Source organism: Clytia hemisphaerica, unplaced genomic scaffold (assembly GCF_902728285.1).
Source record: "Clytia hemisphaerica strain Z4C2 unplaced genomic scaffold, Clytia hemisphaerica genome assembly, whole genome shotgun sequence".
Lineage (NCBI taxonomy): Eukaryota > Metazoa > Cnidaria > Hydrozoa > Leptothecata > Clytiidae > Clytia > Clytia hemisphaerica.
The window spans coordinates 299629-574835 of NW_027104274.1; the positions used below are offsets into that span (position 1 = coordinate 299629).

Here is a 275207-nt window from a genome sequence, read left to right on the forward strand (position 1 = left end):
TTGATAATCCGGTGTGATAATTCTTTAAAAAAACTCTTAAATGAAGATGAAAATGAAGATTTTATAGAAAAGTGCTATAACTATCATTTTCACTGAGGTGAATCCTTGATCATCCAACGTCCTCACTGTGAAAAAATTTCTCAAAAATAATCATTCAGTCAAAAGATATTAAACAAAGTTATAAGCTGATTGATACCTAAAAATGCTGTTCTCTGCTCTTTTTTGGGGTCAATCACTTATTTAAACTTTGTGTCATAACTTGATATTGAATAAATATTTCAGTAAAATTTCTTCACAATGATGACCTCCTAAGATCAAAGAATCTCACCAGTGAAAATGAAAGTTATAGCACTTTTCTACAAGATCTTCATTTTTTTCTTCTTTATTTTCATATTCGTTTTTGGAATTTTTTTAAAGACTTTTATTTCAAATTGTTCCACTCACAAATATCTCTCCAACGATACCAAATTTATAAAGATTGAAGAATTCCTTCAAATGTTATAGGTAAAAGAAAAAAGAGTGCACACTTATATCCTGAACAGACTTTACTTACATTATACAACATTTTAAGTCAGATACCAATTTCAAATTCAGCAAAAATTAAAAAAAAGAGGACCCACCCCCTCATTTTGGTATCGATACCAAACTTAAAGATTTCCTTATTTTCAAAAAAAGGGGGACCCACCCCCTCATTTTGGTATCAATACCAACTTGACTTTTTGAAATTAAAAAAAAAAATTGACATCACCCCCCAGCCCTGGGTTTGGTATCTGGATCCTGACCCCCCCTGATAGTCCCGCTGCTGAGATCGAAAAAAGTGGCTAGAAAACAATTTTCGTGACACACATCTTTTAGAACTAACTTTTTTTGGTGGAAACTCACGAATTAGTATATGTAGATTCCAAAATCAAAAAGTTTCCACGATATTTTTGTGCAAGTAACGAGTAATTGGCGATTTTTTGCGTTTCCAGGCAAAATTGAAAGGCCTGGAAATTCATGATTTTCGGGGGGTCTTCAAATAAATAAAAAAAACTATATCACATGATAGAGCTCCTCAAACTGAGAAAAAAAGTGTATTACACCAAAGTCCCAACTTCTCTAGGACAAGTTATGGGCCTATTTGTGGCGAAAAAGGTGTTTAATTTTGCATAAATTAATGCAGATTGTGGGGAAATTCCCTATTTTCCATCAGTTTTTGACCACAAATAGGCCCATAACTTTTGATCTAGAGAAGTTGGGACTTTGGTGTAATACATTTTTTCATGGTTAATAATATGTTATAAATTGTTCATGTTGTTAAAACTTTTCTAGGAATTCATTCCGAAAAATAATAACTTTCATTGCAATTGATAATACGCCTTTTCTGGTACACCCTTAAAGTATCAATCGTACATCCGACAAAAAAGTTAATTAAAAAACGGGCCCTATGCACGTATTGAAGCTAAATATAATAGGCCCCAGGGGGGGGGGTCATGCAGTTATTATATAAACACTATGACAATTACTACCATGGTGGTATATAAACCAAAATTTGGGAAAACAGTTACTCCACCAGTGGACTAACTGCAACATGGGTGGTGCCTAAGCCCAAAATCCGATTTTGGTAGGATATGGTGTACTAAGTGAGCACATTTTTCAATTTTTCACTTAAAATTTTAGGTTTTTAAATTTTAAAATTCCGGAAGTAAAAAAATTCAAAACATTTTTTTCAAAAGTCAAAAAAAAATCTCAAATTTTTTTCTTCAATCAAGGCATGAAAGATATTTTAACCAACTTGGAAAATAATTGAGATATTTAACTCTTGAACGGTCGTTAATAAGACGAACCCAGTAAAATGGTATCAAAAATGAGGAATTCAGTGAAAAAATTGCCAACTTTGGCATTTTTAGGGGTGGTATACACCAATTTTGAGGGTAAAATCAGTTAGTACACTATGGAATAACTGCAAGGGTGGTGGTGTCTGTAGAAAATGTCCAAAATTGCAGTTACTCCACGTAGTGTCAAGGAGTAACTGCAAGACCCCCCCCCTGTAGGCCCTTTAAACCTCAAATTGTACTGATTTTGTGACAATCGACAATATTTTGTCATAATTCATGGTGATGTCATGAGATGGTGATATTTTAAAAGGACATAACATGTCTTGGAACATTGAACAAGAACATTGTATTCATTAAAATTTAAGATCAAAATTTATTCATACCAGGCTTGTTTTTAAAGAGTCACCATTAATCATCAATGCACTGCATGCCAGTTTGTGGTAATGGTTATTTAAATATCTTTACAAAAAACTATGGTAATATCCGATTAACAATAATAGGTATTGGTTCTATTCAGGATCAGTTTCAGTCATGTTTCTCCAAGTAAATTCATTATTCTATCTGCAATAAATCGAAATCTTCAATTGAATTAGTTGGGTTGAATCTAATGTCTTCAAATCGTTCATTGTAAATAAATGTCGTAAAAAGTCAACAAAATATTGATGCACACCAGCCACAATTCTAAAATCACCAAATGCATTGGTATTATTGTATGGAGTGACTATAACCAGTGAATGGGTTAGATTCAGTATCGTCAAATCATCAATAACTTCGTCAAATACGCATTCAATACATGGTTATATGCCATCTTTGAATTCCTTGGACCCAAAACAATGAAAATTTTGGTGAACATAGTTGTACCATTTTATCTTGTCTAATATTTTATTTTAAAGCTGGAATAGAATCAGTGAGAGGTCATTATAAACATTTGTTTACCTAAGTAAAGGGAATGAATTTCGATCAACCTGTAGGTTTTAAAAGTATACCTTAGATAGCATTATCTGCAATTCATTGAAGCTACTTTTGTTTTGTATTTTCAATAGAAACAAGCAACATGCTGAATGGACCTACCTGATGATGAAGGTTAGATAGCAATGCGAAAAGAAAAATTAAAAAATCAGTCAAAAAATATTATAGCGTTTAGCGAAAATGCATAACGCAATAAATTCATCATTGATTGTTGATGGGGGGAGAGGGAAGGGTTGTAGGGGAAAAATAAATAGAAAGTTCTGGTCGCAAAAATCAGTTTTATTGACAATTGAATCATGCTTATTGATGGTGAGCATTGTTATCAATAATGTTTTTGTGTGAAAAACATAGAAATACAAGGAAAAAATCTAATGAAAATCTTCAAAAACGGAGATTTCCGGCATTTTCAACCGAAAAAAAATTTCTAAAAAAACGAACTCAGCCATGTTTTGCGCATTGCATTTTCTGCAAAAAATCAGAAAAAACTTTTGATGAAAATTCGAGAAAATGTAAAAAAGCCGGTTTTTCCGGCATATTTCCGGCATTTTTCGGCCGGAAAAAGGTTTTCCTAAAATCGGGCTCCGTCACATTTTAGGTATTGTCATATTGCATCAGTGTGCAAAATTTCATAAAAAAATATAAAGTACAGCTCGAGAAATACAAGAAATACTGTCTTTCCGGCAAAAAGAGGTTGTTCCGGCGATTTTTAAATAGCTCCGGCTTCAATAATCAATTTTATTGAAAATTGAAACATGTTTGATGGTGGGCATTGCTATTAATAATGTTTTTGAATGAAAAAACAACCAATTGTAAGGAAAAAGTCCAATGAAAATCCAGAAAAACGGCGATTTACGGCATATTTACGGCATTTTCGGCCGGAAAAAAAATTTCCTCAAAAATCAAACTCGACCATGTTTTGAACAATATTAATACGCATCTTTGAGCAAAAAATCAGAAAAAACTAATGATAAAATCTCGAGAAAATGCCAAAAAACAGTTTTTCCGGCATATTTCCGGCATTTTCGGCCGGAAAAAAATGTTTTTCGAAAATCGGGCTCCGTCACATTTTAGGTATTGTCATTTTACATCAGTGTGCAAAATTTCATAAAAAAATATAAAGTACAGCTCAAGAAGTTCAAGAAATACTGTTTTTCCGGCGAAAATCGGCTGTTCCGGCGATTTTTAGAAAGTTCCGGCTTCAAAAATCATTTTTATTGACAATTGAACCATGCTTGATCGTGGACATTGCTATTAACAATGTTTTTGTGTGAAAAAACAACCAATTATAAGGAAAAAGTCCGATGAAAATCTGCAAAAACGGCGATTTCCGGCATATTTCCGGCATTTTCGGCCGGAAAAGAATTTTTCTCAAAAATTGGACTCTGCCATGTTTTGAGCATTGCTAATACGCATCTTTGTGCAAAAAATCTGAAAAAACTAATGATAAAATCTCGAGAAAATGCCAAAAAACCGGTTTTTCCGGCATACTTCCGGCATTTTCGGCCGGAAATGATTTTTTTTCGAAAATCGGGCTCCGTCACATTTTGGGCATTATCATTTTGCATCATTGTGCCAAAAATCAGAAAAAACTAATGAGCCAATCTCGAGAAAAGCTGGTAACAGACGGACAGACGAACGGACGAACGGACAGACGAACGAACGGACATCGGTTAATTTATAGGACCTCCAAGGTAGGTCCAAAAACTAATAATTGTTAAACATAACATAAAATCTCTTTTTCCTTTATTTACATAATAATAAAAACCGTTAAAACGTTCAATGTAATTTGTATTGTTTACATACATAAAGTTTTTGCAAACAATATTTTAAAGAAATATCAACAAAATCAAATGATTTATAATATAAATAAAACTTTTCTATGTACATTGATGCTTTTCAAAAGAAATGTTGACGTTCGTGAATAACAAATCAAAACAAAAGATATGTTGTCATAAAGGAAGTGAAAAATTATCAACAACGAAAACAAGAAACTATTTCTGAAATATAGTCTGAAATAATTTCTTACTGCTATTTTCCAAAATAGTAAAGTTGAAAATAAATAGAAACAGTTTTTACAGGGCTTTTTTCACTTATTATATTTGATATGCTTTTTTAACACAGCTATTTTAGGACCAATGTGCAACTAAGGATAACTAAAATTAAAGCCATTGTATGGCCCTGATTGTCTAACTTTTTTGTTTGACAATGGATATAAGGCGTTTTTATTTTACATTATTTGCTAAAAAGTGGACAAAAGGCTTTTATAGAACAAGTAGAACAAAAAAAAGGACATAAGTCACTACACAGAAAAAAACACAACTAACCAGGAACAATCATTACTATGCCATTAACAGTTGACTACGGTCTCAAAAACCTAATCTGGCAAGTCCTTACATCTTACATTTTGTTACATCTTATGTTCATATTTTATCACGATTGGACGTAGCATCTTTCATTACATAAACCACTTAAAACTGAACATAAGCCAAATTTTTCTTTCAAATGAAACATAATTTAAAAGGCATGTCCTTCAGAGTCTAAAAGTGGGGAAAAAACATCAAATTTGAAAAATTTGACATGAGGCACTCTTATTTTACAGCGACGTATGGTCTTTAAAACATAAAACTATAAAAGATAGCTTTAAAAAGTCAAAAGAGTCTGTTTAAAAATGATAAAATAGTCAAGAATTAAGCTGTATTGAAGCTTTGGTGTCCTGGGACAATGACTGCTTTGAGTGCATTCAATAACATATCCTCATCTTCAAATAGTGATTCAGCAACAGTCAATTCAAGTAAGCAAGTTGACGAAAATACTCCAGTATATTCTGCTTTGACATTGACAAAGAGATTCTGATCCTTTAATACATTCAGATTATCTGACCCAGTTGAGTACTTTAGCAATCCTTTCAATTCATTATTGTTCATTCGATGTATGACGTTTGATAATATTGGTCCGTGTGCTAGGTTAACACTGGAACAAGATATGTTTCGTAACATATTTTCAGGACTCTATGAAAATTTCTGAAAGGGCGGTTCTTGAGGAACAAATAGGGAGTAGAGAAAATCTCTCTCCTTCAAAATATCTGTTCTCTCCATCGGATTTACGTAACATTTGAAATACAACGTCGAACATATGTCTTGTTAAACCTCCAGCGTCGATGCCAGGCCCGTTTTCTATAATGACACGAAGTTTCTTTGTTGGATCAAAATCTCTACCTTTATAGAATGCCAAAACATCTGAGAAAATATGTTTTTCTTCAACTCTAAGTGTTTGCCTCGATGGATGCAATTTCTTTTCAAAATACGAAAAAACGTCTTCTAAAGATTCCATTGTTGCTCCTTTCTCGTTTTTTTCCGAAATCTCTGCAGCAAAACTTGCTGCTTCTTCCATATCTGAATAAGATTCAAGTATTTCACAAATTTGCCAGTCAGTTAAGTTCGGGAATAAGTCCCTTAGATTTTGCCGATTATCAGCTGTAGCACCTGTAGTTGTAGAAGAATTGATTTCCTGTGAAGGCTGTTGTGGATGGGAGGAGGACTGTGGCTGTTCTGGCAGTGGTCTTGTAGAGGAACCTGGCTGTTCTGGCAGTGGTCTTGTGGAGGAACCTGGCTGTTCTGGTAGTGGTCTTGTGGAGGAACCTGGCTGTTCTGGTAGTGGTCTTGTAGAGGAACCTGGCTGTTCTGGCAGTGGTCTTGTAGAGGAACCTGGCTGTTCTGGCAGTGGTCTTGTGGAGGAACCTGGCTGTTCTGGCAGTGGTCTTGTGGAGGAACCTGGCTGTTCTGGCAGTGGTCTTGTGGAGGAACCTGGCTGTTCTGGTAGTGGTCTTGTGGAGGAACCTGGCTGTTCTGGTAGTGGTCTTGTGGAGGAACCTGGCTGTTCTGGTAGTGGTCTTGTGGAGGAACCTAGCTGTTCTGGTAGTGGTCTTGTGGAGGAACCTGGCTGTTCTGGTAGTGGTCTTGTGGGGGAACCTGAATGTTCTGGCAGTGTTCTTGTAGAAGAACCTGGCTGTCGTATTTGGCTGCCATTCCGAAATATTCTTGATTGTTGATTGTTGATTGGCGTGTTTTGTTCAGCATTCTGCATAAAACAAATATTTTTCATTTTTTATATGTCACATTGTTAGGAGTTAAGGGAACTAATTTTTGTGTGAACTAATTTTCACGCTTAGAGGGTTGGTCTGAAATATTTGTATTTCTTGGAACTAATATTTGTGCTTGACACCCACTTTTTGCTCAAATTCTTTCATTTTCCTAGAGAGATATTTGAAATTTTTAGACAAAATTAGTTCCCGCGAAAATTAGTTCCCTAAAGGTACAAGTGTATTGCGAGCGATAGATAAATTTCAAAAAGTAGTTAATAGTTAAAGGAATTTCACTTCAGCTAACTAAAAAAAACAGTGAACAAAATTTTCTTTTTTCTGTGTTTTACTCTTTTTTTTAAAAAGACGACCGAGATTCATTAAAAGTTAAAAAAACAAGGCAAAATTTACTTCCAAATTATCATCACTATCATCACCCATCACTTCGATGTTTTTCTAAAAAAAAAAAGAAATGTCAGTCATGGTCTGACTTAAAATGTGAATCAGTTTTTATAAGCAACCAAGTTGCTAAAGGGTTCAGCCCTGAAAATTGCCAAAAAAATACATAACACTACTTAATCAACCTGATGGATGGATGCATAAAAAGCCTGAAGTTGGCATTTACTGTACAAGCTAAATTTAGGTATCTTTGGCATAATTTTTGGTAACTTAGTATAAAAACCATGTGTTATTTTCCTTGAAAATACAAAACTTGTAGGCTAGAATCTTAAAAATCTTTAACAGCCGTAGCCCGTAGTCTGAAAATTGAATTGAATCTTTCTCAGAAATCATACATATCATGTTTTCCTATGTCATTCCAATTGGAATGTTAAAATGTTAGGGTTTACAACCACTTTCGTTATACTATTAAAAAAAACTTACAAGATTATGTGTTGCTCGGAGATAAATGTCACCCTGACGGCTAATTGAAAGAACTGTTGTGCTATCGAAAGACACATTTTGCCCCAATGTTGGTGATACAAGCTGGCCACTGATGTACTTGACATACTCGAACCTAAATTGTGGATTTCACAAGAAATGTATGAAATTGAATGCAAAAACAACAACAAAGTTTATTTAAGCAAGCAACAGAGTTATATTATTATTCTATAATTCATTATATTGCTTTTGTGTACAAATTCCACTGAAATAAAGAAGTGCACTAAATTGAAATATCAAATTCGATTTTAAACAACTATTAGACCAGCGTCTGAAATTCGAAAAAGCCTTAAAATAGGTTTTTGTAGGGCACCCCTTATTTTGCTCCTAATAGTATGTAGAATTGAAAATAAAAATTTACCTTACAAATTTCCGGCAGTTTTCGAGTAAATCGATTTTTATTATATATAACAATAATAAAAAATTTTTTTCGTTATTCATTTGTTAGGTTTCATGGTGCCGACAAATAGCCAAAAATTGACGATTTTTGCTTTTTCCCATGATGTCAGAAACTTTCTGAGATCATTTTCCAGAAAATTCATTCTCACAGTTGAATAGCTCTCACTTAGTAGTATCCAAAAACGGTATGGTTTGCTGGGTTTCGATGTCTAGATTTAGAGATGTTCCACTTTTAACGTACATCAAAACTGCTATAAACTCCGCAAAAAAAACTCGATTCGATGATATTTAAATTCAAATATCTCAAGTAAATAAAAACCGATTTACTCGAAAACTGCGAGTTTAAAAGTTTGCGAGGCAAATTTTTATTTTCCAATTTTACATACTAGGGCCTATTTGTTTCATCACTATTTTTGCTATATTTACTACAAGTGCACTCAAATAATTGTTTTCTGTCCAAAACTTTAGCATTTTTTGTAAATAAACTTGCAAACTCCCCATCAGCAAAAATAGTAAAAACATCAACCTTCTGCAAGCAAAGCAAAGTTTGCAATTTCTTCACAGTAAAAATTGCATCTAAAATCATTTGCTATCATTTTCAAAGTTTTCATGGGATTTCATAGCACTTTTAGCAGCTATCATCTACAGCATTTATAGCAAGGGAAACAAATAGGCCCCTATTAGGAGCAAATGGTCAAAAATTTGCCCTGATAGGGGGGTGCCCTACGAAACAACACATTTCACTACCTTGGCTGCAGGCCTATATTATGTGGTAGACAGGTGCTAAAAATCAAAATTCGATTGTTTACATTTTGTTGAAATATATAATAAAATGATGTATGGATGAAGATAATACCTGGGAACCGGATGTGAGAAATCTAAAACTGAGGAAAAACACTCTTCCAGCCTTTCATATAGTTGTTCCTCTGAGAGATAACCTTCTATTTAAAAGGCTGTGATAACTTGGCCGTTTTCATGGAGTTTGCATTTTTCTGTTCCTCGAGCCATAGTTGTGGTGTCCTTTTTTAGCAATGAGCTTTATTTTCTTTGATTTTGGAGTGTCATTATTGTTGTTTCTTCGAAACAGCCGATTTCTTTCAGCAATTATGCCGTTAGCAGAATTGCCTATAATTCTTGAGACAATTCTTCCAGTGCTATTATTTCTATTATTATACATTTTTTCTTCCCTAAAATAAGTATATGACAATATTACTACTACACTGTAGTAGTTACTAAAACATGAGGAGGTAAAAGCGGCAGGGAAACAAAAGCCAAATGATTAGCATAAATTGCATAGCTATACATAAAAATATTGAAAAAAAAAACAGCATATAGACCGGCCTTTTAGCCCAAAGACAAAAAAGAGTTGAAAAAGGAGTAGAAAGTAACCAAATAATCGATAGCCAATTGATACTTATCAATTCTGACCAATATTTATCACTAAAATATTACATCCTTTTTGATTGAAGATCCATTGGTTATTGATAACCGTATTTCCTCCAATAACAGGCTAGTAAGAATTTACCCCTTCCCCCTTCAGTTTTAGCAGCTGAGAGTATACCAACTTGAGTTTTACCGTTCCAATTATAAGTGAAGATATTTTCATAATTGTTAGAGCTTGCCATCAATACCACCAAAACCGAAACAATGATGTTAAATATTGACAGTATTCCTAAGTCTATAGCAAGCCTGAGGGGTACTGATCTAAAGAATGTATCTCTTTTCAGATATCTTGGTTCCTATATCAACTGTCAAGAGCCTAGTACCGGTGACAGTGAAGTTAACCAAATAATTCAACTTGAGTGCTCAAAATTTGCGGAACTATCCAACCTCTTACAAAATTTCCATATCAATCTAGAACTCGTATTTCATTTTTGGATTGCTTTGTGCGCAGCAGACTAACCTACGCTTGTCAAAATTGGTGTCTAAACACAAATCAGATGGAACAAGTTGGACATTACGTATAGAACCTTTTTGAGACGTATGGTCTGTAATGGCTTTAAATAAGTTGATAAAGAAAACAATGACTTTCGATTATCAATCACCAATGAAGACTTGCATACACTATGTGGTACTCGTGATGTTAGTCATTATATTAAACAACAACAGTCCAACTATACATCCCATGTTATCAGAATGTCAAATGAACGATCACTGAAACAACTGATGTTTAACAATGACATATAAAACGGTCGACCAATTTAAATGCTCTTAGAGCAGGTTATTTCTGATAATACTGTCTCAACAGATCAATTTTGTAAAAATTCTTTAAATGAGAGGATGTAAGATCGCCATAGGGTTCCCAACAACACAGACAAATGTCAAGTGTCTTTGGCAGCCCTATGGCTAATCCGTTCCTTTGTAGGGATTAGATTATAAACATTTATTGTTATTATTAGTATTTATTGCATTACTAAATAAACAAGCAATTTTATTAATTTTATTATCTATTTTTACTTCTTTGTTGACACACGCTTTTTTGTTTGACTTATTAAAGACATGCAATATTTTTTGATGAAAATAGAAATCTTCCTTCTAAAATATACAACATCAAGGTTTTATTAATATCTGAATGACAACGAGATTGAATTAACTTTTCCCCTTGAAAATAAGCACACGTATTAAACACATTGTTCTCTAAAAATAGAAATCTTTCTTCAAAAATACGCAATATCAATTAATATTTAGAAGAGAATGAAATTGAATTAACATGAAGTTTCCCATTGATATTGTGTTTTTTTGAAGGAAAAAGAGTTATTAGCAAACAATATATTGTGTATTCTTGAAGGTAAAAATTATGTTTTTGCAAGGGGGAAACTTCATGTGCATTAACCCTATTTGCCTCAGGGGATGTAAACGACCACGCTACTCTTCTCTGCTATATAACTCAGCAAAAGTTTTTTCAAATAATCTGAAACTTTCTGACAATTAATAACATTTCATTAAGAACATGAGTACAAATTTTTTTGCTCATACCTTTACCAGAACAGGTTTTATGACTTTATTGTGAAATCGACATAAAACTCAAGTAAAATCCCTGAAAACTTAATAAATTTTAAATAGTCATATCTCATAACTTCTAAACTAATTATCCAATCTGATTCAAATTTTAACTGGTGAAAGGTATTGGCATAAAAAATCAGAAAAACTTCAAAAAGTTCTCAAAAATGATGAAGTTATCGTCTATGACGTCATAAATTTCTCAAAATCTTACTCAAATTCAGCACAGGTTTTAACTCTAAATCCGTATGTAAAATAAAAACCCAGGAATTATGTTTAAGACTAATCTAATATCTTTCAGAGTCTGAATTCAGAATTGAATTATCTTTATCCGTTTGTCTCTGAGAGCCATTTTTATTAACCATATTATTTTGCTTATTTACCGACAGGTGGAAATTTTGTGATGAGGTCATGTTTTGGTTGACGTCATCAACTTAATTCTTTTACTGGAAGTTGGTTTCATGATAGAGATCATCTGTAACAATTTCCATGATTATAGATAGCACTTATAGACCGGAAGTTATCAAGCGTGATTGCCAAAAAGCTTGGGGCTAATACAGGTAACTCAAACTCATTCTTGTTCAAATATTAACAAAATATTGATATTGCGTATTTTTGAAGGAAAATATTTGTATTTTTAATGTGCAATATGTTGCATATTTTTTAAGGGAAAAAGTTACGTATTTTCAAGGGGAAAGTTCAAAATTCAATCTCATTCTCGTTCAAATAATAATGAAACATTTATATTGCGTATTTTTGAAGGAAAAATACTTCTTGTATTATTTGTGAACATATATATTGTGTATTTTTTAAGCAAAAGTGCGTTAATTCAATCTCATTCTCATTCAAATAATAATGAAACATGATAAATGGATAACTAGCAAAAACTTAAATGTATTTAAATAATGAATGAGATTGAATTTTAATTGACATGAGTTACCCTTTCAAATTACAAAAATTTTCCTTTAAAAATACACAATATATCCATGTTATCATTATGCAACTAGCAAAAGTTCTCCGGCCTGGTGGATTCCACTCCCTGAGATGAAAAGGGTAAGTACATCTAAATTTTCAAGGAATGAGTGAACTTCACGTTTTATACAAGTCCAAAAATTTATGAATAGTAAGATACATGAAGCTAAGTTGTTTTAAGTCTAGGGCTAGTTATTTATAGGCTTTAATGGTTCAGTTGGGTAAAATTTCAAAATTAAATATATTGCTCACTCACTAAAATAAGTCCCTGTTCTTGCCAAAATAAAAAATTCTTAAAATAAGACTGAAAAGAGTCTGAGTTTGCCCATTCATTCGCCAAAATTTAAAACGTATGCCATTCGCCAATGTAGTAAGTAGTAAGTAAGTCTGCGACCGCAGTCGGAGGCGACCCGAAGGCTCCTCTTTCGATAGCTATCTACCCGAAGGTAGAGGAGGGCGCCACTCTTTCTCCCTGGATTTCTCCACTTACCCTTGATCCTTCTTCTTAGTTGCTGAGCATCAAGCAGAGAGGCATCAAGTACCACTTTAGGAATCTTTGGTATGACCCGGCTGGGGGTTGAACCCACAACCTTGCGAACCGTAGCCGGATGCTCTACCACTGTACTACGCCAATGTAAGTTCTCTCCAAAATTAAAACTTTGCCTGGAAAGCTTCAATGAACCTCTTGAAAAGTGAGAGCTCAAAACCCTCTGGGTAAATTCTGTCTATAACACCCCTGTACGCCAGACACTAGCACTCAATAGGATTGATGATCGTATCCAGGCAAGAGAGATAAATTGGGTATCGATTATAATCGACAAATTGCTTATCGATTCTGAATTAATGTAGTCGATGTGTAATAATCGATACTCTGTATCTTTTTAGGATATGAATATCTATCAATACTGGCAATTCTCCTAAAAGTTGAACACAATCCTAAAATCGAGCAAATGTAAAAACTGGTTTCAACAGCTTTCATCCATCCAGTGCTAACAATTTATGGTTGATAATAATTTACTTCACTTTCCTTGGGAAATACAGTGAACATACGTCATTTTCCTTGAGAAATACAGTGAACTACTTCATTTTCCTTGGGAAATACAGCAGGGATCGAATTAGCGTATCGCATTTCGCAATTCGCGATGCGTTTTTGGATTACTTACAAGCTAAAAATTGAAAATTGATCCATTTTAGGATGCAAAATCATGCTTATCAAAAAATTGCGATGCACTTTCTTTCCCTTATTTCGATGCCTGTACAGTGAACCTACGTTGAGAAATACAGTGATCTACTTCATTTTCCTTGAGAAATACAGTGAATATACGTCATTTTCCTTGGGAAATACAGTGAACATACGTCATTTTCCTTGAGAAATACAGTGAACTACTTCATTTTCCTTGGGAAATACAGTGAACATAGGTCATTTTCCTTGAGAAATACAGTGAACATAGTACGTCATTTTCCTTGAGAAATACAGTGAACATACTTTTCAAGTTATTTGGTCTCAATATACGTCGCTTGCTCAAAGAAAAATATATTTTGTCCAATATTTTAATTTTAAAAGTTTGGTCCAAATATCTTTTCAAAAAATGACTTTTGAAAAGAATTCTTTTTTTGATTTTTTTCCACAAACTGCAATAAGTATAAATTGAAATTCAACAGCATTTTACATTAAAAACGAAAGTAAAAATGGAATTGTATATCTAGCAAGTTTTATGCCCCCCTCTTGCGCCCTTAGACTCTCTCTACATCGTGGCGAAAAAAACAATATAAAACCACTCACAAACAATTTTATAATCGAATCCCCACCTCCAGACGATGTCAATCGAACAGAATCGTACGAAAATCACAATTGAACAGCAAAATTCTGGGTAAAATTTGATTGTGTTCAATTATTGTCAAATTGGTTAGATTGCGTTTGATTATCGTTGATACAGAGGAGAATTAAAAATCCCAAAAGTATGAGTCCAATTAACCGAATATAATATAAAAAGTAATCGTCAGCCGTGCAAAATTACTCAAATCTGATTGGTTTAGAGGAGTGCGATTAATCGTTAATTGCACTATTACCACTTTTTGCACCCTTCGGCGGGGGGACACTTTTTTCCCTTATTCTTTTCTCTCCCAAGTCCTGTGTCAGAGACTTTTTTTTACTATATAATAAAAAACAAAGACATTTTTTTTTCTTCAATATAAAAAAGAAGAAAGAAATTTTACGTTACAATAGCTTCTTTTAATTGAAAACAAAGAAAAATTACACTGCAATGTTTTCTTTTTAAACAAAAGAAAAAAAGGAGGTTTTCGAATGTTTACAAAAATATAAAAGTTAGAAAAAGATTCTTTTTCAAAACTATTTACTGACGATTACCTCGGAATCGTATGGTTTGTCGTGCAATTAACGATTAATCACTCGTAACAAAGGAGAAAATACCGTACAAAGGAGAAAATACCGTAATTTGCAAATTACTATTTTCTCCTTTATTACTCGTGATTAATCGTTAATTGCACGACAAACCATACGATTACTAGTACAAATAAAATGATTCTAATGTCTTGCATTTGATGAATATACATTTTGACTTACTTTTTAATCAAGTGTATTCCCAAGGCACGGTTTCAGATTCTTTGTAATTATAACTTTTATGACCATACTATATGTCACAGTTCTCCTTCTTATTGATAATTTTTCGTTCGTGTTGTGCTGTAATTTTCTGTTCTTCATTAAAGAAGAAGGAAAAAAACAACTAACATGTGCAATAAATTTACTAAATATATACCATATAGATAGCTCTTAATCCAACAACCCCTTTCTTTATCCGACAGCTAGAATGGCTGGTCATCAATTAAACAAAACACGTTATTCATCTTTAATATTACTTTGCAGATTTCATTTTTGGGGTGTCAGATAAAGAAAGGGGTGTCAGATTGAGACCAGACGGTACGCTAAATTTGATTATCGAAGTAATCGATAATGATCGAAGTAATCGATAATGATCGAAGTAATCGATAATGATCGAAGTAATCGATAATGATCGAAGTAATCGATAATGATCGAAGTAATCGATAATGATCGAAGTAATCGATAATGATCAAAGTAATCGATAATGATATAATGATCGAAGTAATCGATAATGATCGAAGTAATCGATAATGATCGAAGTAATCGATAATGATCGAAGTAATTGATAATGATCGAAGTAATTGATAATGATCGAAGTAATCGATAATGATCGAAGTAATCGAACGACCATTTATCGATTAACAATCGAATTTCAAGTACCATTCGATTGACCTCCTTATTTCCCACCCATTTCGTCTGCCATTTTGTGTGCCTTTGCCCTGGATTTCCTCAAGTAACTCATATAGCGCGTTCTGATTGGTCGGAGAAAACAAAAGTGGTTTTCGTGCGTTCTGATTGGTTGGAGAAAACGAAAGTGGTTTTTGCGCGTGGATGGCGTGTTCTAATTGGCCGAAATAAACTTGGTTTCAGATTATTTTGACGCGCTGCTACTGGAAACATTTTTGATAAAATTGAAGGTATTTAATATCAAAAGTGATTGAAAGTAATCGGACAGTAATCGAAACGATCAAACAAATCGAAAATGGTCGTTAAAAATGCCATAATTTGGAGTTGAGTGAGTATTCGATCACCGATAGAATCGATAAGTGGTCACTAATCACCTTCAATTGTTATCGATCATTATTGATTACTTGGATCACAATCGAACGTTCGATTGGGCTATTCCAAAAAAAAATTGTACAGGGATTGACGAACTTTTTTCACTAACCCCCCTGGAAATTTTGGATAACAAACTATATATTCCCTGGAAATTAGGAGTCGACACCCCTGGAAAGTGACTATTGATGCCAGTTCAGGAGGAGAGAAACCCCTGGAAACCTTTAATAACCCCCTTGGAAAATCTGAAAATAACCAAAAACCCCTTGGAAAATCAAGGTTCAGACCCCCCTGGAAAAGTTTGTCAATACCCCTGTGTGGTTTAAAAATGGAATAGCCCATTAGCACCATCTGGTTAAGAGCCATCTACTGTATTATTCTATCAACTCCTGAAAGTTTTGTAAAATTTTTACTGATGCAAAATTTTTTTAGAGCCTCATGTCCAGACGATCTCAATCGAACGCTGATCGAACGGAATCGATGATCGAACCAGTCGAACCAAATCGAACGCAATCGACTGATTGAAATTCGATTGTCGAACGCAATTGAATCTCAATTGAATATTAACTACCGCAATTTTCAGATTCGATTGATATTCGATTGCGTTTGATTGATATTCGTTTGCGTTCGATTGATATTCGATTGCGTTCGATCGTCGATTCATTGACCCCTGGATTGTTCATCGCATAATTTCTACAGGAATTCGAAAGTAATTTCATTTGGCTTGTGATATAGACCTTTTCGCCTTTCCATCCGCCATATTGAATTGTATGCAAAAATTATGGTGGCCGAATTGCCGTGGTGAAATTCCCTTAGAAAGTATGCAAAACATATGCAAAAAGAAAGTATTAATTAAAAACTTACATGCATAATTGGCATTATTTTAAAGTGTAATCTTGTAGAAGAAAGATTAAATTTGCTTCTCTTGAAAACTAAAAACAATTATATTCACTCATCTCTTAGAACAGGCACTTCAAAGACCATAACATTAGACAGAAGGGAGACAGAAACTCAAACTGAAAAATCACCCGCGAAGGTAAAAAACAATCCTTATTCGGCTGACGGCAAATTATTCTCCTGGGAATAAAACCGCCAAATGATCAAATCAAAACATTGATAAAGTGTGACGTCATAATTACTGCTTTCAGTTTGCGTGTTTTGAAAGTTTGATGTGTGTACTCCGTCTTCGTGGAATTTCTTAATGGCATGAAAACAGAATATGCAATGTCTTTAAGAACAAATTCCTAAAAGGCTTTTGTTGTTCTGTAAATATTTCCTTTTGGATTAAGAAATTCCATCTTTTATTGTTCTAATGATCATAATATTTATTTATAAGATGCTTTGTTGTCTTTTTAATCTTTGTGTAAACTTGCATATGTTTTGCATACTTTCCAACTAAATCCAACCACGGCATTTTCGTTCCTGTATTTTTGCATACAATTCAAGATGGCGGACGGAAAGGCGAAAAGGTCTATTTGAGAGCTTGGACTGTTGGATCTTGGGAAGCTGCAAGAATAAAGCCAAACGATCTCAATCGAACAGAATCGACGATCGAACCAGTCGTACAACAATTGAACCAATCACGAATATTACCCAGAATTGACGTTCGATTGAGATTCGATTGCGTTCGACAATCAAATTTCAATCGGTCGATTGCGTTCGATTTGGTTCGACTGGTTGGATCGCCGATTCCATTCGCTTGAGATCGTTTGGTTATATAGCTAAAATCTGAATTATTTGCTAAATTTTTCAGCTTGTGATGGAGAATAGAGACAAAAACACCAGCTTTTTACGGTTGTATAATTAGCAAGTGAGAACAGAAACTTGCCAGATTTCCTTGACTGGCAATCAACTAGAAAAACACAATTCGACTGCGTTCAATCGATTCAACCTTCAATTTGTTCAATTGAAATCACCTGGGAATCTATAGCTAATGGAACAGTTTTCTTAATCAAGCTAATCGTACATAATTAAGAATTTGCAGTAAAATTCGATGAATGTTCGATTATGGTTCAGTAATCGATCGAACATTAATCGTTCACAATTTGGTTCTATCAAATTTGATAGTTCGATTTAAAAAAAAAGTTCCATCAGGTTCGAGTCGATAAGTAATTAATACTCTGAATTTCACCTACCTTACCTAGATTTATGCTTTCCTGATTAGAATTCATCTACCATTTGGTTTATAAATTTGCCTTGTGTATGATTGGGGCCTTCTTCAGAATCATCATTCATTCATTCTGAGCTTTGTTGGATTTACCAAAGTCAGAAGAATTCGAGAATTATTGCACGTGCGACTGCTGGTAGCGCCATGACTTCGTGTTGGATACGCACGAATCAGACGGATAAAAATGTCGTTCTTTCTCCAAAAAGGAGATGGCTATGACGTATGCGACGGCGAGACACGCTCCGCACCGAGGATATGATGATCGATGAATCTCCATCAATTGAATTTACAGAATAAGAATAGAATTTATCGAATGAAAATAGATTTTACCGAATAAAAATAGAATTTGATCGATAATAATAATACAGAATTTACCGAATGAAAATAGAATTTATATTGAATGATAATAAAATTTACCAAATGATAATAAAATTTACCGAATGAGAATTGAATTTACCAAATGATAATTGAATTTACCGAATGATAATTGAATTTACCGAATGATAATATTGAATTTACCGAATGCGAATTGAATTTACCGAATGATAATTGAATTTACCGAATGATAATGTTAAATTTTTTCGAAAAAATAATCGAGTGAATATTTCTACAAACGGCTCTCCATAAAGTCAAGTAATCAACTTTCAACACAACTTTCTTGCCACTTTAAAGTTCCCAAATCAAAAATTTTTGAATAAAAATAATTATTTTATGCTCAAGCAGATATTTTGCAGAATGCAATATTATAAATAAAAAGGTGATAGCTTCTTCGGAAAAGCGAAAGACACAAATATATTTTTCGGATTCGGCATGCGGGAATAGCTGTCAGGACCTGTTTGACCTGCAGGAGACCTAGTAGGGTTGAATATATGTGTGGTTTGGGTGTGTTTATGTATCAAATTGGCTAGGGATTGAGTTGTTATGAGTTAGGGTTAGGGTTGGAGCTCGAAAAAAGCAACTTTTTGTGATTTTCTTTTAATATAATATCGTCTGTAGTTTGTCCAGATGTGTCTTTCGCTTCTACGAAGAAGCCGCGACAAAATAAAAATAAAGCAAAACCGGAGAGCAGCAAGAAGAACGAAATCAAGTAGGGAACTGGTATGGTTGTTTATTTGTAGCAAAATTACGATTTTACTATTCAACGAAAATTTTACTATTCAACGAAATATTTCACTATTTAGTGCCAACGAAAATATTATGGTTCAACCAAATTTTTGTATTAAACGAAATATTTTACTATTTAGTGCCAACGAAAATATTATGGTTCAACCAAATTTTTGTATTCAACGAAATATTTTACTATTTAGTGCCAACGAAAATATTATGGTTCAACCAAATTTTTTGTATTCAACGAAATATTTCACTATTTAGTATTATGATTTAACCAAATTTTACTATTCAACGAAATTTTTTACCATTCAACAAAATATGTAAGTGTTCAACAAACATTTTACCATTCAACAAAATATTTTTCTTTCAACGATTATTTACAGTGTTGTTCTAGGCTACGTCATATCTTCCTTCGTTTCGAGCGAAAAACTCCTACTCAAGAGTAAGGCCTAAAAGCCTGGAGCTGTCTATTGTGTAGATTGTGTAGACTATGTTGTTCTTTCTTCCGCGCGACCCAGAGCTTTACACACATACTGATATTAGCCTCCGTCTCGGAAGAGGACTGGGCCCGAATTTGCGGACGTTTTCACAGTTTCACTTTCGTTTTCGGCTATACGACAGCGTTTTCAAGCAGAAAGCAGAGGAAATCTGTGAAATTATGGCAGGGAATGCTAACCTATTTTTCCAGTGTTTCTCGAGATTTGAGCAAGATTATTGTTCTAGAAAGTTCATAAAGGCCTAATAGTTTCAGATTAGTATGATTTCATCAGAAAAAACATTTACACCAAAGCTCCTTATTGATATGTGAAGGCTACCAAAAATAGCAATGTCCTCCATCAGAACAACTTTAACATAAAGGACAAGGACAGTCAAGAAGTCAAGAAGTCTACTTTGTTGAAAATTTGCACAAAATGCTTAGAGAAAATGTTACTATGGAAGCCCATTCTATACTCCTAAATGATAGTTGAAAGATCAGCAGTTGAGAGGGTTGATTAAAATAGAACTCAAAGCACACAATAAAATATACATATATATTTGTCCAGAAAGAACTGGCATGTTGTTTGCTTTGTTTTGGTGTTTAAAAATATGTACTTATCAGTCCTAAAAAAATATAAATTTGAATATAATGAGGGCAATGAGTCTGGTTAAATGTTACTATATTTACAAGAAAGGATTACTGAAAAAATGCTACTGTGTGTACTACTGATGAACTAAACTCAAAAACTAAAACTTTACCATAAATTTACATTACGACAATTTAAAAATCTATCTTTAATAGCAACAAAGAAAAAGACATGGCTCAAAGTTTTAAAAACAGAGCTAGTCAGAGCTTCAATTCAGTAGGTATAGAGCTTTCAAAATTTGAAAACAGACACTGCATTGGTTACTACAAGACATACTATCCACACGGTTTTTTCGATTCATGAAAAAAATAAAGTATTTTATCCAAAAAAGGTTCTCTTTTTTTTTGGTACTGTAATCAATTCCAACAAACAACAATCAATATAACAGTTTTTTGAAAACCATCCCACAGTGTAAACATTATCAACCAACTAAACCCACACCGCCAAAATTGTAAAAATAAGTCAATATGATTTCTATCAACAATTTCTCGTAAAATGTTTTTTTTCCAACATTCTGATACCAATCATGGCTGGAGGCATCATGTGTAGAGTGACTGTGTGGCATTTCATTGCTTTTAATGATCACGATACCAAACATCAACCAAACAAAACTGACGCCAAGCCAAATCTGTCGATTAGGCAAAAATGGATAATGAGTATGTGTGGACTAAGGGTCGGTTTTTTCACCTTTCAAAGTCTCTCTAAGGGTCGGAAAAATCAGAAAGTTTTAATTAGTCTCTCTTAGGGTCGGAAAATTCAGGATTTTTAGGAAATATTTTTGATTTCCAGAGAAAAAATTGTAATAAAGTCTCTTTAAGGGTTACCTTTTCAGCAAAAATCAGTCTCTCTAAGGGTCGGTTTTCGGAGGTCCCGTCCGCACATACCCTTTATTCGCCAACCCTAGTACCCCCCCCTGGGTCCTCAGGTCGGAGTTCTGCTCACGTCTCACATGTGCGGATCATTGCGTGTAATACAAGGACCGAAAAAACAGTGTTCTGCGTTTTATTACTCTTCCATGGAGAAATTTTGGTTGAACGAATATTTTTTCGTTGGCACAAATTTTGACTATAGAAATATTTCGTTGAATAGTAAAATTTGGTTGAACCATAATATTTTGGTTGGCACTAAATAATGAAATATTTCGTTGAACAGTTATATATTTCGTTGAATGCTAAAATATTTCGTTGAATAGTAAAATTTGGTTGAACCATAATATTTTCGTTGGCACTAAAATATTTTCGTTGGCACTAAATAGTGAAATATTTCGTTGAATAGTAAAATTTTGGTTGAATAGTAAAATCACAATTTTGCTACAAATAAACTGCCATAAACTGGAACTCCATTTTTTATTTTTTTATTTTTTTTACTATTTCAGTCTTTCCCAGACGATGTCATTCGAACGAATCGAACGCCGAATCAATTGAACGCAATCGAACGCAATCGAATGATTGAAATTCGATTGCCGAACGCAATCGAATGCCAATCGAATAACGACCCTGCCTATGCCCCGGACAGTCCGGGGCAAATGTCCTGGGGTCTGAAAAAAATGACTTTTTCCCCGGATCTACGTCCGGGGCTCCAATTTTTGCGCCATAAATTTACCCCGGACGTATATCGCCGAGCACACTTTAAACCCCCGGACATTTTATTTACTTACCTTTCTCTGTCTGATCAGGATCCATTTTTCAGCTTTCGGTTAGATTTTAGAATTTGATTGCTGAACAAACCACACTTGAGATTTAAGGTTCAAATAAAGGCCTCACACACGAAACGCCAAAATCAGGACATTACAAGATCTTTTGGAAGACGGCGTTTGTCCACGGAAGAATATTTCAATGAATTAGAAAAAAGCCCGCGCGGTCAGCAATTCTATAAAAAGCGACCGCGCGGGCTGTCTGGGGCGTCCGGGGTAGTCTCTCAAAAACAAATAATACGGACCCCGGGCACGCATCAAAAAAACCCCGGACTGTCCGGGGCATAGGCAAGGTCGTATCGAATATTACCGCGATTTTCTCGATTGATTCAATTGCGTTCGATTAGTGCCTGGATTCGATTGCGTTCGATTAGTGCCTGGATTCGATTGATTCGATTGATTCGATTGCGTTCGATTGACTAATGTATTCGATTGATTCGATTGATTCAACTACGTTCGGTTGGCTTATGCATTCGACTGGTTCGACTAATTGATTCTGTTGATTAACATTGATTCTCGTTCAACATTTGAATAGTTAAACGAGATGATATGAATCATTTTAGCCTGGATTCTAGAAAATGCAGATCATGCAGGCCCACATGTTTACTGCAAGTTGTGTGTCAAAGCCCGTTCGTTGCGTTGATTTATCTATCGTATCGCGATACTTAACCTCCCTAATAAAAGGCGCTCGAAATTGAAAGGAATTGAGGTAAATTGGAATCTAATTTAATCGACCACCCGTCGAATGCAGTCGAACGTAATCGAACATCAATCGAACGTAATCGAATATCAATCGAACGTAATCGAATATCAATCGAATCAATCGAATTTTACCCAGAATTTTACGTTCGATTGATATTCGATTGCGTTCGGCAATCGAATCGCAATCATTCGATTGCGTTCGATTGCGTTCGATTGATTCGATTGGAATTTTCGTTCGATTCCGTTCGATTGACATCGTCTGGTCTTTCACTGGGTATTTGGTGGGTATTAGCTCATTACCAGTTAGTTTCTAATTTACCCATTGACTAAGGTATATTTAGAATGTTATGACTAGTAGATGCGAAATATTTTTCAATCCCTGCGCAGAAACGTTCTGACGTTGGGTTTTGACGATGGTTCCGTTCCAATAGACCTTTTTTCAAAGAGGCCACCCTGTTGAATAATTATGTAGTCCAGCAGAAAAATAATGATAAAACCATGCATACTTATTACAATATGCAATGATACAGTAATTTTATGGCTGGACTACATAATTATTCAACAGGACGTCCTCTTTGAAAAAAGGTCTATTTGCAATTGGACAGGGTTTCTGTTATTACTATTAGGGGCCAGGGGGCCATCAACTTTGGATTTTCGAATTTTTTAGCAACATTTCATGGTCGTTAAGGGGGGAGGGGGTCAAGGCTAATGCCGTTAAGAAAATTCAAAAGTAAATTGCATTTCATAGACCTTTTCGCCTTTCCATCCGCCATATTGAATTGTATGCAAAAATTATGGTGGCCGAATTGCCGTGGTGAAATTCCCTTAGAAAGTATGCAAAACATATGCTAAAAGAAAGTATTAAATAAAAACTTACATGCATAATTGGCATTATATTTAAAGTGTAATCTTGTAGAAGAAAGATAAGATTAAATTTGCTTCTCTTGAAAACTAAAAACAATTATATTCACCCAGTATGGATTCCACGAAATCTCGCGCCGAAGATATTTTTCCGTGCAGCAAGCCTCACGCCAAGCAAAATTTCTTTTGTACCAACATTCAATTTTTCAATAAGGGTGCAAGATGGGAAAAGAGGCGCATGTGCCAACATAATTAATAAATTGACGCGAGCGCAAGCGAGCGAAAGCAAATTTAGCCAAACGGAAGCTAAAAATCGATGGATTATGGAGTCATTCACGCCGAGCTGGAATTATTACTTTACGCCAACTGAAAATCAAACAATCTTTGTAAGTACCCTTACGCCAATGCGCCAAAAACGTTTCAGTTGTACGCCGAAGAACTTCGGCGTTAGTTACACGAAATCCATACTGGATATTCACTCATCTCTTAGAACAAGCACTTCAAAAGACCATAACATTAGACAGAAACTCAAACTGAAAAATCACCCGCGAAGGTAAAAAACAATCCTTATTCGGCTGACGGCAAATTATTCTCCTGGGAATAGATCCGCCAAATGATCAAATCAAAACATTGAAAAAGAGTGACGTCATAATTACTGCTTTCAGTTTGCGTGTTTTGAAAGTTTGATGTGTGTACTCCGTCTTCGTGGAATTTTTTAGTGGCATGAAAACAGAATATGCAATGTCTTTAAGAACAAATTCCTAAAAGGCTTTTGTTGTTCTGTAAATATTTCCTTTTGGATTAAGAAATTCCATCTTTTATTGTTTTAATGATTATAATATTTATTTATAAGATGCTTTGTTGTCTTTTTAATCTTTGTGTAAACTTGCATATGTTTTGCATACGTTCCAACTAAATCCAACCACGGCATTTTCGTTCCTGTATTTTTTGCATACAATTCAAGATGGCGGACGGAAAGGCGAAAAGGTCTATTCGAGGTTGGCAAACGATATCATCCACCAGGATGCATCCTCTCTCTTATTTACCCCTATTTTCTACTTTCCTATCTTCTATCCTGATTTTCTGACTTTCTCTAGTGTTTCTAACTGTTTTCTAAGTATTTTTCTGAAATTTGACCGTACCGGTGAAATTGGTCTCCGACCCCGGCTCGAACCACCAAATGCAAGCAACCTTGGTTTACAAACCCAATGCTTAACCGCTTGCGCCAACGAGACACGGCAGAAAGTTGTCACTCACAAATACTTATAGCGTGTAATTTACAGACCTTTATTAAGAAAGCTCCCAACCCTACCGGTGCCCCTACAAGGATCACTGCGGGATCCTAAGTTAGGTTACAGGGTATGGATGCCCCTAAGAAGGCCTTCGGCCTTATATTGTGACTCTCGAGCTCCAACCCTAACCCTAACTGATAATAACCGAACTCCCGTCTAGGTCCGCAGATTGAAAAATTTCACTTGCATCCTGGTGGATGATATCGTCTGCCAACTTTCATTCGATTCTGCACACAAATTACCAGAACAAGAATCGGCTGTATGACCTTGTCCATCAATGGGAACCACTGCATGTATCGTTTCATCATGGTTTCTTCTGGGTGTCCCTCGTGTGCTATGTCAATGAGATTCAATCGGAGGTTGCATTGTCCTGGTTGCACGGGTGTGTCTGGAACATAGATTTGACCCCCTCTCATGATGTTATTTTCGACCGATAGTTCTTTGTAGATTCTGCTGTTGACTTCTGATCCAGATGGCGGCTCTGGTCTGCCTTTTGAGATGTCTTCCATGAGTTATTGGTAGTGTGGATCACTTTGAGTAGCATGTCTGATGGTGTCGATGTCAATCGCCGGTGTTGTGTTGTTGAGGTTGATTTTCCGTACTAGAATGGTTGTTCCAATATTGAAGCCTAGATCGTCTTGATCGGGTTCGGATGTCTGCTACCATAGTCACATGGCATTTCTTTCCCCTTCAGGTAGCGGAGATTAAATTGGAGATCTTGAACCCGGTCTCTGTGGTTGCTGATTTTGCGGGATGCCAGTTGCTGTCGATTGTTGTAGATTGAAATGAGAGGTTCATGGTCTGTCCATGCTGTGAATTGGCTGCCGACAACGTAGTAGCGAAACTGCTCCATTGTGAAACAGAGACCAAGACTTTCTCTTTCAATTGGACTGTACCGTTGTTCAACATCGGTTAGAGCTCTGTTGTTTTGGTCTATCGGAACCCACATACCTTCTCCCCTCTCCTGGTAGATGCATGCTTGGATTCCTACCTCTGATGAGTCCGACACCATGTGAGTCTTTTCATTGGGATCGTACGCTTGTAGAGTCGCTGGATCGTCCAGGATTTGCATCAGTGTCTGGTATGCAGTTTCCTCTTCTTCCTGCCAGCGGAATTTCTCCCCCTTCTTCAACAATTTGCGAAGCAGTGCGGTAGTGTCTTCATATCTTGTGTGTAGTTTGTTGTTGAATGTGAACTTCGCATTGTACTGGCAAGCCATCAACAAAGAGGGAACATCCTCTGTGTTTTCAGGTCTGCCACCGTCTTTGATGTTTTGAATCTTCTTTGGGTCCGCTGTCACGCCATTGGAATGGAACGTCCGACCAAATCATTTGATTCTTGTCTGTCCCAACGTTGATTTGGACGGTTTGAGGATTGTGCCATTCTCTTTACAACGATCCAGGAATGCTGCAAGGTTTCTGTAATGTTCCTTATAGTCTCTTCCGTAGACTAGGATGTTGTCGTGCAATGTAGTGACGCCTTGGAGGCCAGCAAATGCTTTCCATATCTTGTTGTGGAAGACGCCGCTTGAAGCTGTGGGTCCAAAATACAGCCTCTCCATTCTGTGGAGGCCCTCATGTGTTTGAAAGATGCTCTTGTGTTTGGATTCTTTGTCTAGCTTAAGTTGATGGTAACCCCAGCCCATGTCCATTTCACTGAAAATCTTCGCTTCCTTCAGGTCGTGGCGGATCTCCTGTGATGTTTGGACGTGGAATCGAGTGCGCTTCATTCCAGCATTGTGTGGTGTGTTGTCTATGTTCATCCTGATTTGACCATTGCTTTTATCTGTTATCACCACGTTCATCACGCAGTCATAGCTTTCTCGTGGGTCCACATCCGTTATCACTCCCTGTGTTCTTAGAAATTCAAGGAGTTTGCTGACTTCGCCTTATTAGTGGATTGGAACGTTGCGAAATGGTGGTTGTTTTGGCTCTAATTCTTCTTCATAGTCGAGGTGGATGGGCATGGTTCTGATGCATCCAATTTTGTAAAATCGCTTAGTTTCTGTGCTCATTCCACCGTTGGCAGAAAAAACAAGTGGTGTAAAAGTACCGTCTATCTCCTCAGAGATAACCTCGGTATCCGTCAACGAGTTTCAGTATCTTTTCGATCTCTGTTGGGTCTGCTTCGTTGCTGTCAGGACGTGTTTCGACTTGTATCCCAAGGTTATCTCTGATGAGTTGGGGAATTCTCTTGATTGCACTTGTGTCTTGTGTTCGGGGGCTCTTTCCTTCCTTGTTGAAGGTGATGAATCCCAGGTGTTCTGCGTCGTTGTCTCCGAGTAGCGGTTCTGGTTGAAAACTGTCCACAACGTTTACTTTGCTATTGATCTTGCTTCCTTTGGCGTTCTCGATCACAGTGTGAACCATTCCGGTGATGTTGAGATTGTTTGAAGATCCCCATGCCCTGAGTATGATGTCCGGCTCATCCAGGGGTCCCATGGCGCTGCTGTAGTGTTCAGGTGTGATGATGGTGTGCTGGCTACCTGTGTCTGCGAAGAGGGTGTGTTTTATGCCGCCTATCTTGACGTCGACCCATTTGTCTGCTGGCTTAGTCACCTTCTTTATGGCAGTGAATGCAGTAGGTTCCTGGTTCGAGTCATTTTGCTTCAATGTTGTAAAGTAATCTGTGATGATTCTTTTGACCGTCTACTTTTCAGGACAAATTGGAGTCCTGGCAAAATGGTTCTTCCCACCACATTTGAAGCATTCTTTGCCATTTGCTGGGTATCTCTCTGACTGATGGCTGGAGTTGCGTCGGTTGCAGGATCCTTTGTGTCTGTTGCTATACTTTCCTACCTTTTTGAGCTTCATTACTTTCAGGGTTTCAATCATCTCGTCTATCTCCTCTTGTGTCATATTATCTTGATTCGTTTCTTTCCAACACGTTTGACATGTGTTGTCTTGTCCAGGCTGTGGGCGTCGTCTTGGCCTGCTTCTCGTGCTTGGCCCCATCTGGAAAGTCTCTCTAGGTTTGGATCCTCCGCAAGCGTCTTCCCTCTCAGGCTGACATCATTCATGCCGAATATGGCAGCATCCTTTATAGCTTCCTCTGTGGTGTAAGGTTTCTTGTCAAAGTTCAGGGACTTGGCTTTCTTTTCGAGATCTAGAAGGAAGTCACCCCACGTTCGTATTCCTTGTTTGGTCCCCAGAGGCTGGTGCATGGCCATTGTTTGATTGACCATTCGTCTCAGATAGTAACGTAGCCGTTCAATAGTCCGCATGTAGGTGGGTGCAGCTTCTGCGTTTGCTCCTGCACCTTCCCCATTTGCTTGTGCACCTTCTTCGTTTTCTCGGGCTCCTGTGTTAAGGTGTGATCTCTCTGCACCAATCAACTCAACCATCTCTGGTCCTCCCCAAGTTTTCAGGAGGATGATATTTTCTTTGTCTTCTGTTACACCAATGTAGTCCATCCTGTTTTCTGCATCATCAAGCCATTCGTTAAATAATATGAGCTTTTGCATTTTGTCAGTGCCCATGCTGCATTGTCGTATCGGCCCAAGGGCAGATGGATCATTCTTTGGTGGTGCTGCAGCTGCCGCAGCAGGAGCTGCTTGCTGTAGCTCACCGCCAGTGATAGCTGCCATGAGTGTCTCGAATTGTTCAGGACTGAATTTTATCTTGAACTGCGTTGTTCGTCTCAGACAGGAAAAGGAAAGGTCTTACCTACGACCAGGGCACACCTGTGATGAGAGTTTCAGTAAGACTATGATGTGTCTTTCTTCTTTTCCTTGATCACGTGTCTTGTGAAGTCGTCTCCTGTGCTATGTTGACAGCGTCTTGATTGATCAATCAAATAGAGTACCGGGTGACCCACGAAAAAGTTCAGACGTTTCTCGACGTCTTGAGGCCGAACAAAGTTCCAAAGTGCTTGGAGTTTTGATATTTAGAAAGTAGATATCCTAACTTAAAATTTGAGCTATCACTTTTTAAATTTGACCGACTTGTTCTCTACTTATGAGCGTTTAAAGTCAAAATTCACTTTTCGGAAAGTGTAAAAAACACGTAAAAAAGGGGTATCAAATTTGGTATTTTTAGTCTAAAAATATAGAACAAGATCGTTACAGTAATATGTCTTTTAGTTTTGGCTTTTATTTTGGAAGAGAGTTACTTACAGCCTTAATTTTTCTTCTAAATTTGCTGAAATGAATCATATTTTTATATTATAAACAATCCAGGAAACTCAATTTTAAGAATAAGTTCGCACTTAAGCTAGAACAATGATGGTCAGGGGTCATGTTTGCCAAAATAAGTTGTTTGGAGTTAGTTACCTTACTTTAAAACTCAGAATAAAAATCTAAAATGACCTGAATAAAATAACACATATTATGAGGTATACATAATATATAATAATATATAACACTTTGAGAACAAAGTTTCATTGAACAAACTTTAAAATATAAGCTTTTTTAATGTAAACTCTACTTTAAAAACCTTTTTTCAAACTCTTTATTAAAAATATTTTCTTTAATTTTTTGTTGAAACAGGAAAGATGGATAAATCCATCATTTTGGTCAAAAGATGATTGGTATAATGCATCATTTTTCAGAAAATAGTTCTTTTCTATCAATGTTTTTAATGAGACCAAAAAAGTCAAGTCTATCTGTCCCATGGGGAACAGTCAGAGGCCTTTAGATAATATCCCAAAGATCAAACATATCTTCATCAGGTGGCAAATGTTTGGGGTGTCTTCTAAAAGGGTTCCCTTGGTTTTAAACAGGTTATTAACAAGCTTATCTATGATTCCATTCTTTTCCTCTAAGAATCTTCTTTTGACTTTTGCAATGTAAAGGGTTTTGTTTTTTTTGCCATTGAAAATAACAGCAAACCATTTCCCAACAATTTCATCCTCTTTGACAGGCCAACTGAATGACAACCAGACTCTACTCAGTGTAATTAATTCACTTTCGTCTTCATCAACCTCATCTTCATCTTCATCATCTTCAAGGAAATCATCATCACTTTTACCATCATGAATAGGTTTTCTTTTAGTCCCTTTGTTATTGGCTGAATGATTAGCTGCAGCTCCAAGAATCATCTGTGGACACTTCCCATCAATTCTACAGCCAGCTTTGCTGCATACAGAGGGAAGGATGTTGTGGCAGTTTTGAATTCTTTCAAGCTGGCAGCTTCACACTTTGATTGAATGTACACGCGTATTGTCTTACATTTATAAAAACACTCTCTTTACTGCCTCTTCCTTTCACTATTTGCTTCTTTTGCTTGAGCTTTCTCCTCCTTTTCCTTCTTCAAACTTTCCACAACTTACAATACATCTTTCCCCTCCATTGAACCACAAATTTGTGTCCCTCTCAAGTTCTCAACATTCTTTTACGGCTTCACCTTTGCAATAGGTAAAAGACCAAGAACTTCTTCAAGCTTCAAGGACCTCTTGCTGGCTTCTCGATTGATTTCCTGTGCCATCTCATATTTTTTTGCCAATATTGTGCATACCCCTTTCTTATATCCTTTGGTGAAGCAACAACGTCACGTGCAATCACTCTTGATTGTGACTCTTGGTCATCCACTTCCATTGATAGCTTTAGCTTGCTCAAATTTTTCTTTTTGCATGTAGTGAATACTCAAACCTTCAGTGACTCCTTTGAAATCCACTTGCTCAAAAGGTTGCCCAGTATGATCATAACTCCATCACTGTTGATTGTTTGACATAACTCATCCTTGGAGCCCTGTGCGAAGATTGATTAACTTGATCCAGGAGTTGAATCACCCTTATAATAAAATTATTATGTTAATTTTTTTCATGTTTTAGGGTAGTGCACTGCCGGTACAAGCAAAAAGTGAAAATTGTATTAAATAAAAAATAATACACTATACAATTTCACCTCACCAAAATGTGAGAGAGCTCTTAATTGGAAAAGCTTTTTTGCAACAATTCACTTTTTCAAATTTAGAAAATATGAAAATCAAAAAATTTATTTCTGTTAAATAAAATCTGATTTTTTTTCAGGAATAGTTTTTGGAAAATTGGCAAAATTTCCATTCTGATTTGCCAAAATTGATAAATTTCGCCCATTTTACCCACCAAATACCAAAACTCTGTACTAGGTGCATTCATTCTAATTTACGTCAGCATTCGGCTATTGCCAACACAAACGCTGAGGTAAATTTAGTTTTTGTCGACGTAAATTACTTACTCTACTATAAAACCCATAATTTTTTGCCGTCGCAAGTAAATCTGAATTAGGAAAGCTGAGGTACTAGCTTGAAATGAGTGATATACCCACCCCACCCCAAATGTAGTACCTGGTACTAATTTCTTTGAGATTCAAAATTAGATGCCACCATCCGGGTCAGATGGGTCAGTACCCTGCAGCTTTACCCCCTGAACACACACAATACACAATACAGTACATTTAATTGTTATGATTCGCATGCAAAGAAATTCTGTGCGATTAGGGTTTCTCTGGCTTGCAAACCAATTATAAAGAATTGTTTTGTTTGAGAGAAATCATTAATCAGGTGTTTAAACCATGCTGCTATAGGCTTCAAAGTCTTCCTTTAGTATAAATTGTGAAAATGTATTCTTACATTTCTTAGTGGTTAAACTTTGTGATTATTTTATTATAGTTTAAAGATTTCAATTTAAAATTTAACTTAGAAGAGAAAATGGCTCAAATAAGCACTGACAAAGATAATGGACAATATCTTAATCGAATTGGGAAATTGGTAACAGAAGTAGCTAAAGAGTCTGTTCAAAATCATGGTTATTTTTCTATTGCATTTTCTGGAGGTAGTGCTGCAACTAAGATTTGTGCAGCTTTTCAAAAAGATGAGTATTCTCAAGCAACTGATTTTTCAAAATGGAAAATCTTTTTTTCTGATGAACGCTATGTTGAGCTAGAGCATCCAGATAGCAATTACAAAGCAATCAAGGATGGATTGATTGACAAACAAAGCGCTATCAAAGCTGAGAATGTTTTTACGTTGACCAAAACTGATGATCTAACAAAAGACGCTGCAAATTATGAAACACAAATGAAATCAGTGTTTACCGGTCAAGAATTCCCTAAATTTGATTTGATTGTTTTGGGGATGGGTCCTGATGGTCACATTTGTTCACTTTTTCCCAACCATACACTTCTTGAGGAACAAACAAAATGGATTGGTTATCTCCAAGATTCACCAAAACCACCATCAGAGAGAATCACTTTCACAATGAATGTTGTCAACAATGCTGCAAATGTTGTTTTCATTGCAACTGGTGAAGCAAAAGCTGAAAATGTACGTAGGGCTGTTAAAGAAGAGCCAACTAAAGAGATCCCAGCATCTTTGGTTAAGCCTAAAAAAGGAACTTTATATTGGTTCCTGGATGCAGGTTCTTCCAGTAAATTATAAAAAAGTTGTGAAAGGTAGAAATGCACAAAGGGATGCACATATTTTTGTATTTTTGTAGTATTGACTTTTACAGCATTTTAATATTATTAGGGTATTTTTTAATAACATAATTTGAATAGAAAAATTGATAGCACAAAAATAGATTTCTAAAATGATAAATAATCTTGATACAGTGTATCCGGTCAAATGAATTGCATTAATGACTTTGCTCTGTAATTGTTTTTCTCAGCTAATTAGTTATTACTTAATAGAGTAATTATTTGAAAAGGTTTCATAAAATGTTTTTCATTCAAATGAACTATGTTTAATGATTTTTACATGACTGATTTGTCTAGTTCGGTTCTTTATTAATGCTTCTTGTTTATTTATTTATTGTATTAAAATTGATTCTAGATAGGAGAAAATAAATTTTATAAACTAATAATGAATTGCTATCTACTGTCTATTTTTAGAATATTTATTTAGCGCTAGGATGAATGTCTTCTTTATTTGAAATTTGACTAAAATGAATAAGAATGGTTGATACATTTGACTCATTTTGTCTATTATGTTATTATGTTGAATTTTTCTTTTATTTACAGATATACACAAAAAAAATAAAAAAAACTCAAACCTACTAAAAAACTACACAAAGAATACTAACACATAATACTTTGGAATAATAACCCATTTTAAAATTGCTTGATGACAAATAATGCTCTCTGGTGCTTTTTATGGTTCAGACGCACACTATCGTACAACAAAATTCACAAGCAGTACTATCAATCATGTTGATAAACTAAATAACGTAGAAAATGAAGAGGTTATTTTTTGTTCATTACTTGATACAAATGGAAAAGAAGTGAAAGCATATTTGACTTCCAAACGTTTCATATGGGACGTCACATTTATTCACCCAACGACTAGGAAACCGAGTAAGTGTAATGAATATGGATATTCTTGTCTTTAGGCTCTCAAGACTCTATTATGTCAGGTCTATACTAACATTTGCTACCAGGATTGATCTTTGAGACAAAGTAGTTTTCGAATAAAGTCATTGAAACAAACTAAAATTTGCATTTAATGTGTCTTATTTTAAACGTTAAATGATTATTTGTCTCTTTAACAAATTTTTACAAAATCATTATTATTATTTTATTTCAGAAACGATACATCATGATGTTGAGCTGAATAACATAATTATTGCACAATATGAAAGAGGTTTTCACAAAAAAGCACCACAAAATGAAATCGAACTTTTCCCTACACAATATTTTAGTGTACATTATTGTCGTAAAATCAAAGGAAATAAGTTAAAACATCATCATGTTGTTTTCCAAGCCAAGGAATCAGAAATTTGTAAAAGTTGGGTGGATAGTATCAAATCTACAATAAAAAGTGAGTACAATTCAGGCCTCATAAGGATACATCACAAAAAGGTTTACACTTTCATTTCGATAAAGACTATAGAATAGAATCGTTATCCTTACATTTTTATAGAGGGGAGAGATGACTGAAGTTTATTAAATTTGATAGATCAAAGTTACGATAAATAAATTAAACAAAAGTCTGCAAAGCTTCAAAGGTTGGATTTTGATTAAACGTTTACTCTGAAAGATTGCCAAATAAAATTCCAGCCAAAATGTTCTCTTCCAGAGAAAACCTCAATGTTCATTCTGTTAAATATTTTCGTCACCAGGATATACATCACGTCCAGAGAAGCTACTGGTTTTCATCAATCCTGTTGGTGGAAAGAAAGAAGCAGAAAAAATATTCCAAAGCAAAGTTGAACCGTTGTTCTACTTGGCAAAAGTAAATTACGATATTGTCAGTAAGTTGGACTAAATGTCTTTTATAAATATTTGTTGTTTTTTAATTGTTTTCATCTAAATACAACAGGTGGACATTAAGTAAGACCACTGAGCCCTATATAAACCCTTGAGGCAGTTCTCAAAAAACCCAACCCAGCAAAATCCTTTGGTCAAAATGGTACTCTAATGGTAACACTACTCAATAGTGGCCTCAAAATCTTCAACCTTGTCAGATGCCTTAATATATCTTTTGCTCACAAATTCTTGAACAACAGATTACCTTTCGATCTCCTGCAATTTTTTAACTTCATTCAGCTTGATGCTGATGGTGATGATAATCAAGGTACCAGAGGAGCAAAATTGAAACTTCTTTTTGTTCCTTCCTTTAACACTATAACTTTTGGTAACAAAGACCTGCATAACACAATGGAATTGTTTACAGCGATCATACCCTGATATAACCTTGAGCTCATCTGATTATGATTTCATTAAATCTCTTGCCTTCACTCACTGTATTGGGGAATACTGAGCACACCCCCTCCCCAACCAAGAAAGCAAAAAATAAAATAAAAATTTATTCTATTTTTTATTGCTTCAATTTTTTCGGCACTTAGGTGGCTGCATCTTTTTTTGATTAGCTTAGCTATAAGGCGGTCTCCTTCCTTTTTATTTTGTATATTCCACCTCTTGTATCATTTTCAGATGTGTTAAAAAGGTAAATAAATATTTACTTACTTACTTACTAGTGGTGTAAATGCATCGGTAACCCTATATCTTTTTAAACACAGAGTAAATAACCTCAAAGAAAGCTGCGTTAAAGTTTTACTTTCTGTAACAAATAGGGGGAAAGTTACAAAGAAATGCCTAAGACTTGCCTTAAAAAGAGTGCTCATACGAACCAATTTTAAATTGCACATTTTCATAAATTTCTTAAAAAGTTTATTTCAAGTGTTATTAGAAAATGAAAAATTATTTTAAATAATTTTTTGATAAACTATTTATAGATTTAACATAAATTTCATTTTCACAATTCTTTTTAACAGTTACAGAACGAATGAACCATGCAAAAGATTACCTTTGTGAAGAAGATATATCAAGTTATGATGGGTAAGATTATCCTATGTTGTGATCAATCTCTTTTTTCTTGTCGTATGTTAATGTGAAGCTTCATAATTTATTTCTTATATGATTTAACATTTAGTGAGGCACCCATTGCATATAGCTTTCTACCCGAAGGCAGGGGAGGATTTCCCTGAATTTCTCCACTTACCCTCTCCTTTTTAAATACTGAGCATTAAGCAGAGAGGCATCAAGTACCATTTTGAAAGATTTTGGTAACGGTCGACTGGGGTTTGAACCCAACACTTTGCGCACCGTAGTCAGATGCTTTACCCTTGTGCTATGGTTGACACACAGCTGACACACAACGTTGTTTTAACGTTCATCTAACGTTATATGGACGCTGTGAACGTTACATAAACGTCGAAAGAACGTTGTGGGCCCGTTATATGCAACTGTATCTTTCTTTTCTTGTTTTCAGAGTGATATCAGTTGGTGGTGACGGTATGTTTAGTGAAGTCATGAACGGTGTTTTGAAGTACGAAGAAGAACAACATCAAATCATTACGTCATCAAGAACTAATAAACCAATCATAATGGGCATCATCCCAGCAGGTTTCAAATCTAACATGATATTCGAATGTTTTGAGACTCACGAGTGCCTTCGGTTTCTGAGGATCAGATTTTGCTGAATTGACAGACTTTGTCCTTGTTTTTGATTTTTGTTTAAATTTCTTCTTAGAAAGTGTTTTCACTAGTACCTTTTTGTTCCCTCACTTACTTTACGGAAAGAAATTTCGCAGGTTTGGTGTATTTGACCAAAATCTGCCAAATTAAGCTCACTCCAAATTTAGATTATTGTTTTCGTTCCCCCGAACATGTGCTATTTAAGGCCTTTTGTTACTTAATAGCGTTTTTTTTGGACAAAAATATTCTCCATCCGTCAAATTACATTCCCGCCAAAATTTTTCTTCCCTTAATGTATACAAACATTTCAAACACACATTTCTAAAGATTTGCCAACATTTGTTTTTTCATTTTTAGGATCAACAGATACTGTCATATATTGCACAACTGGCTGTAATGATCCTGTTACTGCAGCACTGCAAATTGTTTTAGGTATTTAGACAGTTATTGAGTGTTGGATTTTCCAATAGAAATATAATCACATATTTTAAGAGTCTGGAGGAAATTCCATTTGCTGACCTACCTAACACTGACTCTAATCCTCTGAAACTTTAGACTGATTGCACATAGCTTATTGAACGGCTTTCTCGTTGAGGAAGTTTTTCCTTGTTGCAAAATTCTAGCAAAATTTTATGATAAAAAAAACTACTTGAAATTTGAAAATTGTAAATAGGAAACCTGAGGAAACAAGATATTTACACTAGGTAGCCTATTTTAAAAGAATTTTGACTTCTAATGTCCTTTTTGGCCGTTTTAGCCATTTTAAACCTAATTTGCACGGCTTAATAATTTTTTATCTAACAAAGATAGGAGAAATCTGAAGACAGATTTATTTGAATCAGTGAGATTCAAATATTTTTAAAAAGTTTCTTGTCGTGATTTTGAACCAGTGGAAAAATTCGGGCTAATGATGTTAAAGTCTGTCTCAAAATAATTTGCAGCTGAGACAATAATGGTCTGTAACTTTTGATAGAATTTGAATCAAGTTGCGATTTTGTGCTCGTTAAAAAGATATTTGTGAGTGGAATATTATCAAGTAAAAAATTTGGGAAAAAAAGACAAATGAAATTGAAAAATAAAGAAGAAAAAAATCAATTTCTTGTAGAAATGTGGTATAATTACCATTTTCACAGGAGTAATTCTTCAATCTTAGACCATGATCACTGAGAAAAAAAAATTCAAAAATATTCATTCAATCAAAAGATATCGACAAAAGGCTGTTTGTTTGTCGTTTTTTACTACTTTATAGAGTCAACCACCAAATACAAACTTTGTTTGATATCTTTTGATTGAATGAATATTTTTGAATTTTTTTTTCACAGTGATCATGGTCTAAGATTGAAGAATTACTCCTGTGAAAATGGTCATTATACCACTTTTCTACAAGAAGTTGATTTTTTTTCTTCTTCATTTTTCATTTTCATTTGTCCTTTTTTTTCCCAAATTTTTTACTTGATGATATTCCACTCACAAATATCTTTTTAACGAGCACAAAATCGCAACTTGATTCGAATTCTATCAAAAGTTACAGACTATTTTTGTCTCAGCTGCAAATTATTTTGAGACAGACTTTAGTAAAGTGTCATCATACTATACTTTTGAGTCCAACTTTAACAGAGAATACAAATTCATTTATAAGGTGATGAACTACCGATGGACGTTTGTTCAGTATGGCATGATGATGACCTTTTTAAATATTCCATTTCACTAATGGCTTATGGGTATTTTGGTGATATTATCAGAGAAAGTGAAAAATTAAGATGGATCGGTCCTAAGAGATATGATTTCGCTGGTTTTAAAAGATTCATGGTGAATAAGTAAGTTATGACTCATTTTTGAATTTACGTTTTGTAATTCTAGTTTTGGTTAATCCTTCAAACCCGGCCGACGTTTGCCAAGACTTAAAGCCATAACCCCCTGACAACTTGATTTAAAAGGAAATAGACCGAATGCTTTAAAAAATAGTATAAAAATAACTTTCTATTGTCTAAATCTCAAGCTGTCAGTTTTTATGCTGGTTTGAAAATTTTGATTTCAGACAAAAAGTTCACACTTTTCGAAAAAATGTTGCTCGCTATTCACCCCGAGATCTTCAGGAGTTCTCCCAAGTCGGATTTTGAAATCTGATTTCATTTCACTTCAATGCAAACTGTTGCTTTGAAATTTTAGCATCCACTTTTGAAAATATAAATTCTCATCAGATGTACTTTTCATTCGGTCGTGTTGTCCTAGATGAATCTTAACTCTTTCTTTAGACTTTTTTCATCCGTTACGTCAATTTCGACCAATGGAATTGCTTTATTTTTCAACCGACCAATGACCTTACAAAAACGTTATAGAGTTTTCACCAATGTCGCGCGAAAGCGGAGACCGGCCTTAACTCGTTCACAAAATAGCAAAAACTTTGCATTCCAGCACTTTTATTTCCCGACTTCGGTGTACCTATGATTCCCAACGACACAAGCTTTTTCCTTTCTTCATTGACAGGTCTTATGAAGGCGAAGTGACATTTCGGAGCGCAAATCCTCCACAAATCATTAGTGCTCAACAAGAACAATGCAAACAAGGGTATGATATAGTAAATGGTTAATTGACCAGCTGACAATTTAGCTTCAATTTTATTGTGATCTAGACGTCCACGAAATAAAGATATTTTTAACATCAAACTTTTCTCGACATTTTTCTGGTAAAGATTATCATGATAAAAGATTTCAAATTTTTCAATTTTTGTTCTTTCGAAAAAGGATGTTCCTTACGAGATTTAATTAGATTCATTCATTCCTAGGCGAAGAGCCTTACTTTTTAATATATGGTAGTCTAATCTACTTACATTCCCGAATTGTAGCCACTTTAAAGTGGCTAACATTGCTTGACGGTATTTTATTGTTTTGTTTACTATAGGTGTAAACGTTGCTCTACTTTCGTTGATGATGAAGATACACAAGGTCAGTCTCCTGATTCTTTCCGCTCTTCTAACAATCCTCTGTCATAAGACTCTTCAATTGAAAAAGTGGCCAAAAAACTATTTCATTTGTTTCATAAGAAACTTCTTTTTCGAGTTACTTTCGAATAATCTTTGAGAGTTTCAAACCCCCAACTATTAAAATGGCGTCTCCTTTTGCACCTAGCATCTTTGTTTTGTTCCTGCTGACTATTAGTTCTCACCGAGTCTACGATACAGAGTTGTTCCCATCAACAAGATTCAAACGAGTCTTCAAAATTTATTGAAACCAGTTGGGTCAAACTGGAGTTTTTTACAAGTTCTTTGATGACTCTGTTGGTCGTTAAATGTTGAGACAAACGATTTTATTACTTTTTCTAAAGAACGCGTCATCCCTATTGTTTAAAAATAACCAATCAGTTAAGCATCTTGTAAAAACTCCAAGGCATCTCAACCAGTTGAAGCGACTGCTGATTGAAAAATTGAAATATTTTAAATCGAATAAAAGATAAAAATTTAAAACTGTGCATTAGTGATTTGGAAAAATAAACACGAATTCTTCAGTCTCGTTTGAGATTTCTTTCACCTAGGGTACCAAGAATTAGTCTCGATTTCCAGACCATTATTCTTATTACGCAAAATAGGGGCAATTTTCCTACAAAGTAAAAAATAGGAAGTATGTCTGCCAAAAAAAAAATTGCGCGAGAGAGTGTTTTGAATAATAATAAAAATAATTTTTTCCTCTTTTGACGAGCGTACTTCTCTTTTGCAGTACTGTTCACCTTTTAGTGTTTGATAATTAGGTGAAGCTGATTATTGACCTGGAATTTTAAATTATTAGTCTAGATCTAGACTAACGAAGAATGTTTTTTTTTCTTATTACAGAAAATCATGTCTATTCCCTTCATTATTTCAAATTATTTACAGGTGAATGGCAAACCATCTCTGGACGTTTCATCAGTGTTCTGGCAGCCAACATTTCATGTCGGTGTGCTAAATCCTCAACAGGGATTTCACCACACGCCCATATTGGTGACGGGGAGATTGACCTCATTCTAGTGCGGAAGACAACACGTGCTAATTATTTACATCATTTGATCAAAATTTCCGAGAAAACCACAGACAATGTAAGATTAATTTCCATGCATTAACATCGTCGTATGAATTTTCATTCGATTTTCATTCAATAGTCAGAACACCAAAATTAATTGAGCCTTTTAAATCTGAATTGCAGACCTCTTCAAAACAGCAAGTACTTCATAACTTTTCAAAAAATTGTTTTCTGAAAATGAAATTTTGAGTGATGTTCAGAGTTATGTAAAAGATTGTCTCTACCAAATTTCAAGTCAATAGGGTCAATAGTCAGAACACCAGAATTAATTGAGCCTTTTAAATCTGAATCGCAGACCTCTTCAAAACTGCAGGTACTTCATAACTTTTCAAAAAATTGTTTTCTGAAAATGAAATTTTGAGTGATGTTCAGAGTTATGTAAAAGATTGTCTCTACCAAATTTCAAGTCAATAGGGCCAATAGAACTGGCTCTGTCAAAATTTGAATTTTATGGACACTTTTTCGGACTTTTCCTATGAGGAGCGTGAATCTGTTAATGGATGTCAGCAGTCTATTTGGTAATTGGATGTTTCCCTTAAGGAAACAGCACCTTGCGGCGTTGATCTGTTCTTCGTGTTAAAAAAGCCCTGTGATCAACGATATGCTGTCACAAAAGTACTAGCCTGCTAGACGAAAACTGAGCTTTTTGATCGCGTTTAATGAAACAAAGAAAAAATTTGGTTTGTCGGAATGTACTGGCTACAGGAGGACTAGGTTCGAGATTCTCGCAGTTTCCCACAATGTCTCGAGGGGTAAATTACCTCAACAAAAAAGCGTACGAAATAATTTTGTTTTTGATATTGTGGTGATATTGTGTTTTTTTGGTTTTAGGTTTTTTGATTTTTTGATTTTGTTGATTTTTTCCTTTTGCACTTTCCTTATGTTGGTTTTACCTAGGGATTTATTTTTCATTCCTTGTAAGTTATTACTGTTCTTTTCACCTTAGTTCGACTTCAGTTTCATTGAAGTTCATCGAGTTAAAGAATTTCGTTTCCGACCATTAAACTCGACTTCAATCACGATGTCAGAGTTGGAAAATCGAGCTGACATTTCACCGATAAATACTCGTAAAAACGGAGAAAAAAGTGACAACGGTACGGAAAACGAGAAAATATTCACGATATTTGACGACCGTAAAACGACTTTAGAAGTTCCGGATCCCGATTATATTCGTCTGAGAACGTTGAATGGTTCGCGTAACAGTTTGAGTAGTAACTCATCAACGTCGTCTGACACAAGTGTTTGGAACGTTGATGGAGAACTGGTCGAATATCCTGAACTTCATTTTAAGTGAGTGTTTTTTGTATGCTAAAAGATTTTTTCCTATATTCTACTTTTTCCATAAAAAATCCTGTATTTTCTATCAAAGTCATAATATGTTCTTTCTTACAATGTTCTTGACTTTTTCCTCGAAGGATTTTCTCCTCATTATTTTTTGTTCTTATGTAAAAAGTGTGTATTGGAGTCATTCGATATAAGAGGGCATATGTTGCTCAAGGGCAAACCATGGCTTTTCTGATGGGAAATTTTGAAATACAATTTACTAGATTGGCTAAAAATGCACTACGAGGTCGAACGAGCTAACAGCAATATTTAAATGCAAGATTTTTCAATTTTATAGAATAATCACTTTTAATATGATCAAAAGGCAAAACTTTAGGGGAAAAAGTCCCTCGTGGGAAAACCAAACCAAAAAATATTTCTAAAGTAGCTCAAATTCAATTTCCATCTCTTTGTCCTTCTCTCTACAGGGTTCACCGACAGCTCATTCGAGTTTACGCAAGAGGGATCGAAGATGACTAGTTTCATGGCTATGTTGGTCGTATCGTTTGCAATATGGACTTGGTGTAATGGGAGAGGTCAGTTTGCATTTTTGTTTTAGCTGGCTCTAGAACGATAATGCTGTGTTTATCGACGTATGGTAATGGTAGTGGTTGGGTATTTGGTATACAATGACTGGATTATAAAAGTAATATTTAAGAAGAACGTAGATTCACTTTTTCTGTCAATTTTTAATTCACAACTTTTATTTTGAATAAATTTAGCCTGGCGACGTGTAAATATGGATTTGTCCATGGGGCTCGTTTCAGAAAGTAGGAGCAGAACTTTTTCTACCATATTACATACGTAGCAACTTCATAACCTTTGATGGGTGTTGAGCTTCGAACGCCAGAATCAAAGTATTTTGGTGGACGTGGAATTCATTTACTTTTTCCACGAAACAAATGTTAATTTAAAAGAGGCTCATTCTGACAGGAGACAAGCTGAATTTGACAATAGTTTCTTTTCTCAATATTATGAAACATGAAGGGCTGTATTAACTTAAGGGCAAATTTTCGCGGGAACAAATTTTTGCGGAATTCAATTTCACGGTTTTTTGACAAATCCGCGAAACTAGATTCCGCGAAACACGAATATTCTCAGGATTTAAAAAATCACCTCTAAAATTGGTCTTTTTAGGGGAAAATAGGTCATTTTGTAAACAAAACATTCTCTCATACCATATGATTCTCTCAACCGCGAAATTGAATTCCACGAAAATTGGTTGTAAAAATGAAAGGTTTTTTAATTCTTCGTATTTCTTTGTTGTTTTTTGTTTATTCTGTATATAGGTTACTTTTGTTATATGTTTTATGTTATTGTTTCTTCGTCATTAGTTTTCGTGTTGTCTCAGTTTTAGAAATGAGGAACTCCATTCTTGAAAGTAATCCCAAAGACATTTAAACAATCTCAATTCATTCATTGATCAGGATTTTGTCAACGACATTGCCCATTTCGGGCATTTCGACCCAAATCTTTTATTTTTGTAGGTTATCTTTGCGTTTTCAAAAAGGCGAGTAGCCTAGTACTCTCGGGTATTTTTTAACGAAATAATTATTCGAGTTTTGTTCAATATTGTAAGGTTGTCTTCTAGATTTTGTTAAATATTTCACATTTTCACAGTTTTTTGTTCAAAGTTTTGTTCATTTTTTTATCGTTAAATTAAATTTTTCACTTTCACAATTTAAAAGATGTAGTAATAATTCTAGTCAAAATTTATTTTTGCTTTTAAATATTAAAACATACTTCAATTTGGCTCTGTAGACGCATCGAGCACTCTCCACGCTTATTTAATTGATTCAGTAATAATTCTAGTCACAGACCTTTAAAGATATACTTACCATGTAAAGTCTTCCTACATCAGAATTTTTTTTGTTCAGAGGATGAGCAGAAGTCTAATGTAATAGACCTTATCGGAGTTTTTGATTTTTCTAAAAAAGCGATGCATTTTGGGATTGTTTCGAGTGTATTACAATAGAAATCTCTTAGGAATTCCTCGAGGGAATTCTATTGTAATACACTCGAAACAATCCCACAATGCATCGCTTTTTTAGAAAAATGAAAAACTCCGATAAGGTCTATTGCAAGCCTTCTCTGTTCCACGTTTATTGTTTTGTAGTACCCTCCATAGCAATGAATTTTAAATAAGCCGTAGATATCCGTACTATTCGTACTATTTTCTGTATTATTCCAAAATTCCAAAATTTGTCCTAAACACCCATTTGCATATATATTTCTAAGTTATTTGTTTTGTAGAAGTAAAATTTCATGCAATTTATTATTGTTTAAAATAAGATTTATATTTTTCGTTTGATTGATTAAAAAAAATTTTTTATTAGAAGATTTACTTTAAATTGTAAAAATTACACTAATTTCAATCTACTTGTGTAATGGTTTGCATAATCCCATAATTTCTTTTTTGAAATTATAAAATTGTCACTGGAGGTCATTTTTTGCATAATAATTTTGGGAAAAGCCTAAAAGGTGGATGATCCCAAAATTGTCGATGTGCAACTAATCTCCGAGCAAAATCTGATTGCTCTGCGCATGAAGGATTTGTTTCGAGATTATTGCCCAACAGAATCCAGGTTAGTCTGAATCGCAGACCTCTACAAAACCCCAGGAGCTATAAGGAGCACGAATCCGTTAGTGGATGCCATCAGCCTAAATCCACATAGTGTCCCCCCCCCTTTATAAAGGGGGGGGAAACCAATTTTCCAATTTTGAATGGGTGAGGGGGGGAATGAAAATTTGAATAGTAAAGGGGGGGGGGAGAGGGAGGAAAACATCGATAGTTGGCAAATTTGGTGGGGGAGTGTGAAATCACTTCAATTTTATCTCAGCAACCAAGGTCAGTCCACATGATATCATGTGATTAGATCATGATTGAAAAGTTAACCAATTTTCGTTCTATTTTGTCTAGTATTCCTTTTGCAGCTAAATTTTACGTTTGCGTCAGGTTGAAATTTGAGAAATTTATACGGGTATATGGGGGGAAAATGATATTTTCAGAATTTTCTGGGGGAAAAACACAAAAGAGGGGGGAAACTAAAAAACTGAAAAGTCATAGGGGGAAAAAAAGAGGGGGGAGATTTAAAAAAATCAAGAATTTGGTGGGGGAACAAACCCTGGAGGACACTATGATCCAGGTATGAACCACTACTGTTAGCGTTGTTGCAGGTCGTCACGGAAGAAGTTTTAGAATAAGACTTTCTAACTAGATTCATTTTTTTGCTGAAATTGTAAATACACGTTTTTTAATAAGAACAAACTACAAGCATAAACCATAAGGCTTCGATTGCCAAAATGTTAAAGCAGCTTTAGAACATTTTAAGGCTTTGCTGACTAAAACACCTAAAAGCAAAAATATTTACAAAATGGTGGAAATAAGAAATTATAAAGAACATTTTTAGGCTTAAAAAAGATTAAAACTCAAAAAAAATATTAACAGACCTCAAAAATTTTGGACGTTCTTATAAAAAAACGTTTATGAGCAGCATGCTGCGGGTCAAACACTAACTGTAGACAAATAAAATCGACTCTCAATAATTAAGCACCCTCATTTTATGACGTCATCAATTGGAAAATTATGACGTCACCAAATTGTAACCTAAATCAGCTTTATAAAATCCGCCATTAGAGTTCGCCCTCCGCCCGCTCTCCTTATGGTATACAGCGGGAAGCTAAGTCATATCCTCTGCCTTATATTTTATGACATTCCTTGTTGTCAATGGCATCCTAATGGCAGTAAGCTTAAGCTTTAGAATAATAAGAGGGTATTTAATTAAAGCTTTTGATCCTTTCTTGAATATAAAAAGGTGATTTATTGACACAAAACAAATTAAAAACAAAGTATCTCCGTTGGAGAGATTCCAATGTTATTATTTCCGCGAGCCGATCCTTTTCCGTGAGTAATTAGGAGACTGGGGCCGAATAGAACATTTTTATCACAGTGGTGGAGTTCTCTTGAAGCCGGCTGAAAGAAAAAAAAAGTTTACTAGAAAACATAAAACACATTTTTTTTGATTTTTTTTTAAGTTATAATGGTGTGTCTAATTTTTATTATTGTCACACGAAGATATTGTACTTAATTTTGTATGTTAGAGTCCTTATCAAGGAATTGCTCAGAGGATTTCGATTATGTTGCTGATTTTATCTGTGTTACTTTTTAAACAAAGTGTGCTATTACATGGGCAGACATCTTGTAATCAGAGAACCTTCTCCAAAAGATGTAGATCAACCATATTGGTTTGATGACTTTGATTGATTATACTAAGTTATGTTTGTGGTTGTTTTATCCTTAATTTGATGTGTTTGGTGTTTATAAGTTTTATAGTTTCTCCTCTAGTCTTGCTTCTTTTTTGCTTTCTATGAGATATTTTGATTGACCAGTATATGTTTTTAGGGAAAATATATTCAGCTACAAATATACATGGTATACTTTCAAACAAACAAAACTTATGAATTACAAAGACAATTACTCTAAGCTCAGTGACAACTACCTAATAACAACCCGTCATATAAATAAAACGGCAAAATATAAACTCTCTGTCAAAATATAATGAAACGTCTTAAGCGAGCTTTATCGTTGACAAAATCGGCACCAAGGATTGAAGAAAGTATTGCAGAAATTGATGAGCATTCCATAAAAGACAGCTTTTTAGACCCTTTAAATGAAAGTCCAAATGGAGGTATACAGTTCAAAACACCAACTTCTTGCAATGGGAACAACAATAAAAGCAACAGCACAAATAATGGTAAGCATTTTGGTCTATCAGATGTGTTTTGAGTCATTTTGAAGAGTGTTTAGGTTAAGAATGCTTTTCAAAGCTAGATTTTACCATAACTTCGAGTGTAATGCCAATATACCTTGATTGTCTGATTCTGTCATAGCGACAGAAAGTCTGGTCTTTTAAATGTTTATTTATAAATAAAATCTTCTGATTTTAGCTGTTTAAGAAATCACTCTAAATTTAAGATCAGAGGAGGGGGCATATGTTCTATGATTCTATAATAAGTCTAACAAACACTGAAGATCTCCTGCAAAGCACTGTAGTATCATTGCTGAACACAGCATTCAAACATTGTAACTTTGCTAAAATTTCAGCTTGATGCAAAGAAATTATTCACACCAATGTCAATAATTCCATATCCAACAACTTGCAGCTTTTTAGTCTTTTAAGAAATCGGACTACAATTTTTGTTTGACGTTATGGCGGCTGGGATTGCAAGGGGTAGGTTGCAAAATGAGGAAGGGTTAGAAAATGAAAGTGACTGGGAAGGTTGGGATCAGGGCTAATTTTAAAACAGTCAGAGAGGAAAAAATATTTTTTTCAATCAGTCATTCCACCCTACTTATTAATCCTATCTATAAGAAGGGTGTCAAAATTAGATGAGGAATGTTGGCGTTAGACCAACTTCAGTATATAATACCCAGTGTATATATAATCACATTTGTTAAATTGATAAAATTATACTTACAGAAAATTGGCTGGAGGACATTTTTTTCTCATTAGTAATTTTTTCTTACATGTGAAGATTATTTTTGCCGTTTCAATTTGTCTTTTGCCATTTTAAATCTCATGGTGACGAAGACATCCTATTTTATGCATTTATGTATGGTAATCCATTGGGAATGCACGCCCCATGGAATTGTAAGGATGAGCCAGACTACCTGGTATTTTAAAGTAAAAAATAGGTCTAATGTCAACCCATGCAACCTATACAAAAAAAGTAGACTACAGTTTGATACAAACAATTTGGTCAATCAATACAAACACACTATAAGGGGGGGGAGCAAGGTGACAAGAAAATGGTTTTGATTTAACAAATTGCTGACTAACTTTTCTATGGTCTACTTTAAAGATAGCATTTTACTTCAGACAGGGACAAGGAAGCTTCATCTAGTGTTTTATATGAGATATATCTGTGGTCACAAAACCCCCCTCTAAAATACACATTGTTCTTAGTAATATAATAAGCTTTGTCGGTTTGGTACATGTCTAAGAAACAACTAATTTCTAAAAAATGAATTTGTTCATCAGTCATTGTGGATTAATTTTTTTCGAATTTTGATCATCTCCATGAAATTAAAATAAGGATTACTGCCAAAACCCCTAGGTAATGTTTTGTCAATACTAACCATTGTGAATGGGAATCAAACCTTGGTGGCTTAGGTTTTGAATTTTTTCATCTATCTTTAAGGTAACATATAAGTATATGCAAAAAATAATTTTGTTCAATTCTCTCTGATTTGTACCTAACAAGAAATTAAATTTGACTGTCCCTTGAGACATTTTTAGATTGGTCTTACAGTAGGGGGCTTGTATTTCTTTTCCCAGATTTCTTTTTTTCAAAAAATCCAAGAGTTATTTCGTGTCAGGTAATATTTTCTGGTGAAAAGGGCTTAGAAATGCTTTACCCTGGAAAATTTGAAGGTATTATCTTAATAACAGGTGCTATTTGATATTGTATTATTTTACTCCGACATCACATCAGGGAAAATGATTTGATACTTATTAGATGCACCTGGGATACAAAGCTCTATATTATGGCCTACACATATTTTCTAAAAATACTTTTCTTGTAGAGTTAAAAAGCCTGATTTTGTCGGAATGGGAAGGATCTTATGACACAATATTTAATTTAACTAAAAGAAAATAGACAAAATGAAAGCACTGTCTTAAAGAAATCTGTCCTCTCAGGACTGAGCATCCATTTTGATAACCATGCTATGAAATTACTATGATCACAGCTAGAATTGATTATTTCATAGAATAGTTTCAATTATTTCTTATTCAGTAGATGCAGCTCCTTTATTTTTCCTTCGCTTTTAAAAGGCTTTATGCTACATTTCTGTTAAGGAATTAAAGAACAGTTTTATTCATTCATTAGGAAGAACATCTATTTAATTGAATGATTTCTATAGGCAATTATTTTGTAGTTATAATGCCTCATTTTTAACCAGTTTTAAAACATAGTAGACGAATGTCCCTATTACTGTAAATATGATAGAATTTTAGTTTTTTTGATGTTTAGATCAAGATATCGGAAAATCATCTTTCTGCTAATAAATGCTTGTCCTTTTTCATCGTTTTGTTAATAACTTGATTTGATCATGACAAAAATTATAAAGTTTACTTTGAAATACAGCTATATATTATTTTCTGAACTATTTAGTAAGATGACATTATGTAGTGTCACATAATTCTCTGATCTTTATGTTTCAAAAAAATGAAAATGAGAGACTTTTTACATTCTATTTGTTTTTATAAACAAAAGCAGTAAAGGAAACAGGAAAGTGCATCAATACATTATACTTTTGACTTTATATAAACAAAACAAAAATATTTGTCTCTGTTCCCATCATTTAAATCATTTTTGAATGCCATCTATATGCATCTATATGTACAACAATAGTCTAAATACGACATTGAATGAACAGCTTTTTATTTGGGTAATTACTACAAAATAGATTAAAGTTAAATGAAAATTGGATTTCTCCTTAACTACTTACTTAATGACATGTACATATAATTATTATCATGATGAAAAACTTTTATTATGCGACAAGCAGGATGATTTAATTCCATATTTTATGAATTAAAAACAATCAATTTGATTTTATCTAAAATATTTCTTCATTTAATTAGTATCGCCCTAATTCTTTCTGTATTAGACTAGTGGAAGTGGAAAAAAATTCTGAAATTTAATGTTAAAAAAAAGTACTTTGACCTTAATAAATTCCTAACTGTAACAGTTTTATGAAAAATTACGAAATTATGGTTTTATATAGAAAGGAATTATCCTGTGAATGAAATTATAATGAGATGAATAGATATTACTCCAAAATCATTGAATATTTTTTACTATATTGCCTAATAATAAAACTTTCTCTCATAAGAACAATTGAGTTTGAATTGAAATCTCTTTTTTCAAAATCAGTAATAAATCTTTCATATTTAACAGTTTCACAATCAAAAGATATCTGTAGGATTAAAGATTTCCTTCAATATATTGTATTTTTATGCACAGTTATCTTATTTTCATAAACTTCATCAATATTTATTAGAAGCAGACTTTTTGTATAAATAAGGATTTAACTCATTTTTTTCTCTGAAAATACTCATTCCTTTAAATTCTAACGAAGTTGCTTAGCAACATTGAAATTATTTTTTTTGAAAGACTAAAAGTGTCCTATTTTCATCATTCTATTTTGTTGTTAATTATTTAAAATTCACTCTGCAGGGAGGGGTCATTGGTTTACTAAATATGTATCTATATTTATTCAGTTTCATATTTTCTGCTCAAATAAAGATGAAGTCTCCCTCTCATTCCCATTACAATGTAAACATGTTTTATACATAAAGAATAAAAAAACTTTTTTTCAAAGTATTACCGAAGAATTTATACTAAAATTTAATCATTTCAGGCCTGTCAAATTGATTACACATTATTTTATAAGCAACCTAGCTGCTAAGGCTCGAGTCCTGAAATTAGCCAACTTTTTTTCACTATCTTCAGGCCATTTCTCATGCCCTTTTAGCGTCCGGTCATCGGACGCTGCCCCTCCTAAAATCTCTAAAATTTTGCTAAAAACAGCCTTTTTAGCAGAAAAACACAAGAAAAAGTGCCCTTTTTGGCCACCAACGGACACTGCCCTGCCTTTCTAAAATATGGCCTGATCTTGTAAAGTAAAAGCTTTTTAGATAATCTAGCCATGGCAAACGATAGCCCTTGACCCAATAAGCATAAAATATGGTATAATATCAGGGATGGTCAAAGTAAATTTTCCAGAAAATGAGCTAGAATGCTAAGCAACCCCAGCCCTGACACAAAAATTGGAGTTGCTTATAACAAAATGTGTAAAACTTAACATCTTTGTATAGAATATCTGTATTTTGAGAATCCTATAAGAACACTTACAGAACTGAGACAAAATGTGGTTAGAATACAAGAAACTCGAGAAGTCAAGTCTTAAACTTTCCAGAAAATGAGCTAGAATGCTAAGCAACCCCAGCCCTGACACAAAAATTGGAGTTGCTTATAACAAAATGTGTAAAACTTAACATCTTTGTATAGAATATCTGTATTTTGAGAATCCTATAAGAACACTTACAGAACTGAGACAAAATGTGGTTAGAATACAAGAAACTCGAGAAGTCAAGTCTTAAACTTGACACTGTAAAGTGAAACATGTATTCTACACTTTAATGTCAAAATGTTGTTGGTTAAAGGATTATATCTTATTGTTTACATTTCCCAATTTATTTTGACTGAGGAAGTTGATATTACGTGATCCCATAAAATCTATCAAAGTTGTAACACAAAATCAAATTCCTGTGTCTTGTTTTTCTTTTTGTTTGTGCCTACACTTTTAGTAAATCCAGTGTTTACTATAAAGGCTTATAAAATTATGTTATGGTGCCTTCATTACACAATTATCTGAACCTTCACTTAGTCCATCCCCCACCCAAACTAAAATATATCTTTATGTCAGCTTGATTTACATTCAATCAATTTTGAGTCTCTGTAAGGGCATCTTCTAAAATATGTAGAAAATGTTTTCAGTGAATTTTTTATTTTTTGTTGTTTGTGCCTCATGAAAAAGTTGAGACTTTCAATATCCCACAAAAACAACTTAATTGTGAAATCATAAAAAATGAGATATCTTATTCTTTTCTTATATTGTTTTAAAAGTACTTTTTATTTTCATTTTGGAATCTTATCTTTCTTACTATTTCATAAGCCCTTAAATAAGATTAATATTTTTCACTTCTCACATTTTCCATAATAAATATTCTTTCTTTTATTTTGATATTTTCCAAATATAAATCATATCTTCATATCATTTCCCTTATTTAGCACTTTCACGAACACCACTTTTTATAAGCAAGGTAAAGGTAAACAAGAGTAGAATATTAAACACCTGTCTGTCATTCAATGAAATGCAAAGAATAAAAACAATTTAGTAACAATGCTGAGCCTGAATTTTAGGCAAATGTGAGGATAAAATGAAAATGCTTGATTTTGCACCCAAATATGAAAACAGAAACAATCTGAGACTCAAAATACCAAAAATAAGAACTAGCAAGCGTCAACAAAGGTTTATCATTAGTATTGCAAATAATGAGTAAAATATTATACTCTAGATTGTCTTTCCAACAAATGATTGATATCATGTCATCCATATACTTATGTGCTCCTTTTAGAATATAGTAGAAGATGTGTTTTGATTGTATATACTGGGAACCTTAGAGATTATGGGGAGATTATGGGACCTGGACTGTTTAAACACCACTTTATGTATCAACAATTTTGATAAATTTGTAAATTAGGAGATTTGAATGACCCAATGAGCATGATGACCCAGTGAATCTTCATATAAATGAAAGAAGACCTGAAGTAACTTGAGAATTATTAATTTTATCTTTTTTGTATGTAGTGTATGGTTGTGAAAATGGCTGAATTACTGGTTTTAGGCTTTTGAGAAGATTTTGTCTGTGTTTCTTGACCCGAAAGACATCTTTCTTATACTTTTTAGATATCATAGAAAGAGGAAGCAAGTTTTGGTCTTTTTTGATTTGGGATTTGGGCCTACTTCTTTTTACACATTTCCTTCTTCTTCCTTCACTTGTTTTATTAAAAAGAACAATTATTATATAATTATTTTTTTACTGTCTTTTTTTCAATTTTTAATAATTTCCACTTTAGGCCTTTTTTTTCTTTCTTTACAAAGAAGGAAGCTTTTGCCCTTCTTGCAAAATGCGAAAGTTTTCTGTTCTTCATTCTAGGAAAAGTATGTTTTTAATATATTCTTATCTAATTTAAGTGTTTAGATCAGTGTTTCATTTTTGCTCTGGCGAAAAGTAGTTGTTTTTGACAGGTTTTGGTCCTCTCTAAATTGATTTTCAAGAGATCATCGAATCAGAGAATATTTTATTAGCTTATCTTAATTCTGAATCATAGGCCGAGTCACAACAAAAAAGATTCGAATTAAAGAGTTGACTGTACGTAGATTATTTTTCCAAGTACGACAAAATGCCATTTTCAATAAGACATTGCTAGCAAACGGTACAGAGACGCTATAAGTTCAACAAAGAATCGAAAATTGGAGAACAAAGCTGAGTCTGTGATTGTTAAATTTCAAGAAAGCTAGTCAAAGTAGTAAAAATTGGCTAAATGGCCCAATATACCACATATTTGTGTATTTTGTTATAATCGTGTAGTTCAATTATACTTCGTTCCCAAAATGTTTATGATCTATGGGCTCTACCTATCTAACTCTTCCTTGTCCCCGTTATTCATTTTTGATATGTTTTATTTGAACTTGCGACAATCGTTTATAAATGATATTACAAGCTTAGCCTGATTACTTATAGTTTTGTTAAGTTTTGACATAGACCCCAGTTTTTTGTAAGCTTGGTGTTAATACTCTTTGTCTGTTTCTTTTTATTTTGATATCTTTTTTTTGGTAACTGACTCATTGCTTCCCTCCCTGTTTCTGTTCAACTGCCCTGCTCCTTGTTAGAGTCGCAAAATTTACATACCTAGCCAAAAAACTAATACGCATTAACATGAGAACATTTTTAATCGGAGGTTATATCTTATATTTCGTCGAAATTAACTTTTTGATAAGAACATAAGGATTCGATGAATAAAATATTAAGAGCAGCTAAGACTTAAGGCTTTATGGCGGACTCTAAAACACCCAATCTTTAAGAAAATTGCACAAAATACTCACAAAATGGTGAAGTTAAGAACATTTTGAGAGTAAACGAAAATAGGATAGCTTACTTTAATTATTATTGCATTGTAACAACCATTTACCATTCTCCTTTTATTTTACATTTCAGTAAATGACAAATCGGCTACTCGGACACACAGCGTCGCGTCCAACGACTCAGGACATGGGTCCGGGAACGAGTTAGATAATCACAAAACGTCACCGGTGAAATATCGGCAACGGAAACCTTTCGACAAACAGACTTTCGTAAGTTTCTTGCTATTTTTTCCTTCTTTTGTTTCAGTTATATAATTTATTAAGGGGGCCGGTCTGCGAATCAGACTAGTCGACTGGTACCGCTCGCCTCCTGAGCGGAAGGTTGTGAATTAGAACTCCATACAAAAATCGGCCGCGTAGCGAGGTCATCTCGTATAGCTTATCTATTCAGGTGACGGTCCAGGTAACGAGTAAACCAACCCTTGAGACTGGTCTCCACTTTCGCGCGACATGAGCGAAAACTTTTAAACGTTTTTGTAAGGTCATTGGTCGGTTGAAAAAAAAGTAATTCCATTGGTCAAAATTGACGTAATGGTTAAAAAAATTGAACTTCCTTCAACTTTTTTTAGTTCGCGCGAAACTTTTTTATGACGTAATCTTTACTTCAGGTAAAAATGGTTGATAAAAAACAGTCGCCTATTTTGCGCGAAAGTGGAGACCGGCCTTTAGGATGGTTGTAAGTTCGAACCCTAAACATAAATCGTTAAATATATAAAAATAGATAAAACAAGTGATACTTTTATGGACCTACCTGGTTATGCATTTAACACATATATACCGTAAATCACCGATTAAGCGCCCGGGCGCTTATTTAATTTTTCAGGCTCTGAGGGGGGCGCTTATTCAAGCGGGGCACTTAATCAAGCGGGGCGCTTATTTTTTTATTTCAGGAATTCATATATCAACAAATTCGGAATCTGCTTAAACTTAACTTCAAAAAAGGATGAATAAAAGAAAAATCTAATAAGAAACAGAAAAAAAGAAAGCTAAAAGACCTTGATTTTTATTTTTGTTCCAATTTTTTTCAACTGTTAATCATCTGAAGAGAAATTCTTATCCCGGAAATTAGCCTAGGCCACCAATTCGAATAAGCGCCCCTCCCTGGAGGGGGCGCTTATTCAAAGGGGGGCGCTTATTCGAACGGGGCGCTTATAAAATTATTTGAACTAAATGGGGGGCGCTTATTCGAGCGGGGCGCTAATTCAAGCGGGGCGCTTAATCGGTGATTTACGGTAATTGATATCTACGTGAGTGTGACCATTAAACCATCATAACACAAATAGTGACGATCTATTAAAATTAGTCGTTTGTTTTTTATAAAAAAACGTTTAGAAACCAAAATTTCATGCTCAAACAAAAATATTATTTCATATTCAAGACTTCGTGAGCAAAAGCAAAAAAAACATCCATCTCCATAAAAAAATTGAGTAATTTGGCTAAGAACATTGATGTATGCTTATTAGTAGTGATTCTTATAGATAAACATGCGTTTTTTGAGCCAACAAAATTTTTTTGAAACTGCTTGAGCCATCTTTTACCTATGATGGTACCCTACTTTCATGCAAAAAATCAGAAAAAGTTAATGATCCAATTTTTCACAAAGTCCAAAAAGCCCGTTTTTTAGCCGTTTTTTGGCCCAAATTTGCCCCAAAATTTTGTTTTCGAAAATCGGGCTCCGTCACATTCGAGGGTTTATAGTTACACATCTTTGTGCAAAAAATCAGAAAAAACTTATGAGCCAATCACGAGGAAAGCTAATAACGAACGAACGAACGAACGGACGAACGAATGGACAAAGGTTTAAGGGCTCTGACCATAGTGAATTTTTCATAATTACCGTGTTTAAAATGTGTTTTCTGACTGATGTAACCAACAAAACTATTGCATGTTATACATTTTCTGTTAGACAAACTATTCCTGAATCTGAAAATTCAAAAATTGCATTGAAAAAATTTGATGAAGAAGAAAATGAAGACTTTTGCGAGGAAGAGTATTTCAACTTTGAAGAGCTTAGTTTCGGCGAAGAAAAAACATTTTGAAAAAATTTTCGCAGTAGATGGTGTATCTTTTACCGAACAATAAAAATTTTGCAGAACATTTTTTGTAAATGCTTCTTTGTCTCGAAATCTTCAAAATAGTGGTTTTTCATCAATTTTTCATCTGGATTTTTCTTTAAAAAACAGTCATAACTTTTGACACATCTTTTTAGAAAAGTTTTCCGCAAAATTTGAAATAGTTCAATTCTTTGCGGACAGTTTGAAAAAAGTTCGAAACAAAGAGGTTAATTACCCATTAAAACTTAGCACTTTTTATAAAAGAAGGTGATGCAACATATCATTAACGTCTTTTTAAAGTTCATAACGTCATTTTTGCAATTAAGTTCTTAATTACTCTTAAGGGGTTTGATTAAAAAGCAATTTATAAAGGCAATTCTTTGTTAAAAGTGCTAAAGAATCTAAAACATAACTTTTATGTTCAGATACTAAAATCAATTTTCTGACTCTGGTCAGAGCCCTTAATTTATAGGACCTCCACCCCACCGGTGTAGGTCCAAAAATCCGTATTAAATCTCGTTTTGCATCTGTATTTCAAAACATAAAAAGTGATTACGATTACCTAATACAATTAAATTCAGTCGAATGACCTGGAAGTGAGGACGGGACTCCCCTTTTCTAATGAGGGTCTCAAGCAGTTACTCTATTGTATAATATTTAGTGAATGCTTTCACCTAGAAGTTTTAGCACTACCTATTTGCTAGTATTTTCTATGAATATTATTATCAATGAATTTTGGGCAAAATTATTTTAAAGGGAACCAAAAAGTGCATCTGGGAGCTGAAAATTTTTTTTCAGTAAACATTTTCAAATTTATATGTATCATTTCTCATAGTATCTTAAACTCATTTGGAGTTGTTTTAGAGCTACAGCACTTCGGAAACTTGATTTTGCCATTTTTCAGGCTAAAAAGCCTTGAAATTAAAGCTTTTTAGCCTAAAAAACAGCCACAGCCATATCAAAAAAAATACAATGAATGCTGCAGTTTTAGTTATTCAAAATCCAACATAGGCCAACAATTGATCAAGAAAACTCATTTACTTACAGCATGTTTGGCCTTCCCTGGCTTGAACGGTTGAGGATTTTATTTTCCAAAAATCTTGGTTACAGCATGACGGAAAAATTAAAAATGCTGTAAGGTTTTAAGGAAACATTTTTAGAGTAAAATATTTGGCAAGTTTCTACCTCTTATTGAGTACTTTCAAACCAGGCATAAATTAATGAGTTTGGAAACTATTCTAGTCGCGAGTTAAGGAGTTGCTAGTTTCGAGTTGGGGAGTTAAAAAATTACCGACTACCGAAAAAGAATAACAAACATCAAAAGTACGATTTTGAAAGTAAATGTAATATGAGAGTAATATATAACACATATAATACGTATAATACATTTACCACCTGTAATATGCTTATTTGCCTTATTAAACACGTGCGCTGAGAGCATGGAAAGCTATTTTCTACTGTCAATTCATATCCATTTATATTTCCTGCATTGAGTATAAATATAATTCTTGATTAAAGTGACTTTAGAACCATTGTATTTTATAATGTTATCAAAATTTTTATTAAAAAGTGTCAATTCCAATGATAAAATGACAAAAGAAAGTGTCATTATTTTTCTAGCTCTATAAGCTTTCTCTACGAATTTTTTGAGGCTAAGATGACTGTCAACTTATATCCTTTTATACAATAAGGGGGGGGGGGTTCATGGTTGGCGGAGGAGCGGAATCGGCCCTTTTTTCGGACGGAGTGGCGGAATTTGGCGAAAATTTAGACGGAATTACGGAAATTGGGTTCTCTGACGGAGACGGAAAAATAGACAATTTTAGTGGGGAAAAACGGAATTTAGCAAAAAAATTTGCGGAATTTCGGAATTGGTAAAAGATTTTCAAAATTTGCGGAATTTTCGACAAAAATATTGAATTTCAAAGGAATTTTCGGTGACGGAATTTTGGTTCAATTTAAGACGGTGTGACGGAAATTGGAGAAAAAATTGGCGGAATTACGGAATCGGGTACCCCCTGAAACCCCCCCCCCCAATAAGCATCACTTGCAGTATGATCAATATTTTTTTGGGAATTTGTTTGACAATCATTGTATTTAAAGATTTTGTCAATATTTTTACAAGAACGTGTCATGTTGTCAGCATTATGACAATGCCATAACAGTACTAAGTATTTTGGCTTTGCTAGCCAGCACCTTACCATTTTCATGATCTTAAAGTCAATAATATGTTTGGTACTGGCTAATTTGAAATTTGTACTTTTGGGCTACATTAGTTTAAATTAGAAAATTTCGGTCGCCGTAAATTTTTACGAACTCCTCAACTCGAAACTAGCAACTCCCCAACTCACCAACTAGAACATTACCTAGACTCTAAATTAATTGCCATTGGGGGAAGACTGGTTTTTAATTGAGAAATCATTTTTGGTTACGGAATGACAGAAAATTATCTTACTTTACTAAAATAAAAATTATGACATTTTCACTTAACCATATCACCTCAAACATTTTTTAAGCTGATGCAGTAACTTTGTATCAAAATCTAAGCATTTGATCCATCTTGAAAACCTTTCAATAAACCCTATATAGGGTTCTAAAGCTGCATAAGATTTTTACAGCCGATTCCGTTTCATATCATGTGTACTGCATTCATGATAAATTTAAAAAGTTGGTTGAGTGTTACCAAAATTATTTTGATTTTCTCAAAGTGTTATCGTTGCTATGGCTAAAAATCATGACTTTGATAGCATAATCATCAGTCAGTGTCAATTTATTAACCACTTTAACAATGCAAATTTTTGGGTGACACTCTGTTTCATGGAAAAAATTGGCAGTTTTTGAGCTTTAAAATGCCATAACATTAGTTTCGCTTGTGCTACAGACTTGTATGAGCTCTCACTTTTCAGTATTTTTTATTGTGCATCCTCTGAAATTAAAATCATTCAATGACAATCTCCACTTTATGCACAATATCCTTTTGAAATCAAGGTGTTCTCTGGTTCCCTTTAAAATAATTTTGCCCTTTTCTATTAACTTCAAAGTTTCCATCAACTATATTCATAATAATCCTTCTTACAGGCTTTTTTTTATAAGAATACACTTTATAAGAATGTCCATGATGAAATTGGCCAAAAATTAAGAATATGCTAAGAATATCACCATCATAGAATTTTGCTACTCAAGCTAAGAATGCCATTTTTAGACCATTTTAAATTATAAATTGTCAATTAGGATCCTAACCTAAGAAAATTCCGAAAGTTCTCTCAAAATTGAAGAAAACGTTACATGAATTCCAGAATAATTTAGAGGAAAATGGATTAGTTATCAAATTTTACTTTAGCAGCTACTTCACAATTTTGATGTCTGTAGGTGTATAATCCTCTATAAATAGGCCTTTATGCAAGTTTTCCAAGCCTTTTTCATAATACATACTGGATTGTTTTGCTTTCGGAGATGAAAGGATTTTGTGAAAATCAACTCCAAACAATCTTTAATAATTCTTATCGCCAGGAGAAAGTTCCCCTTTCTATGGTTATTCAGGGATGTTGAGTTTGAATTTCAACCAAATATGAAATACACCATGCCAAGGAAAGTAATGAGGAGGGTTGGTTTGATTAATGGGAGTTTGGTCCGTCATCTGGATGTTGTCAGCCTTATTGAGTGACGACAGATCTGTGTAATATATAATTTTCTTGACGGAAGCATAGTGAAACTTAAGAATCTAACATTTGTGGCAATTCTTTTTGAGTTTGTAGACTGTCCAAGTCAGGTCTTATATACAATGATTACAAAGCTCGCACTATGTCTAAAAAAACTTTACGAAAAAGAAAATTGAGTCTATTCTATTTCTACCTACAAATACTGATTTAAGGGCAAGTGATCATTTAGGATTAACTGGATACCTTTAAGTGACGATATCTCGTCTTTGAGGGAGGTTTGTTAATTCAGTTAGAGCGCGGGGGAGTTAAAAAGAAGTTTCAGTCATGTTATCGAAGGGATTTTCAAAAGTCTATAATCTTTTTTCGTTTCATCATCTCTTCTTCTTGTGTAAGAACTCACTCGTCCCATGCTGTCAAAAGGAGTTAAACAACCAGATGGCTACCTAACCCTCCCCATCCCTACTTCAACCAAGCTAACAATTTGTAACTTTTTTTCATTCTCTACAGTGTCTAAATAGCAATGTTTTCGTTCCTTATGTTTTTCTTTATTATTTGTAAGAATTCATTAAATTTTCAATGAATGGTGTTTTTCTCTTTGTAATTTTCATAAAAAGTTTGAGGGATTTCCTAATATGGGTGTGGTTGTTGTCATAAAAATTCTTGGTTTTCCAGATTCATAGGGTCATAAAGTGTAAAGATATCATAGTACTGGACCCTTGCTGAGTCAGAATTCTAAGTTTCTTTTATATTGATCTTTAAAGGGGCGAATAACCAAGGAAAGAGAAAGAATATATTTTTCATCACATCTTGAGTTTACAATAAACTTTGACTGGCTTGTAGTTACAAAAATAAGAATAGTTTTTCAGATACTGCTAGAGTGCATTTGCCCTTATTGGAATTCGAATTGTAGCAACAATTTCAGTGTACAGTTTCTTTGATTTTTCAAAGTTTTTTTTTCAATAGTTCTTATAAAGACTTTAAAACATGATTACATTTTCTTCCATCTTATGTCTTTTTAACCTCCTCTACTTTTTTTTGTTCAAGAAATCTTCAAAGGGATTTATGTCATCTTCTCTTTTCAATTTGCCTTCAGAAGATTTCAAATTTTTCTTCTTCTTCTTCTTCAGACCAATATCTTGTCTGCTTTTTCATCAACATCCAAAAAAATTTTTTGACATTTTTTGACATGAGTTCTATGAATATAATATAATATTTCTATTTTTTTTTTGTCACTTGGTCGTTGGTTGACTAATGGAAGTTTAAGAACATTTCTGGAATACGTCTAGTATATAGTATATTATAAAAAAGGGAATAAATGGAAGAAGGAGCTTCTTTCAAGATTCTTCCTTTTAAAAAGCTAAGTGATTATGAATGACCTTTGAATAAAATGGATGAATCTTGATTTTTTGCTGACTTCCCACGCTTTATTTCCTGGTGTAGTCACTTTCATTTTTAATCCAATCCATTTTTTATGGAATGGGTTTTCAAAATATAGTTCTGTACAACTGAGACAAAACTAAAAGTTGTAATCCATTGATATTTTCGATTCCTGAAATAAAATATATTCCGAAAAAATAGATTTCTTGATATTAGATAATAATATTTGGTTTCGATTTGTATATCGCATGTTATAAAATTTTCCTGAATCCAACTAGAGAAAAAAGTGAAAAATTTCGTGATCATTGGTTTTGTTGTGTTAGGCCCTACCTACATTTGAAGCTAATTACTGATTTATTTTGGGAGCCTTGAACGAAATGGTCCGTATTAAACGTAAAGTACAGGTGAGTTTCTAATCTACACCAACTCTCATATTTGACTGACTTCTGGTTGACCAAGCAAGTTATTTGCTTCAAAGCAAGAAAAATAGGCAAACTATGTATTCAAGCAACAATTCAACTCAAGAAAACAATTCTCCTAAAATATAAAAAACTAATAGTTCTACTTTGGAAGCTACGTTAAGCGGTTAAAGTTATTTGTTCTTCAGGCTATGTGAATGCAACGTAAAGTTATTTTGCGATTTTGCGCTAATTTCTTTTACATTCTTTATTCAGGAGATGCGTAAAAAGCGTATGTCATTACCGGCCAATTTGAATTTCATGCCAGAGATGCTGGAACGTCAAGGACAAAATCCGACCTCGCCGTTCGCCGGAATGTCACGTAGAGAACGCCGGGTATCGCTGGTAAGTTTGATTTTTTAAAGTTCGTTATCTCAAGTTATCTTGATAACAATACCGAGTTAATTTTGATTTACAGTCAGGATTGAGAGAAATGAAAAAAAACTACCCGTCTCTTTCGCAGACACAGGAAAAGTGCCATGCATAAACTCGCTATCATCCGTTTGGTGGCGGCCAACATTTGATAGTTTCTCATTAAGAAAATCTTTTCATTTAGTATCACTCAAAGAGAAGAGAAAAAAAAAGATTTTGAATTTCGTTTGTCAGATGCGAATTCCCATATCGCAGTTACCAGAAAGCTGCCTTCTTTAGGCGGTAGAAATGCCTTTACTGTTAAAAATCGATTCAATGCTCAGAACAATTCCCTTGAATCTTCCGAAATATAATCGCCCCAAAGCCAGTCTAACAACAATCGAACCTCCAATTATTTACCTATCTTTTTCTTTTAATTTCTAGTCTGAATTGGGTTATGGAAAGATGAGCTCTTACACTAAGCTTGACAAACTTGGTGAGGTAGGTCTATTTGAATCGAAAGAAATTATAGCACTCTTAGTGCGACTTTGACGCGATAATGGAAACATAAAATTATTCATCACCTCTGTCTCACTGACCCAGTGGGAACTTTTTAGCCGGTGGGGATGAAATTGAAGGAGAATTCTCCAGTGAGGGTAGAAAATCCCTTCTATTTTATGACTGGGGATTTTGATTTCTATTGTTTTCAATACAAAAATTCCAGTGGGGACGGCAAATTTAGATTAAAATTCTACAGTGGGGATATTGATACGAAATTTGAGGGGTTTACCTCCGCCGGGGAGGAATTTTTGAAAAATTTTCCAGTGGGGCGGGGGTCCCACCGGCTCTGTGACACAGGGGTGTTATGTAGCAGTGGCCTAGTGGTATGGTCAAGGCGTCAACGCCTCAAACCAGGGATTCGCGGTTCGAATCCCCGCTCTTTCCAATGAGTCGTTCATTTTATAGATAGCTGAGCTGGCCGTGGATCCCGTGAAAACAATCGTATAATTGTCTAAAAGTCCTATATTATAACTGGGCTATCCGCGTAAAATATCCAAGTCTCCTTATATGTGAAAAAGTGAAAAATAATCTATAAAAAAGGTTTTACTCCATAACTCGATCGCTCACATTATTTGCAAATTTGTTCGTGTATTTATTTGATGAGTTTGATTTATACTGGATCAGATACATATTTTAACATAGGATAGCATTCCTAAAAATTCAATAAAAAAGATTTCATCAATTTGTCTTTTTTTCTTTGTCAGGGTACTTATGCTACAGTCTTCAAAGGAAAAAGTCGATTGACGGACGCCATTGTGGCGTTGAAAGAAATTCGTCTGGAGCACGAGGAAGGAGCCCCGTGCACGGCCATCCGTGAAGTTTCACTGCTCAAAGACTTGAAACACAACAACATCGTAACGCTTCATGATATTATACACACGCCCAAATCACTGACCCTCGTTTTTGAATATTTGGTAAGTGCTCTCTATAATGCCGAAAATAGACAGGTTTCAAATGAGCATTTTGCTTTGATTAAGAAAAGTCTGATTGGTTAAAACAAGGAGAAATTAACATATTATCAAAATCATAGGAATTGTTAACTTGATATTTTTTCGTGGCATTTACACAGAACTAATTCGGAGCCAGTGTGTTTAAAGAGCATTGACAAAGCATACCCTGTTTCGTCTTACCACGATACATATCAATCCATGTTGGGGGAGGGAGAAGATCGGCTTTGTAGCCTTAAATAACCTCCCTTTGTCTTCCCATTAAACATTTTCCCCGAACTTCAAATACATAGTGTGCAAGGGGGTTCCAGGTCCCACCTGAAAATTCAGGTCCCACATTATCCTAAAATTCCCACCTTCAGCCCAGACTCCCAGATCCCAGCTAAAAACAAAAAAAAAAATTCTAATCTGAGGAACAAAACAAAATTTCTTTACCGTAATATGAAGATGCAATATATTACATATGATATATTAATATGTCTATTATATACATTTATGAAATATATAAAAAAATATATCATAAAATCTGAAAATAAGAAATTTTACTTTAACTTTTTCCAAAACACCCAAAGTCCCACCTAAAGAAGTTAACTCCCACCTTAACTTATTTCTCCCACCTAAAACCTGGAAAACCCCAAATCCCACCTGAAAATTTTCGACCCAAATCAGCAACCCCCCCCCCCCCACTATTCTGGGGGGGGGTGCACACTATGAAATAATAGATTGAATTACATTATTGTTTTGTTTTCAGGAAAGAGATTTGAAATCATATATGGACGATTGCGGTGGAATTATAAGTCTCAATAACGTCAAAGTATGAAAACCTTTTTTCGGTAGTTTCGTCCGTCGATGGGTTATCTTATGCGTGACAAAAAAACATGGCCTGGGGTTTCACTTCAAACATTATCTAAGAGTTAAATGATAAAATATTTTGCTCAACCTGAATTCGCAATCAACTATTATTCACTTAGGTTACCTCTATCAGATGGAAAGACTTTTTAAACTTTTTGCTCTAATTTCTACAGGACGGGCTATAGCATAGTAGATTCTCTTTAACTCGAACATCGAATAACTCCGTAACTCGAACAAGTTTTTTGTCTCTTCAGTTAACAATGCCTTTATAAACCTTACTCCTGCTTACTCCATAAATCGAAATTTCCTTAACTTGAACAGATTTGTGTTCCCCATGCAGGTTAGTCTTCACAATAGACAGATCCAGGCTTTTAGGCCTTACTCTTGGTCTATAGGCACTGCTACAGGCGGCCACTAGTGACCCCCACCGGGAATTGCTTATTAATAGGTTTAAACATAATAGACAACATTCACAAAAGATGTTTATCAATAGAGATTTTAAATAAAAGAATGTTTAAAACACAGCTGATTGGCTTAGGTTTCGAAACTCTCTATTGTTTCATTAAAACCTCAGTGCGCATGCGATTTATCTGGAGAATTTCAATATTCAAAACAAGAGCAGTGCTCATAGCCCGAAGAGTAGGAGTTTTACGCTCGAAACGAAGGAAGATATGACGTAGCCTACATGCAGGTTCGAGTTATGGAGACTCCACTGTAAAATAACTTTCTATCTATAATTCATTCTTTTTTAGATATTTCTCTTTCAATTATTACGCGGTTTATCATATTGCCATAAGCGGAAAATCCTACACAGGTACCCAACCCACTGTCTTTTATTGTTTTTCAAATCTCCCATTCTTTATGTATTTACTCGTTTGCTTTTACACTGAGCTCCTGTCATCATAAACTTTGTTTTATTAGAAACATCTACTCCTTCAATTTCGATACAAAAATTCTAACCCTGTTTAACGATGTTGAATTATCTTTGGCATCAAGACTTTGAAAACGAGGCTTGTGATGATTTTATGTACCCCGAGAAGAATTTAATTCAAATATGTGCTTATCAAATATATCATGACCCTCATGTTGATAAGCACTTCGTTCTTTAGCTAGGTCAAGGTGTTATCGCCTGAAACAAGGAGTTTCCTCTCCTTCCAATGTCCCGTTCAGCTCATAGATATTCGAGCCGGCTGACCGTGGACCCCGTAAAAACAATCGAAAACTATCTAAAAGTCCTGAGCTATCCACGTTAAATATCGACTTTTATCTTTTTGTATTTTACAGAGATTTGAAACCACAAAACCTTCTCATCAATGAAAAGGGCGAATTGAAGTTAGCAGATTTCGGACTAGCGCGGGCGAAGAGCGTACCAACAAAAACATACTCCAACGAAGTAGTGACACTGTGGTATCGACCACCTGATGTCTTGTTGGGTTCAACGGAATACAGAGCGTGTATTGATATGTGGTATGTTTTTAAACACATTTAAAGGACTACATACACTACACAATTTATTTACAATATTGATGCGTCTGCAACATATTGCCAGCTCGATTTGCAATATTCCAATAATTTAAAAAACTCCTTTTTATAATAGATTACGTAATGTTTTCTATAGAAAAACCTCGGTTTTAACTAGTAGTGTTGACAAACTTAAGAAATTTTAAAGCTAGTGGAAAAATTCTTTTAATTTCGCCACTACTGACAAAAACCGGGGGTGATTCCGTAGAAAACATTACGCAATGAATATCATTCGAATAAAGGAAAAAGATTGTTTGGCACCAATCAACCTTGAAAAAGGAATTGACCTGAATAGGCTCAAATTTCTGTAGGGCCACTACTTACAAAATTCCAGAATACTGTGGTTTTAAACTTTTCGTTCACTTTACAGGGGTGTAGGTTGTATATTCTTCGAAATGGTATCCGGTCGACCCATGTTCCCGGGTTCCACCGCTGAAAACGAATTGACCCTTATATTCAAAATGCTCGGTACACCCAGCGAACGGAACTGGCCAGGAATCAATCAAAATCAATCATTTATAGAAGGTATGTACTCTTAGGTGCCAAATAAACGCCCCCCCCCCCGCTTGTTAATTTTTCGATTTTTTTCCAACCCCCCCGGACCTTATTAGGACCCCCCCCGTTTATTAATTTTTGAAAAAATTCCCAGCTACAAAAAGGAAAATTCCTTGTTTTACTCTGAAAAGCCTAAATTTAGTCTATTTTGACCCTTTTTAGGGTTTTTAAAGGTCCATTTTCCAACCCCCCCCCCCCGGTAATTAGGTCCCCCCCGTTTATTTAATTTGAAAACTTTTTCCAACCCCCCCCCCCCATTTATTCGAACCCCCCCGTTTATTTGGCACCCAAGAGTATTACGGTGCTATATATAAAAGATCACGTTAGGTGTAACTTTAAGAGTGCTCGATGTGTTAAAGGCTTTATTTTTACATAAGTGTTCCCATTTCATATCAGAACATATTTCATATCAGGACAGTGTCTGCCTATTGTTATATTATGCTGGTATAAACAAAAAAATGTTTTTCTTTCCCTCTTTCTGATTATCTTGCTCCACATCTGTGTCAATCTAATGTGAAAAAGCTTGTGAATTGAAAGTGACGAGTAAGCAAACGATATCACTCTTATTTAAAAACAAAACCTTTAAGGCGTGCTATATACAGTGTTACACAGGTGAGAAAAACAGGGGATACCCTTCCAGAAGACATTCTAAGCATCTTTACAAGAAAACCATTTCTTTTTCTGGTGAATGATGCAATTTTTTTACTTTCTTATTGACCCCTTTTCTTCTTTGTAGAAACCTTAAAGGTTTTGTTTTTAAATGAGAGTGATATCATTTGCTTACTCATCAATTTTAATTCACAAATGGATTGATACGAATGTGGAGCAAGATTGGTCAGAACGAGGAAAAGAATATGACAATTAGCAGACACTGTCCTGGTATGAAATATGTGCCTGATATGAAAAGGAAACACTTATGTAAAAACAAAACCTTTAATCTTTAAAAAAATTCCCGAGGAAAGACAGTGATGCCGTTAAATATTGGAATATTTTACCTGCGACTGTTAGGATCTTTAAGTTTTGTTTGCAAATGGTACTGAACAGGGAAGATATCAGTTCCAGACTCCTTACTTAATTTAATTTTTTCTTTCTTGTTTTCGCTTTAAGGGAATTATCCAAATTATAGACCAGAAAAATTACACAACCACGTACCAAGGATTGAAATTGATGGTTTAGATTTATTAAAGAAATTCGTAGATGTAAGTTTGACTTTACAATTCAATTATTTTATTACTATAGAGATTTAATAGTTAGGCTCCCAGTTGTCCTCTAGCCGATCTTGTTTAAACTCCCTTGGTATCGTATTCCAAGCGATGGGTCCCCCCCCCCCAGCTGGGTCATACCAAACACTCCAAAAATAGTACTTGATGCGTCTCCGCTTCCTGCTCAGCAACTAAAGAGACGGATCAAGTGTAATTGATGAATTCCAGGGGAATGAGTAGTGCCCTTCCTTGCCCTCACGTTCGTTACTTGGTGTAAAATTTGACTTAAGATATTCTAGTAATAAGGAACTTAGACCGGAAAATTAGGAAAATACTTCAAATCTTTCCCTCTTTCTTTCATTTTCAGTATATACCAGATAAGAGGATTACAGCGTCAACGGGCATGAACCACGCGTATTTTCAATCACTAGGACGCACAGTATTTGCTCTTAAAGACAGTAAGTTTTTGGTTATAGAGTATTTCAAGTTTTTCACTGTCCAAGTTTTTTTGAAATAATTGATTTGCGTTGAGAATCTGTCATAAGTTATATTACTATGAATATAACATAAGGCATTTCCAAATAATTCCCAAACATTACTTCATCCTCACATTGTTAAAGTATTTCTTGTCCTAGATGGAAATTATGAAAAAGTCTTTTAACTAGATTATTCACTGCGGTGGCTGAACCAACAAAAAAAAACGTTTTTGAAGCAAATGTTCTCCTGAACAAAACATATTCAAGACTTTTTTCTCTTTCCATTTTTGCAGCTGATTCAATATTTACGGCAACCGAATTACAGCTGAGTAAGGATCCTGGATTCCGTGCTTCAAGACCAGATACTAAAGGTTTGTTTACATTCAGTATTTCTTTAAAATTGTCAAACGAAATATCTTTAGTTCGAGTTAATTCTTGGGGACTCGAGAAGTTTTTTTTGCATTGGTGCGATGCAACATGCTCCATCCAACCAACCTGAAACGCTTTTTCGCGTCTCCACCCCCCATTTTTTTCAAACAATAAAAGTGAAATCTGACTTTTGTCCATGGGACAATGGAGCAAAGTTGTTCGAATCCATTGTCCCAGGGACAAAATCAGCGTGTTTTTTGGGTATTTCCCTCACTTTTTGTCCCATGAAACAAAACAAAAAGAAACCATGGGACACGCATTTTTTTCTTGTGTTGGTGGGATAGAGCATGTTGCATTTCACCAGCACGAAAAAAACTTCTCGTGTCCCCAAGCCTTATAGAAAACGATTTAAGTTAATTTCATACCATCCAGAAATATCTTTGAAATAAAAATGTCACGTTATGATCATTGCATCCAGGTTATATCCACCGTCTGCCTCTTTAAATTGAAATTATGATCATGTATTTATTTTAGTGTCGTGTCTTTTCATAAATTTTCCTTGCATTTTGCGAATCGAGAGAGTCTGGATTCTTACACAAATACACTAATCTGATCTCAAGACATTTTGTTTGTTGTCTTTTTAGGTATGAACAGAAGAAGATTGAGTGTCCTGTTTTAAAGGAGAACTTATTTCTCCCCTTCCTCTGATGGGATCTCAATCTCTCCTATATGCAAAACAATGAATGGAATTGTTTGGTGAAATGCACGGAGGGTTGATGAAGGAATGAAGTCTGGTGATCGATATTCCCAAATGAAATGCAAGATATGATTGGACAAATCAAATACATATCAGTTCAAAAGGGAGGTTATCGCCATGTGAAGACAACAAGTCTTCTCTTGGTCAATGAATTACTAAATGAATGAATGAAACAAGCGTTCCCATCTTCATGTTACATGGATGTTGAGTGGACGTTGTTTGAACGTACTGTGCGTTGGATTTTTTGTTTTGTCTTCCCATTGCTAAGGGAGATTACTGAAAACTGCCAGAGAAAGAAAAGATTAAGGAAAGAACACCACAGAGGAATGAGAAGATTAAATCACTTTTACAAGCAGTGACAATTTCACAATTTTCCTCCTAACTTATGCCTGCTTGTGTGTTATTTTTTTTAAATGAAAGGAATATTTTTCCTGCAGCTATTGATTAGCAATACAATGAACTTAAATCTAACTAAAAGGAAACTGTGCTCTATATTATTAGTATTAGAGTGTTCAAAACCCTTTTTTCCTCATAGGGGATGATAATTTCCCCTCACTACTGTGTTTGTATATAGTAACCCGTATTTTTTTTTTTAAGTTCACCACAATTGCACCATAGATGAACAAGTGTCTTATTTTAAAACCTACCTATCAAATCACAAGACTAATTTTTCTTGAGTTTTTTCAGCGTGTTTTAAGATTAGCTGAATTAGATTTTCGCAATTTTCAGTTAATTCTAAAATTTCAACTTTTTGACTAACAAGCTTTCAAAGTTCAAATATTTAGTAAAACTTTGCAAAGGCTGTAACTAAGAAGGTGCACGACGCTCACTCCCCTTATATAGATTTTTTAAAAGCATCGTTTTTATGTAATATTGTAACTTGCAAAAGCAAAATGCGTGCAATGGTTTGGAAGTTTTCAGGGCTGCGTAAAATATCTGTTGAATCTGTTAATATGCTTTTGAGTTTGGACACGTCCTTTTTTCTTTGGAAATTCGTTAACGACTTTTAAGTGAAAAAATTTTCTTTCCACTATCCATAACAATAAAAATGAAGTGATTGTAAAAAAAACTTCATTCCAGTAAAAGTGGACGAGCTATGGATATTTTGGATTAATTTTCCGAAATAAAACTTTTCAGTTTAACTTTTTTGAGTTTTTAACACAGTGTCCTCGAAGAGAGTTAGGCCAGCTTCCATCTCAGGCATTTTGCGTCGTCACAGCAACGGCATCAACCATTTCTAAAAACTACTCCAATCACAATCTTGTACAAAATTTAAGAAAACCAAATTTTAATTGAGAAATGATATATTTTATTTTTGTATTTATACTATACCAAATTTTTTCGTTTGTCTGTCTGTTTGTTTTTTTAACTGATAAATCTACACTTTATAATCAAAGATTTTAAGTCAATGCTGGCTGTTCAAAGAATATGCGAATCAATCTTTTTCATATCATATAAGCATTCTTAGGCTTAGAATTGGGTCTGAAAGAACAACTTTTGTGCTATGCTAATTGCTACAAAAAATTGTCTAACAAATCAATCATCAATCATGACATTACAGAAAATTGATTTGTTTGAATGTACATTATTCTTTGAACACGCTTTATTTTTCCCAAATTTTTATAGTTTATGTTAGGAAGGATATATATTGATCCGTAAGAGCTTTACCAGGCCCCCCTTCTTGCTTGAGCTGCTTTGACCTACCTTCTTACGGCCATTTTTTGTTGTTGTTTTCCCTCTCTGAACAAGACATCTTCCCCTATATTCCTTTAATCTTTGCTTGTTTTTTTTTCTATATTAGAATTTTTTAGTATTAATAATTTTATTAGCAAGCAGTTGCACACAACTCGCCCTTTAACGATATGAAAATGCCAAGAATTTTTTTATACAAACTTGACATCTGCTTGGTTTAACTGATCAGAACAAGGTGTTGTAAAAAAACTTCATGGTATCTGTCATGCTGAAAATGTCCATTGTTAAATCCTAAAATCATTTGTAATAATAATAATTATGATATTATTTGAGAAAGAGAAAATCTCAATTAAAGTCATGTGACAGGTTCACAATGACGTCATGAAATGTATGGTTTTTTCTAGTCTGAATCACAGACCTCTATAGATACACTTCCTTCCAATAAGAAACTCTTTTCACTTGAGGATGAGCAGAAGCCTAGGTTTTTTCTGCTGTTAAAACAAATACACTTTTTCCTCGATTTTGGACATACCTGTTGGTCCTATTAATCTCGTTTGTTCGTTCGTTCCTGATTGGCTCATTCAAATATTCTAATTCTTCCACAAAGAGGCGTAACAGATAAATTTCAGCTAGAAAACAGGGTTTTGTACTTTTTTGAAAGAGTATCATCAATTTTTTCAGTTTCTTCCATAAAAGTAGGGTGCAATCATGACTGAAACAGATCTTTGCTAAATAATTTAAGACTAATTTCAGCAAAAATCTATTTTGGACTTTTGAAAAACTCATTTTTTGAGGAAAAAAAGAGTACGTCATCTTTTTGGGTGAACAGCTCTGAAGTGCCATTTAAAGGAGGGCGGACGTTGTTTAGACAGTTTCAAATTTTACATAAAAGGGGAGAGGTCCTAAACCAGAGGATAAAAATCTCTTGCACTACTTTTAAATTTTACGTTACCACTATCAGAATCGAGAAAAAGGGAACTAAAGGGCTGGGTACAAGTTTGTAAATACAAACGGGGCTTGCTCGCCACGCATTTGTCTGTAAATATAGACTCGATATAAAAATTCATTGATGGCGTACAACCCTACGTCATACGTGAGATACAGAGTAGTTATACACCAGAGAGCTCTGTGAATTTGATAAAATTGACTGGAATTATAGAATTAATATCAGATTAGTTGGCACCCGTCTACGTATGCGGTACTTGATGGCTATCGAGATACTTTTTAATTCTGAATCTCCAGATACAAACACATAACGAGAGTTGATGGGTAAATGGTTCGATTTTATTCATTCTTTTAAGTTGAGAACGAGGCTGAATGATACGATTTAGCTGATGCAAATTCTATCAAAAGTACTAATAAGTAATTAAAATTTAACTGACCATGGGTAACCACAGTCTATTTTAGAAGGACTTTTAGAATAGCAAAGACGATCGATTTTCATTAAGGATGAGATTTATCTTTATTTACAATCAATTATTATAAAATTTATCAAATGTACGAGTCAATTCTTAGAATTCAGCCTAAACCTAAACAAAATGCTTGAAATGTTGCATATCGTCGCTGTACAATAAAAAAGACTTATGTCCAATTTTTGAATTTTTTGTTTTTATTATTTTCTGGCTCCCCCAGGCAATAAATTTTAAGAAATTTTGTTCATTTTTTTATAATATTTTTTTGCTCTTGAGATAAATTTTCTTTATGTCCATAATTGAATGGACTATGTAATAAAAGAAAGAGTTATGTCCAATCACAATGACAATAATCACAATGAAATTTGGACATAGGTCTTTTTTTGTTCACAATTTTCCTTACTGTGTAGTGAGAAAATTGAATAGTTTGGCTTTTTATTGAGCCTTATGTCCATTTTGGAAAACAAAAAAAAAGTTGGCCCCTGCAAGGGCCAGATAGCAACAATAATCCACTGAAAAAAAATTATTATATTGCCAAGGATAGGCTTAATTTACAGAAAAACCTCTATAGCCTCTTTAAAGGTGCTTCAATCTTCCACTGCAAGTATTGAAATACTTAAAATGCGATTATCTCAAAACAGCAAAAATGGACATAACTCCTTTTTATTCTACAGCGACGATATAATATCTACAGGTGTTTCTGTAATCAAGCTCCACACGCATCTAATTATCTTTATTACTTCATTCTTTGACTATTCATTTTTAAAAACCTAAAAAAATACATTTAAAACAAAATATTTACAATTTCAAAATAAACCATCGAGTTGAGAGGAGACTGGATTCTTATCTAGAGAAGTGTTCAATGAATAGTTTTTATACATTCCACATTGTCCAAGATGCTCGGTGAATTTCTGACTTTTGGCATGAAACGTCTGAGGCATGACGTGGACACTTGGCTCACGATTACTAAAATTGGATTAATAAAGAAATAAACTTACGAGTCAAATGGTACAAATATACTAAAGGCCGGTCTCCCCTTTCGCGCGACATGAGCGAAAACTTTTTGACGTTTTTGTAAGGTCATTGGTCGGTTGAAAAATGAAGCAATTCCATTGGTAGAAATTGACGTAACGGATGAAAAAAGTAGAACTTCCTTCAACTTTTTTTTGTTCGCGCGAAACTTTTTTATGACGTAATTTTTTCTTCAGGTAAAAAAGGTTAAGAAAAAAACTGTCGCCCATTTCGAAAGTGGAGTACGGCCTTAAGGTTTACTTCATTGCAAAAGAGACCACTGGTAAAATTCGTATTCAAATACACACAGTAAAGTTTACTATCAAAACATGCTATAAACGGTGATGTAAACACTTGGGTACGCCAATCTTAAGAAAACTTTACAGGGTTTGAAAAATACAGAGATTTATCTAACTTTGACAATACATTTTAGATATATTGTGATATATAAGTAAAATATCAGATTTAGACAAGAACAAAACCTAAGAATTATAAGCCACATACCCGTATTCCATTGCGCTAGTCATATACATTGGATGTGCTTGCTTTTTGGCATACCCTTTAAACGAATCTGATGAGAAAAAAACATACAAAATTTTCTGTTAAGATTTCGACAGATTTCGAGAGGATTAATGAAAAACCAATATTCCTAGGACAGAGCATCACCATTCTTTTGTACCCGACTGGCATTTATTATAAAGTGAAATGATGTTGAATTCATACTTAGTTTATTTTGAATTGTTCAAAATATTTGAGATCAAAATGAAAAGAATAATGTTATTATTATTATAACAGCTTCAAAATGATACTTTCGGAAAATTAACCACCTTCTTAATAAAAAAATCAATTCATTCTTTGCAGAGCCTATACCCCAGATTACCCAATTAGAGACTTTCAGAAAATGAAAAGGATTTCTTCTATCAAAAAGTATTGAATAATTCACTGACCTTCCTGGTCTGCTTTATTTTCAATACTCTTTTCATTAGTAGCTTGGACAGTTATAGGGCATGTAAAGACAGGATTCCCTATGTTTGGCAGTAACTCTGTAAGAAAAGAGTTTGAAAGTAGTTCACTTATTTCATTTAAAAAAAACCTTGTGACACAAAATATTCCCTACTGTACCTCAAGAAATAATATACCTTCAGTCTAAATCAATGTATTAATGCTCCAATCAGATTAATTTAACAAACTTTTGGGATTTATTTTCTTAGTCAGCGTTTTGAAAAGTTTTGCAGTGAGCCGTGAATTGAAATAAGCTGAAAATAGCCTCGAAGATGCCAAATTTTTGCCAAAAAATAATACACCTGAAAACAGTTTTTACCTGCAATCTCATGAAATATTTCAAGAGTTATTTTAGCAAAAATGTAAAATTCAAACAGAAAATACATTTAACAAAGTTAACAAAAACATTTTTTTAAGGGAAAAAGAATATTTAAGAGAAAAAAAAAGGTTTTCTTAACCCTTTGCGTGCCGTTACCTTGTTTTTGTACCTCAATCCATTTGCCGAGGGGTAATTTTTTTTAGTAACCTGATTTGCCGATGTCGTATATATACGACATGCAAATTTTAACTCCTGTTGCCGCATGTCGTATATATACGACAAGGATATTTTATTCCTATTTGCCAATGTTTGACATTTGTATTTGACATTTGTTTTATATATATTTTATGATAGACTAAAATAAACCTGAAATAAATCTTTTGAGCACTTAATATATACTGTCACTATTACTATTTGGATTTTTTTATGTCGGATATATACGACATTGGCAAATAAGAAAGCCATTTTCCTAAAAGCTGATTTCTCGGCAATAGAGCTCCCTCTTTTTTAAAGGCCTCGGCAATTAGGTAAAAAACTTTGATGTCGGATATATCCGACATTGGCAAGTACAGTGAAAATTTGCATGTCGGATATATACGACATCGGCACGGAAAGGGTTAAGGGAAAAAAAAAGAAAAAAATTGCTATACCTGGTTTGTTGAATCTGTCTGGAATGTTTTTAACTGTATAATAATCAGATGTTTTGGCACTGTTTCCCGGTATGGTTTGATCATAATCTTTATCCTAAAAGTGAAATTATTTAAATCTTACAGAAAAAACTATTAGAGCAATAACTTTACACGGTGTATTCCACCTTCTTTTAAAAAAAATACACACTTTATAAAATTGTCAACTAGACCAGCGGCCGAGGTAGTGAATTGTGTCACTTTGTAGGGCACCCCTTAGATCAGGGCAAATTTTTGATATTATGCTCCTAATAGGGTGCAGAATCGACAAAAAAATTTGCCCTTCGAATCTCCTTAAGTTTTCGAGTGAATCAATTTTTAGTAAATCGATCTAGAACTTATCAAGTTTTTTCGAGGTCTGAAAATCAAATATCTGTTGCTACCAATGGATTCAGTGTGAAAAGTAGATAAAGAAAATGGGGTTATTTGTTAAGTTTCGACCACCTGGTGCAGAGAAATGGCATTTTTAAGGCCAAAATTTGACGTTTTGGACGTTTTTTGATGACGTCAGCATTTTCCTAGGAGCATTTTCAGAAAAATCATTCCCACGGCTGGATAGCCCTGAGTTTGTAGTTTCCAAAAATGGTATGGTTTGTTATGTTTTAGTGTCTAGACCTTGAGATAATTCATTTTAGTAAGGTGGGTAAATATGGTGAAAAACTGCTGACTCAGCAAAAAATATTGATAATTTTCAATATCTAAACCAAAATATCTCGAGATCTAGTCATCATGGGAATGATTTCTTCTGAAAATGCTCCTAGGAAAATGCTGACGTCATCGAAAAACGTCCAAAACGTCGATTTTTGGCCTTAAAAATGCCATTTCTCGGACCAGGTAAAAAGAGAGGTAGCAGACGTTAAAGAAACCTTCATAACTTCTTATAGAGAAACTCTCAGCTATGGTTAATGACCTTTCCTTAATCTATGTTTAAAGACCCTTCATTTGGTATATGATGTGGTCATGTTTTCTCATGAAAATTTTTTAGTTAGCTTGGGCCTGTACGACGTCATCTGGGGATAAAAAATGTACCAGGAACTTCAGGTAAATAATTTGGATAGGTCCTGTCGGTCCTGTTGATGATTTCTAGATGCACTATAGACCAGACAGTGTCAATTTAACAAATCAAACGCCAAATCAATTGAGCACAATCAAACGCAGTTGAACGATTACGATTCGATTGTCAAACACAATCGAATATTACCCAGGATATGCCATTCAAATACATCTTTCCTGTAATTCAAACTTCCCTGAATAAAATTGTTTGGGAGGTAAACGAAAGCGTTTTTGCCTGCAAGAGATTAGGGAAAGGGGGTTTCCAGCTTCTAACTTTTGATAGCAAAAATTGGCAAAAACTTTTCAGGGTGGTATTACAATATCATGTATAGAAAGAACATTATTATTATTATTATTATTATTATTAATTTATTTGGTAAAGCAGGTCAGGTTCTATATACAAAACTATATACAATTATACACAATTCTGTACATATTGGCAGTAAAAAACTGATGTGGACCTACTGGCTAAAAAACGAAAAAGTAAAATCTTGTGAATCAAGCTAAAAGTTGGTTGAATCAAGCTAAAAGTTAGTTGAATCTAGGAGTTTTTGTATAGGAACAAAAAGTTGATTAGGATTAAGACTCAGGAGAATTTAGGAGAAATATACATATATAAAAGTACATAAATAAACTCTAGGTAATAATAAGCTAAAAATTTGCTAAGAAAAAAATATATATTCAGTAAATGTAATTTAGTAATAAACATAATCTTTATATAATAGTGCACGACCCGTCATATTAAAATTAATTTTATCCAAACAATCAGATTTATTCAAGGCTTTTGTAAAAGCTTTGTAAGTTTTTATTTCTCGTATTGAGCTGGGAATGTTATTCCAAACAATAGCTGCTCTGTACATAAATGATCGTTTATAATCAATAAAGGTGAATTTTACCTGGTCAATTTTTGAAGATTTTCTATTTCCACGTGTATTTGATTTGCTGATAAGTTCCGATAAAAGTGGTGAGCTGAGACCGTTGTATATTTTGTACACTTTACACGCAATGCTCTTCTTATAATAATAAATAATTTCCTTCCATTTGGCCTGTGACAGAACATAGATATCTGGGACTGATTTCTTTATCCGCTGAATGAAGCGGGCAGCTCTTATATGAACTTTTTCAATGCTTGATAGTAAAGCATCGGAACAATTTCCCCAAATCAAAATAGCATACAGGACGGATGGTAATATTCCTTGAAAATAGATGGTTGAAAGGGTAGACTTTGGCATCCCTCTCATTTGGTATAGCTTCTTGACTTTAACACCAAACATTTTAGTAATTTTTTGAGCATGAACATCCCATTTCAATTCGTCATCGATTGTAACTCCAAGACATTTTGTTGAGTTTATTATCTCAACATTTTTATGACAAATAGTTATATTTTGAAGAGGACCAACAAAGCGATTTTTAGACATAAGCATAACTTTGCATTTGTCAGGGTGGATGGTTAACGAGTTTTTCTTGGCAAACGATTCAAGTTGATGGGCACTTCTTTGAAGGTTTTTGATGACAATATCGCTATGTGGATCTGATGTGTACGCTGTTGAGTCGTCGGCTAACTGATCTAGATCACAATCAATGCTTTCACTCATGTCGTTAACATTGACTGAAAAGCACGGTGGGCCGATAAGTGACCCTTGCGGTACTCCGAATTCCACATCAGCACAATCTGAGTTGACTCCATTGATAACAGTGAATTGCTTACGATTCGACAAATAACTCTCAAGATAGGTTAAAAAGTCACCTGATACCCCTGAAGCGCTTAGCTTTTTTAGTAGAATTGGGTGGGATACGCTATCAAATGCTTTTCGAAAATCTATGAACAGGGTACCAACTGATTGGCGGGAGTCGATGGCTTTTCTCCACTTCTCGGTCATATAGAGTAGGATGTCATCGGTCGATCGATTTGGTCTAAAGCCCCACTGGTGTTCGGATTCGAGACAATGCTCTCTGAGATGGTCAGTTAATTGTGAGCAGACAAGATGTTCAACAATTTTACTTGGGATTGAGAGTAATGATATCGGCCTGTAATTTGAACAATCCGATTTAGAGCCTTTCTTGAAGACTGCAGATACTTTAGAAGTTTTCCATTGAGTTGGAAAAGTACCAGACGATAAACTACATTTGACAACGTACTGTAGACCCTCAACTGAGGCTTCCGGGTTTAAAGATAGGTCCTTAGCGGTGATGTTATCAGGACCCCCCGCTTTACCAATTTTTACAGCAGCTTTGAACGATTTTTGAAGAAGTTCTTTTGAGAATTGGATTGTAGATATAGTAGGGGTTTATTAAAATTTGAGGGGGTTTTGATTGATAGAACTTAAGAAAAGCTTAAAAAACCAACTTCCCATATGGAATTTCTATTTCTATTCTATTTGGTTGAGTTGCAGGAGGCTTTAGAGGCCTATTCTCGCAACTATAGACGCTTACTACTGAGCGTCCTGTCAGCACCTTGAACTGACTACCCAATTCCCCTCACATGGCATGGGTTGACCCGGGCGAAGGAACGTTCACTTGCCAAGTGAACTGCCGTGAGTGGGAATCGAACCCTGGCCTCCTGCACAGAAGCCAAGGTCGGCACGGGTTTGTTTATCTCCAGAGACCAAATGGTGAGAGATCATCAAAATAATGCGCGCATTTCTGTTTTGCAAATCACGGGATGGAAAGTCTGATTGTATTCTACTATAATGCTTGATTGATTCAATTATATATTCACTCTTGTACGGCACTTTTATGCGCTTGCTCTAATCTTCTTTTCCATGCAGGCATGTACCCTCAGATACCACCCCTGACCAACCAGACCAGTAGTAGTGGGCACCGGTCAGACCCCCCAATATGGCGTATTGGCTGATTGGTGGCTACCCACGCTAAGCTTTAAAAAGGAGCCAATTTACTGTAATAGACCTTTTTTTAAAGAGGCAGCCATGTTGAATATTTATGTACTCCAGCATAAAAACAATGATACAGCCATGCATAATTACTGTATCATGTATATTTTAAAAATTATGCATGGCTGTATCATTGTTTTTATGCTGGAGTACATAATTATAGACCTTTTTTTCAAAGAGGACGTCCTGTTGAATAATCATGTAGTCCAGCCATAAAAACAATGATAGAGCCATGCATAATTACTGTATCATGCATATTATATTAATTATGCATGGTTTTATCATTGTTTTTCTGCTGGACTACATAATTATTCAACAGGGTGGCCTCTTTGAAAAAAGATCTATAGACCTCCTTTTTTTAAAGAGGCAGCCATGTTGAATAGACCTTTTTTCAAAGAGGCCACCCTGTTGAATAATTATGTAGTCCAGCAGAAAAACAATGATAAAACCATGCATAATTAATATAATATGCATGATACAGTAATTATGCATGGCTCTATCATTGTTTTTATAGCTGGACTACATAATTATTCAAACAGGACGTCCTCTTTGAAAAAAGGTCTATTGCAATCAAACTTATCTAACATAATCGTAGATCAATCGAAACGTAATTGACAATCAACTGAACCAAGAAGCTGGCTGGACTATCACTTTTTACTGCTCTTGGTCTTGCCATTTCAAAAAAATGTCAAAATAAACTTTTGGCTATTTTCCCAAATTGCTCTCAAAGTCATAGTTAACAGAAATCTAATATCATAAATACCAACATTCCAACGTTTTGTAATAAGAAATATTGCTCTTACCAGTTTTTCTAAAGCATCTTTTTTCGACTGTGACGATGACATTGTTCTTGGTTTGGTCAAGTTTCAAACAAGTATGTTGTTTTTTCTTTGAAGTGGAAGACCCTCCAGTGCTTGGTTGGTGAAGTAAAAAGTCTGGCGTATGGTTGGGTGTGAGGGCTGCCACTGTCTGCCAACTATTTTGATGATTTTTGATCTTTTTGTGCAGATTTGTTTATCGGCCACCATTAGCAACGCACGACTTCGTGATTATTTAGCATGCAAATTAGTAGTCTCTGCAAAGAAGGGTCAGGGCAGAGGCTATAATAAAAGTTTAAAATCCAGACTTTAACAAGTTTATATTATTAGTATAAAAAAGTTATTATATTTTCTAAGGATAATAGAAATTTCATTTTACTTCAAAATAAGAAAATAAATATTTTTTTTCTCATTTAAACCAACGATTATTAAGTAAACTTATTGAAGTTACTTGAGTTCTCAGTCCTGGTTATTTCTATAAACCCTAATTCAAAATGGTGGCGTAGCAGCGGGTATGAATGATGCAGCCATTTTTTACCATTTTTTCTGAATCGACTCGACTTTTTACCAAATGTTCAAATATTTCTCCAACGGTATAACGGTAAAATGGTGGCCGAATTGCCATTCCATGTTCTTGCATGTTTTTTCAGATAGTCCGAAGTTAGAGTAGTTGTGAGTTGACGGTACAAGAAGAATTGTGGGTGGAGACAAAACGCAGAACGCTGCAGAATGCCGGAACCGGAATAGCTGTTCCGGCCGGAATAGCTATTCCGCGGAATATGATTTTTTTATTTTTTTTTTATTTTTTGTAATAGCTATTCCGCAGAATATGATTTTTTATTATGATAATAATCTTTCTCTTTTATCACCCCTGAGGGTATATCTATGTACATAATCATCCATAATCACCCATTACCACCCATAATCACCTATAATCAGCAATCGGCTACCTCATTGGCTGTTTTTCGTATATAAAGGAATGCACTCGTGCACTCGCTTGTGAAGGCATTCTAATACACCTTTCCCGGGGTGTTGTTTGGGATTTTATGTTTGAGTGGTTTCCCTTAGATATAACTAAGATAGAACTAGATTAATTATACCTCACGGAAAAATTGACCGGCTAAAAACGCCGTACGACCCGGCAATCGTCCGTACGGGGACGTCCTGCAGGGTACCTTGCGCGGCCCGTAGCCCGGCGACCGGTAACAGTGGAGTGATGAAATTTGGCATGCTCCCCCCCCCCTTCGATATGCTTGACGTCTCCAGAAAGTTTCAAGTCGTGAGACCTACCCAGTCCGGCGCTAGGGGAGGGGGTCATTCACGGTCCCGTACGGGTCCTTTACGGTCTCATAGCGCCCTTCCGTCAACTTTTCAGGACTTCAGCAGACCTATTTTTTCGGAATCTACACCCAAAAAAACATGAAACATCAAAACCTGGATAAAAATTTTAAAGGTGACTTTAACCCGCTTCGATCCGGGGATCCCCAGTCAGTGAGGCTGGAACCTCGATTTTTGAGGATTACGATTTTACCAGCTTTTTAGCGATTTTTGCCTTGCTAACCCAAATCTCGCAACCTCCTTACCTTAAAGGAAGATCGAAATTAGAGTTTTTCAGCGTTCCGAAAAAAACGCAAAGCAAAAATTTTTTCATCTTCACAGGATCGATTCTCAACAACAAAATACATCTTTTGGTCTTTGGGTTTGTTTCTGACCTTTTTCCTTCAAAGAATATTGATCACTTTCATTTTCCCCTCGAGCGCGCGAGAAAAAAATGATTAGCTCGCATTCTCGCGCGGGCGAATAAAGATGAGGCGGCAATCTTGCACTGAGGGTGCAACTTAGTTTCCGCCCTATTTTGCGTCCACAATAGAATGGTCCAAATACGGGGGTATTCCAAATGATAAACGATGTCGTTATGTAAGTGTTTATTTTCTAAGAGATACAAATAGTATTATTGAATATTATTAACTTATTTATTTAAGTATTTTTGAGCCCAGATTTAAATAATCTGGTTAAAAAAAACAACAAATGATCAGCAGTTCTGTTTTACCTCAAACCCCCGGGAAAAGTTTTTTTGCCGACTTAGCTATTTTACAAATTTCGGAAAAGAACTCCCATAGGAATTCCGATACATAACCCGATTGGTTCATTTCGGAACGGCTTCAAGAAAGTCATAATGGGTGAAAAGTTTCTGAGGAAATGTGTGGAATTTACTGGAATTTATGGATGTTGATGGCTTGTTGATTCTTTAAAGAAAAAAGATAACAGGTATAGCTTTTTCTAATCCTGGAATATCGAGGTTCCAGCTACACTGCCAGTGCGTGAAACCAACGCTTTAAACCACTGGACCAATTCCTCGCCGTGCTTTACTCAAATTTTTCAGCGATGAAATACCTTCATTAGCTTGACTTGGCCCAGAGCTCAATAGGGACCCCTCAGAATATTTTTTTAGACTTGGCTGAAGGTGTACGTCAGCACCAAGTGGTTCACGAGTTGTATAAACGTCCCACTTGAGGCCTCTACAGCCCTCCATATACAGCCAATTATATCTTAGTTATATCTAAGGGAAACACTCAAACATAAAATCTCAAACAACACCCCGGGAAAGGTGTATTAAAGGTAGCCGATTGCTGATTATAGGTGTTTATGGAAAAAAATATATAATCATATTCCGCGGAATACAAAATATTAAAAAAATCATTATTCCGCGGAATAGCTATTCCGGCCGGAACAGCTATTCCGGTTCCGGCATTCTGTCGTTCCGCCGTTCAGCGTTTTGTCTATACCCAAGAATTGTTGTCGTATTTATATCTATATTTTGGTTTTGTATATAATCTGATGTGTATAAAACTGTCTTTGGGGAGGGTGGTGGTTGAGGTGGTAGAGAGGGTGCAGCAGGTGGTTACAAAGAAAAAGAGTGAGGAGAGGGCAGGGCCAGTTTTCAGACCAGACGTAATTAATCGAACAGTTTCGATTACCGAACTAATCGAACTTTGTCAAACTTAAACGAACGACAAAAGTTCGATTAAATTCTTTAATCGAACTTTTCAAAAGTCGCTAAAATTGTGAGTATTCGATTAAGTTCGACAAAACATATTAAGTTCGACAAAGTTCGACAACGGGAAATGTTCGACAAATTCGACAAAAAACTCCGTTCGATAAAGTTCGACAACAAGAAAGGTTCGACAAATTCGACAAAAAACTCCGTTCAAAAAGTTCAACAACGAAAAACAGAAGCAGCCAACGAGCCCATTTCCCCGAAATATCTATTTCCCTTTTCCAGGAGAGAGCTTTTTTTGAAAAATGGGGTTAAACAGATCCGATTTTCTAGGAAAGACCTTTTCCTTAAAACTATCTGTTTCCCCGCTCCAGCTGATGTCTTCATCAGAGAGAAACAGATCAATATTTCTAGGAGATGACATAATAAATTGGGAAACAGATATCTGTTTCCAAAAAAGATGATATTGCATTGGAAACAGATTGGACTTTATGGGGGGGGAAAAGATATCAATAACAAAAAGAAAGGGAAACAGATGAAAATTTCCAGGAGATTGGAAAAGATATCCTATTTGGGGAAACAGATCAAATTTTCTAGGAAAGATACTTTGAGATTAAAAATTTAGGTTTTGCGGCGAAACAGATCTTCATTTCTAGGAATAAGATTTTTGAAATATTCGGCCAACGGGTCAAATTTTCCAGGAAGGCTCTGTCTGGGAAACAGATATTTAAAAAAAGGTCCTCGTTGGATGCTTTCGAAAAAATGACCTCCTTTGGGTACTACCGTGGACGGCCCCTGGTGGTCCCAGCCGAGGTCCCGGGGTCCGATTGGTGCCCACTGGTCAGGGGCATGTGAGGGTACACGTCTGCACCGTTGGGGGTCCTTCAAAGTCCCTCAAAGTGTTGTCAAAAGTCGCCAAAAATTGCGAAAAATTACCTCCTTTGGGTATCAGCCCCGGTGGGACCAATCAAGGCCTCTACAGCCCCCCACAGCCCTTCGGACCCCTTCGGATACCCTCTGCCTTACTTTCCCTCAAAACCAGCACCCTCCATCAGTCATCCGAAGTCTTTAAAAGGCATGGAAAGGCTTGAAAATTGGTCAAAATTGGAAAAAAAATGACTGCCTTTGGGTACCATTGCGGACGGCTCCTGGGGGTCCCAGCCGGTGGCCGGAAGTTCCGATTGGTGCTCACTGGTCAGGGGGGTGTAAGAGTACACGCCTGCACCGTTGGGGGTCCTTCAAACTTCCTCAAAGTGCCGTCAAAAGCCGGCAAAAATTGCCAAAAATGACCTCCTCAATTGAGGCTGCTACACCCCTTTCTCACCAGGAAAAATCGCCGGTGAGACCAATTGAGGCCGCTACAGCCCTCCACAGCCCCCCATAGCCCTTCGGATACCCTCTGCCTTGCTCTTCCTCAAAGCCAGCTACCTCCATCAGTGCTCCGAAGCTTTTAAAAGGCTTGGAAAGGCTTGAAAATTGGCGAAAATTGGCGAAAATTGGTCAAAATTGGGGAAAAATGACCTCATTTGGGTACCAACGTGGACAGCCACTGGGGGTCCCGGGGAGTTTGATCGGTGCCCACTGGTCAGGAAGGGGATGTGATGGTACACGCCTGCACCAGCGGGGGTGCTTCAAAGTTCCTCAAAGTGTCGTCAAAGGCCGGCAAAAAGTGCGATCGAATTACGCGTAAGTAGTGGAGCGGCCTTCAGTTGCTCGGGTTTTCTCAAATTTTTGTTCGATTGAACTTGAAAAAGTTCGATTAAGTTCGATTAGTTCGATTAAGTTCGATTAAGTTTGATTAATGTAATCAAACTAATCGAACTGTCGAGATCTCTTTAAAAAAAGTTCGATTAAGTTCGATTTCAGTAATCGAACTTAATCGAACTTTGTACTTTGAGAAATTTGTGAGTATTCATTAAAGTTCGACAACCGAACTTAGTCGAACATTAATCGGCCAACAAAGTTCGATTAAGTTCGACTAAGTTCGATTAAAAATACCGTTCGATTGGTTCGATTAATTACGTCTGGTTCAGAAGATGATTTTTGAGTAGTTTTGAAATGCAGCCCCTGAGATAGTGCTGTACGCCGAAGCCGCAAGGGGGCCGCAGGCGCGAAATTTTTTAGGGGTATTTTATGCGAAATTTATTATATCTTTGTTTTGGTACCGCGATTGAGATGTTCAAACGGGTCATTCATTTGAAGGCTATGCATGTTAGCCTCCACTGATGCAAGTTACCCGATCTCAGGGTATTTCTTAGAAATCATGTCAATTGAAATTCAACAATCATTTTTGTATAATCGAAACGACCCTGCCTAGACACTGCCGTACAGTGTCATTGTACGGTGATTTACGGTGGGTAAGGTGGGGTGTACAGTACAGCAGATTTCAAATTAACCTATTTTCACCGCCGTTCAAAGGACATTTAGATCCAGCCCCACCATACACCACCGCACAATGTACAGCGGTCCCTCGTTAATGATGACAGTTTTTTATCCGATGAAGTTTGATTGGTGTTCGATGAGTTTGGTTAGTAAAAGTTCCAGCTTTTCCTTCCCAATGGGATGATAGATATTGGCTCGCTCTTTAAGCTTTAGTGTGGGCATCTGCTAATAAGCTGTCAAAATGTAAAAAGAATGGGCAACAAGGTAATAAATCAAACTAATCAAGCTTCAATCAAACTTTACCGATCTTGATACACCTCTTGCTAATTAGGATTTTCATTTTGAATCATGGTACCGTTGTTTGTATAAGATTCCCATTTCCGCACTAAGATTCTTGTTACTTTTCTGGAATCTTTCCCCTACAGTATATATTTTTCACGGGATGAACAGCAAGAGATTGGGGAGGGTTTGTTTAATGGGATGCAGTTTAAAGCAATTATTTCTTTAAAGCTTAAAGTTGGCTAGTTTTTACCCTGCAATTTTCTAGTCCAGAAGCTGGAGCTCAACCACTCAACTGCTTTTTGCCTTTAATGGGCTCTTTAGTGGGGGGGGGGGGGTTAGACCTGCTGTCCGGGGGATCAAAAGTAACAATGTCCAGGGGGGGGGGATTTCCAAAAAATGTTATATTCTTCACCCCCCCCCATATTAAATTTTTTTCTGGAGTCCAATGATCTTGATGGTGGTGGGCCATCATTCATATCAGATAGCGAAGATAGTATACAACAGATTTTTCTGACTAGCCATTTTTCTCAATTTTAGATAAGATATACTGTTTATAGAAAGAAGTAGATAAAAACTTTGCGCAAGTGAAAGAAGTCTTTATCACAAGTTCCTTCCAAGCACAAAATGAGGGTTCTGGCATCAAAGAATGACAAGTTCTTCATTTTTTCTTCTTCATTTTCAAAAAAATTTAAAATTATTTTTCTCATGTATATTGCAGTTCTCTGAATTATTCTGAATTGAAAGATTTTGTTTACGCTTTATAGAATGGAATTCTTTAGTCACATTTTTTAAGGAATCTTTTTTTTAATGGATTGAGATTTTTCATTAAAAAAACATGGTATCTATGACCTGTATGTACAATACATTGTGTATATTTTGTGTAACGCTTCATTCAAAATGCATAATGCTGCAGGAGTCACGTTTCACGCATCTTCGTCGTTGATGTTCAAGTATTATGCGAAATTTTCGACTTTAAAGTCGTCTTGTTTTATATACTGATGACAAAATAATGGTGATCGGTCAGGGCTGACAATAGACCTTTTTCAAAGAGGCCACCCTGTTGAATAATTATGTAGTCCAGCAGAAAAACAATGATACACGGTACCCATGCATAATTATTAATGCATGAAACAGTAATTATGCATTGCTGTATCATTGTTTGTGTGGCTGGACTACATAATTATTCAACAGGGTTGCCTCTTATGCCTATCACCATTATTTTGAAAGCTCCAAATTTCCCACCAGAAAAAACCGAATCTGCAAATCAAAGCACACTTCTTATTCCAGACGTAATTAATCGAACAGTTCGATTACCGAACTAATCGAACTTTGTCGAACTTAATCGAACGACAAAAGTTCGATTAAATTCTTTAATCGAACTTTTCAAAAGTCGCTAAAATTGTGAGTATTCGATTAAGGGGTCACTCACATATCGATTCTTCCCACGACTAACGTCAAATTGATGCTAATTTGAAAACCCCCACCTCTTAACGTCAAAGTTCAAAAATTATCGAAAATCGATGAAACTCTAAATTTTCTCCTTCACTTTCATCCTTGTTTCGTCAGCCATCTTTAATTCTGTACGGCTTGCTCAGGCAGTTTACATTTTAAAAATAATGGAGATAATTTCTAAACTTTTTTCGGAAAGTTGCCGGAATTAATTATCTCCATAATCATAATCTAACAGAAAAGCCGCATTTGACAAAAAAAGACCGACCGTCGGCAAAATTCAAGGGCCGTGCGGACCGTCTGAACAAAAGGAACTCGAGACATAAACATCGGGCCGTTTGTTTTGGTTAAAATTTCTGCAAAATAGCGAAGCGAACGAATATCTAGGTGTGTAAAAGGAGGAAAAGAAATATGGAAAGTAACATTTGTCACGGAATAAACGTATTAAAAATCGATATTTCTGGTGAAATTAGTCGTGGGAAGAATCGATATGTGAGTGACCCCTAAGTTCGACAAAGGATATTAAGTTCGACAAAGTTCGAAAACGAGAAATGTTCGACAAATTTGACAAAAAACTCCGTTTGATAAAGTTCGACAACAAGAAAGGTTCGACAAATTCAACAAAAAACTCCGTTCGAAAAAGTTCGACAACAAAAAATGACCTCCTTTGGGTACTACCGTGGACGGCCCCTGGGGGTCCCGACCGAGGTCCCGGGGGCCCGATTGGTGCCCACTGGGTGCCCACTGGTCAGGGGGATGTGAGGGTACACGTCTGCACCGTTGGGGGTCCTTCAAAGTTCCTCAAAGTGTTGTCAAAAGCCGGCAAAAATTGCGAAAAATGACCTCCTTTGAGTACCAGCCCCGGTGGGACCAATCGAGGCCTCTACAGCCCCCACAGCCCTTTGGATCCCTTCGGACCGCTTTGGATACCCTCTGCCTTGCTTTCCCTCAAAGCCAGCACCCTCCATCAGTCATCCGAAGCCTTTAAAAGGCGTGGAAAGGCGGAAAGGCTTGAAAATTGGTCAAAATTGTAAAAAAAATGACCTCCTTTGGGTACCACCGCAGACGGGCCCCTGGGGGTCCCGGCCGGTGTGCGGGGGGTCCGATCGGTGCTCACTGGTCAGGGGGGTGTGAGAGTGCACCGTTGGGGTTCCTTCAAAGTTCCTCAAAGTGCCGGCAAAAATTGCCAAAAATGACCTCCTCAATTAATTGAGGCTGCTACACCCCTTTCTCACAGCCCTCCATAGCCCTTCGGATACCCTCTGCCTTGCTCTCCCTCAAAGCCAGCACCCTCCATCAGTGCTCCGAAGCCTTTAAAAGGCTTGGAAAGGCTTGAAAATAGGCGAAAATTGGAAAAAATTGGAAAAAATGACCTCCTTTGGGTACCACCGTGGACAGAGTTTGATCGGTGCCCACTGGTCAGGGGGGGTACACGCCTGCACCGGTGTGGTTCCTTCAAAGTTCCTCAAAGTGTCGTCAAAAGCCAGCAAAAATTAGAAAATTGGGAAAAATTGGGAAAAATGACCTCATTTGGGTACCACCGTGGACGGCCCCTAGAGGTCCCGGCCGGGGTTCCAGGGAGTTTGATCGGTGCCCACTGGTCAGAGGATGTGAGGGTACACGCCTGCACCAGCGGGGGTGCTTCAAAGTTCCTCAAAGTGTTGTCAAAGGGAGCGCAAGTGGAGCGGCCTTCAGTTGCTCGGGTTTTCTGAAATTTTGTTTATTCGATTAAACTTGACAAAGTTCGATTAAGTTCGATTAATGTAATCGAACTAATCGAACTGTCGAGGTCTCTTTAAAAAAAGTTCGATTAAGTTTGATTTCAGAATCAAACTTAATCGAACTTTGTATTTTGGGAAATTTGTGAGTAATTGGCCAACAAAGTTCAATTAAAAATACCGTTCAATTGGTTCGATTAATTACGTCTGGCTTATTACCGTCCAACTGCTCTAACTTAAGGGAAGGTTGGTAGAAACATGGGACTGGTTGATATCTGGCCGGTATTTTCACTTACTGTTAAATCTCTTTGAAAACAAAGTTGTTTTGATAACTCCACCAAGTTTATCAATCATACTTCTTCGTTCCTCTTAGAGTGCACAGACACTCGCGAGTGTTCCATTACAGATTTTTTTCATATTTCGATTTAAAAGCCTAATCGGTGCAAAAGAGAAATTGTGTATTTTTTTTAATACGCCATCAAATTACTTTGGAGGTTCGGTGAAATGGTGGCCGAATTGCCGTCCAATGTTTTGTCAGATAGTCCCAAGTTAGAACAGTTGACGGTAGCTGCTACTGGTGGTCACACTCATTTTACCCAGCCTGGAAATGGTGCAAAGTACGTCAAATATATTCGGCGTGAGATAGTAATTACTTTTGGCGTATCAGCTTAAGGAGCGGATATAAAGTAAGATATTGGCGTAAGTCAAAGCTTCACCCCCTGAACCCCCCACCAGGGCTCAGCCCTGTACCCATTGCTATTGAGGGAGGTTACAGTACCCCCTAAAGCTGACCTTTTTTTGGCGTAACCTCAGTTCAAGCAAATAACAATTCGGCGTAGACTTTGCACGTTTCCACACTGGCCAATTTCAAACTTTTTCCTTGGCAAGTAAATGAGTCCAGCGGCAAAATAAACCATTTTGTTTTTGAGTCTGAAAATGGACTATTACAGCTCTCTATCTGTAACCTGATAACAGCTGTTCGTAATTTTCTTACGCGCACGGTACACCTCTGAAGGTGCTTGAAAATTATACATCTGAGGAAAATAGTCCTCCCGCGGAAAATTCTACAGCAAGAATCTTGTTGTGCTCCGGAAAGTTAAAAACTGATACGGCGCCCTATTCATAAACACAATTTTACGCAACTTTGTTGTTGTTCCTAGTCCTTTTAGACAAACGCGGTCCTTACGACTTCGAGATTGCATATTCGTCAGCTTGTTATGTTTTCACACATCCTTTTATAGCTTCAGCATGGTGTGCAAAAAACATTCACAATCTCAGGTTATCTATCTGCTGACCCCTCAACTCGAGTACTGTAAATTGGTCTAATGTCAACATCCCTCTTCTAATTTCAACATCCTTCGTTAGAGATAGGAATAATAGGAACCTCGGGATCACTGATGGACTCCTCAACTGATTGCTCAGCAAAGAAAATTAGTTTCAATCAGTGATATGATTCCAGCCTTTCTATTATTCCTATCTAAAGAAGGGTGACAAAATTAGAAGAGGGAAGTCAACATTAGACCAACTTACGTTATACATCATATTTAAATACGAAGACAAGCTCTCCTGTCCAGCAGGGGGATTGCCAAAACTTCTGGCTCTGACACCAGAGATATCTATATATTATAAACGCTTAAATTAGAACTCTCTCATTCTTGCATGAAGCTTTTGCGCAAACGTGATTTTCTGTATTGATCTTTCAATTGGTTAATTTTCAGTATTAAAGTGAAAGCCGTGAAAACCAGGGGGGTCAACATCCAGATACCAGACCCATAGCCTGGTGGTGGTGTCTTTTTTTCCTTTAAAAGTCTGAAAAGTCAAGTTGGTATTGATGGGGGTGGGTCCCCCTTTTTTTAGAAAAAAAGAGTTATCCTCGGTTGGTATTGATACCAAAATAGGGGGTGGGTACCCCTTTTTTTAAATAATACGATTCAGAAAGTTGGTATCCATATCAAAATGACAGCAAAACTTTCCTGTATTTCTTTATTATCTTGGTCGTTTTTGTATAAAGGTAAAACTCTAACACCAAAGCAAACTTGATCAAGCAGGATGTAGTATCAGAGACAATAAAATTTTGAAATGATGAACATCAGATGTACTTTTTTCAAAAGACCATAATCCCCTCTTCATATTTCATCTGCTCATCCAGTTCTCTAATGTTATACTCATTTGTTTTGTTCCCATTTCATTTATATTGATATAACTTAATTTCCTTTTAAATAAAGTACATATTAGTCTAAACAGGTTTCAATTGGATTTGTTTTAGCTTTTGAGTATAATGACTGTAAATGAGTAATAAGTATAAATGACTTTGAAGTTTGTTTATTTTGGACTTTTTCAATATTTTCAAGTTTTATTTTTGATCAAGTCTGAAGCAAAAACATTTATTCTGTGATAGCATTTGGTAATGAGGGAATCTATTCTGTTCTAAAATTATGTACTAAAGTCTATCCAGATATAATTGGCAGTGGAAACAAGAATGCCTGTAACTTTTGATAGCCAAATGTAATTGTGAATTTTTTTTTGTTTGTTTTAGAGGATCAAAAGCGCTATATTTGATTTTATTTTTGGTTAAAAAATTCGTAAATTTTAGTGGTTAAATTTGCGATTGACAAAAAATTAACCTTTTTTTCTACTTATGTTACAACCTTCATTTTTACACCAGTGGTAGTTCAACCTTAGGTTAAGAAGGTTGTCAAATTTCAAGGCAAACAAAAAAGTCCTTCAGAAGATATGGGACCCGAAATACCTCTTGGTAGCACTTTTCTGTGAAACACCAAATCTCCAAATTTTGAACAAAAACGGGGGTATGTAGTGATGATAAAACAGTTTTTCAAACATAACACATTTTACGATCCCTTTACGATAGTGACCTCATAGCCAAACTGTGCTTAGTGTTTTGGGAATTAGCAAAGTTATTTAATTAGTTAAAAATAACAAAGGCAATATAAGTTCAATATGTTTATCGTCTCAATAAGAACAATCAAATTGTAATTTCCACTTTGTTTCGAAATGATCAATGATACCAATAATACCAATGCATCAACACTTAACACTTTCTATCTTTTAATTCCACTGTTTAAAAAGATGACATAACCCCCGTTTTTAGTAAAAAGTTGGAGATTTGATATTTCACAGAAAAATGCTACCAAGGGGTATTTCGGATCCCTTATCTTCCGCAGGACTTTTCCGTTTGCCTTGAAATATTACAACTTTCTTAACCTAAGATTAAACTACCACTTGCGTAAAAATGAGCATTATAGCATAAGTAGAAAAAAAGCTCAATTTTTGAAATCGCGAATTTAACCACTAAAAATCGCGAATTTCTCAACCAAAAATACATTCAAATATGGCGCTTTTAATTGTCTAATACAAGCAAAAATAATTTTCCCAATTGTATTTGACTATAAAAAGTTACAGACATTTTTGTTTCCACTGCCAATTATATCTGGATACACTTTAATAATAGCTTCTCCTAGTTTTTGCACATTAATTATATTCAGATAATATTGATTCAGATTGATTTTGCTAGCTTCATTGGGTTTGTTTTTATTATATTGTCAGTTTTCAGTCATTTTCTATTTTAGCATATGACATTTTTTTTGTTGTGTTGAAGAAAGAGTATTTCAAAAATGAGTTTTTTTGAAGTTTCTCTTAGTACCCTGTTTGTGTGGGAGGGGGTGGGTCCCCTTTAAACAGCTTTAAACTCAAATTTGTCAGATTGGTATTGGTACTAAATTAAGGGGTGGGTCCCATGATATTTTGTCAAATTCAAAAAATCATGTTGGTATGGATACCAAATTAAGGGGGTGGGTCCCCCCTTTTTCTGAAAATTATGATTTTCAAGTTGGTATCGATACCAATTTTGGGGTGGTGGTGTTAACTTAGCTCAAAAGGTCAAAAGTCGGGTTTTTGGGCTATGGGTTGGTATTATAAATGTTGACCCCCCCCCTGTGAAAACATGTATCTTTCCTTTTTCTAATCTTCTTTTTTGAACATATTCAAAGCAGTTCAGGATCTTATCACGATTCTTAGATTTACAGATACTGGATGTAGTATAAAAAGGGGGGCAAAGAGTATATTAAACATTTATTTAGGTGTCAACAGGTAAGAATTAGGTGGTGTGGGGTGGTTTTGACAATTTTTCAGGTAGTACCGGGTGTGCCAGAAATAAGTTACCCTCTTTTATGTGAAACTTCTCACGTTACATGACTTCTTTAGGACAGGACTCGAACCTTTTTCAATAGACCTTTTCGCCTGTGATATCATTTATATGCAAGTAGCCATTTTCCATACAAATCATAGATTGAAAAAAGATGAACCATTTCGAAAATAATATCTTTTTTATGCAAGACTATGCAAATCTGATTGGGTGATGAATATATCATTTGTATGAAAATGGCTGCTTGCATATAAAATGACATCAATGGAGAAAAGGTCTATAGAAAGAGATAAACATATAAAATTAGATTTTGATAGGTCATTCATTGAGTTTGGTCCACAATATCAAAAGTTATTATTATTTTCTTTTTGATTTAAGTCTCTTTTACCACCAATCAATCTGGTATAAATAAAACACTATGTTTTCTATATAAAATATACATCTAGCTAAGCTACTCTTTAGTTAAAAAGACGACTCCCAGAGATAAATATGGTCTTTCCTCCAAAGGGCGAACCCCTCACAAGATTGATATGAGTGGTCATCAAAAAGGAAACTCAGACTAAGAAAAAACCTAGAATACCTACACCCATGGAGATGATTATGATGTACAACAACAGGCAAAGAACAAATCTTAAACTAAATATGAAAATTAAAAAGTCTAAAAAAGTGCAATTTAAAATTGTCTTTATTATTTTTTAAATTTGATAAAAAGATTTACACTATTCTATTTTATTCGCATGGTAATGGTATTTGTTGCCATTGCCCTAAGAATCTCATGTTTTTAATTTCGCTCCTTTATCTTGGCACATAAGTTTTTCAAAGTATCCAGAGTTTTAAATGGCAAAATTAAAGCGAGCAAAGCAAGAAAAAAATTGAAGAAGAGTCGTCCCGGACGACGCCAGAGCGGCTAGTTTTAGAATAAAAAAGTAATCAATTTGCAATTGTAAAGAAAGTGTCCTTTAATAACATTGTTTAAAAACAAACTTTCATCTGGTTTCTTCATTTTTATAATTGTGATTAAGGCAAATGTTATGCATTATTCCATTTTTCAAGGAATTCTATTGTTGATTCTTATTTGCCAGCTTACTACAAGACACACCTTTTTTCTATGTTGAAAAAAATAAATTTTAGATTTTTTAAAAAATAAAATGGAATTAGAATTGGATGAACTTGGGAGATGTATACAATGCAAGTCTTTGCAGCACAAAAGAAGTGATTGTCCTGTTTATAAGATTACGTGTAAATTTACTGAAGTAAACAGCACATCTTATGGATACAATTATAAACATTATGATGTCCCAGTTTATGACGCACATTGTCATGTTGACTTTGTCTTTGATAGATTTAACCATGACGGGTACTCATTTCAGAAGTTTCAAGAGGACTTTTCCTTTCCAGCTAATTTTAAAGGGTGTATAGCTTCATTTAGTGATCCAGCCTCTATTTCAAGTTTAGGAATATGGGCTGAATTATTAGAACAAGAGGGCGTTTGGGGAACCTTTGGTATTCATCCTCATCAAGCTAAACATTATAATTCTATGGTTGAACAGAACTTGAGGAGAGCTCTGGTACATAAAAAGGCTGTTGCGGTTGGAGAATGTGGTTTAGATTATTCTTTACGCTCCGCATCACCAGTATCTGTTCAAAAGGAAGTGTTTTTGAAACATATTGAACTAGCAAGAGAATTCCAGAAACCCCTTGTAATCCATTCACGTGAAGCTGAAGATGACCTTTATGAGATTTTAGTTGAGAAAGAGATGCAAGACTGGCCAATACATGTCCACTGTTTCACAGGCAGTCATTCACAGCTACATAGATTTGTCAATGAATTCCCCAATATGTTTTTTGGGTTCACTAACTTAATTACGTACCCAAGTGCTACAGCCACACATGAGGTGGTTAAGAGCATACCACTTGATCGAGTTTTATTAGAAACTGATGCTCCCTACTTTGTTCCAGAAAGTTTGCGTAAATCAGAGCGTTTTAGCCATCCAGGTAATGTAATCTTTGTCGCAGAAGAAATTGCACGGTTGAAAGGCAAAGACACTGATGTTATTTTAGATAATTGTAGAAAGAATGTACGAAAACTTTTTAGTATTTGATTTTAATTGCAAACTGTCTTATCTTATTAACATGGTTTTATGTTTTATAAACTTTTTTTCAGAATTTTACATTACAATTTTTTCCACTTTCCAATTTTCACTTTCAAGTTGAGTTTTCAATGAGATAATTGTACTAGGGTTTGTTTGTTTGTCTTTGTCAAGCTTTGAGTTTGTTACTTTTGACTTTTAGATTAAAATATTGTTCTTCTTTGTGTGCTTTTAAAGTGTAGGCTTATCTCAAATTGATTTTTTTTAGGAATTAGGGAAATTTTTAGTTTTTTTTGTTTACTTTCTTGATTTTATAAATTTTTTAACCATTTAGTTTCGTTTAGGATTTTATGATGGATAATTATGTACATAGCAGTGGACATTTTTTTACGACGTGTAAACTACAAGGATCAAGGATAAGTTATTATCTTTTTTTAGGGATTTTTTTTTTAATTTCAAAGATAATATTAGTTGTAAATTCGTAAATTATGTCTTTTGACTGTTTTAATCAAAATTGGATGCAGAGATATAATAGGCAATGGTAGATGAGAGATTGCTTGTTTCTTAGCTTCAATGGTGAATTTGCCACAAATACCTGATTCCTAATCAATCTTCAAACGAATGTGATTTTTCTTGTAATATGTTCAATCAATTTATCATATATATTTTCAGATTCAAACAAGAAGTAAATAAAAATAATACAACCATAAATAAAATCATATAAAAAATAATACAAGATGCCAATCGAAGATTATGCAGAGGAAGGCCTGAAAAAGATCCCTAACTTAGAATTGGCTCAAGCACTGTTTACACTACAGACCAAACATACTTCAGAAGAAGAAAAAAGTGAGGCTAAAACATTATTGGAAAAAGAAATCACAGATAATAGTAAGTAAATTATTAAATTACCTTTCTAATTGTAATGGAGTGTACAGAATTATCAATCAGATCTCTACTACTGTTTACAACAAAAACAAAACAGTACTGATAACAAGTCTTATTTCATTTGAAATACTCAAAAACATAACCATGATTATAAGTAAGGGATGTAAAATTTAAAGGGTGCAGTATCGGCATTTTTAAGGAGTGTATAAAAATATGAAACAAGAAAGTATAAGGCTTGAAAATTAAATGAGTGCAAAAATGCTAAAACTATTTTACATAGAGTGGCCATTGACTTTAATTGCTGTGAGGGATAGAATCTACCATTATAACTTGATGCCTTTCATTTTTCAGACATGACCTCTTTCTACGAGGAAGTTTGTAAACAATTAAACTGGAAAATTGACCAATCACGTCTCACCACGATGAAAAGTGAAAATGAGAAGAAGTTAAAAGAACTTGAAGACAAGATTAAAGATGCAGAGGAGAATTTAGGGGAAATCGAGATCAGAGATGCACATTTAGATAAAGCTGAATTTTATGTTACTATTGGAGATAAGGTTTGGAACAGTTTGGAAGGGTTAATTTTAAAAAAGATTTTCAGCTGTTGAGTAAATGAATGAGTTCACGTCAAATCTTCCTTCGTTTCGAGTGTAAAAATCCTACCCTTCAAGATAAGCGCACTAATCTAGTTTTGAATATTGAATTTTTGAAACAGTGAAACAATAGAACATATTCAAAGTGGATTTTCTTCAAATTTTCATAGGATAACTCATTGACATCATTACGAAAAGCATACGAAAAGACGACTACACTTGGACACAAATTGGACAACATATTCTTACAGATTCGTGTTGGTTTCTTTTTCCTGGATAATGATCTGATCACTCGAAATATTGAAAAAGCAGCCAGGTATTTTTGTCCCCATGTTCTCCTCCATTTTTCTAGACATTTCATTTATGTGAGTGTTAGGGCTTTTATTTTAAGCCAATTTTAATTCTTGTGATTTTTTCAAATTCTTTATTACTTTAGGCGTTCAAACATTTGCCAGCAGAAACCTTCGTGATTTTCACGAGTTTTGGCCTTTTTTGCGAAAGTTTTAATGTCTTTTTTTTGAAAATTCTTTCTATGGCCATTCCCTAAAGTTTTCACAAAATAGAAAAATCTGTGAAACTGTAAGATGTATGGCACTTTTTAGTTTTAGGCACTTTCACAAGTTAACCGATTCACGAAGAATAAAAGGTCCTTCATAAACCTTAGAGTTAAGTAATTGACTTGTGAGGCTAAAAAGTGCCATAAATCTTTCAGTTTTACAGATTTTTCTATTTTGTCAAGAATTTCTCGCGAAATTAAAAGATTAATCTCATTTTCACTCTTCTTCTCATTTAGCCTTATCGAAGAGGGCGGTGACTGGGACAGACGAAACCGCCTAAAAGTTTACAAAGGATATTACGCCCTCACATCACGTGACTTTAAGGGCGCCGCCACCAACTTCTTAGAGAGTATCTCTACTTTCACGTCATACGAGTTGATGAATTACTCCAAGTTGGTCGAGTACACCATACTGGTGTCTATCATCTCACTAAAACGTGCTGAATTGGGTGAAAAGGTAATAACTTTTCAATTTTGTATTCTGTGTGAGGCTAGTGAAGTTAGAGAGTCTATCACCATATTTCACACCCTGCCTGGAAATGCTTGGGATTCGAACACAGTTCATTGCGGAGCAAGTCTATGATCGAAACCATCACACAACCAATCGGCAGAATGTTAGTTAGACGCTAGCCTATTAGTTTAAGTTTGAAAGGATTTCCAGGCTATTTCCTGACTGTTTTAAGAGGCTTATTGTTGATATTGTTGATTTTCTCTACTAATGTCTTCTGTGTGAGACTGTGTGCGCCACAAAAAAGTTTCTCTATATCAAGTTATTTTCGTAAAGATCTAAGAATTTTAAAAGAAACCTATCAATTTTTGTTTTGATTTTGCAATTGCAATTTTCGGTTCTAGTAGGTTCTACAATCATGGACAAAGATTTGAGACAAAAGGGAGTTCCCGGTGAAATTTTAAACACCACAAATGACTTTTAAGCGCCTTAAACTACAGTTGGAAAGTAGAGTTTTAACTCTGAGTTTTAACATGAGACTTAAGACTTAGGACCTTAGGATCTTAGGATTTAAAAGCTCAAATTTGCTCGAATAAGGCTTGGAATACAGCCTGGAAGCCACCAAACCTCTCTAAAATCGAAATATTCAATGAAAGAAAGTGGAAGTGCTAAAATAGCAATTCTCGCCCGAACTTTAAATTCTGAAAAACGTTAAAATACACTAAAATCTCGATATATTTCGACCACGATTGTATACTGGTTAGTCAATATGTAAAGCTGGATTCATCTCGGAACCCATATTTAATGTATTTTTATGGACTTTTTGGAATTTCTGAATCATTTCTTCTTTCATTGAAATTAAATTTTCCTTCACATAGCGAAAATCACTTAATGGCTGGTTCTCTTTTAATTTGATAGGTCGATTTTTAACGTTTTCGAGCACTTTCTGAAAGTAAGTTTTGATCTAATGAACCAAATTAATAAATTAACCCATCAAAATTAAGTTTATCTTTCTTCTTTCTAATGGATTGGTTGAACTTTTTAAACATTTAGACCTTGAGAAAATTTACTTGAAAAGGAGAAATTTTTTCTGTGGCACTTCCTGGAAAGGGTCAACTTTGTAATAACTGAAAAGATAATTACATATCAACATGAAATTCATAGGTTGTTAAAGGATCAGAAATTTTGGAATGTCTGCACACCTTACCTAAACTTCGACAATACTTGCAATCCTTATACGATTGTCAATACAAAGACTTCTTCCTGGCATTAGGTAAGTTCTTTAGGGAAAAAATAATTAATTCGTGAAGCATTCAGTTTGAAGGAAAATCTTCCATATTAGACCTTTTCATAAATTACGTGACGAACATCACTTGCCTCGTTTTGAAATTATTGCCATGGTGATAAACTCCTAGTGGATTTTATTAAAACTACTTCCTAAATAATCATTCAATGTCTCAAGAGACATAATCACCATGGTAATTGTTTGAATACGAGGCAAGTGATGTTCGTGATGTGATTTATGAAAACCCAATTCAAGGGTTGTGGATGTCAGCTACTTTCAAATTTGCAAGCTCAGCTTTCAAGGTCCTCTGCTCAATCACGTTTCAAAAAATTTAGATATGGTTGTAAATTTTGATATCTTTTTCTCCAGCGGATATCGAACGTTCGTTACACTGCGACCGCCTGTTCGCCCGTCACACCACGTATTACGTACGTGAGATGCGCATCATGGCTTACGCACAACTGTTGGAATCTTATCGTAGTTTGACTTTGGAATATATGGCAAATGCTTTTGGTGTATCCGTTGAATTTATTGATCGGTGAGTGCATTTTCATGAAAAGGTTTTTCGAATTCAATTGTATTGTCACTTCTGTTCCTTGTGGCTCTTCTCATCAAGGAATGGATACGAAAGATACTTCACTGACAAGTCATTTGAAGTAAAGAGATGGCGTGTTCTTGAGAAAAAGTAACAAAACTGTTTTATTACATGTTAACGACTAACCAAATCAAAAAAGAGCTTGCAGGAACTCCAACTTGCCCCAAATAAAAGGCGACAACGCTACTGTAGCCAAAGCTTTTTCCCTTAATATAATAGAGGGACGCCAAAATATTAACTTGGGGAAGTCGCTTACCCATTTAGTTTGCCCAAAATTTGGTCGGCCCGCCACGCTACTGAATGTTGACAGTGTGATGCTGGAGACTCTACTTGGTTTGTTAATTCTTCAATTGAATAATTTATTCCGTAGGGAGCTATCACGTTTCATTGCTGCAGGTCGATTGAATTGTAAGATTGATAAAGTTGGAGGAATTGTTGAAACGAATAGGTAAGAGGATTTTTAAAGTACTAGAGAGGGAAGAGTTGAACATTTTGACATTTTGAGCTTTTGTTTTTAAATAAGAATGATATAACATAATATAACAAAAGGCAGACACTGTCCTGATATGAAATATGTGTTTGATATGAAACGGGAACACTTATGTAAAAATAAAACCTTTAAAGCATTTTTGCAAGAAGAAAAATTTCTTGTTAAAGTAAGTACAGCGCGTACTAAAAAATTTGAATAAACTTTAATTATTTTGCACATTACAGTGTGCATATCCAGGCTTATATCTTAAAAAAAACTTAAGCATTGCATTGGCTAAGCATTTGCCAATTCAGTTTACGAAATCGCAAAGATTAAAGTTACTGTTAAAGCTAAAAAAAAGAATTTTGCTTAGCATAATGAGGTTAACCATAATTTACCCTGTGCTAATAAAAAACGTGTAACCTTTTCCTTTGAATCATGTGTCCATTGAAGAGATTTCACAGGGCGCCAACTCTATAATTTATTTTTTAACTTTCTTTTTAGACCGGATTCCAAGAATTATCAATACCAGGTAAGCTGATTGATTGATTGATTGATTGATTGATTGATTGATTGATTGATTGATTGATTGATTGATTGATTGATTGATTGATTGATTGATTGATTGATTGATTGATTGATTGATTGATTGATTGATTGATTGATTGATTGATTGATTGATTGATTGATTGATTGATTGATTGATAGATTGATTGATTGATTGATTGATTGATTTTTTTATAAGGCTTGAGGTCTCAAATTTGCCAATTTTTTTCGACATCTCGTGAAGTAAAAGCTTTTTAGATAATCTAACCATGGCAGCAATCTTTGACCTAATAAGCATTAATATGGTGTAATATTGAATTTTGCAGAAAATAATCTAGAAATCTGGTCAGACCCAAAAGTTGGAGTCTGCAAAGCCTCGTCCGATATCTTTTTTCGCACGCCCAATTTTTGCATATTGGATTCGACTTTGTCCAATTTATGTTTAATATTCAACTTGTTTTGTGAAAGAGTGTTAGGACCTCACTTTACATGTTCAGATTGATTTTTATTATTTCCTTCTTTACGACAGGCTGTCATCAAACAAGGAGATACTTTGTTGAATCGCATCCAAAAATTGAGTCGAGTTATCAACTTGTAAACACAAAACATTTTGGAATATCTCAACTTACAGACAATTTCTTTAGCATTTAGCATTTAGCATTTAGCTTTATCACTTTAGCTAGTATACTTTTTCTAGAAGCTAATATGGTAATTGAGCGATTTGTATTATTTCTGTTGAGGTCGCGTGGACCATTTGAATATGTTTGTTCATAAATTATTGGTAGCTGTGAATCATCATCGATCCAGTTTTGTCATCAAATTGGATCTGCAGTGATGCAACTATTTCTTTTACTTGAAGTTGAAGATATGTCCTAGCGATATAAATAGTAAATATAAGACCATTTTTCAACAGCTTTGTGTAGTTGAGGAAATGTTGAAATATTTTGACGTTTAGGTTATTTAATTTTTTAAAGAAATATTTCTGAAATATTTGAAAATATTCTTGTACTCACTTGTTGACCTATTTCTCCGTTTAAAATACAGCCTATGCTGCATGCTTCCGCTCTGATATGTTTTGACAAAGGGAATGCGAATCGTGTATAAAATTCTCGTCGCGAGAGTTACCCAAGTCTTTGTATTTTTGAGTTTTAGAAACTTGATTAGTAAGTTTTATATGATGAGAGATCTTAAAACTTCATTGAAGCTAAATTGAAAATTTGAATTGCTAAAGGCTAATACAATAATTGAATTTCCTAACCTTTTTAAGAAAGTTGCAAAAGGTTCAATTCTCGGATGGGAATTTATATACAGTGGAGTAACCATAACTCGAACACGCTTAGTGAATAAAATTTGCTCGAGTTATGGAATAAGGTTTATAAGGCATTGTTAACTGAATGGAAAACGAGAAAGCTTGTTCGAGCTAAGGAGACATTCAAAGAAACTCTACTGTATCAAAATCAATTTTAGGGATGCGCGCAGCCTAAGTGCAGCCTTGATTTTGGAATTAAAATTTGTTTCGTCCGTGCAATTAATTCTTCGGGGCACTCACTTTCTCTGCTGACCTAAACGTTAGTAGGGGGTGTCGCTTAAGTTCAAAGGGGAACTCAACAAATTTTTCATTTTTATTTTTTAAAAATTTAGTCACAAACCCTCTACTGAAGGGCCTGTCTTCACTGATTTTTAGCCTGAGAAGATAAGCATCTTCCTCTTTCTGAATGCAGCTACGTCATAAAACAGCTGAAAGTGCGTCTTTTTTATTTGATAAACAATTTCATTTTAGTAGAGGGGAGCCTCTTTTTAAAAGCTCATTAAACAAATTTTTAGAGTGAAAGGAGAGTTGCAACCTTGAAATTTTGAAATTTATCGTTGAAGCAAACCATTCCAGGATAGAAACAATAAAATCCAAAATTTGTTGAGTTCCCCTTTAACTGGTATGCTTAAGTTCAAAAAAAAAAGAACACGAATTCGTTACGCGAATACAAGTCTGGGCTGGACTAGAAATATTTCTTAAACCAGACAAGATAAATAAATCTTCAGATTAAAAGTTGAAAATTGAAAAATTTTTCGCCGGCGCAAACCTTGCCTTTTTTCGTTCAAAACACCTTAACATTTCAAATTACAAAAATAAAATTCTAAGTTTCTTGACTCAGAGATTCTGGGCGTTACTTTCAATATTTTTTTCACTTAATAATGGAGGGCGCAAATAAGGACAAAAAATACCCGGAGCGCCAATTTCATAGTTTGCACCCCCCAGAAAATCAAGCCAGGTTGCTACTATGGAAAATAAGCCGTAATTTTTTCCAAATCTTAGAGAAACTCAGAGAAAATCACTTGTTGATTCTTGTCTTAACCCTGTTATACTTTAACTTATCAGGGCTAAACTATGTCCCTTATACCTTATTTTTACATAAAAAACTGTCATACAAACAAATAATACTCTTTGTATTGTACCGCAGCATCTGTATGATGAATTCTTTTCCGCGTAAAAATCTTTCTAGTAGGAGGGGGTGCGAAAAAATATTGAGCCTTATGAGGGGCTTCGAAAATTTTTTCCAGGTTAGAGGAGGGGGTGCGAAATCTTTTTTGGATTTTTCAAAATATCCTCCACTCCCCCCTGCCCCCCCCCCTAGTAGATACTTTCTGACCACTCCTTACACCAATTCAATTCGTTCGGTTTTTCCGTAAAAAACGATTACATTACCGGTACTCTACACCAATTACGTCATTTGATTTAACATTTTCAATGTAGATAGAGCTGTAAAAACGTAGATTACAATGTAAATAGGGTCTTACAACTAGATATAGCTTACACTAACTGCCACCTTTGAAACAATATGTTTAAATATTATTACTATTATTTATTTATTTACTTATTTTTATCCTTTTATTTCTAGACGAAGGAACCTTTTATTTTAGGGAAGTCGATTTTATGATGAAAAAAAAGTTCCGTAATGGGAGATTAACTTTCTTTAAAAATGGCAACTACAAGACAATAATTCGGCGTGCATGGGGAATAAATTTAAGCATAAAGTTTGGTTACATGAAGAAATAAATGTGAAGATTTTCTTTTTTTCTAAAAATACCAATGTAAAGAATCTATCTAAATAAATAAAAATCAAAAATGATGGGTTAGTTTTAAAAATGACAATATAAACAATATCCATCCAAATAAAAATGATGGGCTAAGCGGTTTTCTATATGCAATAAATCTAAATAAGTACAAATCACAACAATGAATCTTTTATAACTGCTTTAAACTGCATCCCATTAAACGAACCCTCCCCAATTTCTTGCTGGTTATCTTGTAAAATATATATAGGGATAAGTATCAAGAATCTTAGTGCGGAAATGGGAATCTTATACAAAATAACGGTACCACTGGAGTTTTTAATGATTCAAAATGAAAATCCTGATTAGCAAAAGGTATATCAAGATCGGTGAAGTTCGATATTGAAGATTGATTTATTACCTTGTTGCCCATTTCTGACGGCTTAAGCAGACGCCCACGCTAAAAAGCTTAAGAGCCATTTTTTTTAAATCTTCAGAATAAAGAAAGTGTGATACCTCACCCTCCTAATGATTGTAAGGGATCGTTTAGGCTAGAGCTGTTGTGCTAGCAATTTTAACTGGAACCATTTGAGCTACAAAAACATTGATTGAACTTGATCGAACTACGATATAAGTAATCAAACTTTACAGTAATCAAACTGAAGATTTTCCGGTAAAGTTCGATTACTGTTCGATCAGGTTCAGTAATTAAACACCTAACCGTTCGATTTCGTTCAATGAAACTTGATGGTTCGATAACGAAAATCGGTTTGATAGGGTTCGGTTGACATCGCCTGGGCTGGCATCGGGGAGGAAAAGCTGGAACTTTTTCTCAACCAAACTCATTGAACACGAACACCAATCAAACTTCATCAGATAAAAAACTGACTATTTGTCACAACTGGTTAACATTTTTAACACATAACTATCTGGTGAAAAAAGGAAAAAAAGATCATACCTGTGCTGTTTGTAGTTTTAGTGAAGAAGAGGGCTATGTGTTGATGTTTGCTGTTAGTGTGGTATTGATTGTGGAAAATTAACTCTTTTTGTACTACTTACTGAGCATTATCAATTTATTGGTGCATTCACTAACTACACAAACATAAAATAGTTAGTAGTAAACGAATAATAAACCTCTTTAAATACTCTACAAAAGACCAGAAAACATGATAAAGATTTATACAGCAGCAGCAAGCTTCAAAAGAAAAGCATGTGCAATCAAGCAGCCATTAAAAAGTTCTCACGATGAATGTTTACAAAGGCTTGGTTACACTTCTTACACTAACGTATTTTAATAGGCCATTTCACAGTCGCAAAGCGTAATGGGTAATCAGGACCACTGCGCGCTAATAACGACTTACTATTGGTCCAAAGTTTTGAAAAAAATTGAAGATTTTTGCGTCTAGCCAACGGGAAGCCGTAATGGAGGCGCAATCAGTCCTGATTACCCATGATCCATTTCGACCGTGAAATGGCCTATTATTGAGGAAAGCGCTGTTTCTTATCTTTGTGAGTGAGTCCACCTTTAGAATATTGGCCGTAGTACGCCCGCAGCCAAACACCCACGCCATAATTTGCGCCCCAAAAGTATTGCCCGGATAAACTACGGAATGTAAAACATACGGAAACTGAAAGACGACAAAAACAAAAAAACAGCGAAAAAATTTAACCCGCCTCTCACTCATCGCGAAACTATTAAGCCACCTATGCTCCGCTGCGCTCCGCCCGGTGGCAAAAAATAAACAGATCGGTTGAAAAAGTTATGAAATCTAGCCTGGTAAGATAAAGATATGGCGGCCAGAGCTGCTGCTACTGCAACTGTTAGAGCTGTAAAACCTGGGAAATTCAGAGCAAGACGAGCTGCAATAACACTGGTAAGACTTTCTGCTACTATCTCTTGATATTTGATAGGTTTTGGCGTCCAAAATTTATCATCTCTAGACTTTTCATCTCCAATCGGTGATGACGAAATGGGCCAATATTTCTTATCAAAGTCCAAAGTGGAAAGGCAAGGGATGTTGTTAGCCGGGGTGATAGCTTCTTCTTAAAAGCAAAAGACACAAATATATTTTTTTGGATTTAGCGTACACTTGCCTAATTCCGGACGGTTTTCAACAGTGTAGACCTAAAGCTGTAAACCAGCATCTAATAACATAGGAAAACCAGAATATGATTCTTCGATGGGAATCAAAACTATAAACCAGACGTCCCCGCGCTCGATCGATCATCGGAACGGCTCGATGACGGATCGATGGATTACTTAACAATCCGGATAGAAGATCGATAGAGGATCGATACTCAAGATTCTTTTAAGCTTATGATTAGTTATCGATTATTTATCGATCTTTTATCGATCTTATCGACCCTATCGACTCATACTCGATTTACGATCGATAACAAATCGATTAACGATCAATGACGAATCGATTAACGATCGATGACGAATCGGTATACTCGATTGAAATACTAGCTCAATAATGGATCAACGAAGGATCGATACTCAAGACTTTTTAATGGCTGAATCTTCCATCGATCTCCTATCCGGATCGTTAAGTAATCCATCGATCACATAACCATCCGTCATCGCGCCGTTCCGATGATCGATCCTATCGAGCGCGGACGTCTGGTATAAAGTGCACTTACAAACATCAATTTGTCAGATCTAACAAAATTAATAACCGCACTGTCATCATTGACAATAAAACAAACAATTTTCTGTCAACACAAGTGTTATACGCGTAAGCGAAATCGCGTATTACGAACAACCTCTAAATTACTGAGTACAGGAGAAAAAAATCGAAATTCAAAATGGGGGCCAAGCCCACACTGATAACTATCAAAAATCTTTGTTTTTCAATCAGCTATTGCAGCTCAATAAATCAATGAAATAATTTGAAATAAAAAGTAAACAAACCTTGAACCTTTCATGAATCCAAATAAAAAAAGTATTCATCTAAAGTGAAGATTACATTTCAAAATAAAACAATTTCCAAACCAACCTAAAGTCAGTATCTGCCAACTAAAAATTTCTCTGCGGGGTCACTGGCAAGGAGTTACGACTTCAGACTTTAGATTCCAATTCTTGTATAGGCTGCAACTACACTGCCAAATCAGTGAAGTAAAGTTTGAAAATATTCTTTATTAGAAAAACAGTTAAAAGCAGTCAAAACGCAATTTACCTTCTTACCTCCTGAGTTTGTCTTTGTTATGCTAAAATATAACAAACCTTTGTCATGCTGTCTAATTACAAAAACCTCCAATCACTACTTCTCCGCCATCTTGTTTCACTTTAAATGCCGTGTTTTAAAATTCCTTACAGTAGCTACATTGTACGGAACAGGTTTTCTCCAGGTTTTTCAATCCCGGGATTAAACTACAAGGGCGGTTCCGCCCGCTTATTTTTCTTTCGGCGTTGAGCGCCCCGGGGATACTTAACAATAAAAGAGATTTTAAGATTAATGTTGAAAAAGCATATTTTTACGATAAATTTAGGCGATACTCAACAAAAAATAAGGTGGTTTTAAACAAATCTAAGACAAATTGGCGTTTCTTTCTGTTCTAATATATGCAAATCATGTCGAAAAAAGAATATATTTCCACCTTTTCATAATTCACTTTCGCTTTCGTGTTAGGCGATTCCAATTGGATAAATACCGCTCGCTAACAAATTCTGATTGGCTGTAAGTTTTTAGCTTCGGGATTCTGATTGGATCATTTCCCGCGTCACGGTTGAATTTTGATTGGTTGAAAGTTTCTGAGCGTGAATTCTGATTGGATGAATACCTGAAAAGTAAACAATAGTATGTAAGTCAGGGGGGGTCATGCAGTTAGTACCAGACACGTTGACGGTTAGTACCGTGGTGGGTCATTTTCATTTTAAGGATTTTGCAGTTAGTACCTACTGGGTACTAACTGCTGAAAGGGGGTGGTATCTCAAAATTTTTCAAAAAATCAATTAGTACTTTAGGGTACTAACTGCTGAAAGGGGGCGGTATCTCAGAATTTTTCAAAAAATCAATTAGTACTATAGGATACTAAGTGCTTGAAAATGGGTTGCTGTCTACTGTCTGCCTTTTAAAAAAAGTCTTAGCTGAAATATTTTGACATTACTCACTCAAATGTTTTGACCTTACAATGTCTTCTAATTTTACAATGAACTATATATCAGACACTTTGCAGTGTCTTCTATTCACAGGATGAAAGACACACCCGACACGCCACATTCGATTTCATTTGTTTTGATTCAGTTTGATTTTGTAGTGTCTTCTTTTTTTGATAACAAGAGATTTGACTGGATTTGATGCAAAAGTCAGATGGCTGATTTGAACATATTTGAAGAGGTCTTATAAACTTTTAGTGAAGTTAGAGATGTTTAAAATCACAATGCTTTAAAGCCTTCTGCTTTGACGTGGCGCTTTTTTATAGAAAGTCCTGAAAAGGGTTTGTATAACTTCTACCTTTCTGAAATTTAGGCAATTCTTACAACCATTTTCTAATTAACTTAAATTGTATGTATATCAATGCTAATATAAGCAATTCTTCTTTTCCTCCATTCTTTCTCCTTTTCTTTTCATCAAACACACACAAGAGAATGACGTTCCATTTACGATAATTTCGAATGTTTTATTAAGGAAATCGAATGTTTTGAGCGTTTAATTCGAATGCCTTTTTTTTTTGTTGAGTGAGGAGAGACGAAGCACAAAACAAGAATCTTCTTTTACTTGGAATTATTTTTAAATTTTTAAAGTCCTGTTAGTTTGAGCTTTAAACCATAGTAGTTATTAATTATACCAAAGCACAGAAAAGGTTTTTTTATGACTGTTTATGAGCTTATTCCGGGTCATTTAGAGCCGAAAACAGGGGAATCATTCTTTTCTATGTAAAACAAATAGTATCAGAGGCAGTCAGAGGTGCTTACTGCTTAATTAGGGGTGGTATTCAATTTTGGACCCCAAATGCAGTTAGTACTTTAGGGTACTAACTGCAGAAGGGTGGTGGGTGTATTTCAAAATTTGGATTTTGCAGTTAGTACACATAGTGTCTGGTACTAACTGCATGACCCCCCCCCCCCCTGTGTAAGTATTTTGCTTATCAAAACCTAAAGATTTTCAGGGGGTTTTATTTACTTTGCATGACAATAATTAAGCCTACAAAACACCGAGAAAAAAACCCAACATAGAACAGGTGTATTTTGTAATGTAGAATATGATAGCTTAAATCTTTTTGAAATTCTATGTCAGGATTTTTTCTCAATGCCCCGTAACTATTCCCGGGGTACCCGTTGCTAAGACCTTATGTTAAAAACGAAAGCGATTACGGCAAAAAGTAGCGATTTTCGTAATACCTCAAATATTGATACTTGACTGTACTGCAAATGATCTGTATAACAAAGACTTCCAAATGGGTCCATAAGTTAAGAAAATGAGATTATCATCTAGCACGGGGGTTTTGTTTTTAAAAACAAACTTCAAAATAAAATTGTTAATGAACTTCTTACTTAAAATATCACTTACTTACATAATTTATTTATGATATAACACCCCTTTCTTAAATAAATGGCCTCTTAGAGTCTTTTATGTTTGCCACAAGAAGGGAGAAAAATTTAATTTGACCCCTGGTTTTTTCTCTCTTTTTCTAGCCATTTCCCGCGTGTTAGTGTAGACTCAACTTTAATCCGGGGAAATGAAGCGTTATCATTGGTCAAAAATCACGGATGGTCACGTGACCAGAATTTTTATCCAGAGGAATGCCGTGGCCCCAATGTTTTGCTTTAGTGAGATTGATCATTTTGTTGTTTAGATTTGAGCGGGCGAAATTTCTGTACAAACCAAAATATGGCTTCGTTGGAATACCGGTTGAAACACTTGTGTCAAGAGCCTTGTAAACATTCCAACAACTTCCATCGAAATGATCTATCACAGCTCAGTCTACCATTTTTAGCGCGGTCCGAGGATTGAGCTGAGAACGCTCCGCGAACTCCTGCGCGGGTGAAAAACTTCAATCTGTCAATCATTTTCCCAAGCGAAGAGTTCCTGAAGCGGTTCTAGCTTAACGATAGTGCTGCGGGTCATCAATGGATAATATTCAATTATCATTATCCCTTTATTTTCATTCCTAGAACTTTTGCAAAGCAAAGGAAAAATAGAAAAGTTGTATTTTTTACTGTTCTATTCACATACTGAATTTGAAAGATCCTCTATGCGGCGTTTTTTTGCAAACTTCAAAAAACTGATTTTTGACCTGCCTTTGCGGGACTTTGGCTTAAGTGCTTGAGTGCAGCATAGGGTACAAAGTCCAAACATGCGTTTCTCGTAATTTTTGTATGCAGAGTTAGGTCTACACTGTTCAATGTTTTCAATCAAATCTCAAGCACAAGTTGTCAAATGAAAATGTTTTTGACAGTTTCATCAATATGACCAAAACATTTTGTTCAGCCATCCTCACTCTAAGAGAGGCCATCACAGAATGAACTTCCTTATATAGTATGAACCATATTCATGTGTACACTCCATCACAGAGCCTATTTGAGATATTTTACTAACTAGCCCAGAGAAAAATTTTAAACCTTTTATTATTTGAATGCATGCCTTTTTGATACTCAAATATAAAAAAATTAAAAAATGTTAACTTTGTTATTTGTCAAAAAAGTCATTTAAAATTGATTAGACTCTGCGATGGAGTGCAAGGCTGAAAAGCCACATGAATATGGTTCATCCTATAAAGGGAAGTTCATTCTATGGTGGCCTATCTTGAAGTGAAGATGGTTGAACAAAATGTTTTTGGCATATTGATGGAACTGTTTGATAAGAAGGGGTCACTCATATATCAATTCTTCCCGCAACTAACGTCAAATTGACGCGAAAGGGTGAGGGGTTAGAGTCTGTGACGCCAAGAATTTTTGGTGCATGTCAATAGTCTGACACTTTCTAGTTCGACAGTAAAATAGTCCAAATCTATGAAATAAATTTACAATTTAGAAGTCTTTTTTTCTGATGTCGCTTTTGTCCGAAAACGAAAGATTTAAGCGGAGTGTCGAATGTTGAATAAGGGTTTTTCACTGAGATAATATTATAATAAAAGTTCATTTTGGCGGCATTTTGACATTAGAAATAAAGGACCAATTAAATTTGCGTAAAGATAATTTAAAGCAAAAAGAATGTACCGTCTTTAACGGTCCCTTTTTGCATGTTCAGAATCATGCTATAAGGGTTGTAAATGACAAACTTTAATTCCAGCCCCCCCCCCCAAAAAAAAAAGGAGGGTAGTAAAAATAGCTAAATCCAATTTCTTGACTTTTGAAAGCCTAATCCTAATAAGCTTCCCTAAATTTAAGAAAAGTCGGGTTTAGGGGCCCAACCTCAAAGTCAGAACTTTGGATTTTTATAAGCACGTGGTTGCTTATATTTATAAAAGATGTGCCTCCTCTTCGGCGATTCAAATTTTGTTTTATATGTTTTTTTTGACTCGTTTTCGGTCAAAATTATTGTTGGAATACTGACGCATTTGTCAAATCCAACGTCGGCCATTTTTACTGTCGGACTAGAAAGTGTCGAACTACTGACGACCTCCCAGAGTTTTCACCAGAAATATTGATTTTTGTGCTTAACAAGCGATATTTCAGTGAGGCTGGAACTTCGATTTTTGAGGATTACGATTTTATCAGTTTTTTAGCAATTTTTGCCTCGCTAACCCAAATCTCGCAACCTCTTTACCTTAAGGAAGATCAAAATTAGAGTTTTTCAGTGTTCCAAAAAAAACGCACAGCAGAAATTTGTTCATCTTCACAGGGTCAAGATCGATTCTCAACAACAAAATACATCTTTTGGTCTTTGGGTTTGTTTCTGAAATTTTTCCTTCAGTGAATATTGATCACTTTGCTTTTCCCCTTGAGCGCGCGAGATAAAAATTATTAGCTTGCATTTTTGCGCGGGCGAATAAAGATGAGGCGGCAATCTTGCACTGAGGGTGCTACTTAGTTTCCGCCCTATTTTGCGCGCACGATAGAATGGTCCAAACACGGGGGTATTCCAAATGATAAACTATGAAGAACAAGGGTGCTCACAACCTAGCCATAAACTACCGTCCAGTCAGTTTAACAACTATAGTATGCAAAATGATGGAGTCAGTGCTACGAAAAGCAATTATGGATCATCTTGTGGAAGAAAATCTTTTATCTGAAAAACAGTACGATTTTATTGGTAAGCGATCAACAGTCACTCAACTTCTTTACTACATTGACCAATGTTGTGAAACGATGGCAGAAGGCAAAGTTGTCGATTGCATCTATTTTGATTTTGCAAAAGCGTTTGACACCGTCCCTCACAGGAGGTTAAAGAAAAAACTGGAATGTTACGGGGTAGGTGGAAGTCTACTAAACTGGATAACATCGTTTTTGTCAGATCGCAAGCAGCTGGTCAAAGTCAACTCAGCCAAATCAACAACTAACCCTGTCGTAAGTGGGATTCCTCAAGGAAGTGTACTTGGACCTCTGCTATTTGTCATTTACATCAATGATTTGCCAGACAAAGTAGTTTCGGATGCATTTCTCTTCGCTGATGACACGAAAATAGTGAAGACTTTAGATTCGGTAGAAGACTCTATCGTTGTACAAAGAGATATCGATGAAATGGAAAAGTGGTCTCAGGATTGGTTACTCACGTTCCATCCTGATAAATGTCATGTCTTAACAGAGCCTGAACCTTTCATGTCAAAAAAGTCCCGAAAACACTGAAAACACTTTTACCTGAAACACCTTTTCTGAACCTTTCATGGTTTTCTGGGTGTTTTTGGCAAAAACATTTTACCAGAAACACCTTACCTCTCGAGGTGGTGTGTTTCCAGCATTTCCTGTGTTCCCGGTATTTCCATAAATCAACTCTCAATTTTCTCCACTAAACTCAGGCAAAAATGCCATTTCCCAGAAACACCACCATTTTGTGAACCATTCAGTCTTTTTCCTGGTGTTCCTGGTGCTTTTCAAGACGATTTTGAAGCTCTTGCAGTGTCCTGACTGAACCAATCAGATAAAAATCGGGTTAAAAATCGGGCTAGAAAATCGGAAAAAAACGGGGAAATGGGACTTTTCGATACCGTTTCAGCCAGTCGGGACTTGTTTTATAGCAGTCGCCTTCGACAGGACATTTGGTGTTTATGGTGTTTTTAAAAATTGAACCTTTCATGCTGGAAAGTGTTTTCTGCAAACCAGGTAAGCAAGGTGTTTTTAAAAACATGAATGGTTCAGGCTCACAATAGGTAAATTCGCCAACATCAAGCATGCACACAGATACCAGCTTGGAGGTAATGAACTTGAACATGTTTTTGAAGAAAAAGACCTCGGCATCTTGATCGATTCGGAACTAACTTTCGAGGAGCATATATCCAAACAGGTTAACAAAGCAAATTCAATCCTTGGAGTCATCAAAAGAAGTTTTAACGACTTGAGTCCTTCGGCACTTTGTACTCTGTACACCACCTTTGTCAGACCTCACTTGGAATATGCACAATCAGTATGGCAGCCAAAATTACGTCGTAGTATAAACTTGATTGAAGGTGTTCAAAGACGGGCGACAAGACTGATTCCTCAATATCGTAATCTCCACTACGAAGAACGTTTAAAAAGACTCAAGCTTCCATCTCTTGAGTTCAGAAGGCTTTTCAGTGATATGGTGCAAATATATAAGCATATTCATTTTTACGACCCACAGACAACTCGGAACAAGTTTTTAAAAATCCCGTCCAACCAGATTCCATGATCATGAATTTGTTCCAAACTTTGCTGATGATGGTTTTCGTGGGGCTCAGACGAAATCTTTCTACTATAGATCGATCCCAACATGGAATGCACTACCGCGATTTGTCATCGAGTCGACCTCAATCAAATTGTTTAAAGAAAGCCTAAACAAAGCGTGGGAAAAACACCAACTAAGATACTTGACATATTAATATTGTAATTAGAAATCGGTTCGTAGAGGTCCACCTCGGGCCTGTGAGCTTGTATACATCATAATAATAATAATGTTGTTCTGTAAGTGTTTATTTTCTGAGAGATACAAATAGTATATTGAATATTATTAACTTATTTATTTAAGTATTTTGAGTGCAAATCTTTATGGTTAAATAAAAAATAAATGATAACAGTTCCGTTTTATTCCTCAAACCCCCGGGAAAAGTTTTTTTTGCCAACTTAGCTATTTTACAAATCTTGGAAAAGAACTCCCATAGGAATCCCGATACCTAACCTGATAGGTTAATTTCGGAACAGCTTCAAGAAAGTCATATAATGGCAGATAATTTTAAAGGTTTCTGAGGCAATGTGTGTAATTTATCGATGATGATGGCTTGTTGATTCTTTAAGGAAAAAAGAAAACAGGTATATTCTAGAAATAGAAATCACTGTATTTCATTTGTCCAGAGATTTGCCGCCTTTAGCCAATATACGGCTAAAGTCATTTTTAGCTGGCAAGTGTCTACAAATACTGTCAACTGCTCCAACTTGGGACGAATGGTCGCAACATGGGACTTGTTGATATCTGGCCCGTATTTCACTTAGGTTAAATCTCTTTGACAACAAATTCTTTTTGATTACTCCATCAAGTTTATCAATTGTACTTTCTGTCATAACATGTCACAATAACTTTCGCTGATAGCGCGCCCTTTTTAACTTTTGTTTTCATTCAAAATGACCGGACGCCAAATGGAGAATTAGAGAACGCCCACCGCTTAACCGCCTACCGCCCAATGGGATTAACAAATAACAAGTGTGTAACTTGCCCCGCGAGTGATGTCTGAACGCTCCATCGTTTTGCCACTGATTTGATTTCTTCGTTCCAGACACTTGCGCCTGTTCCACTACGGATTTTTTTCATATTTCGATTTAAAAGCCTATTCAGTGCAAAAGAGGAATCGTGTATTTTTTAATAAGCGGTTCATTAAACTCAAATCAAATGATTTTGGAGGTTTGGTGAAATGGTGGTGGAATGGCCGTCCCATGTTATGATCGTTTTTGCGCCCATATCAATGTCAATCATATTATTAACTCACCAAGATTTTGAAAAATACATTGAATTAACAAAAACCGAACCGAAAAGCGGTTGGTAGATCATTAAGCAGATCTATACTACCTGGGGTTTTGTAGAGGTCTGCGATTCAGACTTTTAACCAAAACAAACGGCTCGATGTTTATGTCTCGTGTTCCTTTTGTTTAGACAATCCGCACGGCCCTTAAATTTTGCAAACAGTTGGTCTTTTTTTGTGAAATGTCGCTCTTCTGTTGATTACAATTACGGAGTAAATTAATTCTGGCAACTTTCCGAAAAAAAGTTTAGAAGTTATCTCCATTACTTTTAAAATGTAAACTGAGCAAGCTGTAGCAAAATTAAAGATGACTAACGAAACAACGATGAAAGTGAAGGAGAGAGTTTCATCAATTTTTGATAATTTTTAAACTTTGACATTAAGAGGTGGGGATGGGGGGTTTTCAAATTAGCGTCAACTTGACATTAGTCGTGGCAAGAATCGATATGTGATTGACCCCTAACTTGCATCAATGGAGGGAAACAGAACAAAATTCAACCTTTCTTTGTCTTTTTACCTTTGTAAACAAAAATTTACCGCTAAATAGATACAAACAATAAACATCAAGCTCCCAATGGGCTCTTCCAGTTAAAGTCTGTTACAAGGGGGCTAGACGGCGGGGGAATTCCGAGGCAAAATTTTTTCTTTTAATTCCTTGATTTCCAATACAAAATCAATTTTTTGGTGGAACAATCTGGAATTTCCGATACTTTTTTCAAAATTTTGACAAATTATGTTGAAATTTCCAAGGGTTTAAATAAAAAATTTAGTTGAATTTCCGAAGCACTTTGAAAAATTGACTGGGTTTCCAAGTGCTTTTATTATCTGAAAATCCTGTCGTCCACCCCCAATATCAAATTTTACCCCATCCCCCCGTGTACGCAAGCGTACGCAAATGGCTATACCCTTGGTCAGGCTCGTGTATGCTTAAGTTCTCAAAGCATCCAGGCATAGGTTTAGCCTAGAAATCTAAGCTAGTTTGATTCAGTCACTTGGATAAATCTGATGGTTAAGTTGTGACTGAATAACTAGCTTAGGGACAGTAAACTCGGTAGCTTATCAACTGACAACAACGACAATTCAAATTTCGCGGCGAGGGATAACGTAAACTCACATAATTTGCATTATTATTCGTCCTTGACTTAATTCGTTTCATATCAAAAATATGAAATCACACCACACACAGAACATAATATCAAAACATTATTTAGAATTTTTTTATTTTGTCTTTTTTTCTATCTTCTGATTGGCTCTTATTGTAAGATTAGATAAACAAACTCTCCGTCTTACAGTTTATGTGCTCCTTTTGTAAAATATAAAATGAAATTCTATTGTAAAGTGTGCCGATGGAGAGTGAAGGAAAAATTTGTTCATTTTTTTCAAAAAGTTATGTTCGTGTTTTATGGAACAGTCAACAAGAGACAAATTCGTTTCTTGAGTGATAATTTTGTGATTTGACATAAAAGTATTTTGTATGATTTTTACAAAGCTCATCTTAAAAATAACCTTCAACAAAATAAATAAAAATTACTTTAGACTAGCAGGCTAAAATACCGTATACAAAACAATGTAATCAATCCCCCCCAAAAAAAACATTTTCTTGAGTCTTGAATTCGTATAGCTGTCACTGAAAATAAGCACCGACAGTTTTATGTTCTTCGAAAACGAAAGATGTCATTGTCTATAAAATAGAGCATAAAGTCTCAAATTCATAAAACAACAAGAAACCACAACCAGTCAAAAACCAAGAACTGTCTATCATCTATCCATTACAGTATAATACAATATCATGTCATGCAAATACAGAACTACAGCATAGGATCTGTACAAGTACTCTCTCTTATATATTGCCACATACGATAGTCAATGTTCAATCACAAATCTTTACTTTATTATTTACCATTCTGGAAACAAGCAACTTTTGCTGTCTTTACGACGAATAGCATTCTTTTTTCTTCATCAGTTCAATTCTTCCCAAAAACAAGAGAAGCACTATCAGGTCGGGATCAGGTCTTGAAAACATTTTCTGATACAGTATTCCAAATATATATCTCTCAGCTCTCTCATGGTAATAGTCTCACATCATAATATAATCGAAGAAAGATCTTGCATTCAATGAGTCCCACCTCTTCTACTCGTTTTCTGATAAAATAATTATAAACTTCTATCGCTCACGAAAATTCCCGATTTTTTACCACGTGACCCACTCTGACCAATCAGAAGCTCACCGAATCCTGCGTTTGTATTATGAACGCGCCCTTCCCTAAGCCAGTATTCCAAGGCAAACTTAAAATCCGTAAATATAAAAAATGTAATAAATATAATAAAAACGCTATATTGCCATAAGCCGTGTGTCCTAGCCTTGTGAATACGGGCTTAGTTAACTAGGCTAGCATAGGTTATGCTTATTATATGCTTATGAATCATGCTTATGATTCACCTCAAGCTAAGTTTTTAGTGAAATTTCAGAAATTTTGTAAAAATTTGTTCAGATTTTGGGAGCAGTGGAATCAGGGAAACCGTGGAAAGTCTTTTTTTTTTACTTGACCTCTACCTTTTAAACAGATAAAAATGACAACTGGAAAAATATTTCATATGCTTATGTTATGTTTAGGAATTCTGCAAATCTGAGCCTTCATATGCTTATAAGTGTTATGCTTATAAAAAAAACATGTATGTGGACAGCCCCCTAGTTAGAGCTGTAGTTAAGGTGTCCGGAGGCAAGTGTACGCTACATAAACACAGCAAAACAGTGGGATGTTAAATTTTCAATATCTGTAAATTCCATTAATTTTTGGGCTCAAAATAGGCCTATTTTCACACATTTGGTTGCGCGAAAATTAAAGGGTGCGTGAATTAGTTATCGTTATGAACGTGTGGAAATCTTATCTTAGGGCTCTTTTAATAAAATGGGACCTCTGTTCATGGTAAATATGCCCCTGGGATGTAAAATCTAGCTTGAATACACACTGAAAGTGAGTAAAACTCACTTTAAATCATCAAAAACACTCATTAAATATCCCAGAAATTGCAAGATGCGCTAAACTTAAAGGATACGCTAAAATTAAAGGATGTGCAAATATTCTATTTTACAAGCTGCATGAAAATTAAAGGTGCAAAAATTTGAGGTGCAAAAATATAAGGCGCACAAAAATTAATGGAATTAAGGTATATATATATAGATTTGATATCTTCCTGACTCATGGCTTGAAAATCCATTATTCAGATTGCTTTTTTGCCGATCAACCAACTGGCTCTCTTTTTTAACTAAAAATGGTGCGACCACAAGTTATTTGTGATCGCGACCTTATGTAAAATAGAGAAATAGCAGTACATAGCCTAACAAGCAGTTCTCAAAGGTAAAAGAAGGTTGTAATCATATATAATTAAGAGCCAGTTTTTGGGCAGTGGATAACGATTAAGAGCCAGTTTTTTTCAGAATGGGGCAGTTTGGGGCAGTTCCAATAGTTTGAAACTTAGATTTTTTTCATTTTTGGATATGTTGTTAAGTACAATGAACTGAGTAAAATCCCAAAATATTTTGGTCTGAAAATCCATGATGGCGGATTTATGCCAATTTGAAGTATTTGACATTTATGGGCATTGCACTTAAAAAGTTTTTTGAAATAGAACCATGCTTTCTCAATCCAAATGAGGAATTGATTTTTGGTGATTCTGAAACTATGGCCAGTAAACTATACAATTTTCCAAAAAAATCTAAATTTTCAAAATGGTAGCTGGAGTTATGACGTCACAAAAGCACTGCAAATTTGATTTTAGGGGTATTTTAGAGCCATCTGACCTGTCCCAGGGGAGTTTGTTACTGCTCAAAACAATAATTTCTGGTAGTTTAGTCCCTGGTCTATTCATTTGAAATGATTGCAATAAAAAATTCCTGCCCTACTGGCCCCTAGAGGCCTGAAAAGCCAATAAGGTCTTAAAAAAAGTACCAACTTTAGCCCAATTTTCCTAGCAATCCCAACATTGTCTGACCTCCAACTCTACTGTTCCTGAAAGACAACCGCCTGGTCTTTTAGGATCAAAAGAGAAACCTATGTGGTCTCCTACCATTAACTTTTTATCTTGATTTAAAAATTTTCTCAACATTGCTCGAACATTGCTACATTTTTAGCTGAAATTTTTGCCCAAAAGGAGTACCCATTGATACTTGATTCTTGATTTTGTGAAAGCATCCTATAGATAGTTCAAGAATTTAACAGAAGTTGGAACCTTTTCCTTTTTTTTAAACATTAGGGCTAGCTCAAAGTCAGTCTTAACTCTAAAATCCTAAAAATATTGACAATGCTGCTCAAAACAACAATATTTGCTCAAGATTGAACAGAAAATGAGCCCACTAAGACAATGAAACCTTTGTTTTTGGAAAGTTTCATGGGGATAATACAAACATTCATCAAGATCTTTACCTCCTGAACTACCATTTAAGGATCAAGTCTGTCAAAATGTGCTTCTAAACTCTCAAATCTTCAAAGGTGAACTTTACCAACCCCATAAAACAATTTAATGGAATATGTGATGAGGAATCATGATTTTCAGATAAAATTTACTTTCTAACTGCCAATTACTGGCTGCAATAGAATGACCTCAGCTCTAGTCAAAAATTAAAAAAAAAAAGCCTTTTTGGCCCAAAAAAGCACATTTGACAACTTTTTTCACTTAGTTTCGTTGTTTTTATATAAAAGATTCATCATATTATTATAGGAGTATATTTCGCAGGTCTATTGACCTCTATGAAACAATCTAATTCAAATTTACAGTTCATCAATAACGGTCTTTTTACATATTTTCTTAAAGTAGAGCTTAGCCCGAGGGCTACCTCTCACTTTCCATACACAGCATTCATCCTTCTCATTTTTCGTTTTCTCTTTAGCTTTTTCATGCCATTCTTTAATGGTTTCACGTTCTTTCTTGGAGAAGTCATCTGTTACACTGAAATTATCTTCGTTTAGTTTATGGACTGAGGCCATAATTCTTTTCTTGTCTTCTTCATTGGCCAACGTTACTTTCAATGGCCGCCATCTTTTCGTCTTGAACATATCATCCTTTCGAGCACCGATTCGTTCTGCAGTGACAACATTTATCTTTAATCCCATACGATTTCCTACAACTTCCTCCACGTAATCTTTGTCACCGGCCCGCTGTTCCTCTTTGTTCTCATCTTTATTTTCACCTAAATGATGGACAATGATGTTACATCTAGTTAAGTTCTTCCAGCGATCTTCTTCTCTTTCTTCTTTTTCATTTTTGATAAATTTCTTGATGATAACCTCCTGTTTCTTCACCTCTTCCTTTGTGATATCTGCATATGTTGCCCGTTTTGGTTCTTTAGCGACGTCTTCTTTGTTCATAGCTATAAGTTCCTCCATTTTCTTCTCTAGATTATGCAATCTAGTGTTAAAAACAGATTCAAATATTTGCTGACCTCCATCTTCACATTCTGCTTCCGTTATTGTTTGCGTTATTTGGTTACTTCTGACTCTTTGCTTACTTGTTTTGATTTTTTCCAAAAGTATTGGCGTGACTGTAACACATTTTTTACATTCGAAGCGTCGACTTTTGTATTGCAGACAAAGCTGAATTTGGTATGCGGGAAGCTCCGAACAAGCATAATGAACGAATCTCTGGCATTTCCTACATTGTAACATGTCATTATCCTTTATTATTTCATTCGTGAAGCATTTATTGGCGGTACAGGATCCATATTTTTCAGCATTTTCAGTGGATTTTTCATCGATTGTTGCCATTCTTTTTCATTCATTCGCAAGAGCGTGGCCGTACATATTGTATTTGACGTAGCCCTTATATCATAACAAATTCAGTGACCTAGACCCCTTTGAAGTTTGCCAATGGGCCAAAATATCCCAAATTTTAGTCATTTTTAAAGCAATGTTAAGAAATTTTTAAATCAAGATAAAAAATCAATGGTTGGAGACCACATAGGTTTCTCTTTTGATCCTAAAAGACCAGGCGGTTTTCTTTCAGGAACAGAAGAGTTGGAGGTCAGACAATGTTGGGATTGCTAGGAAAGTTGGTACTTTTTTGAGACCTTATGGCTTTTCAGGCCTCTAGGGGCCAGTAGGGCCGGATTTTTTTATTGCAATCACTTCAAATGAATAGACCAGGGACTAAACTACCAGAAATTATTGTTTTGAGCAGTAACAAACTCCCCTGGGACAGGTCAGATGGCTCTAAAATACCCCTAAAATCAGATTTGCAGTGCTTTTGTGCTTTTTTTTGCTTTTTGTACCATTTTGAAAATTTAGATTTTTTTTGAAAATTGTATAGTTTACTGGCCATAGTTTCAGAATCACCAAAAATCAATTCCTCATTTGGATTGAGAAAGCATGGTTCTATATCAAAAAACTTTTTAAGTGCAATGCCCAAAAATGTCAATAACTTCAAATTGGCATAAATCCGTCATTATGGATTTTCAGACCAAAATATTTTGGGATTTTACTCAGTTCATTGTACTTAACAGCATATCAAAAAATGAAAAAAATCTAAGTTTCAAACTATTGGACCTGCCCCACTCTTAAAAAAACTGGCTCTTAAGAGCCTTTTTTTTTTAATCTTCAAAATAAATAAAGTGTGCAGTGTGATACCTCATAAAATAAGACCCTGAAAGTTTTACCTTGATATCTCAAGTAGTTTCTCAAGTGTCCTGTCAACACTTTTCACTGACTACCCATATATACTCACATAGCATAGGGGGAAAATCAAAATATAATAGCCGCATTCTTTTTCACCGTCCAACATACTCACATAGCATAGGTTGACCAATTCGAAAGTCCTTTCACTTGCCAAGTGAACTGCTGCATGTGGGGATCATACCTTAGTGGCCTGTGCAGCAACCAAGGTCAATGACAACCCTGTCAACGCACCGGACTTACGATGGCTCTAGATGCGAAATGTCCGGAGATATTTTTGTACATATTCTACACTGTGCTACGTCCTGCAAACTCTCACGCATTGAGCATAATACTCGTGCATTTCCATAATGTCTCACACATTTTTTGAGCAATTCGATTTTTCGTGGTAGTTTTGATTTCAGAAAAAGTTTCCCCAGTTTTCCAATTTTTCGAAAAATATTTCATCGATTTTCCTCCAAAATCCAAATTTATTAGTTTCTGGTAGCATGGTTTAAAATCATTACATTTCAGATTCTCTTTATTTCAACCTCTAAAGTTGATGTTTTCGACTAAATATGCATTATATTTTAATACATTTTGTACCTGTTTTTTTTTCTCCAACCCCTCCCCACTTATTTCAATTATATACATGGTAACTAAGCGAACCAATAAATTCTTATCAATGTTTTTTTTTCTTAATTGCAGACGTCAAGTGCTGTTAACAGAGTCAAAGAATTATTATCTGAAAGTCCTGAATCGGTAAGTAATACAAATCTATTAAAGAGGGTTCCTGGATTGAAGAATAAATTTGGGCGTAGCTGAAAGATAAGTGTTCGTATAATTCAAGGCTAAGTCATAGACAGTGATTTCATCCTTTTGATTTTAAATTCCTGACAGTCACTGTCTTGATTTTGTATCAAACTTTCTTTCCAAAAAGACAATAGTTATTAGGGGGTATGTAAATTTAAAAGAAATGACTTTTTATGATGTAGCAATCATGTGAAAAGGTTAACAAAATGAATAGTTCCGCTACTGAATAGTTTCTAGCTGGCATGAAAATACATTTCGCAAGCCGAAAGAGTTTTTCAAGCTGTCCTTCAAAATGCTTTTTAATATAAACCAAAATTTATGAAAAATTTAATTAATAGGTCCATAGAGCTTGCATTTCATTCCCAAAAATAAATGATGTCAAATGTTTTCCATGAATTTAACTAACATTTCGAGCTTGTTTATCCCAATAATCTGCTAACTTACATTGTAGAAATATTTTGAGCACAAAATTAATTTTTTATAGATTGGTCTACGAATAGGAGTAAAAGAAAGAGGCTGTAATGGACTTTCGTACACACTAGATTATGTGACAGAGAAAAAGAAGTTTGACGAAATCGTCAACCAAGATGGTAAAGTATTTGCTCCTTTTTATGACAAAGCCAACTTTAGTTGATCCTGCCTGGTCAAAATAGAGGGAGGGTCACTTGCCATCACTTTCGTTGAGGTTTACTTTTAGTGCCGCCGAAGAGCAAAGAGCGATAACAACACCCCTCTTAAGAAAGAGTCTAAGATCGGTTGACTTTATAGATAGGATGATAATCAACAGTTGATATTGATTAGTCACGAACTAAGTAAATTTTATATTTCACATTAACTTTAATGAATTAAGAAACATAAACATAGTGCAAACTAGCTGAAATTATCACTGGAATTTTCTGATAAGAACAGGCTAATAAACCATCTGAAGTTTCAAGTTTAAACTTTAACTGATTTGTTTATTTTCATTTATTTATAGGTGTTAAGATTCTGATTGATTCGAAAGCCCAATTATCATTGCTCGGTACAGAAATGGACTTTATAGAAGGACTCATAGCTAGTGAATTTGTTTTTAATAATCCCAACATTAAAGGAACTTGTGGATGTGGTGAAAGCTTTCATTTATGATGTCGTTTACAGCTGATGTTGTTTTTGTTTTTAAAATGAAATTGGCGTTTCTAAAAGGTATACATACATGGTGATATGTACTTCACTGATTGGTAAACTCTTTCACTCGTCTACATCACTTTGCATCATTTGTTTTTGACAATGTTTTTGGATGATAAACATGCTATATTAGTGATTGGAGAATTAGTTCACAATATTGAGAACAATTACTATCTACATGAATATTTCGACCGTATGATTGGATTATGTTGTTTCCTTAAGACTTAACACCAAATGCATCCTAAGGCTTAAACTCATTTAGATGCTTAAAGTATAAGGTTTGTGTTTGGCTTTAAGCTGGAGAAGCTAAATTGATTTTGGATTTTTGACTTTTAATAAACACTTGCCCAATCAATAAACATACGAGCTAAAAACTTCTTTTTTAACCGACCAATAAATTTCGCCTAAGTCTGAATTGTTTAAGATTTGTCTTGAATTTCTATTGTGCTGATGTTATTATTTTGAGGGTTAAAATCTGAGTTCTGTGTTGTTGTTTTTCACGCATTATTTACTTTACGCCGAGTGTATATAATTTTTTTGAATATTGTCCTTTTTTTAAAAAAGATCTATATTTTAATTTGTAACAAATAAGTATTGTTTATTTGAAAAAAAAGCCTGCTAACGCACGTTGTAACAGATTAAACTGTATAATTTACAGCCAACTTCTCCCCCGTGTATCCAGGCTTTATTTACGTTACTGATAGACGCCATTAATATTGTTATTATCTACAATCTCGGTCAAAATATATTGAGAATTTTGGTAAATTCCTCGTTTTTAACAATTTAAAGTTCGGGCGGGAAAGTCGCTTTTGAGCTAATTGATAAATTTATTCAAGTATTTCATTTTTTTTGTCCGAATAAACCTTCCCACAAAAGCGTTAGGTTGATTTTAAAATCGTTCGTGCGAGGCTTTTAGCATAATGTGGTTACCTGAGCAAAAAATTAAATGTTGAATGAAAATCGCGATCCCAAATTGATTGATTTCGAAGCCCTGAAGGTGCTAAAATTGAAACTCTTGGATGGAAAAGGAGATTGAAAGTAGAATCCATCGCCAGATTATGAATGAAAATTTGTCGCGCTAAAACAAAGAAATGACTAAATTCAACCGTCGTCATTCTAAGTCATCACCCCCCAAGCGGCACCCCTAATAACTCACCCCATCACTCAAAAAAAATTTCTCTATCACGAATCACGAAAATCGCTAAAATTTGTCATCACGCAAAAAATAGCGAAAAGTAGCCCAAATCACGCATCATGCCTCAAAATTTTGCCCTATTGCGCATCACGCCAAAACCTTGATCACGCCATCACGCCAAAAAAAAATCTCTAATCACACCATCACGCAAGAAAAAAGTCAGGGTATTATCTGGCGCTATGACGCTATGACCTTATGTTCTTATGTTTTTGGGACCCTTTCAGAAAGCTGGAAGCCAAAAAATGCCCGAAATGATGACCGCCCTTTCTCCGCCCCATAATTAGGTCGGGCGGATTTTTTCGTGTTCATTTTACAAGGAAATTCCTTATGTTGTCATCTTGCATTCGGGTCTATCCATAATAAACTACAATATGAATGTCTTGAGAAGATTGTGTAACATTCAAGAGACATTATACTCCAGTTGAAGCCGGTTCGTCATATTGGGCTGGAAACAAAGATGTCTTCTGTCCAAGAAAAGACCAAGATCAAAGAGATATTCTCAACATTGGCGGAGTCTGATGCTTCAAATAAACAAGAGAAGGAGGAGAAGGATCCTAACATGTGAGTTTTTGATTGTTCATTTCCTTACTGACTTCGCTTTGTTTTACAAGCCATGTATATAAGCCAGACCCGATCAATCGAACTTGTCGAACCAATCGAACAATCGAACTAATCGAACTCCATCGAACGATTAAAGTTCGATTAAATAAATTAATCGAACTCTAAGATTTTTTTAAAGATTGTGAGTGTTCGATTAAGTTCAATCAATGGGTTTCGGTTCGATCAGTTCGATAAACCAATTTTGTTCGACAAGTTTGTGCTGCTCCACCACCGTATATTAGCTTCTTTTCAAAGCCAAAATCGGAATGTAAATCGGGAAATTACTTCCGATAACGGATTACACACTTTTCCTGTATCCTTTTAGCGCCAGAAGAAGCGGTTTGTTGGGGCGGGCGTAGTATTCCGCCACTCGGCCGCGCGCGAAATTGCAACAGAGGGGCTACGGACTTTTTTTCCGGATAAACAAATATCCGCGTACAATAAAAATCAAGCTGTTAAGTCCGGGAACTGTCGAAATGGGCAATCGTGTGCCAGGAGAAAGTTTTTGCAAGCGAGGGAAGATATGAGGATTTTAATATCATCGAACTATTCGAACTTTTTACTGACCGAACTAATCGCACTGCTATTGCTTCAAAAATTGTGAGTGTTCGATTAGGTTCGATTAATTTTTTTAATCGAACTTTAATCGTTCGATGGAGTTCGATTAGTTCGATTGTTCGATTGGTTCGAAAAGTTCGATTGATCGGGTCTGGTATGAGGACCCTGCCGACGCACCGGACTTAACGAACACCGGACACGCGAAAGTCCGGTGTAAATTGAGAATATTTTTTTCCACCGGACAATCTCTACACCGGACTTGACCAGTCCGGTGCGTCCGGTGTTTCTTAATTTTTTGTTTCGTAAATGTCCGGCGTCCAAAATTCCCTGTATGCAACACCGGACTTATTGCGTCCGGTGTAGCGAAAGGATACTTTTTGCCACCGGACAAATACACCGGACAGTCCGGTGCGTCGGCAGGGTCCTTGTATATAGAGTTAAGTCACCAGTGCCACGAACGACCCCAGTGCACGAACAAGCGTCTTTGAACTTGAAAAAAACAACCAAAAACTTTCTATAGAACTTACTTTGTGCCGCAGAATAGACCTTTTCGCCTTTCCGTCCGCCATCTTGAATTGTATGCAAAAATACAGGAACAAAAATGCCGTGGTTGGATTTATTTGGAATGTATGCAAAACATATGCAAGTTTACACAAAGATTAAAAAGACAACAAAGCATCTTATAAATAAATATTATAATCATTAGAACAATAAAAGATGGAATTTCTTAATCCAAAAAGAAATATTTACAGAACAACAAAAGCCTTTTAGGAATTTGTTCTTAAAGACATTGCATATTCTGTTTTCATGCCATAAAAAAATTCCACGAAGACGGAGTACACACTATCAAACTTTCAAAACACGCAAACTGAAAGCAGTAATTATGACGTCACACTTTCTCAATGTTTTGATTTGATCATTTGGTGGCTCTATTCCCAGGAGAATAATTTGCAGTCAGCCGAATAAGGATTGTTTTTTACCTTCGCGGATGATTTTTCAGTTTGAGTTTCTGTCTAATGTTATGGTCTTTTGAAATGCTTGTTCTAAGAGATGAGTGAATATAATTGTTTTTAGTTTTCAAGAGAAGCAAATTTAATCTTTCTTCTACAAGATTACACTTTAATACAATGCCAATTATGCATGTAAGTTTTTAATTCATACTTTCTTTTAGCATATGTTTTGCATACTTTCTAAGGGAATTTCACCACGGCAATTCGGCCACCATAATTTTTGCATACAATTCAATATGGCGGATGGAAAGGCGAAAAGGTCTATCCTCAAACAGTTACATCAATATGCCTTCTTACCTGTCTTTAAAAATATAAATATAAGTAATCACGGAAACAAAGGACGCAAAAAAAAAAGACTTAAGGTGGCAATCAAAAATATGTTCCATTCGGGTCCTAAAACATCTTCAAATCCAGTCAGTAGTATATTTTGTCGGGTTTTTAAGATCTAGTAAATCCCGATGAATCAAGTCGGCATAGTAGAATCAACAGAATCTTATGCCACCATCCTAATTTGCCAAACTAAATGTGCGCGCACATGTGTTAATCATAAAGCGGCCCTTATTTCCGGCCCCCAGGGTAGTGGCCCTACCGTGTTGCTGAACTTTGACATAAAAATTTCAAGGGTACATGAAAAAACTTGAATGGGACTCAATCAATGTGGGTTAAGTAAAAACAAAAAATAATGATTCAAAGACATGCTCCGTTTGCCCGTGACCGCCATTATGGGAAAGATCCGAACCTGTGAACAGCACCCAAAAAAACCCGGCGATTTTACCAAATTTCCGAATTGGGTTTTCTTGTAAATAAACAGTCGGTCGGACGACCCGAATGCAACACATTTTTTATTGCCGCCTAAGTGTGAGAACAGAGTAATCAAACTCGTTAGAAAAAGTACCATTAGAAGTCATAAAAAATCAACCTGAATAAATGCAATCGAAATTCCAGAGAACTTCATAATTCCCCAAACAACATTACATTACAACGAATGTAAATACACAGATAGGGTGGAAAGGCCAAAATTTTCCCCTCAATTTTTAGAAACCAAACTAACTTTATTTGAAAGTCCTTACCTTTGTGAGAAAAATGAGAAGTCATTTATTAGAATTGGTTAAGTATTCCCAAAGTTATTCCATTTTCAAAACACAAAAAAATCACCTTTTCAAAGAATCGCCTCCTTACACCACGCCAGCAAGAAATAATTTTCGGAAGCACCAAAATCGCGCCAAAAATGGCGGATGAAATCTAGTCTTCCGATTGTAGCCTAATCTTACCCTGGGTTTACTAAAAAAACCGCAATTGAAAAGATGAACCAGCTCAATAGCGACAGCTAGCCATTTGTTTCAATGTGGGTCGAGAATTTTCTGGTGCCGTGGTCAGCGCTAAATCATGTTTTCACCTTGACGTAGAAAAACATGAATATCTTTGGAAAGAAAATAGATACCTGAATGCAGTTTTTTTACTTGTTTCTCTGATAATTCCTGATTGATTTAAAAAAAAAGAATGAACAGATTTGGATGATTTATAGGTAAGTACTAGAGTAGAGTAGACTACGCTCGCCACCGAAGAGGTTTATTTGGAAAGGGTAATTATATTTTATTGTTCGCTTCTTTTTTAAAGATTCGCCGGGTTGGAAAAGTTTGAATTTCTTTGTACATATTTTACCTACCCCAAATATTTAGGAGCCTGAGTTTTAAACGAATTGTTAAGTTGAAACAAACGATAAATGTATCAAGGTCTGTTTTATTTACCCCCTGGTGACTTAACAAAAGAGACTTAACTCGATGTTACAATCCAATTATTGAAAGTTTGTCTAGGCCTTTTTATAATGAGCGAGACATACGTTCTCTGATTACGGAATTTTCATATTGACATTTTCGAGGCAATGTAACTGTCAAACTATCCCTTGCAATCTCTCCAAAAATTAAAATAAACGGAGCACTAGAACAACACCAAACCAATTTTGAATGAGCTAAGTAAAAAATCATGAAATTCGGGATTTTTGTAAACATGTGAATAGAGCATTAAAAAATACAACTTTTCTATTTTTCCTTTTTTTTGTGCAAAAGTTCTAGAAATGAAAATAAAAGGATAATGATAATTGAATACTATCATCGTAAAGCTAGAAATCGCTTCGCGACTCTTCGCTTGAGAAATTGAGAAAATGATTGACAGATTAAACTTCATCTGCGCGGCAGCTCGCGGGTGTTCTGCGAGCATTCTTCAAGCGTTTTCTGGCGTTCTTGGCTCAATCCTCGGACCGTGTTAAAAATTGTAGACTCAGCTGTGACAGATCATTTCGATGGAAGTTCTTGGAATGTTTACAAGACTCTTGATAGAAAATCCTTTGTTTTATTATCAATGATGACAGTGCCGTCATTAACTTTATTAGATCTGATATATCGATGGTTGTAAGTGCGCTTTACAGTTTTGATTCCCATCGAAGAATCATGTTCTGGTTTTCATGCTATTAGATGCTGCTGTTTTAGAGCTTTAGAGCTAGCCTGCTGCTCCTAGGCCGAGGTCACAGATAATTTGTGTTCACGTCATTTTTGGCTCTAAAATATGGGTCGTCGGTGGGCAATAAAAATGTCAGAAAAATACACTCTGGCCATGGCTTGTTCAGGCGGCAAGAATCATCTAGCGCACTGTCTGCAGTTTGTTTATTGTTACGTGTGAAGCGGCAAAATCAGTTATGTAGCGCTCGAAAACGCAAAAAAATCTTTGAAAAATTGCAAGTAGAAATTGTTTTAAACGCTTGATGACTAAAAACTAACTAGCGCTAAATCTGCAAATGTTCTTTGGAAAATATCACCTAAAAATTCGATAGATTCCCCGACTTTCTGACTAAAAACAATCAAATTTTTCAGATCAAAAGTGAGTCGGTCGGACAACGCGAACACAAGTTATTTGTGATCTCGGCCTTCCTACTAGCTGGAACTTTGATATTTCTTGGTTTAAAAAGCTATACCAGATGTAGCCTGAGAATCCAAGCATTAAACTTTTTCCACAGTCTAGTTTTTGATATTTTTGCTGCTTGTTTATTAACGCTTGGTGCAGGTAACTCGCCTGCAGGGAGATTTTTCCCTGCAATGCAGGTTCAGCCTGACTGGCCAGCTTTCGGCGCATTACTTAGCAGTACTTTCACGCGCATTTTGAAAAATCGATGCGCGCACATAATTTATGGAAAAAGCTGATTTTGCAGGAAAAAGAAAAACAAATGAAAATGAAAACATAGATTCATTTAGAAACAAAAGGGCTGTTGACTGAAAGTCTAAATACATGTGGCTGATGTTTTGATGTGGTTTTTAGTAGTTTTTAGAGTCTTTAGAGCTTGTGAAAGAGTTTTGGTAAGTTGATTATGTGTGTTTGTCTGGGTTTCCAAAGTTCAGAAAGTCTGTCAACAAGGATTCACACACAGACTGTTTATAACATTCTGTGTCAGACTATCTACCTGCACCAAGCTTTATAATCTTAGAACTTTGTGAGGTGAGGTATTTTTTGTATTTTCTAAGATTATGAGCTTGGATTCCCAGGCTATACCAGACGGTACTAAAAACGAATGTTTGATTGTGATCAAAGTGTTCAATCAGGTAACTTGCATCAGCGGAGGGAAACTTGCATAGCTATCAAATGACTGACCGTCAACTGCTCTAACTTGGGACTATCTGACAAAACATGGGATGGCAATTCTGCCACCATTTCACCGAACCTCCAAAGCCATTTGATTTGAGTCAATGAACGGCGTATTAAAAAATACACAATTTCTCTTTCGCACTGAGTAGGCTTTTAAATCGAAATATGAAAAAATTCATAGTGGAACACACAAAGAAACGTTAATACACCTTTCCCGTAATTTGTAAAACTAGTGCGCACACATTATTTTGATGCTCTCCATCGTTTGGTCTCTGGAGGTAAACAAACCCGTTCTTGTCTGCGTTTCCTTAGGGAAAGTTGGTTTTTTGAGCGTTTCTTAAGTTTTCAGAAGTTCTGTCGAACAAAACCCCCTCAAATTTTAGTATGTTCAATCTATTCATGATATTATACTACCCTGAAAATCTCTTGCCAAAAGAAGATTGTTATCAAAAGCATAGTTCGGAAGGGGGTCACTACCCCCCCTACCCTAGAGCTACCCTCCCTACCCTAGGTTCTTCCCCCTTTTAAAATTTGATGCTACCCCCCTCAAAATTTTAAAATCCTACAAAAGAAAATAGAACACACTGCATTGCGAAAAAAATAGAATCATTTTGAATCGAATGTTTCAAACATACTAAACAATTAATAAAGAAGACGTTGCATTGTAAATTAAAAATAAAACTTCTAATTTGGGAAAATACACAAAAAAACATACCACTGACATCTTACCCCCCCCCCCTTTCTAGATGAACCCCCCCCCCTTTCTAAAAACTTCCCCCTTTCTAGAAAAAATTCTCTTACCCCCCCCCCTTTCTGAGATTTTCTGAACATCGCTACCCCCCCCCCTTTATAAAGGGGGGGGGGTGCGAACTATGAAAAGTCAGAAGCTGAAAACCCACTTTCCACTTTCGTTTCAAGCCTTCACTGCCACAATAATTTATGTAATTACTGTTTTGGTCAGTCAGGTTAAACATATACGTGGTTTTTTGTCACATGACCAAAGTGCCTACTTAAACAATCCGGGGGTAACTGTCAAAGCAACACCTGCTGTGTTATTCTTTAAAAGAAATATCTTTTGCCATTGACAATTAAAATATAATATAATATCACTAAAAAAGCTGGTAGAATCGTAATCCTAAAATATCAAAGTTCCACCTACTGTAGGAACCCATTTCCAAATGCACTAAACCATTAGCTCAGAAGCGCACTACATAAATCTCAGCACAAAAGCTTACTTGTATACTTCAGACATTTCTGTTGTTCCTTTGTAGATTAGATTTCAGTATCATTTATAGAAACCCATTTTACCTTTACATTGCTTTTTTGCTTAATACTTTAATCTTGTTTTGTTTATGTTTTTAGTGAATCAAATGTCAGTTGTAACCCACAGAGTAAAGACTTGTTTCTTGAAAGAGTTAAAACATTCACGGTATGGTAAAATTTTTCATTGTAACCTTTTAAGTCTCTAGTTAAATTATTATTGAAAACAGTTTTGTCTATTTAAATCAGTTTTATATTAAATATTGCTGAATTCCCTAAAACTTATTCACAAGAGCTGAGGTAATCCATTCTAATCCTGGCAGGAATTAAATTTGGGGGGATCAGCAAATAAGGCTAAACTCCCCAAAATTTTAAAATGGTTTTTGTTTTACTAGTAGTAAAAGTATTGGCCAAAATTAAATACCTACCAATAGTAGCCAACCTTTAGCCAACCAAAGAATTAAGTTTCATTATATTTGATTAAAAAAATGATAGTGATTCATAAAAAAAGCTGTAAAATAAAGTATATCATAATCGCTTTTCTCATAGACAACTAACTGGGCAGCAAAACCAAATGAGCTATCACCCTTGAAATGTGCTCAATATGGTTGGTGCAATGAAGAACTTGACCAGTTGAGATGTGTCACATGCAGTGCTACCATATTTGCTGGTATGCCTGATGATTGGGATTCATCAGCTTGTAAGGTTTTACTAAATGTTTTAGATTTTTATAGATTTTTGGTAAAATCAAACCTGAACCGAGACAGAGATCTAGATCCTCCAGTACTATGATTCTAAGACTTGATTTATTATAATGTTAAAAATTCAAAGTTAAACTTCCAATACTTTCAGTGTTCTGTATTTATTGGCTTTTGGGATTGTCAAGGACGCCTTCGGAATACTTTTGGCATGAAAGAGCTGTGCCTTTGAATTATTTATGTATTTGATTATCAAATTTTAATTCATAAGTATTTTCTTTTTTAGATTCTGACATTTGTAATGAGATCAAAGACAAATTGAAAATTGGACATCAAAAGCTTTGTCCTTGGCCACAGAACCCCTGCCCACCATCCTTTTTGAGTTTACCCTCGCGCTCAGCACAACAATGGAAAATGGAGATTCGGTCAGCATTTTGTGGGTTGCTGGAGTTGAAAGGAAATCTACCTGAGTTGAATGAAGATACTGTAGCATCAATGGTAAAATTCTTAAATATTTTAGGTTACACTCTTATTTTATATAAGCATAACGTTTAAATAAGCACTCAAATTCGGTAAAAAATAGGCATAATGCTAAAGCGTACCCTCCAAGCTGAAATGCAAATAGAATTCTTGCTGCTTTTCTAAGACGCTGACTTTTTTAGGGTTACTTTTGAAGCTGTTTGAGCTTTTCAAGACCAAAGATTTTCACCTGCTGCTCCAAATTACAAAGATAACTTTCATTCTTTGAGCTGAATCAATGTGCCGACTTAAAAGTTCAAAATTTTCATGAACCCAAAGAAAATTCACGATTTGAAGTCTAAGCATATAAATAAGCATAAATTCAGGCTGAAAATGAGATTTTGCTATGCATATTGAGCGGTTAGTGTAAAACGCAGGTCACAGGTCACAGGTCGCAGGTCACAGGTCACAGGTCAACAAAGTGCAGACCGGAAAAAAAAAAAAAAGATCATAACATATACATAACATAACATCAATACATATACATAGCGCATTAAATTACAAAAAAGTAATACATGCTATTTAGATATTATAAAATGACAATTGAATAGAATAACAACCTATTTTGACATAGTGACACTGACTTACAAAAATAATGACAAAATCATAAAATATGATGTCTAACAAGACAAAAGCACGAAAAATATTTATTATACAAAATGTGATGTGGATGGTGTGAATGGATATAAAATGGCACCAAACAGAAGCTTGCAAGGACCCTAAGAGAGTGGTTTTAGAAGGATGGAACTAATTAATTATTCAGTTATTATTTTAATGTGTTAATGACAATTTTTGACAAAAATATTGACAGAATTACAAAATATCATGTCTTACAAGAGAAAAACACCAAAAATATTCAGCATGCCGAATGCAATGATAACAATATGGCTGGATATAAAATTACACCAATCAGAAGCTTGTGAGTTCTCTGAGAAGGTAGTTTTAGAGCGATTTGTTTTATTATATGTAACCATCATCTAACATTACAAACATTACGATATGTAATATACCTGTGTATAATATGGTTTCAAATATTTTCTGGTCTGCGTTATACACGGCGCAAACTGCGAAAGATCGATAAAAGCACATGGCTAAATTTTGATGTTTGAAATGGTTCTATATGGATGAAATTGCTTGAGAATTATGTTTTTGACAATTCTTTGTGTTTTCCAAACATTTTCCTCTGCAATGACATTGATTAGAGTTAACCTGTCATCACTGACCTGTGACCTGTGACCTGCGACCTGTGACCTGTGACCTGCGTTTTACACTAACCGCATATTGAGCCTCGACCGAATTTTCCATTATGCTTAAAAAAAAGAGTATTACCATCATAGGTCCAATGGTAAAGTCTTTCACCAGCTTTGCAAAAATTCATGTGTCACCAGGACTCTGTTAGCATTCTAAAAAATAGTTTTGGCTCTAATAATCAACCTCTTCTAAGAAGAGGTTGATTTCATTTTTAAAAAAACACCTGTTTTGCAATGATCCCGCTGTGAGAGATGGAAAGAATCCAATTGGGCAACGATGGGAGAGTATCATAGGGTCGATGAATCCATAGACCTTATCATAAATTACGTCACAAACATCACTTGACTCGTATTCAAACGATTATCATGGGGGTTATGTCTCTTGAGACATTAAATGATTCTTTATGAATAGAAAGTAGTTTTGATAAAATCCGATGAGAGTTGATCACCATGGAAATAATTTCAAAACAAGGCAAGTGTTGTTTGTGTCGTAATTTATGCAAAGGTCTATTGACATTCTAATTTGAGGGGAACTAGCTGTGGTCGGTTGACCTGAAATTGGAATTCAAGCCTGGTCACACTCCATTAATAACAACAATAGAATATGCTGTTGTTACTGGAGCATAATCAGGCTTTAACCCCAATTATTCGTTTATTTGAGAATTTGGTTTGATGTTTAGGAAATATTATATTCCTTTTTTTCTCTTAGAAAAGTCTGGATAACAGTTGCATCGAGAAGCTTTTGACAAACGTTTTTCGCCATTCTTGTGATACAGATGATGAAGTGTTACAGGCTAAAGTTGCATGCATATTGGCTGTCACAGGCTGGAATGCAAGGTGAGAATTTCGAAATCTAATTTTACATCATGGGCTGTTCCATTGAATTTCCATACAGGGAGCTTTTAAAATTCTTTTCATACCTTAAATAAAGTCAGTGTTTTGCTCACTGGAAATATAATAACTTTTTACCCCCTGGAAAATGAAAAAGACTCTTTAGACCCCCTGGAAATTCTTCACGGAAATGTTCGTCCACCCTCTGTATGGATATAAAATGGAATGGTCCATCAGTGAGGTTAAGCATCGATAGACAAATCACAACGACAGATGAATTCGCGCCACGGCACTTTTCTACAGGCTAATCAGAAAGCAAGGTAGACTTACCTGCACAAATATATAAACTTTGCTTCTAAGACGAATTTCTGACTGCTTTTTGGACCTACCGGGAGGTCCTTTAATTTGACCGTTGTTCGTTCGTCTGTTACAAGCTTTTCTCGGGATTGGCTCATTAGTTTTTTTTTATTTTTTGCACAATGATACAAAATAGCAATGCCTGAAAAGTGACGGAGCCCGATTTTTGAAAAAAAATTTTGGGGGGCAAATTTGGGCCAAAAACTACCTAAAAATAAAGTTTTTTGGACTTTGTGCAAAATTGCTTCATTAGTTTTTCCTGATTTTTGGCAGAAAGATAGAGTGCAAGGCACCCTAAAATGTGGCTAAAGTAATTTTTCTCGTCAAAATTTTTTTCGTCGTCAAATACGGATTTTCGCAAAATTTGGGCCAAAAACTACCTAAAAATAAGGTTTTTTGGACTTGGTGCAAAATTGCTTCATTAGTTTTTCCTGATTTTTGGCAGAAAGATAGAGTGTAAGGTACCCTAAAATGTGGCTGAAGTAATTTTTCTCGGAAAATTTTTTTCGTCGTAAAATACGGATTTTCGTTTTTTGGGGAAATTCCCTTTTACCATTTTCCTGTTAGCAGCTTTTCTCGGGATTGGCTCATTATTTTTTTTTAATTTTTTGCACAATGATACAAAATAGCAATGCCTAAAAAGTGACGGGGCCCGATTTTTGAAAAATAATTTTTGGGGGCAAATTTGGACCAAAAACTACCTAAAAATAAGGTTTTTTGGACTTTGTGCAAAATTGCTTCATTAGTTTTTCCTGACTTTTGGCAGAAAGATAGAGTGCAAGGCACCCTAAAATGTGGCTAAAGTAATTTTTCTCGTCAAAATTTTTTTCGTCGTCAAATACGGATTTTCGCAAAATTTGGGCCAAAAACTACCTAAAAATAAGGTTTTTTGGACTTGGTGCAAAATTGCTTCATTAGTTTTTCCTGATTTTTGGCAGAAAGATAGAGTGTAAGGTACCCTAAAATGTGGCTGAAGTAATTTTTCTCGGAAAATTTTTTTCGTCGTAAAATACGGATTTTCGTTTTTTGGGGAAATTCCCTTTTACCATTTTCCTGTTAGCAGCTTTTCTCGGGATTGGCTCATTATTTTTTTTTAATTTTTTGCACAATGATACAAAATAGCAATGCCTAAAAAGTGACGGGGCCCGATTTTTGAAAAATAATTTTTGGGGGCAAATTTGGACCAAAAACTACCTAAAAATAAGGTTTTTTGGACTTTGTGCAAAATTGCTTCATTAGTTTTTCCTGACTTTTGGCAGAAAGATAGAGTGCAAGGCACCCTAAAATGTGGCTGACGTAATTTTTCTCGGAAAATTTTTTTTCGTCGTAAAATACGGATTTTTGCAAGTTTGGGCCAAAAACTACCTAAAAATAAGGTTTTTTGGACTTGGTGCAAAATTGCTTCGTTAGTTTTTCCTGATTTTATGCATAAAGATGGATAAAAAGTGGCTGAAGCAGTTTTTTTCGGAAAATTTTTTTTGGCCGTAAAAATTGCATTTTCTTATTTGGGGAAATTCCCTTATATCATTACGCACGGAGCGAGCGTTAGCGAGCGGAGTGCGACTCTTTTGGCAAACGCATGCGCGTAAGCAAAATTTACAAAATTTCAATGATATGCGGGCACTAAAAATGGAAATTCACCTTTTTTTTCGTCTAGCCGCTATTCCACCTTGTTTAGCCTCTGGAATGTTTCAACTTTGAAAATTTCGAAAATTAGCGTTTTTTAAGAAGAAGTCGTTGCAGTGTCAATCTTTCGCAAATTTAAAAACCCACTTTCCCTTGGAAAAAATTGACGTTTTTTGGTTTTTTGGGACCCTTGGGGCACAAGGTACATGTTGACCGCAAAAATTCCAAAATTCCCGAATTGACCGTTGACAACATTAGGGGTAAAGAGGACCCACTGACGTCACGGGTTTGGGAAAAACTTCAAAATGCGATATCTCGAGTTTGAAGAAGAGTGGAGAGGTCGTTGACCCCTCATTTTATCGGGAATTTTATGGGGAATGATATGGGAGGGTTTATAAGGCTTGAGTAGGACTTTCAAATTTGGCTGCATTTTTAGCCATTTTCAGCTGATGACGTCATCAAAATAGAAAACATGCGATATCTCGAGTTTGAAGAAGGGTTGAGAGGTCGTTGACCCCTCATTAGATCGAGAACTTTATGGGGAATGAGATGGGAAGGTTTATACGGCTTGAGTAGGACTTTAAAATTTGGCTGAATTTTTAGCCATTTTCAGCTGATGACGTCATCAAAACAAAACAAAATGCGATAACTCGAGATTGGAAAGGAATTGAGAGGTCGTTGACCCCTTATTCTATCGGGAATTTTATGGGGAATAAGATGGGAAAGTTTATAAGGCTTGAGTACAATTTTCAAACTTGGCTGAATCTTTAGCCATTTTCAGTTGATGACGTCATCAATACAAAAAATGTGATAACTCAAGATTGGAAAGGAGTTTGGAAATGGCTAACCCCTCTTTGGATCGGGAAATTTATCGAGAATGCAACGAGAGAGGGATGTTATGAGGCCTTAGGACGACTTCAAATAAAAATTAGTTAACCTTTGGGTAAGCAGCGTGAGAAAATCAAAACAAAACAGCCGAAAAGAACTGAACTCTCGGAATAAATAATGGGAAAAACGTAAAAAAAACTATTTTTTGATGAGCCCTTACTCCATTACCATTCTTTCCAAAAAGTCAGTGAAATTAAAACTGATGAAATATATAGAAATTATTACAAAACTACTCGACACACACGTGACACGACCCAAAGCAAATAAATTCAGCTTTCGGCACTTTCGTTCGTTTCATCGTGAAAACCAAACATTTCTTTTCATCGTGTATGCATAAAAACTTGAAATTCTTTAATACTTGTCAAGAATATATTTTCCATAACAAAACCAGGGAAATTCAATGTCTTTGATTAAACCAGGTGTAACGAGGGATTTTTGTAAAAAGTCTCTCGTGTCTCTCCCAATCTTCCACAAAACTGGTCTTTGTTTTGACTTTTCAGCGTCAATTCTTCAACAATCAACATTTCTTACTTCGATAATTCGACACATTTACAGCTTGACGATAATTGAAAGTCGAGTAGTTCGCCCCAATTAGTTTTTGTTGTAAAAATGTTGTTTCAGACCATTCATAGCTTAAACCAGCATGCATTTTCTCATCTATGCATCGAAACAAAAACATCGAAAAGTGTTATCAATCTGATAGAGAAACGCAATAATGAAGAATTTCTTCTCAATCGAAAAAATACAATACATCTTCTTTTTCTGTGTATCAGTAATGTATAACCATTTCACAGAAGAAAAAAAAAGCTGCTGCATTTATTTTGAAGCTTCGGGATCGAAAATTTTTTCTTTATTTTGATGTTTATATATTCGGCGGGAACTTGTCGAATTTTTTTGTTCGAATCTAACAAGATTTTCGAACAAAAACATTCGAAATTATAGAGATCCGGGATTCCTGAGTTATTTTTTTCCGAGTTACGAAAAAACTGAGTTATCCCGAGTGATGACGTCATTTTTGGAATAAGGTGACGTCATTTTACATTTCATAACTCGGTTTATTTTGCTTCCTTTAACTTTCCAAATTATTTTTCATTTTGTAACTCGTGATTTTTGCTTCCTTTAGCTTTCGAGTTAATTTTTATTTTCTAACTCGGGAAATTGTGCTTCCTTTAACTATCCGAGTTATTGTTCCTTTTTTAACTCAGGAATTTTTGCTTCCTTTAACTTTCTGTAAGTAGATTTACGTTACACTGATTGGCCTCATAAAAAGGCTCGCCTCGTAAAATATTTCTCGTATTGCACTCAAAGTTTTAGGGCCAAAGCAAAATGACGTCATCGTCACAAGATTCGCAGTATTTTGAGTTTTGATCCGTTTTAAGTTGTAATTTTTAGATTTATGGAATTTTAGATTTTGATTTGGGATTTTCGGGAAAAAAGTACGATATTCTTTTGAGCAGTGGATTGATAGCCTCCACCTCTTCTTATATAACTAGTGGGCTCTATAGAATCCCTTTCGCTTTGCGAACACGAGACTCGTTCTCCGTGCGTAACCCCTTTTACGATTGATTTTTAGGGAAAAAGAGCATTTCTCGCGATTGGATTGATATTTTTTTCTGAATTTTTGCACTTTGATGTAAAATGGTAATATTTAAACTCTGATGAAGCCTGATTTTCAAAATATAATTTGTGGGCAAATTTGGGCCAAAAAGTGCCTAAAAATGGAATTTTTGGACTTTGTAAAATTGCTTCATTAGTTTTTTCTGATTTTTTGGACAAAGATGAAGGGCAAGGTTCTCTAAAACGTGACTGAAGTAGTTTTTTTCGAAAAATTTATTTTGACCGTAAAAATCGGATTTTCTTATTTGGGGAAATTCCCTTTTGTCATATTTAGGGAAAATGAGCATTTCTCGAGATTGGCTTGGTATTTTTTTCTTATATTTTGTATAGTGATATAAAAATGGTAATATGTAATGGTAATTTGGGTAGAAAAGTGCCTAATGTTTTTTTTTTTTTACTTTTTTGACTATTTTGAGCTCTGATACTCACGGTAATCTATTCAAGCTGCTCACTACACTTTCTTATTCCCTTGCTATTTATCCTATTTTTTTCTGATTTTGATCAACAGTCCATTCAGCATGTTGCTTGTTTTTCTAGAAGCAAAGTTGAAATACTATGCTGATTGACTTTCCGAGATGACGAAAAGTCTTTGTGAATAACTCTCCCTTTAATTTAAGTCAACCCATTGATGACCCTATACGCTTTTGGTTTAATTTGCCAAGAAACCTTCACATGGTTTTTGTATAATTTATTTTTAAATTTAAGTCAACCCATTGTTGAAGACCCATCCATCACGTGTTCATTATGTGGCAAAGAATCAGGTTTATGGCATTACAAGTCGCTCTCCAGTCGCCGGAATGCCAAACAGCAAAAACTACATTTCGAATCCGCGACCTCACAACAATCATTATCTGAAGATTTTATGTCATCAAGAGTATCAGTCAAATCCGAGAACAGTACACATTCGGGAAGTGTCACACACGAGCTCTCAAAACTGGCAACTAGTAGCGACTCTTTAGCCCATTCAGACCTTTTGAAGCCAGCAGGATCTCAAGAATCGTTAGTCAATCTTAGGGTATCGGACAGTAAACACATGAGTATAGATCATGATCATGATGATGCAGACTCGATGGGAGGAGGACACTATCATAGCTCGCACCCTCCACACAGTATCATGAAATCATCCATCTTCAGTGAGCCGGCCCGTATCCCTCTAGCCACCCCTCAAGAGTTGATGAAAGAGTTACTTTTGAGTACGGCGCCAGGAGGCCGGTCTCATTCGATTTACAGCGACTCCATCTTCAGCGAAGTGGGATCCGAATGTTTCGAGAAAAGGCTTGAAGATACGACAGAAAAAGATTTAGGTACGTCTTTAAAACGATTTAAGGGTGAAGGAAGTCTTAATGAAATTACGTTTCTTAAAAAACATTTTATTTTAGTTTTTTCTTGCTTTTGTTTTCTTCTTTCTCTTGTCATTTTAAGTCGATTCCTGAATTAAATTAATACAGACCCAAACGGAAGCACTCCTTCGGGACAAAAAATCATTATTAAATATTGTAGGTGTTTCGGATATATTTATGGTGTACAAAGTAATCTGTATACATAATGTGTAGATAACGAGTCCTCTCATTTACCTACTTACAGAATTAGAGAAAGCGATTACCGAGAACCCACCATCCAGCCACCCAAACCACGTCCAACAACAATGGATGAAAGAACTCTTATTCATGACTGCCGACAACACCAACATTGAAGCTACTGAATCGGTAATGAGTGAAATTGGTTCCATCTCTTTTGACCGGAGATTAGACTCTCATTCCATAGCTCACACGCCGCGCGCCATGACGCCAGTACATCAAACGGAGGACGAAGATGGTGAACCGGTGAGAACGAAACGTATGCGTTTTCAGGTATGAAACGTTTTGGTTTACCTTTATAGCACATTGCTATTTTCGTCTCGGTCGGAAAGTTAAAGATTTTGATATTTTGTTGCAGGGGGGGGGGGCAAGCAGTTAATACATAACACTATGTGTATTAACTGCTTTTTGAAATTTTTCCAAAGGACCACCACCCCTTGACACTTAGTACACTGTGTATTAACTGTTTTTGACCCATTAAATATATACACCAGCCCCAAAGTGCTTCTGCAGCAGCTGACAAAAGGTGTACGAATCCGATTTTTGCCCTGCTTAATGATTGATATATTTTTTTAATTTCAAGGAACCCTTTGAAGAATCCTTCAATATGCTTTCCGAACATCGTCATTGGTGTCCCTGGACCAATATATTATTGGCCTCCCCGACTCATGATGACGTCCACGCGCCAGCTCAATCAGATAACGTTTCTTCAACCACTAGCGGTTTCGAACGTACACCGAGGAATATTTTCGGTTCTCGAACACAGGCGTTACCGGGTTGGAAGATCGTGTTGATGACTATTTTTCCGGCGCTTGGTCGAGATGTGAGCAGTCCAGTGGTAAACTCTTGAAAATTTTGATAAAACATAATCATGTATGAAATTATAGCCTCCGTATGTGGTTATATTTCTATCGAATTGCTTTTTGATTTACCTAATTCTTGTAAGGCGATGCTCGATGGCTAAAAAAGCATGTTCAAATAGTGTAATTATTAAGATAGTCTACATATAAGGGACTTTAATCATATAACTGTACCGTAAGCTTGACAATAGTAGAAATTTGATGATGTATACATCATTATTTCATATTGGTCAAAATGTTTATGTTATACTTCTGTTTAAAAGAATACTCTTAGGTGGCAAATAAACGGGGGGGGGGTTCGATTAAACGGAGGGGGTTTGAAAATTTTCGAAATTTTAATAAACGGGGGGGGGCTAATTGCCGGGGGGCGTTTATTTGGCACCTAAGAGTACGTCATAAGTATAATTTTTAGAAATATTTCAATGTCTACCGATTGTCTCTAAATTGTGTTTGTTTTATACAGTCACCTCCACCACCAAACGAAGCTTGGAAATCAGTTCGTACACTTCTCGGTGATTGTGTATCTCCTTATAAACCAGCTGCTACATCATCTACAACTTCTAGTGCACCATCTTCATTGAACACATAGAAATGCAACAACAACAAAAAATATTCCGTTCAAATTCAATTATCAAGGTCTACACAGTGGCTTTCGTTGAATTTTATAACTATGGAAGCTCAATACGAAATCTCAGAATTTTCATACTCTTCAGTTACTTTTTACAATGTGAAAGAAGGCAACCAATGTCAAAATATGAGGTGGACTGAGGAGTTTTGTTTTAGATTTTCCGTGTACATACCGTCCGTACACACACAAACCGTAGGCGAAGGTGAAAATTAAGCATCGATATATTATCAAAATATCTCGTACGTAAGATGATATCGTATAAATAATATTCCACGGCTGTTGGAAATTAACCAAACCTACGATTCCATACCTAATTGAAGACTCGACAAATTACTTTTGATTCAACACATGCGTGCTTGTGATACCAAAAGAGAAAATCCTTCTACCTCCTAGACTTGTTATCACTCCAACGTATTCGAGATGAATGAGATGGAGCATCTTGATTAAAATTAATTGCTAGTAGTATCCGGATAAAAAGAATCGTGAATTTTTACCGATCTTGTCTGTAGAATGCGGTGTTTTGGTATGTTTTTTTTTTAATAACCATGTATAGCTGTAGGGAAAACGGATTCGAAGACCGAAAGATTGCATCCGTATTCATGATGTTAATGACTTAATTTCTAATACGAAAGCACTCAAAATAGGCCGAGCGTTTGCCACTAGTTTTATTGCTAAATTCAAAATCAATGGCAAACACCCGGTCTATTTTGTGCTTCCGTATAAAACACATGGACATGACGAATCGTTTCGTATTTTTCATACATTGACTAAATACAGCTAGAAGCCGACTCGCGGAAAATGTTTGTATCTACAAGCGTGCCGTAGCAACAACTCTAGTAAAACTCGAACCTCGTTCCATTTGTCTTTAGTGCAACGGATGGTACGTGTTTTGAGAAACCGAAATCATAGTTGGTTTCTTATTTGATTAATATACTCTTGAGTGCCTAATATTTACAGAATTATAACTTCACGACTCCTAATTCTTCTCTACGCCAAAAGTGCTCAATGAAAGCTCAGAGCTCAAGAAAACGTTGAGAAAAAGGCATGTGTGATTTATGGAACTTAAAGTTTTATGCCAACCGTATGAGCGATGATTATCACCCGTATCTGCAACCTTCCAATTGAGAAACCTTTTACCGTCGAAGGTATGGAAGCCAGAAATTAGCATTTTTTGCTCCCCCTTACTAGGGGAAATTTTTTTAGTTTAGAACAAGAACCCGAGGGTAGCCAGCGTGAAGCTTTTTGGAAAAGCGCCCCTATCAATACCATATCACTACTAGTTTAACTGCTTTTTTCATTTTCGTGTAGAGTAGTAGTTTTGCATCCCTTCCTGTTTTCATTTTCTGGACAGTTGGGACAGTTGGGAGGCACTTGAGAGAGTAAATTCAAATTATCTTCAAAATTTAGTGCTCAATATATAATTTAATGTTTTTGATTTAGAAATTATGTTTTAGAAAATGATGATGATATCTTTTAGAAATTATTATAGAAAATTTGATTTTTGATTCGCTCGCTCTCACGATTATAAAAAGTTTAAACTGATTATTTTTTTAACCTCAAGAAAAATAATAGTCAATATTGTAATTTATTTTTAATGACAAAAGAACCATTTCAAACTCCTTGTGTTGTGATTTTTTCCTTGTTTTCTCTTATGATCTTTTAACAACCTATTAAATCCCATTCATTAACGATAGGAATAATATGAAGGTCGGAATCACTGATGGAAATGTTTTTTGCTTATCAAGAAAAAAATAATTGTTTGTCTATCAGTGATTCCGACCTTCCTATTATTCTTATCCTTAAAAAGAGTGTCGAAATTAGAAGGGGGATGTCGACATCAGACAAACTTACGGTAAATGCCGTCACTCTTTAACAAAATTTCGAAAATATTTGTAAGATAGGACCCTTTCCTTTTTTCACATACTTACAAAATTTTCCCTGTTTGTTTTTTTCAGTATGAAAATATATAAGAAATTATAAAACAAAAGAAATACAAAATCAAGATGGCAGCACCAGGTTATGGGTCACGTCAGCAAATGCACGGTAACCGTGGCAACAATTACAATAATGGTAGATATGATGGTAACCAAGGAAACTTTAGAAATCATGGCAACGGCAATGACCATTTTCGAAACGACGGTAACCGAAGGAATTTTACAAACAATGGCGACCCTTTTCGAAACAATAGTGACCCTTATCGAGACAATGAAGGTCGCCAGGGAAACATAAATGACCCATTTCGTGAAGATAATAACAAAGAACATTATAGTAACCATGAAAATTTTATAAACGATAGTGACCCTTATCGTAACGATGGTAACCAAGGAAATTTCCATGGAAACCAAACTGGTAACTATGGGCAAGAACATGACAATAGATTTGTGAACTCCAATGAAGGACACTTCAATGCACAATATGAAAATAATTTCAGAGGAGAAGATGATTTTAGTCACCCGAAGTTGAGAGGAGGTACAATCAACTCTCTCTAATTCGAACCTCTATAATTCGAATCTTTCTGTAATTCGAACTAAACAATATTCTCCTTAGCTGGAAAGAAGTGTAAACCTTCGAATCTTTCTGTAATTCGAATTAAAACAATATTCTCCTTAGCTGGAAAGTAGTGTAAACCTTCGAATCTTTCTTCGAAGAAAAGTCTTACTTCCTTGTAGATCGAATTAGAGGGAGGCAACTGTAAGAGCAATCCTTAGCTAGATTTCTCAAAAAAGTGGCTGAACAACCTGAAATTCTTCTATTGGGATATTTATGTTTTACCATGAAATTCAATAACTTTTAATTTAGATATCTTGAATTGGCTGCATGAGCTAATATAATTTCTTAATCTTCTTAAGGTCGCGTTTCTCCAAGACTTGACAAACCTGAGCACAGATCTTACGACGAGGTCGTGGGACGTGATTACAATTCACGGTCACCCGATCGTCGCCAAGAAAGACGTCGTGGAGACTACGATCGTGACTACAGCTCCCGTCGCCGTCGCTCACGTACTCGTTCCAGATCGCGAGAACGAAATTCATCGCGCTCCTCACGTAATCGTTCGCGTTCTAGAGAGAGAAGACGTGAACGGTCACCAGGCTACAGACACGAACGTGATGATTCGAGGGATCGAAGGGCCAGTCGCTATGAAAGAGAAGTAAGCGATTTTTCTTTTTAATTTCCCTTGTGGATTTCGGTGAAACTACTTAAAAAGTAGATTGTTACTAAAGGTTCAATCAAATCGACTAACTTTATGATTTAATTTGTGAATTTTGGTTAAACTTCTTATAAAGTAGATTATTACTGAAGGTAAATTAAATCAACTGACAACATTTAAATTTCGGGTGGTTTAACCAACAGGGATGAGATGGAGTTTTTACAAGCTCTTATTTGATTTGGTTGGTTGTTAACTAGTAATAAAATAATTTTGTTACTTTTTCTAAAGAACGCGTCATTTTTATTACTTCAAATGACCAATTATTAAAGTATCTTATAAAAACTCCATCTCATCTGAATCAACAGGGAGGCGAGTCGGGAATTTTAGTATTTGGCACTTATTTTTTCAGGTCAGGAATTTATACTTTTATCCGTAATTTCTAAGGAAAGATTTGCCTAATTTGCAATCCTATCCCCATTTTTAAGGTAATTTTAGTAATGGTATACAAGTTTTGATCAGTGGAAAAACTGTGTATAATTACTATATGTACTTAAAAATATGACTCTTTGTTAGCAGTCGAAGAACTGCGTATAACTACTGTTCGTGAGTAAAAATATGATGTTTTTTAAAGGGCCGTGGTGACAACAATCGTGAGAGTGAATATCGACGTTCTCTTGCATCTTCATCCACATCATCATCGCGTGACGATCGACATCATCGTGACGATCACTCACGCTCCGGTAATGTTGCAGGAACGACGTCATCAACATCGAAGTTTGATCTAATACAACCCTCTCCCACAGTTATTATACAAAGTCTTCATTTAGAAGCACAAGAAAAAGATGTGAGTGATTTTATTTTCATTAAACCATATGTTTTTAGCTTTTTGACTAATATAAGTAAGTTTGTGTATCTGTGTTTTTTTTTCTGCACCGGAGACTGTTAGTTTCTGATTTGTCTAGATCCTGATTGACTGAGGACGACGGTAAATTTACACTTTCACCGACCCAAATTTTGCGGGTCAAAACTGTGGTTTTTTTCCAAACTGCTCCTGTAACTCAATCGCTCTCAAATTCACAAATACATAGACTCGCTATAGATTTCTCCTAAAACCTCCGCTAGCCTTGAATATTTGTAACAGTTTCAAATTGCCATTAATAGATGAGGGGATCCCCACGATGTCTTCCTAATTGATATCCTATGGGTATTCTGCCTATACTTAACTAAAGCAACCCACAGTTTTGACTCGCAGCGGTAAAAGTTCTGATTTACCGTCTGAAAACTAACAGTACCGAGTTTATGTATGTGTGTTTTTCAGCGACGGAGACGGTAAGGTTCTAATTTGAGTAGATCCTGACCAACTGAGGACGACGGTAAATCAGCACTTTTACCGTCCTCGATTTTGCGGGGCGGAATTGCGGGTTTTTCCAAATCGCTTCAGTCACTCTACCGTCCTCAAAAGTGCAAATACATAAACTCGGTAGTTTCCATCGGAAACGGAAATAAGGAAAACAGCTGGACAAAATTGAATTAAATTACTTATCATTAAATCCATCTAAAATCTTTTGTAATATGTAACGTGATTCGATTTATTTTGTTAGATCGAAGCTATTTTGAAAGAGGACGGATTTGTAGCAAGGAACGTATCTGTCATCCGTGAACGGAATTCGGAGAGTCGCGGTTTCGCTTTCGTTGATTTTGATAACGAAAATATGGCTAGGGACTGGATCATCAAGCGACAGGTACACACTTTTATATTTGAATAATTTTTTCGACCTAGGGTTATCCTTATAATTAAGAATACTTTAGATTAACGAAAATCAAGCGAAACGATAACGAAAATCAAGCTTAGACTGGTCCCCTAAGCGGGAAATCCGTGTAAAATACTCCATAATTCAAATCGATCTTTATTTTGAAGAAAGTTCTTGAGCCCTTGAAGTTCAATTTAGAGTCGACTCTATTGCGAAACCTTGATTCCTTCAAGATCGAATTAGAGAGAACAAGTTTATTGCAAAACATTGATAACAACTCGTGTTACTTATAAAGACACTAGAAAAGGTAATTATGTACATTTTTATTCTTTCTTCTCATAGCAAAAGCTGGTGATACTTGGTCAGAGATCAGTATTGAATTATAGTCGTAATAAAAAACAACAGCAACCAAATCAACAACAACCGACGCATGTTGCTGACTGGACTTGTAACAAGGTATCATTAACATTGAGAATGTATTCATGACAGTCACTCTTATCTACGGCCGTTTTTTTCGCCTTACAATCCAAGGGTTGTGGGTTCGATCACCGGTTACCGCTAACTCAGCGATTGGGTAGCTTAGATTGGGTAATCTGATCTAGGCGGTAAGTTACTGGGAGCTGAGTAGTAGTAAGTTTGCGACCGCAGTCGAGGGCGACCCGGAAGCTCCCTTTTCGTATAGCTGTCTACCCGAAGGTAGGGGAGGGCGCCACTCCTTTACCTGGATTTCTCCACTTACCCTTGATCCGTCTCTTTAGTTGCTGAGCATCAAGCAGAGAGGAATCAAGTACCATTTTGGGAATCTTTGGTATGACCCGGCTGAGGATCGAACCCACAACCTCGCGCACTTAGCTGGATGCTCTATCACTGCACTACGGTCGCTTAACGGGAGCTGAGAGTAGGTGTGGCGATCTACCTCAGCATTCAACCTCCCAGGTCTACGGCAAATAGAAAAGGGGGATAGACTCCCTCGCTCCCAAATGAATATATGCTCACTTTATCTACTAATGCACATGTTGGGTACTGTCAATAACAAAAGGGACTGCGAAACAACATTAATTTTATTTTTAAAGTCGTTCCATTCGGTCTTACAGAAGGCTAAAATAAACATTTTTGTCTCAAAGTTCAGCAAAATTAAATGAAAATAAAAATCGGGGCTAAGTTACCTGAAATTGCATAATTGTTGTTTTAGACAGCCTTTATAGTGGAAAAACACTAGGATTTTAAGTGCTCGTTTCGGTCACTAACGGACGCTAAACTGCATCATGGCTGGATTTTTCTTTCAGTGTAATGGGTTGAATTTCGGAAGCCGCCACAAATTTGGAGAACCGTTCGTTTGCTTCAAATGTAATACTATTCGTGATGGTAAGTGAGAGTGGCCCTGGGGTGCCAACACTTTTTTTCACCCAAATAACTATCGAGAAAGTCAAAGAAAATTATTCTGGAATTCACTTAATCATTGATTATAGAGTATTTTAGAGATCTTCCAGTCTCATAAAGGTTGATCTCCTATAAGCTTCAACTAAAAGAATTAACAATAAATAACCTCCTTTGAATTAGAATCTTTCCACTCCCCCCCCCCCTTAAAATAAAGTTTTTTACCACTTTGAATTGAATTTAGAATCAGATGTACAAAGACAAGACCAACATCAACAGAATAAAGATTCATCAGTTTGTGCTAACCCTTGTAATGGTAGGTCTTCTATAAATGCAATATCAGGAAATAAAAAATTATCATATTCAAACACCCTGTTATTTTTTAGTGCTTCCGTATTAAACATATATCATGGATATCTTGAATTAACTGGAATTATGAAGAAGTTTTCAAGATCTGAGAGTGTTTTTGTTATATTATGGTAACCCTTTTTTTTCTTCCAGTTTTTCTGATACCATATAATATCACGAATTAACTGGAATCTATCTTTTTTTCTTTCAGTTCTCATGATACGCGGTATGGACTTCTCCACTGAAGAAGAGAAGGTATGCTTGAACGTCATGGAAATTAGACTATATTTGCGAATTACCGTTAATACCCGTTCCGTTTCGCTGCGTAACGAAATGAAGCCATTCTATTGGTTAAAAGTGACTTAAAATTGAATTTAACCGATAGATTGGCTATATTTTTAATCGGAACGAAACGAAACCAAACCGTACGCTAAGGGCTCCCTAGGGGTCAAACATGTTGTAAGGTCCTGTTTTTTTTGTTGCTTATTTTATGAAAAATTCAACTTTCATCATCCTTCTTTATCCTCAGATACGAATGGAGGTTGTGAAACTGACATCAAAAGTGTTATACGACGTTCGATTGATTCGTGATAAGATCACCGACATGTCACGTGGGTTCGCATTCATCGAACTTGGAACGACTGAGGTATTTCTTTTTTATTTCACCTATATTCATTTTCTTTACCTATATTTAACACGAACGGGGCTTTCTACTTTGTTCAAATATATAAAAACTAGAACGTAGATTTCCCAAAGACGAAAACTGAAAAATTGGCCGTTGGCATCAAGGCAGATTTTAGGGTCAGTCGGGTAAAATAGCCAATCAGATTGGTTTTATCCTACATAATAAAGTGATTTAGATAATGTTTTCTGAAAGTTTCATCTTGATAGAGATTCACAGATGTTTTGAGTAAGAAAGACTCGACTAATCGAAATTCGAATCAGCTGTTCCTTTCATTAAGTTTTGTGACGGCAGTGAAGAGGGCGACCAGTTGAGGAGGGTGCCACTCATTTCCTTGGATTTCCACCTTTAAACCGGTCTTGTTAGACGCCCAAAACAAAGCAGATCTAGTCATCAAGTACCGTGCTTAAATTTTTAGTATGATCAGACCTTTGATTGAACCCCATAATTCTATGCACTGTAGCTAAGTAAATTATTTACCTTTGTATCACAGTGCTACGCTTGCTTGACACCCCGAGTCGGAGTCTTTTCCTCTTACCAGTAAATCACCCTTTCCTTTTTCCTCCTTCATAACAGGATGCACAAGAACTTATGGAAGTTATCGAACGTATGGACCCGCCCTTTGAAATTGACGGGCGTCGCATTACAGTGGGTTACGCCCGGAATGGATACAATGCTCCCCTCGGTGGCAAGAAAACGTAAGAGAATGTTTATTACAATAGACAATCTGGGAGAGCTCAGTCTTTCACCTGAAAATAACTGATTTCAGATTCTTTCTCTTCGGGGGAGGGGTTAACTGTCGAGTGGTTAAAAACATCCTAAAATGTGGTATTACCTGCTTGAGTCAGAGGCTTTTTCAACATATCGAGAAAGAATGGGGAAATCCTTCGCGGGTACTTAATTTCGCGATTTTTTAGGCCAAATTTCGCGAAATTTAATACCGTTTAAATTTTTCAAAAATGTAAAATCGCGAAATTAAATACACGCGAAAATTTTTCGAAATAGGTCAAAAATCGAAAATACTTATTTGTTACACTTAGTTACTATTTTTGTCACTAGTTTTGTTACTATTTTTGGTATGTTTACACCCAATACGTTGTGTTTCAAGCGAAATCAGTCATTTTCTTGACTCATTCCCACTTTTTGAAAATGCCCAATTTATTGAATCGCGAAATTTAATACACGCAAAAATTTCCAGAAACTGGCAATCGTGAAATTTATGTAGTACACGCGAAAAATGTTTCCTCGAAAAAATTTCGCGATTCGCGAAATTTAATACACGCGAAATATAATACCAATTAGGTATACGGAAGATTTTGAAAATGAGTATCAACGTTTACGGAACAAATCTATCAACTTGCATTTCTTTCCCTTTTGTTGTAATATCTTGCTGTCTTCCTGTATAGGTCAACTGGCGTAGTATCAAAAGAGACGGCTGCACAAAACGCTCTTGCTCAAGCAACGGCTGCTAATCCCAACAGCACTCCTCTTGAGGTAATTTAGATTCCGCGATAATTGTTCAATTTATCTATCAACTCAATGTCTCTATTCTTTATTGTTGTTGAATAAATATGTCCTTGTTTCTCCTAAATTGCTTGTTCAACTCAAACACCCGTTTTGGTAAAATTGTAACCAATTTCAACCTGGAAAATATTTGGTTTTGAGCCGAAAGCATTGATTGGGAAAATCGATTTCGTCTGCAGACACAGTTGAGAAAGATTAAAGTTTCAGTTAGAGGAATTTAGAACTACAGTTGACGCTCTCTTATTCGACATTCTACTATTCGATAGGCTCCCTTATTCGATGAAATTTAAAGTCCCCGCCAACAAGAAACTCTCAAAAACGACGTTCACTAATTCGGTAAGCTCCCTTATTTGATGAAAATCCAATTCCCCTTGAAGATGGAATTAGACAGCGTCAACTGTATTTTGAAGCTAAACCAGACAAAGTCTAAGTCTATTTCATGGCTAGTTTCACCAAAGCTCAGTTGCAAACGCTTAGAAATGACAAAAAAGACCACGAGCACTATTTTAACCTCCGTTTATGCTGGCTTATCTGTGTCTCTATAAGCTACTACTTAATCTCGATCTCTTTGTTTGTAAGCTCCGATCAGAGTAGAAATTTAGCTCTCAAAAATATTGTTCATACTTAGTGTAAAGGGCTAATTACACTATACAATATATAGTCAGGCAATATTGTGATGATATATTGCTGGAGTGCAGGCAATATATTGAAAAAGTGTCTGCAATTTATTGTCAGCTAGATTTGCAATTTTCCAACAATATAGGGGAATTGTTTACGGAAAGAAAATTCCTTTTTCATAATAGAGCATGTGTTATTTACATCGTACATTACGGTCCGAAAACGATATTGTCAAATATTGTTCGTCAATATATTGTGTAGTCTAAGTAGCCCTTAAAAAATAGTTTTTGGATGAAACGAGAAAAAAGGTATTTGGTATTATGTGTTGAATGTTCGTGCTCAAAGTGGCTTGGTTATTCACAGCAGAAAAAATACTGGCATATTGTTAGAAGGAACTGTCATGTGAGAATCTACTGGTTTCATACGGTAAGACAAAGATAGAACGATACGGCAACGACCAGAACCTCATGTTTCCATTTTCTATGAGTCTCGTTGATTTTTCATTGACAAATTTTCTCGCACTTTTCTTCATACAGTACTCTTCTCACAATGTGACTGGCGCCTTGCAAAATCCGTCATCGACAGGTAGGCTCGTGTAACCTGGGACTTAAATAATACGAAAAAAATGACAGTTCAGGTATAGTATAACGAAAACAAAAGCTCATACATGAGTTTGTTGACTGGGAGACATCAAAACTTGATTGTAGGACTTCTTAAAACGTCTGTTATCACCAAAATTTAATAAAAAATTATGACCTTACGTGTAATAATAGCTTTCCTTAACTAAAATTTTATTGACATTAACGATCCCTAACTCGTTAAACCTGCTGAGCAAAAAAAAAGATGCCAACCGGATCTGATTTTTTGAGGTTAATTCGTATCCCTCATAACACAACAAAGCTGAGGGGGATACTGATATGCATTATATATATGCATCCCATCGCTTCAGAACAAAAAATCTTCTTAAGGGGAAAATTTACGAAGAAATGACAAAGAAGGGGGGGGTCATAGAAACTTTCATTTAAATTCCATACGAGGTAGCAGAGCTACCTTCAACGAAAATGATAGTGTTTTGAGCTACCTTTCCAAAACACCATAGAATTTTCGTTGAAACACGAGTGGTGCTAGTCAAATTTATGCACTAGAAACATTAAAAACAAACCTTTACTCCTTTAAAAAAAAAATAAAAAAAAATTAATAATACGCTGAGAACAATGATATTCATTTCCCGTGACCTTTGACCTTCATTCAACTTCATCGTAATTTGTTCAACATTTCAAAATCGGAAAATAAACCAAAACTCACTTTTTAACATTCTCTTCTTTTATTTATCTCATTATAGGTCCAACGGATGGGTCCTCGGCCTCGACGACGGCGTTGGCGATCCAAGGCTTCACATACGATGCAGCATCTGGTTATTATTATGACTCGAACACTGGTCTATACTATGACTCGTCTACTGGGGTGAGCTACTTAAAAATTTCCGGACGAAAGTTCAATTAAAGAAAACGCCTAAGAATATCTACTTACTCGAGGGTAACTAAAAGACTGGGGTGTGGTTGAAAAAAATTCGAACTTAAAGGTTTTGGTTTTATATAAGAGTGATATTGTTTGCTTACTCATCAATTTTAATTCACAAGCTTTTTAACACTAAATTGACACATATGTGGAGCAAGAGTTGTCCGAATGAGGAAAGGTTTTTTGCTTATATCAGCATAATATAACAGTAGACAGACACTGGTCTTATATAAAATATGTATCTGATATGAAACGGGAACACTTATGTAAAAATAAAACCTTTAAAAATTAGGGATAAAGGAATGAACACATCATTATCAAAATCGGCGGATTTTTTGAAGATTTACAGCAAAAGAAGATTAGGAACTTGAACAAACATTTTCCAAAAGAAATTTTTAGCAGAGTGGTAGGCTTAGGGTTAGACAGGGCGGGATCTTTTTAGTTTGACGGAAGTAAGTTGTTACTGTTCAGTATCCTTTAACTTTTGCATTAGTTCTATACTTGAAAAAAAAAACGGTAATTCAAGGATAAATTATACTCAAAACCATAATTTTAAGAATGTTCTCCGTCGTTCTTTTTCAATTTCTCTTATTCGATGAAAATATTTAGTTCCAGCTAAATCTAGTTTGAATCACAGACCTCTACAAAGCTGGCTGGTATCTATAAAAGAAGCACGATTTCGATCGTATTCTTTAGAGGGTGCAAGCAGTCTAGAGGAAATCAAATCATAGAGAGAGTCTATTTAAAAAAAAAAATTTATTACGTTTTAGTATTACTACAACAGCACTACAGAACAGTGGTTACAATGGGATGGTACTCAATATCACGTGATCAATCAAGACGGGTATACCTACTCTCTTTTCTCTTTCATATTTTCATTACTATTTTGTTGGCTGGAAAGTATTGTTTTGACTGTTCGGGGCACAAATTCCTGTTAATTTAGGAGGAATTGGTATTTTTTTCCCATATCTAAAGTAAGAATTTATAGTTATAAATTCTTACTTTAGATATGGGAAAAAAATACCGATTCCAGATATTTCTCGAAAATAACATATCCAATTGAGAATATACACCCCTGCAGTGTCTTCTTTCTATTTTTATAGCAGTTGTTTGGTTGCAAGTATCATATTGTGTCGACAAAAACAACAACTGAAAAGCACATTGCAGTGCCGCATATTATAAATTAACGGGTCCATTTTCAACTATCGTCTTAGTCCTATCTTTTCGCCTTTTTATAGATCTCTGGCTGGTCAACCTTCACAACAGAAACAACAACAACAGCACGCGATAAAACAACCTCCACCGCCCTCCACGCCTAACCCTGCTGCTGCTCATCAAACACAGGTACTCATACTATTTACTCTCATAACAAACCAAGATATTAGACTGCAGTCGTTTATAATACATGTTATACAGTAATATGAGTGTTATATGACAATACGGTGATTGTTACGGGATAATATCAGACTACTGTTATTCAGATTCGGGATTTTTTGGGTATCTTATGTATTTCAAGATCGAAATTAAATTAGTCACTTTCATATCTTAAAACACATTAGATGTAAAAATAAAATAACCTAATTGTTATTCGCTGTTCGCTGTAAAAAGTGTGACTTTGAAAATAATTTATCACGTGAATGGCCAGAACATGGAAGAATCTTCCGAGGTTGTTTTATTTAGCGTGGATATTGACAGGTTTAAGGTGGAATTAATGCCTTTATGTCCGAATACTAGACACTATAGTAGAACTTTGAGAAAATCATTACTTCCACACTCAAAAAATCTCTTTCCCCTTTAAAAAAAAACCTTCTTTAAAAAGTTCGAAAGTTCAAATTTACATATCGATATGTTTTGGAAGAGACAAAATTAAAAGCAGATTTTCAGGTATTTTTTTTTAAATTTCATTATATAGTTACTTGAACCGTACGACTAGAACATAATCTACTTATTTTGTCTACCTTCAGCAACAACAACAGCAGCATTATACACAACAAAACCAATATTCACAACAACTCCAACCACAACAGCTATCAAAGAGTATCAGCACACCCGCTCAAAATGCATTAATGATAGCCTCTGATCAACACCAAAAGAACCAACTGCAGGCTGGTACACCCGGTCAACAGGCTAGTGGAGAATCAGGTAACCTTGGTGACCAAATCTAGTTCTCTGACTAGCTCTAATCTCTAGTGTGCGTCGCAAACATCTAAAGATTTACTTCCTATATAGGCATTTTTGGGAGAGAGGATAATATATCGAGTATTACGTAGTCTTTATAAGAAACTCTTTTCGCTTAGATGCTGAGTAGTAGCCTACCTAATCTCCGACTAGATTTTGATTACTTAACGCGGGCGCGTATGCACTCTAAGAGCAATGTCCAGGTTGATCTTTTTCATCCAAATTTGGGATGAATATTAGATCAAACGAGCTGTTGAGCGCGGTGCTTGGCTAAGGCAAAACAATCACACCAAAATAAACTACGAATCATAAGCATAGAACATTTAAAACATTATTTATTTTGGCTGAATAACCATTTCAGATCATTATACTCGCCATATCCCTTTAGAGCATAGCGTGGTAAGCGTTGGATGATCTGTTATGAGATTAAAATTGCCCTGTTTCAGCTACTTGGTTGATTTAGGATGGATAGAGGGTCTGTGAAACGTGGACGAAGAATAACTATTGTTGATGCTGCTAACCTTATTTCAACTCAAATTTCATAATGTCGAGTTAAATTGCAAGCGATTTATATTACTCTTGTTTAATACTTTTCTCTCTTTTAGTTCAATTGGGATTTCAAAAACCAAAGAGTGCAAGAAAGGTACTTTTTGTCAATATCCTTTTATTTCCGAATCGCAAAGACCAGTAATTTTTTTCCATCTATCAATCTACTGCCAAAACTTGATTGTAAGTCTAAAGATTTTTGAGGATCTTTAGGAATTTTTTGAAATTTAAGGGGAGGTAAAAAGGAAACTCTACCGTTCAAGCTCGAAAAATTTAGAATTATAGTCCTTAAATCCTCCTTAAATATCAAAATTTGAAATAAATTTTACTAATCGTAACGTTTGCTTTCATAATGGCGAAAAAAATTTCTTTATGAAAAATAAAAGTCGAAACAGAAGCAAATTTACTGGCTCTTACTGAGAAAAAAACTTATACGACATTTTTTCTGAAAGGAAGTTGGTTTTTTAATAAAGAGGTTTTCCATGTTTTGACAAGTTACGTAATTTCCACCATTATGAAAGTGAACGTTCGATTTGGGGACAAGCTGGAGTTTTTACAAGCTCTTATTTGATTTGGTTGGTCGTTAAGATGTAATAAAAGAATCTTATTACTTTTTCTAAAGAACGCGTCATCTTTATCACTTTAAATGACCAATTAGTGAAGTATCTTGTAAAAACTCCAAGGCATCTCTCGATTCGCGTTAGGGATTACCTCTACAGATTCGATCCGTTAATCTTCTTTACCTTATACAGATTGCAAAAGACATGGAACGTTGGGCGAAGAAACTAAACACACAGACAGAAACAAAGAAGGCGGCCGTCAAACAAGCACAACAAGAATTACGCATGCTCGAACAGAAAGAAGAAGAGTTAAGAAAGAAAATTCAAATTGGAAGCTCGCTCACTGAAAGTCTGGCTACTGTTGCTAAAGCAAAGGTACATAAGTTTTAAAAAATGTCTCGAAACTCGTTCTCATCAATATTAAACCAGCAGACTTTGTTGGCCGTTCGCTGGATATGAATTTCATGGAAGCTTAGTTTATAAATATTTTGAAACTGTCATGACGGGTAGAAAACGACAGAAAATATGAACTTTTGGTTTGATCAATTTTGAGGAATAGTCCGGGAGCCAAATCCTATATCTCCTTAAATAAGCACTTTTGCTTAACCCAAGATTCTACAGGATAAACTATACATTTTTGGAATCCTAACTATCCTAGTTTAAGAAATGGTCGGTCGCCAACCCTAATTACTGGTCAATTTTTGGACCTACCTTAAGGTAGTGTCCTATAAATTAACCCGTGTTCGTTAGTTAGTTCGTTAGTACGTTAGTTACCAACTTTTCTCGAGATTGGCTCATTCAATTTTTCTGATTTTTTGCACAAAGGTGCATTACTATAAACCCTCGAATGTGACGGAGCCCGATTTTCGAAAAAAAATTTTTTCCGGCCGGTAGAACCGGAAATGTCCCGAAAAAAGCGGTTTTTTGAGATTTTCTCGAGATTTTATCATTAGTTTTTTGCGATTTTTTGCACATAGATGCACATTAGTACTGCCGAAAAGGTGTCGAAAACCGTTTGCCGAAAAAAAAAATTTTCCGGTCTGTAGAACCGGAAATGTGCCGAAAATCGTCGTTTTTTCACATTTCCGTCACATTTTTTCAACTTATTTAATTGTTTCTTTACAGAAAAATGTTCTTTATGATGATGCCCAAAACTTAGCATCGTTTGATTTCCAAAAAAATCATCCTTTGAATCCGGAACTCCTTAAAAATCGCCGGAACAGCCGAAAACCGGCGTAAAACGGTTTTCCTTCATTTTTTCAACTTATACTCGACAGTTTGTTTTTGACTACCCCCTCCCCCATTCTCCACCCCGACACTCCTCAATCTGTGATGAAATAATGAAAACTGAAAATTAAATGTTTTTTTTACTTCAGTTTTAATTTTCTCTGAATGATTGATTAAAGTGTCGATATTATTTTTCTTTCACCATTAAACATCGATGCGTTTCTTAATTGCTTTCTCCGTTCCAATAGATATATAAATCGAAATTTAAAATTATACATTACTTCCATTAAATTCTAATTATTCGTTTTATAAATAGGTAGGTCCATTAAAGTATTACTTGTTCATACTGGGCCCGAGTTTAGGGGGGTACTTTTAACCCTTCGTAAGGATTTGTTAAGGAAAATATCTTTCCATGTATGATATAATGTGCTATATCTCATGAATGAATTGACCAATTGCTTTGAAACTTTGCCAAAAGCTTCAAGATAGATTGGTGATCATCATTTGCAAAAAGCTTTGTGAAAAATTATTTTTGGAGGTTTCCCTGGGGGAAAAATAGGGAAAATTTGGGTATTTTCGCTGAATTTTGACACTTTATAAGACTGGGACCTACCAAAACAACTTTTAATGAGGCACAAACTTTGTGTTATGATAAAATTTGATGCGATACACCAGAAAATTATTTGTCAACTGTATATACTATCATTTTCGACGCTTCAGGGGGTAAAAATACCCATTTTATTGAATTTTTACATAATTTGAGCAATTTTCACTGTTTATCTCGCCTAAAATATCTTCGAAAATAGTTTTAACTTGATCTTTGTGTATTATACACTAGAAATTTACAATGCTGACTTGAAACTTTCACATACAGGGTGCAGTTTGAGAAACCAGGGGGTAAAATTGCCAAGTTTTGGGCCCATTTGACCCATAGAACAGTGTTAAGCTGTGCAAAGTTTGATTTCTAGCTGCTGGAAACATGGATATTTTTGGTAGGCAATAGATCTATCTTGAAACTTTTGGCAAAGTTTCAAAGCAATTGGTCAATTCATTCATGAGATATAGCACATATCATACATGGAAAGATATTTTCCTTAACTAATCCTTACAAAGGGTAAAAAGTACCCCCTAAACTCGGGCCCAGTATGAAAAATTGACCAGGAATTAGCTTTGGGGACCATTTCCAACACTAGGATAGTTGAGGATTCTAAAAATGTATAGTTTATCCTGTAGAATCTTGGGTTAAGCAAAATGCTATTTTTCAGGTTTGGCTCCCGGACTAGAAGTCAATAGCAGAAAACCAGTGGTTTTTGGTTCGCATCTTGGTCCTACCAAATTCTGCTCAAATCAAAGATTAAGGGAACTTATTTTAGCGAGCAACAAAATCCTGAAAAATTTTGGCGAGAACTTATTTTGACGAATGACAGGCTAAATCTGTCCTATTTTGCCTTATTTTGATCAATTTTGATGAATTATATGAATTATTCTGTCAAAATGCAAGGAAAATTCATTTTGGCGACAACTTATTTTGACGACTGAGTAAAGTATTTAATTTTGGCGAGAACTTATTTTGGGGAAATTTGTCTAAGCACACCAAATTCGCCAAAATAAGTTCACTCAATGTAGCTGAGCCGGAGTGCTCAGGTTGGTGGACCACTTTTATTCAGATTTGGAATGAATATTCAATGAGATTTTGAGCTCGGTGATAGGCTAGAACAAAACAATTGCACGAAAGTTAAACGTCTATCGCAAACATTAGAACCCGGTCGCAGTCACTTTCGTTTTTAGAGCAACGTGGCTTTGAATGTTTTGGTTGAACAATCGGGCCAGAGGTGTGCACAGAATAAATGATCTGTTATAAGATTAGTAAAATGTTGACAATACTAACATACAGTTTTTTAATGAGAACGCCGAGACATTTTCTGGATTTTAAAAATATTCTTGCCTCTGAAGCCTTTGGTTCTCATTTACTTTGTTTTTATGGAAACAACTTTTTTGATCAAGATATGCTGTAGTAATACTCTAAACTTTCCGATACTTTATCGTTAGGATGGTATTCGATCGCTCTTCGTGCCAGACAATGACGAAGAGGGTAGTGTCTTGAAGTTGGGATCAGCTCTCCAATCGAACAACCAAAAACCTCGTAAGTATCGATGACTTTATTTTATTTATCGTTCGTTCGTTCGTTCGTTCGTTCGTTCGTTCGTTCGTTCGTTCTTCCATTAATTCGTTCATTCTTCCATTAATTCGTTCGTTCTTCCATTAATTCGTTCATTCTTCCATTAATTCGTTCATTCTTCCATCAATTCGTTCATTCTTCCGTCAATTCGTTCATTCTTCCGTCAATTCGTTCATTCATTCATTTTAGGTTCCAGTCTTGTCGCCGATTACCCTGACGACGACTTTGACAATGATAATGACGTCATCGATGAAAGTCAATTCGTTGATCTCTCCAAAATGGCATGTTTACTTTGTCAACGACAACTGACCAGTCAAGAGAATTTGACAAAACATTTAACAATGTCGCAATTACACAAGGTAATTAACCTGTAAACAAATTACCGGCAAAGAACTTTTTTGCATCAAGGTGAAACCCCATAGCTAAATTCAAGTGACGAGTATCGAATTTATACTTTCTTCTCCGACCACCCAAGATCCTTGAATGACTATTAACTTTTCTGTTTCTGTTTGTCGATATAACTACCTTATATTTTCTGTCAATTTAACAAAAATATTTTGGTAACAAGGAATTTTTGAAAAACTTTTGCCTGATATTTTTTTTCGTTTTTTATCTTCAGCAAAATTTAGAGAAATATAAACGAAGTAAGAAGAACAAAAGGTAACGAAACGTTAAATGGCTGATTGTGAATACGCATGCGTAGAATTGTGCAAATTTCTTCGGTGATGGCAAATAGACAAAAGGGAGAAAGGTCACTTGGTTGTGACAAATGGCTATCGACAGCCTTACAGACAATTCTAAACCAATTGTGAATTTATTTTTACAATTGAGCTTCTGATTGTTGTAATTCTATAAAGACTTGAGCGCGCTGTGGACAATGTCGGATAAATACACACACAATAACGGACGAACACTTTCACGGCAACGGACATTTAAGTATTGTGTGACTTTTGAATGGATATTAGTCCTAGCCGTTGTTATTATTCTGCATTACCTAGGGTTTTTTTAATATATATAAATGAATATATCATTTTATTTGATAAAAATTATATATTGAAGGAAGACCATTTCATTCATCATTCATTCATTCTATCTATGCCCCCCCCCCAGCGGTTTGCGTGAATGCGTGAATGGGCTTTTTTGGTTGCGTGAATGCGTGAAAATTGAAAAAAAATTGCGTGAATGCGTGAACCAAAAAAACTTGCGTGAACGTAAAAATCCATGCGGCCTGCGGCGCATATCTTTTCACTTACTATCGCGATACCTTAGCTGGAGAAGTTTCACCTTTTCTAAGCGACAGTGACATGTTAGAAGAATCAAATATTTTGCGTGATGGCATGTGATTAAAGTTTAAAACTTATGTAGCGCTTTAAGCTAATGTGCTTATAGTCATGTCTACAGGAAAAAATCACTACTGAGTTAAGTTTTTCTCAAGTGCATGACCAGATCCGGTCGAAAAATATCTCGAGTGTAGCAGTCTTGCCATTTTGGTTCCGCTGGGGGCCTCGTATACGAGGGCATTCTACCATTTATAGTAGATTGCAATGTCTAACGTCTGCCCCACTCTCGACTACTTAACAAAAACAAACGACTTCTCTGATAGTTCAGCTTTTCACCCAAATTTGTAGAAATGTTTGACAATTTCCCCGATTTTTCCGAAAATTTCCCCGATTTCCCAAAAAATCGGTTTTGCGTGAATTTCGAGAAAAACTTGCGTGAATGCGTGAATTGTGAAAATTTTTTGCGTGAATGCGTGAATTTAGGGTCCGCTGGGGGGGGGGGGCTCATCTATATATCCTAGCATATAACCGCTCCTCACTAAACTCAATTAGAACCCTACAATTTCACCAAACCAAAGTCTTCGAAGTTTTAAAAGTTTGGGGACCTTAACACATCAAATGCCATCACACTGTTACTTCAAAACATTTTTTGGTTTCAAATTTGCGTACTGTCCAGCAAAGAAAGAATTGGAAAAGTTCGTTTTTTATAAGGGTGGGTAAAAGACAATTTCTAAAATTGGGAAAAAATACGCGAGATAAAAAAGATTTTGAGTATTTTCCTCACGAAAACTTTTAATTGTAGGGAATATTCGTTTAGCGTTCAGTGTTCGGCAGGCACCTACTGCTCGCACGGATCCGGTAGAATTATTTTTTTAGCCAGTGGGGTAAAATTAGGGCTGAGACTTGATGGGGGGGGGTAATGATATTCCCATGTTTTTTAATTTTATGGTCGGGTATTTGAATTCCATTGTTTTCAAAAAGTCAGAAAATTCAGTGGAGAAAAACAACACAATCTTTTGAGGTTTGTTTATTTGTTTGATTATTTTCAGAAGGGACAAAGAGTAGAGTATATAATTTTCCACTAGGGACGATATTTTGGCCAATTTTCCAATGACATGGGCATTGAGTTTAAGATGAATCTTCAACCTTTCTCAACAAGCAAAAAAAAGAGAGTCTCAAGTCTGGAAGTCAATGGGCAGGGGTCCAATCGGGTCTGTGAAAGAAGAAAAAAAGGGGGTGTTTGGTGCCAGCGTACTTTTTTTCTGTGGTAAAGAGGGCGAACTGGCGTAGCTACGACTGGCGGATGGATAGGCGGAAATGGGGACGGAAATGGATAATCAAAAGTAAAAAAAAATGGATTATTTCGGAACACTGACTTTTTCGGAATCAATCGGATTCAAAATGTCGGTCGAACAGTGGGCATGTTGAAGTGAAAGTTGTGAGTATTTTTGTAAATTTTCCCTGAGTTCTTTCTTTTGTACTTTTGGTACTTGAAATTTCAAAACAAATGTTTCTTTTTATAGTTTTTGGTTTCCAAAATATACTTACTTGTGTTACTTGTGTGGTTGTTTGAGCATCCTGCTTCAGGTAAGGTTCTTGGTGAACCACGCCTCTGTGTGATCAATCTGTTGAGAGAAAAAGAATCTCAGCAGATATTTTTCATGTCAATTATTGAATTGGAATTAGCTCTCCTGCACCCAGTATATCCATGGATCTGGGGTTCATCTGGGATAGACTTAAGGTGTGTGTCCAGGGCTCTTTTGAATTTATCGATAGAAATGTTTTTGAGGTTTCTGATAGGGTGGACAGGCCAAAATTTTCCACTCAATTTTAAGAAACCAAAATAATTTTATTTGAAAGTCCTTACCTTTGTGAGAAAAATGAGGGGTCATTTATTAGAATTGGTTAAGTATTCCCAAAGTTATTCCACTTTCAAAACACAAAAAAATCACCTTTTCAAAGAATCGCCTCCTTACACCACGCCAGCAAGAAATAATTTTCGGAAGCACCAAAATCGCGCTAAAAATGGCGGATGAAATCTAGTCTTCCGTGTGGCAGGGTGTGGGGAGTTTGGCCGGTGCGGTCTGAAAATCGGCCCGATGACTGTTAAACTTTAGCTTATCGCTAATGAGCTGGAAATGATAGCTAAAAACAAATTTCACCACTAGAAAGCTGAAATCCTCAGCTTTCAGATGGTGTATGCTGCTTAAATGAAAAAATCCACAATCTTGTTAAAAAATCGCAACTTCTTCTTATTTTTCGAAATTCCAGACGGTCTTTAGATTTTCAAATAAAGCACTTTGTGATAGATTGTAGCCTAATCTTACCCTGGGTTTACTAAAAAAACCGCGATTGAAAAGATGAACCAGCTCAATAGCGACAGCCATTTGTTTCAATGTGGGTCGAGAATTTTCCGGTGCCGTGGTCAGCGCTAAATCGCGTTTTCACCTTGACGTCAAAAAACATGAATATCTTTGGAAAGAAAATAGATACCTGGATCCAGTTTTTTTTACTTGTTTCCCTGATAATTCCTGATTGATTTAAAAAAAAGAATGAACAGATTTGGACGATTTAAAGGTAAGTACTAATGCATTGAAGTTCATTTTTGTAAATTCTTCCTCGTTCCGCACAAAAAATCCCGACGAGTGCGCACCCTATTTCTGATGCTCTTTGGCATAGCATTAAAAAGTTTTGCACCTTGCACTGCAAGTGTGCTGTCTCTAAATTTTGATGTTTGGTTCTTTGGAATTGACAGTGTACACATCCGGCCCAGCCGAGGGTTTTCAGTGGTTTTGATATCATTTACAGCAGGTACAATATTTTCCATCACCTTCCAGACATACATTATTCTGTAGCGCTCTCTTCGCCTTTGAAGTGAGTAGATTTTTGTCTGTTTTAGACACTCCCAATAATTGTTTGGGGTGCCATTTATCTTTCGTAAGAAGGACTTTTGAATATCTTCAAGTCTCTGAATGAGACCAACTGCATTTGGGCTCCACAGAACGGAGCAATATTCCAATATTGGTATTACCAATGATTTATATAGTACGATCATACAATTCAAAGATCGCGAAGAAAATGTTCTCAGGATCCAAGATGTTAAGTTTTTAGCCTTTTCGATTACTGCAGTAATTTGCTTCTGAAATGTGCAATTACTGTCCATCAGGATTCCAAGGTCTTTCACAACATCTTTTGTTTCAATCTCAACACCAGACGGTGATGTATATCTTGTTTGAGTCTTGATCTCGTGGTTCTTTCCATAGCGCAAGAGTTCAAATTTTATATCATTTAGCTTCATATTGTTGTCATCCGTCCATTTATATATTCTATCAAGATCGTTTTGAAGTAGGACAGCATCTTCTAGAGTTTTGACTTCCTTTGTGGCGCGAGTGTCATCAGCGAAGGATTTGAGAAAACTGTGCACCACTTCCTTGTCAATATCCCCAATCAATACGAGGAAAATCAAAGGTCCCAAAACACTACCTTGAGGGACTCCTGAAATGACCTGTTGTGATTCAGAAGTGACACCATTCACTTGCACTGATTGTTTTCTCTCTGTTAGGAAGGACTTTAGCCACTGTAATAATTTTCCATCTATTCCTAGTTTCTTTATTTTTCGTAGGACAATTGAATGGTCTACTTGTCAAAAGCCTTTGAAAAATCTAGGTACACAACATCCGCATTAGCATCTTCGTCCAATATATTTAGTATCAGGTCATATTGTTCCAAAAGCTGACTCAAACATGAACGCCCGCTTCTGAATCCATGTTGATTGGGATTGAACAGATTATTTTCATCCATGTGCTTTACAATATGTGCTCTGTTTCAAATATCTTGATGACATGGGATGTTAGGGCTACTGGTCTATAATTTGATGCCAGTGATCTGCTACCTCCTTTGTAGATTGGTGTGATTGTGCATCTTTTAAGTTCGTCTGGGACAATCCCTTTGTCCAAACTTTGTCTCCAGAGGATACAAAGAGGAATAGAAAGTTCTTCTTTGCATTGTTTGAGAAAGATTGCAGGGAAACCATCGGGACCTGGTGCTGCAGTTTGGGACAGATCGTTGATTGCTTTTATTAAATCATCTTCTGTAACTTGTAGATCTGAAATGATATCTACGTTGACTTCATCATTTTCACTCTGCATTATATCGAATGGTTTTGGTGCACTGAAGACGGAAACATATTGTCTTGACAGAATTTCAGCCATTTCTTTGCTTCGTTGCGTTAATTCACCATTTGAGTTCAGCAGAGGGCCAATTTTCGTTTTTATCTTTGCTTTCTTTCTCGCATAAGCAAAGAAATATTTTGAGTTTTTCTTTATGGAATTGATTGCTATATTTTCAAAATAACATTTGGAATCCCTAAATGATTTTTGTAAGTCCTTTTCAATTGTCAAAAGTTCCTTTGTAATTTTAGTCTTCTTTGATTGGGACGTGCATTTTAAAAATTGCTTTGTAATTTTTCTTCTTCTTTTCGTAAGAGAGCGGCGATATCTTTCAACCTTTGATTTCTTCCTGGTATCTTTGGTTGTTCTGACTGGTATTCGTCCTCTGCATACGTCCAAACATATTTGATTGATACTTTCAAGAATTTCTTGTGGATCATCACTGTTAGAAAGTTTTACATCCCAGTCAATTTGATTCAATTCTTCTTTTAACTTATTCCAATCAATTTCATCTGAAAAGAAATTCAAAGCGTTGAATTTGGAACGTGGTTCTGGTTTATCATCATCACTAGCAAAATTTTGAACTTTGAGCCTAGTTGATACCATAACAATACTGTGATGTGAAGTGCTTTGTAACACTGGTAAAATTGAGTAGTCATGTATAAGATCTTCATTATTTGTGAAGACAAGGTCTAGGGTGTTCCCATCTTTGTGTGTGGGTTGATTGACATATTGAGACATGAACAACTCGTTGCAAAATCGATTTAGATCATTCAGCATTGATCTTTCTTCCATAGAGCATCCAGTTTTGGGTAGTCCATCAGGCCATGTTGACTTTGGAAGATTGAAATCGCCACCAAAAATTATGTTTGGGACAGGTTCCAAGGCGGAAAGGGCTTGTTTCGCACCTTTGAGCGGTGTAAGAAGGTCTTTAGCTGTTGATGGATTTCCATTACTCTTGTCATCAGGTTGTCTATATATTACAAGTATAGCCAAGTTTTCAGTCTTTGAGTAAACACAAAGGAGTTGTACACTTGGTGATTTATGGGAGTAGATTATTTCACATGAAGCAGCTATATCATCTCTTATGTAGAAGCAGACTCCTCCAGTTGCTCTCCCTCTTGATTTTTTCTTGCGTGATGAATCACATTTGAACAAAGTATAACCTTCTACTTTTAGTTCTGCATCTTTATGGTTGTTGAGCCATGTTTCTGATAGGCCAACAAACAGTAAATTTTATGACATATGTTATTTTCGATAAAAGGAACTTTGCTTGGAACAGTTTGCGGGCACAGTCCTTGTACATTAAAAAAAGCAAAGTTGTTGATTATTGGAACTGAATTGGATTGAAGTTTCCTTGGTGAGGAATTTGCCTGATCATTGGTACAGTTGGCATCGGAAACTGGGGTATTTGAGAGGTTTGCGTCTGCTGAAGGTGATGAAGATGATTCTCGATCGAGGTGATCTTTTTGTTCAGTGTCTCCATGATTTCTTCCTTCATCAGACGGACAATCTCTAAAAAATGATCAGGTTCAGAGGATTTGATCTTATCATCTCTTTCTGCCAATAGCTTGTTGTTGTTGTGAGTTACTGTGTTTTTAACCATAATGGGTTCTCTTCTGGTTCCCTTCACATGAACAAAACGGCAGGATGTTGCGAAAAATTCTCCTTTTCGTATTGAGTCGAAGCACATTTTGGGATGGAAATCTTTACATTTTTTTCCAAGATTGCATCCTCTTTGTTTATTTGTGCCATGTTGAGTAAATTTTCGGCACATTTTTGGGTGCGCAAATTTGCATTCTTTTCCTTTGAATCCATACTTGCAATTGCCATTCTTGTAGAAACGACAAGATCTATTACTGCTTCCAGAATCATCTTGTTGATTCTGGTTTTGTGTTTCTCTTGTATTAATCTCTTTATCCTCAGCATCTTGAGTTGACAGCAGGACAACATCTTCAGTGTCTGTCTCTAATAATTCTGTTGGTCTCTCTTGACTTGGAATAGATGGTGCAGCATCTTTAGTGACCTTTTTCTTTTTCCTTTTATTGTCACCGTCACTGTCACTTGGGATTGTGTTAGGTTGACAAGCATGACAAATGTAGAACATTCCAGGTAGATTTAGAGGGTTATACAAGCTTTTGAAGAGTTCAGCGACAGCGTCGGTGTCCTCATCAATATTGGTGTTGTTTGTGGGAATCGTAGCAAGATTTAACCAGCATGGTTTGTGTACACCTTGACCACAAATGGCACATTCAAGGATCGGGAGCTCCATAAGACCAATTTTATATCTTCTGTTGCAGATGGAGCAGTTATCCGGTAAGAGGTTTTGTATCTTGCAGATGATCAGATGTGACAATGATCTTTTGGTTTTTTCATTATATTTTGGCACTTTCAAGAAGTTTGCAGTTTCTTTCAAGGTGTCAAGTTTTTCTTTGTACATGTCATTTTCAATATCTGGTACACTTTTGCCATATTGATACTTCCGCAAACAGAATTTACAGAATCCAAGGAGGCATTAAAGCAAAGTTCTGCTATTAGATCCTCAGTTTCCAATTCTTTGGTACATTTTTGGGACTGATCACCCTCAGGGGAATTATCACTTTGATCCATGATATAAAATGGAGTGCAGGAGAGTATAAAAGCAAAAGTAATTGAGAAATGTACTTCCTTTATTGTATTACAATGAAGAATCTTGTCACATGATGTTAGAGTATAGTTGTAAATAGTATTAGTCACTAGCTGAATGGCTGCACTGTGGGATGAGTGCAGCCTGATGTTGAAGCGTCAGGGTTTATTCGAAAAGGTGGTCTTCAGACTTCATTCTGGTTCCCTTCACATGAACAAAAACGGCAGGATGTTTGCGAAACATTCTCCTTTTCGTATTGAGTCGAAGCACATTTTGGGATGGAAATCTTTACACTTTTTTCCAAGATTGCATCCTCTTTGTTTATTTGTGCCATGTTGAGTAAATTTTCGGCACATTTTTGGGTGCGCAAATTTGCATTCTTTTCCTTTGAATCCATACTTGCAATTGCCATTCTTGTAGAAACGACAAGATCTATTACTGCTTCCAGAATCATCTTGTTGATTCTGGTTTTGTGTTTCTCTTGTATTAATCTCTTTATCCTCAGCATCTTGAGTTGACAGCAGGACAACATCTTCAGTGTCTGTCTCTAATAATTCTGTTGGTCTGTCTTGACTTGGAATAGATGGTGCAGCCTTAGTGACCTTTTTCTTTTTCCTTTTATTGTCACCGTCACTGTCACTTGGGATTGTGTTAGGTTGACAAGCATGACAAATGTAGAACATTCCAGGTAGATTTAGAGGGTATACAAGCTTTTGAAGAGTTCAGCGTCGGTGTCCTCATCAATATTGGTGTTGTTTGTGGGAATCGTAGCAAGATTTAACCAGCATGGTTTGTGTACACCTTGACCACAAACGGCACATTCAAGGATCGGGAGCTCCATAAGACCAATTTTATATCTTCTGTTGCAGATGGAGCAATTATCCGGTAAGAGGTTTTGTATCTTGCAGATGATCAGATGTGCAATGATCTTTTGGTTTTTTCATTATATTTTGGCACTTTCAAGAAGTTTGCAGTTTCTTTCAAGGTGTCAAGTTTTTTCTTTGTACATGTCATTTTCAATACTAGTACACTTTTGCCATATTGATACTTCCGCAAACAGAATTTTACAGAATCCAAGGAGGCATAAAGCAAAGTTCTGCTATTAAGATCCTCAGTTTCCAATTCTTTGGTACATTTTTGGGACTGATCAACCCTCAGGGGAATTATCACTTTGATCCATGATATAAAATGGAGTGCAGGAGAGTATAAAAGCAAAAGTAATTGAGAAATGTACTTCCTTTATTGTATTACAATGAAGAATCTTGTCACATGATGTTAGAGTATAGTTGTAAATAGTATTAGTCACTTAGCTGAATGGCTGCACTGTGGGATGAGTGCAGCCTGATGTTGAAGCGTCAGGGTTTATTCGAAAAGGTGGTCTTCAGACTTTACATACAAACAAGCCAAGGCAGGATTGATTGTTCTTGATATCCACCAGTTGTAGCTCGCCAAACATTTGATTTTGACTTTTTCTTCTGTAATTTTTCCTTATTCACTAATTCTTAGACTCAAATTTAGAGTAATTGGTGTTTCTTTTTAATTGTGCCTTTTTAATTGTGACTTAAGCCAAAGTCCCGCAAATGCGGGACAAAAATCAGTTTTTGAAGTTTGCAAAAAAACGCCACATACAGTGTAGACCTAAAGCTCTAAAACAGCATCTAATAACATGAAAACCAGAATATGATTCTTCAATGGGAATCAAAACTATAAAGTGCACTTACAAACATCAATTTGTCAGATCTAACAAAATTAATAACTGCACTGTCATCATTGACAATAAAACAAACGATTTTCTGTCAAGAGCCTTGTAAAGATTCCAACAACTTCCATCGAAATGATCTATCACAGCTCAGTCTACCATTTTTAGCGCGGTCCAAGGATTGAGCGGAGAACGCTCCGCGAACTCCTGCGCGGGTGAAAACTTCAATCTGTCAATCATTTTCTCAAGCGAAGAGTACGCGAAGCGATTCTAGCTTTGCGATAGTGCCGCGGGACATCAATGGATAGTATTCAATTATCATTATCCCTTTATTTTCATTCCTAGAACTTTTGCAAAAAAAAGGAAAAATAGAAAAGTTGTATTTTTTACTGCTCTATTCACATACTGAGAGCCTGAACCTTTCATGTCTTTAAAAACACATTGCTTACCTGGTTTGCAGAAAACACTTTTGATCACGAATGGTTCAGTTTTCAAAGTTTTTAAAAACACCGAATGTCCTGTTGAAGGCGACTGTTAAAAAAAGTCCCGACTGGCTAATTTTCCAGATTTTTTCCCGATTGTCTAACCCGATTTTCAACCCGATTTTTATCTGATTGGTTCCGACAGGACACTGCAAGAGCTTCAAAATCGTCTTGAAAAACACCTTGAACACCATAGAAAACACTGAGGGTGCATACCATTTAGCCAAAAACCCAAAAAAGTGAAACAGAGGGTTTAGCGAACGCATTGATTCATTTAAAAGTTTACCTAAACAGACGATCAAAGCCAACAGTCTTTTTTCTGTGTTTTCTTCGTTCGCTAAACCGAGGGTTTAGCCAACAAACTGCACCATTTGATTTTTTGTTTTGCTAAACCATTTTTCTAACCAAGCACTACACCTTGTTCACGCTAGTTCACTAAGCGCACGCATGCATAAGGCCTAAGCTTTAATGTTTTCTCCAGCTAGGCTACCATTTTGAAATTGGTTGCTGTGACTTCAGGCATTCAAATTCAAAATGGTAAGCGGAGAACTGTAAGATCCTAGAAATCGAATTAGCAATGCAATAGCTTCTTTGTCTAGGTAAACAAACCCAAACCATTTGCAGTTTAGTGAAACGGTTTGAGTTTGTTGGTTTTGAACATTAAAAGGTATGCAACCTGAATGGTTCAGAAACTTGCCGGTGTTTCAGGTAATGCATTTTGGCTTGGATTTTATTGAGAAATTTGAGAGTTGATTTATGGAAATCCCAGGAACACAGGAAATGCTGAAAACACACCACCTCGGGAGGTAAGGTGTTTCTGGGAAATGGTTTTTGCCAAAAACACCCCAAAAAAGCTTGAAAGGTTCAGAAAAAGTGTTTCAGACATTGTGTTTTCAGTGTTTTCTGGACTTTTTTGACATGAAAGGTTCGGGCTCTGAATTTGAAAGATCTTCTATGTGGCGTTTTTTTGCAAACTTCAAAAAACTGATTTTTGTCCCGCCTTTGCGGGACTTTGGCTTAAGTGCTTGAGTGCAGCATAGGGTACAAAGTTCAAACATGCATTTCCCGTAATTTTTGTATGAAGAGTTAGGTCTATACTGACATAGAAGATCTTTCAAATTCAGTATGTGAATAGAGCAGTAAGAAATACAACTTTTCTATTTTTCCTTTTTTTTGCAAAAGTTCTAGGAATGAAAATAAAGGGATAATGATAATTGAATACTATCCGTTGATGACCCGCGGCACTATCGTAAAGCTAGAATCGCTTCGCGTACTCTTTGCTTGAGAAAATGATTGACAGATTGAAGTTTTTCACCCGCGCAGGAGTTTGCGAAGCGTTCTCGGGTCAATCCTGGGACCACGCTAAAAATGGTAGACTGATCTGTGATAGATTTGTTAGATCTAACAAATTGATGTTTGTAAGTGCACTTTATAGTTTTGATTCCCATTGAAGAATCATATGGGTAAAGGCCACATTTTTGGTACACCTGTGCCTTCCGTTACGCTAAAAAAATTTCAATCTCAAAATTGCTTAAAACCTATTTATTTGGATGTGTATATACCTCTATGATGATAATCAAGTATGTGCTCCTCTATATTACCTTTTTGCAGAACTGTAGGACCCTAGAAGTTGTCGTGGTTGATTTTTTTCTCATTTTCAACCAATAACTAAAGACTTGTTATTTCTACAAAAAAGAGACACTTATAAGACTAAACTTACTCTTAAAATGTTTCTACAAAGTGTTTTAACCAATTCCTTATCGTTTTTCATGAATTTACATTTTCGGGTTGGAGGGGTAGCCTAATTTGCGTAATGGAAGGGACAACTTTCAAATTTTTAATTAACATCTTTACTAGGAAAAAACTTGTTTCAAAAGATAGTTTGAATTTTAATAGTCAAATATTATCTTTTATAACCTAAAATGATAGAACTAACCAGAACTGACTATATAAACTTACAAATACTCCTAAAAATTGTAAATATTAGGTATATCAAAATTTGAAAATAGCTCTGTTTTGGGCCATCCAAACCTCATCCCAAGTTTTAGATCCCTAAAATTTAGGTGACCCACTGTAAGTGACCCCTGAAACCAAAAATGTGACTTGCATTTCAGTTTTTCTTTAAAATTTTATATTGAGCATTCAAAAAAGAAGACGTGAAAACGCGTCCTATGGAGCCTAAGGGTTAATGAGACCTCTGGTAAAGATTTTTTATGGTCAAAACAACTTTGAATAACTCCTAATTGTCATTTTCAGGCATTTTGAGTAGTTTGGAGTCTTCAAAAAAAAATCAAAAAATTTTTTGGTTAACCCTTTGAGCATGCAGTAGTTTTGAAAATGTTGAAAAATTTCAATGATTTATTTTTGAAATTTGAAACTTCAAAATGGCATAAAAGCTTGTAGCTTTTGATTCAGACACTCGTTTTGGTATCAACCATTGGAAAGGTAATTCTATACTCTTTCAAAAAGCATGGGTTTATTCCCCTTTAAATCAAGCCCTAGGGAGAGAAGACCCAAGCTTTGGGACTTGGTATTTCGGCTGTTTCAGGACGCAAAAACGCGTCCTATGGAGCCTAAGGGTTAAGAGATAAAAAGAAGTCATTGTAGTGTAGCAAATGTGAGAACAGTCTACAATAGGTCTTTCAACAATGCAATAACTTCAGATATCTTGGCTTTGAAGAAAGAAACACTATAATGAACATCCAAGTCCCTGTAACACTCCCTTTAAAAAAAGGCGTAACGGAAGGGGCATCCATAACGGAAGGGACATCAAATTTTCCAAGGAGATAACTCCCACCACATTTTTAATATAAAGTTTAAATGTACCTGCAAGTAAGAAGTCTAATGAGGGTAGTAGTCAACCAAAAGGAAAAGTTTTTAAGTCGAAGACTTGAGATGCTGTTCAATTTAATGTTTGCGTAACGGAAGGGACAAAACCAAGGCACATTTCCAATGAGAAGGACTGTCAATGAAAAAACATGTCAAAAATAGAGGATAATGGTTTGCAAATTGAATTTGGAGTAATCCCAATGGTAACTTGTGAGAATTTAACATAAACTATAGCTATTTGACAAAGATTTTCTTGAAAATGAATTTGCGTAACGGAAGTGACAAGATCAGAGTCGCAAAACATGCTTTTTAGAAAAATGAAAAACCTGAGCAACAGTGAAAAAAGTATTTACTCAAAATATTATGAAAACTCGCTCCTATCAATATTAAGTGGACTGAAAAAAAATTGAAAGTGAATATTTTATCCCAGTTGAAGAAAAAACAATTTTGAATCTTATTTTTTTTTGCATTTTTCGTAGAAAAATGTGAAATTTAGACTTCTGCAGGGTCTGTAAGAGGAAAGACTGTCCTATTGCTGGCCAAACTCTGATTGTAAGGGCACTTTCTACCCCAGATCAAATAATCAATTGGAAGTTTTGCAAGTTTAATGCTAGTTTTAAAGATATGAGCAGTAAAAATCAAAAGCGTAACGGAAGGGACAGGTGTACCAAAAATGTGGCCTTTACCCATATTCTGGTTTCCATGTTATTAGATGCTGTTTTAGAGCTTTAGGTCTACACTGTCAAACGGCCCTTCTTTTTGGCTTTTTGGCACTTGTGGCCTTTTAGTGCCTTGCACGACGGGCAGCTGTAAAATCCCACCCTTCATATATTTGTTTCAATCCATGATCCGTGGCTCAGGTTTTTTCTTATCTTCAATTTTTACTGAAGAAATCGAGAATTTGATGCAAGAGTTAGATTGTCAACAAAGTGCCGTAAAAAATCATTGATTGAATAAAAGAAGAACTTAAAATCTTAAATATTTTCATTTTGAAAATAGGTGCAAAAAAGTGAAACATAGAAAAGTTTTATTTTTCATTGCATTAATCGAAATGGGGGATTTGGAAAATTTTCTATGTTTAGTTTTTTGCACAAACCCCTGTAACTATGGGCAAGCACTCTGTTGCTAAGATGTTGGCTTGAAATCGAAAATGAAACCATTCAAAACGAAAGTAAAATCGGCCTGTACTCTCGAAATCCCGTAATCTTGATATACAAGTTTATGTCTATACTGACAGCATAGGAATGTAAAGAGATGGAAAAACAGCTTCTTGAATACAATGGAAAAACGGCACATCATATACCAGGTCTTTTGCCCTTAAGGGAGTTTATGTCGAGTAAATAGGTTTCTTTTGTTGCCGCTATAAAAAATCTGCATAATTAGCGTGTTGTGACAAAATTCTTTTGTTTCAAGCCTGGTTATATTTTGGGTACACCTCTCCTATACGAAAAGGTATCCATATCTTCTTGCTCAGAATTTCCTAGCGATTCTACTGATATAATCGCATGATGACCGCACCATAATATGGAAAGCTAGAGCTTGAGAAAATTATAACTTCATCTTGATTTTACTCGACTTCTGACAGTTTTACAAAAACCAATTTAATATCATTGCATTAAGAATTTCTTTTGCTATACATTGGCAAAAATATTGCTCCTTATTCTTAAAAATTGAACTAGTAATCGGCAAAAAGGAAAAATAAATTTTCATTTTTATCGTCAACATGTAGAAACCGTCCGATTTGTATGGCGAGCCGTCTTTTCTAGATTTTCATTTAATGACCTAATCAATGTTTTTACAATAGAATTTTCAATAGAAGTGATCGTTGAACTTTGAGTAATCAGAAAAGCTGTTTTTCCATTTCTTTACATTCCTCTGCTGACAGTTCAGTGGAAGTACCTCGATTAAGCATGTTCAAAGTTCAAAGTTGTGACGTAGTTTACGAAGTTGTTAAGGATGAATGGTTTTCAACAACTTTTTTCTACATCATTTTTTGAAGCCTCTCTGTAGGAGAATGTGTTTTTCTATAAGGAATTTTATAACACTTCATTGCAGATTAAAAAGACGATCAGGAAACAAAAGCTTCTTCATTCTTCATTTTCGCATTTAATGGGGAAGAATGAAATTTTCTGAAGATGCTTTATTCGATATGAAGATTCCCATTTCCCCATGGTTGTGAAATGGTGGCTATGGGCAGTTAGTCACACTCAGGCTAGCTCTAAAGCTCTAAAGTAGCATCTAGTAACATGAAAACCAGAAAATGTCTTTGATGGGAATCAAAACTATAAAGAAAAGTGCACTTACAAACATCAATATGTCAGTCAGATCTAACAAAATTGATAACAGCACTGTCATCATTGACAATTAAACAAAGGATTTTCTGTCAAGAGTCTTGTAACATTCCAACAACTTTCATCGAAATGATCTGTCACAGCTGAGTCTACCATTTTTAACACGGTCCAAGGATTGAGCCGAGAATGCTCGCAGAACGCCTACGAGCTCCCGCGCGGGTGAAAAAATTCATCTGTCAATCAACTTCTCAAGCCAAGAGTACGCGAAGCAATTTAGGGTGCAAAGCTCACATATGCGTTTTCCATAATTTTTGTATGAAGAGTTAGGTCTATACTGACACTAGGAAATCAAGCTTTCAGCAAAAAACAACATCAGTCATCTACAGCATGTATTTGCAACAACAAGGATGAGAGTTACCTGAATCAAGTTCAAGTTCCTAAGACAATTAAGTGTATCAACCAACCAAATTTTGTAATTCAATTCAGTGCTTCGACTTTTAAGGCCTTGTTTATAAGCTAAAGTAAAAGTAATTTCGCACATGTACATGGGTCAGTGTATGAGGTCCGGCAAAATTGGGTTATTTTTTCATAAATCACTTCGGAAGTTTTGCGGCGCATTATTTTGATTGCGAGTCAAGTAAACAATACAGCGCTTTCACAGCACTAATCTTTGATACACATTTCGACGGGACGCTAGTGTGACTAACTGATGGGTAATTCCTTTGTTCTTTTGCTATTTTCTTTTGTTCTATGTGACGTAAAGACGCTTCACAAATCAAAGTACTTTCACTAACTGTCCTAGGTTAAGTCAAAGGGTAAGAGTGTCCCTATGACTCTATATTGTGACTCTCCAGCTCCAACCTTAACCCTAATTGATAATAACCAAATCCCCATCTAGGTCGTCCGCAGATTGAAAAATTCCACTTACATCCAAGGCGAGAGGATGATATCATTTGCCAAACAAAATTGTGTGCTGATCTTGCATAAAAAACATTTCTTCTCTAGCATACACTTGAGTAAGAGATTGTGGACAAAGCAATACATAGTGAGTTGATAAAAAGCAATACAATAGATAAATGAATAAAGGAAGTTGCAAGGTAGCAAGTTGAAAAAGCAATAGATCAATGAAGAAAGAAAGTTGCGAGGTAGCAAGTTTATAAAGCAAAAGGCAGTCGATTTGCACAATAAATTTGTCGCTGCGCCACCTTTTGCAAGATATAGTGTTTTTTTATTCAGGCATGAGATAACTCATACCATACGTGAAAGATTTGGGCTGCACAATATCCTTTCGCTGCTGCAACAAAGCCGCAAAGGCTGTTTCAGACTTAAGATAACTCATACCATATGTGAAAGACTTGCGCTAGTCGCTACACAATATGTTTCACCACTGTGCTGAAGTTGCGAAGTAGTATTATCCATGCTAAAATACCATTTTATATGATTAGTTTTACATAATAAATTGCCTTCACAGCTTTGGCACAGCAGCAAAAGATATTGCAGAGCAGAGAAAGATATTGCGCAGCGCAAGTCTTTTGGGTTTATAATGAGTTATTTTATGTCCTGAAATGACCTTTGTGGGTTTGGTGCTATGATACGCGAAACACTTTTACTGCACAATATCTAATAGCGAAACATCACGCACAGCACCTGAAAAGACAGAGGAAGAAAGTTGTAAGGTAGCAAGTTTAAAAAGCAATAGATGAGCGAATGAAGAAAGTTGCAAAGTAGCAAGTTGATAAAGCAATAGATAGAAACGAATGAAAAAAGTTGTGAGGTAGTAAGTTGATAAAGCAATAGATAAACAAATGAATAAAGTTGTGAGGTAGCGAGTTGATTAAGCATTGGACAAATGAATGAAGAAAGTTGCAAAATAGGTGTTTTCTCATAATTTTTTAACTTCGCATTTTTAAGTTAGGAAATCTCTTTGGGCCGCTAAATCTAAAATTAACTTCGCATTTTGCCAAGTGTGAAGCTATAATGCAAACCCTGGTACAACTACACTCTAAAAATTGATGGTGATACCAATTTTAGAATATTGCTCCGTTTTACGGAGTCCAAATACTGTTGGTCTCATTCAGAGACTTGAAGATATTCAAAAATCCTTTCTAAGACTAAGAAGGATAAAAGGCACCTAAATAATTATTGGGAGTGTCTCAAACGGTCTCTGTACAAGATGCAAAACTATTCAATGCAGCCAAAGAGCATAAGAAATTTAAAAAACTGTTCAGCTGAAAAATTTAAAAATGCCCTTGACACATTTAAAGTTGATCGCTGATGAACCCCAAATTCATGGATATACTAGGTGCAGGAGAGCTAATTCAAATCCAATACTTGACGTGAACGACTTTACTCAAACACCTACACAAGTAACACAAGTAAGTAAAATAGGAAAGTTGAATTTTTTACTGCTTTATTCACATACTGAATTTGAAGGATCTTCTATGTGGCATTCTTTTGCAAACTTAAAAAAACTGAGCGGACTTTAGCTTAGGTGCTTGAATGCAACATTGGGTACAAAGTCCAAATATGCATTTCCCGACAACTTTTATATGATGTGATGAGTTAGGGCTATACTGACCTTTTCAAACAAGAATTTTGAATATTCAATTAGCCATTTATATAAATAAATATAAACAAAAACATCATGCTCTCAAGCAACATTCGTGCCTAATTCCAGACAATGTCTCTTTTCTACCTAGTGTACTTCCGTTTGAAATTTTTCTTGAAATTGAAATGAGTTATCATAATTTATAGCAAAAACAATAACACTCAGATATAAAAGTAAAAGAAAACAACAAACTTTTGTAATTTGCAGAACAGACAGTCTGGGATTAACAGCTATCAAATCATAAAGGTAGCCTAGAAATGCACATTTTAAAAGTGCAAAACAAACCTTTTTGGCTGACTTGTTAGAACTTTTTGTTAAGGTGTCCAAAATTAGGCATTTTTTGCAATTAGGCAAGTGTACACTAGCTGCGTATATTTCATATTTCTTTTTTTCATAAAAAATGTAGCTAGACCATTTGTTTCTATTCTTACTCAACACTTTTTTTAAGTCAAAAGTCTGAATTATGTAACTTTAAGAAGACATTCCAGACCAGCAGCACCAATTTTCGCGAGAAAAAAATAGAATTGGTTGGGTGATGGGAACTAAGCTTTTTTTACAAACGACCAAAGCAGGGTGTCGTCAGAATTACTTACGTTTAATGGAACTAATTTTCACGGAAACCAAAACTACAAAAATAAGAACCTGCAAATTATAAATCTGGACATTTTTCATCCAAAATTTTGAAAAATGTTTAGGAAAATGAAAAAAATGAGTCCAAAATAGAGCAAACCATGAAAGTTAATTCCCGCAAAATGCAATTTTTTCAACTTTTTTTGTTCAACCTCACAGATTAGTAAGAGCAAGTATTTTGCTGCTCTAAATCAGGGGGTTCAGCTCATTTTGATTTGAAAATTATAACATCATTTTGTCATGCTATTCCCAGGAGAATAATTTATTGTCAGCCAAATAAGGATTATTCTTGCACCTTCGTGCTGCTGATTTTTTAGCTTAAGAGTTTTTTCAATCAGCGGTTTGGACCTTCCTATTTTTCTTTTCTTTGAAAAGAGTGTCAGAATTAGATGGACATTAGACCAGGTTACAGTAATTACTATAATTTTGTATTAATTTTTTCTTATTATTGTTTTGATGCTGCAGTTTTTGATTATTTTTAACAAGACAACTAGACTAGCAAAAGGTCTATGCCAATCATGCATATTATTTTTATATGCATTATTTTTATATGCATTAGTACTGATTAGTACTATCTTTTTTCATAGGTTTTGCATGTTTTCCTATGAAATCTTACCTCAGAAAATTTACTGCCATTGTATCTGCATATAATCCAAGATGGCATTTGAAAAGCAAATATAGCTTTATTTCAAATAGAGCTAGTGGTTCTAAGGGTTTGACTTTTTTTAGTTATCAAACAGAGACAAAAGTGAGAATTTAAAGTGAGAGTTTTAGATTGTCAAAAAAATTCAAACTTCACAGAAAAGGGTCTGGAAAACACGTGTTCCACTGTTGTGTATAAAATTGTTTAGGAGGTAAATAAATGTGTTTGTTAACTGCAAGGGGTCGGGGAAAATGATTTGGGTTTTATGCGCAAAACTTTAAGTCCAAATGGAAATTTAGAAAAGCTAAAAATAAAACTTGAAATTGTCAAATAAAATACTTTTTTAAATGTTTGCGTGAAAGAAGCACTAATAGTGCATGTATCAACAACCAACATGCATTATTTGGCAGTAAAAGGCACAACATCGTGAAAATATTGTCTCCCAATAGTGCCAGCCACGAAATTAAGTACCTATAAAATATTAAAATTTTGTGGATAACCTCAACCGCAAAATTTAACCCCCACAACACAAAGATTTATCCCATTAAAGTAATAGAATGGGATAAAATTGCAGCCATATTATTAAAAATTGAAATATCCACATATTTTAAGACCTAAATCTGCTATGAATTAAAATGACCACTGAAGGTATTTGGCCCCTGTATGTTACAAATGTTAAGACTCCTTTCACACTATTCTGTCCAATTCTGTCCAATTCTGTCCATTCTTAAAAATTTAGTGTTTATTTATTATTATTGAAAAACAAAAAGTTATAAGAACCTTGAAAGAGAAAATTGCCTGCTAACTTAATTCCCTTTGGGGTAGCAGCCCAAATGACCAAACAGTGTTAATCAATTATCATTGAGTACAATGTAATGTGGCTAGTAGTATTTAATTACAATTTTTTGTATCGATGTTTTTTTAAAGGATATCATCCAAACCCAAGTGCTATTTTTAAGCTACTTATAGCTCCAGTCCCAAAAGAAGACCTTCTTAACAAAGCTTTGTCATAGACGTTCCTGAGAATAGACTAATGAGAAACTTTATTTGGTTATATGTCTTTATATTGTATATCAAGATAGCAAACTGTTAACTTCAATAATTTCTTTTTTTCTATTGGTTTTATAAATTTATAATAATAAACCCTGTATAAAAGGGGAACTTTGATAAATTATATAATCAAAATAAAAAAATACTATTTTTTATGGAATAATATATCACATAGAAAACATTATTAAAGATAATCTAATGGAGAAAGTGAAAATCACCAGCCTCAAGGTTTGAGCACCTGCTAAAAGGCCTTATTTATTGTTTTTAACGTTCTTGGTGTTTTCTTCATAACTGTAAATTCATCTCCCTTCTTTTTTCATGTTATTTATATTTCTCTCTTTATTTTTCGCGCTCAGTTTTAGTTTTAAAGATTCATGGGATTGAAGAATACACCTATGGGAGATATATTGTAATGAAGAGAAGAGAAGGTCAAAAGTCTGAAATAATGTTATGTTTCATCTTTGTGGCTGATTTTGTCATGTCGTTTTTACTACTTAATAAGTCTCTCGTCTCACAAAGTTCTGTTTTGTCAATTATAATAGCTCCCTTTTTCCTGGTTTATCAGCTATAGGAAATTGATATTATGACACAAGATCAACTTACAGCAGATATAAGTTGGTGGTAGTTTTGGTTGACATTTTTTCTGTTGGTTATTTACTTCTTACTTAAGTTTATGCTTCTTTTAGAAGACTCTTTTCTATTTTTTACTTTCTTTGATATTTTGCAATGGGGATGGGAGTGTTTTAAGGAAGTTTTTTACGAGGGATGAGACTGGAATACATTAACTTTATTTTTAAAAACTCTCTAGATTAGTAAATAATCTTAGAGTTGGCTTTTCGCTTTTTTTAAAGACTTGATCTTTTTAGCTGTAAAGAGAAAATGTGAGTAGATCAAAAGCCAATAAAGTGCAGAGCTTTGTGCGGATTCACAGAAATAAACAAGAACTGTGAATATATATTGAGAAACTGTTCTTTTTTGCAGACAGCCACCTACATGAGATTATATACCAAGAATTACAGCTCAATCAATATAGTACTTCCCTCCCCCTCGGCAAATTTTTAGGTTCTTTTCTCACTGAAAATAACGAGAACACTGTCTACAAGCGTAGGTTCAACATTTCAAACGATCTTAGAATAACTATATATATGTTTCTAGTCTAGTTTTTCTTGTATCAAAAATTGGATTGGTATGGCTTTAACATTATGCTGCTATATTCCATTGACATTAATACAAATTACACCAAAGATAGTCAAGCTTAAAACTGGTTAAAAAACAATATAGGATTTGTTTTAAACCAGTTTTAAGCTTGATTATCTTTGATATACTTGTATTGTTGTTAACAGAATGTGAATTGCAATTTAAAGGAACTTTCACTTTCATCTTCCTTCTTTCGTATAAACGATTTTTTCATGAACGTTTTGATGAAATTTTGATTACTTTAACAGTGCTCTTTCGAGGGCTCTCCTTTCCATTATTTGAAAGTGATCCTAAAATAATATTACTGTCTAGAGTTGAAAATAGAAATCTTAACATCTCTATTTTAGATCTGTTTCCTCTCATAGCTGGTTTGGAGGAAGGCTTATTTCCTGTATTTCTTCTTACACAGCTTTTGATTTAAACATTTTTAAAATCATGATTATGTAGTAATTGATATGATCTTAAAACTGCAATACTTTTTCTTATTAAATTTCTTAATACAGCTTTCATGTAAGAGGCTTGAAATTCTTTGACCGTTTACAAATCTGCATTTTCTATTACTTGCATGTTTTTTAAATGTACAATGTTTTTTATAAAAGATTGTATCTGTTTGATAAGCTAATGAGGAGTATAACAGAGGTTACTTTTTGCATAATGTTTTTCGTCCTATCAATATCTCATACTTTGCACTCTTTCGAAATAATACCAAACCTTAAAAATATTACTCAGAATATTATGGTATTAATTTAGCGCTTTACTCTACTGTTTTTAAGGACAGAATTTCGAGGTTTGTACAAGAATGCTTTTTATATAAGAACAAACTATATAAAGACATAAGGCTTCGATGGCGAAAATGTTAAGAACAAGTTGAGAACATTTTAAGGCTTTGCAGTCTCTAAAATGGCCATATTTCTTAAGAAAATGGACAAAAATGCTCACAAAATTGTGAAAATAAGAACATGTTAAGAACATTTTCAAGCTTAAACTCAAAAAGTTAAGAACATCTTAAGGCTTTAAAATTTTTGAATGTTCTTATAAAAAACGTGTATAAGATGCTTTACACTCTAGTTTCAAACATAGGATTAGACTCTTTAGCTGCCAATTGATAAAAGTTATAAGCATATATATTTTTGTTAGAAAATATTTCACAGGATAAATGGCATAACAAAAAATGTCTAACTAAAGGCTAAAGTTGTTTATGACAGTTTTTCATGTCAGAAAACTTTAGCTAACTCAAATTTACCCTATATAATGCATAAAACAAATATGGTTTGTTGTTTTTATTTCGTGTCTGGATCTGATGCTTATGAATAGTCACCCAATTAAAGAGAATGGAGTAATTAGCATTTTGATCAAATTTAATTAAGCCTGACGTATTTGCATTAAAAGTTCATTTGAATGTGAGTTGATGTCAATAAAGGAGAAATTGACAAATTCTTTCAACTTTTTTTGTTTTTTTTGTCAACCTTTTTTTAAAATGGGATGCCAAATTTTTATATTGATATACATGTTTTTATGTTGAAATATACAAAGCAAAACCTAAAGACAGCTTTATGAAAGTTTGAAACGTTTTGTGTTTGTCATCTTTAAGGTTTAGCTTTATATTGAAAGGATGAAACTTTTGCCTCCACATTGGTTTAGATTTCAACTAACTATTCCTGGTGCACTCGTCAAATCAGTCAATACGTCACTTTCAACCAATCAGCTGTTGGCTCCTTGGAGGACATTGCAATAGTGCATATCACGAATATCAATGTTTATAATGTGTAATATTATAAATACTTTAGCAACAGGTTTTGAGTTTTCACTCATATGAGTATTACCTAATATAGTATCGTGATATCCTTTGGGAGAGGAAGAACTACAGATTCTAAGTTTGTCGAATCATCCCACTGAGAACTTTTCTCAAGAGAAATGGGTTTGAACGTTTTCAAAGAAAATTGTTTTATTTTGGTTGTTCTACTCTCTGTTTTCTTCAAACTTTTCTCTATTTCTTCACACGTATAATTATTTGAAGCAAAGAAAGAGTTAATTGAGATTTCTTTTTCCTAGTTTTATCCTTGTAATTGTACTAGACTACTATCCCTTTTTTATATCAAAATTTCTTCTTAACCTTTTTCATCATCATTACTTTTTTGTAGAAAATTTTCTAAGATCTTTCTATATGATTCTTATATTTATTTCTTTTCGTATTAGTTTTTCTTTCCTTCTTTTCTTGTTTCATTCATTCTTCAGAGCACCAAAAGTTTCATTTTTCAGTTTTTTTTTCTTATCCCATTTCTTACTGCCATAGAAAGCAATGTTTTTTTTTTTGATAAATAAATTTTTCCCTTTGCTTCTCCCCTCCTGATAATTCATGTATTCTGATAAAAAACTGATTTACCTTTTAAAGGGTGGAATGTTTGTTAGTTAATTCAATAATATATAAAACCAATGTCTTTCCAAAGAGATGGCTTGCTTTGTTGGAATAGCACAGATGGAGACTGGAACCAGCTATCTTACAAAATTAAGAGAAAACTTTCACTTGCCCTTTCTTTTAAATGCAGTTATAACACTAAAATTAAAATGTTTTACATATTCTCAATATCAAAATCCATATCATTACGAGCATTGAAATGTCTAGATATGTTTTCTTGGATATGTAATGGTATCTGCAATGGTATCTGCAATCTTGATTTTGTTCAAACCTCAACAAGGTTATTCTGAATTTTTGCGTTGGGTTTTAATCCTAAGTGCACGCTGTTTATTTTCTTCTGTTTTTTTTTTAATTTCCAAATATCAGAATAAAAGCTTGTAACCTGATAGTTAATATGTTTTCGTTTTTTGATACAATCGAAAGGCTAATTCTATACTCTAACATTAGGTTTGTACTCTCAAAATCAAGTGTTCAAGAGCTATGACCAAGGGACTTGGTTAAATTGTTTTTTATTTTCAGAATTATTTGATTGAATATTTTGGCTGTCAATTTCAAATTGATTGCTGGCAGAGTCTGCAGATTCTAAAGGTTTTACACTGTTCTTTAAAATGCATCGAAGCCTTATGTTCTTGTATACTTTGTTCTTTTAATGTATCATCTTGAGATAGAACTCCTTCGAACCTTCTAATTTGATATAAATCACATTTTCATGGTTATTCTGTTTAGATTTTAATTTGTTGTTCTTACAAAAAATTCTAAATCACTTATACTCCTGTCTTTGACCGCCAGTACCTCGTTAATAAGTAGCATCGAATTTCACTTGAAAAAGTATCTCCTATATATTATTGTAGATATGTGTGTTTGTAAGAGGTGTACCTCATTTTGCAAATACATAGAGCTTAGATTTTATGATTGAGTGTTTTGATCGAAAACTCAATTGATGAGATTGTATGTAGTCAGATGTAGTAGATTTTTTTAGCAATACAGCGGGTTTGCTTATATTTATCTTGAACTGGTTGAGCAAGAGGTGTTTTTGAAAGTTTTGAATCCTCTAAAAGCTCTATCTATCAACCCACTAGCTCTTTTCACCCTTTCATGCACGCTTTTTTACGAGAACATGAGGAATTAATTTCGACAAAACCTTTGAATCTGAATGTGAAATATTACGTTTTTAGCAATGCAGTAGGTTTTTTGGACTGATTGAGCAAGAGGTGTTTTTGAAAGTTTTGAATCCTCTAAAAGTTCTATCTATCAACCCACTAGCTCTTTTCACCCTTTCATGCACGCTTTCTTTATGAGAACATGAGGACTTAAATGAATCTGAATCTGAATGTGAAAGACTGATAATTAACGAGTCTTTTGATGCCTGAGAACATCTGAGATTCACAAAAAATGGGAACATTAACTAAAAATTTTAATGGCTCAAATATGAAAAGCGTGTACAAAAAGGTACACTTTTGATACCTTCATAGCACTAAAAACCTTTTCATCTATCTCCATTTCAGTCAAAATAAAAAAAAAACAATTTACAATAAAACCTTTACACGAATACAAAAGCATGATATATTTATGACGTCATTATTGCAGCTTTAAATGGTTTCATGGTTTTTATTTTGGCGTGTTATTCCATCACTTTACAATTTACTGCCCATCCAGGAAAGCATATAAAATCATTTTGTGGAACTGATGAATTTCATGAAAGGCAAGATCTCAACAGGTGGTACATCCACACAATATGAAACAGTGGAAGACTCCAAAGATTTGAGGATACCTGTCCAAAGTGAAGAAGCTTTCGAACATGGAATCAATTTCAAATGCAAGGTAGTTGTTAGACTGGAGTCGTTTAATTCCCTTTAATACACTAATATGGGTGCTATAAGATGATACAATGATAGTTACGGGATAATATCAGTTTTACACTAATATGGGTGCTATAAGATGATGCAATGATAGTTACGGGATAATATCAGTTTTACACTAATATGGGTGCTATAAGATGATACAATGATAGTTACGGGATAATATCAGTTTTACACTAATATGGGTGCTATAAGATGATGCAATGATAGTTACGGGATAATATCAGTTTTACACTAATATGGGTGCTATAAGATGATGCAATAATAGTTACGGGATAATATCAGTTTTACACTAATATGGGTGCTATAAGATGATACAATGATAGTTACGGGATAATATCAGTTTTACACTAATATGGGTGCTATAAGATGATACAAAAATAGTTACGGGATAATATCAGTTTAGTATACTTCAATTTGCCCTTTTAATTTTCTACTTTGTCTGATTTATTCGTCTACATGCTGGACTAGTATATAATTGGTTGATGTTCTATGGGGCTTACTAACACAAGTCAAAAAGCAGTAGCCAAAAACTATAGTAGTTATCAAGGGGTGTCAACCGTTATTTGGTAATACCGAGTTTATGTATCGGAGGATATCGACGGCGACGGTAAGTGAAATCGATACAAAACAAAGTCGGTAGTTGATGTACGGCTCTATATCGCCTTTGCTCACCGAAACAGACGTTTTTACCGTCGTCGAGCAAAGTGGACGGCGATTTCGGCCCTATGTCAGCTTTGCTTTATACCGTCCCCCTCGATTTATCTCGAATACATAAACTCGCTAATTGACTTCAAGCTCTCAGTTTTCTAGGAGCCACTCCTGAAACTCAATTGGCCAATTGTAACTTATTACACCAAGACATCAGCAAAATTAATAAATTTTTATTTTTGTTTTTCAGTATATTGGTACGGAGGAAATACCACGTCCAAACAGTCGTGTGGAAATTGTGGCTGCTATGAGAAGGATAAGAGTAAGAAAGATTTTCTTACATATATCACTAAGTCATTATTTGAGAATTAAACCAAAAATCTTCACCGAGTCTAACTTGCATGAATGAATAAAAAATCTTTCATGGCCTAAGCAAGTCATTTTAGCGTGACTTGAAACTAAGAGCTCGAAAAGTTCATTTTAGATAATGTCTGAATTTTGACCATATTTTTTCGACAAGAATCACAGAGTTTGGTCCTGTTTTGAAGTTTTGTCAACCTCTAAGATATTAGAAAGAAACTAACTTGAAACCACCCTGAGCTTTGGACAGTTTTTTAGAAGCACTTTCAAATCTTTATTTTCCAGTACGAACACAAATATCGAAATATAAAGAAAAGGAAAGTGTTCGTCGATATTTCTGCGGATGGCATCAAAGTCACAATAAGAAAGAAAAAGAAAAAGGTACAAAGAATCGATTGGTTTATTTCCGATATTTCATATAAATATTACTAACATCAACGTTCTAGATCGTCACTATCACCTTGTCGTACAATCATTGGTCTTTAACCTCTGATTGCCGGAGCCTTTTTTGATATGTTTTAGAAAGGTTACAAGGTCATTTAAATGTTAAAGCGCCCCTACAATATTCTCCCTATATTCCAATGAAAATTAGGCCTACTATAGACAAAAGTATGTCTCCATCGTGAATTGCAAAGTTCCTCGTTTCATTTCAGAATGTTAAACCAGACGAGAGTACACTTTTTATCATGCAATACGCCATTAACAGGTATTTTACAGGGATGGTTCAAAACTTGTCAGTGTTGCTTTAAATCTTCATTATTTTCAATCCATTCTGTATGTAAATAGTTTGAACACTGATACTGAGAACAGGATTGCGCTATCGTGATTCTCGGAATCAGCTGAAAAATATAAATGGGCTATATTACAGTCTATCATTGGTTGTAATGTGAACAAATAAAAAAAGAGCTCGATACCAGTGATAAAAAAATCAAAGATAGAGCTAATTTTGAGAAAAAAGAGAATATAGAATGGCATAGGGAAGCCAAATCGATTCCGCCAATAACAATTGATTGATGATTGGGACTGAGTAAGTAAGATATCAACTGGTAACAACGACAATTTAAATTTCACGCCATGGTTACCCATTGGAAATCTTTGAAAAAGTTCATTCAATTGTTTTTCTCTTTTTTATCTCAGGGTGTTTTACGTTTCACACGATTCACAAGATTTAAAGATTTTCAGTTACATTGCACGCGGTGAAGATGGGGTCTTCAGGTGTTGTGTATTTAAAGCCCTCGGTAAAGTAAGTGCTTTTATTTATCTTTTTATGGCTGAATCGCCAACACCGTACACCGTAAAGTTGCATTTTACTGCTAAGCTTTTAAGCTAAAAAACGCGATTTGATGTCCTGCAGTATTTTTTTGTGGTTGTTATGATAAAGGGTTTTCATGGTCGGAGGGGAGAAGAATTGACCATTTCTTAGTCTGGTATGTAATTGGTATGGTAAGGTAATTCAGCAAAATTGGAATTTTGGAACCCAAAACAGGGGAGACAGAAAATTGGTCATTTTTATCCGGAAAAACGGAATCGGGAATTTCAGAGTTTCGTTTCATAAAACAAATTTCAAATAAATTCTCGTTGGCCAATTTTTGGTTTTCTTTTGGACGATATGATTTACATCTGCTTTGTTTTCGACACAGTCGCAAGCGATGCACGTCGTTCGAACTATCGGGCAAGCATTCGAAGTGTGTCACAAGATCAACAAAGTTCGAGATAAGACGACGTCGCCAACAGATGAAAAAGAATCACCGATACATTCAGACAAAATAGACGCACAAATTACTGATACCGACGAGAAAAGTAAGAAACTTTTTCTACATCCTGTCCAAAATGGAAGATTTCGATTATTTAGACATATAATTATATTGTCTTTGCACAGTTTGGCGAAGTTCTTGTGGGATTAGCATTTTGTTCGGAGCTTCTAGATTCGATTTATGATAAATTTTCAAGCTAACGTTTCCCGGTTAGGCTATCAAACCAACTTCATCGGTAAATTTATTCTAGTTCTAGAGACTATAAAAATGAAACTTTACTTAAGGCAGAAGTAGCACTGACTATTTAATTACTCGATAAATTCTTTCTCCGACAAAATATACGAAAGTTCCCGATTAACCAAGGTATTCTTCGTAAACTTCTTCCCTAGGCCCAGAAGAGACGGATATAGATGACGTATGCGAGTCAGACATTGATTCTCCCAACATCAAAGGAGGAACACATGAACTACAACCATCCACCTTAGTGACAGATATCGATAACGTTCGTAATTTGAATGAACTCCCTCCACCTTTGGTGCCAACAAAACAAGTTCATGGAGTGGTACGGTTTTCTTCATTTTCTTGAGCTATTTCTTCATTTTCTTGAGCTATTTCTTCTTCTTTTCTTGATGTGTACTTCAATAACATTATGGGAAAGTCGTTGATTATACCGTTAGAAACTTCTCCGTTTTTTCGAATACCCTGTCCTCGTAATGTAAGAAACATCGGGATAAACTGAAAAATTACTTCTTCAACATTGAATTCGGATAGTCGTGATAGGTGTTAATATAAGGTGTCCCCAAATGTAAGTTACAGACATTGATTTAGTTCGGATTGTTTAAATAATGGAATGTTTAAATAACATAAAAAGGGTTAATTAAGCTTCATTTTTTTTACTCCACAGCCGATGCCTTCTTTGGTGAACGGGCAAGTTGGAGGAGAGAAGCATGGTGCTTTCACTTTACAACAGATACAACAATTGTATCACCAACAACTCCTACAACAAATCAATGAGGCCGATACCGCGCGCAATGAACTCTCACGCGTTCGCGCGCAACTCAAAGTCGAAATGGATGCAAGGAGTCAAGCTCAGGTATGACGAATCTTACTTCAGCTTTTTTTTGGTGATTTCAATAATTGGTTTTGGCTTTTTTACGATTCTGACGATCACAGGGCGTTCTAGTTATAGTGACATTACTGTATCCTTTCATGGCAATATTCAACAATAATTGTTACCTTGGTATACTTTTTACAGGGTTATTTCTTATAATTATAATATCCTTTTACCATGAATTTTTTATTTGTATATGGCCAATCAGCAAATATCTTCTTCTTTTTCATTTCAGCAACAAGTTCATCGTTTACTGGCACAAAACCGTGAGATGTTGGTCATGATTCAACGTTTGATGTCTCAAGTATCCGACAAATACGCCAAAGACAACAATGAACCTTTAAACGAAACATGGATCCTCTCTGAACTCTCCTCCAATTTTTCTATGAACAGTTCATCGAACCTGTACAAAACCGATTCATTGACCAATAGTAATTTACTGGGATCTCGAAATATAGACTTTAGTTCACAAGTTTTCGATAATTCCAATATAGGACCTAGTCCATCACATAAGAACGTTAATGTTGATCCAATAACGTCACCTTTCAAAGGAGCATTTAATCCGGAATCGTCTGGTATATCGAGTCAAAATGGTAGTATCTCGACAAATGGAGGTTTCACGTCAACACAGGATATCGAGTCAAATGTAAAAGCGAGTAACCCGTTCGCCAGTGATGCTTATAAATTGACTTTTGGAACTTCATTTAACAGTTCACACAATCCGCAACAGACTTCTTTAAATTCGACCATGAATTCCACTGATATAGTCAACAATAATGCTAAATCGACGTTGATTCAATAACGGTTAAATGTGATTGATATGTTAATAAGTCATTTTGTCAGGAATGTATTTCCAAACAGTCTACCGTTCCTTAAGAATCCCACAGAAAATCTTCATGTTCTTGTTTTTAAGCAGTTTGACTCGGAGTTTGACATCCCTCGCATAGAAAATAAATTTTGACCCTTATCAGATACGCCAAAATGTCTTCATCCCTGCTTGATGAAATGACTTACTAGATTTTTAGCGCGATATTTAAAAATTTAATTCTGATAATTCTATTCAATTTATTTTTCTACTTCAATTTGTTCAATTTTGTTAGGACTAGTATTATATGCACCCCAAAATACTTCAACTTTACGCCTGATATAACTTCTCATTGAATTAGTCTGTAGGCTAATTTTATGTCTATAGGTTTACTTTCTTGACTTGAATCCCATTGTTTTGAAGTAATCTTTTCAGATTTTCATATAAAAAAGTCGAATGTCCATCCTGACTGAAGAGAAAGGAAGCATTTTTTTGGTTCTTTTTAGCTATTTGTTTCATTTTAATCAATTAAGTTCTTATTTTATATATATTTCCAATACAAATTAGCATATATGTATATTTTTCTTGTTCCGATTATTTATTCTGAATATTTTTTTCCATTTTTTAATTTAGTTCATTGCTTCTACTGACTCTTTGAAAATCTGCTTTGATTAAAGCTGCAGATATATTCGAATCTTTACTCCTGGAAATATTTTCCATCCAGTTTTATTTGGATAATCCTTTTTGCTATCAAAAGCAACAAAATTAATTGTAAAAATGGAGCTAGACGCACTATAACTTAACTTATCGAACTTTACTTAATGAATACGGGTCGAAAATTTTTTATTGTCTGACGAAAACCATGTTGCGATAGGCGGGAAACAATTTTTTCCGATTAAAAATCACAGGGTCGAGATTTCTTCAGAAAAATCATTTTCTTTCATTTGTACTTTCCCATCTAAAATTTTATCTTAATAGAGAAGAATTTCCATGCTTCAACCATTAGCAAACTAAACTAAGATTGAATTGGGGTGTCAATCTAAAGGTGCTCACTATGATGTATTTAGGAAATAAATGATAATGTTTATATTTATAAGTGCTAAATTAATTTTTTAAATAAATTTTCTGCTTGTTTCAGCAAAGATTCTTCAACAATTTGTTGATTGTCTTATTAGCAATATTATATACTTATCTAATCTGTATTCCTGAGGGTAATGAAATTACTGCTTAAAATCCGAATAATCTCCGAATAGTCTACTTCAGATAGAGAATTCAGATTAGAATACGGTTTGTGTTAGCTGGAAAGGTAATTGAGCGAGTGGAATATGAAAAAAATTAAAGTAAGCATTGAAATTGAGAATGAAAAATGTAGAAGATAAAATCTATTTCTTCTTAGTTTTACGCTGGTCCGTAGACTAGACTAGACTGGAGTCTACTTTTGGCTGAACTTTGCTTTTTGATAATTTTTGGTGACACTGATTCCAGTGAGGTAGAAAAATTTTTCGCCATTTTGAAAAAAATTCCAAAATTAAAAATATCAAAAAACTAGTTGGAGTTGAAAAATATAATTACGAGAAAAATTGAGAAAAAAACATGAATTTTGTTATACATACCCTTTTTCAAGTAAAAATTACTTTTCACCTTCAAAAAACAACTAGAATTTTGTTGTTTTACGATACGCCTAACTTAAGTTAGGACAATAAAATGATAGCTAAACGGTGATACGTGATAATTAAGGGTTGCGTTCTCAAAATATACAGTGATGGTTATCCTTCTACATTTACAATTTGAGCTTTACTAAGCCCATTTGACGTCAATCGATTATCAGCCGGATTGAGAGCGAATGATATACACTTTTTTTTTATAAGAACAATGAGGCTCAAAAATGCCAAAAAATAAGAACAAATTAAGAACAGTGGAGAGGCTGAAGTTAGAGAGTTATAGCAAAAAGAATCACTGGTTTCTAAAATCCTCTAAATAGTAAAGTAAATAGCCAAAACTTGTTTTTTACCTTAGAAAAAATAAGAACAATTCAAGGCTCAAAGTGCCAAAAAAATAAGAACAGCCGAGCGTCAGCAAAAATTTACTGGTTCTTATAAAAAAAAAGTGTATGAGTGAAGGTAGAGAGTCTATCACCATATTTCCCTCTTGCCTGGAAGTGCTTGGGCTTCGAAAACAGTCCGTTGTGGTGCAAGTCTGTGATCGAAACCTTCACACTGCCAATCGGCAGAATGTTAGTTAGCCTGGGAATCCAAGCTCATAATTTTAGAAAAAACAACAAATACCTCACCTCACAAAGTTCTAAAATTATAAAGCTTGGTGCAGGTAGATTAGTCTGACACAGAATGTTATAAACAGTCTGTGTGTGAACCCTTGTTGACAGACTTTCTGAACTTTGGAAACCCAGGCAAACACACATAATCAATTTACCATAAAAAATCTTTTACAAGCTCTAAAGACTTTCAAAACTACTAAAAATCACATCAAAACATCAGCCACATGTATTTAGACTTCAAGCCAACAGCCATTTTGTTTTGAAATGAATCTATGTTTTCATTTTCATTTTTTTTCCTTTTTTCTGCAGAGTCAGCTTTTTCCATAAATTATGCGCACGCATCAAAATTATCAAAATGCGCGCGAAAGTACTGCTAAGTAATACGCCGAAAGCTGGCCAATCAGGCCGAACCTGCATTGCAGGGAAAAATCTCCCTGCAGGCGAGTTACCTGCGCCAAGCGTTAAACAAGTAGCAAAAATATCATAAACTAGACTGTGGAAGAAGTTTAACGCTTGGATTTCCAGGCTAAATGTTAGTGAGACACAGTGATAGATAGCCTTATCCAGATGGCGAGTGAATGTGTGTATACCGAGTTTATCGTTCTACATCTGCAATTTGAGCTTTACTAAGGTCATTTAACGTCAATCGATACTTCGATTATCATTAGTCTACCTTCACTCCTTTACCTTCTTTCCCTTTGATCCATAAAAAAAATAAGAATACTGGAAACCAACGGATTTCCAAGTTTCAGAAAAATATGAAATAAAGGTTTTTTACCAAGTAGAAGAAATATTCTTTTACTTCATTTTAAATTTTCAGAAAATCCAAAAAATCTTTATGCCAAGCCGCTCAAAATTACCTTTTCAACAAGGTTCGCAAGAGGAATGTTTGAAAGAGTATGGACTGCCAATTTTTAGAACAGATTTTAATTTCTTTGCACATTATGAAACCATTGTAGGGGCCCCAGCGGTTTGTGTAAATGCAGTGTGAATTCCATGAGTAAATAAAGGATGAAGACTTTCACGAGAAAAATATCTTTGTTTCCAAATAAGATCATTATTACTCTTCATGGTAGTTAAATTTTTCTAATACTGTACACAATAATAAATAATTTTATGAGTTTTCGTCAAAAAATGTACAAAAAAAATTAAATATGGTATAAAATATTGTTAGTATAAAATATATTGCTGAGTGATGTACGATCCTTGATATAACTGTTTGTCTACCCCCGCCCCCCGCCCAATATCAATGTTGATGGTGGTGTCTTCTGAAGGTGAACTTCAACTCCAACATTGATTTTGGGGAAGAGGGGGACTTGCTAATGGAAAAGGGTCATCGGACACCAGTTTTGACCATGATTGTAGTAATACAGTGTGCTCAGAAAAATATTGGTACAGAATTTATATAAATCCTCCTCACCACTGAACACTATAGTTTTTTATATTAAAAAACCGTGATTAGGCTATAAATGGTAAAATAAAGATTTATTACCTTGATGGTTTTCGTGGTTCTAAAATTTGTTCCGCTTTTTATCAGACACACTGTGTTTAAATAAGTGAATCCCTCTAAAAAATAAAGGAACTTCAATATTTCTCATTGAGCTAAAAGCTTTGTGGCGTTGTTTGCATGTCATAGACGTCAGACAAAATCCTCTTTATGGGTTGGGATTTTTAAAGACCCATCTATTTCCCATATTGGCTTTATCCCTGAAGGTAATTGTCATTAGAACAATAAATAAGTAAGGAATACGTTAGCATGTGACATCATGCCTAACAAAACCTAAGATTCCAAATGTCCAATGATTGATTTACATTACCAAGTACATCCAAATTCCACCTCATGAATTCTTTCAGGTTGGATCCATGACTCACAAATCTCCTCCTCAAAACACAGTCTAACCTAGCGTGTAATTGTGCAACTTTTCAAGACTACGCCATCGTTTGGAGCCCATGTCCTTTTTAGCTTTCCTCGCCAATTTAGAAGGTAAAATCTTTTTATGTTCTTTTTTAGAATGGCTTGCAGAGTCCTGTGTATAATTTTCATTAACGTCTGATTTCTTTAATCTATGATAATTCTCAATATGTGTCATAGAACGAGATCTCATCGATTGCGCAATATCTATAACATTTTCTTCATCACTCGAATTTTCACTTCGTGGCGGAGCCAACAACGCAAGCGCCGCTAATCCAACTGAAACGACGGCTTTTTCGTTCTCCGTAGAACGCGACGAATAACGTAATGGGATACTTTTGTAACGGGCGTTCCGCTCAAGTTTACGTGGGCGTTCGGGCGTTCTTTCAGGTGAATGGATGATGGGTTTCGTTGCACCGGGAATGAAGTTCAAAGGTGCCGCTGATGACATCTTTTCTTTTCTCTTTTTTGATTCAATAAATATCTTTTTTGCTGAAAAATAAAATCGAAACAGGTTACAACGGACTCTCGCTAATTCGAACTTTGAAAATACTCGATTCCGTCTAGATGATTCGGAAAAGTTTTCAGTCTGAATACTTTGCATAAATTTATTCAAAAACGACCAAATTTTGTGTTTTCTTTTTTCCTCACGAAAAACTTCATCCTAAACTATTATCCGACATCTAGCATTTTAACAAAATATCAGCAAAAAAATATAATTATCTACGTAAATGGCCTAAAACAGTGTATACGATATATTACTCGTTATAAAAGCTAAAAGTGGGAAAACACAAAATTGAATTAAATAAATGTTATATCGGAAGAAAAGGGCGCAAAGAAACAGTGGATAATTTCCAGAAAATTTCGAAATTTCATTAGATTAATATTTCATTCCCTTTCACTCCCAAAAAGTTTTCACTCCCAAAACCTTTTGCGTCAACTTCGTTATTTTGAAACTCTTCTTCACTTCCAATCTCGCTAAGAATTACACTCGAGGCTTTCAAATTCTGTTATTAAAGATAAGAAGCCCACGCAAAACTCTTTCGCGTCTCCCTTCTCGCTCAGCTTTTAGTAGAGTGAAAGTCAAGGCTATTATTTTTAGAGTGTTTATTTCATGAGTTTGACCCTTTGCAACTTTCATTTAGGATATGTCAAATTGGTGGGTTCGTGCGAAAAAACAACAAACAATGTCATCTCAGAAACTGTCCTTTTGCTAAACTACAATTATATTTCTTGTAGGAAAAACACTAGTTTGGATTTAAATCTCTAGTATGAATTAGGATATTAAAAGAAAGCTGTAAGAATATTTTAGGATGCTTTTCCCAAAAAAGTTAAAAATATCCAAGATGAAATGGATTTACAACCAATTTTATAAAAAAGCGTGTATACCACCCAATAAAACAGATCCCATAACAATGGCTAAAACCTTCCACCGAGTAACTGAGACAGGGGTGTCATAAATAAAGCATTGAAAGGGACTCAATAGCTTCTCGAAAATAAACTTGAATATATTCCCCGAGTTTGTCGGTCACTTCGAATTAAATTTATCTACATGCAATGTTTCTTCACAAAACTTAGCTCCATAAAGTAGAAAGGATTTGAAAACTGTACTAAGAATCAACAACCAAAATATCAAAAGTCGAATCATTTTAGAGTTGAGTTCAGTTGAGTTCCACAATTCGCTTAATATAGCTCAAAGGCAGGGGCTTTCGAGGTTTTGAAACTCGACTGTACCTCAAAAACCTAAAAATTCAAATGAAAGATAAGTCATAAAAACTATATACAAGGACAAATTTAGAGTATTAATCTCAGTGAAAACGGCTACGATGGCACTATTTCCTCAGACCAAAACGTTTATTTACTTAATTTGATCTCTATTTCGTGGTCAAGTTATCACGTCATCGAAATCTCTGACACCGTCTTTTAATTTTGTCACGAAACACAACTAATCATAAGAACATTACAAGAATGCCAAAACCACTCAGCTTGAGGAACGGAAGAAGAAATCAAGCCCAACCAGTATTGCCAATATATTTCTCCCTAAGGCCTCTATAGTTTCATACTCTTAAAAAAATCGATACGGAAAAGTATTTCCGATATCAGAGATCAAAATACATAGATAGAAAGTTTATCATTCTTATAAAAAACTTCAAAGAAGATAACAAAATTTTTGAGATTCTACGTATATATTACTTATTTTTGAATGAACTGAGATTTCACAGAAATACAAAGATTTAGTCATCTTAAGTCAATCCATATCCTGACAGAAAAATCGTTGCATACTGACAGTACTTAAAGCTTTCACACGATGAGCACCATACCAAGAAACTTTAATTAAGTTTTTTGGCCATTAGGAAAAGAATTAAACAATTCTCCATAAAAAACCTCTTTATAAATCAGTCATTAGCTTAATGATTGCCCAAGAACCATTAAAAGCAAAGATTATGTCGGCTATATTTTGGTTAAAGATTTTTTCTAAAAATGAATTAGTGGGGAAGTGCTTATTAAATGCTGAGATGCTCCTCGAGAGTAGTGATTTCAACCTTTGAACCTTGTCAGCATCACAATTGTGTTATCCGAATATAAACAAATGACAAATGACAATTTCATGTTTAAAGACACGTTTTTAATCTTGGCTCTCTGTGAAACGAAAAGGAAGTCAAAAGCAAACTCCAAGATAAAGGAGAAGAAATTGCAGAGAATCAATAAATCGGGGGTCATCCAAAAAGTACGTACGCAAAAATTTTCCAGATTTTTGCCGCCCTTCCCCTTTGTACACAGAGAACAATAGAAATTTCGTGATTCAAACAATACACGTACGCTTTTGCTAAACCCCTCCCCCCTCTTCACTGCGTACGTACTATATGGATGCTCCTCACATGAATCAAATTTTTTGGTTTTGAAAATAGTGCTCACGTCCGGGAAGGGCTTAAATTTTCATATTCTTTCTCAGTATTATTAATAATACATGATAATACCAAAGCAAATAATCCGCCACAGATCAATCATTATATTGAAATATTTTCATCAATAACAACCAGAGAGAGAGTCTCAAACCCTAAATTTCGAAATTGTAATATGAAACTTGACGAATAAAAAATACTTCCGTAACCAGTAGATACCCCTTAAAACCACATACCCCGTAAAACCCACAATGTTGTTGCATTTTGGGCTCTCTGAACCACCAGACTTAATTTAATATTGTATAAATTACTTTTTTTACACCCTCTTATAAATATACTTTAAAATAAAATAAAACAAAATACCTAATTTCGAAAATTTCGATTATCGCAAAGTATCGTAAAATTCGAAGTTATTCAAAATCTTATCAAAAATCCCTTCAAAAAATCAAGTTTTTCGAACCTAGAGATTACACAATTGAATTTAAGACCTAAACTTTTTAGGTATAAATATACCTATACCTATACTTAAGGTAGTTATGAAAAAGTAATTTTCTTCTTCATGGTTAGACCCCAAAGAAATTTAAAGAAACTTTACCTAAGTAGTACGCCCTCAGCTAGGCTAGAAAATCCCGATTTTTTGAATTTTTTGAATTTTATGAACAGGCCTAGTCTAGAATGTACTTTTATGGAGTTTTGATGATTAAAATGGGTTGAAAATAGACTTCTGTTGACCCTGAGAATACTTTAATGGATTTTTATCAGTGTCAGTTTGATGTTTTGTAAACTGTTGTGAATATGATGATAAAAAGGAAGACAGAGAGAAAACAAACTTGGAAAACTTTGCAAGAAGCTGAGTCCTGACACCTGAGAGAAAAATTGTTGAATTGATTGCATATGAGGCGGCAATCGCAAATATGTTCATTTCGCGTCCTGCCTCGTTGGGTCTAATTCTAAAAAGTGAGTCGGTCGGTCGGTCGGTCGGTCGGTCGGTCGGTCGGTCATGAAAAATTTCGGGTTTCCATTTTTCCATCCATTTTTGGAGTGCATTCTTGGAGTAAACTGCCAGCCAGCCAGCAGCCAAAACAACCGTGTGTAATGGGTGGTTTAAAAATTATGACCTTTGAAAACTTGTGACCTCCCCAAAATGGCGCATGTAATGATAAACAAAGTCAAAATGCTGCGAATGCGCTAGAAATTGCTCGCAAAAAATCGACAACAATAAAATTTTTGAATGAAGGAAAGGTCATGACAGAAAAAGTCCGACAAATTTACAGACTCACCGACTCAATTCTACTCAATTTTCGAGAGTCGGTCGGGCGACGCGAAACGAAGATATTTGTGATTACCGCCTGATACTGAAACTGTCAAATAGTTCCGATATCAAAGAGATTGTAAACAGACTTCTCAAGACCATGAATGTGATTTTTGTTATCAAAATTATGAATCGGTCAATGACATTGATAATTTGACGTGCTTCTTCCCAAACTCAGAGCTCAAACATCAAACGACATTTCTTGAACTAAACTTGGGAATATGTTTTAAATTCATTTTTGATGGATTATATTCCTGTTCCGCTATCATCCTGACATGCATATACACAAAGTAAAGAAACCCAAGCTATGATTTAAAATAAAGAACCAAGAATTCATTTGCTTGACTGAGAAATGTTTTTCCATCATACATAATTAACATCATAATAACATCATAAATGTTCATACCATCGTGTGAAACAAATGGACCCATTGTGAATTATTTTATGTTTTTGCTGGTGTCTCTTGGAATTTTAATGAAAGTGACATAATGAGAAATGAATGTAGAGGCATTATATTTACTGTTTGTCTAGTTTTTACATTTTATTTCATATTTAATTTTGTTGAAAAATGTCCATAAGTTTCATTAAAGCTTGATAATAGATTTTTATTTTTCAAAACAAATGAACAACTTTGATTAAAAAAAGCTTCAACATAACTTTTTTTTTCTACAGAGGTTTTGATATAATAGATTATACACAAAATTTCTAACAATTTTCTTGTTCATCTCTGTTGTATATTTTTATGGCTCTCTCCCTTTGTAAGGCTTGTGATATTTTCATGTTTTTTAATAGAAAATGTGTACATTATTTTTGTTGAGATACCTATTTATTCAAAAAGTGAATTGACTTTGGATTTTAAAAGAAATTGTGAGATCTTTTCTTTTTCTATCATAACTTTTTTAGCTTTACGGTTTTTAATTTTATAAGCAACGCAGTGCTAAAGGGCTCAGGCCTCAAAATGGCCTAAAAGCAACTTGGCTTAGGAACTATAGAGATTTGGGGGTACCTAAAAAAAAGGTGTTAAAAAAGCCAGGTACCTGGAAGTATTCTTAAATTTAGGGGGTACCTGATATGTTTGAGGGTACCTGCATTTTCATTAGTGGGGGTGGGGCTGTTGTTTTTGTATGAAGTCATCACCCTTGAATTCCTTGAAACCCTTGAAACACCCTTGAAAAGTCAATATTATTTTGGGGACCCTTGAAATGCAAGATTTATACCCTTGAAACCCTTGAAATGCCAAATTTTGTGGCCATTTTCAGCCATTTTAACTTTCAGAAATACAAAATTTTTCCCATTGCATGGGATACAAACAACGCAGTGACTAAAAATGAGAAAACATACTTTTGGAACCCCTGAGACTCAAGGGGATATTCCACGCTCATTCTTAGGGGGTTTACCTCTTAACCCGTTAAGTGCCACTGGAATTATATGAGATTGGCAGGTCTGGAAGATAGAATGGGTGGTTGTAAAATTATCAATTATCAGCCAATTTAAGGGCCCTCCTTTACACAAAAATTGAAAATTCAACCTTTCTCCTTTTGTTGACAGAGTTCCTTGAAATCTTTGAAAACTAGCAAAGACCAACTAAAAACCCTACTCTCGGGTACCTAATAGCCGGGGGGTTTGGAATAAGCAGGGGGGTTGGAAAAAATCTCAAAATTTAATAAGCGGGGGGGTTGGAATAAAAATGTCCTGGGTGGAAAATGTTCGAGAAGGAGGCTGATACAGTAGAATTAGGGCAAAAGAGGGAACTTTCAAAAAATAATTTCCCAAAAATCAATAAGCAGGGGGGGCGGAATAAGAATGTCCTGGGTGGAAAATTGTCGAAAAATTAATTAGCGGGCCCCCCCGGCTATTAGGTACCCGAGAGTAGAAACCCTTGAAAGTTTGTGGCATATAAAAATTTCTTGAAACCCTGGAAAATTATAGTCAAAAATGACACCCTTGAATTTGTTGAAAAAGAAGTGCTTGCCGCCATGGAAGTATTTTCCCAGGAATGACAAAAGAGCAAAAAATCCCTTTTTGTATTTTTAACAATAAAAAAATTAAAAAGGGGGTAACTCAAAGTTGGGGGGTTACTTTAGAATTCTAAAAATTTTGGGGGTACCAAAATGATTGGGGGTACCTAAAATTTTTTAGGGTACCTGAACCTTGGAGGACCCTATGGTATGAAAAATTTTTAAACTACTAGGAAACCCATTATTTTCCTTTTCCACTCTGAAAAGACCTTGAAATTTTGCTATATTACGACCAAAAAACTGCTGTTTTACTGTCAAAAATTTGAAATTTGAGGCCATATTTAGCCAATCTAGAGGGTCCTATTTTCAAAAAATTTTTGACCCGTCGGCCCCAACCATGGTGGCGCCTCCTTAGACACTTATGTAGCCGTTACGTCATAATAGCAGAGATACATCACTCTTTTTAAATCCTAAATCCCTCCTGTAAACGTAATCAAATACAATCGAATCCGAAAAAAGTGGTTTAATATTAAATTGAGAGTCGATTGGTCCAATAGTCGATCTTGTACCATTGAGATAATCTGGTCATTAGGATCATGGTATACAAAATTTATGTCCGCGATCATGAGGACGTTGATCTCATCAAATATATATGGCAATATATATAGTTGCTATTCTACCCATTCAAGATGAAAGGTCTATGTTTGGAAATTTTGGCCAAATAAACTTAGGGAGGAAATGATATATAAGTAATTAAACTTAATGAGCCTCATTGACCCAATCAAGACTGGGTGGGAGGAAAGAAAAAGGTATTATGCATTATGCATATCCATATAATTACATAAAGATTGAAATAAAACTGCTTGTTTATCACACTTACTGTACTGTTTCAACAAACTTGGAAAAAAAAGAAAATTTCGAAATCCCCACTGAAATTTTTATTCTAATTCTGTGTCCCCACTGGTATTTTCTGTCTTTGAAAAATCCCCACTGGATTTACAAAGAAAAATTTTTATCCCCGGTGAAATTTTAAAAGCCACCGGGTCACTGAGACAGGGGTGTGTACCTCTATATTTGCAGGTTTTAAGTGGTATCCACCGGTAACAAAAACAACATGAAATCCGACCAACCAGAAAAAAGTAAAAAAAAAGGGTTCAAACCATCAACTGAAGATACGAAAGCCAAAACCGCACTCTTTCCTTCTCAACAAAAACAAGATGTTTCTAGAAATTTCTTAAACGAATTTATACTCCATCCATTTCAAAGTGAAATGGCACTCGAATGCATGCAATAGTTTCTAAGACAAACTACAACTTACTTTCCATAATTGTAAATACAAAAAAAATGAATCATTTAAAAAAAATCACCGTCATTTATAAAAATGATAAGGCGCTTAATTAAACTCAATTAAATACCAATGATGAAAATGATCAAAATGGATTTGCTAGAGATTTAAAAATCTAATTATCTTAATTAAATCGAATAATCTCGCTCGTCCCAGATTTCTTCTATACGGTTTCAAGTTGACATGTTGATGGAAGGTATTCTACCAACTAAGCCTCTCGTTTGGCATACCTGAAAACAGAGGTTCTAATAAAATTCTTACGGCCGTTTCTTACGAGATTAAGACAGCAAATTCGTCTAACTGTTCCTTTTCCTCCCCTCTCAGGGCGCTCTCAGGGCGCTTGACGTTCCCAGATAAAATTTCAAACAGCCATGGTAGATGTTAATTTCCTTAGATACCCAAACAAATTGCCCATCGTCAGATCTCTGAATAATGCCATCAAGGACGAACCAATTGGTTGAAGTGAAGAAGCGTCGAATTCGATAGCATCAAGAATTCAATCTTCCAATTTGATCAAAGAGTTGTTTAGTTTAGAATATCGACTATTGACTTGACGTTTTCAAACTTTTTTATTAAAAACTACCATTTTCATATTCTTAGAATGGAAGGTGGTATCAATTGGTTTCCACTCACTTGTTTTAAGGTCTTTATCGGAAATTCTGGAAAGTTTGATTGCTCTCAAAAAAGGTCAATATTCCGTCCATGACAGTGCATCTAAACACCCCCTTCTCACAGACCCGGTGGGACTTTTTCTACCAGTAGGGGTAAAAATAATGGACAAAAACTCGACAGGGATTGATATTCCCATTTTTTTATGGCTGGGAATTTCGAACCCATTGTTTTCAAAGCATAAAATTCAGTGGGGACGGAAAAACTAGCACGATACTTTGCAGCCAGGATTTGCTTATCTGATTATTTTCTACGGGGACAAAAATTGGAGTATAATTTTTCACTGGGGACGATATTTTGGCCAATTTCTCCAGTGGGAAGGGGTCCAAGTGGGTCTGTGAGAAGGGGGTGTCTAAATTCCGAAGGCTCGTTCAAATTCTTATCAAACAAACAAACGAAAGGGTTGCGGTTCTCTGCAAACAACTCTACCATTCATTTTTAAGATGGATGGTTAGAAGAATCGGAAGTAAGCAAGTCTGATGGGAATATAACTCATCCATAATTCCGAGATTGTAGAATTACTTTTCTTCAGCAACCATACCCTATAAATTGACTATGACGCAATTAATCAAAACGTCTGATTCCCTTTACAATTAAGCTAATAATGAAGAAAAGGTGTTCAAATAATGGTACCAACCAGCCTTAAAAGATTACAACAAACCACACTCAATAATAAACATTACAAAGGCTTTCCTATGCCTACCTAAAAGGCATTACACATTGCACATATTTGAGTTCAGATCACACGCTTCTAGGGAAGTATTAAAAGGTATATTGGTTACCATAGCATTGAAGTTGTCATAGAGACCATCCCACAGAAGATCAGTTATTTTTCGAAGGACCGGAAGACTGGTACCGTAGCTTCGTGTAATGCCGACATACCTTGTCTAATTCCGCCATAATAGCAACTATCTGGTCTGTAAAGTCTTTACAAGTAGTTAGAGTGATATTTTTAAACAGCTTATTCAGAAGGTTTTATTTATAAACATTTTACAGACCAGATAGCTGCTATGACGGAATTAGACAAGGTATGTCGACATTACACGAATCTACAGTATACATGAAGTGGTCACTTAGAGTTCATCTTTCCGTTACGTTAAGAGAGATAGGATGTTTTTAGACGGAATTTTCCAAAGAAGCATAACTGTTTTCATTTATAAGCGTAAACATAAATATAGTCATAAAAGTTTGAATTTTTGAAAAAGTATTCCTTCACACAAAAATAAAAAACCTGTGACTTGAATTTTACCTCGACTTTTGAAAAAAAGTATTCCTTCACACAAAAATAAAAAACCTGTGACTTGAATTTTACCTCGACTTTTGAAAAAAACGTAGTTGGGAGTTCTGTTTAGGGCAGTGGAAAGAATCTCAAGTCAAACTTTTGAAACTATCCATATCATGCGCTCATAATGTCTTTCCCCTCCAGAAAACTTGCAAGTAAAATCGCTGATGGAGTCCAAAACTTATTCCAACAAGTGACAAGTATTCATATACCCGTGTATATAGCCATCAGATGAATGAGATGTAATAACACGAATATCGGAAATGTGACCCTCGTGAACTTACTATAATCATTGACCTAACTCAACATACAGTAAAAGAAGAAAATTGAAATGGAAATAGTTCTTTCCTATACCGCTGACCAAACTACCTCAAATATAGGAACCTTGGAGCTCGCTAAGATAAGAGCTGAATCCCTGGTTTGAGGCGACGACGCCTTAACCACTCGTCAATCGATCAAAAACTTCGTACCAATGTCGAACAACTGAGGTATCTAGAAGTAACATACTCCATCTATCATCTATCTACTTCAGAGAACAATAAGCGTATCAGCTCACAATTCCTTATTTCTAAAATTCAAAGAATCTATGCATACATTCAAACATAGACAGACTTGCATTAAAAATGTCATCAAACAATCAATCTAGATCAATCTTACTGATAGAACATCAATCGAAAATGGATTTAGCATGAGATGAAAAGTTGAGAGTTGTAGCTTAAATTCATCACTGAAATTTAATTTATCACGGCAAAGTAAAAGAATATCGGTGTTAGCAAACCAAAAAGTCAGTTTCTTTTCAAACAGTAGAATTTGCAAAATGAACCTTCACCATGTCAGCACTTTCTATCACAAAACTAATCCAAACCATAAACTATTCAAATTCATCACATCATCAAGCTCATTAAGAAAATTCTAATCACGTCATCACGTAACTCCTAACACGAACGAAAGTAATATTCGTAGGTTTAAAAAAAAAATTTCTTTAAAATCGTTAAAAATCAAAATTCAAATTGAATACATGAAGTGAAAAACGAATTAGAATCATAATCCTTCTAAGGCGTCAATCAAATAAGCAACTCATTCTTTACCAAGCCGAACAACCAAAATAAATTATTGCTAGCCTTAGAAAGGAGTCTCAGAAAATTATAGAAATCACCCATTAGATCATCCCATCAAAGTAAGACTTAGGATATGACACCGTTTGAAAACAGTTTTGATTTTTCATTCCATTAGTAAGACCAACAACAATTTTGTTTATTTTAAAAACATTGAGATTTATTTTCAGAATTTTTTTGCTTTGACGCCTTTTAAATTTCTTCATCACTGACGCGAAAATAGATCTCATGGAGTGACGTTTTTTTTGCTCAGTTTACTTTTAAAGTTTGTTATAGTAATGGTGTAAGAAATCTAACGGACAATTGGGTCGAACGAAAAGAATTTTTGACCCAATCCCATTTCTAAGCTAACTCTTGTATAGAGAAGGAATCAAAGAAATGCTAATCTCGAACCTTAGTATAGGCTGCTCATAGCTATTGGGTAACGATACCAAGTCACAAGAGAAAGACAAATTGAATCATGTTTCTTAGAAATGTAGATAACAGCGATTCTTATAAAAAGTTATGAAGAACGAAAAAATTTGAAGTGCAATCGACAAAAATAGTGAAACTTGAACTTTTCGTTGAAAGAACTGGAAAGAACGGACGAATTCCGTCACTGCTATGATGCACTCAAGGTTGAATTTCATCTTATTTTGATCATGTGATCAATATTATGGGCAATCTAAAGTCGTTTAGCTGGGTGACGTCACTTTGTCCTTATACTGGAACGACCCCCTAATTTTATCGACCACTCTCTGGCACACATTTCGATCTTGTTATCAAATACAATGGGCGAAAAAAAATAAACCACGAAATAAAAAACTACAATCTGTGACTAAATATTGTGGCAAGAATTCCCCCCCCCCTAGTATCAATGTTGATGGGTAGAAAGGCTGTCACCATGCTCAGAAAAAGCTCGCATCAACACTGATATTAGGAGGGGGAATGGATTTTTCAAGAAATTGCCACATATTTTGTCACTGATTGTAGTCTACCAAGTTTGTTATTCAATCGACATTTCTGCAATGAACTCACTTATGTAATTTTGGCTGAATAAAACATACCCTTAAGATAAGTGATACTTGTAGCGTCGTTTCAAACCTCATTGACGTATGGATTCAATAACAATGAATGAAATCACCTCGCTCTGGCAAACTCTAAGGCGGGAAAATTTCCATGATATTTGAAAGTAAATCGGAAAATCAATGAATCCTTCCGACCTATTCGATCTATGTCGGGAATTACTTTCATGAAAACGGGTTGTTTTCTTAATTATTTTTCGGATTATCTTTTATATTGTTTTACGTTTACTTCAAATTGTCAGCTGGTCATGGTTTCTTACTTTCCCATTTCCGAAAACCGGATAAAATTTTGAATTAAACGTGATATCAGTATCAAGATTTTCACTCTTTTGTTCTCGAAAAGAATTTCTGCTCAATGACACTCCACTTGATTCTGTGCACGTATACAAGGGCCCAAAGTTTACTTAAATATTTGTCATAGATTTAATGCTTTCATAATAAAGTGCTGATCCCTGCATTTTGGGAAACCGTACCAAGAGTTTCAGGAAATTAGGTCAAAGGTAAAAGGTCTTGACGCAATAACACTTACTTTAGAAATTGACATGTCACTGTATTGTCCCTATGACGTCATTTTCGTCATCATTTTGACTGCGTGTTTAAACGGCAGACCTCTACGAGAGTTAATACTGAAAAATAAAAATATTTCTAGTTAGAGTTCTTGTATCAAATTGTTTGATTGCATCACACACGGTTTTGAAACAACGATGAGATTTTGTTAAGCTAAACATTAAGCAATACAGGAATTGCGTCTACAAGTTCTTCGCTTTTCTAAAATGATTCATTATCTGAGAAATATTCACACTAACTCTTACGCAGCCTGTGAGAATTTTTTGGCTAGCAAGAATAAAATGAAAAGGCTAAAATATTGATGAGAATCGACAATTATTTTTACGACGGGATATAGTAACCATAAGGTTAGGTTAGCTTTCTGAAATTACACGCTTTTTTTTTAAGAATATCTTCTATAAGAATATCAGGGTGAAAATTGGCCAAATCGTAAGAATACCCTAAGAATACCCTCTAGGGTGAATTTCACAGAATTTGATAAAAATACAGTTATTTTGTATTTGGTTAACAGAAAAAACTGCTTCCTTTGCTAGAGATAGATTTAAGCTTCGAGGCAGAAATGTAATTTTAACCCAAATGTTCATTCAAAAGTCATAAACTCTCAAATTGATCATTTTTCATATTTGTAAAAAAGTCAAGTCTAAAAAAGTACTCGAAGTAAGAATAGGTTAAGAATATTTCACCCTCAATTTTGGCACTTTCTGAAGAATACTTGACCCTCATCCAAAGTACACTATTCTTATAAAAAAAAAAAGCGTTTATGGAGCAAATTTCAAAAAAAAAGATAAATTTAATTCGTTTTTCAGACTTTTTTCAAATATCCCACATGACACTGATAGAAGCTATTTTCTAGGGAAATCTAATTATTTTTATTTGATCGTAATTTTTCAAACTAAACATTGTGTCTAGAGGTTTTTGATATGGTTTTGGAAAAGAAAAAATGGGAAAGTTGGGTTGCTTAGGAGTTGCATTGTACTGCATTGCCAAGCTTGATCTTTTTTCTTCAAATTGATCCTGACTCCAGGGGGGATACTTAGGCAAAATGGGTGCTGGGTATGTGCGGACGGTAAGGGTAGGTTTTTTCACCTTTCAAAGTCTCTCTAAGGGTCGGAAAAATGAGGAATTTTTAAATTAGTCTCTCTAAGAGTCGGAAATTTCACGATTTTAGGAAATTCTTTTGATTTCAAGAGAAAAAATTGTAAAAAAGTCTCAAAAATCGAAGAAATTTTTCCAAAATAGTCTCTCTAAGGGTCACCTATTTTCAGGAAAAATAAGTCTCTCTAAAGGTCGGCTATCGGAGGTTTCGTCCGCACATACCCCTAATCCGCCAACCCTATTCCTGATTAGCCTGCATGACCTTTTAAAAGGGTTTGTAGAATTTTTTGTTATCTCTTTGATGTTTTCCATCCAGTTATGCAGAACGGAGACAGATACACATTTTTTTATAAGCAACTCCATTTTTCGGGTCAGGGCTAGGGTTGCTTAGCATTCTAGCTCATTTTTTGAAAAAATTGCTTTGACCACGTCTGATGTTATACCATACCATTTATGCTAATTGGGTCAAGGGCTATCGTTTGCCATGCTTAGGTGATTATATAAAAAGCTTTTACTTAACGAGATAGTGAAAGAGGCTAATTTCAGGGCTTGATTCTTAGCAACCTGGTTGCTTATAAGAAATGTGTAATTTGGTTATGAGAGCAGAGTAAGATGCGGATAGAATCGGCGATGATCTATTATATAAGATTGCACTGGAGCTTGATAAGTGATATAGAGCACTAAAAACAGTCTATCTAATGCATGTACCACGTTCCGTGGAGGTTGATCTTCGGAGAAGGTAGACTGGAGTCGTTTTGCGTGTAATACAGTAGTATAGGCGTTATATGATAATACGATTATTGTTACGGGATTTAGTTTGTATAAATTAAAACTTGTTCCCTCTATTACTTTTTGCTTTATTTCTCCTATGTCTGAATTAGTCGTCTAGCTTGCTAGACTACGGAGAAGACAAAATATGAAAAAAAAAATTAAAACGGGACCCCAGAATAAAACTCATTATTCCACCACCGCTAGTTACTGTATATTTGATGAAACGTTTTTAATGAAATGTTTCTTTCACGCGTAAAAGAAAACAGTTGGGAAAAAATGGGGATATTTTGCAAGTTACTGTGAAATCTTATGGTAAAAGTTTCTAAAATTACACAGTTTGAGGGGAAAAATTAATCACTTAAATATTAAACAAGATCCAAAAGTTTTAACAAAACAAAGTCAAATTAACGAGAATTAATATAATGAAAATGGAAAAAAAGTCCCCCATGTGATCTAAAATAACAACAAGAACCACCATACAGTAAACAAAAATGATATTTTTCACCAAAGTTTATATGAAAATATGAAGATTTCGTCTAATTAATCGTAAGATATTGTTTTAGGTTCTCAGTGATAAAGAAATAGGACACAGTGGTTTTGATTTTTAACAAAATTACGCAAACATAGCCGATCAATGTGCCTATGAGAAGAAATATTTGACCATGTCGTGCAGGTGTATCAATAAAATAGAAATAGATATCATTTTACTAATTCTTAGCAGAAAAATCTGATTTCTTATTCAGATTTCACTTATCTTTTTTATATGGTGGAAAGAATAATATTTTAATATTTGGACTTGAGGGGAAAATGGTTTTAAGCTTGAAGGTTAGATAGATTTCAAAAAAAATTTAAACCTTTAAAAATATTTTAAAATTAGGAAACACACTCCGGCGGAATTGTGTTGTCTTATTTGTGCTTTCTAACTTTCTGGTAACGAGATTGAGGTACATGTCTTTTTTATAAGAACATCCAAAATTTTTGAAAATTTCGGATATTCATAACTTTTTCAGATTTAAGCCTAAAAATGTTTTCAACATGTTCTTATTTTCGCTATTTTATGGGTATTTCTATGCGTTTGTCTCAGAAATCGAGTGTTTTAGAGTCCCCAAAGCCTTAAAATGTTCTTGATTTGTTCTTAACATTTTGGCCATCGAAGCCTTGTGTTCTTATATAGTTTGTTCTTATAAAAAAAGTGTATATGTTTATTTGAAAGTGAATATGAACAGGAAAGCCACAACAGAACCTACGCCCACCGTATTGGCGTAACCACCCTTTCTTATAACTTAAGGGCTCTGACCATAGTTAATTTTTCATAATTGCCGTGTTTAAAATGTGTTTTCTGACTGATGTAAGCAGCAAAACTATGGCATGTTATATATTTTCTGTTACTCCAACTATTCCTGAATCTGAAAATTCAAAAATTGCATTGAAAAAATTTGATGAAGAAGAAAATGAAGACTTTTGCGAGGAAGAGTATTTCAACTTTGGAGAGCTTAGTTTCGGCGAAGAAAAAACATTTTGAAAAAACTTTCGCAGTAGATGATGTATCTTTTACCGAACAATATAAATTTTTGCGGAAAATCTTTGTAAATGCTTCTTTGTCTCGAAATCTTCAAAATAGTGTTTTTTCATCAATTTTTAATCTGGATTTTGCTTAAAAAACAGTCATAACTTTTGACACATCTTTTTAGAAAAATTTTCCGCAAAATTTAAAATACTTCAATTCTTTGCGGACAGTTTGAAAAAAGTTCGAAACAAAAAGGTTAATTACCCATTAAAACTTAGCACTTTTTATAAAAGGAGGTGATGTAACATATTATCAACGTCTTTTTAAAGTTCATAACGTCATTTTTGCAATTAAGTTTTTAATTACTCTTAAGGGGTTTGATTAAAAAGCAATATATAAAGGCAATTCTTTGTTAAAAATGTTAAAGAATCTAAAACATAACTTTTATTTTCAGATACTAAAATCAATTTTCTGACTATGGTCAGAGCCCTTAACCAGAGGTTTATGGCTAGCGGAGGCGTAGAATCGTGTTTTTTTTTCAAAAACAATTGGACGAAAATTTTGAACGAAATTCTCGAAATTAGGTTAACTGAAAATGACGGAAAATTGGACAGTTTTAGTCTTAGAAAATGCATTCAATCAGATTGTTTAAATGTATTTTTATCCCCAAACAAAATTGATCATCACAAACAATGGACATGAATGACCAGGCAGTTGTAATCTATAAAATCGATCATTCAATTAGTTGAAATATCGGAATTTTTTCTGAAAAAACCTCCCATCTTTTACAGTCCTTGGTGTTCTTGCCCACAACAACTTACATTACACGCTTTTTCTTTTATAAGAATAGTGTACTTTGGATGAGGGTCAAGTATTCTTAAGAAATTGTCAAAATTGAGGGTGAAATATTCTTAACGTATTCTTACTTTTTAGACTTGACTTTTTTACAAACATGAGAAAATATCAATTTGAGAGTTTTGGACTTTTGAGTGAACATTTGGATTAAAATTACATTTCTTCCTCAAAACTTCAATTTATCTCTAGCATAGGAAGCAGTTTTTTCTGTTAACCAAATAAAAATGACTGTATTCTTATCAAATTCTGTGAAATTCACCCTAGAGGGTATTCTTAGGGTATTCTTACGGTTTGGTTAACTTTCATCCTGATATTCTATAGAAGATATTCTAATGAAAACAACTTTACTAGTTGACACGGTACAATTGTGAGCGCTGTCGAATCATGAAAAAGCGAACAAAGAGACTGAGCACCAGTGAAAAACATAACTTGATCAACAGATAATGGATATCTATTGCGATAGTCTGATTCTCAGACCTATACTTCACTATAGAAACAGAGGATGAAATAATTCATCGAAAGCATTTAGTACTTTAAACTTCTTTCAATAAGAATTTGACCCATCCAAGAAAGATTTTTTCCCTTACAAATAACATTTTGAAAGAGCTTATGAATATATTTCAATTAATGCTTGACCTTTAAATTTTGGCAGCCAAGGTGGTCTTTCAAACGAGCAGGTCAAAACAGGAAGCCTTGAAAAGTAGTTTTTCGCTCAAACACTTATTACATAAGCTTTGAAATAGGGACTACAAAACTCATAGTTTCCTTAGGAATGACGCATGCATAACATCTGCTCATGTTTTTGGGAAGTCTAGAAAGGTATAAAAGTCCCTAAAGCAAGAGAGCTTTGGTTTCCTTATGACAGAGACTAGACAGAGTCCAATGCGGTAGGTTTCGAACTTCTGATTCATTAAAATATTCTTCTTTTAGCACTATAAAACAACAACAAATCAACGCAGAAGGACAGTATATTGCTCGAACGTTAACTTGATAAGATGAATATATCAAAACCACCGAATATTCCAGAATGCTACATAGGATTATTCGAGACATTGGACCTCACAGGCATGCCACCGCCAGTTTCCGCCGTCTTGGCGCCAATATCAGCGACCAACAAAACTATGGGGCCACAACCATCATCAAAAAGTGACAACGACTTGAATAATGATACTTTCGCTTTCATTATCGGTCCTTGCTTTGTCGTATTTATCATTTTCTGGAACGTTCTATTAATATGTGGACTTGTTAAAACTCCAGCACGAGAAAGCATCAGTTTGACTAAAAAACTTTTCATCTATCATTCATGTACTGATCTCATTGCTGGTCTTATAGTTGTACCCATTCAAATCGCAATGCATTTTGGTCATGGCTACACGTGTTGGTACATGAGCTTTGCATTAATGATGACGTCATTCTCACAATGCTCAAGCGCGAGTACATTGACCAGTATTTCAATCCTGCGTTTTCTGTCAATCAAAAAACCATTATCATCCATTTCGTCAAGGAAAGTCTACTTGTTCCTGTTATTCCAACTGGCAGTTAACATCATTATAGCTGTCCATACTTTCTCTGTGTATTTTCAGCGTTCAACAGCTTACACACTATCCGTCAATTTCTTCATATTATTTTCCTGCTTATTGACATATTGTGTGGTTCTTGTCATTGTCAACATCAAATCTTCACTACTCCTCAAACAAATCGCCCTAATGAGATCCAGCCCTTACGATTCCCAAGACAACGTTATGCACTTGAAGGTTATATCTACACTACACATTATCACTTTTTGTTTCGTCGTTTGTCTCATGCCTTATGCATTTTACGCACTTTTCCTTGGGGCTTACTTACAACGTGGAGATGCAAGACTGGCTAATTATTTTGGATACTTAAAAAACTTTATGCCTTTCCATATATTGTATTTACTAAACAGTGGCCTCACTGCCGCAGTATATGTCATCAAAATGGGCGTGGCCAAACAGCTCTGGCAAAGGCGGACCAATGCACCATTGGAAGGAACTTCGAGTGATTACAGTTCAACAACATTCGCCAATCAAAATATTCCACTTAGTGTTATTTCCACTAAGAATTTACAAGACACATCTTCCAAGCTAAACAATGCAAGCAACTTGTAAGAAATAAGATTCCAGTTACATTATGCCACCGTCATTTCTATTTTGTGCTTAGTTGTAGGAGGGGGTCACTTTCCAATTTTTCGGAAAAAATCACCCCAATAGCATTTTACAAAACCTTCATTTTCCTAGGGGTTTTGGGGAAAATCACCCCAAAATCACTTAATAATGAGCCCCCCCATTTAATGGATTTTTTCCCAGAGTACGAGCCCCCTGCTTATTCCACCCCCCTACAATTAAGCACCGAAGAGGTGAATGGAAGACCAGCAAAAACATTGCTTAATCAAGATCAAGTGAAGGTCAAAAAATGATTATTCTATTACTAAAAGTCCTTATTAAAACTCTTCAACCCTAACAACGGTTAAATCTACCAGTCATCACAAGACCTAAACCACAATTGGAACACCAACAGCCAAATCATCTAGCAAAATTGGAAAACTATCTAAATAGCTTCTAGATACAATCAACGTCGTGAAAATATTTTCAGGAGGACCGAAACACTATCATAGAATTTTCATGTAAGACACACTACAGTCGGCACCGAAATATATTGGCAATTTTGGATATTTTAACCTTTTTTAGAATTTAAAGATCGGGCGAGAATTGCAGTTTCAGTACTTCCACTTTGTTTCATTGGATTTTTGTAAATATGTAAAAATTTATTTATTGTACTATGACAATGTAAAACTCATTACAGCTTTTAAAACTACGAGCAAAAACAATTTTTATTCACCTAAAGGTAAAACCATCCTAGCTAGCACAAAGAGCCTAAACGATTTGTTTTTCTGACAACGCGCGATGAATTTTGGAACGATCCAGCTGGGATTGTCTCTATATTTCTCCTAGTACTTCCTCAATTTTTAATATAATGCTTACACTATATCAAGATCAATATCAAGTCTCATACCTTTGGGAAATACAGGATAAAGCCAATATATAAGATGAAAAAATAATATACCAAAAGTCAAATCAGTTTGATTAAACGTGTAATCAAGGTTTGAAGCGCAGTCAATGAAATGTTGAGAAGTTTCACTGCAACGTTGCTCTCAGTTTCTCATCCTGAGACGCACTACTAGCTTCGTGGGTAATTTAAACTATTTTTAGTTTTGTCGTACTTTTCGAATAAGATGTATTTAGAATCTATGTCTCGATTAAACAGCAAGAGGTTCATTTTCTTTCATTTAAGGTCACTCACTATCTTCATTTTCTCATAGTTTCTAAATCTCAAAATATTTTGTCACGAAATTGTAGGGATAGACGTTCTATTAGGGGGCAATGTTTTTAAAATGTTTTTGAAATGTTTTTATTTTCAGCATTTAGATAGTAGTTAAGTGTAATTAAGAACTTCCACTTCTAGAGCTTGCCAAGTCTTAAAATGTTCATAATTTTTTATTTGTCTCAAAGCCTTAAATTCTTGTGATACTTTGTTCTTGTGAAAAAATGTGTATTAATCGTACATGGTTGCAGATTCAATCGAAAATACCTCATTGAGCTTATTAATAAATGAAATCAATGGTCAAAGGTCATTTTCTCAAGGTAAACAGACAGAATAAAAAGGTCATAACAAAGTCTTTTATTTCGAACTACACTGAGCAGAAACGTAAACACTCTATTTGTACAATAGAAAGCATCACAGGGTGCTAAACGTAAAGATTTAATGACCAGAAGCAGAGATTGATGTAAATAAGACATAGACATTAGTAGCGTGGTGGGTTGACCAAAAATTGTGAGGCAGTTGTTGAAAGTTGGGATTTTAGCGCCAAAAAATAACGCAGGCGAAACGAGTACGGAAATATTTTGGGACTGAAAACTGCTAATTCTAAGGTGTAAAAAAAAGCAAAGGGGAGCCGAAATTAATAATCAAATGCGCCTTTTTGCGCCCCTTGTCTTTCGGTGCACCTCCTTAAAAAAATTGGGTGCTAGGGGGGGGGAGGCAGTTGCCCTTTGAAATTTGGAGCATGTTGAATCAAATGAAGTAGACCAGAGTAGACATATGCTAATGTTTGAAATAAAACCTGCATTTATGTAGAAGGGTATTTTTAATTCTTTTTTCCGCTTTTTTCCCGATGCAAATTTAAGGGTATTTAGTAATTAGTTAGTGAAACATTAAAAGCCATAACATGTGCAACCAAATAAAAAAAGAACAGCTTTTTTTGAAAAATTTTCAAAATTGCCACTAAATTGGAATCACGTTGCCTGAGAATTTCGAGTTATTTGAATTGAAATCTATATAACTTGAATCACACTTAAATCGGATAGTAACGGAATTTTATTTAAAAGAAATACCTAAAACCATAGCAAAAGCCTTCAATAGAAAATAAAAGTATAGACCAAAGTATGTTTGAAATGTTTTATTATTTAACTTCAAAATCTATTTTTTAATTGGCTCATATAAATTGACATAGGTATTTGAATGGGGGTATTAAGTTGACAAAAATACCTACTTAACTACTGGCAAAAATGAAAAATATTTTTGCAACTAGGCGAGTCTAGGTTTGTAATGAGAAATTCTATAGAAATAATAATTGATCGGCGGGAGAATTTTGAGATAGGTAAGTTTTATGAGTGTCTTACCAGAGGTACACATATTCTTATATAAGAATATAGCATAGACTCAAATGATTAAGACAGAACATCACAAGAGCATTCTAAAGATTTTGCGAGATCTACAACATTCAATTTCTAAGAGAAAATACAACAAAATATTAACAAAATAAGTTCCCCGACGTTTTTTCGGCTTAAAGCATTAAAAGGCTTGAAAATGAAATATAAAATTCTTATAATAAGGAAAATCTTTCGTGGAGTATTGAATTGAAAAGAAATAAATGAATACCTTAAGCCTCCTTTATGTGAGTGAGTCAGTTACAATCAATGCATCTTTCTAGACGGTACTTTATTTCATCGAGAAAGATTGATTTGAATTTTTCACCAGAAATTCTTGCAACAATTTCAACATTATGTGATTTTTTAGAGAAAGAAAGTAGATCATGATTAAGTACGAGGGTATCATAAATCATGAATATACACTATGTGATAGTGAATCAAGGTTTGATTAACAAAATTACCCAAAGAAAACTGTGTACAAAACTTCAGAATGCTGCAAGAGCAATCCTCTTCAAAATATTGAAATAAGTTGTAACAAAGACATCTTGTTACATAAAGTCTCCATAATCAGAATACACACAGGGAGGATGATAATTAGTGTTAAGGAAATTTCGAGTTATGAAGTAAGGTTTTCAAGGCATTGTTGTTAACTGATGGGAACTAGAAAACTTATTCGAGTTAAGGTGATATTCGAGTATAGAAGTTTGAATTATGAAGATTCAGCTGTAATAACATACCGGATGCACCACAAGAAGTTTCTCTCTTTAAAGTGAATTTTTTTAGATCTAAAATTTTTGAAAGAACCAATCCTTTTTCATTGGAAAGAAGAAAAACAAACTTTTGCTGGGTCAGTTATTAAATTTGGTGTTTAGATCAAAAGTTATGCTCAGTTTAATAAAAAAGTTACTTTCAGAAAGTGCTCATATACGGATATGCTTCAATCTAAAGACGAATACTCTCGGGTACCTAATAGCCGTCCCCCCCGCTAATTAATTTTTCGAAAATTTTCCACCCAGGACATTCTTATTCCAACCCCCCCGCTTATTTATTTTTGGGAAAATGTTTCTGAAAGCTCCCTCTCTTTTGTCCTAATTCTGCTGTATTAGCCTCCATTTCAAAAGTTTTCCACCCAGGACATTTTTATTCCAACCCTCCCGCTTATTAAGTTTTGAAATTTTTTCCAACCCCCCCCGCTTATTCCAAACCCCCCGGCTATTAGGTACCCGAGAGTAGGAGGTACCATTTGTGTATGGGTATTTCAATTGTCTAAGGAACCCTCCTGGCAAACAACAAAAAGACACCAAAAAAATACAGTTGCGCAAGTCATAGAATTGCAACTTTTTGATAAAATTGTTGGAACCGAAAATTTTATCCAACATTTTTATTAGATTGACGTCGCTTTCATATTATGCTTCCAATGGTTTGAGGCATTTGCGTAATCATGTTGAATGAAAATCTTTGACGTTTTTGCACAAATTACTTTTCATGCAACTTTTCGAAATTTTCCACGTGACTTTCATCCAAGATTTCGTCCAACAAAGAATTTGAAATGTTGGATCAAATGTTGGATGTATTTGCGCATGTCTTTAAACATAGGCTGAGGACCTAATGCAATCTGGAGTATTAGACATTCAGGTAGAGGGTTATGATCTCATCATAGTATAGATTTAGATTTTATAAATATTTATCTCTTCAGAAGGATGATTATGATAGGCCATGTGGTGTTAACACCCCCTGGATAGGCGAAGCAATAGTTAAAAGCAGTGATTAACTTTAGCCTTAGCAGTGTCAAGTTCATTGAATTTCGATTTTATCTCAGCTGAGCTTTTGTCGAGGTTAAATCAATCGACAACTTCTCAAGGGTCAAGTTAACAAAACAGAAAGGGGCGTTCTTTCTTAAAACCATTTGATTTTTCTAACGAACGGCTTTCAAAATTCTCAAATTCAAAAAATATCAATGGTTCGGCAAACTCTAACCCCGAGTATTTGGCTCTTTTTTCTACGAGCGGCTTTTCGTCAGACCAATAGGGCCCAGGCAGGAACACCTGCTCTAAAATTTGTAGTTTTGGTAAAAGAATTCACCCATTTCACAATATTATTATTGTTCGCTTTTTTTTGGAAAAAATTTGTGGGATTTCAGTTTTCTAGACACCCTGAATATCATTTTACCTGGGGCGAGCCTGAAAAGATTTTAACTATCAGTAGCATGATTTATTTGCCGGCTACTTTTAGTATGACCCTCAAAATAGCCTCTGTGGGTTTCATACGTGATTTTTAAGGGCTACTCCGTAATAAGCACGAAAATTAAAGAGAAACTCGCGTGACAGATAAGCATAAAAAGGCGTAATAGTACATGATTAGAAATGAAATATGGATAAAATGTCTTTACGACATCCATCCAATGTTTTTAATTTTATTTTCAAACCAAATCGCGTGAGGCAGATTTCCCATTCATAGGGCTCAATGGCAAAGGTTAAGTTTAAGGTTATCCAAGAAGACCCTATAAAAGCTAACTTCTTGCAAAACGAACAATTTTCCAAATGAAGTACTTGAATTCGTAGTTGGGAAAGATATAGCTAGATTTGAGAAAGTTGGCTCATTTCTTTTAAGCGTTGTATCATATCATTGAATAAAAATTTGAGTACTCTTTGAGATTAAAAGAGAAAAATTTGAATTTACCCTGAAGTAAATCAGAAGAGTGGCGTGCATTCTAACTGGTCACCATTTTGGTAATTCGTTTCCAAAATTTTATTCAAGTCGTTTTCACAAGATAATTTTAATCAAAACTTAATGTGATTTGAACATTGTATTCGAGTGATTCGATTGAAATAAGATTTCAAAATTTTAAGATACTAAATTAAGGTACTAAATTGGTTCTTATATTTTTGACATTATATTTAAATGTGAAAATTGCTTTTTAGTTTTTAGTTTTAATATGGCGTCCAAAGGCCATATTTTTATGTATGTTAAAGGTATTTGTAGTATAAGGTTTGAAAAAGGTGGAGCTTATTTGACCAAAAGTATTAATTACGACTAATTGAGTCTCTCGGGTTTGATAAGTAAAGCCCGTCAATCTGTCAATCTGAGGGTTGAAATATAATAGCTCAAGGGATCGAATGGTGACCCTCAGCAAACATGTTTGGTAACATTTGATACATACAAGCTTTAGTTTTTGTCTTCCATTGGTTTTTTTATTGGGTATCTAACACAGTAGAAATTTAAAGAGCATTTGAAATTATGAAACCTCGAGCAACGGCATGGTGGGTTTAGGCCATCGAGTTTCAAGCCCGAAGGGCTAGAGGCGAGCCTTCTGGATGGGAAATGAAACCAATTATTTCCTATCTAGAATGCCCGCGTGAAGTTTTTACACAAACGCCGGATTGAAACTAAAATCTATCACTAGATTTCAAAAAACTGTAGTCCTCCAAAACAAAGGAACCGCTAGATACAATCCGTCGTCATGATTACGGCGTCCCATGTGCGTTTTGAATGGGAAATAAGTGGCTTCAATTTATCTTGCCTGAGAAGGGTTAAAGATTCGCCTCTAGCCCTTCGGACTTGAAACTCAATAGTTTAGGCTCTTCAGCTGGGTACCGCATTTACAACAAAATTATCGTCTGTTTATAGATTTTCGTGGTGTAAACTTGAAATAAAATTGTTCTTTTTCTTTCTCAGGAAAAAAAAGTAAAAATTACAAGACTATACACTATCATCCGATGATTGAATGTTTTTTTTTTTTTTGAAGAGAGAGACGAATGAGGGAGGATCAAAAAAGGAAAAACAAGGCTTGATCATACAAAATCCTTTACAATCTCTCAATGGTGTTGACACACATCACTTTATCCAAACAGATAATCTCTCATCATCCAAAGAATCAAGAAGAAAAACAAGCCAAACGTTTAAATCCCGTTTAGACTCCTATTTCTATATTGTTTTATTAATCCGAGACAAAAACATTAAAAAAAAAGTGATTGTATAGGATAAAAATCATGTTGAAATCAGCACAAAGTTTAGCTATCGGAGTAGCTGGAGCAACCGGCGCTGGTGGAAAGGGGAAACACAAGCGTGCGCAATCTAAAAGATCCATCACTAGGCAACCGACCACAAAACAAATCAATGCTTTGATTGAACAGAACAACATGTCGAGCACGGGCGGTGCCACCCAAGCCGGCGGACCACCGCCCATGGATTTCCAGAATAGCACTTACACTTTCGGAGGTGTGACATATCAATATCAAGGTGGACCCAAACCTGATTATAAGAATAACAAGAAAAATGGGAAAGATTTCGATCCTTTTTACGACCGTGGTAAATTACGCACCAAACGTGTCAAGAATAATATGGGAACGGAAGAATTTGAGCGACGTTCCAGTGCCGTGCATGGAATGCTGAAGTGCATTGCAGCACCGGTGTTGAATAAAGAAGTCGCGCCTGCATTTAGGTACAAGAGCACCAAATTGTTTGAATTAGCTTTGGAATGCTACAATCGAAGAGGTGTAGCTGATATACACGAGGAGAAAGAAAATTATAAACATGACGAGGACCCTGTCTCGTGGACATGTCGTTGGCACTGGTTGACCAAAGGACGCGTCAGGGCCGGACAACAATTATGCATCCAGTGTCGTGATTTAGGCAAACCAAGAGGTTTTATGGAACAGTATTATTTGAATAGTGTTGAGATTGCACGCTCAAGAACAATTTTATGTCAAAACTGCATGAGTTTGAAGTTGCGAAAAGAAGTGGGAGAAAACGAGGAGAAAATTTGCCAAGAATTAATGAGACTTCGAAAGAAACAAAACCTAATCAATAGTTGATTATTTAATAAGTCCAAATAAAAGTGAAATCAAAACATTGCTTGAAACTTTTTTACTCATACGATATATGAGATCGCAGTGATGGAAAACATTCAAATATGGACCAATGAAAATCAATGTGGTTTATCAAGAACTGTAAACCATCAAGATTAAATACAATCCCAAAATTTCCAGAAAATCAGCCCTGAAGAATGTCATGGTTATTTTCCAATTAAAATATAAAATTTTATTGTGTACGAAAACCGCGAAGAATGACTAACTGTAATAGAATCCATAAAAGATGAATCATTTGTAAATATTTGAGCTGGGTTGTATGGTAGTAGACGTTTCTTTTTATAATAACGTACAAAGTTTTCAAAGCTTTTGGATGTGAATGTGCTTGACTTTTTGAGTTTTAAACCTAATAATATACTTTAAATCTTCTTATTTTCAACATTTTGTGAGTATACCCCCTACTCTACATCCAACAAGTTTAAAATCAAGATTTTGAAGATTTTTCAAATCGATATTTGTGCAATTTCCTAAGAAATCGGGTGTATTGGAGTCTACATAGCCTTAAAATGTTCTTATCTTGTTCTTAATATTTTGGCCATGAAAGCCCCATATAGATTATAAAAAACCGTACATTGTATAAAATTCGACTAGCCGGAATATTTTACAAAAACTCCATCATTTCTTATCAAAGTCTCAGTTTGAAATATTTTTAACCATGTTATTCCCTCAAGCCGTAAGGTACGGGTAGTAAATTTTATGGCAAAAATAAAATCAAGAAAAAGTTGCAATTTACCTTTTGATCTTTGTGTCCATAGTCAGATACATTTCCCTTTGAATTGAAAACCAGCAGCAACTTTTCCTTCTGGAACTGATCAATATGTTTTTTACCGTTGCGGTATTTTTCCTCTTTTTTCATTTTAAAACTTTCATTTTTGTCTGAAACAAAATACAAAAAGTACATGAAAGTTATATCAATTTGCAAAGTGTAGGTACGTTTGACACAATTGCAAGCAAGCTTTTACTCATAAGCTTTTCATACTAATTCAGAAGATAAATAACAATTAAATTTTTTATTTTTATTTCAGAAAGATTGATTTTTTTCGCCGTCATTTATTCGTGAAAATTTCTGTCCGCGAAAGTTTCTGACGTTAAAATAACGTTAAAACATTTCAAAAGATTAATTAATAAAGTACATATGACGAAAGTCAACCTTTTCGGTTGGCAGTAAAAATGGATTTTATAATTTTTTTCTGTATGCACTACAAAACTATGAATGTCTTAAAAAATACATTTCAATTCAATGTGAAATAATAAAAAAAAATCTGTGCATATTCATTAAAAAAATAATGATAAAAATTCATAGAAATTTAGATTGCTGTAAGCCTGTGGCAGAAATACAATCACCCAGACCAACAGTTCGCTTCGGTTTCTTACAAACCAAAACTGCACTAAAATAAAAATTAAGATGATTATTCGTCCATTGAGTGACAGGATTCGCATCGTCATGTTTTACTAAATTCCGGCGTAGTTGCCAATTCTGTACAGAACGTGCAAAGTATTCCGGTGTACGTAACTCCAGTTCTGAAGTCGAAACATCTTCCTTATCACAAGCCTGTCTTGACGCTGCTCGCGATCCAGCAGCCGTCGCGGCTAAAGCGTTACCCCAGTAACCTTCATGTACACAAATAACATGGTAGATTAAGCAGTGAAAATGGATTCGTGTTAAGCGTGAACTAGCACCACCGTATCGCGTGTTTCGACCAAAAGTATTCAAAGCCCAATCTAATATGTCAGCCATCAACCCTGAAAGAATTTAAAGTTAGCTTTAAAAGAATCAGTGAGCGAAAAATTTGCTGTGATGATTAAATTTTAATTGACTGCCCTTTCATACTCGCGGTGAAAAAGAACGGAAAGGGCTATCAAGGTTGACACTAACAAGTGATGCTTTTATGGACCTACCAGATCAATCTACAGAACATGAAACATTGAGGACAATAAAATTGAAAACTCTAAAACCTTATTCAAGAAAGCTTGATAATCATTTGTATTAATTGTTTTGAGAGTTATTCTCAAACATATTCTTAACATACATCATTGGTAAGAAAGTAATTAGCTAAGAACATTGATCTATGTAATAGTTTATATGGATGAAAATTGAATAATCTATTCAAAGAGAACTCATCCATTAAAATCAGACTTGCCACATTCGCGCATGTTCTACCTGGACCATCACCTATCTATGATAAAATAGGTTAAAAAAAACAAAATCAACATAAGCTAGAGGAAAGAAAAGAATTACAACTAATTTAAATATTTGGAATAAAACTTCAAATGGACCCGATAAAGCTGTTTACCGATTTCTGGTGGGCTTTGAGTGAGTTCTTCTTTTCCTCCTGGTCCATTCAAAGATGAAGACAAGAAAGCCAGTTCTTGTTCATTTAATCCAACAGAGTCGACCATCGGAAAAATCATGTAGGCAATATCTTCCATAAGCTTTGGTGAAGTCATACTAGCCAACTCTAAATGTATGGGAGTGTCTTCTTCAATAGCACGTAAATGATGACGTAGATCTTCCAGTTTTGTTTTACGAATTTCTTCGGTTTGCCCTTCCAGTAAATGAAGTCCAGAAATGACCACAAGCTCAGGTTGAAAACTTTCCAACGAGTCTAAAATGGGGAGAAAACATTTTTCAATAATTAGGCGAGATCTCACTACTGGGCATACAATCCAATCTAAACATGCGAAATATCCGAATAAGCCTAATAAAAAGTGGGCAAAACTAAACTAATGAAGGTAATATGATATGGCGCGCCAAAGCGGAAATAAATACTATCTCTTTAAAACATACTATCTTTTTTAAAAAATACTATTTTCGATTAAAACATACTATTTTCGTTCAAAAAATACTATTTTCGTTGAAAAAATACTATTTCCGTTTGAAAAAATACTATTCTCGTTTAAAACATACTATCTTCGTTTAAAAACATACTATCTTCGTTTAAAAACATACTATCTTTTGTAATGATACTATCTTTTTTAAACAATACTATCTATTTTAAAACGATACTATCTTTTTTAAAACATACTATCTTTTCGAAAACAGTCTGGAAACGAGGTTGGCACGTCTTGCCTTGCTCATTTTAAAGTTTGCATGCATGACCCGCGCATGGTGGGACGGCGGGAACATGCTTGCTGGATGGAAAGAACAACATGCTTTATATGGAAATGGCAGAACAGAAAGTCCAAACTGAGAACACCACTGTTTTGGTTTTGATCTCAATGTTATGTGGTCATGTCCTTTTTTTCTTCTATTGATTATGGTGTAAATGCCTGAAAGCTGCTTTAAATGGAGTAGTTAGTTGAACAGGAAGTATTCAGCCCTCAGACAGCGATGAGATTTTAGCTACACCAAGTGTAATTTCCAAGGCAAGCAAGCGGGGGGGGGGCTAATGCTACTGTCAACTGCTCTAGCTTGGGACTACATGGGATGTCATAAAAGAAACCATTTTACAGAGCTTCCAGACTCATCTTTTTATTCTGTCTAAGAAACATCAGAGGCCGCCGCGGCTCCACTTTGTTTTGATGTTTGATGAAAGTGGATGAGGCCATATAAAATAAACACGAAAAACCAACGCCCATTACACGCCCCTCAAAATGAAAATTACACAAATTTGAATAATCGAGGCAACCTTAATTCGAAAAAAGATAGTATTTTTTAAAAAGATAGTATTTTTTAAACGAAGATAGTATGTTTACAACAAATATAGTATTGTTTTAAAAAGATAGTATGAAAGATATTAAAAATAGTATTATTTTTTAAAGATACTATGTTTTAAACGAAAATAGTATTTTTTAAGCAAAAAATAGTATGTTTTAAAAAAGATAGTATGTTTTAAACGAAGATAGTATGTTTATAACAAAGATAGTATGTTCTAAACGAAGATAGTATTGTTTTAAAAAGATAGTATTTATTTCCGCTTTGGCGCGCCATAATATGAAGTCAAAAATTAATAAAACATGTATACGTTAGAGAAAAAGTAGACTAACAATATCAACACTCTTCTTAGCACTAAAAAGAAGCTCAAGGAAGTGAAAAACCGATTTTGTACCTAGGCTAGTGGTAATCTAACCAAACAGCACCATCGACAATGAAATTAGCGGTAGTGACAATGTGATCTAACTGTGCCAAAGAAATTCTGAGAAAAAAGGCACTCACTAAAGAAATTATCCAATGCAGCCATCTGACCATTAGCCTTATCATGTGATATGATGAAACGGTTCGCACAATTGGATTTCTTTTCACCCCAGCTTTCACCTCTCGGATATTCCAGTATAAGATGGTATTCGTCTTCTTCTTGTAGAAGTTGCTTAGGAATCACGATCCGACCATCAAGCATGGATTTCAATCTTTTTCCTACTGGTCCTCCTAGTAGCACCTATGAAAACATCAGTCCTATTGGTATGGCGCATGTTTTAGAAGTGGTGCTTTTATTTGGTTCATCGATAACTTAGAGCAGCGCATCCATACCAGAAAAATTATGAAGCCAATCAGTTAAACCTTATAATACTGTAGCATGGTAAAAATAAAGGAATATAAACATTGAGAGACGCTTGTACTTGTACTGACATTTCTCATAGATACAATCCAAACTTACAGTACTGTTAGGATTCGAGTAAAGCATTTTCAACCCCATCAATGCTGCATTTCCTCCAACATCGAACTAGAAAAATAAGAAAACCATACACACTCAGGCTGCATCATTAGGAAATTCCAGGCGTGTGGCCAATCACACTCCTAAAACCTTAATGTTAGTAAATAAGACGTGTGATAGGGAGTGCTATGCACAACTTTAAATTGTGAAAATTACTCTATGGGGTGTGATTGATGGTACTCCAGATATTTTAGGTGTGTGTGGAGATGTGCGCGTGCTATCGCGCGCCTCAATGATGCAGCCAGCACCTTACGTTAGTCAAAGGTGTTTGTCTTTGAAATAATAAGCTACACTTTCAATTTATGCTGCATGTGGTATAAATAACCCTTCTCCACCATTACAGCTAAAAAATCAAAGTGGAAAAAAGCATAAAGTATGCGAGTTAGATAATGTGTTAGGTTTTAGTTAAGAATTTCAAACGATTCTGAAAGAAAAACAGAGAGTCTTTAATCACCTGTGAACCATCCACATTTGTGGCAGCCTGCACAATTTGTTCAAACACTTCTTTAGAAGAAACAAATCTTTCTGCTGCTGCACATCTTTCAAAATAGTACGCAAAACATTGTTCAAGCTCTTGTAGGGAAGTGATTTCACTATGGTCTTGCGGTTTATTGGAAGGTTGCAGACCCAACTTTGAAAAGGTTTTTGTGGCTGACACAATGACATCCACGTTAGCATTGACTCTAAAAAGAATATGATAATTCATTTTTAATTACTGCTACTCCTTGTTACCCTATGTTACCCTGTGTTGTCCTGTGTTACCCCCTGTTACCCTTTTTAGTAACAATGGGAAATTAGATATTACCTATAAATAAGTTTTGTTCAAATTGGCATGCTAACATTCTCTCAGATTAACGACGCAATAGCGTTGCCAATCTACCCGGGCGACATCCTATATAAAGTATTAGGGTATAGAGTACTAGGGTATATCATTTCTGTGATACAGAGCCATAGTGTCCTTCAGGGTCTCTTCCCCCCCATGCCTAGAATGAAAATTTTCCATTCCCCCCCCTCATTTTTCTCCATTTCCTGCCTCCAAAAATTTTTCTGCCTCCCCCCCTTAAGCATAAAATTAAAAAGCTGTAATTTGATGAACTTAACGCTTATTGTTTTCCCTAAGGTAGTTCTAATTCAAGAATAAATGGAAAGGATGGTTGTTTTTAAACCATAATATTAATAAAACTAAGCATTATGCTATATCATCTCATAAAACTAGATGTTTTTCAATTTTAAATTGATTTTGGTGAGTTCCCCCCCCCATGCCTAGAATGAAAATTTTCCATTCCCCCCCCTCGTTTTCCCCCACCCTGGCTTCAAAAATATTCTTTCTCCCCTATACGTCCTTTTGAACTCAAAACCCATCCCCCCTGAATCCAGGGGGGGAGGACACTATGGGAGCAGATAATTTCTGAACCAAATGGGTGGAGTGATTTAACATGTGGAACTGTGTCAATAGGCCGTTGCGTTCTCCCAAGCAACTATTGATAGCAAGTTTTGGGGCTTTTAAAGTTTGTAAATATGAATGACAGCTTTCATGAGCTAAATCTCTGCCCCAACTTGCTTTCCTCGAAAATGAAGAAAAAAAAATTGGCGACATGACGATGGAGCACATGACGTCACACACCGCAAATTACACGCTAGCATAATTTGTTCTTTTTTGGGGTGCTCTCTAATTCTCCGATCATCGTCAGCCATTTTGAAAGAAAACTAAAATAATAATAAAGGGCGTGCTAACAGTGAAAAGTCATTTGTCATAGCCACGGTTGCAGAAATGTTGGCTAAATTTGTGTTGTTAAATGCTGAGTTTATGGACCCAAAAACAGGACTGAGTGCCGAACTGCAAGAAAATGATCTATGAGGGCGGAGGAGAGAAGACACCCACAAGGATTTCGAATACGAAACGATTTTACTTTTGTTTTGAGTGGTTTTATTTTCAATTTCAAGCCAACATCTTAGCAACAGGGTGTTTGCCCATAGTTACAGGGGTTTGTGAAAAAAACTAAGCATACCATAGAAAATTTTCCAAATTCCCCATTTCGATTAATGCAATGAAAAATGAAACTTTTCTATGATTCACTTTTTTGCACCTATTCTTTAAAATGAAAATATTTCAGATTTTAAGTTCTTCTTTTATTCAATGATTTTTTACGGCACTTTGTTCACAATCTAAATCTTGCATCAAATTCCCGCTTTCTTCATAAAATTGAAGATGAGAAAAAACTTAAGCCACGGATCACGGATTGAAACAAATATATGAAGGGTGGGATTTTACAGCCGCCCGTCGTGCAAGGCACTGAAAGGCCACAGGTGCCAAAAAAAAGGCCGTTAGAAATGCGGCAACCTCATTGGTGAAAATTTGATAAACAGCTGCGAAGGAGCACTGGAAGCAATCAGTAGAAGAGACCACTTTCGTTTTTGTTGCAGATTTCTATAAAAACTTCTCTAAGGGATTACTTGTCAATGTACATGTACACATGTGTTGTGTCAACTTGTCAGCATTGTATTGTTGTAAAGGAAAAGATAAAAGAGGTAAGACTAGCCTAAAGTCTGTCCAGATATAATTGACAGTGGAAACAAGAATGCCTGTAACTTTTTTTTGCTTGTTTCAGAGAATCAAAAGCGCTATATTTGAATGTATTTTTGGTTGAAAAATTCGCTATTTTTAGCGGTTAAATTTGCGATTGTAAAAACTAAGCTTTTCTTCTACTTATGCTATAACGTTTATCTTTACACCAGTGGTAGTTCAACCTTAGGTTAAGAAGTTTCTTAAATTTCAAGACAAACAGAAAAGTCCTTCAGAAGATATGGGACCCGAAATACTCCTTGGTAGCACTTTTCTGTGAAATATCAAATCTCCAAATTATTACTAAAAACTATTGAGCTAATTTATAGAAATGCTTTCTAACATACTCATCGTTTTGGAAAAGTATTTTTGGAGTGGCAGTTGAAGCGTTTTTTTTTACGAAGCTATTTTGTCCACAGGTACAGCCATTTTTTATTTTTTTCGAAAAATCCGGTATTTTTGTGTGCTTCCGTGCAAAGTTGGATCTTTCGGATTCTACTCGTTCTTTTCTAGAATTGTTTTTACACAGTACGGGAAATAGGTCAAGGCAGATAACTACCAAAAGAAATTCTCCAGAGTTTGTTTTTGTATATGACTTTTCTGGGTTCAAAGACATTCGGTCGGCAACTAGACTGGTCGCCAACTAGACCGGTTGCCAACTGGGCAGGGGACTCTATGTGTTGGGTGTTTAAGATAAAAACAGCAATTATTGCTCTTTTCGGCAATTATTTCCAAAAAGGGCAATTTTTTCAACGATGAAATACTGAATCAGCACAATATGTTGTACTTATAAGGCGTAGATCCCAAATAAGTTGTGTTCGCGTCGTCCAACCGACTCACTTTTTATCTTAAAAATCTGACACTTTTCAGTCGGAAAGTCGGAAATCTATCGGATTTTTTACAAATATTTTTCAAAGCATTTTGTACCTTCATCGTTAGTCGCCGATTAGTGTTAGTTCAAAGAAGCTTTTCGTCCGTAATTTTTCAAAGATTGTTCGCGTTAAAAAGCGCTATGCGACTGTTTTTTGCAACCGTAATATCTAACAAAGATCATAATGCAGCTAGTGCGCTTGATTATTCTTGCCGCGCGAACAAACCCATATCCAGGGCGCATTTTTCTGATGATTCTAGTGCTGACCGACTGCCTAGATTCAGAGCGCACTTTTCCGATGATTTTAGTGACGACCGACAGACCGACTCACTTTTTGGGGCTGGAAATGACGCGAACACAACTTATATGTGATTGACGCCTAAGGGAAAAAATAGCGACTCCAGAAGTCATGCAACTTTCGTTGACGTCAAACCAAATGTTTCATTTTTACGTGAACTTTGAACCCTTTGAACATTTTTTCTATGTATGCTAAAGCGTTCCAGTTTTTACTTATGAAAGCCCGTGATCTTAGCTTTCCAGCGGTATATATTGGAAAATTGTTTGCCGACGGGAGATAAAAAATTGCAACTATCGATGAACAAATGTGTCTGGAAATGGAGGAAAATGTATTTAAAGGCTGAAACTTTGTATGTTTATCAGAAAAAGGGTGAGGAATTCAAAAATCACATTCGCTAATTTCAGTTCTTACATTTTCATGTAGTTTTTTTCACTTTTTTGATTCTTTTGCATGGGAATGTCCCAAAAAAAGTTTTTATTTCTGCCAAAATGGATTTTCTTTTCATTTGGGGTTTCTCCTTTCAGAAAAACTTATTCTTTACTCATAAGTTTTTGTTCCTCCATTTCCAGAGGCCCCTTGAAAATGGGTCCTACCACCTTTTTTGACTCATTTCAACCTTTTCCAAGCTACTTTTCTTCAAAAACAAAAATAAAACAATGCAATGTCTTCTTTTTCAAAAAAATATATATCTTTCATTATTTTGATAAAAATATACCAAATATTTTACAAAACACCATTAAAGAATTCTCCCTCCAAATTTCAGGTCTCTAGCTACACTAGAAAAAGAGATATGCAAAATTGAAGAAGCATGACTGGAAAATTTCTTTTTTTTCTTTTTTGACACATTTTTTGAGTTTTTCCAAGCTATTTTCCTAACCTTTTTTTTGACATTTTCAGTCAAATTTTTGACACTAAAATTGAATATCTTTACAACCACTTATCCTCTGGAGGCCTATGACCCCTCATTTTCTTTCTTTTTCAAAGCTCTACAAGAAAGGAAAGGTTTTGAAAAAAAAATTAAAATTTGAAAAATCTTCTGGAGTTGCTAGCAAAGATGTCAGAGGTGTTTGAAAATTGTTAAAGTGCATCGAGAAAATGGTTTTTTGGATTTTTAAAAGTGATTTTTTCAATTTTTCGTTGCTCAATAACACGAAAATTTCTAAAATAATATGTAAAAAGATCCTGCATCGATGCCGAAACACAGCCCACTGCTGTTATGGTGTCCATTCCAGCCAAGCCATATTTTATCATTCTACAGAAATCCCCGCTTGAAAAATCAAAATATTGATACGTGGTCGAGTTTACTAAACTTTGCCGAATTAAAACGTGCGATAATATCATATGACGTATAACCACGGCTTCCGTTCACTCCAATCATGATTCTGATCATGTGATATAGCTTGATGTTTTGACTTTTTTAAACCAATGAAATCATTTGTTTATACCGCACTAAAGGCCTTTCTAGATTACCGCGCAAAAAAACGGGGGTCAACATGAACTTTAAAGCCTGCTGCGGGAAAGGGAAATGGTTTTGAAGAACCAAGTATAGGCAAAAAGGTTTTAATAGTATACAAATATCACAAAAACAAGTGACATTTACATGGTTGATCTTTATAAAGTTTGATCTGACGGTTTGTTGTAAAAAAAATTGACCCCCGTGTTGGTTTTATAGCCTATCTTTTTGGATTTGTGAGAAGACAAATGTTAATGTAAAGAAAAGTCATTTGGAAGTGTAATAATACCCTTTCCAGGGAACTGGACCAACATTTTTTAAGTCAGAATTCATTGCCAGTAATGCCGCAGCGTGGTTTGAAACCTTGCTGGTGGTTGTTGTAGGTCTGGTGGAAAATGGATTTATTTCTGAATATAAACATTACTGCAGCTATAATATTTTCTTTATTTTGACAAACAAAAGGTTCAAGGTTTATTTTACTGCATTTCTCTGTCTTATTCTGCTGTAGTAGGCAATTGAAAACTCCTGATTTTTTTTTGTCAGTGCTTGCTCGGCAGCCATTTTGAATTTTTTTTTCGACGTCTGTACTCGGCAATTTCGTGACCTCTACAGAATCAACAATTTTGCCTGAGGGGAACAGCAGTGAGCCAGAAAGAGATAACAAAACCCCTGTTGTATAAGTTTGTTTACATGTGACTCAATTTTGCTAACTGGATCTCCAACAAAAACCAGTTGAAAACAAAACTAAACGAGGCAGAGTGGGCCTACTTATCACGAGGGTGTCAAATACCAGCCATGTGTGTTCAATAATGAAATCAACTTTTCTTTCCAAAAACAGCATTAATTGCCAAAAACGGCAATTTTCATTTATCAACTTTTTTTATTTTTCTGCTGATTCGGCATGTCATTGCCGTTTTTGGCAATAATTGCCGAAAAGAGAAATAATTGCCGCTTTTATCTTAACTTAGGGATCTTCTCAAAAATAAATTCGCTTAAATAATCGAATTTAAGCGAAGAATTTGCTTAAATAATCGAAGTACTTCGATTATTTAACAATTGAAATTCGATTATTAAGTCACCTCAGTTCGATTATTTAGTCCCCTCAGTTCGATTATTTAGTCCCCTCGGTTCAACTATTTAATCTTATTATTCAATTAATTAATCCTTTTGATTCCAAAATATAATCGAATTTTTTCCAAAACATAGTCGAATATCGGTTATTTTTTCTTATGTAGATCGAAAACAGCGCAAACAAGCCTTTGTCTACTGTGGATTCTAAAGACAAGAAAAAATATTTTCAAAAAGCCCTAGTCAAATCAACCAATGACTGCATAATTCTTCTTACCTTTAAGGATTTTTGATCTACCAAGGGGCATCATAAATTATGAAATGATAGAATAATAATCCTTTTGTGAATCACATTATCGCATCATCTTTAAGTTTCTTAATGTTTGGATAACAATTCCACGATCTCTCCACGATAAAGTACTTCTATCTTTTTCTATCTTTTTAATTTCCAAAAACTTTCCTCTGTTATCAACCTCTCAACACAGTTGCTTCTTATGTCTTTGTTATTGTTTTTCAATTCGAGAATATGACTCCATCGTTGTGTTCATTTTCAAATCAAGAAGGCAAAACAAAAAAAAAGATAAAAGGATAAAAGGGAGAGCGCTCACAAGATCAAGAATACGTCATTACGTCATATAAAAGCAGGAAAAAAACATTCTTTTGCTCTATTGTTCTGTTCGCAAACGTCAATCATGGCGTTTTGATTGGTCAATGCAACATTTTTTTCTTACAAGTTACGTCATGTTCTATTATTCTGTTTGCAAAAATGGATTCGAATTTTACATCCAGGTTTTTTTTAATGGCTAGATAAGAGATCGAATCATCGCACATAATTGATGCTGCACTTTTTTTTTGTCATCTCAAAAATGAAGTCGTTGCATTGTTTTTCGCGCGAGTTCTATTTTCTGCAAATCAAATTGCGTCACGCATTCGAAAGATTCGAAAATGTTGCAATCAAAACATTGAATTCATTCAGTCATTTGTGAGTCTGGTTTTGAGAAGAAAACATTTTCTGAAAATTAAACCTAAAATATTGTGATCTTATTCATATTTTGAAAAGACTTTGAAAACAGAAAATTATAAAATTTATTACATTGAGATATGGTTGTAAGAGGTATGTATGTATGGAAACGGAATGCTTTGTTTGCTTCAGTTTTCACTACAGACTTTCCTCCCCTCGAAATTCAGTTTTCGATGGGAGCCTTTCTTTATCTAAACTTTGTTTTTATTAATGGTGATTCATTTTTGGATATAAAAAACTCCCAAGGATAACCAGTAAGTTTTATTTATTTTGGAGGTAAAAAATGCTAAAGAGAATGAGTAGATATGTGTCGGTGATTTGTAAAATAAAGGGATTTCTTTTTCGAAATTGCGCTTCCATTGAAACGTGAAGTTAAAATTGATGTTACAGCATTTGAAAAAAGATATAACTTCAAGGCAATGAAAAATCAATGAAAATTGGATTACAACCTGTACTTTTTTATATATCATTTTTTAGCATTTTTTATCCTCTTTCACTTGCTATGGGTGGGAAAATTGTCCAAAACAAACAGCCGAATTTAACCAAAAACCATTTTACCGAAATTCGGTATTTTTGAGAGGATACCTAAGATATAAGCGAAAAAGTCGATTAATTAATCGAATACAAGGATTAAATAATCGAATAAAGGAGATTAAATAATCTAATATAGGAGATTAAATAGTCGAAGCTATTCGACTAAACGACGGCAGCTATTCGATTAAATAGTCGAATCAATAATCGAACTTAATAATCGAAAATCGATTATATTTTTGAGAAGATCCCTTAGTGAAATTTTTATGTTTATTTTTCTTGGTTTGGAAAAAATTAATGGATCATCACCAGGAGAGTGAATTCAACCAAAGATTTTGAACTTCTAGACACAAGAGAGGTATCTGTTTACAATTAGCTCTTTTTGGCAAAAGGAGAGGTAGGAGAAATTGGGCCTTGACCAAATCCAAAAAACACAGAGCTTTTTGTTTACAATCAATACACCACAAGAGTCGAGAAACCATGAGCCAAAATGTAAGTGGATAAAAATTTTCTTGTAAGAACTGCAATAAAAAATACAAGATCGAAAGGTACTATTTAGAACACCTTCCTAAATGCAAAAAAAAGAACTCCACAAAATGAGGTTTCTTCTTGTAGTGATCATAGTCAAGTCAACATGTTGTCAACAGCATCAGAGTCAACTCCCACAAGCCTTCCAACTGAAGAAATTGTCCCACCACAAACAGTCAATTCTTCAAATGGCATCACCTCATATACGTACATGTGGGGAAACTATGAATCTGATATATTTGAGCAAAATCTAAACAATGCATATGAAAAAATTGTGCATTATAAAAAGAACGTCTTTCTCCTTCCCTCGGGAAAGGCAGGGAAAGAATTCATAGATGAAATGACAAGGCTAATAGGTGAATGGAATAACGATTCACCTCTAAAGTTGATCTCACTCAAAGCTCTTATGGTCATGCCATGCTTGCTGCTTCAAAAACCATCTAAAACCTCTAAGGCTAAAGACCACCTCCTAGCCTTGGAGCGGCGCTTAGCCCTATGGAAAAATGGAAATATCGAAGAACTTGTACATGAAGCTGACACCATTCAAAGTCAACTCAAATTTCTTGGTGGCAAAAGGACCATTGCAGAGCTATCCAAATCCTTTCGTAGTCTGATCAGAAAAGGTGAGATCAACTCAGCTCTGAAACTGTTGTCTGACAACATGCAAAATGGAATACTTCCACTTGACTTAAAAACCTTGAACCTTTTGAGAGAAAAACATCCTCCACCCGAAGACCCTGATCCCTCCTTATTTTTTATTGACCAACCTACTAAAATACATCATGTAAGGTTTGAGTCCATAAATGCTGCCTCGATAAAAACAGCTGCAGCCAAGACAAAAGGAGGGTCAGGACCATCTGGTCTAGATGCTTTTGGGTGGAAGAGGATACTCACCTCAAAAAGTTTTGATAGAAGTAGTGATGGCCTCTGTACAGCACTCGCTGACATGTGTAAAAAACTATGCATCACTGATCACGACCCAAACAGCTTGGAAGCCTTTTTAGCATGTCAATTGATTCCTCTCGACAAAAATCCAGGACTGCGTCCCATTGGGATAGGAGAGGTACTTTGCCGAATCATTGGTAAAACAATCACAGCTCAAACTAAAGATGACATCATGTCCTCAGTAGGATCTCTCCAAGTCTGTGCGGGTCACGAGGCAGGTTGTGAAGCACTAGTCCATGCCATGAAACAGATCTTCGAAAATGAAGAATCTACAGAAGCAGTTCTGCTTGTAGATGCTACTAATGCCTTCAACTCAGTTAACCGGAAACTCTTTCTCCACAACATAAACATAATATGTCCTGTGATAGCAACGTTTGTGAACAACTGCTACTCATCTGATTCTCGTCTGTTTATTGCTGGTGGAGGGGAGTTAAAGTCCAGAGAAGGTACCACCCAAGGTGACCCAGTAGCCATGGCAACTTATGCGATAGCAACTATACCACTACTTCTATTCTAAGACTCCTCCAGTTCTCTCAACAGGAAAATCTTACAACTAAGAGTGCTGCTTATGCTGACGACATAACTGCAGCAGGCACGCTCAGAAGTCTCCGGCGCTGGTGGGACAAACTATGCCAGTTAGGACCAAGTTACGGTTATTTCCCTAACGCTGGCAAAACATGGATTGTTGTCAAGGAAGCCTTTCCCCCACAAGCAAAAGAGATCTTCGAGGGAACAGGTGTTAATATTTCATCTAAAGGTAAAAGACACCTAGGGGCAGCATTAGGACATTATTCTTTTAGAAGAACCTTCATGCAAGAAAAAGTTGATGAGTGGGTTAAGGAAATCAGGGTGCTAAGTGCAATAGGCAAAACTGAGCCTCAAGCAGCATATGCTGCTTTTGTAGGCGTTGTGGTATAGCGGACATCAACCTTGATTCCTGTACAGGCGACCAAGGTTCGATTCCCACTCACAACGGTTCACTTGGCAAGTGAACAAACCTTCGCCCGGGTCAACCCATGCCATGTGAGGGGAACTGGGTAGTCAGTTCAAGGTGCTGACGGGATGCTTACTCAAAGCATCTATAGTTGCGAGAATGGGCTCCCAGAGGCTCCTGTAACTCAACCATAATAGAATAGAATAGAATAGAATAGCGGGCTACAAGCATAAAATCTGTTATGCCATGCGCACCATCCCAGATATCCATGAACAGCTACAACAGCTTGACCACATCATAACCACTGAATTCATCCCTGCTATTACAAATGGGATCATCTTCTCTATCAACTTGAGAAAACTGATGGCCCTGCCACCAAAGCTTGGTGGCCTGGGCATCCCAATCTTTGCTGAAATGGCAGCAGGGGAATATGAAAATTCCCAAAAGCTCACTAACCAACTAGCTAATAACATCATCAAACAGCAAATCCCTTTGGATGATGAAGGTGAGGTGAAAAAGGTCAAGTACAGCTTAAAGTCCACAAAGTCAGTGCCATCACTGGAGATGAGGCGCGCTTGGACATTCACGCCAGAGGTTTCTGACAGACAGGTCAATCTGCATTCTTTGACATTAGGGTTTTTAACCCACTTGCAAAACGACATGTCTCACAGGACCTCAAAAAGTGCTTTGAATCCAATGAACGGGAAAAGAAACGAGCATACAATCAACGTGTTTTGGTGATCGAACATGGCTCGTTCACACCTCTGGTCTTCTCCGCAACCGGCGGCATGGGACGTGAATGTACAAAATTTGTTTCACGATTGGCCGAAATGATGGCGAGTAAACAAGATAAACCGTACAGTGAAATGATTACGTGGATGAGGCAAAAGATATCCATAGGACTATGTAAAGCTGTACCGTGAGAAAGGGTAACTTGCATCATTGGAGGCTAACATGCATAGCACTCAAATGAAAGACTTGTCTGGTCATTAAAATACAAAGTTAAATCAAAACAAAAAAGGTAGAGTAGAGCTTAGCGGAGCTGCATAGTTGTATTTTAATGACCAGACAGGTCATTAATTTGAGGGCTATGCATGTTAGCCTCCACTGATGCAAGTTACCCTTTCTCACGGTAGGTATCTGCCTATGCGGGAGCAGATGATCAGTCTTCAGTAAAAAAGTTTTGAACATTAATGAGGATATTACAACAAGCCTCTTAACGACCAACATTAACATTTGAAAAAAGAAAAACATATATATTTTTATCAGATTCAACTTTTGTGTTTTATCTTCAGTTTTTTTACTTTCAGATATTAGGAACACAGGAGTTCTTATATTCACATATTTTCTTTTATTTTTAACTGTACATTTGATTTGAAAATTTTTATCCTGTAAATTTGTATATATATATATATATAGGCTTATTTCACCAGTCAACTGTGGTTCTGGATAATATATTTTAGATTACTCTTGGTCTGGAAAAAAAGAGCAGAGATGAAAAGAAAAAACTTACCCAACTGCAACTCGCGTATATTTAGATTTTGAATCTCCAATGACCTCTTCTAATCGATTCAAGGCTTTGTATTCTCTTGAAATGACGAGAACTAACAACCTTTCATTTTCAATATAAGCAAAATATGCTAAAACTGCAACTAAAAATGAAATTATTCCACGCTCAACAGCCGCCATCTTTGTTTACCTTTCCTAACATTTATTCATCTTCTTTAGTGAAGACTTCGCGGGCATATTGCAAGGCTTTATTGAAAATATTGGTGAACGCATAGCGGGAATTTATGGATCTTAACGCGAGCGAACTGCCGCCCGACCATTTATCTGATATTCCGATGGCGGATTGGCGGCCGCCCACGCTAAAGCTCTAAAGGAGGGCGAGGAATAATCTATTCCGCACTTGGAAATAACGCGATCTTATTGGTTTGTCGTGTTGGTGGTTCCGTAACAGTCCGAAGTATCTAAAGATGGTAGATCAAGCAGTGAATAGCAGCACCGACCTGGAATCTTTTTTTTATTAACTCTAAAACTTTAAAACTAGCTGTACTCATTGTTTGATAGACTGAGTTAGTAGCTTTTATTATTTAGAAATCATCACCTCTCATTGACATTATTGAACACAAAAACCAGCGAGAGAGACGCAGAAGACACAAGAGAGGCAGGCTTTATATCATCCGGATGATCATCGTACGTTAGTACTGCACCCCCTCCCGGCACCTGCGGCTGGCAGGTCCGGCTCAGTCATAGCCTCACTCAGGCACACTGCGTCTGGAGACTAGCAAGCCAAATCAGTACCATCTAGCTATGCAAAAAGCACACCTATGGCTATGGGTATTTTTATACCTACCTACAGCTACATAATACACAACATATCATCAATGTATGTCGTCAACGTCATTCATACCGTAACTTTGTGTAATGCGTGCCACCACCACAATCAATGTTAAATTTGTGTCATACTCATTAGCAGCTTTCTAGTCTGTGAAGTAGTCTTGTTTTTTTACATATTATAGTCAAGTAGTCACGGAAATCCTTGCATTTTCACAGGGTTCGACATGCGGCAAATGCAAATGCAACGGGTCGAAAACGAAAGTGACGAAAAAACCCCGTTCAAATACATTCGATCACTGCGACCCGTTGCATTTACACAGAGTGGAAAAATGTTACACTTGATTATAAAAAAATGCACAGATCAAAATTTTAACCCGTAGGCGTAGACAAAAATTTTCTAAAAAGGCTAAAGAATCTTCTAAAGAGAAAATGAAAATGCCATTTGTCTTTGTTTTATGCCATTTTCATTTTAAAGTTGAGATTTTGTTCTATTTGATGCCAGTTCTAGCTCATTTGCACAGTGTCTGAAAAAATTGTTGAAACCGTTGCAAATGCACACCCCATGCAAATGTAAGGATTTCTGTGACTGATATAAATAGACAGATAGATAAAACCTTCTTCTCCTTCTCTTGCGCGTGCGGCAGTATTAAAAACAAAACATGATTTTTGAAATAAAATCTTTAAACTTATATCTCCTAGAAGAAAACCTTTTTCAGCATAAAGGTTTTTTCCAGAGTAAAGAGAATTTTTTCAGCTTTCTTCTCCAAAAAAAATTATGAAGATACGTTATCTCGTTCCTTCAAAATTTGAAAATGAGTATATATTCAGGAGTGCATTTTTTCAAAGTTCTTGTTCACAGCACGGCAATTTTTTTCACTGGGGGTACTAAAATCCAAAGCGCTAGCCATCGGAGACAGCTATTGGCCTTAATTTTTTTGCATCATCCCCCGTGATATAGTTGAGCTACCAAAATGTACCACGTTCGTTAATTAGAGCAAGCTACTTTTTTTCAGGAAGTTAAAATATGTACTTAAAATGCAACTTTTCCCTTAAAATCTTCAATATTTTTAAACAAACGTTGATTAGAATAAAAGACAAATGTTTTTTCTTTTCAAATCTGAAAAAACTTTTTATCAAACAGTTTCGTTCGCCAAGCAAAAGTTTAGGGTATAGTGACCCCTGTCTACAGTTCGTGAAACTATAATAGAGAAAGCTATCAAAAATTAATTATAATAGAAGGCTGCTATGACCACAAAATCAGACATTGTAACAGTACAAACAATGACATGTGGAAGTGTGTTATCAGCTTCATTTCATGTCATGTTCATTGGCAGATTGGGACTAATTTCGCAAATGACACCCACGTTTGCGAAATTCACAAAATTTAATTCCTGAATATTTAATCCCATTTTAAAGTACCGTGAGTTGGTCTATATTAATTTCAACATCCTCTTTTTAATTCTCCATCACTCATCTTTGGAGACAGTTTAGACTAAATTTCCTATATATATCAAGATTATGAGATTTAGAGTGCAGGCCAATTTCGTTTTTAGTGGTTTTATTTTCGATTTCAAGCCAACATCTTAGCAACAGGGTGATTGACCATAGTTGCAGGGGTTTGTGCAAAAAACCAAACATAGAAAATTTTTCAAATAATCCATTTTGATAATTTTCCATGTTTGACTTTTTCATACAAAATTTTCAAAATTAAAATGTTTTACAATCGTAAATTATTCTTGTAATCAAGGATTTTTTCCTATTTTAATCTCAACATGCAGTGGAATGTTTAAAAACATACTCGAATACATTTATATCCGTGAATTTTTGTAAACTTTATCAATTTTTTTATTAATTATATACTGAAGTTTTGAATTTGAAGTTTGAATTTTTTATCATCTCCATGGAATATGAACCTCTTTCCAAACATTTATTCTGAAGTTCTGAAGTCCTATCATCATCTTCTCTTTTAGTGAAAAACAGAAAGGAATGCTGAATGTCTCAACAACTTACTCTAATTTCAGATTGATAGTATATAATGGGTAAGTTAAATTTCCTAGAGTACCTTATAAAGGGTTAAATTGTAGGAGGGGCAATTTTGTTTTTTTATTTTGTTTCATTTTTTCTTTGACATGCTCTTGGCTCTTTTTGTTCGACTGATTTTTTTGATAGATGTTCATGATTAAATGGAACTACCTGTGAATTTGTAAGTTTTTGTATTATGGTATGGCCTTTAGTTCATAAATATTTTTCTTATTTTTTCCCACTATCCATTTAATTTATATTTCTAATCATTTATATGCATAAATTTCCACTGAAAAGTAACAATATGAATAATTTTAAGAACAGAATCAATCAAATTAAACATGTGAAAGTTTATTCAATGAAAATAAGAAACATGAAAATGAGTTACTAAGTAATTTTGATTTTAGGATTTGTTTTCAATTGACTGGACATTTGTTTGACTCATAACTGTGACAAAACAATGACAGACAGACTTTACAACGACAATAACAGTAACAATAACCAAAGAAGTGGCATCATAAATCAGGGAATTGTTTAGTTTCAATTTTCTTACTAAATTTAGATAGACATGTTTGGATTTGCTTTGATAATTTGTAAGATCCTCGAACGTTTTAAGGCAAATAATCCTGCACATTTGAGGAGTATCACAACCATTTTATTTGAGGAAAATCTTTATAAAAAACTGAGTGTAAAATTGTTACTTTATTTGACATAACATTTATTCTTTTCGTCACCACTTCAACATCTTTTCTCTACACTAGATAATGATGAACCTGAAGATATTGCCCTTGTTGAAAATGCTGAGAATATTGCTGGACTATTGACCCTTTGTCAGGAGGCAGCAGCACTCGAAATAGGCTTTCAAACGCAAATTAAACAATGCATTGAACTGAAAGGCCCTAGCTCACTTTTGACTGGCGAGAAAACTCTTCTTTTGTTGGCATCATACCCCAAATGTACAGATGGCATTCTTTATGGCTTGCCTTTGGTTTTGGAAATGAATGGTGAAAAATTCTTGTACCTCAGGTAATTGTTTTGATACAAAAAAGAGATGAAAGTATCTTATCAATAAACTGTAGTATATATCTTAAAAACTTGTAATGTTTTTAATTCCTTAGGTACTGCGAAACTGGGATCTACAGAGGATTTTTCAAACAAAATCTTCACGCATTGATGGGTGATTTTATTAAGGAGAATAATATTACCAAGGTTTTTCCTGTTCGAATTTTTAATGATTGGGACATCAATGCAAAAATATTTCAAAGATCTGAATCAAAGAAAGGTAAATTATAACTGTCTAAAAATTACCTTAAGTGTGTCCCATAGTAAACAAAATAGTATTAGTTTTCAAAACTGTTTTTTCAGTCAAAAGATGAATAAGATTTTTTCTTATTCGAGTCTAAAAATTAGAGAAAGACAATAACATCTTTTTTTCAAGGAACTTGTTCAATATATTTTGCTGTAATACTGAATAAAACTATTTGAATACTGTTCTACTGTGATAATTTTCTAGGATCAAAGAATCACTCCGGTTTTATGGAAATCATAATAAAATTCATTCAGAATTCGATTTATCATTTCTCACGATCACAATTTTTAGGCAAATTCTATTAATTACCTTTATATCAGAACATTTCCTTTTTTCAATGTATTTTTCTCATTCAAGGACACAGTGAAGAAAACAACTCGCAAGTATTCTCAAAGAATACAGTCAAAAAAGGTGGCTGTCTGAACAAAACGTTTCCTACCGCACTGAAAGTTTTCCAGAAATATTACAACGAATTTGCGCCTGGTTTTGTCATTTATTGTAATAGAAATGCTCGCTATGCAAATGGACAATCTGATAAGTAGTAAGTCATTATTTTTATATAAAGTAGTTTCTTTAAAATTAATATTTTATTTTTGATCACAAAAATTAGCAGTTGAGTCTATATCCTACAATCTAATTACAACTGAAGTACTCAAAAGAAACATATCGTGGGAGATATGGCGATAAGGGTAGAAAAACAAACCAAAAACCATGTCAATCTAAAACTAGAATTAATTACCAGCTTTTACTGAGTGTTTTTTTATTTATTTTTCAGCTATTACAGATTGGATGGTATTGGGGACAAAGATCATTGGTATTCTTTCATTAAAGATTTTGCGATCAACAGACCAGAAAGAACTTGTCTAGAACCTAATTCTATTCACGATTTCTTCAAAGACAAGGAAAGTCTTTCCTTAGAAATACAGTGTGATTTAATATCTGCGTTACCAAACATACACTCTTGGACCAATGATTCCAACAGCGGAGTTAAAAAAGAGCATTGCTTTATCCCTACTGGTCGATCACCTCGTAATATGATTTTAGACGTAATGGATAAAGACATTCATAATAATTTTATCATAAAAATACTTTGTTATGTGTTAGATGGTGCCTATCATCTCAAGAAGAAACCAAATCTTCAGAAGAAAGTAAGTAAACAGAATACAGTCTTCTTTCCCTGTTGAATGTATATATTTTTATTCGTGAATTCTATTATTGTATTTCTATCAAATTTAGCTTTTCTTTTTACAATGTTCTTTCTTATTTTCCAGCCAAAACCAAAAAGATTGTCATTAACTAAAAAGCCAAGAAAGACTCTCACTCAAGCCCAACTATTGGATGAATTAGACCTTCCAGAGGATACCTTTGATGCTCCAACGATGATGAAACCTTCTCCATATTTAGATTTCAAACACAGTCTTTTCAATGATGGTACTATCCTTTGGAGAGAGAATACAATCAATAGACAAGTGGTTGTAATGAATGATTACGACTCCCTTACTGGTATATTTAAGGTAAGATTATATTTTACAAAATTACATTAGTGAATACTAGGCGGTTCCCGTCGTCGCAAAAGCCGGTTTAGCTTGCGCATCAAAAGCCCTTAGAATGATAAAGATGGTATAGTTCATGCTCTCTAATTCTATCTTTAAGGGGAATCTGAATTTGTTTTCATCAACGATGGGGGTACATCGAGTAGTAGAAAGATTTCTCGTAAATACCTTTTTATGCTTCAAATAGAATGAGAAAATGAAAAACTATCAAGGTGCTAATTTTCTAATTATGGATGAAAAAATTAAGATTAGTGAATATCCTTATGAGGTAGAGATTGCAGATTTGCCTCAAGTCAAAATTTGCTTGTACATATTGATGTATAGACTGTTCCTAATAAACAACAACCCCAACATCTATATACTAGCCCATATAAAAGTACCGCAAGCGATTCAAAATCTAATATTTGCAATTCTAGTACATAGAGACCCAAATCTATAATGACTTATTATAATGTGACTTTACTGATGTAAATTTCGAGGCATTTTAGGCTAACATCTTTTAAAATGTTCTTTCAGTTTAATGACTTTGCTATGATAACCCGCACAATTCGTCGAAACTCGATGATCCATCTCGTATGCACTTGTGACACCTTCCGAACACTTTCTTCAGTTGTTAAATCATCTGATTGGGATGGTGTCAAATGCTGTCATATCCAAGCTATCAAAGACATTTATAGCGAGGTAGGGATTGATACCATGCTTAGCCAAATCACCAGGCACCTAACAATCTTCTCAGTAATTAAACTCACGGAAAAAGCTCTTGATTTTGATCAGTCAGTTATTATTTGATCCATATTTAGTTGATTTTGCTTTTCGTCAAATAGTTTTTCCATCTTAAAATCATCAATATTTCTTTTTCTTCGTAGTTCAAAATTTCTGTGAAGCCTCATGAAGCATTTGCTACTCATAGCTATTCAATTCCACCAGCCTCCGTTGCAAGTGAAAATGCTTTGGCCAAACGTATAGAAAAAGGATTGCAAGCATATAGTGAAGATGTCATGGTTCTGGACAGTGTAAATGTGGAGAAATTTTCAGTTCGTTCCTCAATCGGTCATCATTTCGTTCACGTTTTCAAATCAAATCAAGATGATCGAGTATTTGTGGCTTGTCAATCTGGAATATGCTCTAAGCGATATCGAAAACTGGTCAATTTCTGCACGATGGATGAAGTCGCTTTATGTGCGCACTTAACTGTTTTCAAATCATACCTGGATTGTAACTGGAAAAAGCATCGTCTTCTGCGAATCTTGCGCTGGCAGAATATTCCGGATGATGGTACCGCCATGGATATTTGTTTTTCTTGAAACTTTCTTCACTTCCAACTTATCTGTTTAGTAGAAATATTGTAATATTACAAGGGAGTCGTTTCTTTTCTCCTATCCTAAATTTGATGATTACTATTTTGCTATGAAAAAACTTTTTATTTTGCCAAAACTTTAGAGAAAATATAAAATGGCAATAAAGAATTTTACATATGCAGAGTTTTTTTCAAATAAAGCGGTCAGAATCCTTTTCCAGCCAATATTTTCAAAAGCGGTCAGAATGCTACCATGCATAGCAATCCTCATAAGCCATTTTCATAACTCTACTTCTAAATATAGAAAAGGTAAAATAGCACCAGAACTCAATGGAAAGAAAAATAACCAAGAGTGATCAAATACAATACCTGTGAATGTACAATATTCCTTTAGAATCGTCAGCACTCGTTCGTCATTTAGAAAATTTACCATTGACTGATTATTACCTTTGAAATGAAAAATGGATTCTTGGCTCAAATAAAACAATTATAATTATATTTTGATAATGCTAATGTAACGAGAGGAGGTGACGTCTGCCCCCCCCCCCAATCTGCCGTCAGGTTTTAACTTTAAGTCTTTTATGAAACGCCGGATGATTGACAAAGGCAATATTTTACGACACGGTCCATAAACTATTTAAGCAAGTCGGTAAAAAGTTAAGAGTTTGAATCCTACCACTATAATGTATTTTTTCCTCATAAATTGCAACAAATCCAACTGTAGTTTTGCAATAAACATTCCATTCATGAGCCTGACGAAAATAGTTAACATAAATTTAAATCAAAGAAGGTTAGGAAAATTTCTCCACAACCACACGAGTACTTTTTTTCTGAGTAAGAAAATTCGGTAAGTAACACAAATAAATGAAACTATGCCTTCTAAAAAACTTCTGAGTAGTTAGTCACTGAAGCTGTCGTCATTTTTACCTTCGTTTTTACTTGTTCTATGTAATCTCGGTTTCTGCGATTACGATCCTTTTTGGATTCAATCAATTTTACCTGAAAAGAATAAAATGGCCAATTTACGGATCACTACAATTTTTGGATATTTTCCTTCTTTTTGGCTGAAAACCAAGATAAGGGGCGCCAAAATTAGAAATCACAGACGCCTTTTGGTGCCCCTTGTCTTTCAGCGTCCCTAAAAAATCGGCCGCTGTCCAGTAAATACAATCCAAATTCGTTAATTGGCATGAAATATATTTGCTGAGATTCTATTTTAAATTATTTAAAACACAACACTGCAATTCAAGGCAGTGAAATAGGAAAACAGTAATAGAACCATAAAAAATACTCTAACAATCTTGTAAGAATCCAAAATCAGCCTGAAATTTCTGATGAAACAAAAATAATTTAGTTAAAAAATTTCAATATCACTTATGATTACATTTTATCCAATCAAGCCATTGCTTCCTCTACGTTTGGTTGACATGATATATCAATTCCTAATATTTAACCTTTATGTATGTTTCCTTTAACAAGAAAAGAGAAATGAAACCGATCAATGTTACAAAATATAACCAAATACCTTATGACTGACTCCTTTTAGAAGGTTAAGAAGATTAATCAGCAAGAATATCTAATTATTATGATTATGTCAGAATGTGCCATCACGGTACGATTTTAAAAGATTGAAAACAAAATTAATATGACTTAATTAAATATGATGTATAAACTTTCTGATTTGTATGTATTTTGTGGTCATTAAAGAAAAGAAGTACTTGATTTTCGACAAATCATTGATTGATTATTGACTATCAATTGGTTGAATGTTGACTATCGAATGGTTGCTTTTGATTAAAAGGACACACTAAGTAGCTATAGTTAGTTAAATTTAAGTGAATAAAACTCAAGGTAAGCAAAGCATCGCATAATTTTTCATTTCTTTGTTAATGTTATACTGCGAAATAATAAACACTGATGAAGCATTGACGATTACCATTTTCCCAACTTTTTAAAAATGTCGAAAATGATTTGACTTACCAGTTGTTTGGTTTTGATATTTTTAAGTTTCTTCCTACGCTGGGCATAGATTTTTCCTAATAATTTTTGCTTGATTGTTGGATAAATTTGGTGAAAACATAATGTTGAATTAGAAAAGAATACTATTTGAGCAGGCTTTCAAAGTAAATCAGGTCATTACATGGTGTCCTTAGCTATTATATAGAAAATTATTTTGGTAATAAAGATATGGTTAAGGAATAAATTATTCTCTAAATTTTCATCAGTGCGAATAAGTAATGAGGCAAATAGTTCGATATTATATTGTTGTGTTGAAGTAAACAAGTTTTTACATTGCTGTGGTTACGTGAATAACATTCTCCTTGGTTGTTTTGTTTAGTGTGATTAATTTTTTTGGTGGTNAATATTGTAAAAAATGTAAAAATTAAGTAACTTTTGGAGTTTTTGTGAAATGAGTATGTGCTAAAAGTAAAAATCTTTCAAACAGGGAAAAAATTTCATATTATCCGACAGAATAATCTCATTTTTATATACAGTACAGGGAAACATTCATAATCTGAAAGAATGTCGATAGGAAAAATTCCCCTAACACAGAAGCCATTTTATGATTTCCAAAAGCATGCGCAAGAGCAAAAAATGTCACATACTGGAAACAATAAAACTTCCAAAAAATGTCAGAAATAAAATAAATTGTCATGCAAGAAATCACTTGAGTTTCTTCATTTTTTAAATGCAGTGGAAAAAATGTCAAGTTCACGACAAAGTTCCACGTTTTAAATGTCGACAGTCAACGCTTTAAATTGGGACGATTGGTCGAAACATGGGACTGTTTGATATCTGGTCTGTATTTTACTAACTGTTAAATCTCTTGACAACAAATTTGTTTGATAACTCCACAAAGTTTATCAATCATACTCCTTCATAACATGTCACGATAACTTTCACTGATAGCGAAGATGGAGAATTAAGAAGCCCCGCGCCTAACCGCCTATCGCCCGATGGGTTAACAAATAACGGTGTGTAACTGCGCATGAGTGACGTCAAATGCTTCATCGTTTCGCATTTTTTTAATACGGCGTTCATTAACTCAATCAAATGACTTTGGAGTTCGGTGAAATGGTGCCAATGTTGTCCCATGTTTGTCAGATAGTCCCAATAGAGCAGTGACGGTAAAAAAATCCCAATTCACGACAAAGTTTCCACGTTTAACACAAGTTGCAAAAGATTTCTAAATTAAAACTAAAGTTTTCCACGTTTTAAATGCCCGGGGAAGAAAAATCTCCAAGTTCAAAAAATTTTAATTGTACAGTGAGGGATTTCAAATTATTTATCCATATTCAATACACATTTCCCGTAAATTCCTAAAACTAATGCGCGCGCATTTTTGATGCTCTCCACCGTTGGTCCCTGGAGGTAACAACCCGTTTTGCCTGCGTTCCTTAGGAAAGTAGGTTTTTTGAGCTTTTCTTAAGTTCTGTCGAACAAAATCCCCTCAAATTTTAGTATGTTCAATCTATTCATGATGTTATACCACCCTGAAAATATTTTGCCAAAAGAAAATCGCTGTCAAAAGTTAGAGGCTCAAATCCCACTTTCCCTAACCCCTCGCAGGCAAAAACGCGTTTTTTACCTCCCAAACAATTTTATACACAACGGTGGAGCGCACATTTGCCCGGGCCATTTCTGAGAAATTTGAATTACGGGAAAGGTGTATGCAGCAATAAACCTTTTAAGAAGTATAACATAACATTCTTCATATTGGGGCCGTGGTGTTCCAGATCCGGTTATCAGCTTTAAAATTTGAAATTTATAACCACAACGAGTTTTCACTAACTGTCACTATAGCAGTTACAGCAGTTAATTCATTGTTGTATATAAAAAAACCAAGCGAAATTCAATCATTAACAGTCAATTTGCTCCATGTTTAAATTTCTAGCTAAAATCAGTTCATCAACCATTCCCATTGTTGCATTGTCGGCATTGTCGAAATTGCATTCGTTAGGCAAACTTTTTCATGCGCCATACTGCTGGAAGTAGTATGTATTTTTCAGTATAACATGGTCAATTTATTCACAGTCAATTGTCTTTGTACGATTTATGTAAAATACAAACAAAATTGAGATTAGTTTGTTGTTGTGAAAGTTGATAAATGTCCTGTTTTTTCCAAGACCAAAGCATCTCTCATTCATTTCCAGCTAGCTCATTCCAGCCAAACCAACAGAATGTAAACGAAAATCATCCAAAGAATATTAATAAAAGTTCACTATCGACCATTCCTTGTGACAATCGTACAAAAATCATCATCCATTTCAACTCATCAAAGCATATAAACCAAGGCAAAGAAAAGTCAAAAGTTGTTTGTTGTCTATTTTCTGCCATCTTTGTTTTGACAGTTAGAAACAAAGCAGTATGGTCCGATAAACAATACGCTTCTGAACAGCCGACGTTGCCCGATCGACAAGGAGAATAGAGCGCCGTTCGGATATTTACCACAGACGTTTCTGAAGAAATGACGTTGTCCGCCTCGAATAAAGAACACCCTACTGTTTTTACCGCCGGAGCTTGATTTAAAAAGAGACTCATGTACAAACTCACGAAATTGACCAAAACCGAGCGTTAGACTTGGAGGAGAAGAAGAAGGAGAAGAAAAATTACCGTTTTAACAAATATTTCCTATATAGATAGGAAATATTTAATAATATAGAATTTTATACAGTGTATAATTTTGTTTATAGAACCTGAGCTGCTTTACTAAAAGGATTCAGTGTTTTCCAAGAAATTAAGTCGAGGAATCCGAAAAGGTCCTATCTGAAAAATCTGAAAAATCTGAAAGTGAATGACCACTTAAATCTTCTTTTATTTTCGATCAAATTATTTGCAATAAGGGATTCTTTCACTCCTATATTTCCTCCTGGTTAAGGGTGACATAATCAAACAGGGTAGCTGCACAGTGTGTTATTGTTTGATAACATTTTCTGGTCAATTTAAATAAAATAATAATAATAAAAGTAATGTCATGCATAAATCAATTGCATAATGATATTGCAGCAAAATTTCAAAACAAATGAATTACGCAGCTCAGCTCCCAGCTCTACTCTACCATTTTTGTTTTGATTTAACTTAAAGTTTGTATTTTAAGGAACAGCCAGCTCATTCATTTGAGGGCTATGCATGTTAGCCTCCACTGATGCAAGTTACCCGACTTCATGGTAGGTGTTCATTTCAATCTAGCTAACTGTATTTTTATACAACAAATTATTCTCTTATGCTTCCATCTAGGTCCGCGTACAATTTTTATTTTTTATTTTTTCGAAGGGGATTCCCCTGATATCTACATCCGCTCAGTGATTTTTCTATAGGGCACACAACACCCATATGTATATATAAAAAAAAGAAAGAAAAATGTATAACCTGTGTAACATTGTAAACAAAACAGAGATATTTTATATTTTTTATTTTATTATACCAAGTATTTTGGTGATTAAAGAGATTTGAAAAAAAAACAAACAACATTAGGCCTGTAGGTAGGCCCATTTTCGCCACATAATTACCAAACCAAATTGAAGAGTAATTGAACCAAGAAATTCTGGTAAAGTTCCATTGGGCTGTTGCAGAAAAAAAGCATATTATCCCCTAGTGGATGACACAAATTTTAAAAATCACATTTGTTAAGTAACTTCAGCCAACTTTTAAGCAAAAGATATCAGAATTCCATAAATTTCACCCAATTTTGTGGCCGAAGTATCGGAATTCCATGAATTTTTAGGAATTTTTGGGATTTTACAACAGAAATTCTGCAACTTTTTCTAAACTTTTTGCTAAGGAAATTCCATGTCCACTAGAGGATAATAAACTAAAACTGGAACAGCCCATTACTGTTCGATAGTAATCTGATAACAGTTCGATTGGTTCGATATTTATTCAATCGCAGTTCGATGTGTTTGATTTTGATCACCTGAAATCCAGATTATGATTGTTTTCTGCCCTACATGTTGAAGCATGAGGCTTTCAACGGCACCTCTGATCATGCAATCAAATCAATTACAATTAATTTTTAATATCCTAACTGTAATACAACTAAATCGAATTAATCAAGAGGTTTTTGCGGTAAAGTTCGATAGGTGTTCGATCTGGTTTGGTAGTTGACCATCCGTTGTTCAAAAGAATTTGATGGTCCAATTACAAAAATCAGTTCAATAAGGTTCAAATGACATCACCTGGAAGTAAATAAAGGTGAACAATATAAAATACAGTCAATATTCCAACCCCACCCTGGCCGATCAAACCACTCAGACATCTGATGCTGACCAATCAATATTGCATCATTCAGAAATGAAATTTAATTACAACTAAAATATGTTCAAGTGAAATCACAGCAGAGCATTTGAAAGAGCAGTGATGTGACTTGACTAGTGATTCAACATGGTGCCATTTTTTTATTCATTTAACGCAAACGCTCACTGTGGCAAATTGACCATATATATGGAAAATAGTCTATATTTAGCACAGCAATAAAACGAGCCGTAACACACCACAACGAAGGTTTGTTTGCTATCAAGCACCTGTATAAGTGTAGTGAAAACTTTTTGAAAGGAGGTTAGACATCACACCTGACACTCTGGCTATCAAAATGCAAAAACAATTGTCTAAATTTCATGTTTCATTAAAATCAATCCTTTTATTTTAGGTGGGGAACATTAAAAAGTACCGTGAGATTGGGTAACTTGCATCAGTGGAGGCTAACATGCATAGCCCTCAAATGAAAGACCTGGCTGGTCATTAAAATAAAACTAAGCAGCTCCTCTCGCAGCTCTAGTCTACCATTTTTGTTTGACTTAACTTTGTATTTTAATGACCAGCTAGGTCTTTCATTTGAGGGCTATGCATGTTAGCCTCCACTGATGCAAGTTACCCAATCTCACGGTACGACTCTGCCAACGCACCCAATAGTCGGGTGCTTGAAGTAAGAAACTTTTACACCCAACAGTTGGGTGTTCATTGTCGGGTGGTTAATATTGGACGCTTTAATAGCACCCAACAAATGGCAGACAATCTCAATTGAACGGAATCGACGATCAAACCAGTCGAACCAAATGGAACGCAATCGACCGATTGAAATTCGATTGTCGAACGCAATCGAATCTCAATCGAATACTACCGCAATTTTCAGATTGGATTGATATTGGATTGCGTTCGATTGATGTTCGATTGCGTTCGATTGAGATCGTCTAGAGTTGATTGTCTATTTTATGCTGCCATCTTTGTTTTGACGGTTAGAAAGCAGTATGGTTCGATCAACAATACGCTTCCGAACCGGGTGACGTTTCCCGACAACAACAATCGAACCAGTCGAACAACAGTCGAACCAATCGAATATTATCCAGAATTTTGACGTTCGATTGAGATTTGATTGCGTTCGACAATCGAATTTCAATCGGTCGATTGCGTTCCATTTGGTTCGACTGGTTTGATCGTCGATGCCGTTCGATTGAGATCGTCTGGAAATGGACGGCGACGTGTGGCAAACTACTGTATAAAAGTATAGCAGGTGGATGGAAAACAGCAAAAGTTTCTGTTAAACGCCTATGGAGCGATGTCGGGTGTTTTTAAAAATTTATAAATTCTAGCACCCCACAAAACACCGACAGCAGCACCCGACTGTCAGGTGTGCGTCGGCGGCAGACCAGAATGTCGTTAGAAATTCAACATTCAGGTGGGAATTTCTCGAGAGTGGACCTGAATTTTTAGGTGGGACCTTGATAACCAATCCCCCATTGCACACTATGGCCCCTTACAGACAATCAAAGATTTACAGATAGCTGCTTTGACTAGTAATTTTCATTCTAAAAGAAGAAATTTTTAAACAAAAAGAAACGTACCTTTCAGTCGGGTTCAACTGATCTTGTTAAGGGCATTTGTATTGGATATTGGTACTGTGAGTGCCGACTGAGCAGTCTGGTTTGTTCACAGGATATGCGGACCGACAAGGACACACCTATTTAAATCTGATTGGCTATTTCTCCGAGTGCGGAATAGATCATTTCTCTAACTGAAAGGGAGCGGGCCAATTGAAAATTTTCCCAACCTTCAGAGCTTTTAGCGTGTCGGAAGAAAATTTCACCATCTGGGTGCCAGATAACCTTCCAAATAAAAAGCCGCAAAGAAGGCGTGTGTCGCATTTTTACTAATCTCATAACATTTTTACTTACACTCGCCCGGCGGCGGGTACTTCTTAGGCAACAAAATGGGTGTCAGCAGTCGGGTATGTGAGTCCCTTTTTCACACCTTCGAAAGTCTCTCAACGGGGTACAAAAACCATTAAAAAAAGATTGAGTCTCTATATAAGGGTTCAAATTCACGAAATTCATTAAAATTTCCTCTCTCAAAGGGTCGTGATTTTCCAAAATCTGAAGTCTCACTAAGGGTCCCAAAAACGCTCGGACCTCCGACATGCCCGTCATCTTGCAAACCTAGTACCCCCCCTCCGGGTACTCGATTTCTAAACGACGGCGGGCATGTGCCGCCCTTGAGCCATTGAAAAGATTTACAGTGCATTTTACCAAGCGTTTCTGACCCTTACAGTAGGTTGATTTCATATCTTTTTTGCTAAAGCAAACTGAAAATGAGCCAGAGAAATCGACGCAAGGCAATGTGCAAAATAAATCAAAATGGGTGCAAGTAAAAACTATAAAAATAGACCAGATTTTTACTATCAGACTTGCAATTCAGAGGTCCTCAAACACTCCCTTAGCGAGCATCCAGCTAAAAGAAGACCCTTGTAATGCGCTCTATCAAAAGTTTACCCTTACAGTGCATTTCAAAGGACTCGAAAAACCTTCCCTTAATGGCAGAGGTTTACAGTTACATTCAATTTATCTTATCCATCTAATTTTTATTGTATTAGTTCTCGGAAACGGTCTTAGTTGACCCTTACGAAGTATATGTGTATTTTATTTTACTTTCTCATGATATTTTCCCTTGGAACTTCAAAGAGCCATTTTGATGAGAAAAATTCTCTATATCGGGTATGAATTTCAACCCCGCCGGGTACCAGATAAAATTCAAAGAAGCCAATGTCAGGGCTATGATGACGTCCTTAGAAACGTCATGTACAAGACCTAAGCGTGGACTTTTTTGAAGAGGTGCAACATTACCCTTTGAAAACATGTTCAACTACTCAATCAGGTGATCCTAATGTTACTCATAGTCTAAAGTTTTACTTCTCGAGCCTTAACTTTTCAGATTTAAACTTGAACTGGGGTTAGAACTCTTAAAATATTTCATCAAGAGTAAAAAACATCTACAAATAAAAGTGTTGAGAGAAGTTTGGCTGCAAAAGCAGACTCAACTTTTGGAAAAAAGGACCCTGCGGTTGACTGAAAAAAAAGACCAGCTCCAGTTTGTTAGAAAGTAGGAAAAACAACATCCTTATTTCACTATAATGTGTGTATAATAACTCTGCAAATGTGATACCTGAAAATAAGCTTAAATACAATATAAAAACAGTGTTGGATATGTACAAAATAAATGAGAATTTACAAGCTGATAAAATAGAAATAGAAATCTAAGAAATAGTGTCTGTGGAGAAGAACAAACTTTGATATAAGACAGACTCAGCTGACCGTGAAACTAGAGCCGAGGAAGAATATAAGGGGCCGTACAGAGAAAAAAGTATTCTTCCAGATTCTTCCCATAGTACATACTTTGAAATATAACTTTAATTTTGTATTGTGTATGTTAAAAGGTAGTCATTTGACTCCCCTCTACTACATAGAACGTACAAATTTACAAATGGCCTTTAGTAATTAGTTCGGTTCAGTCTTTAGTTAGTTACAAATTAAAATTTTCATTACAAGCCATTCATTTGTCTTGTTTATTTCGAACTCTATTCTTCCGTTTCGTTATGGTCAAGAGTGGAAAAACCAAGATTTTCTCCTTTTTCCTGAAGTACATCTAAAATGGAAAGAATGTTTTGAACATCGTTTTTGAATAAACAAACATTCTTCTCACTTAGAACCTGAGTCTCTTGCATTCTCAGAAATTCTTCACGAGGTAGTCCAGGTCGTTGGCAAACTTGTGTGTGAAGCAGTAAAAACTCAAGGAGTTTCTGATAACGTTCTTTAACACGAAAATTCAATGATAACTGTAACTTTCGTAAGCAAACAGGACACAAAAGTAAGGGTTGTGTGTCGGTATGCAGAACTGAGGAACTGGTGTTCATGGTGCAAGAGAAATATTGACAATGTGATAGTCCAAACACGTGGCAAATTTCGTGTGACATAGCCTGAAAATAAATGAAAAAAAGTGTTATAAACAACTCTTAAGAACATCGAAACTTTGAATATAACCAAAGGGTGATTAACTCTCTAGCATCTAGGATATGGAGTCAGTTACTCCTGCACTGTGACACCATTATTCTTTACCAACCTTTTAATTTTCCATACAAATCGATCTCATTCTAAGTATTACCTTCCTTTATAATTGCGAATTAGATTTATGAAGGTTTGCAAGGCTTGAAAAAGGTTTGAAAGATTATTACCCTGAGTAGGCGTCGAAGGATTTTACAGCTCAAATCAAATGTTGTGTTTGGTGCCAATGCCGAATCGTTGGATTCATCATAAGTTGGACTCATCAAAGAATTCGAGCTCTGTTGTCCATCTTCCACTTCCCTTAGATCTGTAAGACTTGTGTTTGCGCTCGCAGTTGCTGATGCAGGTTGTGATGACATCTTATCTTTAAATAACATTCTGAAAGTGGAACTCAGTTTGCGTTCACGAGAAGGTGAAGGTGATTTTGAAAGTTTATTGCCAGCACAACCTTCTTGATCACATTCCAAAGTGAAGATTTTGGCTTCCTCTTTTTCGTTTTCAGTTATGAAATCATAGAAGCCACCTTCTTTCTGGTCTTGAGAGATTCTATCACTTATATTGCATGGTGAGGAAATTGCATAATCTGCTTTCCAATTATTGGCATGGAAAAGTTCTCTCTCTTTAAACATTGCATAGTGGCCGAAAGTGAATGCTGCAGTACCTTGTTCCATGGAACCTTCTCCCAAAACGTGGTTCAATTCTTTCGAAGGATAAAAATCAAACCAACTCAAACAACAAACACAAAATGCATCTTTGGGAAGGCTGTTCTTCAGGTAAGTATTCACGTCTAAGAATAAAGTGAAAATAATGAAAATAATGAAAAAAATGGCAGACAGACAGACAGACAGACAGACAGACAGACAGACAGACAGACAGAAAGAAAACTGAAAGACAGACATATTTTTTCTTTTTGGCATTTGATCCAAGTAAAAGTGAATAATCTAGAGTGGTTTTAAAATGTAAAATATATAGCAGACTGTTTTTAATTCTAACAACATTTTTTTTTTAATATTTAACAGCTTCCTTGTAAGTTTAAGAAAAAGAGCCTACCAAAGAATTAAGAAAAGTTTAAATATCAAAGTCAAGATGTTAGAAATTTATGATAAGAGATGCTCTCTGTTTATATACCTGGAAGAAACAGTTGAAGTTGTTGTGAAGTTTCGTGAATCCGAGTGGCTATGTCAAGTTCTTTATGATTCACTTCTCCCATAAAAATGACACTTTTTCCAGGAAAGAACAACTCCAAAAACATCTTGATGCATTTGGTAAATTCATGACTGAATTCATGTTGGTGATAAAAATAATCTGGAAACGGTCCAACAAACTGGAAATAAACCTTATGTTTATTTAGTCTCTTGAATGTTCTTAACGATGTGAATTTCTTGAGCCTGATGCTACTTTTCCATTGTTTGACAGTCTGATTATCGTTGTCCAGAAACTGGTTCTGTATACCAATACCGACAGACAGAGGTTTTTTGTAATTAGTGAATACCAAATTGACCCAGTCTTCTTTGCCTTCAGCGTTCAAAAAATATTCTCTCTCTTCAGCAGGCAGTTTCTTGACATCACAAATATCCATTAACTGTAAAACTGAAAACACAAAAAGTAAGCAGTATATTTATCCAGATTTATTTATAGTATTTTCAATTATTTCCTTACAGTTGAAAATTTTTCAAACCAAAAAATGGTTCAATATGATAAGATCTCAAGAGAATTACAATGATGCACTCACATCAGAAAAGGTGCGTTAAAGCTGGATTATACAGTTTTGTTTGCAGAATATATTATATCTATAAGTGACAAATTATGAATCTAATTACCTGTATCCTGAAGACTTGTTCGATCTATTTTAGTATATGATATTTATTTTTTCCTGAAAGAAAAGTTTTTATTTTTAGGAATGAACAAATTGGATTGGCAATGATTGAGCTGATACGCTCCTTTTTTATATGAACCTAAATAAATGGATGGGCAGATTGATGGGAAAATTTAATTTTAAGTGTCAAAACAGTAGAAATAGAGTATCAAGCCAGAAATACCACAATTTGCCCTAAAATTAGAACAGGATAACAAGGATTTGAGGCTCAAAGTATCAAAGAAATAAAAACAACCTGGCCTCAACCAAAATTTATTCAATTTGCTTAACCATTTTGGTTGAGGCTTGGTTTTTCTTATTTCTTTGACACTTTTAGCCTCAAATCATTGTTATCCTGTTCTAATTTTAAAAATTCTATTTTGTGTAGGACAGGAGTATCTAATTGATAATATAATCTGTCAAATCTGGCACTGACTCTTTTGTGCTATAATAAGCCAAATACCGTAAGTTGGTCTAATACTGACATCCCTTGTCTAATTCCAACACCCTTAATTAGAGACAGGAATAATATGAAAGTTTGAATCACTGATTGAAAAAGGATTATTCCTCCCTGACCACTAAGCAAAGAAAAATAGCTTTGACCTTTCTATCAATTTCAGCTGATAAAAAGGGTGTCAGAATTAGATGAGGGATGTCGACATTAGACCAAGTTACGTTAACACCTACACACCCCTTCTCATAAGGTAAGGTTATCTTATCTTCGTGTAATGCCTTCATAGTAACTATCTGGTCTTTTTAAATGTTTTCATTGTGAAAATAAATAAAACTTTCTGAGAAAGTTGTTTAAAAAATTACTCCAATACTTTGCAGACCAGGTAAGTTGCTATGACAGAAAAGTTGTTTTGGAGAACACGACAGCCTATTGACAGTGCGGCTGGAACTTCGATATTTGAGGATTACGATTTTACTAGCTTTTTAGCAATTTTTGCCTCACCAACCCAAATCTCGCAACCTCTTTACCTTGAAGAAATGAAGTTGCTTTCTCAAGATTTTTTAACCAATCAACCAAAACGGGAGCACAAAAACTGTGCTTACACTGCAGTTTGCACTGGCGACCGCTGCTTTAAGCTATTGCAATCATAAAAATCAGAAAGATCAGCTTTATTGAATAATTGACCTTCATATACCATCAACTGCTCCAACTTGGGACTATCTGACAAAACATGGGACGGCCATTCCACCACCATTTCACCGAACCTCCAAAGTCATTTGATTTGAGTTAATGAACCGCATATTAAAAAATACACAATTTCTCTTTCGTACCGAGTAGGCTTTTAAATCAAAATATGAAAAAAATCCATAGTGGAACACATGCGAGTGTCTGCAACGAAGAAGAACAAATGGCAAAACGATGGAGCGTTTGACGTCACTCGCGCAGCAAGTTACACACTCGTTATTTGTTACTAATCCCAACGGGCCTGATCGGGCGATAGGCAGTTAGGCCACGGGCGTTCTCTAATTCTCCAATCGGGTGTCCGGTCATTTTGAATGAAAGCAAACAGTTAAAAAGGGCGCGCTATCAGTGAAAGTTTATCGTGACATGTTATGACAGAAAGTGTGGTTGATAAACTTGGTGAAGTTATCAAAACAAATTTGTTGTCAAAGAGATTCAACAGTTAGTGAAAATACAGGCCAGATATCATACCGTCCCATGTTTCGTCCAACCGTCCCAAGTTGGCTGGAGCAGTTGATGGTAAGGGGTGGTCCCTCTAAATTCAAATTACAACCCTAGCATGGAAAAGAATCGTCATGTTTGTCCGTCTTGCTCTGTTGTATCATATATCATAATGTTGTTTGATAAATGAAATCTACGGCGGCCTATGCAAAAATGTTGAAAAAATGGTAGCTAGTTAAAAACATAACATGGACATGGTCTGGTGTAATGATGAAATATGAATAAAGTATGTGATGTAGATAAACAAGATTATAAGATCCGCAAGTACAATTAACAACTCTGCACTGTATATACAGTCACTGCACTTATTATGTTATATACCTACACAAAAATAAATTGGAGAAAAATGAACAATACCACAAAAGTTTTCTGACTCTGAGTTTTATCATTCAGAAAATTCTACTAGTGATCGTCGTTTGGTTTGTGGTGTAATATTGTGAATCTTTCGTAGTAAAATGATTCACATTATACTTTTGGAAAGTCCCTGCTTTCAAATATAAATTCTTGCTGTGACTGCACTTTCGTTCTTGATCAAAAAATGATGACGACTTCTTTTCATTTCCTTCTTCTACTAGTAAATTTTCTCGGAATTTATTAAAGGCCGTTCTACATCATACACATGACGTAATTGCTAATCTAGATAGGCCTTTAATTGAACAACTAAAGCTGCAAAGAGAGGCAAATAAGATATTTACCCATTGAGTTTAAAGCCCGAAGGGCTAGAGGAGAATCTTTAACCTTTCTTAGGCAAATATTCGATGACGGATTGAATCTAGCAATTCCTTTGTTTTCGGGAGATATTTTTTTCGAAATTAAGCGGTAAATATTAGTTCCAACCTGTCATTTGTGTAAAAACCTGGCGGATCGCTCAATGCCGCGCAACTTTGGTAGGATTTGTTGGCTTCAAATCCTACCAAGGAGATTCAATTCTAGCCCTTCGGGCTTAATATTTCATTGTATTTACCCCCGCAGGAGCGTAGCGACGAGGAGGCACTCATAGCTTGGAATCTCGAAATTTTGTTGTTTGTGTTTTGTCGCGCAAGCATCCCCGTACAAAGTGCAAAATCTTGGCCCTTTTTACACCGGCCCTTTTAACGCCGGCCCTGCCCCTATTACGCCAGGTGCCCAGAAATAACGTCAATAAAGGCCGGCGTAACAAGGGCCGATAATGTATCCTTTTGAATCGGCGTTCGTTACGGCGGAGAAAATAAATCATGTAGGCAATCAACAAATTTCAATCTACAAACACTGCAGATTTGCAAATCTTTGGACAAAGTTGCAGGGGTTGACCTAATATCTCACAGGAAAAAGTCATCAGATCACACGGGTGAGAAAACTTAAATTCCGACGCCATAATTTTCAAAAATCAATTTTTGCGTGTGATTTTATAAACTGATAAGGTGTGATTGTTTTGGCAGTGTGATTTCCGATATCACAGAATTTTTCAAATAATTATTTTCATTTTTTAAATTCGGCGTGTGAAATCCAATTTAACACTTTTAAACTTCACTGAAAAGGCTTTATCGAAATCACACGTGTGATTTCTAATTTCCGCAGGCGAATAAAATGCAACCGTACTTTAGGCGTACAAACTTTTGCGAGCAGAAACTTTCGCGATTTTCGCGAATTTGGGCCCTTTTCGCGAAAGTAAATGTCTTAAAAAATTCTAGAAAGGGCCATTCGCAAAAGTTTACACTCGCGAAAAATTCTTGACAAAATAAAAAATCTGTAAAACTTCAAACTTTGAATAAAATGTAACTTTTTTGGCACTTTTTAGCCTGCTAAAAGACTAAAAGTCATCAGACAAATGTCAGTCAAAGGACAAATGTTTCAAGCCAATCCAAGAAGTACTTGTCCCTCTAAGCCAATTTTTCATGTGAAAATTCTCAATTTTACGTCTTGATTCGCGAAAGTTTATGCTCGCGAAAAATATTTTTCTGTTAAATTCGCGAAAGTAAATGTCGTGAATTTTTCGTCCTCGCGAAAGTTTCTGCTCGCGAAAGTTTGTACGCCTAAAGTAGTCCAAGAAGTATAAAACTTACTTACACTAAAACTCTAAAAACGTAGAAGGACAAGATAGACACAAGAAATCGCAGTCATTAGTTCCCACGGGCGGGAAAGTCAAATTAATAGGGTGGGAAAGTACAATTCCCACCCTTGTACTACGCATGCGTAAAGAAAACCACAGCACAAGTGAAAATTGGGTCAAAACTGTTCAGATTGCATTCAAATCATAACATTATAAGGGTGTATTCGATCAGTGTGTAACACAACGCTAAAGGTGAGGCGTCCCACAAGGGTGGCCTCGTTCGTTCGCAAATGGACTTGCGTCGCAAGGGCTCAGTGGGTCGGTGAGACGTGTTTGAGCTCATGAAATTGGCTCTCTAGTGCAGCTCCACTGTTGTGACAAAAGTGCCGGGATTCTTAAAGTAGCGCAAGTACATGACAGAACGAATGGGAGCTATTGAGCCAATGCTCACGAATGATCGAATACATTTAACAATTTATCAAATACAAATCAAAGCCATTTTCCAAAAAGCTGCAATCAAGGTCATAATATTTTGATAATTTTGGTTATTTTAACGTTTTTCAAGATTTAAAGTTCCGGCGAGAAAGTCGATTTTGGGCTATCTCTTTAATTTCATCGAATATTTCAATTCGGGAGGGGTTGGCAGACTTACAGGCTATATTCTGAGCCTTATTGGACTATTTTTGAACTTTTGAATGCTAAGATCCTAAGATCCTAAGGTCTTAAGTCTCATGTTAAAACTCAGAGTTAAAACTCTACCCTTCCAACCTACTTTAGAGCACTTACAAATCGCTTGTGGTTCAAAAACTTCCCGGTGTATTTCCCTTTTTTCTCAAATATTATGACCTTGATTGTGGGTGGGGAATCAAAATTTCGGCGTGTGATGTTCGATTTAACATATAAGATAAGCGAGTGTAAAATGCCAAATCCGACGTGGGATCTTCCATTTAACACGCGAGGAGAGAGGGCCTGAAGTACGAAATTCGACGTGGGATTTTCGATTTAACACGTGTATTGTTCGATTCAGCACAAAATGTTTAAAGCGTGTGATCCTGCGTTAACCAAGTCGGAAATTCAATTATACACATGTGATTTTGAGGGGTGTGATTTTGCGTCTCCCCCCGGCGTAAAAACGAACCGATTCCCACGCGTGGGATAGCAGTGTGAAATGTATACTTTCACACCGTGTGATTTTCGCTTTCACACCGGTGTGATTTGATGACTTTTTCCTGTCTTTTAGATGTTGTAGCAGATGAAGGTGACCAATAGTTTGAACCCTAAAAACACCATTAAAGGGATATATCTGGATGAAAGACTCTTTCACGGCAATTACAAAGAACTAATTCATAATAAAAAATGTGTACGCTGTACGAGTGGGACTTCCCCTTGATTGACACACAGACATCTATAAGAGACACAAACACCCATCCGAGTGTATGTTCGTTCACTGAATAATCCTTTGAAAATCTTTCTTTCTGTCCATTAATAAAGAAAAAAGACATTTGTAAGTGCTTGAGAGAAGGTAGCACTTTTTTTGTAAAAAGTCATTATTTAAAGGATAGTAAAGGAAAGTGGATGGACTATAACCACAAAAAAGTTGCCACTAGACTGACTAGAGGTGGAGCTGTTCTGACCCCAGTTCACCACGCTACTGTTTGGGAGCTAAAGTGGTATATATATACTGTGTCAAAACTGATCGTTTTAGAAAACATGAGTGAAATTTTCTAAAATTTAAGAACGTTTAGCGCCGCCGGTGATTTTTGGAAGTCTCTTTATGAAGAACAGTTTTAGAAGATTTTAAAGTTACCGAAATACCGAAGCATTTTTAGGCAATTTACCGTCACCGGCAGCATTTCAAATACCGGAATACCGTACTTTTTTTCTTAAAATACCTAAATACTGGACAGAAAAAAGACCGATACCGTGTCACCGTAAACCTTGAACACACCCCCCCCCCTTTGCAGTCTTTGTGGAATTTGAATTCCAACCTGCATATTCGTGTTGCCTGATTGATAATAAATCAAAAATTAATTTGGAATTGTGCCATCAAATTTACATTAAATATAAAATAGATTTTAATGAGGAATTTACCTCAATAATCAATCTGATTCATTTTTGTAAGGTGATCATTGTGTGATTGAAAACGTATTATGCGGAATGGATTGATTCATTTGGGTTTGTTGTGAAATATATATGTTCATCATGTAGTCTTTTAGCCAGTACAGACAACTATCAGACTTTGTCAGGCACAATGAATGGACATAGAATGACAAAGATCAAGAAATTTTACCGACTTAGTATATTTAAAAATTGTGGGCGTTTTAAAAAACTGGGGTACACTCCCTACCACACTATCTGTACTTGGTGCGTTAAAATAAAGTGCGAATCGATCGAATGGCGTCAAACTTTCACAAGGCTATAATAATACTTATATTTATTTGATGCTATTCAACCTTCTAAGTTGAACTCAACCTTCCTATAGTATATTACTAGCCATAATTTTCATTAAAGTGCCACCGCAGAAGAACGATCAAATAAGTTGTTGAATTTTGAAAGAAATGTTACTGATAGCCGTTACTTCTGTTAGAATGGCATCTCATCTGAAGCAAAATTTAGTCTACAAATATTAGCAAGTTGTGTCTATCTCATAGATATCTTCTTATAGAGATAAGATAAAGTTATTTATCTGTTTTTTTTTGTCATCTCTTTTATTACCAAAATAATGGTATATAAGGGCTTGTTTATATCATAGTAAACGCTACTGTACTAATCTGCCTTTTTAATGTAATAGTCACGCGACAAGTGTTAGAAAGACTCAAATTTTCCTATTTGCTTTGCTCAGAGCGGTTAATAACTACTTGTGGTTTAAATATGGAATTTCCCAACAAAAAAGGAATTTCCCTTAATTCGACTCCCTGAGGTAATAAAAAAAGACATATAGAGCTTTGAAAATGGGTAATCAGATCAAAACAAATCCGGAAAAGTGTTTTTAATGATGATAAAACAATAGAAATGCAGTCAAGCTAAGAATGTTACGGTACACCATTTAACCGGAACTAAAATACTGAAAAACGCGCGCAAAATTATGAGATGTTTGCCCAACTTCCTTATGCGTGAAGCTATGAATGCCATCCTCGGAAGCTTTAGGCTTCCTGCGGTGGCAATAAAGAGAGTACAAGAGAAAGTTATTTGAAAAGTCAAATGTATGGGTAAAGGTTCTATTTGGCGAATCATTTTGGCGAGTATTAGTTTTGGACACCCCTGTGTCACAGACCCACTGGAACCCCAGCCCCACTGGAAGATTAAACAAAAATTTTGTCCCCGGTGGGAAAATACCCTTGAATTTCAGCCCCTCTAAGAAATTGACTTTGATTTCATCCCCACTTGAAATTCCATGTTTAAAAATTGCGCTCCAAAACCATCCCCACTGGGTTTTTTAACCTTGGGACAATAGAATTTCTATCCCCATTCGGATTTCAATAGAAATTTTTATTCCTGCTGAGAAAAAAAAGTTCCACCGGGGCAGTGAGACAGGGGTGTTTTTGGCGAATGTAAGATTTGTAAGGTTAGTTTTTGAAGCCATGATTACGTAATAATCTATTGAAGCTTGAATTACAATATTTTGGTCTGCTAATTACAGATTCTAAGCAACTAAAGATAATTTGATTGAATGGATAAAATCATTGAAAATGTCTGTTTTGATTTATAATACCCTAAGAAGCATAATAACCTTCACTATCACAGATTATCTTCTTTTCTAAAAATGGGAAAGGAGAAAAGTATGGAATATCAGTCTAGCTATTAATTGAACGGTAGATACCAGCTGCAAACACTCTAGTAAGAAATACAAACTTTTATAACGAGGCTAAGACTTCACTATCATCAGCCGGTTGGTGGAGGACAACGTTTCTACAATATTGTATGGATGTCGTGGACGATAGAGGGACGTTGAAACGACTTGTATTATTTTCTTATATTGCTTATATTGAAGTATAAACCTGCAATAGAAGAGTATCAATAGATTTTAATATTGTCAAAATAGACCAATGTTTTGAGTTTCTTAGTGAAGAAGAATAAATCAAATGTTCCTGGATATTGGTTAGTCTAGCAAGATAGACGACTAATTCAGACATTAGAAAGTAGAAATAAAGCAAAAAGTAATGAAGGGAACAATTTGTATACAAACTAAATCCCGTGACAATAATCGTATTATCATATAACGCCTATACTACTGTATTACACGCATTATATATGACTCCAGTCTAGGATATTGGATAGTCTATTTTCCTATTTTATGGTAAATCGTTTATAATTGTTAGTATATCTCGAAAAGCCGACATATTCTAACAGAAACCATTTCCATTATGTAGCGTAGGAGTCTCGTTCGAATTTCTCACTTGGGTTTTTTGTTCAGTCCAAATTAGAAACGGTTAAATTGATATAACAATCAGTATGAATTAGAAAATACAAACCATAAGATATTTAGATATAAAAGATGAAGAACAGTTTAGGAAGAACAGATTCTCTATCCTTCTATAGTTGGGGACGGGAGTCAACTTTGTTACTTCCAATAAAAGTTTCGAATGAAATTTTTTTTTATTGACCTCTAGAGGATTTGTTAGCTATTGAAGTGATAAAATGAAGAAGCTAAATGCCAGGATGGGAATGAAAATGTAATTTTTAGCGGAGAGGGTTACACAGGGTCTATGACATGGGCTGTTTTTGTTGAACTTTATCATTTACTTCTGTACCAAACCTTCAAGGTCAAGATATACATGTGGCTTGATGTGAGAATAATACAGGGATGATATTTACAATAGAATCTTCTAAATATATAATACCAAGAAACAGCAAGAAGAGAGAAATATTAGTAATATTTGATATTTAACATTCAAAACTACTTTTTAATATATAACTCAAATAAATGAACAGGGCTTTTCAACGTTCATAAATATCGGCTTACAACTTTCCATACTAGAATTCATCCTTGTTAGAATTTTTGAAAATATTATTAGACTTTTTGAAAGGCATACCGTTTTGTTTATATATTTCACCGCGGTTTGGATCCAAATAATTGCCTTGGTTTATTCCTTTTTCTTAATATTTAGAGACCAAACTTTCAAGAAAAAACATATCAGGTAGTGAAGTCATTTTTCGGCAAGCACGTTCAAGGCACACGAGTTATGTTCACAATTCATCATAATGGCGGAAGAAGCATTTAAGCCAATTTTCAAAATGGATTTTTTTGACTACATCAGTTTAGTGTTGAGTATTTTGGTTATCATTTTACATTCGTATGGGTTAAAACTCCTACAGACGATCAATCAAACGAGCGGTGAGAAACACATCTTCATTGCAAATTTTTCACTATGGAACATTTTTTGGGCATTAAGTAATTTGGTACGTTACCCATTGATCAGATATGGTTCAGACAGAGTGTTCACTTATTGGACATTGGTAATTGAAGGAGCGCGTATTCCTTTTTATATGGCCATCTTCTACATCACTATCGACCGATTTCTACAGCTCTATCTACACATGCGTTACCATCGTTGTTTTTTCAAGAAACGTAAAATCTTACTAAGTGTTTTACCGTGTGTAGCATACCTTATCTGGCTTGCAACAACATTACCATTGTTCACTAAAGATATAATTACATTTGAAGTCTTGATTTTATGTACTTCGCTTTATATTTCGGGCGCGTTTCATGTTCTAATTTTAGTAACTTTTGTAACCATCTACTCATACATCAGTCAGAAATTATGGCGAGCAAGCAGACATGCTATTGGAAAACGAAAATCGTCTTTGAAGAAACTTGCAGTACCTTTTATTATCGTTATCACTTTCATTTTATTAGAAACGTTACCTGACGGCTTTATCTTCTTTGGGCTCGCGCATTACGGTGGATGGACAATATTTTTATTCCGCCTAGATGCTCTTTCGAACGCTTTAGTCTACATTTTCTTACAACCAAGGATTAAATACCAAGTTGGAAAACAAATGCAAAAAGGGACCGACTTTTTGAGTTGCCATTCACGCACAACTGCTAGAATGGAGAAATCGAGTAAATCAAGTAATCTTACTGGCAGTTCCGGTAACTCGTGAATATTGTTTCTCGATACTTTTTGATCTTATTTGAGTTCTATGAAATAAGATTATTTATAATTTTACTGTTGTAAATGTTGTAAAAATGAATTATGCTTTTTGTACTGAGTTGCTTCGAAACAAATACAGTCACTAATTCATAAAGAGCTGAAAGTTATCGATACAGGGGTCGAACATGATTACGAGGCTGTGGTGGTAGATAGCAAAATAAATATCGATACAAATATATCTTATAATGGCATTTGACGACCTGATACAGGGTAACAAAAGGAATCATATTGTTTATACTGATACAGGGGCTTTGACCCGGAGGGACTAGGGTTGCGAGCTGACGGGTATGTGCCGCCCGAATTTTGACCCTCGGACCCTTAGGAGAAAAAGTAGGAAAACTTTGCAATTTTCTCTACCTGTGACCAAATTTTGATATTTCAAGGAGCAAAAAGTTAAAAGAGAGTTGTCGTAGGTATTGGGGGAATTGTAAGTCGAGTTTGGTGTCGCAAGATTTCCGTTTTCGAGGTTTTATCTTTGTCTCCAACAAGAACTTCCATTCCAAATTGCCTAATATGGTTGTCTTTCTTATATTAGCTGGCGACTTTAATGCCCAGTTAGGGAATGATAATGTAAAATTTTCATACCATAAATCGACAAATAGAAATGGTAATAAACTCTTTGATTTTATGTTACAACATCAGCTTGTTGCTACAAATACACTTTTTATGAAAAATACTAATAAGCTCTGGACTTTCCAACATCCCTCTGGAACTAAATCCCAAATAGACTATGTCCTTGTCCGAAATAAATGGAAAAACAGTGTCAGAAATGCTCAATCATATTTTTCTTTTTCTTCTGTTGGCTCAGACCACAGAGTCGTTTCTGCACACATTTGTCTAAGTTTGAGATCTTCTAAAAAGTGTAAACCCAACCCTCTGAAATCTATTGATTGGCAACAAGTTTATACAAGTTCTAATCTTCGCTCTATTTATGCGGTTGAAGTGAAAAATAGATTTGACCTCCTCTCTCGTCCCGATCACAATATTGAAGAGAAATACCAAACTTTGGTCGACGCAAATGAACATGTCTGTCTCTCTCTTTTGCCCAAAAAAGTTAAAACCAAAAGAACACATCTGTCTGAAAATGATCTTGTCATCGCAGCACGCAATGAATACGATAAAGTCAAAGCAAGGCACCTATCTCGCGCAACCAGAAGAACCTCAAAACGCCTTGCTGACGCCCAAAAATATTTAGATGAAGCTTATTTAACAGTTGAAGCATCTTTTATTCAAGGTAAAATCGACTCTATTTCACATCTTCATTTTTCCAATCAACACTCAGCTGCTTGGAAGACAATCAATGAACTGTCAGGGCGCAAGGATCATCCATCGATCCAGCTCAAAGGAGGATCTCCAGAGAAAAGAAAAGAGAATTGGCTTGCTCATTTTAAGTCACTGCTTGGAAATCCCCCACTTCTCGGACCTGACAAACTTCCTCTGAACCAAGTTTTTGATCTCTTACACATTTCAACAGAGTCTTTTACTAAAGATGAACTTAAAATAGCTTTAAAATCTTTTTCTATCAATAAATCTTCCGGTCTAGACAATATACCCACAGTTTTATGGAAAGACCCTATTTTTCTTGACCTCCTTCTAGAGTTTTGTAACCATACATTTTAACGATTTTGTGCCACCTTCTGCATGGTTAACAGGGGGTATCATTCCAGTTCCCAAAAAAGGTGATCTGACCTTAGCCTCAAACTACAGAGGTATCACCTTGATGCCAATTGCCGCAAAAATTTATAACAAACTTTTATTTAACCGTATTGTTCCTATTCTTGACCCCCTCCTTAGGAGAAACCAAAACGGTTTCCGGAAGGGCAGGAGCACACTCTCTCAAATTTTATCTATCAGACGAATTCTGGAAGAAATGAGGAAACTCAATAAAGATGCTTTTATATGTTTTGTTGATTTCAAAAAGGCCTTCGACTCGATCAGTCGAGAAAAAATGTTTCAAATTCTAGGTCTCTATGGTATCCCTGAGAAAATTATAAATGCTATTCAAGCATTGTATACTTCTTCCAAAGCAAAGGTTGTATCACCTGATGGGGATACAGATATTTTTAATATTCAAGCAGGAGTTCTTCAAGGAGACACTCTTGCTCCTTTTCTTTTATAGTTGTTTTGGATTATGTTTTAAGAATTTCTGTTGATACTTTTAACAAAAAGGGAATTCAAATTAAAACGCCCCAGGGCACACGCGATCCTGGCTTGTTTGTGACTGATCTGGATTTTGCTGATGACCTCGCACTTGTTGCAGAAAGTATTCAAAAATCTCGAAATTCTACTCCATTCTTTAGAAACTGCAGCAAGTCAGGTCGGTCTTTACTGTAACGAGAAAAAAACAGAATATCTTTGCTCCTCTGAAAACTTTCTCCCTTTATTTTCTTTGAAAGGTGTTGACATTAAAAAAAAGTAATCGATTTCAACTACTTAGGCTCTCTTATCAACAGTTCTGATAGCGACTTTAAAACCAGGAAAGCACTTGCGTGGAAAGCTTGTAACAAGCTCAACAAAAATCTGGCAATGTGATCTTGACAATAACCTCAAGCTGAAAATTTTCAAGTGTCTTGTGGAGCCCATTCTTCTTTATGGTTCTGAAACCTGGACCATGACAAAATCTATGGAGAAAAGTCTTGATGGTTGTTATACCAATCTCCTAAAAAGGGTTCAAAATCTTGATTGGAGAGATCATCCCAACCTCGCCCAAATCTACCAAGGTCTTCCTAGAATCTCTTCTGTTCTTTTTTCCAGGAGGTTAACTTTCTCCGGCCATTGTTTCAGAGCAAAATCTGAAATCATTTCAGATATCTTATTGTGGTGCCCTACTGGTCCTAGACGCTCAAGGAAGCGAACTTTCCTCGACAATTTGAGGCGGGAAACAGGGCTCGAGTTAGAAGAACTGAAAACAGTTATGTCAGACCGTGAGCTGTGGAGAGAGAGATACTCGGTATTTCCGACCTAACGGTCGAAGGATGATGATGATGATGAATATGGTTGAGCAGTAGTGGAAAAAACGTTTCATCTTACTTCATCTAACGTGAAATCATCACCTTTTGTGGTAGGTTTTCGACCGGTTAATATGGCATCATTTCTTGTGCGAAACAAGCAAAGCGGACGGTTAACGCTGGATCTCCACGAAGTCATCACATCAGCGATGAAGAAGGTAAATAGGATGGGTCCAAGAATACCGTCTTGTTTAACTCCGATTATACAGTTTAGATTATGTGTAAGAACGCCAAATTTCATAAAAAACGACAAATGTGATAAACAAAGAGGAATGAACACGTAGGGGTGGTACTGTCACTTTCGGTCGGGGTTGTGGATTTAACGTTCTTTATGAAATTTGTGGTTCTTTTTGTCTATTTTTAGTAAATGCAGGATTCTTTACAATCATGGTCGAAATAGAATGAGAATTCCGGTTATTTTAACGTTCTTCAGGATTTAAAGTTCTGGCGAGAAAGTTGATTTTGGGCTATCTCTTTAACTTAATCGAATATTTCAATTTGGGAGGGGTTGGCAGACTTCCAGGCTATATTGTGAGCCTTATTGGACTATTTTTGAACTTTTGGATCCTCAGATCCTAAGGCCCTAAGTCTTAAGTCTAGTGTTAAAACTCAGAGTTAAAACTCTACCCTTCAAACCTACTTTAGAGCACTTACAAATCGATTGTGGTTTCAAAACTTCCCGATGGATTTCCCTTTTTTCTCAAATATTACGACCATGATTGTAGATATAAACCCCCTCGATGGCTCAGAGTTGTTTCGATCCATGACTTTTGGCTTTCATTTAGCAAAAGTGATATTTTGGCTTTCGTTTAGCAAAGATGATATTTCACGTGGTAACCTAATTGAATTTTCGATCGGATCAAACATATACAACCAAATGTTTACTACCGTGAAAAGCACAGGTCGAAATCATATATCGACGTTGTGCCGACCAATCCAGATTCTATGATTCTATTCAGCGCGCAATAAACGCAGAAAAAAGTAACCATGACGACTATCCAAGATCTTGGATGAAGTTCAAAGTTGATATTTTTATTCCCGTCGTTGAAAACACAACTAAAAAGTGTCATCAATGCTTTTTAAAAAGAGTCAGTGATAGAGAATCATAACATAAAGTCTGTCTATTATTTCGATTCAATTAAAGTGACATTTCCATAATTAATAGTTTAGTAATTACTGTTATACATTTGGGAATCATGCGAAAGATTTCTTTCGAAAGAAACTCACTTCAATTACACTTGGAGGTTTCTGGGGACTTCGTAAATAGTAAACTACATACGGATACAGTCTGCTAGACATTAAGGTAATATTTGCTCTTCATCTTTGATTCTTTCTACAGTGATTAGATTGACACATGCGCGATAAAATTTCTATTTGGTCTTCCGAGGTTAATATATTCTTTGAAAACTTAACCTCTGATACTCAGGGTAGTGGATCTTGACAAAGGATGCTCCACTTTGTAAGAGTTCTTGAATCTTCAAAATCTTCACAATGATAATTGTGTTGTTTACACCTCATGAGACATTTTGAATTTCAAGTACTTTTGTTTTAGAGTTAATGTTTGCCTTTTGGGAATTTAAATTGGTTTAAATATATAATTTCATAGCAATGAAATCTGTTTGAAAACGAGGACAACAATAAATTTATGCATCTCGAGAAGAGTGTATTGAATGATGAAAAATAACGTTTCGAAGGAAATCTGCACAGTTTTGTGCATTTTTTAACCATTTTTAACCTCAAATTGAATAGAAAATAGCGTAATAACAGATACATACACGATTCCCATAAAATGGGTTAATCTAAAAAGTAGAGTATTACACCCCTTCCCTTCGGGCTGTGGTAAGAAAATTCTAAAAATATCATTAGGAGGGATACAAAAAAAGGAATGAAAACTATTTCCTTGTATTCTATTTTTTCGTATTTATTGCTGGTCGCACAACATTAGAACATCTTCTCACTGACTGCGAAGGTTTACGTAAATTACGCCGTAAAATCAACGTTTCAAATTTTCGTTTCAATCTCTGTCGAACCATTGGTTGAGTGAAAATATAAAACAACGCATTTAGGTTCGAATCTAACCGGAAAAGCAAGATAGTCCAACTACCGTAAATCGTTTTCCCAAGGTTGATAAACAAATCCGGTAACACTTCAAATAATAGAAAAGCACCCATAATGATTGCTGGTATCGTCAGTCGACGCCAAAGCTTTGTCCGCGTCGTGTTCCTCGAAGTAGAAGTAAGAGATTTACGCAGGATATAGGCGTAAACAAAACCGAAAGAAAAAACAGTAATGATATGAAAAGCGGTGGAGATATAGAGGCGAGGTATTTGTAATAGTTGTAGCAAATCATAATCTTTCATTTCGTATATTATCATTGCTGGTATAAGCCATGTAATGTAACAACCAAAAACAACTAAACAGAGACGAATCTTATGTTTGAAAATAAAGCTATCTTGATACTTCAAGTGTAAATAAAGCTGACAAAAACGATCCCAAGTGATCAATAAAACAGCTGAATAAAATGGAATCCTGGATCCTTCAAGCATGATCAACCAGAAAGCTCGAAGTTCACTACCAACGACACCGGATAACGGATATCGTAAAACATTATTGATAGCCCATAATAAACACCATATGGAGAAGTGAGCAATAAAAACAGGGTTGACTCCTGGCACAAGACGGGTCTTCCATAATAAATAGAGACCAGTGCTATGCAAAGTGATCGCTGAAATGGCAAGAACTACACTGACGTAATCGAATGAATCCATGCTGACCATTTTCATACAAATTTGGATTCTGTTTTACATCTGATATGGTGTGAAATAAAATTTGTTGTTTCTTTTAATATTTTTATGACGCTCAGGTGAGTTAAGGAAAGTCCAAAACCTATTTCCCGATTTTTCCACCGTTTCCCATTGTTTCTTAACTCTCGTATATAGCTCAAAAGAAGCGTATTAATGAGAGGATTTCGGAAAGGGCTGGGCCAAAAATTTAAATTAAGCCAATCTCAAGATATCGACCAAAAACTGATTTTGACGTTATAAAATACATCGAAAAAACACGTCATAAGTAAGATTCAAATGACGTCATTATTGAAAACAGCGATAACTTCAAGTCTATTAATGCAATCAACACCAAATTTTGACTGGAGACGTAGATTAACGATTCTAAAATATTTGTTGAGAAATTTTCAAAATTTTTTGATGACGTCATTTACTGTCGGTAAAAACTAAAATACGTCAAATAATGATGACATCATCAAAAAATTTCAAATTTTTTTCATGCATTATTTCAAAATCAACAATCAACGTCTCCAGTCGAAATTTGGTGTTAATTGTAGTAATAAAATCAAAGTTATCGCTGTTTTCAAAAACGACGTCATTTAACTTTTCTTTTTGACGTGTTTTTTCGACGTATTTCCTAACGTCAAAATTAGTTTTTGGCCGATATCTTGAGATTGGCTTAATTTAAATTTTCGGCCCAGCACTTTCCGAAATCCTCTCATTAATACGCTTCTTTTGAGCTATATATGAGAGTTAAGGAACAATGGGAAGCGGTGGAAAAATCGGGAAATAAGTTTTGGACTTTCCTTAACTCACCTGAGCGTAATTTTCAACACGGAAACGCCCGGCGTTCAACAGGCATTTCCGTATTAGGAAAACAAAATGTTTTTTGTCTCCGCTGCAAATTATATAGAAATAGACTTTAAATCTTTCTTACTTCAGGCCCAGTGGAAGCAGGGAGACTAGGGAAACATCCGTCTCACCACTTTTGAGCAAATGAGATTATTTTCTCAAATTCCTAGCAAATTTTATCTCATTTTGAGCCTTTAGCCTCCCTTCTTTAAAGGTTGTTCCGCAGGGTCTGTATTCTCCTCGAGGGGTAAATTTAAGAAAGATTCTAAAATGTCCAAAATATCCAACAACTCCAATAATTTCCTTCAAAATCTCAATAATATTCCGACCTCTCAAACTTTTCTTAAGGTGTTTTTCCCCTCATTTTTCCTTTTGAAAATCAGACTTGGTATCCTACAAATATTGGGTACACTGTAAAAGATGCTAAAAAGAGGAAAGGGGAAATTTGTCCAGTAAAAGTGATAATCAAAATGCAACATATATATATAAAAGTAAATAAAAACCAAGAAAAAGTAATGAATGTCCCCGAAAATGACCGTTTTCTTTGCCAGGTAAATGGTTATTTTCGGGAAGGGGATTTTTTATAAATATGGCCAAAATTACCCCGAAATTTGAAATTACACGCTTTTAACATGTAATCGATGAAAAATCTCGAGGTGAAAGAAATGCAACCCAAGAAGGCCATTTTCCAGAGCTTTGATTTTAAGATTTTTTCATGTATGCAACAAAACATCAGAGCGAATTTCAACTTTCAACAGATTTTATTTCTAATATTGAAATCCCACGTCTATTCACAGAATATGATTTTGTTTATATCTGAAAAAATCCTGATCACTTAAATGAATCTCTATTGGGTTTTAATTCAATTTATTTTCATCTTCTTGATTCTTGAAACAGAAAAATAATACAAAAATAATCAAATCTAGTATAATTCTTTCCTCCTGATCTTTGTCAACTTTTGGAATATTTTGATTAAAATCTACTTCATATAGTCATCATAGGAACCTCTGAAAAAAAAGAAGATTTAAAATGTCTATATAATATTTGGTTCCTGCTGAAGAAAAGGGTCCCATTGACTCAAAAAAAGAACATTTTAATAATCTTGAGTCTTTTTCAAAATTTTCAAATATAAAACATCGAATACGTTTACCATCATCCATGATTATCTAAAAAGCTTTTACTTTACGAGATAGTGATTTTTTTGTTGCAAATTTGAGCCCGCGAGTCTTCCAGAGCTCTCATATTTAGACGAATTAAGACTGCAGATAAGCTGAGAAATTATTGGGTTTCATTTAGTTTCTGTGGCAATCCTTTGTTATAAGTAGCACATAAAGCTTTAACGTTAAAGCATTAAATTTTAAAAGAAAGTAACATTCCAAACAGAAAACTTTTATTGTCTTCCGTAAAAGATTAATCGGAACGATAAATTCTATTTTTAATAGATCTTTTGGAGCATTATGTTGGGATGATGTTTAAAAAACTGTTGTAAATTTTTGCCATTTTCGCCATAGAAAAACTATCACAGACTGAAAACCTTTGTTTATAAGACAGCCCAACTCATCAAGTTGATTTTTTTTCAACAGTGAGAATCAAAAGATATTGTCAACTGGCTCAAATAGTGTTTTATTAAATGAATGGTCGAAATTGGTTCTTATCAAATGACCTTACTCAACGGTTAGCTCAGGTAGAGATCAGAATGTTGACAAAGCGAATTCGACTGAATTCCTATTAAAAGTTATATTTAACGTTAACATAAAAGTGACTATTCGTTTATAATGCATAATCTAGTACAAGTTAGTATACCATTAGAAATACTAGAGAGCTTTAATTGAACTTCGGGCAGAGCCCGAAGTCTAATGTCTTTACTATCTGCTCAACCAAGATACGGACTCGAACCATTGAAGAACTGTCTTTTTAGAATTGTCTTTCAATTGCCATTAGCTTGACCTTTTTATAGGGGCTGTGCGGACCATTATATTGGGTACTTCGTCTAAATTTAGGAAACGTTATGCAACTGCTCGTTTGATGGGCCATCTAATGCTTTCCGTTTGTTAGGGCCATTAACGGGTTACTAAAGGGTGATTATGGATTCAGATGGTGATTATGGATTCAGATGGCTATTTCGCGTGGTCTCAAATGTTGAATCATTTGCTGAAATCCAATATACAAGATGACCTAGCATTAGGTCCTCCTGACAATATTTATGATCCATAATGGTACCATATGTTGGATCTACTCTGAAAGATAACCCAAAACAAAGTCAATAACCTTTAGAAAGGAGTAAAAAATAAAGGTTGAAGGTTTTAAACAGACTCTGTTAAAACAAATCCCCCCCAAAAAATAGATACCGTCATTTTTACTAAATCAAAATTGAAATCAAAAGTTTTTTGTTAGAACTTAATGTCCTCGATCATTAGCGTTATGGTCATTTTTAAATCTTCTGGAAACACGTAATAATTTATCAGTAAGTAAAAATTTTAAACTCGGACGAATATTCTATCTATGGTATTGGCATAATACTCATGTAAAAACATGGATGAATTTGACTATATGAGTGTGGTTTTAAGCATAATTGCGACCGGTTTGCATTGTACAGGGCTTGTTTTACTAAGGAAAATCGAAAGAAAAACATACCTTCATAGTAAATTTTTCACTGTGGAACATTTTTTGGGCATTAAGTAATTTACTACGTTACCCATTGATCAGATATGGTTCAGACAGAGTTTTCACTTATTGGACATTGGTTATTGAAGGAGCGCGTATACCTTTTTATATGGCCATCTTCTACATCACTATCGACCGATTATCTACAGCTCTATCTACACCTACGATACAAAGATACTGTTATAAACAAACATAAAAGAACATTATGTATTTGTTCGATGTATGTTTATACTCTATGGGTGATTTGTGTGGTACCAATATGTGCCTTCGATGTAGCATCATTCGAGACTATACACAGATTCATCTCTACCTACTTGACCGCTGTTTTTCATGCCATTCTCTGTGTGATCATTCTACCTGCTTATTCCTACATCTCTTGGAAGCTGTTATCGAAAAGCTACACTAGGAGGCAGAAGAGGATATCGTTTCAAAAGCTGGTTGTTCCATGTGTCTTACATTCTGTTGGAAACTGTACCCGATTGTTTTGTGATGTTCGGTAAAGTGGAATATGGAAGCTGGATTTTATTCCTCTTTCGCTTGGATGCTTTGTCGAGTGCGTTTGTTTACGTCTTCTTACTACCTTCCGTACGTAAAGACGTAATACGTAGACTACGTTGTTGCGTCAAGAAACGGCCTAGTTGTTTTTTAAAGAAAGAGCAATGCCCTCAAAGTCCACAACCTGACACCGAGATGAAAATAACAGAGTGACACTTTGCACCAAACAATTTAGCACGATTTGTATATAATTTGTACAAGGAAAAAAATTCTGCTAAAAAGAACACATGGAATATAAAATCAGTAAAAATAATTCTCTTACAGTGAATTATTATTTTTTGTTTTTTTGGGCAAAAAATCTTGATTTTCTAAGCTCCCCCCCCCCCTAAACAGATGTTCAGGGTCCACATAAACCTGTCAGTCATTTTCGCCTATATGA

General features: G+C 35.1%; 14 protein-coding genes and 2 long non-coding RNA genes across 16 annotated transcripts; 10 read left to right on the forward strand and 6 right to left on the reverse strand.

The window, feature by feature from the left end:
* Positions 1-5786: 5786 nt before the first annotated feature.
* LOC136816796 (protein SON-like) lies at positions 5787-9228 on the reverse strand. The gene is made up of 4 exons (XM_067073123.1): positions 9059-9228; positions 7747-7879; positions 7276-7320; positions 5787-6863 (listed from the first exon to the last, which is right to left on the reverse strand). Exons 3-4 carry the CDS (start codon positions 7303-7305, stop codon positions 5787-5789), a joined length of 1107 nt encoding a protein of 368 aa, XP_066929224.1. The 5' UTR covers positions 7306-7320; positions 7747-7879; positions 9059-9228.
* A 22162-nt stretch (positions 9229-31390) lies between these two features.
* LOC136816737 (uncharacterized) lies at positions 31391-32348 on the forward strand. Its single transcript, XM_067073056.1, has one exon. It carries the CDS (start codon positions 31426-31428, stop codon positions 32152-32154), a length of 729 nt encoding a protein of 242 aa, XP_066929157.1. The 5' UTR covers positions 31391-31425; the 3' UTR covers positions 32155-32348.
* A 385-nt stretch (positions 32349-32733) lies between these two features.
* LOC136816752 (ceramide kinase-like) lies at positions 32734-41707 on the forward strand. Its single transcript, XM_067073068.1, has 12 exons — positions 32734-33068; positions 33298-33531; positions 33833-33964; positions 34988-35051; positions 35485-35618; positions 36048-36122; positions 37330-37507; positions 38178-38258; positions 38592-38635; positions 39559-39758; positions 40689-41032; positions 41494-41707. The coding sequence occupies exons 1-12, from the start codon at positions 32849-32851 to the stop codon at positions 41543-41545; spliced, it is 1758 nt and encodes a 585-aa protein (XP_066929169.1). The 5' UTR covers positions 32734-32848; the 3' UTR covers positions 41546-41707.
* A 3732-nt stretch (positions 41708-45439) lies between these two features.
* Positions 45440-70062, forward strand: LOC136816739 (cyclin-dependent kinase 5 homolog). The gene is made up of 13 exons (XM_067073057.1): positions 45440-45819; positions 52918-53054; positions 60609-60737; positions 61188-61244; positions 62009-62218; positions 63003-63065; positions 63856-63917; positions 64388-64570; positions 64995-65149; positions 66287-66378; positions 66749-66839; positions 67151-67228; positions 67871-70062. Exons 1-13 carry the CDS (start codon positions 45624-45626, stop codon positions 67903-67905), a joined length of 1488 nt encoding a protein of 495 aa, XP_066929158.1. The 5' UTR covers positions 45440-45623; the 3' UTR covers positions 67906-70062.
* Positions 70063-71820: 1758 nt separating this feature from the next.
* Positions 71821-78994, reverse strand: LOC136816754 (piercer of microtubule wall 1 protein-like). The gene is made up of 5 exons (XM_067073071.1): positions 78853-78994; positions 74070-74163; positions 73046-73141; positions 72603-72669; positions 71821-72053 (listed from the first exon to the last, which is right to left on the reverse strand). Exons 1-5 carry the CDS (start codon positions 78892-78894, stop codon positions 71894-71896), a joined length of 459 nt encoding a protein of 152 aa, XP_066929172.1. The 5' UTR covers positions 78895-78994; the 3' UTR covers positions 71821-71893.
* Positions 78995-91158: 12164 nt separating this feature from the next.
* On the forward strand, positions 91159-94434 carry LOC136816740 (putative deoxyribonuclease TATDN2). The gene has a single exon (XM_067073058.1). It carries the CDS (start codon positions 93007-93009, stop codon positions 93958-93960), a length of 954 nt encoding a protein of 317 aa, XP_066929159.1. The 5' UTR covers positions 91159-93006; the 3' UTR covers positions 93961-94434.
* A 182-nt stretch (positions 94435-94616) lies between these two features.
* LOC136816741 (26S proteasome non-ATPase regulatory subunit 6-like) lies at positions 94617-100323 on the forward strand. Its single transcript, XM_067073059.1, has 9 exons — positions 94617-94836; positions 95185-95390; positions 95597-95742; positions 96220-96439; positions 97595-97703; positions 98085-98253; positions 98681-98758; positions 99284-99311; positions 99855-100323. The coding sequence occupies exons 1-9, from the start codon at positions 94686-94688 to the stop codon at positions 99921-99923; spliced, it is 1176 nt and encodes a 391-aa protein (XP_066929160.1). The 5' UTR covers positions 94617-94685; the 3' UTR covers positions 99924-100323.
* Positions 100324-104111: 3788 nt separating this feature from the next.
* Positions 104112-122703, forward strand: LOC136816742 (iron-sulfur cluster assembly 1 homolog, mitochondrial-like). Its single transcript, XM_067073061.1, has 4 exons — positions 104112-104247; positions 120799-120852; positions 121388-121493; positions 121880-122703. The coding sequence occupies exons 1-4, from the start codon at positions 104164-104166 to the stop codon at positions 122026-122028; spliced, it is 393 nt and encodes a 130-aa protein (XP_066929162.1). The 5' UTR covers positions 104112-104163; the 3' UTR covers positions 122029-122703.
* A 927-nt stretch (positions 122704-123630) lies between these two features.
* LOC136816743 (uncharacterized) lies at positions 123631-141737 on the forward strand. Its single transcript, XM_067073062.1, has 9 exons — positions 123631-123823; positions 130426-130492; positions 130873-131023; positions 131308-131519; positions 133500-133627; positions 138815-139413; positions 139694-139959; positions 140270-140524; positions 141010-141737. The coding sequence occupies exons 1-9, from the start codon at positions 123720-123722 to the stop codon at positions 141133-141135; spliced, it is 1908 nt and encodes a 635-aa protein (XP_066929163.1). The 5' UTR covers positions 123631-123719; the 3' UTR covers positions 141136-141737.
* Positions 141738-143127: 1390 nt separating this feature from the next.
* On the forward strand, positions 143128-159913 carry LOC136816751 (RNA-binding protein 5-like). Its single transcript, XM_067073067.1, has 21 exons — positions 143128-143643; positions 144024-144322; positions 144954-145166; positions 145924-146064; positions 146416-146529; positions 147360-147438; positions 147695-147766; positions 148010-148053; positions 148328-148444; positions 149057-149178; positions 149887-149974; positions 151159-151207; positions 151965-152086; positions 152911-152984; positions 153379-153484; positions 154105-154282; positions 154924-154961; positions 155617-155799; positions 158701-158794; positions 159020-159189; positions 159450-159913. Exons 1-21 carry the CDS (start codon positions 143178-143180, stop codon positions 159492-159494), a joined length of 2814 nt encoding a protein of 937 aa, XP_066929168.1. The 5' UTR covers positions 143128-143177; the 3' UTR covers positions 159495-159913.
* Positions 159914-184259: 24346 nt separating this feature from the next.
* Positions 184260-190432, forward strand: LOC136816744 (carboxyl-terminal PDZ ligand of neuronal nitric oxide synthase protein-like). Its single transcript, XM_067073063.1, has 9 exons — positions 184260-184571; positions 185511-185582; positions 185906-186001; positions 186274-186326; positions 186758-186863; positions 187261-187420; positions 187764-187936; positions 188279-188467; positions 188721-190432. Exons 1-9 carry the CDS (start codon positions 184437-184439, stop codon positions 189285-189287), a joined length of 1551 nt encoding a protein of 516 aa, XP_066929164.1. The 5' UTR covers positions 184260-184436; the 3' UTR covers positions 189288-190432.
* Positions 190433-205170: 14738 nt separating this feature from the next.
* On the reverse strand, positions 205171-220345 carry LOC136816745 (uncharacterized). Its single transcript, XR_010847978.1, has 3 exons — positions 220252-220345; positions 205655-205751; positions 205171-205200 (listed from the first exon to the last, which is right to left on the reverse strand). It is a non-coding gene; the product is annotated as an uncharacterized lncRNA (long non-coding RNA).
* Positions 220346-220689: 344 nt separating this feature from the next.
* On the reverse strand, positions 220690-236131 carry LOC136816746 (ADP-dependent glucokinase-like). The gene is made up of 6 exons (XM_067073064.1): positions 235896-236131; positions 224625-224853; positions 224114-224179; positions 223675-223894; positions 221813-222124; positions 220690-221261 (listed from the first exon to the last, which is right to left on the reverse strand). The coding sequence occupies exons 1-6, from the start codon at positions 236069-236071 to the stop codon at positions 220816-220818; spliced, it is 1449 nt and encodes a 482-aa protein (XP_066929165.1). The 5' UTR covers positions 236072-236131; the 3' UTR covers positions 220690-220815.
* A 2559-nt stretch (positions 236132-238690) lies between these two features.
* Positions 238691-243233, forward strand: LOC136816747 (uncharacterized). Its single transcript, XM_067073065.1, has 8 exons — positions 238691-238761; positions 239152-239770; positions 239863-240026; positions 240411-240594; positions 240829-241201; positions 241325-241567; positions 242123-242287; positions 242473-243233. Exons 2-8 carry the CDS (start codon positions 239742-239744, stop codon positions 242908-242910), a joined length of 1596 nt encoding a protein of 531 aa, XP_066929166.1. The 5' UTR covers positions 238691-238761; positions 239152-239741; the 3' UTR covers positions 242911-243233.
* LOC136816748 (uncharacterized) lies at positions 242864-243927 on the reverse strand. Its single transcript, XR_010847979.1, has 4 exons — positions 243831-243927; positions 243580-243655; positions 243273-243350; positions 242864-242933 (listed from the first exon to the last, which is right to left on the reverse strand). It is a non-coding gene; the product is annotated as an uncharacterized lncRNA (long non-coding RNA).
* An 8362-nt stretch (positions 243928-252289) lies between these two features.
* Positions 252290-255115, reverse strand: LOC136816749 (archaemetzincin-2-like). The gene is made up of 4 exons (XM_067073066.1): positions 255052-255115; positions 254360-254821; positions 253402-254018; positions 252290-253146 (listed from the first exon to the last, which is right to left on the reverse strand). The coding sequence occupies exons 2-4, from the start codon at positions 254808-254810 to the stop codon at positions 252748-252750; spliced, it is 1467 nt and encodes a 488-aa protein (XP_066929167.1). The 5' UTR covers positions 254811-254821; positions 255052-255115; the 3' UTR covers positions 252290-252747.
* Between the last annotated feature and the right edge of the window lie 20092 nt (positions 255116-275207).

Coding starts and splice junctions, on each gene's coding strand:
- LOC136816754 (XM_067073071.1), bottom strand. CDS start 78,894: ATGTCATCGTCACAGTCGAAAAAAGATGCTTTAGAAAAACTG. Junction 72,670..73,045: donor AAATAAAGCAGACCAGGAAG/GTCAGTGAATTA, acceptor TTTTCTCATCAG/ATTCGTTTAAAGGGTATGCC. Junction 72,054..72,602: donor ACTAGCGCAATGGAATACGG/GTATGTGGCTTA, acceptor ATCCAATTTTAG/TAATCGTGAGCCAAGTGTCC.
- LOC136816751 (XM_067073067.1), top strand. CDS start 143,178: ATGGCAGCACCAGGTTATGGGTCACGTCAGCAAATGCACGGTAACCGT. Junction 147,767..148,009: donor TTGTGCTAACCCTTGTAATG/GTAGGTCTTCTA, acceptor TTTTTCTTTCAG/TTCTCATGATACGCGGTATG. Junction 148,445..149,056: donor TCGAACTTGGAACGACTGAG/GTATTTCTTTTT, acceptor CCTTCATAACAG/GATGCACAAGAACTTATGGA.
- LOC136816752 (XM_067073068.1), top strand. CDS start 32,849: ATGCTCTCTGGTGCTTTTTATGGTTCAGACGCACACTATCGTACAACA. Junction 37,508..38,177: donor AAAAGATTCATGGTGAATAA/GTAAGTTATGAC, acceptor CTTCATTGACAG/GTCTTATGAAGGCGAAGTGA. Junction 38,259..38,591: donor CAAGAACAATGCAAACAAGG/GTATGATATAGT, acceptor TGTTTACTATAG/GTGTAAACGTTGCTCTACTT.
- LOC136816743 (XM_067073062.1), top strand. CDS start 123,720: ATGTCTTCTGTCCAAGAAAAGACCAAGATCAAAGAGATATTCTCAACA. Junction 130,493..130,872: donor AAAGAGTTAAAACATTCACG/GTATGGTAAAAT, acceptor CTTTTCTCATAG/ACAACTAACTGGGCAGCAAA. Junction 131,520..133,499: donor AAGATACTGTAGCATCAATG/GTAAAATTCTTA, acceptor TTTTTCTCTTAG/AAAAGTCTGGATAACAGTTG.
- LOC136816744 (XM_067073063.1), top strand. CDS start 184,437: ATGAATTTCATGAAAGGCAAGATCTCAACAGGTGGTACATCCACACAA. Junction 184,572..185,510: donor GAATCAATTTCAAATGCAAG/GTAGTTGTTAGA, acceptor TTTGTTTTTCAG/TATATTGGTACGGAGGAAAT. Junction 188,468..188,720: donor ATGCAAGGAGTCAAGCTCAG/GTATGACGAATC, acceptor TTTTCATTTCAG/CAACAAGTTCATCGTTTACT.
- LOC136816747 (XM_067073065.1), top strand. CDS start 239,742: ATGAATGGTGAAAAATTCTTGTACCTCAG. Junction 239,771..239,862: donor GAAAAATTCTTGTACCTCAG/GTAATTGTTTTG, acceptor TTAATTCCTTAG/GTACTGCGAAACTGGGATCT. Junction 240,027..240,410: donor AAGATCTGAATCAAAGAAAG/GTAAATTATAAC, acceptor TTCTCATTCAAG/GACACAGTGAAGAAAACAAC.
- LOC136816739 (XM_067073057.1), top strand. CDS start 45,624: ATGAAACGTCTTAAGCGAGCTTTATCGTTGACAAAATCGGCACCAAGG. Junction 60,738..61,187: donor GAGAACGCCGGGTATCGCTG/GTAAGTTTGATT, acceptor TTTAATTTCTAG/TCTGAATTGGGTTATGGAAA. Junction 62,219..63,002: donor CCCTCGTTTTTGAATATTTG/GTAAGTGCTCTC, acceptor TTTTGTTTTCAG/GAAAGAGATTTGAAATCATA.
- LOC136816737 (XM_067073056.1), top strand. CDS start 31,426: ATGGCTCAAATAAGCACTGACAAAGATAATGGACAATATCTTAATCGA.
- LOC136816740 (XM_067073058.1), top strand. CDS start 93,007: ATGGAATTAGAATTGGATGAACTTGGGAGATGTATACAATGCAAGTCT.
- LOC136816741 (XM_067073059.1), top strand. CDS start 94,686: ATGCCAATCGAAGATTATGCAGAGGAAGGCCTGAAAAAGATCCCTAAC. Junction 95,743..96,219: donor AATATTGAAAAAGCAGCCAG/GTATTTTTGTCC, acceptor CTTCTCATTTAG/CCTTATCGAAGAGGGCGGTG. Junction 99,312..99,854: donor CCAAGAATTATCAATACCAG/GTAAGCTGATTG, acceptor TCTTTACGACAG/GCTGTCATCAAACAAGGAGA.
- LOC136816746 (XM_067073064.1), bottom strand. CDS start 236,071: ATGGCGGCTGTTGAGCGTGGAATAATTTCATTTTTAGTTGCAGTTTTA. Junction 224,854..235,895: donor TATACGCGAGTTGCAGTTGG/GTAAGTTTTTTC, acceptor TATTCTTTTTAG/AGTCAATGCTAACGTGGATG. Junction 222,125..223,674: donor TGCATTGGATAATTTCTTTA/GTGAGTGCCTTT, acceptor TCCCCATTTTAG/ACTCGTTGGAAAGTTTTCAA.
- LOC136816749 (XM_067073066.1), bottom strand. CDS start 254,810: ATGGATATTTGTGATGTCAAGAAACTGCCTGCTGAAGAGAGAGAATAT. Junction 254,019..254,359: donor ACTTCAACTGTTTCTTCCAG/GTATATAAACAG, acceptor CTTTATTCTTAG/ACGTGAATACTTACCTGAAG. Junction 253,147..253,401: donor TCCTTCGACGCCTACTCAGG/GTAATAATCTTT, acceptor ATTTATTTTCAG/GCTATGTCACACGAAATTTG.
- LOC136816742 (XM_067073061.1), top strand. CDS start 104,164: ATGGCGGCCAGAGCTGCTGCTACTGCAACTGTTAGAGCTGTAAAACCT. Junction 120,853..121,387: donor TATCTGAAAGTCCTGAATCG/GTAAGTAATACA, acceptor AATTTTTTATAG/ATTGGTCTACGAATAGGAGT. Junction 121,494..121,879: donor CGAAATCGTCAACCAAGATG/GTAAAGTATTTG, acceptor ATTTATTTATAG/GTGTTAAGATTCTGATTGAT.
- LOC136816796 (XM_067073123.1), bottom strand. CDS start 7,305: ATGGGTGATGATAGTGATGATAATTTGGAA. Junction 6,864..7,275: donor ATAGTGATGATAATTTGGAA/GTAAATTTTGCC, acceptor TGTTTTATGCAG/AATGCTGAACAAAACACGCC.